Source organism: Leucoraja erinacea, chromosome 19 (assembly GCF_028641065.1).
Source record: "Leucoraja erinacea ecotype New England chromosome 19, Leri_hhj_1, whole genome shotgun sequence".
Lineage (NCBI taxonomy): Eukaryota > Metazoa > Chordata > Chondrichthyes > Rajiformes > Rajidae > Leucoraja > Leucoraja erinaceus.
Window position 1 is genome coordinate 12,417,399 of NC_073395.1, and position 229,716 is coordinate 12,647,114.

Below are 229,716 nucleotides of genomic sequence, written 5' to 3' on the forward strand. Positions count from 1 at the left end.
ATATTTCATTTGGGCAGCTGATATGAATATTGATTTTTCTAACTTCAAGTAACCCCTGCATTCCCTCTCCCTCCATCCCTCCTGCACCCATGTCGCACCCGTTTCTTGTTCTCACTGAACAAACAGCCACCAATGGCCTGTTTCCTTTATCATCGTTACTTTTTTGCATGTCATTAATTCATTTGTTCTCTATATCACCGTCTGTGTCTCTCCATTCCCTTTCCCCCGACTCTCAGCCTTAAGAAGTGTCTGGATCCAAAACGTCACCCATTCCTTCTCACCAGAGATGCTGCCTGTCCCTGCCGAGTTACTTCAGCATTTTGTGTCTATCCTCCATTTACTGGTGTGGAATGGCAGTTCCCTTTCCGGCGGACCACTGTACATCATTCTCCCAGTTCCGCAATGGGGAAGCAACCCAGATAATGGGGAAGATCTTCCATTGTTCTGAGATCATTGACCTACCCCACTACCTCTGTTAGGAAATAACAGGATAAAATAACATGTAAGGGATCATGGATGTGTTCTGGTGCCCGTTATGCATGCAGTTTTGCCCAGGTATGCAAGTCATAGCACAGCTTGATAGGGTGGTAAAGAAGGCAGTTGGTACATTGGACTCCATCAGTCAGGGGAATGAGTAAAGAAGTTGGTACAAAAAAAGACACAAAGTGCTGGAGTAGCTCAGCTGGTCAGGCAGCATCTCTGGAGAACATGGATAGATGATGTTTTGGGTCAGCATCTTTCTTCAGACTGTTTGGGGGAGGGGCAAGGAAAGAAAGGTGGAAGAGAGGAGGGGCAAGTCAAAGCCTGGCAAGTAATAGGTGGAAAGGTGGGCAGCATCGACAAGTTGGGCCGAAGGGGCTGTTTTTGTTCTGTACGACTCTATGACTATAACATAGATTTAGTATGAATGTGTGATCAGTTGCTGATATGGACCCAGTGGGCTGTATCTTTAAAATAAACTGCATGCTTGGAAATGCATTGTCCATGAATGTCCTATTTCATTAGTAAAGTGTAAAGAGAGTGGTAGTGGGATGTGACAAGTGGGTAACTAGGCGTTATAAGGAGGTTAAAACCCTGCATGTGTATCTATCAAAATGATGAGAGACTGCGAAAAGTTAAATTTTGTAAATTCCTCCTTCAAGCGGCTTAGATTGTGTTGGAGAAACACTTTGCACGCTGGCATTATGCGGGAGTTTCACTGTGTGTTGTCTGGTAAGTATTTAATTTGTTTTGACAGAAAGTATGTTTCCTGCTGAGTTTCCCAATACAAAGGTTCTTAGGAGGCCATCAGAGAGCAGGCTAGAAGTCTTGGAAATTTAGCAGGAAAGTGATGTCTGTTTCAAATTCAGTTTTGTACTGGAGAAAGAGATGTAACAGCATATTACACGTTCTGAGAAGAAGCAGTTGGTTTCTGCTGCTCTCCTGCTGCTAGTTTAGTTTAGTTTGTTGCCACGTGTACTGAGATAGTGGAAAGCTTATTTGATGCTTTATATCCAGTCAGCGGACAGACTAGACATGATTACAATCAAAGGTACATAAAAATGCTGGAGAAACTCAGCGGGTGCAGCAGCATCTATGGAGCGAAGGAAATAGGTGACGTTTCGGGCCGAAACCCTTCTTCAGACTGAATTACAATCAAGTTGTCCACAGTACCGGATACAGGATAATGGGAATAATGTGTAGGGAGGAACTGCAGATGCTGGTTTACATCGAAGATAGACACAGAATGCTGGAGTAACTCAGCAGGCCAGGCAGTATCTCTGGATAGAAGGAACGGGAGATGTTTCGGGTCCAGAAAAAGGGTCTTTCCTTTTCTCCAGAGATGCTGCCTGACCTGCTGAGTTGCTCCAGCATTTTATGTCCATAAAAGGAATATGCTTTCAAAAGGGAGCTAGGTAGGGCTCTTAAACATATGGGGAGAAGGCAGGAACAGGGTTCTGATCGGGGATGATCAGCCATGATCACATTGAATGGCGGTGCTGGCTCGAAGGGCCGATTGGCCTACTCCATCTCCTGCACCTATTGTCTATTGTCTATTGAATAACATTTAGTGCAGCATAGTTAGAGTAAGAAATACTGCTGTTGAATAATAGGTTTAAAGGAGTGGAGCAATTGTAATAAATGATTGTAGATCCACTTCTGGGACCAGCCCGTAGAGGGTCGCCCGGTTTGGGCGCCTTCTTTGTCTCATAAATATAGTTACAAACACGTTTGATAATGCATTGTCTGAACCATGCTCTGATGGTGAAGATGGACACAAAGTGCTGGAGTAACTCAGTGGGTTACGCAGCATCTCTGGAGAAAAAGGATGGGTGACGCTCTGGGTCTGAAGAAGGGTTCCAACCCAAAATGTCACCCATCCTTTTTCTCCAGAAATGCTGCCTAACCTGCTGAGTTACTTCAGCACTGTGTGTCTATCTTCGGTATAAACCAGCATCTGCAGTTCCTTTCTACACATGATCTAATGACCGTCATTTCCTTTCAAATTTGGAAAGTGGGCTAAAAGGATATATTCAGCAAACCAATTGATATGAGAGTGATCTCACAATTATCAAGTGATTTCACTCTAATATGCCTCATTATGTTTGCTTCAATGGACAAGCTATTGAGGGGATAGAATAAATTCTGGTGTAGAGCCGGCAAGAGTCTTTGGGAATGGGATCCGCAGCAATGCATAAACAAAGTTAAGTCTTATTTATTAATGTCAACCTGAATCAGTCAGTCCTAAAACATATTCAGTACATATCTGAAAGACAGGAGTGTGGAGAATAGTCTGGCTTCATAAACTCACAATTATCAAGTATACAGACAGGGCTCACACATCAAGAACTCAGGGACTAGATCAAAGGCTGACACTTCATGGTAATCCTGGCGGGGATCCGGACTGTCTAAAGCTTTGCATTTCTATAATGCATTTCATGTGTCTTTTGCATTGTCTCAAAGCTAATGACACATCTGTGAAGCGTGCAAACTATTGTAAACCCCACAGCCAATTTCTGCAGAGACGAGGAGCTTTGTGATAATGAACAGATAATCTTGTCAGTCGCTTGTCTTTTTCTTTTTTTTAAACTTTTAATTTACTTTTAATTGAATTTTAATTTCAAGATTTTGTGTACCTTGTTGGTGTGTGTTGTGACTGTTGGCAGAACAATTTCCCTCCAGGGATGTATAAAGTTGTATTGTATCGTATCGTATCATATTAAGTGCAGAGAGACACAGAGGGCCGGAGTAACTCAGTGCTTCAGGCAGCATCTCTAGAGAAATAGCATGGGTGACCTTTTGTGTTGGGACCTTTCTTCACACATCTTCATACTATCTGTGGTACCAGCATCTGTAGTTACTTTTTACATTTCTTATTAAGTGCTGCTAATTGAGTACTTCATAGGCCAATAGGATTGTGACTTTGAAAAAGGCTCAGGTCAGCAGATTAATCATTTGATATCTCATCTGAGAAATGGCAACTTCTGACAATGCAGAGCACCTGAATGCTTTACCTGAGAGTTGCCCTGAATATTTGTGCTCAAGTCTCTGGAGTGAGAAGCAAAGCATTAGATTTGGAGGCCAGATTATGAACAATCAAGCCAGCCGAGGTGTTGGTGACTAATTAATTGAAATAAACCCTCGTTATAATGGACCATGGGTGGGGGAGGGGGGGGAATGGTATTACAGATTGTCCACTATTACCGAGTAAGGGATTACTGAGTAATAGAGCATCAAGTCATGAGTGTTTTATTGTCATGTGTCTCAGATAGAAAAATGAAATTCTTACTTACTGCAGCACAACAGAATGTGCAAACATAGTATGATATGACAAACAAGAGTGAAAAGGTCAGTGTGTACATACTCACGACATACTCACGACATACCCATATATACACACACATACTCAAAAAACAAACAAAAGAATGCAACAATAATAATAATAGTCTATTGAAGTTCAGAGCCTATATGAGGTTGTCGTGTTCAATAGCCTGATGGCTGTAGGGAAGAAACTGTTCCTGAACCTGGACGTTAGGGTTTTCAGGCTCCTGTACCTTCTTCCCGATGGCAGTGGTGAAATGAGTGTGAGGCCAGGATGGTGTGGGTCTCTGATGATGTTGGCTGCCTTTTTGAGGCTGCGACTCCGATAAATCCCTTTGATGGTGGGGAGATCAGAGCCAGTGATGGACTAGGCAGTGGTCACAACTTTTTGCAGTCTTTTCCACTCCCGGACGTTCAAGTTGCCCAACCAAACAATGATGCAACCAGTCAGTATGCTCTTTACTGTGCACCTGTAGAAGCTCAAGAGAATCCTCTTTGACATAGCAAATCTCTGTAATCTTCTCAGGAAGTAGAGGCGCTGATGTGCTTTCCTTATAATTGCATCAGTGTGCTGGGTCCAGGAAAGATCTTCGGAAATATGCACGCCCAGGAATTTGACGTTTTTGACTCTCTGCACCATCGTCCCATTCATATAAACAGGATTGTGGGTCCTCATCCTTCCTCTTCCAAAGCCCACAATCAGTTCCTTGGTTTTACTGATATTGAGAGCCAGGTTATTGTGCTGGTACCATTTGGTCAATTGGTCGATCTCACTTTTATACTCTGACTCATCACCATTGGTAATTCGTCCAACAACGGTGGTGTTGTCAGCGAATTTGATGAAGGAGTTCACACTATGTCCGGATACACAGTCATGAGCATAGTTAGTAGAGCAGAGGGTTGAGCACTCAGCCTTGAGGCGCCTGTACTGATTATTAATGAGGGTGAAGTATTTCTGCCAATTCAAACAGACTGTGTGAGGTCTGTGTATGAGGATGAGGATCAATTGCAGAGGGATGCGCAGAGACCCAGTTCCATGAGCTTGGTAACCAGCTTGGAGGGTTGATGGTATTGAATGCTGAGCTGTAGTCAATAAACAACGGCCTGGCATCTAATAACATCAGTGTTCTCCCTATCAAAGCGTGTGTAGAACACATTGAGCTGTTCAGGGAGTGATGCTTCACTGTGGCATGAGCTGCCTCCTGATTTTGCCTTGATGGCATTTAAACCCTGCCACAGTTTCCGAACATCCGCCCCATCCTCCGACTTCGAGGATGGAGCTCCCTTTTGTCCTTTTTGATGGCGTTGTCAAGGATAATTTCTGGATCATTGTATAAGTAGCAGAAAGTAGTATAATCTCATTGACCTTATCTGGGACACATGACAATAAACTCACTTGAATCTTGAATCTTGAACAAAGAACTACAGATGCTGGTTAATACACAAAAAGTTGGAGTAACTCATCAGGTGAGGCAGCATCTCTGGAAAACATGAATAGGTAACGTTTTGGGTTGAGACCCTTCTTCAGGCTCTCGGTCTGGAACTGGGCCTGGAATCCAGGTGAGTTGACGGTCCCGACCTGATGGCCGCTGGGGGAGAAGCGAGAATCGGCAGTCATTGGTCGCCAGATGGCAGGTGAAGGTCGGCAGTGGCCGAGGGAGCTGTGTGAGCCGGCGGTGGCACCAGTAGGTCCGACCTGGTAGCGGCTGGGGTGGTGGTGCGGGCCGGGAGTGGTGTCGGCAGCCCAGTCTGGCGGCGAAGGTCAATAGGTCCTACCCCTATAACCAAAATCCATTATAGAGGTCGCAATAACGAGGGTTTACTCAACAGCAATTGGTATCAATTCATCTACAGTCAGACCCAGATATGCACCAACTGGCTGCCATGTTGCCTTACATTACACTTTGCCCTCTAGAACATTCTGGTGTCATGAAATAGGCCATTTTTTTGTTTGTGGGTTTGTTGGTTGGGGGCTTCTGGACATCTGAATTTCCCTGAGGGGATCAATAAAGTATTTATTATTATTATTATTATTATTATTTAGTGCAAACTATCACTTTCTTTTCTGTTGCAATAGAACACAATAATCTTGTAAGAGTTGTGTTGGTATCGATCATGCATTGACAGTTTTACTTAGATTTTACTTTTTGTTTCAAACCACCCGAACAAGCAGTGTTACATATGTGTTATTTCAGAAAGGAAACTTCAATAATTACACCACATGCAACTGAATTCATACTGTTTCATGGTGGTGAGTTCAATCATTGACAAGGCCGGGCTCCACCTAAACAAAAAAAATCCACTCTTCCCTTGTGCCTCATTCCAGCGAACATTGTATATATTTAAACACAAACGGCCCAAGTGCATCTCAACACATCACATACAAACAAAAATGAAAAGTGATTCCACAGATTGATATCAGCTGGCAAGACTGTTTAGTCCATCGCTTGAAAACCTTTGGAGTGGATTTATCGCCCATTCGCTCAAGGAGAGGGAACAGATTCACGAAGAGTTTCATTTTATACACACACAGGATTCAATGCAAACATTTTGTAAATTAAAGAATTGGAATAAACATGGTTTAAGGAAGATAACCAAACCCAGGGCTCAATCTCCATATTTATTCCAATCAGAAAGTATCAGTAAAAAAATGGCCTAAAAACCAACGGTAGAATTGTATTCAGTTATTGAAAAGAGAGAGAGGGACCATATACCAACACTTGTATGGGGCTCAGCTATCCAAGAGAGCTAGCTGGAGGAGGAAGAGTAGGCTACAAGCTTTTCCCATTCAATGGCATTATCTTGTCACTTTCCCATCCAATCCCTATAATCTCTGTGATGTTAGCAGCCTATATAATTAAAGACCCAGTCATTCCTTCTTCTCCCCTCTCCTGTCAGGCAGAAGATACAGAAGGTTGATAGCGTGCACTGCCAGACTCACAAACAGTTTCTTCCCCTCTGTTATCAGGCTTCTCTATGATCTTTATGTAAACTAGAGTTCAGTCTAATTCTCCTTGACCTTATTACAGACATTGGGCATTGTCTCTGGAACTGTTGTGCTGTAATGTTGAGAACTATATTCTGCACTCTGCATCTTTCCTTTCGATTTACCTATTGCACTCGAGTTTGCACCATTGTATTTATGCAGAGTATTATCTGATTTGATTGGACCACATGCAAAACTAAACTTTTCACAGTACCTTGGTATACACGACAATAATAACCCCAAATCTGTTTTTACCAACATTTTATCTACCTCAGCCTTGAAAATCCTCATCAACTCAACATCTATATTTCTCTTGGGTAGGAAACTCATGGCCTTTAGAGACAAACCCAATCCTAACTGTACTACATCCACGAGCCCTTCGACTACACGCATCAGTCTTGGGATAAAAGCCCTCAGGATCAACATTAGGGTTAGGCAGTGCAATAATCATCCTTCTTGTGCTCATAGTTCTCACTACAGGAGATTCAGTCTCACTAGAGACTGCCATTTTGATCTGGCCTACGATCCACTTGCCTTTATTCGGCTCCACATTTTCTCACAGTCTTAGTCTTCGTCCTAACAGGCATTCATTCTGAATTTAGGACTCGAGATGGGGTTAACATTGTTTATTTTATTTTCCTGTCAAGGCTCGTCATTATCATTTTGGGCTGCACCCAGTTATGTTCCTTGGTTAAAGTAATCCTAGTTGGCTCCTGCGGCAGGGAAAAGTAGAGTTTAATATTCATTGCCTGTGCTTGAAGTTGGATTATAATTTATTTATCCTGCCCCATCTATTCAACATACTGTAGTTTTGGGAGTCGGTCTAAATCTATATTTGGTTTCTGGCGCTGTAAGGGAATACCGCTACACCTCTATGCTGTTCTTCTTTGGTTGCTGCCTGCTTACATTTAATTGCATAGACTACAGTCTATTGTTCACAAGTTATCCTTTATTCTATCTGGGCTATTTTTCTTGTGGTCGTGTGATGTATGTTTTTTTTAGTATTTTTAAGTGATTTCAAGGGTCACATTACGTTTCCCTTCAAGTTAGTGCAGCGTGTAGATTTATATTGACTAGTGGTCATTCGGATTTTTGACTCTAAAAGATGCAACCATGTATTCACCAAGTATGTTACCTTCACATCTGTCAAGTAAGACAAGTACTAAGGAGACCAAAACTGTTCATGGTATTTAAGTTATGGTCTCATAATTACAAGAAAATATCTTTCCTATTGCACTTCAAATAGTTATATGATTTCTGACATGTAATTCAAACTGCAGAGCATCCTGGACAATACATCTCACCCCCTCCATGACACACTGGTCAACCTGAGGAACACCTTCCACCAAGATGCAGGACAAAACGCCACAGGAGAACCTTCTTCCCTGGAGCTATCAAACTGTACAACACCTCCCCCTTCTGTTGTGGGCTAGACTGGGACTGACTCCCATCCTCCCTCCTCCCCTCTCATATCTTTGCACATCCCCAATCCATTCCACATGTCACATTCATTTCATGTTTCGTGTATATTTTGTGCTTTTTATGACTGTTGGCAGATCAATTTCCCTCCTGGGATAAATAAAGTTCTATCGTATCGTAAACAATGCAATATATTTGGAATTAACATGTCATCTCTTTTGGAATAAGAGGTAATCTAGATCCTGCAGAATTCATTGTATTAAGCATGAATCTCAGCACAGAGATATGTCACTGGGCCCAGGCAGTCTATGTCAGCATATGTGTGCAATCAAACCTTCTCATGTCTTTCCTCAACCTGCCACAGGAGGAATGTCATTAACCTGGAAGGGTGCAGAGAAAATTTACGAGGATGTGGCCAGACTTGAGGGGCTGAGTTGTAGGGCATGCTAAGACTTTGTGCAAGAGGCTGAGGAGTAATCTTACGGAGGTGTATAAAACCCCCGAGGGCAATATATGTAGGGTGAATGCACAGAGTCTTTTACCCAGAGTAGGGAAATTAAAACGTAGAGGACTTACATTTAAGGTGAGATGGGCAAGATTTAATAGGAACTAGAGGAGCAACTTTTTCACTCAAAGGCTGGAAGGTATATGGAACGTGCTGCCAGGGGAGGTAGTTGAGACAGGTACTATAAAAGCGTTGAAAAGACACTTGGACAGATATATGGATAGGAAAGATTCAGAGGATATGGGCCAAACGGGACTAGCTTAGATGGGGCATCTTGGTCGCATTGGACGAGTTGGGCCAAAGGGCCTGTATCTATGCTGTAGGGCTCTCTATCACAACCAAGCCTATTGGTACAGCCCTCTATTGCTTTTTTCCTTCATTACTAGTCCAGTCACTGCTTAAATGCATCGCCACCATTTGTTTCAACCACACCCAGTGGGAGTGAGTCCCACATTCTCGTTGGTTGAGAGGAATAGCATTGAAACAAGCTCTTCAATGCACCGAGTCCACACTGACTATCAATCACCCGTTCACACCAGGTTTATGCTGTTCCAATTTCACAATCACACCCTAAACACTAGGTCATAAGGTCATCAATGATAGCAGTAGAATTAGGCCATTTGGCCCATCAAGTCTACTCTGCCATTCCATCTTGGCTGATCTATCTCTCCCTCCTAACCCCGTGCTCCTGCCTTCTCCCCATAACCCCTGGCGCCCGTACTAATCACTTAGCCGTACCTAGAGGCCAATTAACCTACAAGCCTACATGTCTTTGGGATGTGCGAGGAAACCAGAGCACCTGGAGAAGCCCGTACGATAAAAAGAACATGCAAACTCCACACAGACCACTCCAAGATCACGGTTGAACAAATTTACCTAGAAATGGCGATGAAATTACTTCAGAGTTCCTGATTAGATTTTTAGTTCCCACCTGAAAATGAAAACCTTTGGTCATAGCTTCAGCGTTTTAAAGATCTTTATTACATTAACTATAAACTACATTGTATTGAGATGTTCAGCTTTGTCTGCTTCTGTACACTTATGTGCACGAGGCCATTTGGCCCATCGGTTCCATTCATCCTCTCCTCATTTTCACTGTGGTTCTGCAATATCTCCTCTCTTACATTAACTTTGACTCCAGCCTCGCACTGGGGATATTTTAGTCACCGTCACCTTCAAGTACATCTTTGGGGTGTTGTGGAGGAAGCTCAAGCAACCAGCAGAAACATAGTCATAGAGCCATGCAGCATGGAAACAAGCCCTTCGGTCCAGCTTGCCCACACCGACCAACATGTCCCATCTACAGTAGTCCCACCTGCTTGTGTTTGGCCCACATCTCTCTAAACCTGTCCTTTCCATGTACCAGTCTAATTGCTCCTTATATGTTGTGATAGTACCTACCTCAACTACCTCCTCTGGCAGCTCATTCCATACATCCACCATCCTTTGTGTGAAAATGTTACCCCTTTAGAATCGTATTATCCTTTACAACCACCCCCCGCCCCCACCCCACCTTACACCTGTACATCTGGTTCTCGATTCCCCTCCTCTGGGCAAGGGACCGTCCGTCTACCCAATCTACTCCTCTCATGATTTTATACCCCTCTATAAGATCACCCCTCATCCCCCTTCACTCTAACCTAGGCAGTCTCCAAAAAAGATAGCATCCAAGGTTAGAACTGAACCTGGAGCCCTGCAACCAAGAGGTAGCAACACTACTGCTGCATGCGTACGCTGCACTAAGTCCCTGGCCTCATCCTTGTCATGTCTACACCCTTCTCCAATCATCAGCTGTCAAGTCCCAAGCACCATAGTTCTCTATTATTTATTAATGTGCACAGGAGCATTAGCATCAATAGTTTATAATTATGCAGTCTGCCGCAATATGTAAATTTAGCAACCATCTCTGCACAATTAGCATTGCATTATTTACGTAAATGTATTTTCTAAATGTCTTCCAGTTAATGGTTTTGACATTAATACAACTTTAATATGTCACACGGTAGCACATTCCCACCTAATGGCCAGCCAAAGTCAAAATTGGAAGCAAAGTGAATTAGTCAGTAATTTTTCATTACTGTGAGCTGGCACAGATTCCCAGAGAGATTGGATGAAAAGCTTCATTTACCTCGCAGTCGTGGGAGGAGGGATCTCACCTCAATGAGAACGAATAATGCCAAACCAGTCCCCAACAACTTTCACAACTGCACAAAGCCTCCCAAAGGTACGGTGCTCAGAGAGTTAGAAATAGCTCTTAGGGCTAACGGAATCAAGGGATATGGGGAGAAAGCAGGAAAGAGCTACTGATTTTGGATGATCAGCCACAATCACTATGAATGGTGGTGCTGGCTCGAAGGGCCGAATGGCCTACCTGCACCTATTTTCGGTTTCTATGGTTCTATGTTTATCATTTCAGTTTTATAAAATGTTTGCATTTAAAATCAACCCCGTCAGTGCATTTAATATTTACACTGCACACAATCAAAATGTCTATACAAAGCAATAATTAAATATATTATGGCTTTAATATTTTTTATAAATAAATTATACATCTTATGTAAAAATAGAAATACATGAGAGATTTGCAGTATAATACGTCTAATGACAGGGATCATGGGTCACCACTTTCATATTAAGTAAGAAATCTAACTTCCACATGACCCCACAATAGTCATTATTTGTTCACCTGCCAATTGATTATTTTTTTCTATAGTTGCCACTTCGGTAACGTCACGACATTACAATTACATGATGTGCTCTTGTACGAATGGTTGATTTGACTTCCGGTAAACGTGCATGTATTTGTAGATCAGATAGTGAGGGGGGGGCCTGAGACGCCAATTCCCAGTGACTGGAGGACCAAGTGTGGGGAAAAGCTTGCAACTGATGGATGGGTGAAGGGAGGGGGGGGAGGCATGAAGCCTGGAGACCCACAAACACTGTTCACCTACACAATGCCACTGCGCGCATCCCTAAACTAAGCATAACATTCCAGTTTTGAACCGTACGGAAAAGCATCACTCAAAGAACCAAAGACATCAGAACCAAATTTTCCATTTTCCCAATACTTGTCCAAAAAAAAAAATTGGAAACAGACCTATACAACTCCACGCGAGATGCCTCTAATTTTCCACAAGATATCTAGGCCCGGTAAACTTTTCCCCCTTTTAATAAAACAAGTTCGGCCAGTTTCATTTTCCATTGTTAACCTGCCGGCCATTAGCCGTTCTATGGACATCACGTACTTTAGGGACAACTAGCCCTTTGCCCATACAAGGTTTAAGAAATTATCTCTGCTGTCGACCCCGTCTACATACACTAACCTAGGTGCACACTCCCAGTGTGAGATACTGGAGAGCAATGAAGATGGTAAACACCAAACCATGCAAGATGAATCTCATGCCAACAAGCATGACTCTGCATGAACAGACAGAATGGTCAGCAGTACCTGGATGGTAGTTAATCCGATCGAGGTGGCAAGTTCCCAAGGCATGTTTCTTTAAATTTAAATTAATAATTAATATTTCTTTCTGCGTGTTCAGCGAGAGAAAGCTCAAACTGGCAAGACAACACAGAAGTAGTAACATCCATAAGAGCTCTGCCACTGTAAGAGTGAACAATCTGATATTGTGGTCCCCTGTCTCAAAGGCAGGTAAGATCAGGAAGACCATTTGGTTTGCTATTACACATTTATCCAGGGTGACCCATCAGTTTCTGCATTTTAGCTTCCACGATACAAGGGTTGTCTCCCTCAGTGCCTATCAGGATGGTACTCCTAGTAACTGTCAAATTGATCTATTCCTGCATTAAGCAGGACTCAGACACTCCCATATACATACTGCCATATATCTAAGTGCTGACATTAAGTTAATGGCCCACAGCCTCAGCTCCACAGCATCAGATAAGCACTCTAATCTATGGATACCATTACCACAGCAAGCAGGCTCCCTATTTTCACTCTTGAAACAAAACTTGCCCTTTGCTGCCTTTGTGATCCACCTCACTAGCGTCTGCTCTCGGATCTCACTGCTAACATTTCATGTTGACTTTCTCAAACAAGAAAACGATCTGAGAGTTAACACAGACACACTGTACACTGCAATCAATATCCAATGCATTGTGATCAACACTGTGCCCTGACTGTTTTCATTGCATGCTATTCACAACGACTGGTAAGATTACGCCACATAAGGAGTTAGAAAGCCTCAGACATTTTGCTAGCTCGGTTTGATATAAGGAGGAAAAAAAAATCTAGAGTGGATTTCTTCACTTTTAGCTAGATTCCGACCTGATTTCATTTGATAAATTTTCCTTCTAGGTATTGTATTAGACAGTCAGAATCTGCCACTCAATACACACAAGAGCCATTGAAAGGAAGGCTCATTTGAATGGTTCTGCATTAAATTTCAGAGTTGCTTTGTCATGTTGAGCTTCACCAAACAAAAGAGGTTGTGAAGGTGAATCCCAAAGTGCAGATGCTTGTAATTCCCAAATGCAGTGTAGGTTTTTGGTTGTGTATCAGTCTCGGCAGATGCCAGCTGTAACACAATCGATACCTCCCTGTTTTCTTCATCTAGACCGATTCCTTGCTCGTTTCAGTCATCTTGGGCATCCCAAGGAGCACCAAAATACCGTCATCTCTTGTCGTGCCATGTAAAAGTGGAGAGCCAGCGTCCTCTGTCAACTTGTGCCTTGGTCTCCAGCGCTCTGCTCCACCCTCCTGTCCTCTTGCAACTTCTTCTCCAGGCGGTCCAGTTTGCTGAGGTTTTCTCGCAGAATCTTGCTGTTTGGTACAAGCTCCAGGGCTTTCTCGTAGTAGCCCCGTGCTGCAACGTAGTCCCCCTGCCGGATTAGGACACAGATAAGGCCACACAGTAGAGAACAACCGTAGTGTGTAAGGAAACATACACCAGTACATTGGCATCAAGGGATATAGGGAGAGAGCAGTGAGATAAGGGCGGCATGGTGGCGCAGTGGTACAGCTATTGCCTTACAGCGCCAGAGACCCGGGTTCAATCCCCACTACAAATGCTTGACTGTACGGAGTTTGTACATTCTCCCCATAACCTGTGTGGGCTTTCGCTGAGATCTTCGGTTTCCTCCCTCACTCCCAAGACGTGCAGATTTGTAGGTTAATTGGCTTAGTATAAATGTTAAATTGTTCCTAGTTTGTGTAGGATAGTGTTAGTGTTAGTGTGCAGGGATCACTGGTCGGTGCGGACTCCGTGGGCCGAAGGGCCTGTTTCTGCACTGCATCTCTAAACTAAACCAAACTAAAAGAGAAAGGATCAGCCATGATAGTAATGAATGGAGGAGCAGCCTCAAAGTGCCGAGCTCTGTCATGTTTCTCAGTTCACTATCATCAGTAGCAAAGCAGCCTGCTGCAAGTAAACAGGTTACACAGTGAGTGAACAAAGACACAGAGTGCTGGAGTATCTCTGCAGACCAGGCAGCAACTCAGGAGAAGATGGATAGGTAATGTTTTGGAATGGGAACCTTCTTCTACGACAATCAGTGCGAAGAAGGGAATGCCGCTTTGCCCGAGATGCTGCCTGACCCACCCAGTTACTCCAGCACTTTTTTTTTTTTTGTTGTAAAACTGCATCTGCAGTTCCTTGTGCCTGCAGAGTAAGTGATCTGTTTCAACCCCCATCTCCAGCTTTTGCACAGGATGTACAGCAGAGAAACAGGCCATTCGGCCCAACCAGTCAATGCTGGTGTGTATGCCCCATTCCAGCCTCCTCCCACCTTTCCATAAATCTATCAGCATTACGTTTCCCATTCCACCTCGCTTGTTGTCCAGCCTCCCCTGACAGAGCATGGAGATTATTTACCTCAGTCACTCCCTTGTATAAAGAAGACTCTTTTAAATTCCTTAGTGGATTTTGTGGTGACGAACATATTGATGGGTTCTTATTATGCTCTGGTCTACTCTCTCTACTTATCCACCATCATTTTAGAGATGAAAGAGGCACCATCAAGGGACAGGGTGATTTTCCACTGACCTTTATGTGCCGGATGCCGCCCATGTTCATCCAAGCCTGAGACAGATCTGGGCTCAGCTCTACTGCCTGCTTGTAGCTCTGGGTATTCAAAGCAGATAAAAAATACAGACTTCAGGAACACAGCTAAAGGCTCAACAGGAGGACATGTTCTGAACTCACAGACCCGAGAGCTCGGTCAAACCAGTTGTCTATTCTTGGTGAAATGAACACTGATATTTCACAGATTCCCATTCTACCATCTTTAAAACGTCATCAGCTGGTGGCTAGGCTGAGAGACTAGAACTACTGATTATTTCCCAGTTGATAGCATCTATTGTCTCACTCTCCATATCAGCTGACATTGTCACCTTCCCCACCTGCCCAGACATAGAAAGAGTCGCTTAGCTGCAAAGGGGCATCACAACTGGTTCTCAACCTCTTCTTCCTCAATGTCTCCACTCACTCCTGTTCATGTAGGAACACTGACCAGGATGATGAAGAGGTCTTAATCCAAAGGTTGAGACAACCGATCGTCTTCAGCTTGACGGAAAATTTGGAGAAGGTTTCTCTTGCATCTCCGGGCAATTATTCTTCAATGAGGCGTTAGTTATATGTCAATGAAAGCTTTTCATCTCTGGATCAGGGAATGAGGAGATCATCCTATTCTAGAAATGTTAAAATGACATCTGGGCTGACGCTTCAATGTAGCAATAAAAATAAAATGCTGCACAGCCCGAGGTATCATTTCCTGAATGAGACATCAAATGACATCTGCACCTCCCACACAGCTGTGCATGTCAGATTGTACATGTACCCTGTCTGTGATAAGCTACAGGAGAGATTTACCAAATGGTTTCAAGGATGAGGGGGACAGGAGAGGCCAGGCTTGTTCTCCTGGGAGAAGAGGTGGAGAGAGAGACGACAGAGGTTGGCAATTTCACAACTGGATTGGAAAGGGAAGCTGTACCCAGATGAAACAAGGAGCAGTGATCACAGAGTTAAAGTGATGGGCAGAAAATAAATAAGGTATTTAAGAAAATAAAAGTGTCGCTAATCTGAAATACACTGCCCGGAGGATGGAACAAACAGAATCAATCAAATTGCTCAATAAGTAATTAGATAATCACTTGTAAGGAAAGAATTTGCAGAGCTCTGGAGAGGAATGCACAGTTGACTTTGTCAAGCTGTAGAGAGCTGCAGCTGCAGTGAGCTTGTATAGCTGCAATGCATTCCAGCTATACTGCAATATACTGCAATACACCGCAGCTATATGAGTGAATGCCAGTATACATGTGTTTGGCTGTAGATTATACAAGTGCATTATACTCATATATTGAATGGACATTTTTCTTGCCATAAAAATTCTATGATCCTGGAACTGCACGCAAAACAAAATTCACTAGTTTGGCGACCTTCGAGATTTTTAAGGTTGTAGAAGGCACTCTAGAAATATAACTTTCTTTTAGCAATAACTGCAGAATGTATTCCTAATTTTATGCCTCGTGCTGTATTATTACATTCTATTTCTTTAAAGTCAGTTTAAGGGTGGCACTGGCAACGTTTAGAGTTGGGTAAACTATGCACCTCAAAGGCCACATCAAGCCTGTTCAGCTCCCTCAGAAGATTTCCTTCAGAAAAATATAGCTCTGCAAGCACTTTTGGGTCTTTGGTCTTCATTTGGACGGCTTTTTTCACAGCTTCAAGTGCCTAATGTGAAAGGAGAGATTATTGACTGAAAAAAATAAAATTAACTGTGTAATAAAGAATCCAAAGAGACAGGCATATATACTAACCTACCTGAACTCCCGGTGGCTCAGCACTTCAACTCCCCCTCCCATTCCCAAACCGACCTCTCTGTCATGGGTCTCCTCCATTGCCAGAGTGAGCAACACCGGAAATTGGAGGAACAGCACCTCATATTCCGCTTGGGTTGCTTGCATCCTGATGGCATGAATGTTGAATTCTCCCAATTTTGCTAGCCCTTGCTGTTTCCTCCCCTTCCTTAACCCTCGAGCTGTCTCCTCCCATCCCCCTGCCCTCGGGCTCCTCCTCCTCCTCTTTTTCCTTCCTTCTCCCCTCCCACCCCCCATCAGCCTGAAGAAGGGTTTCGGCCCGAAACGTCGCCTATTTTCTTCGCTCCATAGATGCTGCTGCACCCGCTGAGTTTCTCCAGCAATTTTGTGTACCTTCAATCTTCCAGCATCTGCAGTTCCTTCTTGAACGCATATATATATGTATGTGTGTGTATTTATGTGTGTATTATACATATAAATGTATATACACACATATATATACATCACAAAGCCCCAGAAAGAGGCTTAGATGCTGTTCATCTCCATTAACACACTGGTAAACGAGTGCATGCACGGTTTAACGATGATCCTCACCTCTTTCAAGTTCCCACTTTTACTGTGGATGACCGACAAGAGACGCTGACACTCCAGGCAGTTGCTCCTTTCACTTGCCACCTGGTTGATGATCCTCTCGGCATCCCTGGGTCTGCCGGCCACGGACAGGACCTGAGCCTAACAAACAAGCCGAGAGTCAACCTGGGACAGTCCACACCTGAACAGAGCTGGCTACAGTGCAGACATGAAGAGAGAACTGACCACAGGCCAAACCAAAAGAAAGCTCCAGCCACAGGCCAGGGCGTATGGCCGACCCAGGCATGGTCAATGCTAAATCTGCACTGCATCTCCCCCCCCCCACTTCCGTCTCTCCCTTCCAAACAGAGATTTATTGGGGGCGGTTTCTGGAAGGTCGATGGCAAAGATTTCGAGAACTGCACAACGTATAAAGTATGTTATTTTTTCTGAATTCCAAAAAAGATTTTGAAATAAGCATTATGATGTAATTCATTAGGATTTAGATCGCTGTCTGACCCAGCCATATGTGAGTTTTAAGTCTGCATGGAAACAGGCCCTTCAGCCAAAATGTCCATCTGTCCATGTTCTCCTAAAGATGCTGCATTGACTCGTTACCAGTAATTAACCCCAGCACTTTGTGGAGTGTTTTTCCCCATGATATTGATGATCGGACTTCTAATGATCACTCTACCGCTCTGCCACCGTGCTGCCTTCATGTTGTGCGTCTCATGTGTTAAAGCCACATTGACTGCTCGTGTGTCATATTCCAAATAATTTTTGGAAGTTTCCCAGCCATCTTAGTTATACTTGCTTTTTGTACAGCATGGAAACAGGCCCTTCAGCCCACCAAGTCCACACCGACTAGTGAATTTACCCCCACCCACTTACACTAGCACTATCCTACACAAGGGACAATTTACAATCTTTACCGAAGCTAATTAACCTTCTTGATTAGTGCAGGTGTCAGGGGTAATGGGGAGAAGGCATGAGATTGGGGATGAGAGGGAAAGATAGATCAGCCATGATGGACTGGCGGGGTAGAGTTGATGCTCCGATCACTTATGAAATGAACTCACTTATAATGGGAAATGGGCAGTCAAGTGATTGGTCAGTGTATTTGTGAGGAGTGAATATTTCTGTCAGTACAGGGTCACATATGCTCTAAAGTAAGGGAAATATACCAGGTTTGTTCAACGACAATGACAATTATAATTTATATAAGTTCATAAGCCATAAGATCAGAAGTAGGCCATTCGGCCCATCAAGTCAACACTGCCATTCAATCATGGCTGATCTATCTTTCCCTCTCAACCCCATTCTCAGTCCTGCCTTCGCCCCATAGCCGTTGACACCCTTACTAATCAAGAATCTGTCAGTTTAAAAATACCCAAAGAGATTTATTAACATTTATCAACAAGCATAGATCAAGACAATCAAAACCTTGGTTTGTTCCCCAGTGAATTTTGAAAATTCAGCTAGAATTCAGAGATTGATAGATTTCTGGGGGATTCAAGGGACATGGAATCAGTGCTGGAAAATGGCACTGAGCGAAATGTAGACACAGTGCTGGAGCAACACAGCGGGTCAGGCAGCATCTCAGGAGAACATGGGTCAGTGACATTTTGGGTCGGACCCTTCTTCAGACTGATTAAGACTGAGCTAAAAGATTAGCGGTGATCTTCTTCAATGGCTGAGAAAGCATGAGGAATTTAACGGTCTGTATCAAGCAGCAGCTGTGCACCTAGTGTAAAAAAAGATGATGGAAGATTTACTTGGGAAGAAATTATTCAGTAACTCCCTTTGAAATCATTGGTTTTAAAACAGGGATGACAATCAAGTCTACATAAGAGGATGAGGACCAGGCTCTGTAGATCTACTGTATCTTCCCAAGACCAAATCCAGCCCCCATTTCCCTCAATCCATCCTCGATACACCACGGACATGCATTGCTACACTCTCGGTAAGTGGCCAAGAAATGGTTTAGTTTAGATTAGAGATGCAGCGTGGAAACAGGCCATTCGGCCCACTGAGTCCACACCGACCAGCGATCCCGGCACGCCAACACTATCCTATACACACACGAGGGACAATTTACACTTATATCAAGCCAATTAACCTACACGGAGAATCTCGGAAAAGTTCTCAGAGAAAATCCACGCGGTCACGGGTAGAAGATAGAATCTCCGTACAGACGGCACCTGTAGTCGGGATCGAACCTGGGTCTCTGGCGCTGCAAGCACTGTAAGGCAACAACTCTACCGCTGCACCACCGTGCCGCGATGTGGGGAGAATCTGGCTGGATATTTCATCTTCCACTTCACAATGGCCACTGAGTAAATAATTCAAATCACAATTTTGCTCAAATCATCAATGTTCAGAGGTTTTGTTTTTTTAAGGCAGCTTTCTGCTAGGTTGCTCACAAGAGTGTCTGGAAGATACATTTTTAATGAGGAGAAAGAAGTCTGAAGAATTGCCAACAAAAAGATAACTGCAGAAAATATTGCTTCATGCCTATTCCGTTGTGCAGAGTTCATCCCTTAAATTAATAAGGTTAACATATTAGTGATACATCAGAGTGATCAATTGGACGATATTTCACATTTATGTTTCCTCCGGCCCTGTACGTACCACTGCCAGTTGCAACTCGCTGTTTTTTGGCTGCATTGAGATCGCCTCTTTGTAGATCTGAAGGGCTTCCTCATATCTCCCTGTGTTGTAGTACAGAGCTCCCAGTGGAGACAGGACATCCACGGTCCGTGTAACGTTGAGTGCCCTGCAAACAACAACAGCGCGCCTTCAACAACCAGCCATACAGCACAGAAACTGACCCCTTCGGCCCACCCCGTCTATGCCAAACATCGAGCATCCATTTACACTCATCCTAGATGTTATACGCTGAAAAGCTCTCGATAGAGCCTCACTCAGCACTATGATGGTGGTGGGCGTGCTGGTCGAGATGGAGGTGATTTTGGATTTGCATCTTTGTATGTGTTGATGTTTTGGAGATCTCTGATGCTGGCTGGTAGGGTATTCCAATCCCTTGCTGTCTTGAAGAAAAAAAGTTAGAAAGTGCTAATGAAGTGCCGTGCAGAATGAAACAATTTCCAGGTTGGAAGCTTCTGATTGACGTGCTTATGGGTGCTTCATCCGACATGAACCGCATTCTGCTATCCAACATTCCCACCCAACTCCAACAAGGTTCTTCCACTGACTGCTACAATATGGACAACCTATAGTTTCCAAATTAGTATGGTTTAGTTTAGAGATACAGCACGGAGACTGGGTCCATGCTGATCATCGATCACCCAGTCACATTGTTTTATGTTACCCCACTCCTCATCCACTCTATCTACACTAGGGACAATTTGCAGAGGTCAATCAATGTACAAACCCTGACGTCTTTGGGACGTGGGTGGAAACCCACGTGGTCACAGGGAGAAGGTACAAACTCAACACCCGATTGCACCCGAAGTCAGGATCAAATCTGGGTCTTTGGTGCTCTGAGAGCAACTCTTGAGCGATTGTGTCACCTTTTAACTGACCAATCCACAAAATATTCGGATGTGGACAAACTCTTCAGCTTTCTGTACGTCACATACACAGAGACAGAGAAACAAGTTGATAGTATAGACAAGGTTTGGTCGACCAGATTGGACGTCTTGAAACAATGGTGGCAAGTTGGAATTAAAAATTCTCTCCTCTTCGTTGAGGTTTCAATTTGTGTATAGAGTGGCACAGCGGCACAGCGGTTAGTGCTGCTGTCTCACAGTTCCAGGGACCTGGTTTGATCCCAACCTCAGGTACTGACTTCCTCTGGTGGCTACTCTGATTTCCTTCCAGATACTAAAGGTTTGCTGCAGGGATGGCTGGCTATATTTCCCATTAGTCTAGGATAGAATTGTGCTATTCAGAGCTGGCATGGATTAGATCAATCAACTCTCCTCATTTTGAGTCATAGTCAGAGTCATTGAGCACGGAAACAGGCCCTTCGGCCCAACTTGCCCAAGCCAACGAAGATGCCCCCCATCTTCATTAGTCCCATCTGCCCACGTTTGGCCCATATCCCTCTAAACCTTTTCTATCCATGAACCTGTCTTTTAAATGTTGATATTGTCCCCAAGTCATTAAGAACATATTAAAAGTACCTTTCACGTTAATAATTGTCACCTTTCTGTGTGGATGGCATGATACATCTCTGCTTGTTTCTGTGCAAGGCTCACATGGTGAGGCTGGGGGTGGCACAGTGGTAGAGTTGCTGCCTTACAGCGCTTGCAGCACCCAGGACCCAAGTTCGATCCCGACTATGGGTGCTGTCTGCACGCTGTTTGTACGTTCTCCCCGTGGCCGTGCAGGTTTTCTCCGAGATCTTCAGTTTCCTCCCACACTCCAAAGACGTACAGGTTTGTCGGTTAATTGGCTCGATATAGTGTAAAAATTGTCCCTACCTAGTGTGTCTAGGATAGTGTTAATGTGTGGGGATGATAGATTGATGGACCCGGTGGACCGAGGGGCCTGTTTCCACGCTGCATCTCCAAACTAAAACTAAACCAAGTGTCTTTTGTATTGTTAACACTGTTTTCTCTCTAGCCGCTGCCTGGTCTGCCAAGTACTTTCAATATTTTCCTTTTGTTTTACATTTACTGCATCTGGAACAAAGTGATTTTTTTTTGTTCTCCTGAATATGTGTTTCTTTGAACAGCATGGTTTCCATTTGACAGAGTAACCCTTGGAAGGTTTAATAAGCCAGCAACTCGTTCAAACAATATACAACAAAGTGTTTTTCCTTGATTTTTCTTGCTGACCCGCTATTTATTGTCTAAACTTCCTTCCAGTATATCCACTTTCCAATATCTGAGCCAAATAATCATTGAAAAGACTGCAGACATTTAAAGAGAAAAGAGAAATTCTGACCAGATGGAAATCAGAGGTACAAATATTTTTTTCTACATTTTTTTTAATACTGCTATAACTTTTCTCCTGGTTTGGTCACAGTAATGTCTGGAGATTAATTTGTACTTACTGGACTTTGTAGAGTTTGTAGTGTTGCCAGCTAAGGGGTTATCTTTGCAGTGATTGTGTAGGAAAGAACTGCAGATGCTGGTTTAAATCGAAGATAGACACAAAATGCTGGAGTAACTCAGCGAGACAGGCAGCATCTCTGGAGAGAAGGAATGGGTGACGTTTCGGGTCGAGACCCTTTTCAGTCTGAAGAGATGCTGCCAGTCCCGTTGAGTTACTCCAGCATTTTGTGTCTATTTTTGCAGAGATTGTCAGCTTTAGGATTAGCTTATCGAAGAGTTTGACAACATGCTGAAGATGTTTTGTTGTCTCCAGGGTTGGTAATGTTACCTGATTGCTCTCCTACAGAATGATGTCACTGTTCAGCACAGGATAGAGTTCAGGTGTGGATAGAGTGGATGTGGAGAGGATGTTTCCACTAGTGGGGGAGTCTAGGACCAGAGGCCATAGCCTCAGAATAAAAGGAGGTATTTTAGAAGGAATTTCTTCAGTCAGAGGCTGTTGAATCTGTGGAATTCATTGTCACAGATGGCTGTGGTGGCCGTCAATGGATATTTTTAAGGTGGAGATTGACAGCTTCTTGATTGGTACGAGTGTCAGGGGTGATGAGGTGAAGGCAGGAGAATGGGGTTGAGAGGGAAAGATGGGTCAGCCATGATTGAATGGAATAGATTTGATGGGCCAAATGGCCTAATTCTGCTCGTAGAACATGAAATGATCACAAAATCTGGTCCTTTGGCCCATAATGTCCATGCCGACCTTTTATCCAATATACACTAATCCAAATTGCTGCATTACGATCATATCCTTCAGTGCATTGACTATTTAGGTGTCTGTCCAAGTGCCTCTTAAAAGTAATAATCATATCTGATTGCACCACCTCCTCTGGCAGCATGTTGTGGGGCAGATTGGAGCCCATGGAAATTGGAGGTCAGTTTGTGCCCTAGTTACATGCTACTGATCACACCCTCTTGTACCATTTGCTTTTTCTCCACACATATATCCTCTGCCGTTCAGCTGAAGAAAAATACAGGCTTGTGCTGCAGTTGTCTATCCTACCAAGGCTGCTTTAGTTTCATCCCTGTCTTTTCACTCTGCCAGGAAGAGGACATTTTATATTGACTCAGCATAAGTCTACTGACCAAACTAACCAGGCGACCACTTGAAAGAGGATTCACTAACTCGGACAGATGCGCACTCCCTCCACGTTTCCGGCAGCGTTTCCCCGTCATTCCAACGTGACAATCGAGGACCAGAGGCGATAGGTTCAAGGTGAGGGGTAAAAGATTTAATAGGGGTAACTTTTTCACTCAAAGGGTGATGGGTGTATGTAACAAGCTGCCAGAGGAGGTAGTTGAGGCTGGGACTATCCCAACGTTTAAGAAACAATAAGACAGGTACGTGGAAAGGACGTTTGGAGGGATATGGACCAAACGCAGGCTGGTGGGACTAGTGTAGATGTGACATGTTGGCTGGTGTGGGCAAGTTGGGCCGAAGGGCCTGTTTCCACACTGTATCACTCTATGACTGTGAACTTACCGTTTGTACCATGTTTCCGCCTCTTTGTTCTTGTTGGCGGACCGCAGCAGCCGGCCGAGATTCAACATGGCCACATAGTGTTTGGGGTTTAACCGGATGGCATGAAGGTAGTGGCCAGAGGCCGTCTTCCCATCTCCTGCAAAGGCCAAGAAAACCCGACAGTCAGTGGTCAGTGGGCCAGAGACATACAACATGAATGGATTGAAGGAGGAACACTCCAGTAGATTAGGTCAATGAAGTAACATATCTGGTAACAGACTGGGTCTAAAGAGTAAAATTTCTGGCAGTAGACTAGGTCAAAGGGATAACATCCCTGGAATAACAGCCCTGGTAGTTTATTCACAGGACTTAAAGGAGCAGAGATTTGTCCAATTGATCTATTCTGTGAAAGGGTTGAAATGTTATTATTTGATGGATCAACAACCCTGGAGTAACACTCCTTACAGTAGACGAGTCTAAGGAGTAACAATCCTGGCAATAGACCAGATCTATGGAATAACAGGTAGAAACACAGAACTGCAGATGCTGTTTACAAAAAAAGACACAAAAGTGTTGGAGTAACTCAGCGGGACTGGCAGTATCTCTGGAGCACACGTGGATAGGTGACGTTTTGGGTCTGAAGAAGGGTCCCGACACTAAAAACGTCACCTATCCATGTTCTTCACAGATGCTGCCTGACCCACTGAGTTACTCCAGCACTCTGTGTCGTTCTTCTCTCTGGAGTAACATCCCTGGAGTAACTAATCTATTAGCAGAAGTGTAATGGGTTGAAGGAGGAACACTCCTGGCAGTAGATTTGGTCAATGAGGTGACATCCCTGGGAGTAGACTGGGTCCAAAGAGTAAAATTCCTGGCAGTAGGCTCGGTCAATGGAATAACATCCCTGGAGTAACAGCTCTGGTAGTCAACTAGACATATGGAAGTTGACTTGGTCTATGGAGTAACACCCATGAAGCCAAAATCTTCAGCTAGGGAGTAAAATTGTCCCATTAATAACAAGCTCAGCTGATGTGCATCAAATAAAAATAACTCTGTTGCTTACCTCTATCGACTAAGAAGACACCATAGTTGTTGTGTAGATCTGAATTCTCAGGGCAATTTTCAACGCCTCTTGTATAGATGTCATCAGCCTCTTCAAATCGCTCCTTGGGTGACACAGGAGGGGCAGACAGTGTTTTGAAAAGTTGTGATTACTTTTTAACTCTCAACATGACACAATTTAGTGCCTTCCACCATTCAGCTACTCAGCTTGCTAAGTTAACGTGAGCCTTTAAGGGGTAACACTCCTGGTAGTAAACGCTCAGTTGCAGCTTTGTATAAGAGGCTCCATCTAAATGGGAATAGGTGGCACTGTGGTGCAAGATGTTGGTTACAGTGGCCAAGATGGTAGAGCTGCTGCCTCACAGCCCCAGTGATCCGGGTTCAATCCCAACCATTGTTTCCGATTCTCCCTGCAACTGCATGGGTTTGCTCCGGGTACTCCGGCTTACTTGCACTTCCCAAAGAATTGTGAGTTGGTCGGTTAATTGGTCACTGCCAGTTGCCCCTAGTGCGTAGATGAGTGACAGAATATGAGTGGGGTTGTGTGCAGAATGGGTTAAATGGGTGATTGATGGTCAGTCTCAACTCTGTGGCCTGTTGTAATGCTGTCGGACTTTCTGACTGTGACTGAAAGGAGCCTACGGCACAGTGGAGCAGTGACAGGGCTGCTGCCTTACAGTGCCAGAGGCCCGGGTTCGATCTTGGCTATAGGTGCTGTCTGTTCACTGAAGAAAATTAACCTACAGACTTGCACGTCTTTGGTGTGTGGGAGGAAACCTTTTGTTTATTCATTTTCATTTTCATCTTTTCTTTTCTTTTTTTTTTTGATCGTTCGAAATAAAAGATATCATTCATTCATATCATTCATTCATTATTCATTCATTATTCATTCATTCATTCATATATTAATTCATTCATATCATTCATTCATTCATTCATTCATTCATTCAAACCGGAACACCCAGGGAAAACTCACGCTGTCATGTACAAACTCAGTACAGACAGCACCCGTAGTCAGGATCGAACCCCGGTCTCTGGTGCTGTGAGGTAGCAACTCTACCGCTGCGCCACCATGCCGACCCAAAGATCTGCCAGCAGAAATTGTACCGAGGAGGATAAATGATGGTTGCTGCAGATGATGGATCAATGAAGAAATGGATCAATGACAGTAATGCATCAATCAAGTGTGACGCACTGATCGTGCCAAAGCGAGGCATTGCAGAGAGAGATTGACACTAAATTCTGGAGTAACTCAGCGGGTCAACAGCATCTCGGGAGCAAATGGATAGGTGACAGTTTGGGTCGCGACCCTTATTCAGACTGTCTCTGATTATGGATGAACACCAGGCGATTATCTCCCAGACTGTCTCTGATTCTTGCTTCCAGTTCCCCCCTCCCCCACCAATCAATCTGAAGAAGGGTCCCGACCCAAATCATCACCTATCCATTTTATCCAGAGATACTGCCTGATCCGCTGAGTTACCTCAGCATGTTGTGTCTATCTTTGGTTTAAACCAGCATCTGCAGTTCCTTTTCATTACATTGCACATAAAACTGTGAGCCTTGCAAATGAAGACTCCAATGTTTATGGGGCCTTCTCAAACAGCATTAGGGTGACACGCAACACTGTCCTAATGCCTCGAAATGTTACTCAAGCACTTTCCCAGCTCAACTATCTCAGTCAAGTGAAAACTATAATGTCCAGTGGATTGACTGTGCCTTCATCTTCTTTTAGTGAGTGTGTTGCATGTCAAAACAATTTGGTGCATACAAATACTCCACTTAATCTTGTTTTAATTAAAATGGCTCAGAATTCTGAATACCCATATTAAATCTCCTGTTAATTGGACCAGAACAAACAAGTCTCTGCCTTCTCTCCACAAGAAAGAAAGAAAGAGAGAAAGAGAGAGAGAGAGAGAGAGAGAGAGAAAGAGAAAGAAAGAAAGAGAAAGAGAGAAAAGAGAAAGAGAGAGAAAGAGAAGAGAGAAAGAAAGAGAGAAAGAGAGAGAGAAAGAGAGAAGAGAGAGAGAGAAAGAGAGAGAAAGAAAGAGAGAGAGAGAGAGAGAGAGAGAGAGAGAGAGAGAGAGAGAGAGAGAGAGAGAGAGAGAGAGAGAGAGAGAGAGAGAGAGAGAGAGAGAGAGAGAGAGAGAGAGAGAGAGAAAGAGAGAGAGAGAGAGAGAGAGAGAGAGAGAGAGAGAGAGAGAGAGAGAGAGAGAGAAGAGAGAGAGAGAGAAAGAGAAAGAGAAAGAGAGAGAGAGAGAGAGAGAGTCCCTGGAGAGGGAACATGCGGTGTTCACGGGGACTTTGGAGGTATTCCGTGGGCGCTGGTCACCGCGTGGGGTTGAGAGTATTGTGAATAATGATTGTAATGTTGTACTGTAATGACACGATATAATGTAAGTTTGTTTTGTGTATGACTTGATCTGTTGTATTATTTGGTGTGTTGAATAAAGTCTTTGAAAAAAAAAAAAAAAAAAAAAGAGAGAGAGGAGAAGGAGGAAGGAGAGAAGAGAGAGAGAGGAGAGAAGGAGCGAAAAAGAAAGAGAGAAAGAGAGCTGTGTGGGGTTAATTAGTGAGTGTGTGGGGGATTAAGGGAGGGAATTCCAGAGGCAAGAAAGTCACCAAAATGGAAGCAAATAATTTCAGAGATAATAAAAAGGACCGATTTGTAGGAGTGCAGAGATCATCGGAAGTTGCCAGGAATATCCTTTACATTTGGGAATCCTGGAACCATTAATTAAGTTATTAAAAAATATTTTACTTTAGAATATAGTAGCATTTCTTGGCAAGTATAAAACAACCTGAGGCAGAGACTATTAAACTGTTTCTAACTGGGGAAAGTTAAACACAAGAGTTCTGATGGCCAAAAAAACAAATAAAATCTGCTGATATTCAAGTTTGGTGGCCACCACTCATCAGCCCACATTGCAAAAGCTCTTTCATGTAGTGAGAACACGCACAGGTTTATACTCATTTTGATTTAATTCCCAAGATGAATGGGCTATGGTTTTGATTTTTGATCTCCAGGAATCCTCCTGGTAAAATATAATGGGAAGTTTCAACTACTGGGGCCTGAAGGCTTTGAGTATTTCTGTGCAGAGAAGGCATATAACAAGTCATTACATGAGGCAAAGGAAGGTAAAGCAAGATTGGGTGTATATTCAAAATATATGGCTATTTCCTTTGTGGATTATAACAAATTAGTGGTGATAAATCATCAGCTGTCCTTGTGGGGTAGTTCAGTTCAGTTTAGTTTAGTTTAGTGATACAGCACGGAAACAAGCCCTTCGGCCAACCGAGTCCTCGTCGACCAGCGATACCCCCACACTAACATTATCCTCCCCGCACTGGGGACAATTTTACATTTATAACAAGCCAAATTACCGACCAAACCTGTACGTCTTTGGAGTGTGGGAGAAAACCGAAGATCTCAGGGGAAAACCCATGCAGGTGATGGGGAGAACGTACTAAGTCAGTTCAGACAGGCACTTGCAGTCGGGGTCTCTGGCCCGGTAAGGCAATAGCTCTACCACTACGCCACCGTTCCACCCATGGCAGCATGGAAGAGGTGGATGGACAGTGGGGGATGGAAAAACAAAGCAGTTTCCCTCCATAATTGAATGAATCCACGCTGCTCAACGTACTATCACCAATGGCAACCCTGTTCTGCCAGCTCATCATTGCAAACCCTGGAGCTTGGTGACTGTCAATGAACAACGAGCTGTAGCTCACTTAGAAAATGCAGAGAACACTCGGCAATGCCAGGCAGTGTCTGTGGTGAGAGAAACAGAATTAGTTTCAGGTCAATGACCATTCTGGCTGTTATTCTAGCAGGAGGTCATATGTGGCCAATGGAGTTTAGTTTCATTTAGTTTATTATTGTCATTGTGAAATGCTTTTGACTCCATGCTATCCAGTCAGAAAAATACTATACATGAATGCAATTAATCCGGTCACAGGATGCAGATACAGGACAAGGGGAATACTGTTTAATGCAAGGTAACGTCCAATAAAGTCAGATTAAAGATAGTCCAAGGGTCTTCGATGAGGTAGATGGTAGGTCAGGTCCGCTCTCTAGTTGGTGATAGGATGGTTCAGTTAGGTAATATCCTATACCTACGAGGGACAATTTCTGCATTTGCCAAGCCAATTAACCTGCAAACCTGTAGAGTGTGGGAGGAAACCGAAGATCTCGGAGAAAACCCACGCAGATCACGGGGAGAATGTACAAACCCAGTAGAGACGGTACACAGTACAGCACCCGTAGTCAGGATCGAACCCGGGTCTCCGGCGCCGAATTCTCTGTAAGGCAGCAATTCTACCACTGCGCCACCGTGACCGCCCTTCACGAGAGGGGAAAAGTTTACAGATGATGTGTGGGGTGAGTTTTGCTTCACAGAGTGGTGGGTGTCAGGAACCGCCTGCCAGGGATCGTGGTGGAGGCAGATACCTTAGTGACATCTTAGAGGCTTTTAGATCGGCATATCGATGTGGAGGGAATGGAGGGGTATAGATCACGGGCAGATAGAGGTTAGTTTAACTTGGCATCATGGTTGTCACGGACATTATGGGCCGAATGGCCAGTTCCTGTGCTGCCCTGTTCTATGATTTGCTTCTTCTCCTTCCGATGTTGAAAGTTGAATCTTTCCAGAATTTGCTGCTTTTGTGTCAGATTTCTTGCATCTGCAGTTTGTTTCCATAGATCAGACAAGCAACTGTAAGGATTTAAAATTGAACAAGAGTCTTTTGGATCCCAAGGATTTGCTAAACTGTAGCGACACTAAGTGTGGCCCAATGGAGCGTTCAGGGGACCGCTCAGATTTATCGATCCAAAACTCTGCCAGATGGATTAAGCAGCTTAAGAAAAGAACTCGTGCAATCTGAAGCCAAAAAAATCAGACACAAGTTGATGGATGATTCCACCGCTCTAATCAGTGCAATGACTTACCTGTTCAGCCAGCAGAGCTGCAAGGCTGGAGTAGGCATCTGCAAACTGAGGACCAGACCTGACAGAGTCACGCAGTAGCTGTTCAGCCTCAAGCAGCTTCTTCTGAGATCTGCAAGACATGAAATGCTTGGTAAGAGTTTTGCATTTGTGTGGCGTTGTAAGGAACATGCACGCATCTCTCTCTCTCCCTCTCTATATATATATATATAAATATATATATTTCTCTCTCTCAATTTTTCTCTCTCAGATGAGCAGCAGCTCCAGAGTTCAGACGAACACCCATCCCTGTGCAGGTTTAGTTTAGTTTAGTTTAGAGATACAGTGCAGAAACAGGCTCTTCGACCCATCAAGTCTGCGCCGACCAGCGATCCCCGCGCACAAACACTATGCTACATACACTGGGGACAATTTACAATTATACCAAGCCAATTAACCTGCAATCCTGTACGTCTTTGGAGTGTGTGAGGAAAACCGGATATCCCGGAGAAAACCCAAGCGCTGTAAGGTGGCAACTCTACCGCTGTGCCACCCTGCCGCCCTTAAGGAGGGTTTGGTTTCTGCCTCTAGTGGACTTAGATACCAACAAATTGGCCCCCCGTACAAGTTCAACATGGTAGATATTCCCCCAAAATACCAGTGAATGGACGAGGAACATAGCAGTGTGCATGAACAATCCTTTCAGTAATTCCTTCACTCCCTGCTAATCGTAATTGAATCTTAATGTATCCAAGATCAAAACCATGCTGCAGGTTAGTAGCCACATGGGTATAGATGGAGGCACTAGGGGTGGGGGGTAGGATAGGGGCTGCAGGTGTCCTGGAGGATGGGTGTAAATATTTGGACCTCCCAGTTCAGCACTGTGCCGAGGAGGTCCCATCATCTCAAGGATGCTCCTGGAGGTCTCCCGGGACACGCTGGTTCTAGTTTGCCTGCAGATCTCCAAGAAGAATGGGGAATATCGCACTCACTGACAGCCCTGAAGCAGAACCTCATCGGAGCACAAAGATGACCCACAACTGGAAGTGTGCTGTTAAATTTCTAGTGGAACTCCACATGACTTGAAAATGTTAGTGCATTCTGCTCCAGAAAAAAAGATTTCCTCTAACACAAAGTGCTATTCACTTGAATTGTAAGATAAATGTTTGCTCTTAATTTTGACATCTTCATCAAAGTCTTTGCAAGGAAAACTGCAACTGGCAACAACACTGAACAGTAGATCCTAAGAGATCGAATCAACCTGTTCATAAAAGCTCTTCTCAAATATTTATTTAGACGGATAACCTACATTTATTTAACTTCATTACAAATTAAGCTTATTCAGAAGAAGACACATATTGCTGGAGTAGCTCAGCAGGCTCAGGCAGCTGCTCAACATGGATAACTCAGCGGGAAAGGCAGCGTCTCTGGAGAGAAGGAATGGGTGACGCCTCACGTTGAGACCCTTCTTCAGGCCAGAGTCTAGTCTGAGGAAGGGTCTCAACCCAATACGTTTGTTTCCATTTCCCCTGACTCTCTCGGCGGGTGCAGCAGCATCTATGGAGCGAAGGAAATAGGCAAAGTTTCTGGACGAAACCCTTCTTCAGACTAATGGGGGGGGGGGGGGAGAAGAAAGGAAAAAGGAGGAGGAGGATCCCTGAAGGCTGAGGGAGAGATAGGAAGGGGAGGAGACAGCAAGGGCTAACAAAATTGGGAGAATTCAATGTTCATGCCCCCAGGATGCAGACTCCCCAAGCGGAATGCGAGGTGCTGCTCCTCCAATTTCCGGTGTTGCTCGCTCTGGCCATGGAGGCGACCCAGGACAGAGAGGTCGGATACGGAATGGGAGGGGGAGTTGAAGTGCTGAGCCACCGGGAGGTCAGGTTGGTTAATGCGGACCGAGCGGAGGTGTTGAGTTACCTTCGGTCTATAACACCCTGAAGCCGCGGAGTAAGAAAGTGGCCGATTCAGCACACCAAGCCGCGGAGTGTGTTCGACCGTCCCTACGTCGGAGTTTCGATCATCTCGACGAGAGGGCCTGTACATCGGGCCATCTGTAGCAGCGACTACGGAGGGTTCATGGCCACGACCACGGGTGAACAAAGGAGGAGGACTGACTGAACTTTGTTGCCTTCCACCACACTGAAGAATGCTGTGGTGGATGTTTATGTTAAATTCTATTGTGTATTGTGTGTTCTTTTTTCAATTGTACCACTGCATGGCAAATTAATTTCACTGTACCTTAGTTGGTGCATGTGACGAATAAATTTGTATTGATTGTATTGTATTGATCATCAGACATTATACATTGTTCTTGCATTTCATAGTCCTCTTTCTAATTAGCATAGATTTCCATTCATCTACTGATTAGCTACTTTTAAGAATGAATGGCATTCACAGAAGGCCTTTTACCTAATGAAGCAATGCTTCCCTGTTACATTGTGGGAACATTTAGAATTTTTGAGAATTTAGAGACACAGCATGGAAATAGGCTCTTCGGCCCTTCGAGTCCACGCCATCATCGATCACCTGTTCTGTGCTATCCCACTTTCTCACTCACTCTCTACACACCAGGGGAACTTGACAGAGGCCAATTAACCTACGAACCTGCAGATCTGTGGGATGTTGAAGGAAACCGCAGCACCCAGAGGAAACCCATGCGGTCACTGGGAGAACATGCAAGCTCCACACAGGCAGCACCCGAGGTCAGGATCGAATCCGGGTCTCTGGCACTGTGAGGCGGCGGCTCTGCCAGCTGCACCATTGTACCTCCCTGAATCTGGAAACCTGGGAATTAATGTGGTAGCTCCCACAAACTGCAGTTTAAGGAAAGATTTTCTGCTTCAATAGCGGATGAGGGACACAAATGATGTATCTCTTAATCTTTGAAATGATGCCCGGACCTTTTGAATCTCTACACTCAGACAAATGATACCTTGGTTTAACTTCCCATATCAACGGTAGGATTGGATCGTCACAATGTGCTCAAGGCTCTGGAGTGGGACTTGAACCTTGACCTTCTAAGTCAGATGCAAGAATGCTACCCCTGTTGAAATCGGGTGGCACCTCAAGAAGGAAGATTGACCAAACCATCAATGGAAGGTTTCTTTTATCAACGTGGTGAGCAATAGATGTTGTCAAATCCCCTCAGTTAAGATTGTGTGCAAAATGCCATTGGGACCAGCGATGGCTTCATGGACTGTTAACAAACTGTCGGCAATCTGAACAGGCAATTGGAAATGGTTGGAATCAATTGGTACAGCTGTACGAGCCAAACTATGATTGATAAAACATGCTGTAGGCCGCGGAGAGATGGTGGGCAAAAGGCAGCCTGGACTCTTCCAGCTCACTTAAATACAGCAGGGTGAATGAGAAAATCCATATGAAATCCGTCAGTCTGCTTCCTCTCTCTTCTCCTTCTTCACCACTCAAGACAAATGTCAGGTAGAGCATTGGAGTGTTGATGGTAAACTGACAACGCAACCATGGCAGACAGGACCATCTGCCAGGCACAGTGGCCAGTTGCCAGTTGCAGAAATCTTGATGACTCCACTCTCCACTAAAGGGGTAAAGATACTCTAAAAGATGATAAAGTTAATTGTATTGATTTTCTTCAAGCAGAGTAACAAGGCTATGAAGCAGATGCATGTCTGTGTGTAATCAATCATTAAGCAGAAATTCAACTAGAGTCGCCACAAATACCACGGCTTCAAAGGCTTGGCCTGGTGCAGCGAATGACTCACCTCCTGTCTGCCCCACCCAACCCCGACATCATTTACACTTCACTCTGCCTCGGGAAAACAACCACCGAAATCAAGAACCGTTTTTACACCGACCATTCCTCCTTCTCCCCTCTCCCATTGTGCTGAAGATACAAGTCAAGTCATTTTTATTTCTAAGGCACATTTAAAAAACAACTCTCGTTGACCAAAGTGCTTTACATTGGTGGAGGTACTAACTTTATACAACAGTGGTTCATAGATTAAGTACATACATAAATACATACATATAGCCCTCCCTCAGAGGACGTCAAGCAAGGCTTGAGAGTAAATATGCGTTTTAAGTCTCGATGGAGGGGGCAGTTCTGATGGGAAGAGGGATGCTGTTCCACAGTCTAAGAGCTGCTTGATCCTGTCCAAATGCTTGAAAGCATGCAACATGAGATTCAGGAACAGATTTTCCCTGCTGATATCAGACTTCCGAACGAACCTCTCATAAGCGAGGCATGTGGCCCCGAACTCCCAACCTACCCCGTTGCAGCTCTTGCACTTTTTTTTTAAATCTGCACTTTCTCTGCAGCTGACACACTATATTCTGCACTATGGTTATTTTGTTCTCTTTTGTCTTGATTGTACTCTTATATTGTAAGTGTAGGAAGGAACTACAGTTGCTGGTTTAAACCGAAGATAGACACAAAATACAGGAGCAACTCAGCGGGACAGGCAGCATCTCTAGACAGAAGGAATGGGTGACGTTTCGGGTCGAGACCCTTCTTCAGACTGTCTGTCTTGTATTGTATGAATTGACCGATAGTATTTCATCTCGGTACACGTGAAAATAATAAACCTATAACACTCCTGAAGATAGAGATAAAATATTCAACTAATTTCTTTGCCCATCCCTTATTTCCTGATTTAGTTTCCCCTGCCTCTGCATGGATTACCACACAACAGTCAGAGCCTGAAGAAGGGTCTCGACCCAAAACAACGCCTATTTCCTTTGCTCCATAAATGCTGCCTCAATCGCTGAATTCCTCCAGCATTTTTGTCTACCTTCGATTTTCCAGCATCTGCAGTTTCTTCTTAAAAAGAGTGCTGAAGAAGGGTTTCGGCCCAAAACGTTACCTATTTTCTTAGCTCCATAGATGCTGCTGCACCCGCTGAGTTTCTCGAGCATTTTTGTGTACATGACATTTATCTATTGGTTTGCTGGAAAGCTGTCGGAGATGGAATTATTTTGTTTATGTTCAAGAAAGCAGAAGTTGCCTTTATGTACCATAGCACCCTCAAAATCCTCTGGATGATTCAAAAGTATTCCAGCTAGCAACATCCTGAAGATTCCAACATTCCCGACCCGAAACACCACCTATCCATGTTATCCCGGGATGCTGCTGAGTTACTCTACCACATTGTGTCCTTTTGTGTATTAAGCAGCTTCTGCAGTTCTTTGTTTCCACTTTGAGTGTCTCTTTTGCTCTAATCGGCCTAGCAAATCGGGAAGTGATAATGAGCAGGATCTTTTTTCTAGTCATAGCATAGTCATACAGCATGGAAACGGGCCCCTCGGCCCAACTTGCCCTTGTCGACCAAGATGCCCCAATTACACTTGTCCCAGATGCCCGAGAAAATCCCTAAACCTTCCCTATCCATGTCCCTGTCCAAATGTATTTTAAATGTTACCTACCTCAACTACTTTTGCAGCTTGTTCTATATACCCACTGGCATCTGTGTGGAAGGTTGATCGTCAGGTTCCTATTAAATCTTTTTCTTCTCACTCTGATAACCATGATACCTCACCTCCAAGACCTGCCTCAGAAGATTGAGGAGATTTGGTAAGTCGTTGAATACTCTCTTGAACTTCTTCAGGTGTGCGGCAGAGAGCATGTTGATGAGTTGCATCACGACCTGCTTCAGCAACTCGAATGCCCAGGAACAAAGGAGGTTACAAAACACTGCCCAGTCCATCATAGGTGCTGACCTCCCCACCATCAAAGGGATCTACAGGAGGCACTGGCTCAAAAAGGCAAGCGGCATCATCAGAGACCCACAGCATCTTGGCACACTCTCATTTCACTCCTGCCATTGGGAAGAAGGCATTGGAGCCTGAAAACTGGTTCAGGAGCAGCTTCCTCTCAACAACCCATCAGGCTATTGAACACTACATGCGGTGAGAACGGAGAGGTTGAGAAGGAGTTCCTTCCCAGAGGCAATTCGGGCTGTAAACGCCTATCTCACCAGGGACTAACTTCTACTGAACGTTTTTCCTTCCATTATTTATTATGTAAAAGATATGTGTGTGTTATGATTGTGTTTATAATTTGTTTGGTTGTTTTGTTGTTTGTCTTTTGCACAAAAGTCCGCGAGCATTGCCACTTTCATTTCACTGCACATCTAGTATGTGTATGTGACAAATAAACTTGACTTGACTTGACTTGACTACAAACTCCAACTAAACTACATACTACAAACTGCCATTGTTGCACTAAGGAGATGGGACGTAGTTTTTGTCTGGATTGTATTGTTTGTTTTTATATATCATTTTATTATGGTATCTACCGTGTGAACGTATCTGTTGTTACTGCTGCTACACGTAAGAATTTCATTGTTCTGTTGTGGAACATACAACAATAAAAGACTGTTTCACTCTTGGGACTGCAGCAGAGGCTCGAAAGTAAAACCACTGATACGAAGGGGTTAATATATTGACGTGCGGCGTTTAAGGCCAACTAAAGCTTAGCACAACAAAACATGGGCCTCTCAAGTAGTTTCCCCCATTCTGGGAGTTCAAGATATCAATGAAATGCTGCCGACTCCCAGCGGAGGTCGTTGCCTCTCAGTTAATTGCTGCTATTTGAAAGAAACTGCATCGTTAGCTCCAGGGAAGGAGTTTGCAGCCTGTAGTAAGATTAAAAATGATGCTTTTTGTTGGGACAGGTGCAATGCATTTACCGCTCGGCAGTGGGACAGACAAAGTGGGGAGTCTCTGTGTACCGTAGGACGTTTCCCTTTCACAAATAGGATTTGGAGCATAAAGGGTTGGGCTCTATTTACCAATTTTGTAACCATGACAACCCTAAGTGAAAAGAAAAATAGCGCTGTGCCCAGGAGAGATTAACGTGGTGAAAGAGTCACAGAGGGTAGGAGGGCTCAGGATTCAACTGCTGGGCTGAGGGGAGTTGGTGGCTTGATTCCAAGACACCTGTCGGGGCTGGCGAGCTTAAGAGAAGAATCAGTTGGCAGCATTGTGCGTGGCTACATCGAGCTATATGGAGAGGTAGAGCATGCAGGCAAGAGCCACTGTGGGCTGGGGTTCCACCCGTGTTTTGAATGATGGGTCTGACTTCTTTGCCCTGTAATGTTCCACTCAGTTGGTGTTGAAGAAGGAACTGCAGATGCTGGAAAATCGAAAGTGCACAAAAATGCTGGAGAAACTCAGCGGGTGCAGCAGCATCTATGGAGCGAAGGAAATAGGCAACGTTTCGGGTCGAAACCCTTGGGTTTCGACCCGAAACTTTGCCTATTTCCTTCGCTCCGTAGATGCTGCTGCACCCGCTGAGTTTCTCCAGCATTTTTGTCTACCTAAAACTTCAGGAGATCTGGCATACAATCAGAACACCTATAAAGCAGTTCTATTCAACCAGGGGAGCAGCATAATGTGGGAGACTTGATGGCTGTTTTGCACATAAAGTAAAAGTGCAAACACTGATTTTTCTAAAGTCCAAAAATCTGTCTCCAAATGAATAGCTGGAACCTAAGTAAGACTCACAGAGTCCGGAGCTGGGGGGAAGTCCCACACGCAACAGACCAGGCTAACTTCAACACCTGCTCGCATTTATAAAGTGTTTAGCATCACCGCACACATATTGAAAAGGACAGGTTGATTATTGCTTGAATCTCAGGCCAATAGATTCCCACTAAAAATCTCACACCTCATCATTTTCCATTTATAGCTCCATTTCATTTATTTTTAAGCTCCCTTGTACCCAATTGTCACTCTCCGCTTCTTACCTTCCAATTATTGGCGAATGACATGTCATGCATCAAATTACTTGGCTCATTAGTTTGTAGCTGCTAATTGTCATTGCTGAGGCTACTGTCCTGACCTCAACCTTACATTTTACACTTACGTCATGATGGAAGCAGGGCATTCACCCCCTTGAGGCCCGAGTCTATTAGATCATCGTTGATTACAGAGGACTTTTGGTCGGTGGAGAGCATATAGAATATTTATCCTCCATAACCTCTCATGTATCTGCAATAGAAATGATCCATCCCTGTGTTCCACCACTGAAACTTGGCTCCAGAATTCTTCACAGCCCTGTGAATCTTTAGTTTTAAGTTTTGGAAGTTACTGTTGAATCACACCTTTGCACGCAGTGTATTTCAGATCACAAAAATCCGGTCTGAACCAAAATGTATTTCCCGGTTCTTGTGCCAATTATCTTAAATCGGTATTGACGAGTGCATGACCCACCTGTCAGTGGCAATACTTTCTCCCCGCCTATTCCTACCCGAGCCTCTTATTGTTGAAGACTGCAATTAAGCTTTCCCTGAAATAAATCAATGCTGCACGCACTGTTGCATTGCAATGATGCTGTTGGGAGGCTCGAGGCACCGCTGAACTAACAGCATCTGAGTAAAACTTCAAATTGAAAAAATAGTAACAGGAGGGGGCTAAATGCCCCCCCCCAAACCTACTCTTTTATTCAACAAGATCTACTTGCTTGACTTGTACAGTGCCGTGCAGCATTGAAACGGGCCCTTCGGCCCAACTTGCCCACACTCACCAACATGTCCCATCTGCACTAGTCCCACCTGCCTGCATGCGGCCCACAACCCTCTAAAACTGTCCTATCCATGCACCTGTTTCTTAAACGTTGCAGTAGTCCCTGCCTCCACTACCTCCTCCAACAGCTTGTTCCATACACCCACCAATCCCCTTTGTGTGAAAAGGTTACCCCCTCAGGCTCATATTAGATCTTTCCCCCATCACCTTGAACCTATATCCTCTGTTTCTCGATTCCCCTACTCTGGGCAACGTACTAACATTCCTGTGACTAGCCACCATTATATTGGCCTGGCCATGCGAATGATTGAACGGCAAAGTCAGAGTTGAGATAATGAGCAAGTATAGAAACTATAACAATGGAACTAGCAGAGTCAACAAAATGTAATGTCTCAACTACAACTGCTCGCACTAATTACAATGTATTATGACAAACTACTTTCCATCCCATCATCTAAGATTGGTGATGACACCAAGAAAAGCATAGTAAGCAGTGTCCATAGAAGCATGACATTAACAGACTGAAGGAGAATGTGAGGTAGATGGCAATGAAGGAGAATGCAACATCATCTACTTTGAATATACAGCACATCACTTTTTAAACGTGGAAGTGATGGAGGTGCAAAGGGTCCTGGTTGAGATTGAGGTCACGGTTCGGTTCTGCGTGGATTAATCTCTATAATGTCAAGGCCAGAAAACATTCAAGATAGCAAAGCGATGCTGCTCTTCATACGTGAAGAACTGGACTACAATGGATGGAATGTAAACTGCAGTAACGTAAAGATCAGATTAAAACACACACTATATTGTGGTTTAGAGGGAAATAAAAACCTGGAGTAACTTGATATTGACCCTATTATGCTCCCTCATGATCTGAACGTTGTAAGTAGATTTCCCTCATTCTTCTAAAATATAGATCTGTCTGTTTTAGCCAGTTATGGCAGGAAAACACACCCGTGCCAGGAGTGAGCCGAGTACATTTATTCTGGGTTGCCTCAAATGCGAGTATATCAATTTTAAAATAAAGGGCCCAAAACTCTACATAATACTTCAGGCAGGGCCTTCCAAACAACCTAGACAATTATAACGTTTAAGAAGGAACTGCAGATGCGGGAAAAATCGAAAGTAGACAAAAAATGCTGGAGAAACTCAGCGGGTGAGGCAGCATCTGCGGAGAAAAGGACCCCCCCTCCACACCCCCACATCAGTCTGAAGAAGGGTCTCGACACGAAACATCACCTACTCCTTTTCTCCATAGATGCTGCCTCACCCACTGAGTTTCTCCAGCATTTTTTGTCCACTAGGCTAGGCAATTGTAACAACACTTCTCTATTTCTCACCTCCAAGCCCTTTTGCAATAAAGGACAATTACTCATTAATCCAATGGTTGTAATTATCAATACAGCAAGTTAACATAAAACAGAGAGCCAAGAGAGAAGTTCACAAATAAGCTGCCTCTCTTTTTCCTGTCTTGATAAAGCAAGTCCTGTTTAGATTGGAGTGTAGAATAACCACAGATCGACACTGATGTATCAGAATTTTGCAAATTACTGAGGAAAATATTGATTCGCGAAGAGCGTCTGACACGTATCAAAGGAAAAGTTGGATCATTTATTATTTCGATGGTATAAGGAGCAACAACAAATTGACAATCTCAAAAAGGTAAATTGTTCCCAATCAATACGTTGAGTAAAAATAATTGGTTTACAAATGCTCTGGTCTCATTAGCCTTGCAAACCATGGCAGCACATTTAATATCATGCACTGAGAAGCTCTAAATATAACAGCTCGAGGTTTTGTCATTGCCAGTTAGAAATTGTCAGTAAATATACTCGCTAGTTAATATGAAACATATGCTCCAATTATTGGAGGGACAGATCATGTCAAAATTTTAATGAAGACTCAACATTTATCACCTCCTACATTCTTCATCCATCAAACATTTCGACTTACTTTAGCAGGTTGCCCAGATTGAAGAGAGCTCGGTTATGTTGGGGGTTCAGCTTCAAGGCCTGTCTGTAATGGTCTTCTGCCTCTGGCACGTCCTTGGTCAAGGTGCCAAGATTATTCAGCGCACTGGCGTGTCGAGGGTAGAGCCTGCACAATGAGGACAGAGGAGCAAATAGAGCCATTACTCCCAAAGTCCACCACGGGCACCATGGGTGCAGCTGGTAGAGCTGCTGCCTCACAGCTCCAGCGATTAGAGTTCAATCCTGACCTCCTGAGCTCTCCGTGTGGAATTTCTAAGTTCTCCCGGTGACCGCGTGGGTTTCCTCTGCGTGGTCTGATTTTCACATGCCAAAGAAGCTTAGTGTAGTACATTAACTTCCCAATGTAAATTACCCCTGATGTGTAGGCGAGTGATAGAATCTGCAAATAGGTGGGAATGTGGAGAATAAAATGGGACGTGTATAAATTGGTGATTTAAGGTTACATCTATTCAATAAACTAAAGGGCATGTCTCTGTGCTGTATGATGCATTGAACACATTGTCCTGGCAACATATTGTCCACACATTGTAAGGTTAGACAATGAAAAAGAAGCTTTATGTACTTTTGAATTGGTTTGATGTGGTAGGTGTAAAGGTAATGAACGAGATACTGTTCTGTGTCACAAAAGACTAATGAGACGAGCAATTTGGTGGTGCAGGTCTGATGCCTGTTTTACGTATGGCCTTGTCCACACATCCTCAGAGACAATGTTCTATTGTCCACATGGCCTAAATTAGGGGTGATTGGAGCTTCAGTTGGGAGTGGAGATTAGAGAGTTAGCACACAGGAGTGAATGTCAGGATTGTATTGGAAGGGAAGGATCCACACAGCAGAAGAGAATGGTTCTGGAACTGAAGAATAAGTACAAGTTTGAAAGGGGACATAGTATCAGGGAACTCATGTAATGAATAACTACAGAATCAGGTGGGTGGAACAGAAGTACTAGTAGCACAGCACTAGTACTTGGAACATGTTGACTAGACATGGTAAGGTTAGGCAATAAAAAAGGGGCTTAAGCACTACCTAATAAACATGAATTGGTTTGACATAGTTGGGGTAAAGGTAATGAACTTTACCCTTGTGTTCTGCGTCACAAAAGTCGTACGGGTCAGACTGGACCTGCCCTGTGGAAATCTGCTTCAGTTTAGTTGCATGCACCCCTCTCAACTCCAACTACTTGTGAAAATGAATGTTGTACGAGTTATCAAATCTTGCACCTGACCATGCTTTTCTGGGCACCTCTGAATACATCACATGCACAGAGGACTCAAACAAAGCCAGCATCCTCCTTGACCCATATAGTAGATAAGCCAACTATATTTAACTATCAGTTCGTACATTCAATTCCAAAAGTAGCAAACAATTTTGTAACTAAACTAAACTAAACTAATTTTTCTAAAAACTGACCCTGCCCAGGTCACGGTATAGGTTCTGTCCCTGTGAACTGTTCATAATCCGAACAGTTCTTAAGTCAGAACTGAGGTCCCAGGCGTCAGAAGATGTCCGCAGCCCCCCCCCCCTCCCCTCCCCAGCAGCCGATGAATCCCTGCCGCCAGTCACCCCACCGCACGATCGCGTGTACTGGCTGTACACTAGTCGGACGATCAAAACCTGGGAAGAAGTGTACGAGAACGATCTAAAAAATAAGTTAATCACAATTACCCCAAAAAGATATTTGAGAGCGAGTTCCTGGAAATGGGTAGGATATTTTACTTGCTACCAGGTGGAATTGCTGTGTAACACAGCTTCGATGCATTTAAGGGCACATTACAAGAATGTATACAGATCTCTGACCATCATTCCTCCCTCATCAACACCGACAAAGGCAAAAGATGTGAAGGTGCCTCTGATGGTACACAAAAATGCTGGAGAAACTCAGCGGGTGCAGCAGCATCTATGGAGCGAAGGAAACGTTGCCTATTTCCTTCGCTCCATAGATGCTGCTGCACCCGCTGTTTTTCTCCCCGATTTTTGTGTACCTTCGATTTTCCAGCATCTGCAGTTCCTTCTTAAACACAAGGTGCCTCTGATGTTGTTTTCAGGAGTTAGCTGTGTGCAAAATGGCAGCTGCCTGCATTTCCTAAACGTTTCACTGGTTGTCAAATGCTTTTGGACATCCTGTGAGTTTGTCACAATGCGTCTGAAATTCAAGAGCTTTCACTTTTTCCCCCCCCCACTATGGTTTGATCTTTTCCTTATGTCTTCCTTCTTACCTGAGATCAGGCCTGTGCTGAACAATGAGCCTGTCTGGAACGCCACACACACCAGACTTCAAAACAAACTTCTTTGGTTGACTGGCCACAAAGCACCAAACAAATCAAACACCCTGTAATTGCTAAATGGCAGCAGGCTGTTCCTAAAGAGTAAAGGGTGTTGCTATGGTAACCTTACACTGTCCTTCATCAAGGAGCACAAAGGAGTTGGACAGAGGCCAGATATTCCCTTTGTACTTATGTACACTTGAGTCAAGCTGGCAGAGCTGCTGTCTCACAACGCCAGAGACCCAGGTTCGATCCTGACCTCGGGTGCTGTCTCTGTAAAGTTTTCACGTACTCCACCGCTTTGTGGATTTCCTCTCACATCCCAAAGACATGCGGGCTTGTAGGTTAATTGGCCTCATTAAAATTGCCCCTGGTGCTTAGGGAGTGGGTGGGCAAGTGGGATAACATAGAACAAGTGTGATCAGGTGGTTGATGGTCCGCATGGACTCTGTGGGCAGAAGGGCCTCTTTCCGTACATTTTTCAATCAACCAATCTATTAGGAAATGAGGTTTGAAGGTAAAGAATTTGAGTGGAACACCAAACTTGCTGCTTACCTCAGAGCGGTTTTGTAGTGATATACTGCTTCGTCATAGCGACCGTGGTCTTTCAGGAAATTGGCATAGTTGTAGTGCACCTTGGCATTCAGGGGCAAAGTCTGAACTCCAGATCTACAGAGAGAGAAAGGGGAGGAGAGGTAGGACTAAACACTCAGGTTGGCTTTCACTGTAAACCGCATTCAATAACACCAATACTAAACAATTCAATGAACTAATCTGTTTATCAAATGCAGCAATACCTACCAATTAATGTACAAAGGAATTAAGACGCTTTAGGTTTTAAGATAACATCTTGACTAATTCCAATATTCTCCCTTTACTTTACAATTTTTTACTCTATTTTCAGCACTGGAATCTGGGTGGAAACTTCGGGGTCAAACTCGTGCATTTACCCAGATTAGCCTCATTGCAAAGTCATTAAATTTGCTGACAGATTCTAGGTGGCACGTCTCGCAATGTCTTTGCACGCTTCCTCTAACTCTTAAAATTTATATATTTTAAAATGTGTTTAATGCTTGTAATTGGTAGGTTACTGGGTTATTGTAAGTCAACCTAGTGGTACAATCTGGGGGTGTTGATGGGAATGTTGGGGGGTGGGGCGGAGGAATAAGTTAAAATTATTGGTGAATGGGACTGTTCTGTGAGATGGCTGAGGCTCGAGGGGCCAAAATGGCTTCCTTCCTTGCCATAAACAATCATGGGAATTGCATTTTTGTTTTATGCAGTTTCTGGGTGCTACAGACCTTTGACCTACATCAGAACTGGAGATGTTATGTGGAGCCCGAACAAAACACTGTTGGAACAAGTCTGGAAGATTGTGTCCATACTTTTGGAAGGCTGTGAAAGTTTGAGAGAGGGTCTTTAGACTTTAGCTTTAGAGATACAGCGTGGAAACAGGCCCTTCGACCAACCGAGTCCGTACCGACCAGCAATCGGCCCGTACACCAGCACTATCCCACGCACTAGGGACAATTTACAATTTACAGAAGCCAATTAACCTGCAAACCTGTACATCTTTGGAGTGTAGGTGGAAACCAGAGGACTCGGAGAAAACCCGCACGGTCACAGGAAGAAGTTACAAACTCCATACAGACAGTACCTGTAGACAGGATCGAACCTGGGTCTATGGCACTGTAATGCAGCAACTCTACTGCCATGTCACCCGAAAGGAAGGGTCAGGAAGGATTTACTAAAAATGGTTCTAGATATAGACTGGAGAAGCTAGGGGTGTTCTCCTTGGAGCTAAAACAGAGAATATGTGATAGAGGTATAGGAAACCACATTCATTTAGATAGGTTCTGTTGCATGAAGAGTGGCGGGGGCCTGCTTGCATGCGCTCAAATAACAGATTGAGAGTTGTCTGGCATAACAGGTAATTATAAATGATAATCAAGTCCTGAGTGTTCAATGAATTCTGAGCAGAATTATTTTTTTTTCACAGTTTTCATTTCTACTGTTCCCCTGCCATTGAGAAATACCTTGATAGCGACATTTTTATGAAAATGCAATCCGTGTGAAAACCCATCTGTTTATAAAGAGCCATTTGTCTCTCTGTTATGGAGTGCTCCAGGCCACACGAGAGACCTGGATGGTTGTTCGACTCAAGCTCACCTGAACAGGGCTTCTCTGGAGAGCCACACTTCATTCTGCCGCAGAGTCTTCCAGAAGAACAGTCCAAGCACGAGCAAGGTGGACACTGTGACCACACTGGCTCCCCATCTACTGAGGACTCCACACAGTCGGTTCAACCCGTGGGCCACAAGGATGCAGTAGCCCATGCTAAATGCGGTGGTGGGGGGGGGGGAGAGAAATACATGTGAAATCACTGGAAAATCAAGCTCCATGCATAGTACTTCTAACAATATTTGGGGGTTTTTTCAGGCTAGATCTACAGTATCAAATTACTGGTATACTAATGGGCCTGTCCCACTTAAGCGATTTTTTAGGTGACTGCCGGCGACTGTCAAGTCGCCTGAAAAACCAACGACTGGAATGGTGACTGTCAGAGTGGAACACACACATCGTTTCCTTCACCCGCCCGTTATGCAGGCGGGGGACAGGGCAAGCGGGGGGACCGTGTGAATTCTGAATGAAATTCACACGGTGCAAAGCCAATGTGATACAGACACACACCGCGATGAACAGGAAGGTTGCCGCTGTAATTAAGACGGTGAAAGCACAGTGTACGGGAAGGGTCACGTAAGTCCTTCAAAAGAGGGAGGGAGAGGGGGGAGAAGGAGGAGACGGGGTGGGGAGAAGGAGTGGAGACAACTTTTAAGAAGCATGAGATACACGGCTGTGCAGCTCGGCGGACATTAACATTACCGGTCGGTTATCCTTGGTTCTGAAACTACTGCTTACGATTATTTTTTTTCCCCAATGAGTCAATGAAATTCACCGGTCAGCACCGGCTACAACCTACAAGAACCTACAACAAACGTCGACCTCCTGGTAACCCACTGCCCCTGCACCTATGGCTCAAGAATTCTTGCTACTCTCCATGTTGAAAAATTTGCGGCAACCATTAATGAGGCTGCGACTAATGCCCAGAATGCGGGAACTCCTCACGACCATGAAGGTGACTACCCGGCAACATGCGGTGACCATGTGGCTACTATCGTCTCTTAACTAAATTTACAGTGCGGAAACAGGCACTTCGGCCCACTGAGTCCGCAACAACCAGAGACCACCTCGTACACCAGCACCATCCTACACACACGGGACATTTTACTATCTCACTGAAGCCAATTAACCTACAAACCTGTACGTCTTTGGAGAGTGGGAGGAAAACCCAAGTACCCGGAGAAAAGCCACGCAGTCACAAGGAGAACGTACAAAGTCTGTACAAGGGGTACCCGAAGTCAGGTTTGAACCCAGGTCTCTGGCGCTGTAAGGCGTCAAATCTTCAACTGTGCTGACCATTATTAATGTTAAATAAAGTGCTCCAAGATGGGTCAGGCAAACATAATCAAACTTAGATGGTTGAGTGAGATAATACTACGTTAGTTAAGTAGCTTGTACCTCGTCACTGTGACCACATGGGCTTTCTTCAGGTGCTCCAGTTTCCTACCTCATCTGAAAGACGTGCAGGTTTGTAGGTTTATTACCCCTCTATAAAATTGTACGGAGTGGATGGCATTGAACTAGTGTCAATGGGTAATCGATGGTTGGCATGGACTCAGTGGGCCGAAGGGCCTGTTTCCATGCTGTGTCTCTAAACTAAACTAAGTTAAACTAAACAGTAACTCGACCGTTACGCCACTGTGTCACCTATATTAGTCTTGGTCATGGAGGTGTGCTCTGGGAGACGGCCCCATGAAGCAACGCCCATACAACTGTATGCAGGACCAGGCATGGGAGGGTGAAGGAATTGGGCCAGTGTGCGGGGAATGTATTGGAGGAATGGAGGAGATTATGGAGAAAGACAGGAAGGCACAAACTCTAATTGAACCCAGTTACTGCAACGGTCTGTGGAATAACAAAAAAACATTTCAAAATGATCTACAAATAGCTCAAGAGCACTGGCACTGAAGCATCAAAGTGAAACGTCACATGGGACCCAGAGTGTGTTTATTGTGGTGGTACGGTTGTACAAAGTCCTCGAAAATCTACAATAATGAATAGCCACTGTATATGACCTCGGTCTCTCTAGTTAATTATAAGTTAAGCATCCATGTGTTCATCATCCAGAAATCTGTGTTAGAAGAGCAAGGGGTGGCTGTGGGCAGAGGACAGAAGTAACTTTGTCCTCTATACCCCTGCTAAAGTACGTCTGTCTGTACGTAATGTGCTGTCTGTACCGAGTTTACATTCTCCTTGTGACCGCGTGGGTTTTCTCCAGGTGCTCTGGTTTCCTCCCACACTCTAAAGACCTACTGGCTTGTAGGTTAATTAGCTTGGGTAAAAAATTGTAAATTGTCCCGAGTGTGTAGGATAGTGCTAGCGTACGGGGTATTTACTGGTTGACGTGAACGCGGGTCAAAAGGCCTGTTTCTCTAAAGTCTAAGGTAAAATCTAAAAGTTAATGTCCGCACCTATACAGGAACTTAAACAATGCACTCATCCCAGCTGCAAAATTCGATTCCGGCACTTCCCTTAGGAGAGACTGTGAGAAAAGAACCATGGTGATGTTTCGGGATGGAACTCTGCTTCAGATTAATTGTAGGGGGGGGGGAGGAACTGGAAGCAAGAAAAGACCATGACAAAGCAGGACAAAAACAATTGCTGGGCCTAATTTGGCCTGGTCTTTTTCTAACTTCCTGTTCCTCCCCCCTACAATCAGTCTGAAGAAGAGTCCTGATCCAAAACGTCACATCAACTTATTTGCCTTTGAGGTTCAGTAAGTAGAGATAAACGTCTATCGTTTATACATCGCAAAATCCAACAAGGAGGCAATTGACCACTCAATATTAGAGATAGGGCTGTCAGAATTATTTGTGTCAGGACACTCGGAAACTAGTCCTCTTCAACTTCAAATAGTAGGGCGTGGTCCTTAAAATCTGCCTGTATAGGTAACTTAGATGCTGGTTTAATGTCTTATCTGCCAGACAGTATTCCCCAGGCACTTTGGCGGAAAGTCAATTTAGATTACATGTTCTGAAGAAAACAACATTGATAAGACAGGTTGGCTGGACATTTTTACATTGGTCTAATGAAGTGTTTGGCACACACAAACCTATTAGCTGAGAGGATAATAATGACCACACAAAATGTGTAAAATGTTTTGTTGTGCCCCAGGATTTAGACCCTTCAGAACGGAGAATCTTTTTCTTTCTCGTTATGTAAGCTGACTGGAATCTTTGACTTTTGGTCACGGAGGTCAAAGCACCACAAATGAGCCAAAGCTGAGAAAACAGTGTTGCCTTCAGACTTTCACTCCTCTTTGACCTGTGACATGAGGGAGACAATGTTTTTCCTGAAGGCTTTGCGGAATGTACATTTTCACGCCAACAAGGTCCGCAACTCTTTTTGTCCAGGTCAGCCACATTAAACCAGCAAGCGTTTTGTACGTATCGATCGGGGAGCATCACTAGAGCTGGGTCAAATATCACAAAGTGTACTGCAGATCTTCAACGTCGCTACAATCTGTGGATGCCACAGACAGTGATTGTAATCATCACCAATTAAAAGCCCTGCCCCACGGTACGAGTTCATTCCAAGAACTCTCCCGATTAAAAAAAAAAAATCTAACTCGTGGTTAGCATGGAGAATGAACGTAGCGGGTACGTCGGAGCTCGGGGACGTCTCTTAGCGCTAACGACAGGTACTCGGGAAGACTCGCTAACGGCAGGTAAGCACGGGAAGACACGATGAAAAATGTCCACGAGAGCCCCGAGTACCGACGAATGGCCATTACCGTAAATCTCCGAGTTCTTGGTTCTTGGTTCTTGGCTTCTTGGTCCTCCAAAATATTCCAAATGGAATTTAAACTGGAGGTGATGAAGGGAGGACTTAAGCCAGAAAGGGTTATTGGGAAGAAAGAGCTACTTTAAATTTAGTTGCATCTGGTTGGGTAACTATAGTTGGGTGGAGATTATTCCATGCTTTAATTGTGCGGGGGAAGAACGAATTGCTGTATACATCTGTCTTTGTAGCTAGGATCAGGGCAAACTCGGGAGAACTCTTGGAATGAACTCGTACCGTGGGACAGGGCTTTAAGAGTCCTGTACCTGCCATTTTCTGCTGCCTATAACTCCTACACCTGCTCAAACCAAGACCATACCTCTAATTTCTCTCTCCTCTGACTCTCAGTCTGAAGAAGGGTCTCCACCCGAAACATCACCTATTCCTTTTCTCCAGAGATGCTGCCTGACTCGTTGAGTTATTCCAGCATTTTGTGTCTATCTTCTCTGCTTGAAAGCTCAGCGGACAATTACTTGCCGTACAAATCCATCTTAAAACTTGGATCTTGAACCACGCATCTCAGGCATCTTTCTGATGTTTCTTTGTCTCTCAACCTCTCTCAAATTCTGAATTTCCCTGAGGGGATTAATAAAGTATTTATCTATCTATCTATCTATCTTTGTTGACATGACTCCTGCTGGCAAATTTTCCGTAATGTTGAACATCGTAAAAGTGTAAATTATTCTGCTGACCAATGTACTTGTGCGATGCAGGTTTAACAGACTAAAGGGCCTGTCCCACTTCGGTGATTTTTTCAGTGCCACATTACTATTTGTACACTACCATCCACATCTCCAGGTGGTCCTTACCTGGGCATGTAGAGTACCCGCTCCGCCACCACAAACCCCACGCGGAAAAATAGGTTGCTGGCCGGGATGAATGGGAAGACCAGGAAAAGCAGGCCCACTAAAACCTCTCTGTGCTCCTGTTTCTGCAGAGAAAGCCGCAAAAGAGGGAAGAAAGGTGTCAACTCATTGATTACTTTGACAAACAGCATTTAACAAATGTCTACAAGGCTCAAAAGTGTGCACTCTGAAGCAAATTCAGTTTCAGCGCAGTAAACATGGATGAAACAAGTAACAAAATGTAAGTACCCCATGGAACTAGGATAGATTTTGCCCATGTTCCTAGAACAATTTTGTAGAGAAGACCCAGATGAGAGTTGAGGTCTCAATCAGATAAAGCAACTGAATGCCATCACTGGTTAGAGTGTAGCACCTACTCAGTACTGCTTATGTAGCTTGAATGTTGTGAGAGCTCATGACTTTTCAGTTCCATTTCTATGCCATAGTGCAGACAAGGTTGACAAGGCTATGCTCCATGTTGGTTGTGCTTCCTATAGCTTCCCCAACCCCTATACTCACACCCAACTAGGCAGTGGCCCAGACTACGGGTGCTGTCTGTACAGAGTTTTACGTTCTCCCCGTGACAGCGTGGGTTTTCCCCGGGAGCTCCAGTTTCCTCCCACACTCCAAAGGCATACAGGTATGTAGGTTAATTGGCCCTCGTGTGTGTAGGATGGTACGATGTATGGGTGATTGCTGGTCAGCGTGGATTCGGTGGGCCAAATGGCTTGTTTCCGCGCTGTATCTCTAAACTAAACTCTTCAGAATAATCCTTTGCTTGGCAACTTCTCCAAGAGAGGGGAGAACTATGGTAGAATACGTCGTGGCAAGAGCAATATTGATATGGAGAAAGAAACAGAAAACAGACCTGGCTGTTGAAATTAACATTAACGCTCAAACCAAATATACCGTCACTACTTTCATAACTAGCTTAATTATTCCGATATGTTCCAGGAAAATCACTGACTTTAACAGATGCTTTCTACTTAGGAAGTAAAGAGATTGAGGATTTTGCAGATTACCCCACTGGAATGTATGCTGTCAGGAAGAATTATTCTCTGAATTCTGGTTTGCCATTGAATTTATAAAACCAATGAGTCTCATCCTTGCTTTCACTTAAGGGGCTGTTCCACTTGGGCGACCTAATCCGTGAGTTCTGGCGAGTTTGCCCTCTACTCATACTCACAGCATGGTCGACACGAGGTCGTAGGAGGTCTTTGTAACTCTCCTTCCTGCTCGAGAGTAGTCCCCGTGTACTCGAGGCCTCAGCTGGGTCGCGGTGTATTTTTCAACATGTTGAAAAATGCCCGTGAGATTAAAAAAAGGTTGCCATGGAAAAAATCGATACTTTTTTTACTCGTACATTTATTTGTAGTAGGTTGTAGTAGGTTGGCATGTTCGTCGTAGGTAATCGAGGGTAGTCGAAGGTAGTCGTAGGTAGTCTTCATCATAGTCGAAGGGAGGTTGAAGGGAGGTTGAAGGGAGGTTGAAGGGAGGTTGAAGGAGATCGAAGGAGGTCGTCTTCACTCTCCACTATTCGGTGTCCAATTTTCCCGAAGTTAGTTGTAGTTAGTCATATCTAGTCGAAGCTCATCTTCAACAAAGTCGAAGGAGGTCGAAGGAGGTCTTCAACATGACATTTTTTCAAACTCTCCTAAACTCTTCTAAACTTGCCAATTAGGTCGCCCAAGTGGGACAGCCCCTTAACTAAACCAATTGCCCTCATTCTCGTCAAAGAATAGATCAGTCCAAACATTGAGCTGCAATGACAATGAAGCAATGGGCTTCAGGAATCAGCACCATTTCCCATATACTGTAGCAGCCACTGACAAGAGTTGAGACAACAAGGGAGTTCAGCACAAAGTGAGCAGTCAGAAAATATCAGATCAAATCTTAAAGAGGACACAACTGATCAATAATTTAAGCATTGCAATATCAATTCAGAGCGCAAAGAAAAGGGCATTGGTTCAAATTCTATCCCAGTAGGTAGAGATGTTGAATCAGCTGAAAAAAAAACTAGCAAAGCTGTGGCTGACAATTGCAATAATTCACAAACTCACTCATGTTCTTTAAGAAAGCAAAACCTCTTTATTTTATGGTCTGGCCTAATGCTCTTAAAATTAGAAAGGGAGGTGCCGGACTGTGAAGGGATTTGAACGTGGGAATAAGAATTTGAAGATACAGTTTTTACATAAAAGGGAGCCAATGTTGGCAGCGATTGCAAGGGTGATTAATGGAAGGACTTAGAGGAAACCATTCCATTGTATCAAGTGGTACACAGTTTCAAAACCAAGTCAGGCACACCAAAGTTGGGTGCAGCCCATTCACTCTGAACACTTTCACAGAGGCCACTTTGTTTGTCCCTATCCAGTTCTATCTTAACTTGACTCTTATATTCGACCGCTCGAAGCCGCGGAGTTTGAACCGGCCCATTCCCGTGAGCTCGGATTCAGCCGCAGGACTTACCATCACCCGGCGGGGTCACAACATCGGAAGCCTGGATCACCTCAACGCAGAGGGAGAACAAGGAGGGAAGAGACAAGGACTTTAATACTTTTGCCTTCCATCGCAGTAAGGAGGTGCCTGATGGACTCACTGTGGTGGATGTTAAATTTGTGTTCATTGTGTGTTTTGTTATTTTATTCTGTGTTACGGCTGCAAGGTTCGTAATTTTGTTCAGATTGAAGGGTCTGAATGACAATAAAGGATACTTTGACTTTGATATCCATTGACCCGGCCTCCACAGCCTTCTGTGGCAATGAATTCCACAGCTTCACCACCCTCTGACTAAAGAAATTCCTTTCCTAAAGGAACATCCTTTAGAACAATTCTGAGAGTGTTTAAAGTACCTTCAAGCAAGGAGCATGCCACTGTCTTGGTTTCTGTCTGTGTGTTTGTACTATTAGACAGCAGGATCATGTTGTGTAACCTCAAACAATTCACAGTTCTCCAGACATTCAGTCTTGCACTAGGCTTAGAGACCATCTGGTAAATAGGTTTCTGCCCCTTTGGATATATTTGCTGTATCTCAATGGATTCTGAAGATAATATTGTCCGGATAAAACATGGCTTGCCAGGAGCCAAAGGCAGAAGCAGAACTCATAACAGGAAAAGGTCAGGAACATCTGCAACGTACACAAGGCACAAAGAGCGGTATTGTTGCCTTGGTGAACCAGCAGTGGCACGATGGCCTTCTGTATAGTTAGACTTTAATGATTCCCTGCACAGATCTAATTGCACTGTGTACACATTGTAAGCTGGGTGTCTGTGGCTCATTCAATGAGCCACAGGAATAAAGAGTCTCGATGGCCAAGGTACTTAGCTTTCCTGACAATGTACTTTTCACATTTTGCATAGGATTGCAGTAGACAAGCTTGCATCCAGTCTGATGTAGGTGTGCATGCATTTGTGAAATGCAGTTGGAACTGCCCTTGAGTATATACAACCCTGTCCAACACTATGTACCTTCGAAGGGTCAGGACTGAAAATGTTCCTTCAATGGCCTATTTTCATAGTTTTTCCACACTGACGGCTAATTATGCTCAGAGTCCTTTGTGATGCACTGGACACTCCTTTGGAATAAAATCTGCCAAACCTCAGAGAAGGTTTCCTCAGTCACCTGCCAGCCACCACTGGTCTCCACAACACCCTCCGCCAGTCATTTCTATCCACAGAGTGGTAAAATCTTTGGACTCAGTTGTGACTGATAACTGACTGAGGGTGGGCGGCACGGTAAAGCAGTGGTAGAATTGCTGCCTTGCAGCACCAGAGACCCAGGTTCGATCCTGGCTACGGGTGCTTGTCCTCACAGAGTTTGTACGTTCTCCCCATGACTTGCGTGGGTTTTCTCCAAGAACTTCGGTTTCCTCCCACACTCCAAAGGCGTACAGGTTTGTAGGTTAATTGGCTTGGTATAAATGTAAAAAATTGTCCCTAGTGTAGGATATCAGGGGACCACTAGTGCAGACTTGGTGGGCCGAAGGGCCTGTTTCCATGTTGTAACTCTAAACTAATATAAACTAAGCTGGCAGACACCTTGTAACACGCTGTCATTTCAGCATGTAGAGTTTCTCCCCTCAAACACAGCGACATATCGTGACAAGGTGCCGGCACCAGAGCTTGGCATTTAGCTCAAGACGGTCTGCATATCTGCTCATTCCTTTGTCAGGGTATCGAGAGGATTTAAGACACTTCTTGCCACACTTCATGCACAATCCATTAAACTGACAGAATTACAGCTGCCTTCTGGTTAAACAGCCACCAGGGGAGCAGGCACACCGCTTGATCTGAGAACAGATGATACTGCATTAAGTAGAGACACTTTTAACAGAGCTTTTGTCACTTTTCTGTCACATTTTCTACAGGACAGTTTGATCTGCCTCGAGATAATGAGAGTGTTAGGAAGGTTCATTTGTCATATGCACTGGATATGAACCAGTACAATGAAATTCTTACTTGCTGCCGTTTTGAAAGCATATTTGATGCGCCAACAACTGCAAATTTACAATAAATTAGCCGTCATTCTATGTAAACCAGACCATGATAGTGCAGAAACCAAAATACACGGAGCAACCATGATAGTACAAAGTCTGTGGTGATTGGTGCTGAGGTCGGGCTGTGGTTGGGATTGTACACGGTGGTTCAAGAACTAGATGGTGCACAGGAGGAAGCTGTTCTTGAACCTGGAGGTAATGGTTGTCAGGCTGCCCTACCAGGGTAGGCTGGGTCTTTGATGATAGAAACATAGAAACATAGAAAATAGGTGCAGGAGTAGGCCATTCGGCCCTTCGAGCCTGCACCGCCATTCAATATGATCATGGCTGATCATCCAACTCAGTATCCTGTACCTGCCTTCTCTCCATGCCCCCTAATCCCTTTAGCCACAAGGGCCACATCTAACTCCCTCTTAAATATAGCCAATGAACTGGCCTCAACTACCTTCTGTGGCAGAGAATTCCAGAGATTCACCACTCTCTGTGTGAAAAATGTTTTCCTCATCTCCGTCCTAAAAGATTTCCCCCTTATCCTTAAACTGTGACCCCTTGTTCTGGACTTTCCCAACATCGGGAACAATCTTCCTGCATCTAGCCTGTCCAACCCCTTAAGAATTTTGTAAGTTTCTATAAGATCCCCCCTCAATCTTCTAAATTCTAGCGAGTACAAGCCGAGTCTATCCAGTCTTTCTTCATATGAAAGTCCTGACATCCCAGGAATCAGTCGGGTGAACCTCCTCAGATTAGGAGACCAAAACTGTACGCAATACTCCAGGTGTGGTCTCACCAAGACCCTGTACAACTGCAGTAGAACCTCCCTGCTCCTATACTCAAATCCTTTTGCTATGAATGCCAACATACCATTTGCCTTCTTCACTGCGTGCTGCACCTGCATGCCTACTTTTAATGACTGGTGTACCATGATACCCAGGTCTCGTTGCATCTCCCCTTTTCCTAATCGGCCACCATTCAGATAATAGTCTACTTTCCTGTTTTTGCCACCAAAGAGGATAACCTCACATTTATCCACATAATACTGCATCTGCCATGCATTTGCCCACTCACCCAGCCTATCCAAGTCATGATACAGGTCCACCACCGAACCTTCTGGTGTACGGCCCTCTTTATGGACATTAGAAGTGTCTTTCTCTCAGATTAGGAGGCCTAGGCCAAAACTGTACGCAATACTCCAGGTGTGGTCTCACCAAGACCCTGTGGATGTGGCAACTGCAGTAGAACCTCCTGCCCCTATACTCAAATCCTTTTGCTATGAATGCTAACATACCATTCGCTTTCTTCACTGCGTGCTGCACCTGCATGCCTACTTTTAATGACTGGTGTACCATGACACCCAGGTCTCGTTACATCTCCCCTTTTCCTAATCGGCCACCATTCAGATAATAGTCTACTTTCCTGTTTTTGCCACCAAAGTGGATAACCTCACATTTATCCACATAATACTGCATCTGCCATGCATTTGCCCACTTAAACAGTGTTCCAACAATGGTGGCACAGTAAATGAGGTAAAGGCACTCCAACGGTGCTGGCTGGTGGGAAAGTGGAAGGATATTAAATCAGTGACAACGATTTGAAGCTGGCCTGAAGGTGGCAGTGTTCCCATATGCCGCCTGCCCTTGATCTGCTGCGTATTGGAGCTCAGTGGTTCACTGGTTCAAAGGTACGTTATTGTCAGGTGAACCCAAGTGCAGTGAAATTGTTTTGTTGCATTCACTTTGGTGACAATCCTACTACCATGCATTAGACAAGAGTGTACGACAGTGAACCGCACTAGGTCACAACACAAGGGTCGCCATATTTCAGATGCCATCTTGTGCCCTTCAAATTCAACGTTTAAAAAAACAATGTTGGGGTCTTAACCTGGTCGTAAAGGTCCGTTACACATTTATTTGTCCCCTGTTTCTCAATTACAGTTCCTTGTTCTGCACCAACGGCTCCGAAGAGGAATAGAAGATAATCGTATAAACCAGGTGAACAGTTCGCAATGATGGGATCATACTTCTTGGGATCATACAGTCCCTGGACCACAATCAGCCTATCAAAGAACCTCCCTGCCTGAGGTCACCTGTGGCCGGCCCCGATTTGTCCTGGTTCAGCCACATCCCCCACCACAATCAGTCTGAAGAAGGGTCCCGACCCGAAATGTTACCTATCCATTTTCTCCAGAGACACTGGCTGACCCGCTGAGTTACTCCAGCATTTTGTGTCTACCTTTGGTATAAACCAGCATCTGAAGTCCCTTTTTATTACATTAGGAAGAGCTCATGTTGTACAAAGAATGAGGCCCCATTATTTGCACCAGATCCTCTACACCTTCACTGATCTGAGTAATGGCTGCTACAACTAACCACAGAACTACTCGGTAAGGGAGGTGAAACTTAGCCAGAGTCTCGTTTGTTACACAGGAGGGCGGGGGGGGGGGGCTTTGTATAATTATAAATTGTCCCTAGAGTGTGTAGGATAGTGTTAAGTGGGCAGAGATTGCTGGTCGGCACGGGCTCTGCGGGCTGAAGGGCTTGTTTCTGCTCTGTGTCCCTAAACTAAACTACTGTATCTGCCCCCATCACCTCTCCTGGCTGCATGTACCAAACACCCAAAACTCTCTGCGTAAAAAAACCCTGCCCCACCACATATCCTTCAAACTCTTCTCCCTCTGACCTTAAAGCTATGCCTTTGACATTTCCACCCTGGGAAACGGATTCTGGCCGCCTTCCCCACTCTTGCTCATTTTCACACGTGATTAATAGTCACTCAAGAAGCAGCTCGTGAATGCGCCCTGGGATACCGAGAGAAAGACCTAGGAGATGATAGACAATGGTTTTCGACACATGCTCAACCGCAGTCCCAGCTGCAGACAGTATCAGTGAATGTCTGACAATAATTATTTGGAAAATTGAAGTAACATGTGGAAAATGAAGATCCATTAGTTCAAAGCTCTCCACTAATGCTGCACAATTCCATTCTACGTAGAGTCATGAAAAGGACAGTAATTGTAAACCAAGAACAGAATGACAAAGCTGCAGGCAATCCCTTCCCAATCATGTCTTCCTCATTCAATTAACTCGAGGTCCTTACCAAATTACATTTCCCATGCACACCCATCACCGGCTTCTTTTGAAATAACTTCCACTTCATCCCTGGTCAATTGCTTTGCTGCTGGACGTTTAACAAGCTTTATCTTTTATACAGATTGAAATACGAGTGGTGAAGGAATGCACTCCTGCACCAAGGCAGTAAAAGAAGAAAAGCTATTAACAAAGCAACATAAATAACAAAAGATAAACACAAAGTGCTGGAGTAACTCAGCAGATTAGGCAGCATCTCTGGAGAAAAAGGATGGGTGACGTTTCGTGTCGGGACCCTTCCTCAGTCTGAGTGATTAATATTCACGTATGAAAATGAGCAAGAGAGGGGAAGACAGTCTCAGTGTCAGTTGAGAATACAAAAATGTACATAGTATTTAAGATGTAGTCAAACCTAGACCCTGTATAATCACTGTAGGAAACCTGTACTGTATCTAAATACTCTTGGAATAGCCAAGATGCATTTAAAGGAGATGGGGACAAAAGCATATGATACAAGAGCATAGAAACATAGAAACATAGAAATTAGGTGCAGGAGTAGGCCATTCACCCCTTCGAGCCTGCACCGCCATTCAATATGATCATGGCTGATCATCCAACTCAGTATCCCGTACCTGCCTTCTCTCCATACCCCCTGATCCCCTTAGCCACAAGGACCACATCTAACTCCCTCTTAAATATAGCCAATGAACTGGCCTCAACTGCCCTCTGTGGCAGAGAGTTCCAGAGATTCACCACTCTCTGCGTGAAAAAAGTTCTTCTCATCTCGGTTTTAAAGGATTTCCCCTTTATCCTTAAGCTGTGAGGTCTGGGCAAGGTCTGGGCTCTTTAACATCTCACCTGCTCTGCCATTCAAAAAGACCAAAGTGGATCTTTATACCGGAAGCCCTTTATGCCCTTTCCACCCTTCACCAGTTTTTTTCCAACAGACCCACCATCTCAGGAACCAGTTAGTGGGTCTTCACTGTGCACCTTCAATAAGGTAAGAAGACTATAATTGTGGACAATGCTCCAGATGTAGTCTCAACGAGGCGTTAAAGACCTGTAGTAAGATATCAGATGTGGTCTCACCAAGACCCTACAGAACCGCAGTAAGATATCTTTATTCTTAGAGTCACAGAGTTATACAGTATGGAAACAGGCCCTTCAGCCCAACTTGTCCCACCTGCCCACGTTTGGTCCATTTCCCTCCAAGCCTGTCCTGTCCATGTACTTATCCAACTGTTTCTTAAACGTTGGGATAGTCCCAGCCTCAACTCCCTCCTCTGGCAGCTTGTTCCATACACCCGCCACCCTTTGTGTAAAAAAGTTACCCCTCAGACTCCTAATAAATCTTTTCCCCTTCACCTTAAACCTATGTCCCCTGGTCCTCGATTCACCTACTCTGGGCAAGAGACTCTGTGCATCTCTTGTAAGGCAACAAAGGCCGACATACCCTTTTACAAACTGCCTCCCAGCATTCAGTGACTTGTGTACACCGAAACATGGGTCATTTTGAACAACAACATTTCCATATCCCTCACCATTTAAAAATACCCACGATTTTTAAAACGAAATAATCTCATACTTTTCTACATTGTATCCCATCTGCCATACTGTTGCCCACTCAGTAAGGTTGTCTACATCCCCTTGAAGCCTCTGGGCATCCTGATCACTCCTCACACGCCCGCTTAGTTTTGTGTTACCAGCAAACGTGGACGTATTGCACTTGGTCCACCTGGGCAAAGCACCAACATACGTCATGAATAGTTGGGACCAAAGCAATAATCCCCATGGTATTCAACGTCACTACCTGCCAACTTTGTTTTCTATTTATCAGCCAACTCTCTATCCACTCTCTATTGTGGCAGCACGGTGGCACAACAGTAGAGTTGCTGCCTTACAGATCTAGAGACCCGGGTTCGATCCTGACCACGGTTGCTGTCTGTACGGAGTTCGTATGTTCTCCCCGTGACCTGCTTGGGTTTTATCTGGGTGCTCCGGTTTCCTCCCACACTCCAAAGAAGTATAGGTTTGTAGGTTAATTGGCTTCGGTAAAAAAATTGTAAATTGTCCCTAGTGTGTAGGACAGTGCTATTGTGCGGTGATTGCTGATTGGCGCAGACTTGGTGGGCCGAATGGCCTGTTTCCGTGCTGTATTTCTAAACTAAGCATTCCACTATATTACTCCCAATTCCACATGCTCAACCTTGTTCACCAACTTCCTGTGTGGGACCTTATCAAAACCCTTGTGAAAATCTAAATGCACCAAATGGACTGGCTTCCTCATCTATTCTGCCATATACATGCTCCAAGAATATGAAATACCTTTCACGATTTCACATTGACTCTTTTCAATTATATTATTGAGTAAGTGCTTTGATATTATATCCTCCATTAGATGCATCTAGATTCCAGCATTCTCCCAATGGTTGCCATCAGACTCGGAGCTCGATAATTCCATGACTCTCTCTTCCTCCTTTCTCTAATAGTGGAGTCACCCTCTACTGCCCTCTAACCTACCCAAACCATTCCAAAACTATAGAATTTCAGAACGTCCTCAGAGTTTCTAATATTTCTGCAGCCACCTCTTTGAAAACTCTGGGATGTAGATCATCAGATCATGATGTATATCAGTTTCCATGCATTAACTTCTCAAAGAATTTTTTTTTAAATTAATTTATTTAATTTCTTTCTTTGCTCTGAACTCTGATTCTTCAGGAACTTTGGGATTTTTTTACCTTCACCCATAAAGACAGAAAGAATATTTATTTAATTTCACAGCCTTTCCATGTATCCCATTATACATTTTCCAGTCTCTGTCCTTGCGAGTACTGGCTTTTCACGCAACTATGGAAGATTTTACAGTTTGTTCTTCAGCTGGGAAGTTTAGAAAGACAATTCCGAGCATGGGAATGAACAGCACATGGCCTAGTCACCAATAGACACATTGGACATACTTGAAGAGGACTGTTTGGAGAAGATTACAGAGATAGGCAGAAATGAGGCACAATGATATCCATGTGGGTGAACTACTAAACTGAACATCCCAGGGTGGGGCTGGCCCAGATGATAAAGGACTAGCTCCACGGTGACATGGTGTGCAGGAAGGAACTGCAGATGCTAGTTTACTCTGAAGATAGACAAAATGCTGGAGTAACTTAGCGACCCAGAACAAATCAGAGGCAGCACCAATAGCCAAAGAGCCCACAACCGTCTATTGTTAGCTGTGGAGGAGGTGATAATGCAGGGAAACAAAAAAAGAAAACTAGCAGGACAACTAGGGTGGAGGAGGGATGGAGAGAGAGGGAATGCAAGGGTTACTTGAAAGTAGAGAAATCAATATTAATTCAATTATTCGCTAGGTTGTAAGATGGCTGATCAAGACTTGGCATAAGACAGGATACTGAACGCAACACTGGAGGACAACAGGAGGCAGAGTCAAACTCTGATGTCCGCCTACCTATAAATGACAATGGAGCTCATTCAGACTTAAAAATGAAATAGAAAACCTGCGCATTTTAGGCATTTGGAATGTCATCTCCAGATAAACAAACAAGGCAATAGAGAAACACAGACATCAAATTCCAGAGATGTCCTTATGACCCCATTGTCTGGATTTACGTCATACTTAGAAAGCAGTCACTGGAATTATAAACACAGAGAAAATAAAACATTTCCCTTTTGAGATTAAATTACTTTTTCCTTTTCCGATGTCCGAGCCAAAATATCAGGTTCCACTTGCATTGTCCACTAGCAATTAAACTGAAGATAGACACAAAAAGGTGGAGCAACTCAGCGGGACAGGCAGCATCTCTGGAGAGAAGGAATGGGTGATGTTTCGGGTCGAGCCCCTTCTTCAGACTGGCAATTAAACTGTACTGCTTTCGATCTACTTTGTCCCAGGCAACAATGGCATAAGTCCTGGTGGCTGTACATTAGCCATATGGCACACTTGAAGGCATCTAAAAAGGATTAGTCTCAGTGAATGGAGATCATTAATTTTTCAAAGGCAATGTCATATTTACACATAGCCCCAAGTGCAAAGTGCAAACAGAGAGGGTTAAAACTTGAGAGCAATCTGTGTTAAGTCAAAGAAGTCTGTCAAGGCTTTTTCAAGGAAGAAGGCTTTGACTTTGACTCTGACATCGGGGGGTGGGGGGGGAGAGTGCAGTGGAGAGATAAGTTTTTTTGGCCTTCCATCACAGCAATGTGATGGATGTTTATGTAAATTATGTTGTGTTGTTGTGTCTTGGGTCTATTTGTTTGTACGGTATGGCTGCAGAAACGTCATTTCGTTTGGACCTCAAGAGGTCCAAATGACAAATAAATTGAATCTTGAATCTTGAATCTTGAATCTTGAATTGTCTTGTGGAACGGGAGCGGTATTGAGTTAGAGATGATTTGGGCACATGGGGGTACAACAGTCCAGTTGCCAGCTGACCACTTTCATAAACTGGATACAAAGTGCTGGATTACTCTGAAGCAGATCCGCTGAGATACTCCAGCACTTTATGTCCTTTTTTGTAAACCAGCATCTGCAGTTTATTATGTAGGAAGAAACTACAGATGCTACTTTACACCAAAGATAGACATAAAATGCTGGAGTAGCTCAGCAGGACAGGCAACCTGTCTGGAGAGAAGGAATGGGTGACCTTTCGGAGAGTCTGAAGAAGGGTCTCGACCCAAAACGTCACACATTCCTTCTCTCCAGAGATGCTGCCTGCCCCACTGAGTTACTCCAGCATTTTGTGTCTATCTGCAGTATCATCACAATCTGGGTAGTGAGAATACAAATCATGCCATTGATTTCTGAGAATTTTCATTTAGTTTAAAAGTAATTAAGTAATAATATGGCTGGAAAATTGATCCATTACAAAAAATAATTTCCTCATCAAACTCACAAATAATGTGCTCCACAGTTAATTTTGTTTCTTTTCTTGTCTAGTCTAATGTACTATCCAACCATTTACTAGATGTCCGTAGACTTGCCCTTAGTTACACATTCACAACAAGCATTGGCGTGTTGGGTGACCGGGATTAGGTGTGGAACAGGAACAGTCTTATCCTGCTATAAATTCAGCAACTGATTTGGATATTTGAGGAAAACCTGCCACATGACTACCTATTGTTCCATCTTGTTTTAAGCGCAAAATCCCACAAATTGAAATATTTACAAAACAGACCTGAAGACATGATAGAAAATTAACAAAGAGCAACGGGGAGGGAGGGGGTCGAGGGGGAGAGGGAGGAGCAGTGGGTCAGAGAGTGGGGGGGGGGGTAGGGGGGGGGGTCAAGTAGTGGGGAGGAGTAGGGGGGCAGTAGCAGAGAAGTAGGGGGCAGTAGAGAGAGGAGGGAGCAGAGAGCGGGAGGAAGGGGCAGAGAGGGAGGGAGGGGAAGGGTCAGAGAGAGGGAGGGAGGGGCAGAGAGACATATAGAGAGGCAGACACACAGAGATGGACAGAGAGAGAAGTGAGACATATAGAGAGAGTGGGTCAAAATAGGAGAGACAGATGTAGAGACAAAAACACACACACACACACACACAGAAAGATAAAAAAAAATCTAAGCCAATTCACTTGCTAACTGGAGAGAACAGGGTGATTCTGCAACAATTTTCAATTTATCGTACATAGTGCAGCTGAAGCATTACTGGGTGAACAGATAGAGCAGCACGCACACAGAACTGGAGCACAAATAGGGAAGGGACAGAATGTTGCAAGAACTGAAGTAAGTTTTGAGCAGGCAATTAATGCAAAGGCATATATGGAAAATCGCTGCATAAATTTAAGCAAGCTGTTGCTGTAAGGTTTGATTGTTTCGCCATGCAGTGGCAATACAGATGCTTCTGTTCAGTGCTGCCTGTGCCAGACTAGACGTGCTGAGTTGTGGGGAACCTCCTGCTGTCACCATGGCAGACGGCAGCCACTTGGTGCAGAACAGCAATCAGACACGAGCTTTGGCTTTGTGAGTGGCTCAGTCAATCTCTCCAAATGACCCACCAGGGCAGCTTTCTCTCTGTGTGCTGTTCCTCTAGTTTCAGGATGACTGTGACTAAAGGTCAGCTGCCCCACGCCGTGCATGGAGTGGTGCCAGGCAGACACGTTACAACGACCACGGCACGTTGTGCTTGTACGGTGCCAGTTGAGGCTCTTCATAAATAAAAATTAAGACGCATTACAATTACTTTAAAAATTATCGCCACATCACATATTAGGACTTGGTCAGAGCAGAAGGTTATAATAATTATATCATAAAGGAACATAACAGAGGGACAGAGGATAGTGCGGCACAGTGGCGCAGCTGGTAGAGCTGCTGCCTCACAGCACCAGAGTCCCAGGTTCGATCCTGACATCAGGTGCTGTCTGTGTGGGGTTAGCACGTTCCCCCTGTGACCACATGGGTTTCCTCCAGGTGGCCCGGTTTCCTCTCACGTCCCAAAGGCGTGGGGTTTGTAGGTTAATTGGCCTCTGTAAATTGTCCCGAGTGTGTAGGGAAAGGATGGTAAAAGAAGGGATGACGTGTGGGGCTGGTGCGAATGTAAGATCAATGGTCGTCGTGGATTTGGTGGGCTGCGGGGGGAGCTGTGTCAATCCTGTATCTCTGACCGAACATAAATGGCAGTGTTCAGGTGCGTCAACATTGCCATTCATGGTGGAACAACTAGCGATTTGAGTGATAATGAGTGGGCCAAATCAAACCAGCCATCATGAGTGGACCAAACTAGAACACTCTTGGGATGTTGGACGGCCGGTCGATCCAGAGGAGAAAATATTTGAGGTTAGGCAGTAGATTTGAAAACAAGCATGAGAATTATAAAAAATCAAGGCAGTGCTAGACTGGGAGACGGGGAGTCACCGTGGGCAGTAAGCTTCCAGCCTTGAGGCATGATGGGAGCAAGCTCAAGGGCGATGGGAGAATGGACAAGACATGCAACCCAGCCGGCTGGAGGCTGATGATGGCAAGGTATATTACGGTTGAGTGCACAAAGATGCTCCATGTCATATAGTCGTAGAGCGTGGAAACAGGCCCTTCAGCCCACTCAAACCAACATGTCCCATCTACACTAGTCCCACCTACCTCCATTTGGCCCATATCTCTCTAAACCTATCCTATCCATGTACCTGTCCAAATGCTTTTTTTAAGTTGTAATAATACCTGCCTCAACTACCTCCTAAGGCAGCTCGTTCCACATGCCCACCACCCTTTGTGTAAAAAGTAGTTGCCCCTCAAGCTCCTATTAAGTCTTTCCACCGTCACCTTAAACCGATGGCCTCTGGTTCTTGATTCCCCTTCTCTGGGTAAAAGATTCTGTGCGTCGATTGCTCTCATGATCTTAGACACAAACCATGTGGGAAATGGAAGCTCAACAGAGGCTGAAACCAAATCCTTGCGTTCCCTTCACACTTACCAGTAGAGAGAGGAGGCAGTTGCGAGTCAGAAGGACCATGGCCAGACCAAACACCACAGTCGCCACATTGCGCCCATCCCAGAGAGACTCCACCAGGGGGATGCTCCCCACTTGCCAATCGTAGCAGAGGGTGATGGGGGCCAACAGCAGCCAGGCATTGAAGGTCAGCAGGTAAGAGTAGGTAAGAAACCTGTGGCACAAACAGAAAGGAAAGAGTGAACTTTCTACCAGGTCTTCCATGAGATCATAGTCCCACAAAGCATCTTACTGCCATCATTTGAGTGGCACAATGGTGCAGCTGGCAACGTTACTGCCTCACAGAGCTGGAGTCGCCGGCTTCAATCTTGACCTTGAGTGCTGTCTGTTGGCAGATTGCTCGCTTTCCCTGTGACCGTGTGGGTCTCCTCCTCGAGCTCAAGTTTCCTCCCACATCCTGTGGACATGTGGTTTTGTAGGTTGTGACCCACCGGAAATTGCCTTCGTGTGTTGGGAGTGGATGGGAAATTGGGATAACATAGAACCAGTGTGAACTGGTCGGCGTGGTCGATGGTCAGTGTGGACTCGGTGGACCAAAGAGCCTGTGTCTATGCCAAACGTAGATCAAAAGGTGCAACGTGGGCAATGTGCCAGCTACTCTGCCACAGACAAACCTCACAACAATGGCCAGAAAACTTTGCCGGACTTTGGCCAGCTCATTGTGATCCCCCGCATCTTCAAACTATTGGGAGCATCCCTGATGTTTACTTGAGGAGCACACAACACTAATCTTTTTGTGATTTACCTACTCGCCCATGGCAATGGCAGCATTGGTAGCATTTATTCCTCATCACCAATTACATCTGAACTGAGGAGCCAGATTGGATCAATCAGACTTGTAGCTCAGTAGTCGCATGTTGGCCAAGGAGCAAGAAAGACCAATTTTCCTCTGCAGTCAGCTGCTGGGCTTTTAATAATAATCCAGTAGTTACCTGGCTACTTGCTACAAAGATGAGCTTGATTTATGCCTCATTCAAATGCAATGGAAAACGAGGGGGAAAAAATGAAAGGGAGTGTGCAATTTCCAATAAGATCGTGCTACTCTCGTTGTGGAGCGGGTGAGCCCTCGCTGGGGCTCGCTGGAGGGGAGCACTCAGTTTCGCTGGCCCGGGGCTGCCGGCAGCCTGAAGCCGCGCGCGGTCTGCAGAGCTCCAGCTGGTGCGGCGTCTACAGCCCGGGATCCCTCGTGGGGGACCCGGGAGAAGAAGAAGCCATCATTGCCGGCCCGCGGCCAACTACTACCGCGAGGCCGGCATGGACTTACCAACACCCCTGGAGGGGAGCTTCGACCGCCGGCCCTGCAGTCTACGGTGCTTCTGGCTGCGGCGGGGACTTTAAATCTTGACCGCCGGCCTGCGGCCTACACCATCTTAAAGCCGCGGTCTCCGGTGAGGAAGAGCCGATCCTGGACTGACTCTGGACTCTGGTCCTGTCCACAGGGAGGAAATGGAGGAGGACTGGCCACATTTTGTGCCTTCCACCACAGTGATGAATGCTGTGGTGGATGTTTGTGTTACAGTTTTATTGTGGTTGTGTGTTCTTTATTATTGTACTGCTGCTGACAACCCAAATTTCCACCGACCCTGGTTGTGTGGCAATAAATTATATCTAAATCTAAATCTAGCCTCCAACGTGGCAACCCGGCTTCCAGGTGTGGAAGTTTTGGAAAAGCAGCTGTACAGCACAGTACCTGGTGAGGAGGTGAGGGGAGAATGATGCTGGGTTGTCCTGCTCGGAGAAGTTGGGCATGGAGCCGGCCATGATCCACACTCGGAAAAACAGGATGAGAAGCACCTGGAAGGAGAGGGAGAGAGAAGAGATGGTTGAAGCCGCACAGCCCGCAGTGGGCATCATCCCGTCGACAAGCAGAGCAGAAACAACATTACCTTCCCAAGACCGACAAGTCGAAGTTGTGGTATATTTATGCAAGGTGGCACAGAGGTTGAGTCTTACAGCACCAGAGACCCGGGTTTGATCCTGACTATGGGTGCTATCTGCACCGAGTTTGTACGTTCTCACCATGACCTGCGTGGGTTTTCTCCGGGTGCTCCGGCTTTCTCCCACAGCCCAAAGACGTACAGGTTTGTAGGTTAATTGGCTTGGTGTAAATGTAAATTGTCCCCAGTGTGTGTGGGATAGTGCTAGTGTACGGAGATCGCTGGTCGGCACGGACACGGTGGCCTGTTTCCGCACTGTATCTCTATACTAAAACACTAAACTAAACGTTGCCGAGGCTGCAATTGGTGTATTGTGTTCAGGTTTGGTCATCCTCCCCTAGGAAATAAGCCATAAGCTGGAAAGAGTACAGAAAAGAGTTACAAGGATATTGTCAAGGGACAGAGCTATATGAAGAGATTAGGCAGGCTAGGACTTTATTCCATGGAGCGCATGAGGCTGAAGGGCGGTCTTCTGGAGGTGTATGAAACCATCAAGGGAATAGGCACGTTGAATCCACAGACTCTTGTTCCCCAGTGTTGAGGAATCAAGAACAAGAGGGCGTAGGTTTAAGGTGAAAGGGGAGATTTAATTAGAAATCTGAAAATCAACTTTTACAATGTGCATTGTAACAATAATGAAATTAAAATGACCAGTAACTGCACAGCACAGGTGTAATATTGCACAAAGATGAAATAAAAGTGTCGAGTGGAAAGGTCCACAATGAGGGATGTGCAAAGATGGGAGGGGGAGGGGGAGTCAGTCTACCCCCCAGACAGGAGAGGGAAGTTGTACTGTTTGATAGCCACAGGGGAAAAAGATCTTCTGTTGCTATTCCGTGCTGCACCTTGGTGGGACCAGTCCAAAATGCTCCGCAATTTCAGGAGCATCCTCTCCTCCAAGACCACCTCCAATGAATCTAACTCCACTCCCAGGAGTGAGCCAGCCTTCCTGATGGGCTTGTTGATTCTGTTGGCGTCTGCAGCCTCCAGCACACAACAGCGTAGAAGATGGCACTGGCCACCACCGATTGATAGAACATCTGCAGCATTTTTCTGCGGACATTGAAAGAGTGGAGCCTCCCCAGAACGTATAGACAGTTCTGTCCCTTCTTGTACAGTGCCTCAACGTTCCTGGGCCAGTCCAGTTTCTGTCCAGGTAAACTCCACGGTATTTGTACCCCTTAGTAACCTGCACATCCACAACCATGATCAGACAGGAGGCAGGGACGTTTCTCTCCTCCCAAAGTGCACCACTAACTCCTTAGCCCACACCACTCAACAAAGTCATTCACTACACCTCTGTATTGTTGAGAAATTGGACAGACTAGACGCAGGAAAAATGTTCCCGATGTCGGGGGAGTCTAGAATCAGGGGTCACAGCATGGCTTAAGGGGTAGGCCATTTCAGACTGAGATGAAGAAAAACCTTTTCACCCAGAGAGTTGTGAATCTGTGGAATTCTCTACCACAGAAGGCAGTGGAGGCCAATTCACTGGATGTTTTCAAGAGAAAGTTAGATAAAGCTCTTAGGGCTAACAGAATCAAGGGATATGGGGAGAAAGCAGGAACGGTGTCCTGATTTTGGATGATCAGCCAAGATCACCATATTGAATGGCGGTGGTGGCCAAAGGGCTGAATGACCTACTACTGCACCTATTTTCTATGTTTCTACATGTTCAGTTTCCCTCCCCTCGCTGATGCAGCCCACAATTGCAGAGTCATCCGAAAACTGCTGCAGGTGGCAGGAGTCCCAGTTGTATCTGAAGTCCGAAGTGTAGATGGTAAACAGGAAGGGAGAGAGGACGGTCCCATGTGGCGCCCCTGTGTTGCTCACTACCATGTCCGAGGCACAGTTCTGTAGCCTGACATACTGGGGTCAAACTGGCAGTAGTTGGTACAGCCACAGTACCTAACAATTTGATTCTGAAATGAGGAGCCAGATGGATCAATCAGAGACTTGTAGCTCAGTAGTCGCATGTTGGCCAAGGAGCAAGGAAGACCAATTTTCCTCTGCAGTCAGCTGCTGGGCTTTTAATAATAATCCAGTAGTTTCCTGACTACTTGTTACAAAGATGAGCTTGATTTGTGCCTCATTCAAATGCAATGGAAAACGAGGGGGAAAAAATGAAAGGGAGTGTGCAATTTCCAATAAGATCGTGCAAGCCTCCAACGTGGCAACCCGGCTTCCAGATGTGGAAGTTTTGGAAAAGCAGCTGTACAGCACAGTACCTGGTGAGGAGGTGAGGGGAGAATGATGCTGGGTTGTCCTGCTCGGAAAAGTTGGGCATGGAGCCGGCCATGATCCACACTCGGAAAAACAGGATGAGAAGCACCTGGAAGGAGAGGGAGAGAGAAGAGATGGTTGAAGCCGCACAGCCCGCAGTGGGCATCATCCCGTCGACAAGCAGAGCAGAAACAACATTACCTTCCCAAGACCGACAAGTCGCAGTTGTGGTGTATTTATACAAGGTGGCACGGTGGCACAGAGGTTGAGACTTACAGCACCAGAGACCCGGGTTTGATCCTGACTATGGGTGCTATCTGCACCGAGTTTGTACGTTCTCACCATGACCTGCGTGGGTTTTCTCCAGGTGCTCCGGCTTTCTCCCACAGTCCAAAGACGTACAGGTTTGTAGGTTAATTGGCTTGGTGTAAATGTAAATTGTCCCTAGTGTGTGTAGGATAGTGCTAGTGTACGGAGATCGCTGGTCGGCACGGACACGGTGGCCTGTTTCCGCACTGTATCTCTGAACTAAAACACTAAACTAAACGTTGGTGAGGCTGCAATTGGTGTATTGTGTTCAGGTTTGGTCATCCTCCCCCAGGAAATAAGCCATTAAGCTGGAAAGAGTACAGAAAAGAGTTACAAGGATATTGTCAAGGGACAGAGCTATATGAAGAGATTAGGCAGGCTAGGACTTTATTCCATGGAGCGCATGAGGCTGAAGGGCGGTCTTCTGGAGGTGTATGAAACCAACAGGGAATAGGCACGGTGAATCCACAGAGTCTTGTTCCCCAGTGTTGAGGAATCAAGAACTAGAGGGCATAGGTTTAAGGTGAAAGGGGAGATTTAATTAGAAATCTGAAAATCAACTTTTACAATGTGCATTGTAACAATAATGAAATTAAATTGACCAGTAACTGCACAGCACAGGTGTAATATTACACAAAGATGAAATAAAAGTGTCGAGTGGAAAGGTCCAGGATGAGGGATGTGCAAAGATGGGAGGGGGAGGGGGAGTCAGTCTACCCCCCAGACAGGAGAGGGAAGTTGTACTGTTTGATAGCCACAGGGGGAAAGGATCTTCTGTTGCTATTCCGTGCTGCACCTTGGTGGGACCAGTCCAAAATGCTCCGCAATTTCAGGAGCATCCTCTCCTCCAAGACCACCTCCAATGAATCTAACTCCACTCCCAGGAGTGAGCCAGCCTTCCTGATGGGCTTGTTGATTCTGTTGGCGTCTGCAGCCTCCAGCACACAACAGCGTAGAAGATGGCACTGGCCACCACCGATTGATAGAACATCTGCAGCATTTTTCTGCGGACATTGAAAGAGTGGAGCCTCCCCAGAAAGTATAGACAGTTCTGTCCCTTCTTGTACAGTGCCTCAACGTTCCCGGACCAGTCCAGTTTCTGTCCAGGTAAACTCCACGGTATTTGTACCCCTTAGTAACCTGCACATCCACAACCATGATCAGACAGGAGGCAGGGATGTTTCTCTCCTCCCAAAGTGCACCACTAACTCCTTAGCCCACACCACTCAACAAAGTCGTTCACTGTATTGTTGAGAGATTGGACAGACTAGACGCAGGAAAAATGTTCCCGATGTCGGGGGAGTCTAGAATCAGGGGTCACAGTATGGCTTAAGGGGTAGGCCATTTCAGACTGAGATGAAGAAAAACCTTTTCACCCAGAGAGTTGTGAATCTGTGGAATTCTCTACCACAGAAGGCAGTGGAGGCCAATTCACTGGATGTTTTCAAGAGAAAGTTAGATAAAGCTCTTAGGGCTTACAGAATCAAGGGATATGGGGAGAAAGCAGGAACGGTGTCCTGATTTTGGATGATCAGCCAAGATCATCATATTGAATGGCGGTGGTGGCCAAAGGGCTGAATGACCTACTACTGCACCTATTTTCTATGTTTCTACATGTTCAGTTTCCCTCCCCTCGCTGATGCAGCCCACAATTGCAGAGTCATCCGAAAACGTCTGCAGGTGGCAGGAGTCCGAGTTGTATCTGAAGTCCGAAGTGTAGATGGTAAACAGGAAGGGAGAGAGGACGGTCCCATGTGGCGCCCCTATGTTGCTCACTACCATGTCCGAGGCACAGTTCTGTAGCCTGACATACTGGGGTCAACTACTGGGGTAGTTGGTGATCCAGGACACCGATGGAGCATCCACCAGCATCTTCGTCAGTTTGCTCCCTCGCAGCGCAGGGCGGATGGTGTTGAAAGCACTGGAGAAGTCATGGTCAAAAGGCAGACTTCTTTAAGCAGTTTATTTCTGCTGGACTCACAGTAAAGTGATGAAGTACCGGCGGTAATTGTAACAAAAGTTGGGGCATACAGCAAACTGTAGATCCTTGAATAAAACAAGTACACCTCGTGTTTAAGAATGGGAACCTGCGACTGAACAACACGGGAGTTTCAATTGCCATTTTGACAAGAAATATACTGACAAGTCATCAGCTGAGAGTATTTTTCAAAATTAGACTGTGGCCTCTTACGTGATTGAAAGTTTGTCGATTGTCGATTTGGAAATGCCGTTTTTTTTAGTTCATTGCTCTTTTATGTGCAAACACTGCAGCAGAGTCACGCTTGTGGGATTGTGCCACTAGTGTCATCACTGCAGATCAACCTGCAGCACACTAAGGTTAAAGTCATTAGTTCAAAGCCCCTGTGCCCTTGACCCACTTCCAGAGAGCCCAAGCTAGGAGGTCTAGCTGACCCCCCCCCCAAGACTGTGCCGAAGGAAGTCTGCATTGAGAGGGGCATCACTATTTTGATGAGATGTGAAATCCAGGTCTTATCTGCTTCCAGGTGGTCATGAAAAATACTCGGAGGAAAGTCGCTCTGCCAGCATAGCCATTACAATGAAGATACATTTTTCAGCCATTGCTACATTTTAGTTGGGGCAAATTGGCTCCCTACACCACAGACAGAAGGAACTGCAGATGCTGGTTTACAAAAATAACACAAAGTGCTGGGGTAACTCAGCGGGTCAGGCAACATCTCTAGATGACAAGGGTAGGTGACATTTGAGGTTGGGACCCTTCTTTAGACTGAGGGTCCTGACCCGAAATATCAACTATCCATGTCCCATTGAGAAGGTACTTGGTCCACTGAGTTACTCCAGTACCTGGTGTTATTTTTTTGGCTCCCTACATTGTTACGTCACAAAAAGTGAGTATTAGTTTATTTTAGACATACAGCATGGTAACAGGACCTTTGGCCCAACTTGGTCACACCGACCAACATGTCCCATCTGCCTGCATTTGGCTCATGTCCCTCTAAACCTGTACTATCCATTCGCTGCTGAATAGTAAAGTTGCTGTATAGTAAAAGTGTTCGAGGCCATGAAAGGACATACAACAATGCAATCCTTTCTTCCGTCCATTATTGACACCAACATTTCTCACAGATCTGTTCTTGGTTCTTGGTTTCTTGTTGCACTCCGAGGAAAGATTCAAAAGGCAACCCAATGCTTTGGAATTCTGACAGAAGTTCAAGTCCCACTGGTTTTCTGAAACTCAATCAATTTCAAAGTTTATTGACACACTGGAATGAAATTAAATCCACTGAGCAGAGAGGGTGAATTCATTTGCCGGCTGAAGAATATGACTTACAGATCCATGTGGTATCTGTTCAATCATTCATGGGCCACTGAGCATTTCATTACATCATGGGAAAGTATAGTCACAGATTAATCTTTGGCCACTATTGAGTTAGCAAGTCCCATCTCTCCAGCAGCTGATTTAATCATAACTGACCTCAGCATTTCCTATCAAGAAAGGAAAAATTGGCTCCATTATTTTACAGCCAATTTCTTCTGGAAGTCCCTATCAGGGAAGTTTAGAACAGAGTGGGATCCACAACGTCTGGTTACATTTCTAGGGCTCTGGGGAGTGTTGTAGACCAGAGGTATCTAGGAGTACAGGTACATAGTTCTGTGAAAGCGGTTTCGCAGGGTGGTAAAAAATACATCTGGCAGACTGAAGGGCCTGTATCTGTGCTGTATGAATCTAAGTGATGGACAGCAATGCAGGAATTGCACCATTGCACCATTCTCTACAGAACGTTTTTCATTCTATTATTTATTATGTAATAATATGTGTGTTATGATTGTGTTTATAATTTGTTTGGTTGTTTTGTTGTTCCGCGAGCATTGCCACTTTCATTTCACTGCACATCTCGTATGTGTATGTGACAAATAAACTTGACTTGACTTGACTTGACTTGAATCCAAGTCCATGGAGAAACTTGTATTTACACCCTGAGGGTGAAAGGCAGTGAAATCATCAGGGAGCTGGATGAGCTCCAAGCAGGGCTGGATTTACCTATAAGCTAGACAGGCTTAAGCTTAGGGCCTCGAGGTCTAGGGGGGCCTCCGGCCAAGGCAGGACACCTACCGTTCAACTCTGGGTGGGCCCCTCTCTCTCTCTCTCTCTCTCTCTCTCCATCATCTCCCCCCGCTATCCGTGTCCGGGCCGCCGAGCTCCGCTCGTTCCTCATCCGCCGGCACAGAAGGCCGCCTTGCACATGTGCATTGCTGCGGCCTGCACGTCCTTCCCCCCTGCACATGCGCACAACCACGGCCAGCACATCATCGGCCGCCCTGCCCATGCGCACTGCAACGGCAACTGGTCGGCGCTGGGCACTTTCTCCCTCGCTTTGAATTGTGGGAGATTTGGCCGCCATGGCCGTCAGGTTGCTGCCTCGCCGCCAGCGCTGAAAACCAACGCGGAGGGGGCCTCACAAGTGGAACACCTTAGGGCCTCTCTTCATCTAAATCCAGCCCTGGCTCCAAGCATCTGAGAAAGTATTTGCTGGGCTACTTACTTGTTGGTGGCGATGAGGGTAGAAACGGTCTACATTCATTTTTTTAGCAACAGCCGAAAGCATCACAAAAAACTGCCTCAAGATTTTCACAACTTTATCAGGAGAGGAACAAAGGAATGTGAATGTGTTATTTCTAACGAACAGGAGAAATAAGTGACTGCGTTCATCAGTTCTTCAACAAGATGAATTTCTTTGTGAACAATAGACATGAAGCTAAGTCAAGAAGATTGGGTTGGGATGTGCAGGCAGCACAGCGGCGCAGTTGTAGAGTTGCTGCCTTACGCATGCAATCGCATGCAAGTGGGACAGGCCCTTTACAGTGCCAGAGGCCTGGGTCCGATGCTGACTACGGGTGTCGTGTGTACGTTCTCCCTGTGCCAGCATGGGTTTCCTCCCACACTCCAAAGCCGTACAGGTTTGTAGGTTAATTGGCTTGTGTAAGTTGTAAAATAATTTGTCCCTAGCGTTAGTGTAAGGCGTGATCGCTGGTCGGCGCCGACTCGGTGGGATGAAGGGCCCGTTTCCGCACTGTATCTCTAAAGTCTAAAGTAAAGTCTAAAGCTGAGATCTCACTGAAAGAGGAAACGAGATCTAAGGTTTAACTCGCCTGCTCCTGTTCCTCAACAATGGAAAATGGTTCAATGCAGATTCACCAGAAGGACAGAAGAGGTGATAAGACCTAGTTTAGCAGAATTTAGAAAATTAAACATGTAGATTAAGAGAGGGAAAGAGCTGATTCACCAGTTACAAAAACATTTGAAAATCAATTTTTTTTTTGATTTTCCCTGAAAATCAGAACCAAATTTCTCTCAAGAAGGTTGCTCAATCCTTTTTCCCTTGCGATTTAAATTGCTGAATGTTTAGGTTTGAATGAAAATAACAAATCAAATAACAATAGCTGGCAATTCTCCCTCATGTAGACACTTACATACAGAGTTACCAGCACAGCTCTCTTTAGGTACGGCGCAGAGATTTTGAGGAGTCCTCTGGTCCTTTCAGCTGGCAGGCTTCTGAAATGGAAAAACAAAATTGATTTATAATATTTAGAATGGCAGAGGGGGAATATAAGACACAAAATGATGGAGTAACAGTGGATCAGGCATCATCTCTAAAGAACATGGATGGGTGACATTTTGGGCCGGGATCCTTCATCAGTCTGAAGAAGGGTACCGGCCTGAAACGTCACCTATCCATGTTATCCTGAGATGACGCGTGGCCTGCTGAGTTACTCCAGCATTTCGTGTCTATGTTTGATATAAACCAGCATCTGCAGTATGTTATTACTACAGTCTGTGGAGGAAGGCCTGACAAAACATAACATTTTTGTCTGTGACATCATGAATCGCTTGGGATGAGTATTATACCTGCAGCCAGGACACTACCAGACGGATTAACCCAAACAGATCTCCATGCAACCGATCCATACAGATGAGAGTTCGCTCATGTTCAGCACTCATTGGGCTAATCTCACTGTGCTGTTGTTTGGAGCCTCCGCTGACTAATCTTGGTCTAAGCTGGCACGTGGTACAGCGGTAGAGTTGCTGCTTTACAGCGCCAGAAACCCAGGTTCGATCCTGTCTGCACGGAGTTTGTACGTTCTCCCTGTGACCGCGTTGGTTTTCTCCGGGTGCTCCCGTTTCCTCCCACACTCCAAAGATGTACAGGGTTGTAGGTTAATTGGCTTTGGTAAAATTATTACATTGTCCCTAGTGTGTAGCATAGCGTTAGTGTGTGGAGATCACTGGTCGTCGTGGACCGAAGGGCTTGTTTCCACGCTGTATCTCTAAACATAGAAACATAGAAATTAGGTGCAGGAGTAGGCCATTCGGCCCTTCGAGCCTGCACCGCCATTCAATATGATCATGGCTGATCATCCAACTCAGTATCCCGTACCTGCCTTCTCTCCAAACTAATCCAAACTAAACTAAATGAGAGGGGAATATCAGCCAGGTCTGGTTCCTGATCGTCACCACCAACACCAGAGGGTGCATGCAGATGAGTGCGAGATCAGGGCAGGCTGTGGCACCTCTCCAAGAAGGAAGAAATTGCCAAGATCTTTTAAAAATAATGAATAGTGGATAAGGGATTAAAAGTGTGTGAAATCGCACTAATCTTTTTTCTAGCAGTAACTGTCAATGATGAGTCTCAACCAAGTCTGCACTTGGAAAGAGTAGAGGACACAAGGACTTGCACCTTGTAAAACAAAAAGCTGACCTGACACAGTCATGGACACACATTGACATGCATCACACATTGTCTAAGTTACTAAGGACCACTTTTCCTTCTTCAGCATGCAGCTGGAAGATTTCATACATCCAGCGGTGACGACAGATTAAATCTATGTTTAGAAACATAGAAACATAGAAAATAGGTGCAGGAGTAGGCCATTCGTTCCTTCGATATAGCTGATCATCCAACTCAGTATCCTGTACCTGCCTTCTCTCCATACCCCCTGATCCCTTTAGCCACAAGGGCCATATCTAACTCCCTCTTAAATATAGCCAATGAACTGGCCTCAACTACCTTCTGTGGCAGAGAATTCCAGAGATTCACCACTCTTCATCAATATTTTTTCTCAACTCGGTCCTAAAAGATTTCCCCCTTATCCTTAAACTGTGACCCCTTGTCCTGGACTTCCCCAACATCAGGAACAATCTTCCTGCATCTAGCCTGTCCAACCCCTTAAGAATTTTGTAAGTTTAGTATCTCAACTGAAGGACGACAGCTTGGACAGTGCAGCACTCCCTCAGTACTGTATATTTGTCTCGATCTTCATTTTAACAAGTGGTGTGGCTTAGGCCCACAATCAAATGGAGGTGAATCCTGTCACCAGTGAAGTGGAATCTCAAGTAACCCCCCGCATTCCATCTCGCCAACCTCCCCCACCCTAGTCATCAGACTAGTTCCACTGTTTGCATCCGTGTATCCCTTCAATATGGGTAGACAAAAGTGCTGGAGAAACTCAGCGGGTGCAGCAGCATCTATGGAGCGAAGGAAATAGGCAACGTTTCGGCACGAAACGTTGCCTATTTCCTTCGCTCCATAGATGCTGCTGCACCCGCTGAGTTTCTCCAGCACTTTTGTCTACCTTCGATTTTCCAGCATCTGCAGTTCCTTCTTAAAACCTTTATCCCTTCATTATCATCTTTTCCACAGCCAACAATCCACGCTTCCTTGCTCATCTGTTGCCGGCCCTGAATTGTTCTGGCCTTTTCCAACCTCCAGTTCCCTCCCCTCTACTTACAGCCCGAAGAAGAGTCCTGACATGAAACGTCACCCAGTCTTTTTTCTCCAGAGTTGCTGCCTGCCCCACTGAGTTACTCCAGCGCATTGTGTATCTCTCGGGAGACGCTGGATGGATGCCAATGGGACTCAATATTTTCAAAGGGAGAGTGGCAGATAATGAAATGCCAATACAATCCCGCAAAAGCAACTCCTGGTGTATCAGAAGATAAATTTGAGTTACATAAAAATGCTGGAGAAACTCAGCGGGTGCAGCAGCATCTATGGAGCGAAGGAAATAGGTAACGTTTCGTCGAATAGGTCGAAACCCTTCTTCAGACTGATGGGGGGTGGTGGGGAGAAGAAAGGAAAAAGGATGAGGAGCCCGAGGGCTGAGGGATGGGAGGAGACAGCCCAAGGGCTGAGGAAGAGGAGGAGACAGCAAGGGCTAACAAATTTGGGCGAATTCAATGTTCATGCCCGCAGGATGCAGACTCCCCAAGCGGAATATGAGGTGCTGAGTGGTAATAAGACAAATTTGAGTTAACTCTTTTATATTTAAAATAGATAGATAATGCCTGAGGGAAAAATCACATCAGTAGGATTGTGCCCACAATATTGAGTCACTTCTTTCAAGCTATTCCTGTACCAAATGATGTTGTTGCAAACCATCTCTGGAGAACATAGACAGGCAAAGTGTAAAGTGGTTTTGGTCAGTTTTTAGTTCTGAATCTTTCTCATACCTTACCAAACTGTCTATTTGCTGCAAAGAGCTGGAATAACTCAGCGGGTCAGGCAGCATCTATAGAGAACTGACACATACAATTGACATTTGAGATCGGGAACCTTCTTTAATCTGAAGAATAACTTGACATGTCACCTGTCTGTGTTCTCCAGAGATGCTGCCTGACCTGCCGAGTTACACCAGCACTTTGTGTCTTTTATTTTTTACACACCAGCATCTGCAGTTCCTTGTTTCCGTCTAATTGCCTTGCTGGGTCGAAAATTGGTTCGTGTCAGGTTATTTCAATGTAGGCGCCATTATGCAAATCCAATCCTCCCTGGAGGCTAAGCATTGGTGGTCAGTGTAGAACAGCAAACTGATTTCCCCCGCCCCCTGACCAGAAACCCCCAATGTTGCAATTAGCAAACGAGTGGTAATAAGACAATTCAACTCTGTTAAATGGATTTAGTATCAATAGGTAATGGAAATAAGCAGAAATATGGTGGACCAAAGATTTTCTTTAGTTGCTGTATGCTTGGTGGAGATGGTGTGTTTGAAGGAGCATCTTACGGTGAAGATGCCCCATCTGGCTAATGGGGAATCCAAGCACACAAGGCCTTCCTAAATAGATACAACTTTACCCAGTACTCACATAGCATTTAAGAAGCATCTAGGCAAGCTCTTGAATTGCCAAGGCATAGGAGGTGGAAAAGGTGCTGGTAAATGGGACTGGTATAGATGGATAATGAAAGTTAGCATAAATATGATGGACCAAGGGGCCTGTTCCTGTGTTGTGTGATTCTGTCACTCATGGCTTGGTGGAAGTTTGAAGGAGCATCTTAATGAAGGAAGTAGATAAAACCCACCTCTCTGATCATATGTGTAGGAAGGAACTGCAGATGCTGGTTTAAACTGTGGATAGACACAAAAAGGTGGAGTAACTCAGCGGGACAGGCAGTATCTCTGGAGAGAAGGAATGGGTGATGTTTTGGTTTTTGTGTCTCTCTCCGATCATATGTTTGCACCAGAGGGCAAAGCTATAAGGTGATAGAAGGAAAGTTTAATTCAAGATAGACACAAAATACTGGAGTAACTTAGCAGGGCAGGCAGCATCTCTGGATAGCAGGAATGGGTGCCGTTTTGGGCCGAGACCCTTCTTCAGAAAGTTTAATGGAGATGTGTGGGGCAAGGAAGGACCGGGTTTTAGGGGGAGCAAATTCCAGAGCCTTGGGTCGTTTCATCCGTGATTAAAGCTGGGGGTCATGACGCCAGGATTGGTGGGAACACGCAGTGGCTGAGAGGAATGTAAGGGGAGATTAGAGAGGGGATGAGAGCAGCTAGAAAGACGGATTTGAAAACAAAAGGTACACATTTGGAGTCAAGCTGTGGTACCGTCTCCAAAAAAAATGTTGGGACCAGTGTGGCCATCCGCCCTGCTGGGAGTGAGCAGCATTCAGCTGCCAAGAGTCGACCAACCAAGATGACATTTCAGCCGCATTTGCCACCCAGAGGCAGAGCACTCAATTAATTAGATCTTTTCAAATCTTATCTTAAAGATTCAGTCATTAGCTCCTGAATGTTTTCGCCTGCAGCATCCCACTCAACCATTTATTCCCACCGCAAGATAACTCGTAACACTGCACTGAATTGAAACGCAGTCAGCTAATAGAATGCAATTGAGCTAAAAATGAAGGGTGGTTTTGAGAGGGAAAATATGCTCTTTATAGTTAGATTGTTCGGCCCATTTGTATCCGTTCTCTTGTGTCTTCACGTTTTGAATAGATTGTGTGACTTCTGTTAAATGGGCCCTTGTGCTTCTTTGCTAACTCTGTGTAAAAACACTTGCACCGCACATCTCCATTCCACATCTCCTTTGCTGCTCTTTCACCCACCTTCGCTTGACCAGAACTGGCCACGAGCAGCGACCAAGGGCAGACGAGCAGTTATTGCGAGCAGTTTTGGACCCCTTATCTGAGGAAGGATGCACTGGAGTTGGAGAGGGTTCGGAGGAGGCTTACGGGAGTGACCCTAGAAATGATTCAGTTAACGCATGATGAATGTTTGACGGTGCTGGGCCTGTACTCGCTGGAGTTGAGAAGCATGAGGGGGGGTGGGGGGCCCTCATTAAAACTTACTGAATAGTGAGTGGATATGGAGGAGCTATTTCCACTCGTGGGAAGAGACTAGGACAAGAATAAACAGCCTCAGGATAAAAAGACAACCCTTTAGAAAGGAGTTGAGGAGGAATCTTTTTAGCCAGAGGGTGGTGAATCTGTGGAATTCATTGCCTGTGGAGGTCAAGTCATTGGGTATTTTGTTTAATGGACATTGACAGATTCGTGATTAGTATGGATGTGGCCCCATAGCAGAAGCTTCCACGTGGAGGGGCTGGAAACTGGTCTACATATCTCTCTCCCTTTATATATCTTTTCCATATCTCCAACTCACACCCCTCCCCCTCTTTGCCAATACTCATCACCTCCTTCTATCTGCCCATCGTCCCTCCCTAATCTGGCTCTACCTACCATCTATTGCCTTCCTTCCTTTCCCTCTCCCCCACCCTGCTCCATCTGCCTAAAGTTGCTTCTGCTTGTCTGTACACCGACCAGTTCTCTGTGTCAACACTCCCCCCCCCCCCCCTGCCCCCAACCCCCTTCCTGGATCCATATTCCTATCAAATCCCCCACCTCCCCATTCCAAAATATTCTGGTCCCAGTGGCCAAACTGAGAAGTTTCATTGTTTACTCTATGTCGTTGCTACTGTACAATTCTGATAATATATTTGGCAGGAAATTTAGAAACAGATTTCTTTGTTGCTTTGCCTCCACCTTTCCCCGAGTCAGAATAATAAGAATTGGAAAGGTCAGCTGGTAAAGTTCCAACTTTCCTTTGGAGTTTCGACTCGGAAACAACAATGCAACTGGCATTGATTCCTGTGCATTGAGGGTGGAAAGAGCTAATATGGCGTGGTGCCACTCGCTCTAACTTTGACTGATTTTGGATGATCAGCCATGATCATATGGAATGGCGGTTGTGGCTCGAAGGGCCGAATGGCACACTCCTGTACCTATTTTCTACGTATCTATGTTTCTAACCGCAGGGGCCCGGCACCTATTTAAATAACTATTGGGGAAGTCATCCTCCCAACCCTGTACTTGACAATTGGACACTTCCTAAAGAATTTGTTCTTGGCTGAGATATCTGGCACACAACATTCCCAGAATAGCGACACAGCCAGAACCACTCAAGATTGAGGAAAATTGAAATCAGACTTGTGAAGTCTCTCTCTCCAGTTCCCCAACTACTATCTACCCCTTTGATGACCCTTGGACTATCCTTGATCGGACTTTGCTGGCTTTACCTTGCACTAAACGTTATTTCCTTATCATGTATTTTCACACTGTAAATGTATCGATTGTAATCATGTATTGTCTTTCTGCTGACTGGTTAGCACGCAACAAAAGCTTTTCACTGTACCTCAGTACATGTGACAATAAACTGAACTGACTGACAGAACTTGAGTCTGAAGAAGGTAGACAAAAATGCTGGTGAAACTCAGCGGGTGAGGCAGCATCTCTGGAGCAAAGGGATAGGTGACGTTTCGGGTCGAGGTCTCGAACCGAAACGTAATTACAGCTTCTGTAATTCTTTCTTTAACATTGAGTCTTAGGAAGGGTCTCGACCTAAAATGCCACCCATTCCTTCGCTCCAGAGATGCTGCATGTCCCGCTGAGTTACTCCAGCTTTTTGTGTCTATCTTCTGAGCTTATGTATTGACTGTTTTGTGAATTCTCCCATTTTCACCACCTGACCAGGCAGATTTGAGATAGTAACCATTCATATAGAATGCATTTTCAAATTGCTTCTCACCATTATAAATATGTCATCTCCCTTTGCATTTTTGAGTTACATTGCTGCTCAATAATATCCTTGTTAAACCTACAGAACCTTATAACCAGAGGTCTTAGTGATGCACCAAAGGTTGATACACAAATATATTCCTGACAAAAATATTTTGCACAGAATGAGTAATTCCTAAATCCTTCGTTTACACCTAAAATCACCTTAATTGCTTCTCTCTACTCTTCCTTAATGCAAATGTCTCTTCTCCAGCCATTGCCAAAGAGCCATCTTCTGACTGATACAAAGTTCAGCACAAACTGCATCTTGCATCAGAATCGAGTTTATTCCGGTTTATAAACACGAGGTCTAACTAATCACGAGTCCAGCTCAATAAATTCTGAGAAAGTTACATGGCAGGAACACTCATCAAAGTATCATAACACAGCAGGGCGGCAGATTTACACATGGCCCCTTCTCAATGTTGTGTAACGCATTCGAGGCATATGCTCCGCTGAAATGCAGCATCAGACCCCAATGTGGTTACTTTCAACTCCCCCTTGGAAGCATCTGTGGAAGTTAATGAGTCCTGAGATACGGCCAGCTGCGGAAACAGTTTGGAAGCTGAAACCTTGGCTCCTTCAGAGCAAGCATTTGACACTCTTGGAATGATTCACATCCTCAGCAAGTTTACTTGGATTTCATTCCCAACACTGTCCCCAGGACAGGTTTGCGTCCAACAACTTGCTGTTACATATTCCCACCGATGTGCAATTTCTAAGACAATCTACATCAGGATTATAAACTAAACACAGAGAAATAATCTTAAAACCAATGTGGCGATCAACATGTGTAGGAACTGCAGATGTTGGTTTAAATGAATAATGCTGGAGTAAATATATTCTCTGCTGAGTTGAATCACTGCTCAAAGAGAGAACTTCGAACATTGCCAAGTGTTCATCAGTTTCCAGCTCAGATTAGGAGCAACCCAATAGAACAGCCTGCTGTGGTGCACTCCCTTTTCCTGACATTGTTTTGGCACCGTGATGAAGTACAAGATATTGAGTTCACTTTTTAATGTTTTACTAGAGAGCCTGTTCCATTGATCAACCCCTCCCTCAATGACGCATTGAAAGATTCCTCTTTAAATGTAAGGGCTGAAGAATGAATCCAACATTGGCGACACCAGATGGAAAACATGGGATGAGTCTCCAGGGATAGTCAAAATGTTGAGAAATAAACAATGTACTGATGACATTATAGTACAGTGTGAAATTAAATCGACTTTCAAAAAAGTGGATGAATACAATTAATTACGTTTTGAAAGGTAGTGCATCTTTGAGCCAATCCTTTGGGGGAAGCATTTAGTAAATTCCACAGACAAGACAGGAAATCAAAGACTTGGTCAGACAGCTTTTAACTGGTGCTTATCTAGCAACAGCTCTCTCCACTCAACATGGGTACCCTCTTATTTGCAAGACCACACAACCATTATATCGGCAGAGAATGGAAGTATATAGAAAGGATGAATTAGAGAGTTTTCATTTACATAAGGCAAACGTAAAATGTTGGAGTAACTCAGCGGGACAGGCAGCATCTCTGGAGAGAAGGAATGGGTGATGTTTCGGGTTGAGACCCTTCTTCAGACAGAGTCAGGGGACAGGGAGTCTAGAGATATGGAAGGGTAAGGTGTGAAAATGACAGATCAAAGCAGCCAATGTTAAAGGAAATGTAGATAGCTTATTTTATATGAGTCAGCATGCTTATTGACCAATAAAGTATATTTGAAGTCCATACGCTTGCTTCAATGCAGCAAATTCAGCCGCCTATGGACACACAAGCACAAATGTGAATATGACTAGATGATCTGTATTTAGTGATAGTGGCTGAAGAGTAAATATTGGCAAAGACTTTGGACTTTAGAGATATAGCGCGGAGCTCACCGAGTCCGCGCCAACCAGTGATCACCCCGTACACTAACGCTATCCTACACGAGGGACAATCGACAATTTTACCGAAGCCAATAATCCTTCAAACCTTTGTATCTCTGGAGTGTGGGGGGAAAACCGGAGGGAACCCAGAGAACCCAGTACGTTCTCCCACGTGATCACATGAGAACGTACCAACTCCATACAGACAGCACCCGTGGTCGGGATCGAACCCAGTCTCCGGCGTTGTAAGGCAGCAACTCTGCCACTGTGCTGCCATAAGGCTACCCCAAGGAGCTCTCCTGATTTACTTTGTATGAAACACTTTCACTTTTGAGGGTAAACAAATTTGGAAGGCAGCACCTCCAGCAATCAATGTGGTGCTTTGTTTGTACTGGTCTGGGCATATCATCGTAGGTTGCGCCTCCAATCTCTGTATTGGGATTAAACTACAACCTTCTGACTCAGAGGAAAGACCATCCGCACTGAACCACCTACATCAGTGGCAATGCATCTCTCGCCTTTCAAGTGCAGGAGTCAAATCTCCCTGTGAAACGATGCGGATGGATGCAGACCACCCTCTCTGAGAAACTTCAAGCAGCAAACAAAAAGATATCACAGCATTAGCAGGAAAAGATTTATTTTCTCATAAAATAAATTGTTTCCTGAGGAACTGGAACCAAATGAATTTTACGCTCGTTGATGCTGCTATATTTCCATTTCTGTACTTCGAGCCTGTCATGGGAAGGAGAGACTTCACCTGCAATAAACAATCTGGGAACTGCAGATGCTGGAAAATGCCAAAGCAGGACGCAGAATGCTGGATCAAGGAGTATGAACAAGGGATCCGACTAGGGTTGCCAACTTTCTCACTCCCGATTAAGGGACAAACGGTCAAAATAAAGGACAAATTCCCGACAGCGATTCATTGACTGACTTGGCCGTGGCTGGGTGAATGATGAGTTGGCCCGGGTGCTGGACTGCACACAAAGCCCAGCCGGCGGGCCAGCTGAGGAGTTTTGGCCCACGTGCAAAGTCCGGCAATCCATCCAACTCATGAACCAATGATCGGCCGTGAGAAGGAGCGGTGGTGCTGCCAGCAGTAAGTGAAGGTCGGAGCGGTGGTGGTGTCAGCAGTAAGTGAAGGGCGGAGCGACGGGGCCACGGGCGAGGCGTAGCTGCTGCTGCACTCCATGGGCTACGTCTATATTTAGCCCAATATACGGGATGTCCCGGCTAATACGGGACAGTTGGCAACCCGAGTTCCGACCCAATATGTCACCTGTTCCTTTTCTCCAGAGATGCTGCCTGACCCGCTGAGTTACTGAGAAGTAATGAGAGGATAGATACAAAATGCTGGAATGCTCAGGCAGCATCTCTGGAAAAAATGGATGGATAACATTTTGGATGGGTACCCTTCCTCAGACTCTAAATAATCTGGGATTGGACGCGTTTTCAAAGAAAGGTCAGAAAAGATCGACCATAATTGTAATATTTCACACGAAAAGTGAGCAGAATGGGGCTAATTTCTCAGGAAAAGTTGATAAGGAATGATCCAATAGAAATCATTATAACCATTAAAATTATTGAGAGGTGACATATTGCAATCCTTTCATTCTGGGGGCAGGGAGTGGTCTAGAGCTAGAAGTCACAAATATAATGTCGCTAATAAGTTCAACAAAGTTTTCTGGAGAAAGATACTCAGCGAAACTAAGGAACTTATTGTACTGAGGAAAGGTCAACAACCTGAAGTGTATGTACACTCTCTCTGCAAATGCTGTCTGACCTGCTGATTATCTAAAAAAAAAGATACAGATTGCTGGAGTAACTCCACGGTTCAGGCAGCATTTATGTTCTCCAGAAATAGATGCTGTTTTTTTGGGTCGGGGGGAAAGGTCTAAAGAAGGGTCCTGACCCAAAACTTCAATCATCCATATTCACCAGAGATGCTGCCTGACCCGCTGAGTAACTCCTTTTTTTTGTAAACCACCAACTCTGCAGTTCCTGGTTCCCTGCTGAGATTTCTAGCATTTTGCGCTTTTCCTTCTGACTTCAAGCAACTGTCATGTTTTCCTATTGGCGATGCTGAGAAGAATAGCAGGAGCTGCTGGAGTGCACAGTGTATTATTTGATGTTTTAAAGCAACATACATATCGACTATATCTGCTTTTTCCAACTATAAATTTTCCGCCACTCTGGCTTGTTACCAAGAAAGCACTGGGTGGAATCGGCAGCCTCTATCCTGTAAACAGGGAACACCAACACCCAGATTATAATTATATAAATAATTTAAAATCGCAGGCAAAGTCTGCTCGAATGAGCCATCGCACTGATTGAGACGGGAGATTGTCAGTCTGCACAGAATTTATTTCCAGGAAAGATCTCCTGCACTCCTGCTGTGAAGAATAATGCCAGGAGCATTATAATTAATGAATGCACCATCTTTGCACCAGGCAGCTCCTGGTCTGAAGGTTGATATTTCGAATACAAACTAATTCACTCGCAAAGTCACAAAAACACTGCGAGGAACATTAATGTCTATTTCGATAACAACTCGCCCTCTCTCCCAGGTAGATCACAATTTTGCCTCAGCAGCAAAGATTCACCTTGGTTAGGGCGGCACAGTGGCACAGCGGGTAGAGTGGCTGCATCACAGACCCAGAGACCCTGGTTCAATCCTGACTTCGGCTGCCGTCCGTATGGAATTCCCACGTTCACCCTGTGACCACGTGGGTTTCCGCCGGGTGCTATGGTTTTCTCCCACATCTCAAAGCGGCATGGATTTGTAGGTTAATTGGCCTCTTACCATTTTCCCTTGTGTGTGTGTGTGTGTGTGTGTGTGTGTGTGTGTGTGTGTGTGTGTGTGTGTGTGTGTGTGTGTGTGTGTGTGTGTGTGTGTGTGTGTGTGTGTGTGTGTGTGTGTGTGTGTGTGCGTGTGTGTGTGTGTGTGCGTGTGGATTGGATGTGGGATAACAAATAACTAATGTGAATGGGTGATCGATGGTCTCGGTGGGATGAAGGGCCTGTTGCTATGCAGTATCTCTAAACTAATTAGGCCACACCTATTCTTCACCCAACAAGAAGGGCGGCACGGGTGACGGTGATGCAGCGGCAGTGTTGCTGCCTTACAGCGCCAGAGTTCAATCCTATCTACAGGTGCTTGTCTGTACAGAGTTTGTACGTTCTCCCTGTGGGATTTCCCCGGGTGCTCCGGTTTCCTCCCACGCCCCAAAGGTGTACAGGTTTGTAGGTTAATTGGCTTGGTATAATTGTAAATTGTCCCTCGTGTGTGTGGGATAGTATTAATGGGCGGGGATCACTGGTCGGCGCAAACTCGGAGGGCCTGTTTCCACGCTGTATCTCTAAACTAAACTAAAAGATCTCACAGCAACTAATGGAATGACTGTATTGGTCTGCTGGTTTAGCATTGACAGTGGCTGGGGCAAGAACTTTGACCAGGTTTCAAGATATGTCTTTGGATGGTGCCAAGGCATCCTTTCATCAATGAATTCCCAGAACAGGCACTGGAAACCCATGGAGCCCCACTATCATCTTGCAATGTATGTCTGCTTTGATTATTCACCATTACTTTACTGCCAAGGGAGCTGGATTCAAATCCAGATGAAATGAAAACAGGAAATATTGATGAGACGTTCTGACAAAAGGCAATTAAATTGAAAGATTGAATTCTGCTTCGCTCTTCATGTGTTGCTCAACTTGCCAGGTAACACGAGCATTTTTCTGCTCCTTGTTCCAATATCCAATTGCAGCTTTTATTTTTTGCATTCTAGATCCAGTTACTCAGCCTGAATAATGTTGATTATCAAGGATACACAGGTTCCTTATTTAAGGCTCTCTGTCCAATACCCAAACAATGGTAAACTGATATCACTAATGGGCCAAATGCTGGACTTTGGAATACTGTTCAGGGAGGGAGGGGCGGGGAGAGAGGGAGGATTGGAGGAAGCGATAAAAGAGAGGTGAAGGCAGGACGAGTGATGGGTGGGTACAGGAAGGGCATTTGTTTGGCAGATGCGCAGATTTAGCGGGGCTAAAGGCGAGTGGTGAAAGTAAGATAAACAAGTGTCAGATTGGGAGAGAAGGAGCAAAATATAAAACCAGATATAGCTGGAAGGGCACAGTGGGGAGGGGAAAATTATAGATAGAGGAGAAATGAGGAACTCAGAGATAAGAGATGGATGTACGAAGCAAGGGATCGGAGTAGTGTGATGGGAATAGTTGGAGAAATTAGTGTTTGCATGAAAGAGAGAAGAGCGGGGAGTGGGGGCGTGACTTGCCCCTAGCATATAGGTAGTGGTTGAGAATGGGATAGCACAGAAATAGTATGAACGATGGTCGGAGTTCACTCAGTGGGCCGAAGGGCCTGTTTCCATGCTGTATGTCTAAACTAATACTCTGATACCAGCTAAAGCAAGGTGGAAATCTGAGCAGCAAAAATAAATTTATTGTGATGGTGATAGGGTTTTTTTTTTTTAAACAAAATACTGCCAGACTTTATAAAACCTAGTTATTAAACATACACACGAAAACATCATGGTGTGTGGAAATAACAATTCCACATCCAAATGACTCCATGGACAGCATTAAACTTGCCGAGAGGAAATGGATTTATGCAAAACTGTGCATTTTTCACAAAGTATTTTTCACATTTCTTTAGACTTTCGAGGTGTGGTGTGAAAACAGGCCTTTCGGCCCACCGGGACCATGCCGGCCAGCAATCACCTCACGCACTAACACTATCCTACACACTAGGGAAAATTTACTATTTCACTGAAGTGAAATTAACCTACAAACCTGTACGTTTTGGGGTGTGAGAGGGAACCTAAGAACCTGGAGGAAGCCCACGTGGTCACGTGGAGAACATGCAAACTCCGTACACACAGCACTCGTAGCCAGGATCGAACCCGGGTCTCTGGCGCTTCTACCGTTGCGCTTCTGTGCCACACTATGTTATCCCACTTTCCACACCACAATGCTGAACACGTTGCTCTGCTTTTGTTTGACAAGAACAAGGTCGTGTTTTTCTTTTGTTGACAGAAAATAAAAACGCTGGCACCCCCTCACAGAATCTGTGTTTCTGGGCAGGATTCCATTGAGTTTTCGCTTCACTGACAATATTGTTACTGTGCTGCCAAACCAATGGAGCTCAAATGGGGAAAAAAAAAAAGCATCTGATCTCACATCTCTGCTACACACTGCCTCAGAGGATCAGCCACTTCCCAGAGTTGGGCCACAGGGCATGGTGGCGCAGCGGTAGAATTGCTGCCTTTCGGCGCCAGAGATCCGGGTTCAATCCTAACTATGGGTGCTGTCTTTACGGAGTTTGTACATTCTCCACGTGACCTGTGTGGGTTTTCGCCGAGATCTTCAGAGAAGATCCTCCCACACTCCAAAGACGTACAGGTTTGTAGGTTAAGTGGCTTCGGAAAAAATTGTAAATTGTCCCCAGTGTGTAGGATAGTGCCAATGTACTGGGATCACTGGTCAGCGCGGACTCAGTGGGCCGAAGGGCCTGTTTCCATGCTGCCTCTCTAAACTAAACCACACAAAACTAAACTAAACACGGGATAGCTGTCCCAGCTGCCAGAGGCTGGTGATATAATTAACAATAAGACCATCAGAGTCTAGAGAGTAAAATCTCATGTAAGGTCCCCCAAGTTGTGGGTTGATGACCCACCCAGGAACCAAAGCACAAATTATAGACTGGAGTTTTAGGGCAATTCAGAATAAAAGGACGTACCTATAGAAAGGAGATGAGGAGGAATTTCTTTAGTCAGAGGGTGGTGAATCTGTGGAATTCATTACCATAAATGCTGTGGGAGGCAAGTCAATGGGTATTTGTACAGCAGAGATTGACGGGTTCTTGATTAGTAAGGATGTCAAAGGTTATAGTTGAGAAGGCAGGAGAATGGGGTTGAGACGGAAAGATAGATCGGCCATGATTGAATGGCAGAGAGGGTCGAATGAACTGATGAATTCTGCATGCTAGTTCGAGGGGCTTTTGAATAAGTTTCAATCATTGCCCTTGAGGATCCTCACAGGTTAATTTTAAAGGTTCGTTGACACAATTTCAAAAAGATTCCATGGCACAATTTTAAAGGGGAGTGAAGATATTTGCCATTCAGAATGTATTATCCGATCATCCTTATATTGGTGCTTGGGGGATCTTCCAGTGCGCAGTGATAGCTCTGCTGCCTGCCATAGTAAAGTGACTGCAACTCAGTAAGACTCCACTGTCTAGGCTGGGTGGCTTGAGGTCGCTCAATGCTGGCTTCTTGGCAACGTTCAGGCTGTTTAACTATAGCTGGGTGAGAACTTTCTAAAGGCTAAAGGCAGCAGGGAACAAAATGGCCACATGGTTAACAGTGTGGAGGAAAGTCAAAACTGCAGAGAGATGGATCGGGACTGATCAATCCAAGGGCAAGATGGCAAATGGAAGTCAATCCAGAAAACTGAGTGTAGACGGGCAAAATTCACGTGGAGTCTAGGGTCTACGTTCAGCGGCACAGCGGCACAGTTGGTAGAGCCGCTGCCTCACAGCACCAGAGACCCAGGTGCAACCCAGACCTTGGGTGCTGTCTGCGCGGAGTTTGCACGTTCTCTCCATGACCACTTAGGTTTCCTCCCACTTACCCAGATGTATGGGTTTGTAGGTTGACACAATATGCTGCAATGGGTGGGTGACGTTTTGGGTCAGGACCCTTCTTCACACTGAGAGTCAGGGGAGTGGGAGACAGAGAGACAGTCCCCCCTGATTAAAGTTTATTTCTGTATGCCTCGTTGTCACCTTCTCCAAGCTAATAATGATCTATGTACATTTTCCTTGTTCTCCATCTCTTTTGATGTCTCATTTACACACCTTACCCTTCCTTATCTCTGTGTCTCCCTCTACCCCCTGACTCTCAGTCTGAAGAAGGGTGTCGACCCGAAACGACACCCATTCCTTCCATCCAGAAATGCTGCCTGTCCCACTGAGTCACTCCAGCATTTTGTGTCTTTCTTCGGTGTAAACCAGCATCTGCAGTTCCTTCCTACACTTCTACACTAAATTGCCCTTAGTGTCTGGGGAGTGGATGAGAAAGTTGGAAAACATGGAACAGGTATGAACGGGTCGCCGTTCACATGGTCAATGGTTGGCGTAGATTCGATGGGCCGAAGGAACTGTTTCCATGCTGCATCTCCAAAATAAACTCAATATTACAAATTTGTGCAATTTGGGATATATGTGTCCTTGGACAGATGCTCTCCTGTCCTGTGGCAGATGTTCACAGATACAACTCAATCATTACCTTGAATAACCCAGCCCTAATCTATATTCCGCTCCCCTGGAGTCTGTGGAGTGGTTGCTGGGAGGTATCCAGCCATGGGTTCACTTAAGGTCACTTTATTCGCAACTGGTCTCCAAGATTGATATAATCCAGTTTCAACGAGGTTTTCAGTGAGGCCTCTGACCCAGCTTGGGAATCATCTTGTATCTTGGGCTGATCAGCCTCAGCCTACAGTCCACTTTAACTCATTGTCTGTCTTGGCCCATTGTGTCCCTTTACAATGAGCTGCTGCAATAAATGGCAGGGTGTTGAGTAGTGTGGAGGAGCAGAGGTATCTTGGAGTGTGGGGCCACTGGACTAGAGTAGATTGCAGGCCAATGAGTCCTGGACTCAGCATATTGATGCAAACATCACATTGAAGCCCATCAACGCCTCTACGCCCTTGGAAGAATGAGGGGACAAATACTCGCTTGAACTTCTATAGGTGTACAGTACATTTTGTCCACTGGGATAATATAGTAGTGTATGGGTGATTGAAAGTCAGTGTGGACTCAGTGGGCTGATGGGCCCGTTTCCATGCTGTTTCTCTAAATTAAACGAAGGAGCAACGATGACCAAAAATGAGTTGGACAATTCCCAGCTCCTCACCAGAAGGAATCTGTTAAATCAGAGCTGCAAATCAAGCTACCGATGATAACTCCAGGCAATCTTTATAAATATTTATACACGCATCACTCTGAGCATCGCCTAGAAAATATATGCGATTCCTTGCTCTGTTGCTTCTTTCTGTTCTATGGGTTGTGACTGGAGGAAATGATTCAATTAATTTTGGAAAAAAAAATATTAGCTCAATTTAGAAAATGATTTTTTAATGATGTTGTGATAAGCAAACAGTGAGAAGCTATTCTGAGGCACTGTGTCAAATCACGCTGAAGTACTTGTTAACTGCATTATCTTACTGGAAGCTACTGACCACCAAAAGAGAATTCAACCCCACTTAAAATGATATTACGTCTCAATAGGCTCCTTTCCACTGGATTTCTTCCTTCTGGTCAGAGGAATAATAACACCATGTGAAAGGCAGCAGCATCATCCTCGTCTCTCTCGCTCTGTATTGTGTCTGCGTTTGTTTTGCCGATTGATTAGACGGCATGAACAGAAACCTACTCTGCATCAAGCAGCTGCCCATGCTCTTACGCACACACGTGCGCACGTTAGGCCGTGCTGTGCACGCTAGCGACATCACATCTCTCGATAGCTCCCTCACTGGAATCAGAAGGTCAAGAGTTCAAATCCCACTCCTGAGATTCTAAGCACAACATCCTGTAAACGCCTGTGTTTTTTTTGTTTTACCCGTTAAATGTGGGAGATTGCATGGGATGAGTTTAAAGACCAAGAGTGTGTTCCCTACGCAGGTTCCCCGTGGTTTGCGAATGCCCACGCCACATACAGTCTGTAGATATGAACGGGAATTTGGGAGTGGAGGGGGACGGGTTTGCCGGCTGCTGCAGGCATCCTCTGTCGTGTGGGAACATGTGTCCTGAGGCTCTAAAAGGTGCTGGTCAGGCCGCATTTGGAATATTGGGAGCAATTTTGGGCACCATATCTGAGAAAGGATGTGCTGGCTCTAGAGAGGGTTCACAGGAGATTTACCAGAACAATACCAGGAATAACATATGATGAGTGTATAATGACAGCAGGCCTGTACTCACTGGAGTACAGAAGAATGAGAGGGGGCCTCATTGAAATGTACAGAATAGTGAAAGGCTTGGATAGAGTGGATGTCGAGAGGATGTTTCCACTAGTGGGAGATATTAGGGGTCATAGCCTCAGAATTAAAGGACGTTCTTTTAGGAAGGAGATGAGGAGGAATTTCTTTAGTCAGAGGGTGGTGAATCTGTGGTATTCTTTGCCACAGAAGCCTGTGGAGGCAAAGTCAGTGGATATACTTAAGGCAGAGATAGATAGATTCTTGATCAGTATGGGTGTCAGAGGTTATGGGGAGAAGGCAGGAGAATGGGGTTAGGAGGGAGAGATAGATCAACCATGGTGGAAACGTGGAGTAGACTTGATAGGTCTACAATTCTACTCCAATCACATGATCCTATCAACACGGTACTTGGCCACATTTCCGACTCGTATTCAAGTTTAGTTTGGCTTAGTTTAGAGATATAGCGTGGAAACAGGCCCTTCGGCCCACCGAGTCCACACCGATCAACGATCCCCGCACACTAATACTATCCTACACACACGAGGGACAATTTACAATTATACCCATCCAATTAACCTACAAACGTGTACGTCTTTGGAGTGTGGGAGGAAACCCACACGGTCACAGGGAGAACATACAAACTCCAAACAGACAGCACCCAAAGTCAGGATCGAACCCCAGTCTCTGGCGCTGTAAGGCAGCAACTCTACCTCTGCGCCACCGTGCCACCCACATGCCAGTAACGAACGATTCTGAGGAACCGTACCTTGCAGTAACCTCGGGGGGGGGGACTGTATTCTGGACAGTATTTATCCCTCAAAAAAGGTTGTTTGGCCATCTCCAAAACCGCTACTAATGGGATCAGCTCTCTGGATATGCTGGGATGGTTCAGCTGCCTTAGAACAGCTGGGAAGAAATTGTCCCTGAATTCGGAGTTGTGCATTTTCCCCACTTCTCTACCTTTTGCCTGATGGGAGAGGGGAGAAGAGGGTGGACAGAGGCTGCAACTCGCCCTTGATTATGCTGCTGGCCTTGCCGAGGCAGCGTGAGGTTCACAAGTTATAGGAGTAGAATTAGGCCATTCGGCCCATCGTGTCTACTCCGCCATTCAATCATGTCCGATCTCTGCCTGCTGATCCCATTTTCCTGCCTTCACCCCATAACCCTTGACACCCGTTCTAATCAATAATTTGTCTATCTCTGCCCTAAAAATATCCACTGACATGGCCTCCATCGCCCCCTCAATGAGTTCCACAGATTAACTACCCTCTGACTAAAGAAGTTCCTCCTCACCTCCTTTCTTAAAGAGTGTCCTTTAATTCTGAGGCTATGATCTCTGGTCCTAGATTCTCCCACCAGTGGAAACATCCTTTCCACATCCACTTTCTATGCCGTTCATTATTCTGTAAGTTTCAATGATGCCCCCCCCCCCTCCCCCAACCTTCTTAACTCCAGCGAGTAGAGGCCCAGTGCTGTCAAATGCTCGTCGCATGCTAACCCACTCATTCCTGAGTGATAACAGTGCAACTGTCGGTGGATTACCCAAGTAAAAGAGCAAGCACACAGCAGCTTGATGCTCCAACCTCTCCTTCCCCAAGCTGCCGAGTTGCACATACGTGCCAGTTTGACAACAACCAGTCCCCCTTGCAACAGGAACAGCCTTCTCACAGAGAAAAGCCTCGAGCCAGAATATTTATAGCGCCCAAAAGCAACAGAGCACGCGAGGAGGTTCGATAAAACATCTTAAATTATATATGGCATCTTGAAATTCAATCTTTGCAACCAATTTTAATGAAAGTTGTTTCCATGAGCAGCAGTTTTTAAAAATAAAATGATATTACAGGAGTTGTCACACACACACACACACAGCTCAAGTAACTGTAGCCTGAATATATTCAATTTTAAATGCTGATTATTTCAACTGCAATGCAATGAGGCGCAAATCTGACCATAGTTTCCCCCAAGGGATCAAATGGCGATCTCCTGCCGAGATGCCGGGTCCATTAGGTTTAGTTTTAATTGCAAGATACAGATGGAAAAGGTCCCTTCGGCCCAACGACTCCATGCTGATCATCGATCACCCGTTCACATGCGTACTATTAGTTCAATGTTATCCCATTTTTGCATCCACTCCCTAATTATCAGGGGCAATATACAAAGGATCAATTAACCTACACACCCGCATGTCTTTGGGACGTGGGAGGAAACCAAAGCACCTGGACGAAACCCGTGCGGTCACGGGCAGAACGTGCAAGCTCCACATAGACAGTACCCGAGGTCAGGATCGAACCTGTGTCTCTGGTGTTGCGATGCAGCATCTCTGCAATAGGGGTGTCAGAGGTTATGGGGAGAAGGCAGCAGAATGGGGTTGAGAGGGATAGATAGATGAATGGCGGAGTAGACTTGATGGGTCGAATGGCTAATTCTGCTCCTAGAACATGTGAACTTATGAACTACCTATAGAGCAATACTGACAAGGTTCAACCTTCCAAACTTGCCTTGTATCTCAGGCTTCCTGTATTAATCTGGGCAGACTCAAGGGCTGAACACCAGCTTCTGATCCACTGTACAGAGAAGCAGCCAGCACTCAGCTGCCACAGATCTGCAACGTCACTCCCACCTCCCGCCCTTAGGACTTGCGATGGCAGAGTTTAACTTTTGCCACTGGAGACAGTGCTCTGGTTCATGTATTCACCAATACAGACGGTCAATTAATAATGTTGGGCTTTTTTTAAAGAGATACAGCGTGGAAACAGGCCCTTCGCTCTACCGAGTATGCACCGACCAAAAATCGCCCGATCGCACTCATGCTATGTTATCCCAGTTTTCCATCCTACACACCAGGGGCAACTTACAAAAGTCAATTATCCTACAAACCTGTATGTCTTTGGAATGTGGGAGGAAACCGGAGCACCCGGACAAAGCCCACGCAGGCAGGTATTCCCTTTATCGTGTATCTGTACGAAGGGGATGGCTCCATTGTAATCCACTCCAACGACGTACAGGTATGTTGGTTAATTGGCTTGGTGCTTGTGTAAATAATCCCCAGTGTGTGTAGGAGTGTTGATGCGTGGGGGATCGCTGGTCAGTGCAGACCCGGTGGGCCGAAGGGCTGTTTCCGCTCTGTTATCTCTAAACTACACTAAAACAAATGTCTTTCCTTTGACTGGTTAGCAACCAACAAAAGCTTTTCACTGTACCTCGGTAGATGTGACAATAAACTAACCTCAAACGCCATAGTGAAGGCATCTACAATGGTGGCATTTGAATCGAGACTTTTGGATAGACACATGGATATGCAGGAGTAGAAGGACATATATCACGTGCAGGCAGAGGAGAGTAGTTTAACTTGGCATCATATTCAGCTTGGACATTGTGTGCCGATGGATCTGTTCTTCTGCTGTACTGTCCTAGTTCTAAGTTCCATGTATGTTTCATTCCGCACGGCTGATCTGAACATGTTGGACAGACACAAAAGGCTGGAGTAACTAAGAGGAACAGGCAGCATCTCTGGAGAGAAGGAATGGGTGACTTATCGGGTCGAGACCCTTCTTCAGACTCCAGCTTTTTGTGTCTATCTTCGGTTTAAACCCGAATCTATCATTCCTTCCTACACATGTTGGACATGCACCAGGAAAATATCTCCTTCTGTTCTTGGTAATTCTCTTCTACATCTATTTAAGGGCAATTTAATGGATTAGTGTCTCAGCTGAGAACCAGCACCTCGGGCAGTATGGCACTCCCTTCAGGAGTGCCTGCCATGACTCAGTAATAGTAGACGCCCGAGAGCAAAGTCTTTTAGGACAGAGATGAGAAAAATATTTTTCACACAGAGAGTGGTGAAATTGTGGAATTCTCAGCCACAGAAGGTAGTTGAGGCCAGTTCATTGGCTATATTTAAGAGGGAGTTAGATGTGGCCCTTGTGGCTAAAGGGATCATGGGGTATGGAGAGAAGGCAGGGATGGGATACCGAGTTGGATGATCAGCCATGATCATATTGAATGGCGGTGCAGGCTCGAAGGGCCGAATGGCCTACTCCTGCACCTATTTTCTATGTTTCTGTGTTTGGGAACGTGCAGTAGACGATCTATTTGGATGTGGTCGGACATATGCAAATTCTTGGAGAAAGCCCCGGAGACTGGGGGCTTGAGAGGATACGAGCGGAGGCAGAGAAAAAAAATCGATCCAAGTCCACCACAATAAACGCAACCGCACGATGCCTCTCATGTACATGGATTTGAGCAGTGCGGAGCTCAAATCCGCTGCTGCAAGACCCCGGTGAATGTGAATGCTCACAAGCAGCGTTTGAGTGGCTTCTTGCAAGGAGACGCGATCAGGCCTTGAGTTAGCTGTCAGAAACTTCCGAGGTCATCTGTCGGAGGGTCTGGGCTCATCGCCAGCTCTGACTGAAAGAGTCGGCACTTGACCTCGTCCCGTTCCCCACGCAGTGCAACAATCTCCGGCATTTCCTCCCAAATTCCTGGCAACATGACTGGTCGAGAGCGAGGCACTGACAACAGGGCTCCTCAAACAGGCAATTAACTATCATCGAATCATAATGATGCTTCAGGGCTTTTTAAGCATTTAACACTCAAGGGCCTAATAGGCAAGAAGCCTGCTCATTATGCAAATATAAAGCACACACAAAAACAATAGAATGATTCAGGTCAGGAGGCCACCGAACCATCATCATAGCCGTGCTTGTACTTTGACACCGCTACCCAATTAACCCCACTCCCCTGCTCTTTTTCCCACAGCCAATTCATTATTTTCCCTTCAAAATATTTATCCAACTCTCCTTTCCAGACAACGGATTCCCAGTCACACACCTTGCTTCAAGCAAAAAAAGTGACTGCGTAAAGTGAAGGAAGAAACTGTAGATGCTGCTTTAAGCCGAAGATAGACGCAACAAGCTGGAGTAACTCAGCGGGACGGGCAGCATCTCTGGAGAGAAGGGTCTCGACCTGAAACGTTACCCATTCCTTCCTTCCAGAGACGCTGCAAGTCAGACTCAGCCGTTCTGCCCCTCTCTTGCCTGCTCCACCAAATCAATCACTGCTCAGCTTTTCCCTCAGTGCCATTTTCCTGTGTTAACCCCATATCGTTGATTTATTTAATATGTATAAACCCGTACCTTGAATATATAAGGAGAGTGGCCTCACAACCCTCTGGTGGAAGTGGGAATTCCAGGTAAAAGGTTTCAGTCAGAGAGAGTGAGGGTGGATGCTAATTAAATTGTCGATAAACACAAAATGATGGAATAACTCAGCGGGACAGGCAGCATTTTGTGTCTATCTTCGGTTTAAACCAGCATCTGCAGTTCCTTCCTACAACATTAGTTAAATGGGGTTCCACTGATCCTTCGTTACCACCTCTCCCACAGCCAACAATGGACGTGTGGGTGTCACCTTTCCTTGGTCATCGGTCGGCGCTGGCTTTTTGTTCTGAACCTTTTCATACCTCTCATTTCCCTCCCCCAATTCTCGTCTGAAGAAGGGTTTCGACCCAAAACGTCTCCTATTGCTTTTCTTCCTGACCCGCTAAGTTACTCCAGCATTTTAAGTCAGTGTAAACCAGCATCTGCAGTTCCTTCTGACACAGTTAAATTGTTTGATTGTATGAAGTGATTGACTGAAAGATACAGCATGGCAACAGGCCCTTCGGCCCACCGAGTCCATGCCAACCATCAATCACCAGTATACACTAGTTCTATATTATCCAACTTTCTCATTCACTCACTGCACAATAGGGGCATTTTACAGCTCTGGAAAAAAGGTCTTGTGGGCAGATGAGGTGAAGATCAATCAGAGTGATGGCAAGGGCAAAGTATGGAGGAGAGAAGGAACTGCCCAAGATCCAAAGCAAACCACCTCATCTGTGAAACACGGTGGTGGGGGTGTTATGGCCTGGGCATGTATGGTTGCTGAAGGTACTGGCTCACTTATCTTCATTGATGATACAACAGCTGATGGTAGTAACATAATGGATTCTGAAGTGTGTAGACACATTCTCCCTGCTCAAGTTCAAACAAATGCCTCAAGGAGTTTTTCAAAGCTACAAAAATGGTACATTCTTGAGTGGCCAAGTCAATCATCCGTTCTGAACTCAATTGAGCATGCCTTTTATATGCTGAAGAGAAAACTGAAGGGGACTAACCCCCAAAACAAGCATAATCCAAAGATGGCTGCAATACAGGCCTGGCAGAGCATCACCAGAGAAGACACCCAGCAACTGGTGATGTCCATGAATCGCAGACTTCAAGCAGTCATTGCACGCAAAGGATATGCAACAAAATAATAAACATTCATTTACATGACATTGCTGTGTCCCAAACATTATGGTGCCCTGAAATGGGGGGGACTTTGTATAAACACTGCTGAAATTTCTACATGGTGAAACCAAAATGTATAAAAATGGCATTTATTCAAATCTGACAATGTGCACTTTAACCACATGTGGTTTTTTCTATCACAAATCTCAAGTAGTGGAGTACAGAGGCAAATAAATAAATGACGGGTCTTTGTCCCAAACATTATAGAGGGCACGGTAACTGCACTAAACCCTGGTGTTTATTAGTTACCACATACTACAATGTGGAAATGAACTGAGCTTCAGTATAGCTAAACCCATGCATTAACACTTTGCAGGTTATGAACAATTGTGGTGAGCTTCCAGCCCCCCTGCCAGGTTTGTAAAATAATGTTGCATGCAAGCTACAGGAGGGGAGTTTCTCCAGGCTTTTAAGTGTGCATTAAGGCAACAGAACAACCATGACTCTATTTCCAGAAGCCAGACAACTCTGTCAGACTGAGACGAGCTCACGTTTGGTGGGTGTGGACCACTGTTTGTCGTGCAGTTCAGCGCTTAATCTGCCCCCAAATTCTCAGCATGGTTTAATAATCAACCACATAATTTGGACGGCCACCTGGGTTTTATTTAACTACATGTGGGAAATACGTTTAGTCTCAGCAGCACCTGCTCAACACAGTGACAGCGGGCGACGTCTGAAGTATGGTCTCGGCCCAAAACGTCACCCATTCCTTCTGTCCAGAGATGCTGCCTGTCCCGCTGAGTTGCTCCAGCATTTTGTGCCTATCTATGGGCAAGACCACGGTTGGCACAGAGAGCACTGTATTCTTCTCCTCATTTAAAGACAGATGTTATCTGTTGCAACAGTTCAGATGCTCATTGGAATTAATGGGGTGTGTCGTGATGAAAGGATTGATGGGTTCCGTTTATACCGACTGGGGTTTATAAACGAGTGCAAAGGGCCGTGGTTGAAACATTTCCTATCCCAAGGGCTCTGAATAGAGTGGATATGGAGAGGATGTTTCCTCTTGTTTGGAGAATCTATACCTGGGAGTCACTGTTTAAAACAGAAGCCGCTATCTATCTGTTAGATAATGACTCACCCATTTACCTATTAGAGGTTTGTGGGGCTTCGCAACTCTCTTCACCAAAGAGTTTTGGAGGCAGAGTAGTTTAGTTTAATTTAGCGATACAGCGTGGAAACAGGCCCTTTGGCCCACTGAGCCCGCGCTGACCCGTACACCAGGTCAATCCTACACACCAGGGACAATTCACAAAGCCAATTAACTAACAAACTTGCATGTCTTTGGAGTGTGGGAGGAAACCAGAGCACCTGGAGAAAGCTCACGAGGTCACGGAGAGAACATACAAACTCCGTACAGACAGCACCCGAAGCCAGGATCGAACCCAGTCTCTGGCTCTGTAAGGCTGCATCTCTACCGCTGCGCCACTGTGCCGCGCTATGTGGCATATGGATGTTAGGATTCAGAAAGGATCAGCCAAAGCTACAATCTCTGCCAGGCACAAACTAATAACATGGCAGGAGGGGGATCCTGATGGATTTTTCATAGACTGACAATTTTTACTTCTTATTAGAGCCTGAAAGAAATGGTTTTCTGAAGAGAGTGCGGCACATTCAGTTTATTCACATCAAGTTTATTCAAAGTTAAAGCGATTCTTCATCAACAGGAAAAATAGAAACAGTGACCCTCTCCTTCAATGCTTCTGTCCTGCCTTCAGTTTGACAACAAACGCAGCAAAAATTGATGACTTAACTCGAACGCCCAGGTAAACTGCATATTATCTTTTGGTGAAACAACATCTATTATGAAAGTGTTTGCCACTCGGATAGACAGAAAGCTATTCAAACTTACGTCAGAAGTCTTTTGGAACACAGAATAAGAAGGTCGTAGATAAGACACACTCCAAAGACTGTGATCCCCGTCTCTTTGACCAACATGGCACAGGTGCCAAAGAACAAGCTCAGCAACAGGTAGACTGGCGAGCTGGTGGGCGGAAAGCTTTCTCCAACGTCATTGCAATTCACACTCCTGCAAAGAGAAGATTATTCAAGCATTTGATGCAATGGTCCAAGTTATTTTTTTAATTGATCTTAACACATAACCAACTGCGCCAATATCAATGGGTCAAGGATCTTCATTGTCACATGTACTAAGGTACAGAGTGGCCAGATAAATATCAAAAGCATATATAAATACTCCAGCATTTTGTGTCTATCACAAATGACACACTTGGACATGTTGACTGAGTAAACAATCACCGTTGTACTGAAAACATAGAAACATAGAAATTAGGTGCAGGAGTAGGCCATTCGGCCCTTCGAGCCTGCACCGCCATTGAATATGATCATGGCTGATCATCCAACTCAGTATCCCGTACCTGCCTTCTCTCCATACCCCCTGATCCCCTTAGCCACAAGGGCCACAAACTCCCTCTTAAATATAGCCAATACTGGCCTCAACTACTGGCAGAGAGTTCCAGCACTCTTGTGTGTTCTTCTCATCTCACAAAGGACACACTTAAGCTGTGACCCCTTGACCTGGACTTCCCCAACATCGGGAACAATCTTCCTGCATCTAGCCTATCCAAGCCCTTAAGAATTTTGATACGTTTCTCAATCTCCTAAATTCTAGAGAGTATAAACAAAGTCTATCCAGTCTTTCTTCATAAGACAGTCTGACATCCCAGGCATCAGTGGTGAAACGAGAAGGATGGATTTTAGAATGAACATTTAGAATACCGAATTTAATTACACATAAAAAATAATTTAAAATCTAAATGCTGTATTGAACTTCAGGATAGCTAGTCACTGTAAACGAGATGTGTAAGAAAAAAAGTCAGTTTGCACACTGTCGTGCATTGATGTGGTTCATTGATGAGTCATACACACCTAAGGTAGGAGAGGAAAGTCAGAAGGTAGAGGACACAAGCCAAGACATCAGCTCGGCCCACGATTCCCGTTACCTGGTGAAACAACAACTGCACATGTGAGAGGCACATACACCATTAACACAAAATACCAGCAAAAGATGGAACTATTTTTGTTGTGCTCCTGTATACTCCTGCGTGCAGTCTTTTACCGAATAACATAATATCATAGTCATGGAGTGATACAGTGTGGAAACAGGCCCAACTTGCCCACACCAGCCAACAATGTCCCAGCTACACTAAACCCACCAGCCTGCGTTTGAACCATATCCCTCCAAACATGCCCTATCCATGTACCAGGTATCCATGTACCAGGTATCCATGTGCCATGTACATAGCCAAAGGTTAGCAAGGCTGCCTGATAACATCTTCCCCTCACATACAGTAAGTAATCCATATCTGTTCACATAAATCACGTTCAAAATCGGATAGGAAATCATGGATGCATCCCCACCCATCAAACACAGGAGTATTCCGGCTATCTGGACCATTGTCTGTTTATTTTTCGCCTGCCCATTTATACTTATGTCCTTCCAGTCAGTAAAAATAATAGAAGGATGTTTTATAAAAATGGATGTCAATGAGTACAAGGGAATAATTTGCAAGGATGTAGGTGATGTTGCCTGAGGGATATTTTGTTGCACTTCAACAACTTTAATAAGGTTCAGCTAGTTCATGCAGCATAATATAGTCACACAAAGAGCTATGGTAAAAAAAATGGATCAATTCCCATTGTGAATGTAGTGATAAATTAATTATAATCTTTGCATGCCCACGGCACAAGAACACTCTCTACGTGGAGGTCCCTGGAATTGTCAAGGTTCTGCACTTCCTGGGAACAGTTCAAAGACCAAATGTCCAAGAAAGCGTGAACTCCTTTGAGGGAAGGGAAGGAATTCCACTGTGTCTATCGGTACGGTGGTGCAGCGGTGGAGTTGCTGCCTTGCAGCACCAGTGACTCAGGTTCAATCCTGACTACGGGAGCTGTTTGTATGGAGTTTGTATTTTCTCCCTGGGACCGCGTGGGTTTTCTCCGGGTGCTCTGGTTTCTTCCCTCGTTCCAAATATGTGTAGGTTTGTAGGCTTCTTTAAATTGTCCCTTGTGTGTAGGATAGAACTAGTTTACAGGGATCGTTGGTCAGCGTGGATTCGGTGGGCCGAAGGACCTGTTTCCATGCTGTATCTCGAAACTAAGGCTGCGTTACTTAATTGGAAAGGACACCTTTCTCATCCTTGCCTGGTACCCAGGTTGGAAGGGAAATAGTTGTGTCCTGTTTATCCCAGGAGGGTTCTACTTGTTGGATCATGTTCGAGGCCACACTGGAGTTTGCCCATTCACCAACTGAGCCTGCAAATTCCCTGGGTATCTGCAAAGAAAGCTTGGGTGTGATGCAGGTGGTAAGGAGGTGGGGGATGAGAGGGAAAACAACAGTTTGAAGGAAGAACAGATGGTAGAACATCCTGAGCATTTTGATGAAGGAATTCAAGTCAAAGAATCTTGCAACACAGATAAGGGCCCTTCAACCAACCAAATCTCTGCTTACCATCAAGCACCCAATTACACTAATCCTAAATTAATCAATTAAAAAAAAATTATTTCCACGTTCCCATCAACTTTCCCAATGCTCCTCACCAAGGGCTTGCTCAACTGGCGGTGAGAGGGGACTTTCTGCATTAATCCCATTTTTTATTCTCCACACATTTCCACCATCTCCTCCCAGACTCTATCACTCACGACTGCGGGAAAGTTACAATTACATCCTCATAATGACATCCTTCCCGCAGCAGGGTGACCAAAATGACTCACAAAACTACAGGTGTGGCCTCACTAATGTCTTCTGCAACTGTAACATAACATCCCCGCTTCCACACTCAAGCCCCGACTGATGAAAGCCAACACAGCAACAGTGTAATTGACTACCTTATCTACCTGTGACGCCACATTCAGGGAACCATGTAGCTGCACTCCTGGGTCCCACTGCTCTACAACACTCCCCAGGGCCCTGCCCTTCACTCTGAAGATCCTACCCTGGCTTCACTTCCCAAACTCACACTTATCTGCACAAAACTCCCTTAAACATTCCTCAGCCAACTTGGCCAGCTGATTAATATCCTGTTGTAATTTTGGAATGGAATACTTTAATGTCCCATGTGACCAGGCACAGTGAAATTCCTTGCTTGCATACCCATGATAACCATCTTTAATGCCTACATTACCACACGCTTTGCCATCCATGTGATCACATCCCTTCTACACTGGATGGTGATCTGATGCCCTGCACATTCTCACCTAAATTGTCCATACAAACCACAAACAGCGATGGGCCCTGCACCGATCCTTGAGGCACCACTACATACAAGTCACAGGCCTCAAGTCCAAAAAGCACCCTTCCACCACACTCTCTCTCCTTCCTTCCATGAAGCCAATTCTGTATCCAGTTAGCTATTTCTCCGTGGATCCCTTGCGATCAAACTTGACAATCATACTGCAGAATACAACCTGGAGCACACTGTACTGTTGGTACGCAAACTCCCTCGGGCATAGCTCCGCTTGCAGCCAATCACTTCAGAACTGAAACCATTCTGAATTTTCATTACAAGGTCAAAATTATGTTTTCCTTTAAATTATTTTCTTTACCCTCCACCGAGACCTCCGCTCATCTTCCTACCGTCAGATTTCCCCAGGGACACCAGATGCAGGGAACCAGAAGCTGCAATGCTGAATATATAACATAACAAAACAATACGCTGGAGTATTCGGCAAGAGCTGGCGAGAGCTTCCAGCAGTTCAGTTCACGGCATCTTGTACGGGGATAATTTTATGAATAAACTAGACATCCAGTGATTAATTCTATCCATGTGGGCATGGTACATCTCTATCCAGAAAAGCTAGGTCCTTATATTAAAACTGTGACCCCAGGCTCTAGACACAGCCATCCAGAGAAAATATTATTCCATCTATTTTGTCGAGCCCCATAAGAATTTTGGACCTTTCAATGTGATTATCACGCTTCCATCTACACTGGCAACTACAAATCCAGTCGGTAGGCTGTGGGAGAGCTGGGAAGGGGAGGGGAAAGAGGGGGAAAGCAAGGACTACCTGAAATTGGAGAAGTCAATGTTCATACCGCTGGGGTGTAAACTAGCCAAGCGAAATATGAGGTGCTGATCCTCCAATTTGCGGTGGGACTCACTCTGGCCATGGAGGATGCCCAGGACAGAAAGGTCGGATTCGGAATGGGAGGGGGAGTTGAAGTGCTGAACCACCGGGAGATCAGGTTGGTTGGTGCGAACCGAGCGGAGGTGTTGGGTGAAGCGATCGCCAAGCCTACACTTGGTCTCACCGATGTAGAGCAGCTGACATCTAGAGCAGCGGATGCAATAGATGAGGTTGGAGGAGGCGCTGGTGAATCTCTGCCGCACCTGGAAAGACTGCTTGGAGTCAAGGGGGGAGGTAAAGCGACAAGTGTAGCATTTCCTGCGGTTGCAAGGAAAAGTACCAGGGGAGGGGGTGGGAAGGGACAAATTGACCAGGGAGTTACGGAGGGAGCGGACTCTGCGGAAAGCCAAAAGGGGAGGAGATGGGAAGATGTGGCCAGTGGTGGGATCCCGTTGGTGGTGGCAAAAATGTTGGAGGATTATCTGTTGTGTGCGACGGCTGGTAGGGTGGAAGGTGAGGACAAGGGGGACACTGTCCTTGTTATGAGTGGGGGGATGGGGAGTGAGAGCGGAGCTACGGGATATAGAGGAGACCCTGGTGAGAGCCTCATCAATAGTCGAAGAGGGGAACCCCCGTTCCCTAAAGAATGAGGACATCTCCAATGCCCTGGTTTGGAACATCATCCTGTGTGCAGATGCAGCGTAGACAGCGGAATAATGGGAGTAGGGGGATAGGGTCCTTACAGGAAGCAGGGCGGGAAGAAGTGTAGTCCAGATAGCCATGGGAGGCCGACATCTACGACAAACCCATTGACATCTCCAATTTCAGGTGGTTCTTGCTTTCTCCCTCCTTCCCCTCCCCTTCCCAGCTCTCCCACAGCCTGCTGTATCGGGGGGGGGGGGGGGGGGGGGGGGGGGGGGGGGAGGGGGGGGGGAGGGGGGGGGGGGGGGGGGGGGAGGGGGAGGGGAGGGGGGAGGGGGGGGGGGGGGGGAAGGGGAGGGGGGGGGGGGGGAAGGGGAAGGGGGAGGGGGAGGGGGAGGGGGAGGGGGAGGGGGAGGGGGAGGGGGAGGGGGAAGGGGGAGGGGGGGGGGGGGGGAGGGGGAGGGGGAGGGGGGGGGAAGGGGGGGGGAGGGGGGGGGAAGTAAGGGGGGGGGAGGGGACAACAATGCAAAGCATTGGAACAATTTTTTGGGGTCTAATAAAGAGATGGTTGTAAAGGGTTATGAGCCAATAAACCAGGATTAAGTCTAAAGAATGCTAATCCTACATGAGGACAGCAGTCCGCCACTCACAGCTTCAGTGTGGACAGGATGTACAGCAAAGAGAAGCGCGGCGAGGAGCGCCGGCCGCGTGTCCCGGAACACGGCTTTGTCACACGTGTGGAGCAGCAGTGATGTCACGGCGCAGTGCAGGCCCACGTTGACCATGTGGAAATACAGAGGGGTCATGCCGCCCAGCAGAATGTTTAACCTAGCACACAATGCAAAGAAAAAGCAACATTAATACACAGAATACGCTAATACACATCTAATTACAGGGAAACAGCCTGTGTTCAGCCCACATGTTTACATGGCCTTACAATATGAAAGTCTCGTTTTTAGTTTAGAGATGCGTCATGGAAACAAGCCCTTCGGCCCACCAAGTCCATGACAACCATCGCTCACAATAACTTGATGTTATCCCACTTTGGCATCCACTGCTTTCACGCTGGGGACAAATTGCAGAAGCCAATTATACTACAAACCCGCTCGTATTTGGGATGTGGGAGGAAACCAGAGCACCCAGAGGAAACCCACGTAGTCACAGGGAGAACGGGCAAATTCTACACATACTGCACCCGAGGTCAGAATACAACCTGGGTCTCTAGCTCCACCAGCCGCGTCACTGACTGTGTCGCACAGTCCTTTGGTACATTGAGTCTATGCCAGTCCACAGAGCAATTCCATTCCCTACTACTTTGCCCTGTAACCTATACACCCAATCAACTCTTCCCCGATTCCAACACACACGCACACGCACACGCACACACACGCACACACACACGCACACGCACACGCACACACACATTATGGACAGTTTACAGCAGCCAATTAATGCACGGACCCATCGTGTCTGCGATGTACGATGGAATGAGAGCACCCAGGGGAAACCCACCCAGGAAGAATGATCAAGACCAACTACAGGCAGTGCCAGAGGTAGGTATTGAACCTGTGTCGCTGGAGCTGTGAGGCAGTGGCTATGAGAGACACCACTCCCGTACAGATTCCAGAATTTATCTTTAACGTGAGCAGCCTCTAACTCTTTTTCTGCTCATTTCAACATTTCCTTCTATTTCTATGTATTTCATGGACTGAGCCAACCTCTGTCTTAATGAATTTCAACCTCTCCATCCAGTTGCACGCCCCAGATTCAAACTGCGTATGGCAATAGTAATTGGAAACTTATTCACCCTGATCCTATCATCTTTGGATCATAGTAAAAGGAATACAGAGCTCTGGCCCATCCCACCATTCAGCTGACCCTGGCTCGCAGGCAACTCAGGTCGACACAGTGGTGCAGCGGTAGAGTTACCTCCTTACACCCCTAGAGGCCCGGGTTCGATCCTGACTATGGGTGTTGCCTGTACGGAGTTTGTTTGTTCTCCCCGTGATCCACGTGGGTTTTCTCCGGGTGCTCCGATCCGATCCCTGTCACCAGTAAACAGGCCAGTAGAAGCCAACTAACTGTGCTTGGCTGCTGGAACACTGGCACCTTGAACTGAGCCAAGGCTATGGTCACAGATAAGCCACAGCTAGGTCCAGTTAGTGAGTACTGCATCAGCACCTGCACCTTGTCAGCCCAGCTCCTTATTAACCCAGGGCTTCCAGCGAAGGGAGAGAGAAGGAAGGAGAGAGATGGAGGGAGAGAGAAGGAGGGAGAGAAAGAAGGGAGGGAGGGAGGGAGAGAGAGAGAAGGAGGAGGAGGAGAGAGAGAGGAGGGAGAGAGGGAGGGAGAAGGAGGGAGAGAGAGGAGGAGGAGGGAGAGAGAGGAGGAGGGAGAGAGAGGAGAGGGAGGGAGAGGAGGGTGGATGGAGGAGGGAGGAGGGAGAGGAGGAAGGGAGAGGGAGGGAGACAGAGGAGGGAGAGGGAGAGGAGGAGGGAGGGAGAGAGGAGGAGGGAGAGGAGGGAGGGGGAGAGGAGAGGAGAGGAGAGGAGGGAGGAGGAGAGGAGGAGGGAGAGGAGAGGAGGAGAGAGAGAGAGGAGAGAAGAGAGGAGGAGAGAGGAGGGAGAGAGAGGAGGGAGAGAGACGGGAAGGAGGGAGAGAGAGAAGGAAGGAGGAGGGAGGAGGAGGAAGGAGGAAGAGGGAGAAGGAGGGATAGAGAAGGAGAAGGGGAGAGAAGGGAAGGAAGCTCTTGGCGTGAATCCTCCCCACTGACGACAAGGGACTGCTTCCTTGTGCAAACTGGGACTCTACACGCTTTTGTCTGCTGTTGGAAACAAAGCATGTTGTGACTTCACCCAGCTGCGAGCCCCAGCGCTTTGACCAAACAGCAGTGACAAACATTCAACCTCTGGCTGGCCGGCACCAGCCTGCTGGGAAGCACTCGGTATCGGAAGCAAGACTCACGTGGGGATGCTGACGGCTCTCCACTTACCTCTGTGGCAAGAACCTAGCACTAATCTGTCACAGATTAATTTAATTGCCTAACCTCTAATCTCCTTGCCCTCCCAACCAGCCTGCCTGCAGCAGATGGCGTGATGCACGTCAAAAGATAATAGAAATGAAGGCTCTCTACAACACAGGAGAAAAGTTAATTCATCTCGTTAGACAGCAGGGATGAAAGCTTTTCTTGCTCGATACCACACTGCTGTTCAAGGCTAATCCATGGGCATCAACTGAGGGCTTCTTTTCCCAACTACATTGTAAAACATTTTACTTGGGGAAAGTAAATGTTTTGGAATTGTGTAAGTGAGAGAGAATGATTGAGCACACTGATTATGTCTTTGTCCTACATTCCATTAAAAATATAGGTTATATTTCAGTTATATAGGGCACTGTGGAAATCCCATCTGCAGCAGTGTGTTCAGTGTTGGGTTTTCTACTGAAGCAAGGATACGAAAGCACCAGAAGCAATTCACAGCTCTGCTTGACTGACAGTAACTGGGGTGGATGCATTGTCTCGTTAGTAGCTACGAGAATTTTTAGTTTAGTTTAGAGATACAGCCCGGAAACAGGCCCTTCAGCCCACTGAGGTTATCCATTTTGGTGGCAAAAACGGGAAAGCAGACTATTATCTAAATGGTGGCCGATTGGGAAAGGGGGAGATGCAGCGAGACCTGGGTGTCATGGTACACCAGTCATTGAAGATAGGTATGCAGGTGCAGCAGGCAGTAAAGAAAGCGAATGGTATGTTAGCTTTCATTGCAAAAGGATTTGAGTATAGGAGCAGGGAGGTTCTACTGCAGTTGTACAGGGTCTTGGTGAGACCACACCTGGAGTATTGCGCACACAAATCTGGAGACATTATTGCCATTACAATTTTGACCAAGCCAATTAGATTTGGTTTACCTCTCTAGAATTTAGGAGATTGAGAGGGGATCTTATAGAAAACTTACAAAATTCTTTTTGGAGGCTAGATGCAGGAAGATTGTTCCCGATGTTAGGGAACCAGGACAAGGGGTCACAGCTTAAGGATAAGGGGGGAAAAAACCCACACGAGATGAGAAGAACTTTTTTCACACAGAGAGTGGGAATCTCTGGAACTCTCTGCCACAGGAGGGCCAGTTCATTGGCTATATTTAAGAGGGAGGTGGGGGGCTAAGGGATCAGGGGGTATGGAGAGAAGGCAGGTAATACCAGTTGGATGATCAGCCATGATCAATATTATGGCGGTAGCAGGCTCGAAATCGAATGGCCTACTCCTGCACCTAAATGTTTCTCTATGAGTCTGTTCTGACCAGCAATCCCCGTGCACTAACACTATCCTACACACACTGGAGACAATTTACAATTTTACCAAGCCAATTAACCTGTACGTTTTTGGAGTGTGGGAGAAAACCAGAGCAGCTGGAGAAAACCCACACAGGTCGCAGGGAGAACAGGAGGTAGGGGTGAGGTGGGGGGGAGATCAAGATATTAAACCAGGCAGGGACCAATATTATAGAAAATCAAAGGAAAATCTATATATTAAAAAAACAGAGAATGCTCAGCAGGTCAGGCAGCATCTGAAAGAGAAACATTTAAAAAAAATTATAGTTCATCAGAAGTATTTCTACCACTTTTTATTTCATATTTCCAGCAAATGCAATTTGTTTGCTTTTTCCAAGGGGGAATTTACTGAGCTGAAGAGAAATGACCAGACCAGAGAGGACATTTATAATTTGGACAACAAAACTGTAGCCCCGCCCCCTAACAGCACCAGAGACCCCGGTTCATGTTCATGAATTCATAAGGAACAGAATGAGGCCATTCAGCACATAGTCTACTCCACCATTGAATCATGGCTTATCTATCTCTCCTTCCTAACACCATTCACCTGCCTACTCCCCACATCCCCAGACAAATGTACTGAACACAAATCTATCTACAGTATCTCTGCCTTAAAAATATCCATTGACTTAGCCTCCACAGCCTTCTGTAGCAATGAATTCCACAGATTCACCACCCACTGACTAAAGAAATCTCCTTCAAGCAGGAACGGTGTTTGTTTCTGAGGCTATGACATCTGGTTCCAGACTCTCCACTAGTGGAAACATCCTCTCTACATCCACTCTATCCAGGCCTTTCACTACTCAGCTATGAGAAAACTGCCCTCCACCAGGTCCTCGGACAGCGTGCTCCAGATCACAACCACAGTAGACGGCACAGTTGCTGCCCTATTGCACCAGAGACCCAGGTTTGATCCTGACCACGGGTGCTGTTTGTACGGAGTTTCTACGCTCTCCCCGTGACCTGCGCTGGTCTTCTCCAGGATGTCTACACTTCAAAGGCGTACAGGTTTGCAGGCTAATTGGCTTGGTGAAATTGTGAATTGTTCTTAGGATAGAACTAGTGTAGGGGATTGCTGGTCAGCATGGACTCGGTGGGCCGAAGGGCCTGTTTCCATGCTATATAACCATATAACATAACCATATAACAATTACAGCACGGTATCTCTCTAAACTAAATAATAAACGCAGAGTGATTGATTGGAAGGGGCAGGATTTCATCGTAACAGCAACAATGGTAAAGGTGATTTGTCAAAACATGAAAGATTAATAAGAACGATTATCTTACAGAGAGATCAACGGGCGTGATAAAATAGCTGTAGCAGTAACATGGTTATACGGCAATTTGATGACTCAAAAAGACAGACAAATGGTAAATGTGAGAGTGTTGGAACAACCCTGGAGATGTGAGGCAGGCGTAATCCCAGAGATAAAACATGAAAGAAAAAGATGACAACAAAGAATTTTTTTTAAAGAAAAACTCAAAACGCTGTGGGACAGGCAGCATCTCTAGAGAACATGGACAGCTGACGCTTTGGGTCGGGACGCTTCTGCAGACTGAATTTATTTTCATAAAGCCTTGCTCTGTCGTTTCATAGTCAGTTTATCCAATATAAACCCCATAAAAATTCAAGAAGCAAGCTACAACATAGGAACACGAAATGCTGGAGTAACTCAACGGGACATGCAACATCACTGGAGAGAAGGAATGGGTGACAGGTTTCAGGTCGAGTCTGAAGAAGGATCTCGACCCGAAACGTCACCCATTCCTTCTCTCCAGAGATGCTGCCGGTCCCACTGAGTTACTCCAGCATTTTGTGTCTATCTTCATTGTAAACCAGTATCTGCAGTTGTTTATTCAGTCCCTTGCAGAAGTCCCACAATTCTATTAGATTATGGCTGGGTTTATATTAATCCCCACTCGCCTATCTGCTTTGCCTACCTGTCCCACATGCTGGCATACAACCAGCTTTAAAGTTCCTTATCCAAACTGAACAAACCGACAGGCCACAATAAAGTGGTGCCAGGAGGTCCATCAGGGCTCCTACCCGTGACTGCAGGAAACAGAAGAACGTTGAAGGAGAGAGTTCAGGTCTCACATCGTGCCCAGGTCTGAAAAGGGTCTCGATCAGAAACTTCACCCATTCCTTCCCTCCAGAGATTCTGCCTGATACCCCAGCCTATCATGTTTCTAGGTTGCAGCCTGTTTCTTGAATTTTCATGGGGGCATTCCTTGGAGCGCAGGAGAATGAGGGGTGATCTTGCAGAGGTGTATAAAATCATGAATAGATCGGATAGATGCTCAGAGTAGGTGAACTGAGGACCAGAGGGCATAGGTTTAAGGTGAAGGGGAAAAATGTAATAGGAATCTTAGAGATAACCTTCTCACACACAGAGTGGTGGGTGTATGGAACAAGCTGCCAGGGGAGGTAGTTGAGGCAGGGGCTATCCCAACACTTAAGTAGCGGCTCGACAAGTATATGGATAAGACAGGTTTGGACGAACATGGACCAAATGCTGGCAGAAGGGACTAGTGTGGCTGGGACAGGTTGGCCGGTGTGAGCAGGTTGGGCCTGTTTCCACAGTGTCACTCTATGACTATCTATGAGAGGATTACGTTTGGGGTTGAGGTCAAAAGCAATGGAAGGATGGAGAAGGTGGTCACATAACCGGTGCGATGCCCCTCCTTCCCTTTCACTGCTGTGACAAGAATTGGCGGATGACTCCAGCCACACAGGACCAACAGATCCAGTTTAAACCCTTGCACAAGCAACAAAATTAATGCCTCCTCATTCAAGTAGGAGACGATATCCTCAATTCTGGCTGCCGCAGGGTGTTCAAGATTCATTTGTCTGCAATAAGGTGTCTGATCTTTCCAAAATCCTTCCTAAATTGAATTGTTTGCAAACTAAGTGTATATGAAATAGCAATATGTGTCAGAAAGGACTGCAGATGCTGGTTGATGAAAACACCCTAGTGTCTCATTGATGAGACTATAGCTTTGCAATCTTCAATGCATATTGGAAATTATTATTCTGCCCATCAATGATTGTTGAGAAAAGCTGCATAATTATAATGAAGATGAGAGAAGAGGTGAGAGAATAGCCAGTCCCTTTATGTGCAGAATTAATACAACATCAGCAGCTGCACTGTGCAACGTCTACAAAACGCATTGCAGTTATTACTCCAGTAGTTTTGTCTCCCACACCACTGATTTCCACTAGCAAGAAGGACAACAGGAGCCTGGAACACCCAGGGCATCACGTTCCCTTCACTTCACCGCGACTTCGAAGTGTATTGCCAATCCTTCATCATTGCTGGAAGTTCCTGAGGAAGCACCTTCACCAGAGGGAGTGCAGTGGTTCAAGGTGGCGATGCCTCACCACCTTCTCAAGGGCAATGGGGACAGGCAGTAAACGCCAGTCGTGCCAGCGGTGTAGATACCAAAATAATGAACAGAGAATAACTTGCTTCATGTACATTGATTGTTTAGAGTCATAGACTCATAGAGTGATACAACGTGAAAACAGGCACCTCGGCCCAACTTGCCCACACCGGCCAGCATGTCCCAGCTACATGCGAGAACGTAAAAATATTAAATCATTTTAAAACAAAAAGACTTTGCGTAAAAAAGTGAGTCCCTGTTCTCATTCTACTTGCAGAGATTCCTACAAACTTAGGTGGGGGTGTTGGGATTCATTGCAACATGCACAGCATTAACAGGGCTATTGTTCATTGACCTAGTAATAGTAATGAGGTTTACAAAGGTCAATATGAATTGATGTACAGTAGCTCCTTACTTTAGTGACGGGATGTGATGCATTACACAGGAGAGCTGGTGGACTAAAAGCAACAAAAAGTCAGAGGATGAGGCGAGCAGGACCTTGGAGGTGAAAGGCATTTTGAAGTGGGTGTCAGTGGAGAGATTTGGGATTAGGGATTAGACCAGCATGTATGTAATACTCCAAAGGTTCAGCACAGAACTACTGCCTCAAACCCTTTTTGAGTCACCATTTTCCTCGCTTATGCAGCATGGAAGTTCAGTGCCACCTGAGGGTTTTATTTTTTTTAAGTTTGGAGACACTGCACGGAAACAGGCTCTTTGGCTCACCAAATCCACGCTGATCATACGTTCACACTCATTCCATGGTATCCCACTTTCACATCCACTCCCTACACACTGGGGACAATTTACAGAGGTCCAATAACCTACAAACCCACACGTCTTTGGGATGTGGGAGGAAACTGTAGCACCCGGAGGAAACCCAAGCGGTCAATGGAAAACGAGCACACTCCACACAAATTGTACAGGAGGACGAACACAAGACACTGGCTGGACATGTTGGTTGGTGTGAGCAAGTTGGGCCTTGCTGTATGACTCTACAACACTAAACAGCTACTCCAGACACCAGTCAATCATAACTCAACTGTATCTTTGGCCTGGCTTTGTTTGACAACTGATGTCCGTGAATACTGAGATCAAGCAATCAATCGCAGTTTGAAATTTTCAATTGACGTAGTGGGAGTGGATGAGAATGTGGTATAGCATAGAACGAGCATGAACAGGTGATCGATGGTCGGTGGACTCAGAGGGCTGACGGACCTGTTTCGATGCTATATGTCTAAATTAAACTAAAAACACGATCGGTGCAAAATGGGTGACCGATTGGGGAGTGAGGATTTGATGGGACTTCGGGCCTGTTTCCAGCTGTATAATTCCAAAAATATCAACACTTACTAACACTTGGCCATTGCTTGGATTCTACAAGCTTCAAGATCGTAAAATTCCATGTTTGAAGCAACACATTTACACAGAGAGTGACAAAATATTGACAAGACTTACATGCCAGCAATACTACTGTGGATAAATGATGGCCCCTCCCAGAACAACCTCATTAAAAGTGTTATTGGGCAATGCTGATGTGGCAATAATTAATGCTCCTCCCTTGTTTCCCTGTGGCCATTTGAGAGATAATTGCCCCAGCAGGAAGCAAGAACAGACTGGATGGGTGTGACATGCTCTCTCTCCTTTTAGCTCCAATAATTACAAGATGACAGCTGTCACTTGGAAGCTGTCTGGTGCTCATCACAACAAGATAGAATTTAAAAAAGAGGAGCATTTTCAAGGCTACATGCAAAGAGCGAATGGGATTTTTTGGAAAGCAAAATGGTCGCCTATTAGTTTAGTTTAGAGATGCAGTGCGGAAACAGGCGCTTCTTCCACCCACCGAGTCCACACCAACCAGCAATCACCCCATATAACCATATATACCCCGCACACTAACACTATCCTGCACACACTAGGGACAATTTACAATCTTTACCAAAGCCAATTAGCCTACAAAGTTGTGCGTCTTTGGAGTATGAGAAGAAACTGGAGCATCCGGAGAAAACCCACGTGGTCACAGGGAGAACGTACAAACCCCATACAGACAGCACCCGTAGTTCGGTTCAAACCCGGGTCTCTGGCGCTGTAAGGCTGCGCCTCCGTGCCGCCCCTATTCTGCTGTGAGACTCAGAACAATTGCCAGATATGTTAAATGAATGTTCGGTGACCATTCATTACCTGCGAGGCAGGACTGCGGACTACTGCAGAGAAGCGTGCAACAAAACAGGACAATATATCGCTGTCTTCCACCACACCCTCTCCAGTGAGCAGGAACCAGAAACCCTTCACTGTACTCCCTCAACCAAGAATATTATGACCCACAGCAACATTCTGCACAGTTCTTCCTGCCAGACCACGACTCGTGCCTGGGACTCTGGGACTAGACATTAGACTTTACAGATACAGTGCCGAAACAGGCCCTTCGCCCCACCGAGTTCACGCTGACCAGCGAGCCCCGAACACTAACGCTATGCTGCACACTAAAGACAATTTACAATTGACAGAAGCCAAGTAACCTGCACATCGTTGGAATGTGGGTGGAAGCCGGAGCACCCGGAGAAAACCCACGCGGTCATGGGGAGAACATACAAGCTCCATACAGACAGTTCCCATAGTCAAGTTCAAACCCAAGTCTCTGGCACTGTCAGGCAGCAACTCTACCGCTGCGCCACCATATGAACAAAGCACAGGGCAGGCGATATCAAGTTTAATGTCGCCGGGAAACCTGCCCTGTAGAAAGCTTTCTGCATATCTTCCATCTATATCTCTCGTTCCCCTTTTCCCCGACTCTCAGTCTCGCCTATTCCTTTTCTCCAGAGAGGCTGCATTTTCTCCAGAGAGTTACCCCAGCATGTTGTGTCTGTCTACATCTCCTTCAGTTTATTTTTCTCTTGCTCTTCCTCTCCACTGCATTTGACCCATTCCACATGGTGGACATCTGCAGACCCTCACCATTCCAGGATGCATATTTCCCCCAAATCCCCCCCTGGATATTTCAACGTCAGTCCGACTGTTCGATTAACTTCACAATAAGCACATGCATTCCAACCTTAAACTTGTGCTGCTGATTACACGAACTATCCTTACCAGTTACAAAGAAATAATATTTTACTTAAAATGTATCCAAGCACCAGGAGGGCAGAAGAAACAATTAAGGTTGGACCACACTCGATGGATCTCTGAACTAATTTCCTGTTGAGTTTCTCCCGTCAGAACCATCCCCATCTGTACTGAATTAGGAATCGCCCTTGATGTTGGATTCTGTTTGAACTTCACCAAGGTAGTTCACGCATGTGGCATGAAGAGGTCCCTCACTCACACTCCCTCTGTTGCCTCTTCCCTCTTCATTCAGCTCCTGAGCCCATGGAGGCAGACTAACATTCAGTCCCTCGTCTACTCCTCAGTTGGAACTTGGAAGTCTGCAATTTATGTTAATGTCAGAAAAAGATGTATCTTTTTATTTGATGGATAAAACGGAAAGGCTCAGAGGAGCAATTTTTTTTACAGAGGGTGGTGGGTATATGGAACCAGTTTCCAGAGGAGGTAGTTGAGGCATTTGAACAGGTGCATGGATAGGAAAGGTTTAGAGGGCTATCAGCCAAACGCAGGCAAGTGGGACTAGTGTAGATGGGGCATCTTGGCCGGCATGGGCAAGTTGGGCCAAAGGGCCTGTTTCCATACTGTATGACTCTACGACTCTACAACTGAATGACAATGAAATACGAAAAATAACCAATCCAATAGCAATTAAGAATAAAAGTTAACAACATCTGTGGGCTATTTTGCAGAATGAGAGAAAAGACACGGGTTTAAACTCTGAGACAGGAGCAGAATTCGAGCCTTTCACTCATCTACCTTCCCACCGTCTTTAAGTGCACTTTTAGAGCTCAGTTTGTTTTTTCAGTTCAGCCTTTATCCAATTGCTCTTTTTTCTTTATGTTTAAGTAACCTAGAAACACAAGGATAATTAAAACCACGTTTCAGTGGATGTTTCAGTCGATGTTGCAGTGTTCCAATATTATCACAAGCTCGCTATCAAACATATTTGTGAAAAACATGCAGTGAGGAGATGCCTCTGTTACAAAAGGTTGGCAGTAAATCATACACGCGCCAGGGTGAAAATGCAGTATTTCACAAAAGCGCAGTAATTCGCAGTAAGACTGAAGAAGGGTTTTAACCTGAAACGTCATATTTTCCTTTTCTCCCGAGATGCTGCCTGACCCACTAACGTACTCCTGCTTTTTGTGTCTATCTTCAGTATTTCACAAGCTCAGTCTATAGAAACAGGTCCATGGCAGACTCCATCTCCCTGGTCCTACACCCATCCCTGGAATGTCACGATTTTCCGCAATAAGTCTCTCTCCTCTGTTTTTACTATGGGAATAAACAATGAAGACTGGGGAACTTGGGACGGATAATGGAATTGTCTTGCAGACAGTCCGTTTTATGGTGGAGGAGATGCTGAATGTGCTACAGCATATGCAGGTAGATAAATCTCCCAAGGTTGATCAGATATATCCAAGGTCACTGTGGGAAGCTAGAGAAAAACACTGCAGATCCCCAGCTGAGACGTATGAATCATCACTAGGTACAAGTGAGGTGCCGGCAGACATCCTAATGTTATGCCTCCATTTAAGAATGGCTGCAAGGCAGAAGCTTGGGAACGATATACCAGTGAGCCTAACGCCTGCGGTAGGCAAGTTACTAGAGAGTATCCTGAGGGATAAGATATATGTGCATTTGGGTAGACAGGGGCTGATTAGAATAGTCACCATGGTTTTGTATGTGGGAGATCGTGATTGAAAATCTGATTGAGTTTTTTGAAGAAGTAACCAAAAACGTTGATGAAGGCAAAGCCATAGACATTGTCTATGATGAGGTTCCACCTGGTAAATTGACGGTTAGATCGCCTGGGATCTAGGGAGAGTTAGCCAACTGGATAGAGAACTGGCTTTATGAAAGGGAGCAGAGAGTGACGGTGGAAGGTTGTTTATCGGACTGGAGGCCTGTGACTATTGGTCTACTGTGAACATGGATCGGTGCTGGGCCCATTGATGTTTGTGGTATCTATCAACGATTTGGATGAGAATGTAGAAGGCAAGATTGGAACTAAAGTGGGTGATATTTGCAGGTGACACTAAAGTGGGTGACCCTTCTTCAGACTTTGAAGCTAGCAAAGATGGTTATCAAAAATTACCACAGGACCTTGGCCAGTTTGGGCAAGTGGGCCGAGGAATGGTTAAAGGAATTTAATGCAGATAAGTTCGTAGTGTTGCATTTTGAGAAGTTAAACTAAGGCAGGACCTTCGCAGTGAACAGCAGGACTCGAGGATTTTTATAGAGCAGAGGGATCTACGAGAGCAGGGTACACGGTTCCTCACAAGTAGAGAGGGTAATCAAGAAGGATTTGGGTTCATTGGCTTTTATCAGTCAGGGTACAGAGCATAGAAATGAGGGTGTCGTCACAATCTTCCAACCAACCCCATTTCTGACAATACACTTTTTCTATAACTGCAATGCAAAAATGCTGTAACACTATATTCTGCACTCTAGTATTTTTCTCTTTGCACTACCTGTTGTACTTGCGTATGGCTTGACTTTACTCGCGTATAGTATGATTTGATTTGACTGGATCGCACGCAAAGCTTCCCACTGTATCTTGCTGCACGTGCCACTGACCAACAATTAAATACCATACTATACAAACTTTGCCTTTTAAAGTTATTTTCCATTTATTCCTCCTTTATAACAAAAAACACACATATCACGATGTGCAATTCCACTGACATGGTTCTTACTTCCAAAGTGCACTGTTTTTCTAAACAAAAGAGTCAACAAGTGAAAGTCCATGCACTGCTCAAATTTGTGCTGCTTCTCAGCTTTGCCCGGCAATACTCAAATGGCACTTGCTGGCAACACAAAGGGAAACGCTACAGACTAACGAGCGCCAAATTACACTGGTTTTTGCTGGTCCTGGGAGAATGCCAGGAGCCACAGTAGACACCAGAGAGCATTCTAACCAAGCCAGTATTTACAGCATTAACAAATACATTTCTGTCCGACTACATGCCAGATATATACAGCGCCCTCCATGATGTTTGGGACAAAGACTCATCATTTATATATTTGCCTCTGTACTCCACAATTTGAGATTTGCAATACAAAAAAAAAATCACATGTGGTTAAAGTGCACATTGTCAGATTTTATTAAAGGCCATTTTTACACATTTTGCTTTCACCATGTAGAAATTACAGATATGTTTATACATAGTCCCCCCATTTCAGGGCACCATAATGTTTGGGACACATGGCTTCACAGGCGTTTGTAATTGCTCAGATATGTTTAATTGCCTCCTTAATGCAGGTATTTGAGAGCTCTCAGCATCTAGTCTTTCCTCCAGTCTTTCCGTCACCTTTGGAAACTTTTATTGCTGTTTATCTTTACTCAGAGAGTGGTGGTTGTGTGGAATGAGCTTCCAGTGAAGGTGGTGGAGGCAGGTTCGTTTTTATCATTTAAAAATAAATTGGATAGTTATATGGACGAGAAAGGAATGGAGGGTTATGGTCTGAGCGCAGGTATATGGGACTAGGGGAGAATACGTGAATACGTGTTCGGCACGGACTAGAAGGGTCGAGATGGCCTGTTTCCGTGCTGTAATTGTTATATGGTTATATGGTTATCAACATGAGGACCAAAGTTGTGCCAATGACAGTCAAAGAAGCCATTATGAGACTGAGAAACAAGAATAAAACTTTTAGAGACATCAGCCAACCCTTAGGCTTACCAAAACCAACTGTTTGGAACATCATTAAGAAGAAAGAGAGCACTGGTGAGCTTACTAATCGCAAATGGACTGGCAGGCCAAGGAAGACCTTCACAACTGATGACAGAAGAATTCTCTCTATAATAAAGAAAAATCCCCAAACACCTGCCCGACATCAGAAACACTCTTCAGGAGTCAGGTGTGGATTTGTCAATGATCACTGTCCGCAGAAGACATAATGAACAGAAATACAGAGGCTGCACTGCAAGATGCAAACCACTGGTTAGCTGCAAAAATAGGATGGCCAGGCTACAGTCACCAAGAAGCACTTAAAAATGCAACCACAGTTCTGGAAAAAAGGTCTTGTGAGCAGATGAGATGAAGATTAACATATTAGAGTGATGGCAAGAGCAAAGTATGGAGGAGAGAAGGAACTGCCCAAGATCCAAAGCATACCACCTCATCTGTGAAACACGGTGGTGGGGTGTTAAGGCCTGGGCATGTATGGCTGCTGAAGGTACTGGCTCACTTATCTTCATTGATGATACAACTGCTGATGGTAGTAGCATAATGAATTCTGAAGTGTAGAGACACATCCTATCTGCTCAAGTTCAAACAAATGCCTCAAAACTCATTGGCCGGCGGTTCGTTCTACAGCAAGACAATGATCCCAAACATACTGTTAAAGCAACAAAGGAGTTTTTCAAAGCTGACAAATGGTTAATTCTTGAGTGGCCAATTTAATCACCGATCTGAACCCAATTGAGTATGCTTTTTATATGCTGAAGAGAAAACTGAAGGGGACTAGCCCCAAAACAAGCATAAGCTAAAGATGGCTGCAATGCAGGCCTGGCAGAGCATCGCCAGAGAAGACACCCAACAACTGGTGATGTCCATGAATCGCAGACTTCAAGCAGACATTGCATGCTAAGGACATGCAACAAAATACTAAACATGACTACTTTCATTTACATGACATTGCTGTGTCCCAAACTTTATGAAATGGGGCGACTATGTATAAACACGGCTGTAATTTCTACATGGTGAAACCTAAATGTATAAAAATGGCCTTTATCTGACAATCTGACAATGTGCACTTTAACCACATGTGGGGTTTTTTCTATTACAAATCTCAAATTGTGGAGTGCAGAGGCAAATAAATAAATGATGGGTCTTTGTCCCAAACATTATGGAGGGCACTGTAGATGCATAGTTAACATTTAGTCAACCACCTGGAAACCTAGTTATTGTCAGCATGGGTTAGGACATCTTCCTTTGATCAGATCTGTGCAGCTGCCATTAAAACAGTTCAAAAATAAATATTAGCAGGATGATAATATACTACAGTTGATGAAATATCCAGCAGGGAAATATTTTGCAATCCAAGTGCATCAGGGAAATCTTCCCCCCAGACAAGTGGAAAATCGTTCTAAATAATCCTTCACCGGTGAAAGTGTAGATGTGCATGATTTATTTTAAACATTACAATATTAGCACAAATCAATAAAGCTCCCGAGGGACACGAAATAGCAGATATGGGCCTTTTGGCCTTTCAAGCCTGCTCCAACATTCAATAACATCACAGATAATCTATCCCAACTCCATTTGCTTGCACTATCTAAATATCATTTGATTCCTCCAATATTCAAACATTCGGCTTCAAATGAAAATAATAATCACATTTCCACGGCCCCCGGGGTTGAGATTCCGAAAGAAAAATCACCATTCTTTGCAGGGAAAGTCAATGCCCTTCAAATCAGTCTGAAATGTTACCCATATTTTAAAAACTGAAAATAGACACACAAAAAATGGAGTAGCTCAGCGGGTCAGCCAGCATCTCTGGAGAAAAGGATATGGTGACGTTTCGGGTCGAGACCCTCCTTCAGACTGAGAGTCAGGGGAAAGAGAAAGGAGGGATATAGACGGTGATATAGAACAAATGAATGAAAGATATGCAAAAAAGTAACGATGATCAAGGGAACCGTCCATTGTTGGTTGCGGGCATGGTGTAAATGAGTTGATTCCCTTTGCCAAATCATTGAGATAGATTGTGAAGACTTAAACCCGTCTTCTCCCCACCGCCCCCACCCCTCCTAAAAAAAGACCCTGGACTAGTCACAGCAGCCAAACTGAGAACGTCACCCAATTCCATGTGCTTTTGGTGTAGGAAGGAATATTAGAACCAGATACTGGTTTAAACTGAAGATAGACACAAAATGCTGGAGTAACTCAATGGGACAGGCAGCATCTCTGGAGTGAAGAAATGGGAGACATTTCAGGTTGAGACTGAAGAAGGGCCTCGACCCGAAACGCCATCCATTCCTTCCCTCCAGAGATGCTGCCTGTCCCGCTGAGTTACTCCAGCTTTTTATGTCTATCCATGTGCTTTTTGTTCAGCAATCTCCTGTGTGGAACTTAATTAAAAGCCTTCTTAAAATCCAAAGACTCCACATCCACTGGCTCCCTCTTCAAAGAACTTCAATCCTTAAAGTCAAACATCATTTTCCTTTCAAAAATCAATGGTGTCTCTGCTGAATCAAAGAATTATTTTCTAATGGCCTTGACCGCATCATGTTTGATAGATTCCAACAACCAATGTCAGGCTGACAGGTCACTATTTCCCTGCCTTCTCGCTTCAAAAACAATAGAAACCACAGCGGAGCAGGCCAGGAATATTTAAAACTGGTTCGCTGATTGCAAAACATATGAAAGCTTGGATGGGAAAACTTTAATTCCAAGAAGAAACGGTTTGATCTTCTGCCTGACCTTCGGGTCTCAAGAGCTTTCGAGGATCTGTTGAGTAGCAAAAGGAACTCTAGTCTTGCTGACCCTGTTATGTGCATTCCTGAAACAGGCGAACAGTGCTACATCAGCCCTGTCAGTTAAAGGGCCACCTCTCCAATTCAAATACTTGTACATTAATCAACAAAAGAGCACAAAGTAAAAATTAAAAACATGTTGTTTTAATGTGTTTTAGCCCCTCTCCCAGACGCTGGCGGCAAATGTTGGATTTCCAAGCTAGCTGTGTCCTTGAACCAGTGCCATGTATTTAATCCTCTCATCGAGTTCAAATCCCTCCATGCTCATAAACCGCCTCCAGTTCTTTGGCCAATGGAAGGTTTGTTCATTCCTCCGATTCTGACCCTTGTGTGGCTATATTAGAGTTAGATACAGCTCTTAGGGCCAACGGAATCAAGGGATATGGGGAGAAAGCAGGAACGGGGTACTGATTTTGGATGATCAGCCATGTTCATATTGAATGGCAGTGCTGGCTCGATGGGCCGAATGGCCTGCTCCTGCACCTAGTTTCTATGTTTCTAATCTCCACAGTTCTTCATCCGACAGGATGCCTCCAGCATCCAGGCTGATAAAACACTGGAAAAAAACCCTCCTTTAAAATGCCCAATCCTCACTCTTTGACCAAGTCCTCCCTCCTCCTCACAGGCTCCATGTCAAACCGTGTTTGATACTAAAGCTGTGAAGTGAACGGCAATATCTCGTGGGCTTAAAGGTGCTTCACAAATGTCAGCAATTATCATTGATTTTCATGTTTTCTTCGGATATAGAAAGCGGACATATTGCCTGTCTAGTAGAGACAAGGAACTGCAGATGCTGGTTTACACAAATGGATACAAAGTGCTGGAGCTTCTCCCTCCCCCTCTCCCATTCCCTCCCTCCCCCCCCCCCCCCCCCCTCTTCTGCCCCCTTCCCCTTCTCCTTCTTCTCCCCTCCCCCCTCCAAGGGTTCCAACCCAAAAGGTCACATCTATTCATGTTCTCCAGAGATAATGCCTGACCCACTGAGTTACTCTATTACTTTGTGTCCTTTCGGCCCATCTAGTCTAAACTACACTCCACTATTATTTCCCCAGTGACCTACTGTCCCACATTCCCATCAACTCCCCCAAGATGATACAGAGAGTCATACAGCATGGAAACAGGCCCTTCAGACCCCAACTTCCCCACGCCCCATCTACATTAGTCTCCCCTGCCTATAGAGTCATAACACCCCTCCCCCACCCTCATTATGGGGAGGGGGGGGAGAGAGGTGGGGGGGGGGGGGGGGAGAGAGGTGGGGGGGGGGGGGGAGGAGAGAGGGGGTGGGGGTGGGGGGGTGGGGTGGGGAGGGGGGGAGAGGGGGAGAGGGGGGGGGGGGTGCAGAGAGAGAGTGTGTGAGTGAGAGAGGGGGAGAGAGAGAGGGGGGGGGAGAGAGGCGGGGTGGGGGGACGAGAGGTGGGGTGGAGAGTATAGGGGGAGGGGTGGGGTGGGGGGAGGAGAGAGGAGGTGGGGGAGGAGAGAGGTGGGGGGGAGGAGAGAGGGGGGGGGGAGAGGTGGGGGGGGGGAGAGAGAGGTGGGGGGGAGGAGAGAGGTGGGGGGAGGAGAGAGGTGGGGGGGAGGAGAGAGTGGGGGGGTGGGGAGGTGTGGGGGGAGAGAGTGGGGGGGGAGGAGAGAGGTGGGGGGAGGAGAGGGTGGGGGGAGGAGAGGGGGGGGGGTGAGGAGAGAGGGGGGGGGGGGGAGAGGGGGAAATGGGGGGGAGAGAGTGGGGGAGAGGGGGAGAGTGCAGGGGGGAGGTGAATAAGTGGCAAGTAGCAGGAGGAACGAGTCCTGAGCCAGGGAACAACGCTACGGAGTGAGTGGGAGGGTTCCACAATTGCGGAACACTGTCATAGTCAGATAGCACAGAAACAGGCTGTTCGGCCCATCGAGCTGTACTAGTGCAGGGACGGGCAGGTAACTCTTCAGGCTCCGGAACCGTGCAGAGAAGGGGGGGGGGAGAGAGTGTGTGTGTGTCTTACTTGAAGGTGAGAATGCAGAGTGGTCGGTAGGACTTGTGGCTGCTGTTGTCACCCATGCTTCTCCCCCAGAAGTCGTTGGAGAAGATGCCCCGGAGCGGGGCGGAGGCTCGCAGGTCGGGGTTGTTGATGATCGCCCACACATCGTCGTGGACCAGCTCGCCGGGCAGCCCGTTGCAGTAGGCGGCGGCAGCGCAGAGGGCAGCGAGCAAGCCGTGCCACAGGCTGAGGGTGAGGCGACCTCCAGCCCCGCTCTGCCGTTCCATCCCTCGCCCGGGATCGCATCGTCCACAGCCGGTGGCCGGACTGCTGCGACTCGCCGGACAGCAGCAGCGCTGTAGCGGCCGCCTACTAACGCGTACGTCCCGGGCGGAGCCAGCGGAGCGGAGGCGGGGAAGGCGCTGGAGGAGGAGGATTAGACGGTCCATTGAAATCCCAAAGGATTGGGTGGGGTGAATTGAGGCATCCACCCCACAGGAGGCTGGTTGACGATCCCAGCACTGAGAGAGAGAGAGGAAGAGAGGAGGGGGTAGGGGAAGTGAAGGATCCCTGCAGAGGGAGGTGACACAGATAGGGAGTGAGAGACAGAAGGGGTTACTGTGGAAGGTAGACAAAAATGCTGGAGAAACTCAGCGGGTGCAGCAGCATCTATGGAGCGAAGGAAATGGGCAACGTTCCGGGCCGAAACCCTTCTTCAGACTGGGGTTACTGTGGATTTAACTGCTGCATTGTGTGTCTAAGGAACAAGGGGACACATGCTGGGATGGTGGGGTTTGAGTAGTGTCCCAGAACTGAGAAAATTAAGGGAGAAGAGTACATGGGTGGGGGTGGGGGTGGGAGATAGGGGAGAGAGAAAACACAGAATATGAGAGTGTGGGTAAATTTGTTTGACAGGCTTGGGGCGTAACAGGTTACTGGTGGAAAGCACGAGGTGGTGCGGCCAGTGGGAGGAGACAATTGAGTGGGAGATCACAGGAGAACCTCCTTTAGATCCAATCTCAGGTCACCTGTCGCCCACCACTTGAGCCTTCTGGAGAAGGGTCCACTTGAAACGTCACCCATTCGTTCTCTGCAGAGATACTGCCTGTCCTGCTGAGTTACTCCAGCATTTTGTGTCTATACTTGATCCTAGTGGCTTTGTCGACCACATCGTGGAAAAGTCAACCCCATTGATGTGGGACCGAATTCTTACATGGGCCAGATGGAATAAGGGTGGCGGGCTTCGCTCCCTCTGTGGAGTCTGCATGTTCTGCCCACAAGCTTTGTACATGTTGGTAGGTTAATACCCCCCATTGTTCATAGAAAACAATCAAAGGGGAGTTGACGGATATGGGACAGGGATTAAGTTGCAGTGATACCGATGATTAAGGCATGGAGGAATGGGAAGGATGGGATTCCTCTGTATGAACTTGATGGAACAAATGATGTCCTGTATTGCACAAAGTGCATTTAAGGGCATCCATCGAACAAGTCAGATTGAAAACAAAATCTGCAAAATTTTTGGTCAAGAATACTAATGTTCTTCTTCTTCTTGTGAATGAAACATAAACCAAAGACATAGTTAGATCTCCTGCTGGTGTTGAGCAGCCAGGTTGTTGTCTCTGTGTCAATGTCTGCAAGGCCCTGAGATCCATTTGGTGGGTGGTAGAGCGGGCACCCAGAGGTGACATGGTTGGCTGTCTGTTGTTCTGCTCCGCATTCACAGGCTGAGCTCTGGCGGAGGGAGCCCCCATCGCCACATGCTGGCATTGGAACGTCACTGATACCTTATTTACAGAGTTTGTAAAGTTCTCAGTTTGATGCAAGCTCGGGTCCTTCCATTTTCAGACCAGGGCCCAAGCATTTTACGAATAATATATAAATAGAAGCAGAAGCCATTGTGCCTCTCACTGTTGCTCCATCAATCAATCAATCAGTTCTTGGCTATCCTTTTACCTCAGCACCATTTTCCAGCACTAATCCCATTGGCCCCGATTCCCTTAATATCTGTTGATCTTTGCCTTAATATCCATTCACTGACTGAGGCCCCACACTCCTCTCAGGTGGAGAATTCACAACTCTTAAGTGAAGGAATTTTTTTCTCTTCTCCATCCTGAATCGCCGATTCCCAATTCTCCATCATTGTTAAGCTTCTTAAAAAAATTGTGTTAAATCAGATACAATTGCAATAAGATGTGCTCGCAAGTTATAAGAGTAGAATTAGACCATTCGGCCCATCGAGTCAGCTGCCATTCAATCAAGGCTGCCTCCTAATCCCATTATCCTGTTTTCCTCTAAAAACTCTTGCATGTGAATCCTCTTGCGATAAAGGCAACATACCATTTGCCTCATAATGACTTGCTGTACCTGGAATTAACCAGGACTTCACATACAAGGACACACAGGGCCTTGTGTCTGAACATCAAAGTAGTGTGGTATATTTGGAGGTAGTCAATGAACTAGTCACATGGTGCTGGTAAGTCTAATGACAGACATGTTTTCAAAAGAGCACGAGCTTTGAACAAGGGTATACACTTTGTTAAAAACAGACAATGTTGGAAATAGCAGGTCCACCAACATCTTGGAGACAGATTTCTATATAGCTTGATGACAACTAAATCGTATGCTGAATCACACATGTTTTATAACATTACTACTGTAGCAATATGATTTATTTCTTCTGAGGAAGAGGTTTACTGTTGCGACAGATATATAGATTCAAGGAATGTGCTCAAAGCCTCCTAAAAGAAATGCAACATCCTCACTGACTCCTGTGAACCTCATGACGTAGAGAAGGCACATGCATGAGAAGCATGGATAGGGAACATGGGACTCCCTGGAAGAGAACAGAAGTACCAAAACAAACTACTCACTCACTCTCTGCCCCATCTGTGAGAGAGCCTGGAAGCAAGTAATCCTCAATTTCAAGGAACTGCTGTTGGGGGCGGCACAGTGGTAGAGTTGCTGCCTTACAGCGCCAGAGACCTGGGTTCGATCCCGACGACAGGGGCTGCCTGTACGGAGTTTGTACATTCTCCTTGTGACCGCGGGGTTTTCTCCTGGTGCTCCAGTTTCCTCCCACACCCCGAAAACATACAGGATAATTGTCTTTGGTAACATTGTAAATTGCCACCAGTGTGTCTGACCATGCCAGTGCATGGGGTGATCGCTGGTCAACGCTGGTGGACCGAAGGGCCTGTTTCCGTGCTGTATCTCTAAAGTCTAAAGTTCAAAAGAAGGAAATGTATCAGTGTACAAATATACCACAAGCAATATAAAATGGATTTTAACATAAGAGGCAAGATGGCCACTGGGAGCCAGTTGGGTGAGCTGGGAGGTGGTCGCCACAGCACCTGGTCCTTGCCCTCAGCACCCACATACCCATTGCAGGACCTCATTAACAATAACAGAACGTGCCCCACTTGAGGCCTGTACTAGAAAATTATAGCTTTGAGGACATGTTGGACACGTCAGGGTTGTTTTCCTGGCAACAGAGTGGAGGGAGACACACGCATGAGGTGTATACAATTATGATGGACCTCAAGAGTAAAAACGAAAAACATTTTTCTTAGCAGCTGGGTCAGACTCCAGGGGACAAAGAGTTAAACTGAGTGGGAGACGGAATAGAACGAAGATGTGGAAAAATATTCAGGGTTTCTGCCAATCACTTTTTGTGGAAATTTGTGGAAAAGTAATTGGCAATGGAGTTATTGAGTTGTGATTTGCAGGGCTGAGGATCTAATCCTAGAGGGTTGAGGATTTAACCCTGGAGAGTGGGATTAGGCTGGATAACCCCGGATTGAACAGATGCAAAGAGCCAATTGACTTTCCGCGCTGTTAATTTTTTTTACGGTTCATCAGTCATGAGCAGTGCCCTCTGATGGCCAACAGTAGCCACTGTCTTGGAAGAAAACAAATTCTCTCTTACACTGCAGCCAAGTCGATTGCTCAGACTGAGGATACAAAACAAAGAGAACCTCAAGTCATGACAGAGAGAACCATCAGTTGTATCCAAATGGCACCAGTTCCAAGCAGCGCTGATGTGAATGAGTACTACACAGTGGATCAACAGCCAGTTTATTTTCCAATGTCTGCTATTGAATGAATTGCGCTTTGTTCTCGTTGGTTTGCCTACTTGTATCTAGGAGGCTGGTGGGGGACGTATGGGCAATGGTTGGGTTTAGTTGTTGTTGTTTGTTTGAACTCACTGTGCACACAATGGGTGATGCATCCTTTCTGTTTCAAGGATGCAAGAGTGACCACTCCTTTAAAGTACAGAGTCTTAGCATGGAAACAGGCCCTTCGGCCCAACATATCCATGCCAACCAAGATGCCCCATCTACACTAGTTCCATGGAAACAGGCCCTTCGGCACAACAGGTCTATGCCGATCAAGTTGCCCCATCTAACCTAGTTCCACCTGCCCACATTTGGCCTATGTCCCTCTAAACCTTTCCTATCCTTGTACCTATCCAAATGCCTTTTAAATGCTGTTCTGGTGCCTGTCTCAACTACCTCATCCGGCACCTCATTCCAAATGCTCACCCTCTGTGTAGCGTGGTGAACTGTCAAGCCAGAGGGAGGAAAGTAGCAGAAGGGGAGGGGGATTGGAGGGGGAGAACTAGGTGAGAGTCTAAGTGGGGCACAAGGAAAGGAAGGGGGAGGAGAAGAGAGGTGGGATTGTGGGGGATAAGAGGGTGGGATGGGGAGGTTGGGAGGAGTTTGTTTGAGGTTACCTAGAATTGTCTGTGGAATTCTCTGCCTCAGGGGGGCGGCGGAGGCCGGTTCTCTGGATATTATCAAGAGAGAGCTTGATAGGGCTCTTAAAAATAGCGGAGTCAGGGGATATGGGGAGAAGGCAGGAACGGGGTACTGATTGGGGATGATCAGCCATGAACACATTGAATAGCGGTGCTGGCTCGAAGGGCCGAATGGCCTACTCCTGCACCTATTGTCTATAATTACATCATTCAATGTCGTACCGAAGGGTTGTAAGCTACCAAAGCAGAATATGAGGTGCTGTTCATCCAGTTTGCTTGTGGCCTCACTCTGGCAATGGAGGAGGTCAAGGACAGAAAGGTCAGTGTGGGAATGGGAATGTAAGTTAAAATAGTTAGCAACATAAAATAGTCAATGCTGAATGAAGGAGATGTATTGCCCAGGAACTGATGGTGATATTAGTATGAAATACCGCCTTGTGATTTAGAAAAATCTACTTCGGAGAGCAAATATGGCCCCAGTTTTATGGACCTATCTGAAAAGACAGCACTTCAAACAATCTAACTCTCCATCAAAAGCTCCAGAGAAACATCAGCCTGACATTGCTCTTAATTCTCCACTGTCAACCTTGAATCCGCAACACTGTGACCGCAGCGGAGAATCAATCACTGAACCAGAGTTGACACTTAGAAGGAGAAAAGTCGCGATGATTTTCCTTTATCTTCAAAGGTTCATGTGATGATCAGTTAGGATAACCAGCACTTTTATCAATGAACATGTTACCAAAAAAATCACTCACCAGGTTGGGGAGAGGGACGGACAGTGGGGAGAAGAGAGCAGTTGGACTGTAAGTGCGAAACTAAGAGGTATTATTACCAAATCAAGCATTGATGAGAAAACAGTCGTTAGGTTTTCAGGCTCCTTTTGGAGATGAAGCACGACAAATGCATAAGAATCAGAATCTGCAGATGCTGATTTACACCGAAGATAGACACAAAGTGCTGAAGTAACTCAGTGGGACAGGCAGCATCTCTGAGGAGAAGGAATGGGTCGCGTTTCGGGTCGAGACCCTGCTTCAGACAAATGCATTCCAGAACTGGGAATATGACTACTAAAGGATAAGTTCAAGTGGCAAGATAGAGCAGGTATTCACAGAGGATGGCTCTGGATCATGCTAGACAAAGCCATATGAATGGGAATTCTGCCATTGCCATGCATTGAGGAGAGAGGAGGCAATGCATATCACTAAGCACTAGCGGCAGTCGCTGCCTTACAGTGCCAGAGACCTGGGTTTGATCCTGTCTGTTGTACGTTCTCCCTATGACTGTGTGGGCTTTCTCCGGGTGCTCTGGTTTCCTCCCCCCTCCAAAGATGTACAGGTTTGTAGGTTAATTGACTTCTGGGTAAAAAGTGTAAATTGTCCATCCTGTGTAGGAACGTGTTAGTGTACAGGGATCACTGGTCGGCGAGGACTCGGTGGGCTGAAGGGACTATTTCCACATTGTATCTCTAAACTAAGCATGGAGGTGATTCACAGAGAGGACATAGTACAGTACGGAGACAAAGCAATGCAGGTTTGGAGAAACTGCACTAAGGCCAACAAGGAGAATTTGAGCTGAGATGTGAGATGGTTCATTTGAAACTGGTTGGACAGTTTACTAGTTCATGTGGGACAGGTAAAGTATTAGGTGTAGTAAAACAGCAAAGTAGGGAAAATGTTCAATAGGTCAGATAGCAACTGTGGAGAAAGAAACAGATTTAACGTTTCAGGTCGATGACCTTTCATTAGAACTAGCAAAAGGGAAACACTTAACACTCTCAGTGTTGATACTGAACACACAACTGCAATGTTATTGGTTTAGGAATGTTGTGCTCCAGTAAAATCACCCATGTACTGTTGTAGGACTGGGAATCATAGAGCCTGATATTATTGCTGGAGAACTGTTGTTGGTTTGGGAATGTTGAACTCCGATATAAACATGCCTGCAGCAATGTTGCACGGAGAATATTGTCCCTGATGACAACACTGCGGCAATCTTGTTGAATTGGGAACTGAATGTACATTGTGAGCTTCACGCAAACAAGCTTCATCACACCCTGGTGTATATGACAATAAACTAATCCAAATTTGAATTGTGTTCAATATTAACACTGCTGCATCTTTCAGGGCATGGGGATTTGTAACCCAATATTAAAACTGACACACTCTTGTTGGATGGAAATATTGTATGTCAAATATTAACTTTGTTGTACTATTGTTGAATTGGGTAATTGAATTCCCATAGAAACATTACTGCATCTCTGCTGGATTGGGAATGTTGTCAGTTTCAGTCTAGTTTATTGTCACGTGAACTGAGGTACAGTGAAAAGTTTTTGTGGCATGTTAACCAGTCAGCGGAAAGACAATGCACAATTACAATCGTGCCTTCCACAGCGTACAGTATGGATACTTAATAAGGGAATAATGTTTGGTGCAAGATAAAGCCAGAAATGTCCGAGCAAAGATAGTCCGAGGGTCACCAATGAGATAATAGTAGTTCAGGACTGCTCTCTAATTGTGATAGGGTGGTTCAGTTGCCTGATAACAGCTTGGAAGAAACTGTCTCTGAATCTGGAGGTGTGCGTTTTCACACTTCTAAACCTTTTGCCCGATGGGAGAAGGGAGAAGAGGGAGTGGCCAGGGTGAGACTCATCCTTGAGTATGCTGCTGGTCTTGCCGCGGCAGCGTGAGGTGTAAATGGAGTCAATGGAAGGGTGGTTGGTTTGTGTGATAGTCTGGGCTGTGTCCACAGTTCGCTGCAACCAGTATTAACGCTGTGGGTGGGAATGTTGTGGGAGTATTATTCCCCAATGTTACTGCTCCTTCACTGTTGTAAATCAATATTAACACTGCAGATGCTGGTGCCAGATTGGTGCATTGCACCCCACATTCAGCACTGCTGATCTTGTTTCATGAGTTTTACTTGCATTTTCAATCTGCTGCCCTTTCTCCCCAAACCCTCATTATGGAAGACTTTTGAAAACCTGCACTGATATCAATCTGTTCTGACCATGTAACAAACAGTAGATACAAGAAACTGCAAATGATGTTTTACAAATAAAAAGACACAAAGTCTTTTACTCTCTAGAATTTAGGAGATTGAGAGGGGATCTTATAGAAACTTACAAAATTCTTAAGGGGTTGGACAGGCTAGATGCAGGAAGATTGCTCCCGATGTTGGGGAAGTCCAGGACAAGGGGGTCACAGCTTAAGGATAAGGGGGAAATCCTTTAAAACCGAGATGAGAAGAACTTTTTTCACACAGAGAGTGGTGAGTCTCTGGAACTCTCTGCTGCAGAGAGTAGTCGAGGCCAGTTCATTGGCTATATTTAAGAGGGAGTTAGATGTGGCCCTTGTGGCTAAGGGGATCAGAGGGTATGGAGAGAAGGCAGGTACGGGATACTGAGTTGGATGATCAGCCATGATCATATTGAATGGCGGTGCAGGCTCGAAGGGCAGAATGGCCTACTCCTGCACCTAATTTCTATGTTTCTAAAGTGCAGGAGTAATTCAGCCGGTCAAAAATTCCCGCTGAGTTTTTCCAGCAATTTTGTCTACCCTCATTATCCATTGGCCTGCTTTATTTCTTGACACGTCACAAACACACAAGGGATCTTTCCAGCTTTAATTAACAATACCTTCGATGAAATATATGCCAAGATAAGTTATGCATCCAGCTTCCTTGCATCAGATTGCTCACCTTACTGTGAATCCTTTCAATGCACTCACTTGATCCAGGGAATAAAAAATTAAACACAACGAGCAAAAAATAAATGAAACATTTGAACTGTGTGAGGTTAGCACTATTTAAAGTGCCGGGCACTTCTTGATAATCCCTGGCTCCCAGATGAAACTTCATTTTGTTTTAATACATTTCATGCATTATCCCTTTCGCCAATTGACTGTGCACCAGAACAGCACCCTGGAGGTCTGTAATTCAATATGCTCCAAATGTTTAGACAAGAAATGTTCCACATTACCATTTCCTTGTGTTAGATTTCAATGGAATCACACTTTGGAAGCGGACCAGAACGTGCATTTTGTTTAATTTTGGTGTCAGAAACTGCATGTTGTTGGCAAGGCCAGTATTTATTGACCATCTCTAATGTCCGATTCTGCAACTTGTCCGTCAGTGAATTATTTGTGCGTACTTTTAAAAATGTTGGTTAAAGAAAATCACGTAAAACTTGGAATGCACAAATCTAAATGGGTAGAGGAAAATAATTTTGGAATACAAGTACAGAAACAGCTGTTTAACAAGGTCATAAAACAAACAATCATTAGAGTTTAGTTTAATGTGATAAAATAGAAAAGTAGGGAGGCTGCACTGAACTGGGTTGAACACAGTTAAGACCATACTTGGGGTGTGGAATTGTAGTTGTTATGCTATGTATAGATAAATATATATTGGACATGCAGATGCGGGAGATAGTGAAAGAAGGCTTGTATAAAATATCCACAATAATCCTTCCGAGAAAGATAACTGTGTTGAATAGAAAAGTCGAAATAGAGTTCATTAAAATTGTGGATGATTTTGACAGAGCAGTTTGAATATTTTCATTTGTTCTGATGAACAACACCGGACGCTGTGAATTATTACACGACAGTCCCCAGGAAATCAAACTGGGAATTCGGAAGAATACACATGGAGAATTTGGAATGAAAACCGAAAATGCTGGAAACACTTAGTGGGTCAAACAGCTTCCGCAGAGAGAGGATGTTCTAGTGAATAGTTATATGGACGGGAAGGGAATGGAAGGTTATGGTCTGAGCGCAGGTATATGGGACATGGGGAGAATATGTGTTCGGCACGGACTAGAAGGGTCGAGATGGCCTGTTTCCGTGCTGTAAATTGTTATATGGTTATATGGTTATTTATATGGTTATGTTAACATTTCAGATTGATGAACTGATAAGGTTGGAGATAAACAAGTTTTAATACAGAGAAACATAGAAGAATCTTGAATGTTGAAATAGGTGCAGGAGTAGGCCAATTGGCCCTTCGAGCCAGCACCACCATTCCATATGATCATGTTTGATCATCTAAAATCAGTACCCCGTTCCTGCTTTTTCCCCCATATCCCTTGATTCCTTTAACCCGAAGAGCCAAATCTAACTCTCTTGAAAACATCCAGTGAATTGGCCTCCACTGCCTTCTGTGGCAGAGAATTCCACAGATTCACAACTCTCTGGGTGAAAATAGGCAGATAAAGAGAAACAGAAAGAAAAGACACAAGAGAAGGCTGTGATTTGGGTGGCAGGCAAGAGGGGTGAGAAGCACAATAGAAGATTGTATGGATACACAAGGCTCAAAACATTAAACTAAGAAGAGAATGCAAGAAATACTCAATGGGTTAAGGCAGTCCAATAGTGAGTAATACAGAGTTAACCTCCAAAGATTATGGCAAGGCATAAGTGAATGCCACCAGGGAAAGTTAAGAAACAATAGATGAGTATGTTAGAAAAGTGGGCACACCAGCACCTTTTCCAGAATTAGTGAACTCCGAGTTGAATCTAGAAAGATGTAATATTTACAATTTAAAATAAATGCTGTTCAATAAAACAATCTGCTGGAAGTACTCAGTAGGTCAAGCAGCATCTGTGGAGGCAAAGGGATGGTCGACATTGTGGGTTTACACCTTGCATCAGGAGTTTCTGAAATGGACTTCACACGAACGAACCAAGGACAGAGACATTTGAGTAGGAGCAAGGCAGTGACAGATGATCAGACGTTCACACCGACTGGACACTGTTCAGCCAGGCAAATGGCTGCTTGGTCTCCCCAATGCTGAGGATAACACATCAGGAGCAGTGAATTCTGTGTGCCACGTTAATACAGTGCCAACTCTGCCAGTGTTTCACCAAAAGAGTTTAGGGCCTTGGATCAGGCAGAAGGGGAATGGTTGGAGAAGGGAAAAAATGGCAAATGTATGGCAACATGGCATAGGAATGAAAGATTTCAGGTGCAGCGAGGAAATTAAGGCAAGTCCTTTAATTGTATTGAATGGGGAATCCGGTTCCAAATGGCTTTCGCCTCCTCTGACATTATGGAAGTGGATGGACTGTGATGAGTGGTTCCCGACTCAGGCACCATTTCCCTTTCCAGAGTATTTTCAGTGATGGGGGTTATGGTGGCAGAGTTGGGTGAGGAAGGCTCGCGTAGTGTAAGTGCCAGTGTGAATTGTTCATGCCAATGGATTGTTTCTGCACCCAATATAAATTTAAATTTTGCTGGATAAGAAGAAATAAAGCAAGATTGTCAGAGACTCACAGGAAGTAAAGTTCAGCATGGATCTATTGGGCGGAATGAATCACTTACTTCCATACTGGATAATACATTGCAGAGAAATTACAAAGTAATTCATGGTACCTCTTCCCGGCCTATTTAGTATAGAAACAGTGTGGAAACGGGTCCTTCGGCCCTCCGAGTCCGTGCCGACCAGCAATCACCCGTACACTAGTTCTATGTTATCCCAATTTTGCATCCTATACACTAGTAGCAATTTACAGAAGCCAATTAATCTACAAACTTGCATTGCTTTGGAATGCAGGAGGAAACCGGAGCACCCGGAGAGAACCCCACGCAATCACAGGGAGAACGCATAAATTCCGTACAGACAGCACCCGTAGTCAAACCCGGGTCTCTGGCGCTGTAACGCAGCAACTGTACCGCGGAACCACTGTGCCACCCTTGATGCACCCGAATACACTCCTGCCTAAGAGAGTTTCTTTTTTAAATTGTCATTGGCCTGTGCCCTTAATAACGTACCTCAGCTGCTGTATGAGAGTTATTGCCATGACAATATTCTTCGACGATTGCCTCTCGCTCAAAGCACCAATCATTTTGAAAGCTGTCACCTCAGCTGATTGATTTACTATAAATACCACCAGAAGGAACAAACAGCTGACCTCTGAGAAATCCCTTGAAAAGCCCGAACAGCCTTTACTTCCTCTTTACTGATTTCCTCCTTATCCCAATATTCACGGAGCAGCTATGCAGAATTTTTCAGGACCCTTTGCTGATTTCTGCCTATTCACTAATTGATCCTTGTATTTTTTTTCCATCTCAGCAATGCAACATAACCTCCCCTTTCCCTCCCAGATAATTTGTTATGCTTTATCATTAAAATGAAGCACACCCACATTTGATTAGGATTGTAGGAATAGCTTTCACTTCTGATCAAAGGTCTTTGAAAGATGTATTTGACAGCACATACAAACCACATCACCCAAAACAAGGCAACATAAAACTTATAATTAACTATTTAAGAGATGATGCTGTTATTTCCTCGTTCTGGAATTGCAAATAAAGTGGTTCATAGATTCAACCAGCTACTGTGGACAGCTGTTTATTGTTTTATTCATTTCTCAGAAGCACAATGTCCAATGTGACTCGATAAAGGGCCCGTCCCACTTTCACGACCACTGCCGAGTTTGCCCTTCACTCATACTCGCAACATGGTCATCACGAGGTCGTATGTAGGTCATAGGTAGGCCGTGATGCTAGTCTTAGGTACTCGTGGTATCAAGTAGGTCGGGGCGTTTTTTCAACATGATGAAAAATGTCCACGAGTAAACAAGGTTGTGAAAGTGGGATAGGCCCTTCAGAGATTTCACGAGCCTAGATCACCTGGAACATTTACCCTTCCTGTATTTTCAGAACATATCCCGGCCATACAGCAGCGGGAAATTAGTTTCCCAATAAGTCACCATCATTGATGATCCTGAGCACAGGCATCATTTGGGAGTTTATTGATGTATCCAATAATCAGCAGCAAATTCCACAAATGGAAGATGAGGGGAAGGGTGGAGTTTCCGATCCATGCTGCTAAGTGCACCTTTCACTGGAAGACCCAGATGGAGATAAAATCTAAGGTGGCAATAATGTGCCTGGGACCTGAAGGATACTACTGCCAGTAGGTTCCTTTTGATCTTCACCTTCTTGATGACAATGGCAGGGGAAGGAGGAGACGAACAGTGCCAGCCCTCGAAGGTGCTCTGAGGTTGGTTACATGAGGCGCCCCGGTGTACGGAGTCAGAGCGGTGTCTGTGGGGCAAATGAGGGCGTGTTCGTAGGTCGATGTGTTGGTGGCGCGGGCCGCCAGAGGCCTTGCAGCAGCCTGGGGCTCGACTGACCTGCGCGATGCTCCAAGAGGCCAGCATCGTGGATCGGATGTGACCTACAGCAGCACGGAGTGGCGGAACAGCAGCAGAGGAAGTCGACAGCATCTCCTGTCAAACTGACTTGCAACCCAGTGTCGACACCGTGTCAACGGGCCTTTACGGCCAAGTTAAGATTCTACACAAACGGACACAAAGTGCATCTCTGGAGAACATGGATAGGTGACTTTTCGGGTCGAGACCCTTTTTCAGAGATGCTGCCTGACCTGCTGAGTTACTCCAGCAGGTTGTTTCCATTTGTGTATTAACCAGCAGTTCCTAGTTTCTACATTAAGACTCTACATTCACTATGGACGCGAAGGGTACAAATTGGTGCCCTTTAATCACTTCCAGCAATTCAACACTCCCTCTGTACTACGCTGGTATCCAGTGGCGGACTGGGTCTAAAAATATTGGTTGCCAGGAGACAAAGGGGGCCCACCCACAACTACAATGCTATCATTTAACAGGGGCCCACTTGCCATCACTTGCTATCAGGGGCCCACTTGCCATTGGGCAAGCTGACACCCTGGCCAGTCCGCCACTGCTGGTATCGACCTGGCTAATTGTGGTGAAGTACAACAGGATGAAGAGTCGGAAATAAGGCAAATGTTACAGAATACCTGTATTCTTCATTGTGAAACTCACACCAAGAACACAGTGAACCTGATCAGAAACAGGGATTTTTCGATGGCTTACTTTCAACTAGAGTAATAAAAGAAATTCTGTAGAAGCCTCAAAACTAATAACCACAGGAGCAGAGTTGACTGCCAACGGAGCTACGCTGACATTTTAAATTGATGAAGGGGAAGGGATTTAAGGAAGGAAGATAATTACAAAACATGTTTCCAGTCTGACTGGAAGTAGAGCTGTTTATTTTTTGATCATGTTGACCTGGTAGAAATTATGAGCCGTGCTTTAAGTTCATTTCCTCAATCGTGGGGTTTTTAATAGTTGATCTACTATTTCCCCCAAGCAGTTATTTTGAAGCCTCTGAAAGACGCACAGACCCACATGCACATGAATACTTATGAAATAGAAATCACAATACTTTATGAGAATTTACAGAGAGGCAGCATTATGGTGCAGCTGCTGCCTCACAACACCAGAGATGAGGTAAATCCTGATCTTAGGTGCTGTCTGTGTGGAGTTTGCACGTTCTCTCTCTAACCTAGTTTGGGTTTTTTCCCCAGTGCTCCGATTTCCTCCCACATCACAAAGATGTGCAGCTTGGTAGGTTAATTAGCTTGTAAATTTCAAGTGCATAGGATAGAGGTAGAATCTAGAAGGAGTTGATGAAAATGATGCGAGAATAAAGTGGGATTAATGTGGAATTAGTGTAAAATAGTGGTTGATGGTTGGCGCAGACTCCGAATACTGAAGGGCTAGTTTCTGGGCTCAAACCCTCTTTGAATCTAGCGCACCATAACTAATATTAGGTTTTATATCGACATCCCCTGCCCAGCCGACTCATTATTAAAAAATAATAACAAGTAGTGGACCTCCGGTCAAAGTGATGAAGTGGACATTTTTGAAAGCAGCAACTCGAGGAAGAATGGGGGGGTACACAAACTAAGGTGAGTTTTTTCTGCTCACTGATAACAATGCACGATTTCAACAGATGATTAGCTGAAAAGGGTGCAATATTTTGTTTTGTTTTTCCAAGCACAGTATCTACCCCTGAACCAGAAGGTGGTTCATCTTCAATTTGGTTCATTCTCTGCTGAAAATGTTCAGAAGGGCAATGGAAATAGTTGTTGCAGGCAGTCAAAAAAAGTTGCGACGAACGAAGGAGGAGGGAAAGAGGTTAATAAAGAACTGTGCCCAGTAAATCCTAGCAGACAACGATTTGAACAGATGAGCAAGTCAAATGTGGGGAAGAGGTAGACAAATGGAGATGAGATCAAGGTCAGATCAGCCATGACTTTATTAAATGGTACAGCAGGTCATGCTATATGCCTGATTCCTGCTCCTATTATTAATGTTAACTCTAATTTCGCTAATTTTATTCTACAACTATATGAGCATAGAGTGGACTGCAATGTAATACCTGAAGAGCCTCAAGGCTAACTGTCATTTAGATTTAGCGTCAATTTACTTCAGTCCAACGCTTTCACACAACTGAAGATGAACCAAGGATAGCGTCTAGAATTGCAGGTCTCTCATTCGCTCTCTTTTTCCTGTTTAATCTGTGGCAATTTGTTTCTTGTTAACTTCCGGAAGACTCGCTCTAATATGTCAGAAGATAACTTGGCACAGCTTTGAAGAACAGACCATCCTGGAACAAGCCATTTAATAGTTCCATGAACATCAATTACACTCATGGCCTTTCAATTGATCTGCCGCTAATGGCTAGGTGGAGTTTCCTTCATAACAATAAAAGCCACAAATAAACTCGGTTAAATTTGGTTCTGTATAGTGCAATGGAACAATAAGGCATCACAACTGCATGAAAACATCTGTCACTGAAAAAAAACCTGCAGAGGATATGTCACCCTGCTCATTGAGGCACAAATATCTTCCCTGACATGGTTATATCAGGTTGACATACCAGATGCCTTCCACAAAACATATACTCCAATCGCTTTATTAAAAGCAGTGAAATGGGCAGCATTCAATATATTTTGACAGTCAATTAAACTTTAGGTTTGTCTAGAAAATAGAAGTAAGCTCTTGGATCATGCAAGGTTTTGGGGATCAATGGCCCAGCTGGTAGATTTGACTCATGGCTCATTCTCTGCTGAAACATGTTAGAATTGAATTTGGAGAGGCAATGGAAACTGTTGTTGGAGGGAGACAGGAACAATTTTGAAGAGGGGAGAACGAGGGAAAGATGTTACAAAGAATTGTCCGCAGTGTTTCATCCTGCTCTTGGTCTCAGCATAATTCTTTTCTCCCCTTGTTTAACTTCTTCCCACCTAGCTCCATCACCCTTGTAACACCCCCACCTGCTGGCAACTCCTCAGCACTTTCAATTTTCCAGTTTCCCCAAGTGCTTCCATCTCACCGTGGATACAGGCCACACCATTCTTCCAACAGGATCCTATGTTCCTATGTTACGCACTCAAATGAAGGCTAGACATCAATCTTGTTCAATATATAGTACTGTAATTTCATTTAGTGTCAGTCAGACAGAGTGGAAACAAGCCCTTCGGCCTAACTTACCCACGCCAACCAACATGCCCCATCGACACTCATCCCTCCTGCCTGCGTTTGGCCCATATCCTTCTAAACCTATCCTTTGCATGTACCTGTCTAAATGTTTCTTACGATAGTAAATGATTCTTGTGATAGTACCTGCCTCAACTACCTCCTCCGGCAGGTCGTTCCATACATCCACTACCCCTTGTGTAAAAAAGTTACCCCTCTTTAATAGGGTTCCTATTAAAGCTCTCCCCCCTCCCCTCACCTTAAACCTATTTTTTCTGGTTGATGATTCCCCCTCAGGCAAAAGACTCCAATGCATTCACTCTACCTATTCCTCTCATGATTTTGGACACGTCTTTCAGATCACCCTTCATCCTCCTGCGCTCCAAGGAATAAAGTCCCAGCCTGCTCAACCTATCCCAATAGCTCAGGCTCTGACAACATCCTTATAAATCTTCTCTGCACCCTTTCCAGCTTTTACAAAGTACATTGTTATGGGAACTCATGCCACTCCTCCCTCTATGAGGATATATAGAATATTGTTTGTTCCAGTCCAACTTGGATTCCCTCACCTTTTCAAATGCTGGAAGACTATCAGTCATCAACCTTGCCCAAACTTTCCTCCACTTTGGTTCAAAGCTGTACCATTTTTTTTTTGCATAAGTTGTGTCTTGGAAACTACTTTGCCTTTCTTTTTTCTTCATTCCAGTTCTGCCAAAGGTCATCTCATCGACCAGAGCCATCTTGTTTTTACTTTCCCCAGCCCGTAACATACGAGGACTATACCAATGCTATTTCAATTTCCCCCATAGCATTTAATATTACTTTTGTTAATGATGTCTTCCCTTTTCTTCAAGAATGAATTCCATCACTTGGTTTCAAGTACCCAAATACTTCTTCCAAGTGAAACATTGATTTAATTGCAATATGTTTAATGCACAGCATATTCTATTCAGAGTGCACTCTCCTCTTCAAATGCAAATTGCGCAACCCTCGACTTCCAAGCATTTGGCATTGCAATTCTCCATTCCATTCTTGTCCCCAAACTGTCTCATTCTGTTCATGTAGTTCAACTGAAGCTTAAGGAAAAGCACCTTGTCTTTTGATGAGGTACCTTGCTTTCTCAATATTGTGATAAATAATTACAGATCATTACAATGGAACGCGCATACATATCGTTTCAACTGCATTTTTTTGTTGTATCGTTACTTGTCCACACTTGGCTTTGCGCTATTTTACCTGTCATTTAAAAGTTTGCTGCCTTTTCCCTTTGGTTCATTCTCTCCATTCCCGCGATTACACATGTTTACAACGTATTGCATATCCAATATTTGTTAGTTTTGACTGCTGCAACAAGGGCTTTAACTGACTCTATCCGTAGTTTGATCACTTGCAGCAATTTACCAGGCCTATTTGCTGCACCTAATCGAAGCAGTAGAGACGCATCACAACGTACACAGCAAACATGGAGACGATCTTAAATTGCAGGTACTGTCAATACTGCCCCTTCTAAAGTTAGCTTGTGAAATTCAGCACCACACGTGACAATGGGTTTTAGTTGTGTCAATATCAGCTATCTGTGTCTATCACAAAATAGTTAGCAAAGATAGAGTTCTTTAAATGTATTTGTATTTCTGGTGTAGCATCTACATTAGTAGTAGATGGACAGAAGCTCTGAAGCTCAATCGCTATTGCAGATTGAACACCAACCACGCACCAGTGCCTGTACATCTCCCAGTTATCCCAAGTTTGAAAACACACACCTCCAGATTCAGGGACAGTATCTTCCCAGCTGTCATCGGGCAACTGAATCAACCAGCGAGCAGTGCTGAACTACTATCTACCTTTGGTGGCCCTTGGACTATCCTTGATCGGACTTTACTGGCTTTACCTTGTACTGAACATTATTCCCTTATCATGTACCTGTACACTGTAAATGGCTCAATTGTAATCATGTATTGTCTTTTTACTGACTGGATAGCACACAACAAAACCGGTTCACCATACCTCAGTACACGTGACAATAATAAAGAAGCTAAACTTATAGTTATCTGGAACACGTAATGAAGCAGAATCAAGCCGACAACATTCTGGAAAGCTCAGACCAGCTTTGAACATCTCACCTGGGAAGAATGTCAGAGAAGCACAGTGGCATAGAACCTGTTTAGATCATTAAATCGCAATTTTTTTGGGCCACGTTTGCAGTGGACTGTTTTGTACCCGACCTCAAATGGGCAGGTAACTCAAAGAATGTTTCAAAATGTTCTTTGGTTCCATCACCACAATTTAACTCTGATATCATTGTTGGTGCTTCTGCTACATACTTTCATTGTACGTCCACCAGTTCTGGAACCCTTCCTCTCTACCAAGGGGATCTGTTTTCCCTACATATACTGTCTATTCATGATTTTAATTAAATGTCTTCATTAGATCCTCTCACAACCTCTCTGTTGCACGTGGAGCAACCCTTTCCAGCCTTTCCATACAACTGAAGTTCCCAATCCATACAATTATTATGGTAAAACTCTTGAAAATCCTCACATCTAACCAAAGTGTAGCCTCCGCATACAGCAGTCCAATCTCTGAATTTAAAAAAAGGATGGCAAATTCTTATATCAAATCACGATGCATTTAAAAGCAGTTCAGCTCAGATATTAAATATGATTAAATGCAAATCTAATTTACTATATTAAAATGTCAAACACCGAATTGTTAAATTAAAGCAGCGATTTGAATTCTTAAATGAAAGTAGAAACTCATAAGTAAAATGATGTTCAGCCGCTACTACATTACCAATGGAAAGAAATCCAATTAAAACCAAATGACATCCTGTATCACAAGTAGTGTTCTACAAAAAGCTACAACTTTTGAGGGTAATTATTTTTTATGGCTTATATTTACAGGATTAATTCAAGACCAGTGAGTTTGAAATTAAACAGTACAATGCATCCTAAATGCCTTTTGAATTTGACTGGTCCTAGCTCTCCAGAAATTCAGATGGTTAAATTACCTCGAAGTTGAGCTACTCGCAGCAAGAGGTTTGAGGGCTCAGACCCAGTTCATAAAGTGAAATTATTAGTCAAGGGCTGAGCATTCTGGCCAGCAGGGGAAGAGGGAGTAAGTGGAAGAAGGCTGAGTTGATAGCGGAGTCAGGGGATATGGTTCAGATAGCGGAGTCAGGGGATATGGGGAGAACGCAGGAACGAGGTACTAATCGAGGATGATCAGCCATGATCACATTGAATGGCGGTGCTGGCTCGCAGGGCCGAATGGCCTACTCCTGCACCTATTGTCTATTGTTTCCACTCTTGAGAATGATCCACGTACATACATACAAAGATTTTTAAAAAAGGATGCTTACCAAGAAACCCACAGCAGTAATCGATAGCCATGTATCTGCAAATGTTAGGAGCCATTCGGCCCCTCATGCCAGCTTCACCATTTAATAAGATCACGGCTGTCCCAGGTGTAACCTCAACTCCATATTCCCATCAGCACTGCAATTTTTCATCCTTTACTTATCACATATTTCTGCCTTAAACATGTTCAATGGCTCTGCTCCCAAGAGACTCACATCCCTCTAGGACAAAGTGTTGTACCTCATCTTTTAAATGAGCAACCCAACTCCTTCAGGTTACACTATGGTCTATAACACAAAATAGTTGCTTAACATGCTCCAGCACCTCTCCCTGTGAAAGAAAAATAACAATGGTGCCTTGGATAAACATTCAGAATTCATGGTTCGGGTATCATTTTAACTTCTTCTTTCAAGTTCAATAATATTAGCCGTCTCACAGCGCCAACCTTCTTGTTCATCGCAGTGTGCGTCTGCATCACCTTGGCTTTGCACCCTGTCTCCCGCGTGTGTGTGTGTGTGTGTGTGTGTGTGTGTGTGTGTGTTCCACTCTGACAGTCGCTGTTTTTTCAGGTGACTGCCGGCAACCTGACAGTCGCCTGAAAAATCGCCGATGTGGGACAGGCCCATAATTCTCCTTTATTAAACTTTTATTTGAATTATTTCTATAAAGAGTTAGTATTCACCGCTGAATAAAGAGAAAAGCTATGTTTCAAGATTCAAAGATGGATTCTCTAATAGTTGCTACCAAAGAGAAATGCAGGGCAAGCTATTTTTTTTTTTTAAACAGAATGGTAGATGCCTGGAATGCACTGCTTGGTGTGGTGGTGAAAGCATGTACAATAGTGGCGTTTAAGAGATTTTTAGACAGGCACACAAATATGCATTGGATAGAAGGATATGGATCACATGCAGGCAGAAGAGGTTAGTTTAATTTGGCACATGTGCAGCACCGATATCATGTGTCAAGGATCTGTTCTTATGCTGTACTGTTAAGTAATTTTAGTGCTCTACGTTCAGTTAAAATATTTTGTCTGATAGTCACCAGATTGATAATTCTAGATGGCACTTTTGGCAACTGATAACCACACGCACAACTCACACTAAGGTCTTTTAGTGGAGCTAAGATTCTGAATGTTTAAGGAAGTGCATCAGTCAATTAAAGTCTCGTAGAAGTGCATTAATTGCAAATGAAGAAAATTGGCAGATGTCATCATACATTCTTCATTTTCTGGTAATTACATGTTCATTATGTTCAATTCAATCTCATGAAGTGGAGCAGGTACATTGTCTATAATTTCACTCTACCCAATGCCTGCCATTCTGCTTTTATTTTATGCTTTAAATTGATCCCAGCTACGACAGGTTAACAAATGTTTTTCTCATCAAATGAGAAAATTCTCCAATTTGTTCCTCATATTTTTAAATGAGTTTCTTTCGGTGGGTGCTCAGACCATGAAGTTTATATTAGCTTTCAGAGAAGTCCCATGTTTTCCCTGTACCCTATCCTCTATGTGTCACGTCCATCAACTACACACCTCTCCCTCCCCCCATTCAAAAGCAAAGCCAAGTGATCTCTGGACCCAGCCCCAGTGTCCACCACAGGTCATTACCTATAGGTCACCTGACAGATTTATTACTGACATAGAACATCCATTATTCGGAAACCAGGCTGAACTTTTCTTGAATGTTTGATGAATATTCAAGAACCTGGATATTGGAAATAAAAATACCGGTAACACACCATACAAGTATAACACAGAGAATGCTACTTCATTATAAAACACAAAACTAAAAATGTAAGGAAATCATAAATTATGACAACATATCATAAACTATTTTTGGATTTAATGCAGAATGTAATTCAATTCAGGTTTTGAATAATCTCAAGGACAATGATGCTGCATCAATAACTCGAGAGATTTGACATTTAAAACTTCATACATGATGCTACATTGTTATTAAGCAAATTTATGCCAATTTTTTTCACTGCACCAAGTCTATTTGTTGCAACTCAACCCAAATAGAACACAACGTGCCTGTTTTCAGGTTTGATGTTTCCGTGAATACTGGGATAATATTTTCAGGCCTAATACATGTCTGAAACCATGACATAAAACCAAGCCAGTGGTGTACTGACTTCTATCCTCATCTTTCATTGATTTTCACCAATGGTTTATTTTTTTGTATATTTCTGTTCTTCAGAAACTGGATATATTGGGAGTTTCCCAGTTAACCATTACAACATCGATGGACCAACCGAATGTGACTGTGGGGAGGCAACCAAAACTATGGAGCACTTACTTACCTGCCCCCTCCTCCCAGAGCCCTGCAAACCAGAAGATCTCAAGATCTTCAACCCACGTGCCAGAGCCTGCGTTATGCAGTGGCTTGGAAAAGTTTAGCGACACTAGAAGTTAACCATTGTTGATAACTATCTAACATGTCGTAATATTTGAAATCATTCCATCACCATGAAGTTTCTGACCTAATCTGTTGTCACTACATGAATTCTTGCATAACCATTCCAATGGCAATTTCCTTGTTTATATTCTGCATAACCAATTCTCAGATTGCAAAAGTAAAAACCCAAAATATTGGGGGTAAAAAAAAAAAAAAAAAATTAGGTCAGGCAGCATTTATAGTTGAAGAAACAGAGTTAATGTTTCAGGTTTTTCCTTTCCCCTCAGTCGGTTGAAACTTCAGTATGACATGCACCGTAAAATGGTCAAGTGTGTAAACTGCCTGTCCCACTGAGTTACTCCAGCTTTTTTGTGTCCATCTTCGGTTTAAACCAGCATTTGCAGTTCCTTCCCACACAAGTGTGTAATCCCATTGGGTTTCAAAACAAAATGCATTTGGACAAATATATGCTCAACCAAAGGCTTTATTGAGGCATCCAATAGCTGAGAATGAAAACTCACAAGCTCTCTCAAAGGATTGATGTAAATATACAATAACCAGTGTTGACAATTATTTTACCCACCTGGGCATTTGACACTTTATATCACATAAACAAAAAAATAAATCATGTCCCAAAATCCAAAGTTCTCCTGAATTCCATTCAACAGTTAAATATACTGTCAGAAAATTGATCATATTCCACTGTGCATATAGTTATTAAAATCTGCCTCCCCTTTCAGAAAAAAGGGATTGTGACCGTCCTCCAAGTCCGACGTGAATTGCCACTAATCTTTTATGAAGTTGCAATTTGTTTAATTCTAGGCTACTACTGCTGTCACAGATCACAGAAACCGACAGGTTTATACCAAGGATAAATATTTTAAAACGGTAAAACAGTTACCACACTGAAATTTAAAAAATAGCAGAGCTGGAATAAACAGATTCTTTTAAATCTCTGGCAAATATTTTAAAAAAAAAACCATGGTTAAAGTATTTTCCTTTAAAATCATGCTACTTCTTTCCAAACTAAAATCTGAGGCAAACGACGTGCGACAGAAGGCACTGTATCTGTATTAACCCGTCAAATGCTTATGTACTGGGAACCTGAGAGCCAGTGGCTAACCAGACCTTTCTCCATAGTGCCTGCTGAGGGGGGGGGAGAGGGCAGATGATTTTCACTCAGTTTGAGAGAAAAGTAAAGAAACCGACAAAACCCTCAAATGATAATCGAATGACGATCCAGCGCTGTAGGGGTCCGACTCTATCGCGAAGGTTTCTCAACAGCTTCTATCATGATGAATCAAATATTTTTCTTCATGATGCCCTGAAGTTTCATAAAATGACACGCATAGTTCAATTGTTCCCTCGAGTTGCCCCAAAACTGAACATTGTTGGAACTGGTGCAGTCATGTCAAACTTATAGCCACCTTGTCCTTCAATTTTCTTGGATTCTGAGGAAAAAACAATATGGTCATACAGTAAAACAGCACAGAAACAGCCGACCATCAACCATTCATTAAACAATGTGAACATTTACATTACATTATTTATAACATGTATATTATTAACACCAATCATTTACACATTCAGTGCTGCAGGGCTTCTAGCCTCTACCAGCAGCATGTGTGGAGAGAATGCGCTGGAGGCCCTACAGCAGCCAGGAGGGTCGTGTGGATCGGGTGCCGCTGGAGGGCCCACGGATGCTCTACACACAGATTGGACACAGCCTGCAGCACCACAGAGCTGCGGAAGCGGTGGTGAAGGACATCCACAGCATCGCCAGACAATGCCGACCCCTGCAGCACCAACCCAGTGCGGCCGCTAGGACAACAGGCCTTACAGGCCAAGATAAAACCCATACTTTTAAGAACTTGAAACAAGCACAAGTTTGGCGTTGGAAACGTGGAGATTCTTTGCGCGCTACTTCAATTAAATCAACCATGCTCACACTGTGGGTTTGTAGATGAATTGGCCTCTGTAAAATCACCACTGATGTGCAGGGAGTGGATGAGTAAATGAGATAACATAAAAATGTTGGTGTTCGTTCCGATCCATTTCACGTTGTATATTAATGATTTAGATGATGGAATTGATGGCATTGTGGGCCAAGTTTGCAGATGATACAAAGATATGTAGGGAGGCAGGTAGTGTCGTGGAAGAAAGAGTCCGCAGAAGGACTTGGTAAGGTTGGGAGATGGGTCAAGAAATGACAGATGGAACACAGTGTAGCAACATGTGTGATCATGCACTTTGGTAGTAGGAATAAAGGTGTGGACTATTTTCTAAATGAGGCGAGGTTTCAGAAATCGGAGGTGGAAAGAGACTTGGGGGTGCTGGTTCAGGATTCCCAAAATATTAAATCGATGGTAAGGAAGGCAAATACCATGTAAACATTCATTTTTGAGAGGACTAGAATATAAAAGCAGGGATGCAATGCTTTATAGGGCAATGGTCAGCCCCCATTTGGAATACCGTGTAGTTTTGGCTCCATATTTGAGGGAGGATGTGCTGGTGTCAGAGAACAGGTTTAAGAGAATGATTGTGCTAACATTAAATGAGTGTTTGACAGCTCTGGCCTTGTACTTGCAGGAGTTTAGAAGGATGAAGGGGTATCTCATTGAAACTTGCCGAATAATGAAAGGTCTAGATAGGCTGGATGTGGAGAGGATATTTCCACAAGTGGCACAATCTATGACCAGAGGACAGCCTCAGAATAAAAGGACATACCTTTGGAAGGGAGACATGGAGGAATTTCTTTTATCAGAAGGTGTTGAAGCTGTGGAATTCATTGCTACAGGCAGTTGGGAAAACCAAGTCTTTGGATATTTCTAAAACGGACATTGAAAGCTTCTTGATTAGTAAGGGTGTCAAAGGTTACAGGGAGAAGGCAGGAAAATAGGGTCAAGAAGAAAAGAAAGGTCAGCCATGATTGAATGGTGGAGCAGTCTTGATGGGCCAAATGGCCTAATTTTTTTCTTATGTCTTATGAACTATTGTGAACCGGTGGACAAGGTGGGATAAGGGCCCGTTTCCATGCTGTATATCGAAATCAATAATTAGTGCACTGTTGTATTTATTTACGATAAATGTTGCACTTATATATCGTATGATTTTATTAAATTGTCTTCAAAACAAAGAAGGAGCATGTGACAATAAAGTACCATGGAGCCTATGCACCATTGAATATTACATTAATCCTACATTAATCCCATTTAAAAAAAAAATTCTCCCCACATTCTCATCAACCCCCCCCAAATTATACCACTCATCGGCAATGGAAAATAAACCTCTCAATCCGCAAGTCTTTGGGATGTGGGAGGAAACGTATAAAAAACAAAAACAAAAAATCTGAACATTTCCATGGCTTGGATTTAAAAGCAAGCGCACATAGATAATGTAATCATTCAACATGAAGATTTCACAATTTGAGTCAGTCTGCTTTGAATAACATTCTGAAACCTCTAATCTTCATTATTAACACATCCGCTGTTTGTTTAACAGTGAATCATTTTGATTAATTCGCAGCCCATGGATCACCTCCAAGAAATGTCAATGAAGCAGTGAATCTCATATATTCTGCTTTTCTTTTAAACCTTGGATACCCATATTGTGGAATCATTGACAATTATTATTTTTTTCATTTAGTTTAAAATAAAAAGGATTGTGCAAACTGATGCTTGAAAATCTCCACTGCTACGAAACTCTCATCACTGGTATTTAAAAAAAAGTCACATTCCAATTTTCTATGCTCTTTCTCAAATTCTCTTTCTTGAAAACTGAAGGTACATCACATGAACTAATACAATTTGAAAATGACTGATTTTGTACAATTCCCAAGGCGTCGCACTTTTCTCATATAAAATCTCAAAGTTGTTGACTGGCACCCAAAAATAGTCCAATTTTCCCATACCAGCAACATGTCCCAGCTACACTAGTCCCATCTGGCCACGTTTGGTCCATATCCGTCTAAATTTGTCTTATCCATGTACCTACCTAACTGTTTCTTAAATGATGGAGTAATCCCCACCTCAACTATTTCCTCGGGCATCTTGTTCCATACACTCACCACTTTAATGTCATTAAAATTTGAAGAGAATCAAAACTGTATATGGCTTTCATTTGCATTCCAGATTCACCTGGGGAGTTGAGCATGTGCCAATCATTTTGGCATAGGAATTTGGATTCAATGTAAAATAAGTAAAAAAAAGACTTGCTGAGACTCATTTCAAGGCATCTGCATAAATTTAAAGAGGTCAGACAGAAGTCAAAGGAAGAGGTGTGGCAGGGGTTTGCTGGATGATTTCCCACTAGGATTGTACACTTCCTGCAGAACATGCTGCAAGATGATTTCCTTGCTATGGAAATTGTATGAGCCAAATTGTTCACATCTAAACATTCTTGACATTTTAACATTGAGCATGCAATAACTAATTAGCAGTAAATGCTCATCAATATGTGATGTTCAGACAGATTTTAAATAAAGTATTCTGTCCATATTGCAGTAAAAGGCATGACGACGTCAGTACATCGTAATACTCCTGTTAATCTTATATTCACAAAAAAATACTGATCAAAATTTGTGTCAAGAAAATTAAGCTGCATAATGCACGACCAGATTCGCTTCACCAGAGTACTGACCCTGCTTTTTTTCAACCATGGTTTGAAAAACATACCTCTTATTTCACATTTACTATTTTCATTAACGCTGGACAAATTTAGATTAAACATTCAGTCACAAAACTGCAAATTTGGCGTACAATTTCTCCATGGATTAAAAGTATACATGGAATAGTTGAGGCTAGTATATGTTTGTTTTTAAGGGAATGTTATATAAACATGACAGAGTACGAAATGGCTGTCTGTTGATAGGAAAAGATGACATTTAGATGTCAATGATATTTTCCTGTGCTTCGTCACTCTATAGTTTTATCCTTTTCCCATTTAAAATATAAATGTTAACTTAAATTTGATAGGTATGGCAGAAATGGATATGTAAATTGAACTGAATGTATGCATTGTTGGGGGGAGGGGGGGGGGGGGGGGGGGGGGGGTGGGGAAGAGGATATATAGTTATCTGTCATAAGCGAGTTCGGTATGCCCAGGCCAAACTATGCCCACTATGCACAAACATTGCTGGAAAGCAATGGAGATGTGCACATATACATTTCTCCTGTTTTTTCCAGCTTTGATTCTTCTAGGTAAGAAAATACTGCTTTCAAACTATGAATTAGTTGATTTTATTGTTCCTTTGTTAAAAGCTAATTATGTTGTTGTTTTTATTGCTTCATGCTTTGGTGACTGAGCGTGATCGTGCTCGGCCGTGGTCAGGGTCGGGTCCGGGTTGTCGGAGAGCGTGTTCCTCGGGAGTTGGAGTGGGGATGGGCTGGAGTCAGCGCTCCTTCTCCGTGCTGGCTGTGGGCCTGAGGCTGCTGGTGTCGTGGTCCGGGGTCGCCCCTGGGATGGAGGGGGGGGCAAAAACGGGGCAGTCCAGTGGCGGTTCGGCAGCGCTTGCGGCGCAGAGGACCCGGGTTCGAATCTGGCTGTGGTTCTGTGCGCGCTCTCCCCCGTCTCCCACTCGCATCTGCCCTCTCTCTCGTTACACCCGCTACCTGTTCCTTGTTTGGGCGGGGGCGGGGTGGGGGGGGGGGAGATGAGGAGTTGACCATTTACGGGAGTCTCTGGAATCGAGAATTTCATTGCTCTTTCGTTCAGGCTGAAGAATTCTATTGCCTTGAAATTAGCAGAATAGTGAAATTCGACTCAGAAACGATCATCGTTGTGTTCTAGTCAGGAATACATTAATTTTCCTATAATGGCACCCCCGTTCCTCAGATTAAATATATTTTTACATAAATTATGAATAAAGATGAGAATTTATACAGTTTTTTCAGCCAGCGCTTCATTCACTTTTTGTTTATGGTGAATGACCTTTGGCATATCCCATGATTCCCTGCGTTTTTTCAGAATACTGAACTGGCTTATTAAATTGAAGTTCTACTGACAATTGAAGATAATCAGCAAGTCATCTAGTGACATCAGCAGGCGAACATCAGTACTGCACGAGCAATTTTAGTTCAGTGTAGAAGATGCACCATTTTAAAGCTTGAAGTGGATGCAGGAGAATGAGAGGGTGGAGATTTGCCGAAATCTGAACATGCTCACCAATGCTGGTTCGATTTAAAGAATACACAGCCCCTTGTTTGGCACTAACCTTCTGCATTTTTCCTCTGTTCTGTTAGTGTGAAGATCTCCTGCAACTGTTTCTTCTGGTCCTCACTCAAAGGGGCAGTGAGAGTCTGATACCAGGCAGCATCCACACTCTGTATTCCTACAACAGTAAACAAACCCAGAAAGTTGCACACAAAAATCTTGCAAGTCTCTAAATGCAGTTTTCTCAGCTTTCAATGCATATATTGATTTGATATTAATCATTAATATTATTATGTACACACCTCTCATGTTTCGAAAAGGGAACACAAGGATTGGAGCTGTTAAGTTACTCTTTTCTGCTCTGATGTCACAAATGTGAATCTGAGTGGTGAATCTCTGGAATTCTCTGCCACAGAAGGTAGTTGAGGCCAGTTCATTGGCTATATTTAAGAGGGTGTTAGATGTGGCCCTTGTGGCTAAAGGTATCAGGGGGTATGGTGAGAAGGCAGGTACAGGATACCGAGTTGGATGATCAGACATGATCATATTGAATGGCGGTGCAGGCTCGAAGGGCCGAATGGCCTACTCCTGCACCTATTTTCTATGTTTCTAAATATGTCACACACAGAGACGGCGTGGTGGCGCAGCGGTAGAGTTGCTGCCAGAGACCCGGGTTCAATCCTGACTACAGGTGTTTGTCTGTACAGTTTGTATGTTCTCCCCGTGGCCTGTGCGGGTTTTCTTTGAGATCTTACGTTTTCCTCCTGCACTACAAAGACGTACAGCTTTGTAGATTAATTGGCTTGGTAAAAATATAAAAATTGTCCCTAGTGTGTGTGTGTGGGATAGTGTTAGTGTGCGGGGATTGCTGGTCGCTGCTTGGTGGGCCGAAGAGCCCGATTCCGCATTGTATCTCTGAACTAAACTAAAATTAAGTAAAAGTCAAAGAAAAGGACTTTGGCACTATCTGACTGTCTGCAGAACAACCAAACTTTGCCAACTTTTATTTACCATTTTCTTTAAGACACTACACAGTGTCAGGTTTAGTAATATAATGGTAAAGTTAAAAGGTCTTGCTCAATATTCTTCTCGGGTCCATTGGTATCAACAGTTAAATAACAAATGTATCGCAGAATCACTGCCGAAAGATATTCATATACCAAAAATGCAAGGATTTCTTAAGTTATTGTATTGTCAGTCATATTATTTACAAATAACTTTTGTGGGATTAATCTGGAATTCTGAGCAATGGAAACTAATCCATAATAGTTCAGAAATAATAACTCACACACTTAAATAGATTATACAATGAAATGGTTAAAGGAACTTCAATTTCAATATTTGCATATGAAAGGAAGCATTGTCTGTAAACATACTTAGAAGAGCAGATGTGAAAATCTGATATTCATCAACATAGTTGTCTTCATCTAATGGTGTTGAGAAACCTTCAAGAGCAGTTTCCTCTAACCCATCTTCATCCCATTCATCGTCATCATCATCCTCCTCATCTTCCTCTACCTGGTGTTGCTCCAGCATATCTAGGTACTGCTGACCTGCCTCGCGAATGTCATCTTCGTCACTTGGAATCTCTTCTAAAATTGAAAAGTCCGCTTTAACAATTAAAACCTACAACATTGATCTCAGCCTTTTCTTGAATAATAACACGGGAAGAAAACGTTTAAATGAGAGAGCTCTTTGGTAAAGACTTCCACCAATTGTTTGATTTGTTAAATCAGGAAGCAGCTAATCAATGGCATCCAAATTTCCTCCCAGAATGGCACCAGAATGTTTAAATATATATTCTGGAGCTTTTAAGAAAATGGATCACCCGGCTGGAAAAGTGGATTGGATTCGGAGTGGTGATTTTCCCAAACGGACACACACCAAATATCTGGCGGAGACTTATTGTGACATTTATAATTATGGTTAGTCAATCTCCATCTGTGGAAATAGCTCCCAACTAAGGAATCAACATCTGCGGGAGAGATTAGAAAGCTAAATATTGCCCAGGAAGAAAGTAAGGGAAGTGTTGTAACCGAAAATTCCAACTTTCTGTTCTGTGGTGGTTTAACATTTAGAGACACAAGGAAGGATGGTGAGAAAATATTATAATCCCACCCTATCAATTAGACTCCACAATTTCAATGTAATACAATTACAATTTCAACAACTGAATGTAACAAGGAGCAGAGTGCAAAAGGGAAGATTACTGGTCAATTTGATGGAAATTCCTTTTCAACTCCATAGTCGAACCAAGGATGCTTTGAGAGCTCATGGCTATCCATCACCAGGGGTGCTTAACTAGCATGCAAATCTCCTCCCCACCAATGTCACGATTTTCGTATTAAAGTGTTTTAGAATCATAGAGATTTATGGCAAAGATGCAAGCCATGGGACTCATTATTTTGGAGACGATTATTATTGTTAGACTGCTACATCTTTATCTATATAAACCAAATATATGAGTAAGATATTTCATAGTTTACAGCCCTTAAGGAAAATAAATATTTTCTGGTGTTTCTTCCTTTAATTTGACATGAAGCCTTCAGTCTCACTAACATTACTTACTTAAAATGAGTTATCCAACTCCTATCAAAACTTTAAAACAATCCCATCTCTTGAGAGCTTAGACTTCTCCAAAGCATACCATGGGATGCGACTGCGGAATTCAGTGAAGCTACATCCCTCCTAACTCATGCAAACGATTAACCTGCTATTGTTAAAGGTACCAGCCAGCAATAAGCCCACGTGAAATAGTCATCTAGTCAACACTTTAGGGGCAAGAAGAACATTTGAGAGGCAATTTAACCAACATTAACATGCAACTACAGAAAAAGAGTCAAGGTTCATTAGGAAACTAAGTGCATAGTTTGTAAAAAAGGAACCATTTTCTTCGGCATCCTCGTCTTCTTCTCCATTTTCGTCCTGATCATTGGTAATTTTGCTTGCATAGGCTCGCTTGAGGCCGAGGAAGAGAAGTAGTAACGAAGGCAGAATCTGAGCGGCTACAGCATTCACTGCTTCAGGTCTGTTTTGCATTTCCATTAGAGTGCTCAGACCAATAATACAGACCTTCCGGTCATGAAGCCTGGCAATAAAAGTGAAGCAATTACAACAAAGGCATTAAAATGCACTCAGAACTATTAACCCAATACAGATAGAGTCTACGTCTTGTACTCAATCAAATCATTTAAAATTAATATTAATTACAGAAATCAAAGAATGAATAAAATAGTGAATGTGAAAAATGATAAATTCTCTGGTGGCAAAATCGTCTGACCCTCAATTTTGCTGATTTACATTGTAATTACAGACAGGGTCAGAAAATCAACTTAAAATAATTCCCATGGTGTATACTCAAGAGACATTTTGGTACAAATTACAGCTATTTTTAGCTGCTATAAATAAGACCATGACCAGCCCAATTGATCCAGTTAGCACGTTTGACCTTTCAGTAATATCAAAGCTGTCCTTCCATTTTCTTTAATTAGAGCGGAACTGTCAACATAAAGAGCTGATCATAGCCAAGTATATAAATTAGAGACATGGTGTGGTCTACCACTGCTTAAAGTACTAAGTTAACTAATCAAATTCCTGGCAAGTTCACACTGAGAATAGCACATCTCAGAAACAGAATAGCTCAAGAAGCATATATTGCAGCACATTAACTACAAAAGCTCTTGAGGATACCGGCCAACGGGCACAGGTGACCCCTAAATTCATTGATACTCTCATTTAACCTTCACCTTGCATTTTCCAGCATTTCGTCCATACCGTAATCATCCAAGGCATCCATTCTGCTCACCTAGTTCAATTGCTTGTAATTCCTGAAGATCATGAGGACTCCTATTGCCAAGCCCAGAAGATCAATGAGAGTCCACGTCGTCTCCAAGGCCCAAAAGATTGGAGAGGTTTCAGTTCCTATGCCCACAGATAGCCACTGATTTCTCAACCAATGGAGTATTTTTCTATTCACCCCCAAAAACATCTCTCCATTATTTTATAACCTGCACAAGACCATCTGCTAGATTTTTCTGCGAAAGTGTAAACGGTCACAACATTTTCTTTCTCCATTGCAAACATTGCCCAATCTCAACAATAATCTGAGTAGTTCTACTACCAATAAAATGGAGCATATCTTCTGCTAAGCACACATGAATCTGCTGGCAAATGGAACCGTAAATGAGTCCATAGCATTGTGCTGCTCATCGGCTATGGGTTGGTCCACTCCTAGACCATTGCTGGACCCCTCCTAGATCCCAACATGATAACACAGATTTTCCAGATCTCTCGGCGGGAACAATCTGTTCTCAAATTCCGATATTCTTGGTGCAAGTAAAGCAGATCCATTAAAATCAATGGAAATAATCAGCAGCTGGGTTAAAGGCAAGTCAAGTTTTTTATTGGAGACACAAGAAACTTCAGATGCTATAACCTTGACCGCCAAATTTGCCATTTGAACGTTTGTTGTCCTTTGATATTCAAAACATTTAAAAACCACTGGTGATGCAGCAGTATAGTTGCTGCCTGAGTACAGCGCCAGAGACCCAAAGGTATCAAAGGTATTTTATTGGTCACATTCACATACACCCAGGTGTAATGAAGTGAAATGCTTTTTGCCATTTTGCAGCACACAAAAAAAGAATACAGACATAACACCAATGAGAGTCTTAAACACAAAGAACATCCCCCCACAATGGCTCCCACCATGAGGGAAAGCACAAAGTCCAGTCCCCAACCCCAGTTCACCCATAGTCGGGCCCATTGAGGCCTCCACAGTTGTCTCTACGGAGGCCCAATGTTCCTGGCCGTTCTCACCTTGAATTAATTAAAATACCAGAGCAAAAGGAGGCTACAGATTTTTGGTTATTGAGTAGAGCTACTACTCGTGGAAAAAAGTTGTTTTTGTGCCTGGCTTTGGCAGCTTTGACAGTTTGGAGTTGCCTTCCAGAGGGAAGCGATTCAAAGAGTTTGCGGCCAGGGTGAGAGGTGTCAGAGATGATCTTACCCGCTCGCTTCCTGGCCCTTGCAGTGCACAATTTGTCAACGGAGGGAAGGTTGCAGCCAATAACCTTCTCAGCTGATCAGACGATTAGCTGTGGGGTGGGGTGAGGGGAGGGGGAGCTCTCCTAAAGTCTACAATAAGATGTTGAATATCACAGTTACTCTAACTAAATTTACTGATATATCTTGCGAAACACACTTCAAGTTGAGAAAAGAATTGACGAAGTCCAAAACCTTATTAACCTTTATCTGTGCACAACCTCATGCTGAGATTTGAAGTTAGTAATGATGATTTAGGTGTTCAAAGGATTTGCTTACCCAAGAAAACAATCTGTGTCATTCATCCACTGGTTAATAAACTGTGCTGTGATCGGCTCTGCACTATGCGAAAAGCGAATGTTTTCCAAGGTATGCACAAGCAGCATGGGGCTGTAATAAAGTGCAGCAATGGTCACCTGGAGACACATTGTCCGAAGTTCACTTGTTTTAACTCCACGTGTTAGTCGTTCCAGTACAGCTTCAACAAACAAGGGAATGCACTAATGAGGAAGAAAACAAATGGTTTAGATTTTTCAGGGTACACACAAGCGATCCTTTTCTATGAATAAAAAACATGAATGCTCTCTCTTCTGTTCAATTCCTTTTACATGGACCTGTAAAAAATGTGTACCATTGGGCAATTTAATTGCACGTGTCCTAACCATGTGTTCTGCTAACATCAGTGTACTGTAGGAAGTGGTGATCATGAGTTTGATGCAATACTCACAAGAATAGAATAACATTATGATGCTCATTCTCTGGGTTGATATATGAAGGGCAGCCACATTAACCAGATACCTTAAGGAATCTAAGAATGGGATGCCGGAGGAGGTAGTTGAGGCAGGTACTATTGCAATTTTTATGAAACATTTAGATAGATAAATGGATAAGACAGGTTTAGAGGGATATGGACCAAACGCAGGCAGGTAGGACGTGCAGATGGGGCATGTTGGTCGGTGTGGACAAGTTGAGCCGAAGGGCCTGTTTTCATGCTGTATGGCTCTATTACTCTTCCACAGAACTGTCCATACCAATCTTGTAACTGTCCCAGAAGAGCCTGGTTAATTCTTCAGTGCAGGTCTTCAGTAAATCAGATGGGATGTGATACCCTCACCTATATCTTGATATTATGCGGATTAAATTGGATTGGTTGATGACTGGCTTCTGTGATGACGAGGGCTTCAGAAGAAAGTGAAGATGGATCATCCACTTGGCATCCTCCAGCTGAACACATTACAAATATTTCAGTCTTATCTATAACACTTGTATGATGGGTATCATCACTGAAGAGGAAGAGATGCACTCAGCCTCTCCTCCTGTCCATTGTTTAATTGGCCACCATTCATGGTGACAATGTGTCAGGACTAAAGAACTCCCATCTGGCCCTTTAGTTGCAGGCTGGCTCAACTCTCGCCAATGTATCATTTATGGTTTTTAGCAGGCACATGGTCCTGTGCTACAGCTTCCCGAGGTGAGCACTTCTGGGTGTCATGGTCCAGCATGTCCTTCCATGCTGCTTATTGCTGCCATATCTGTTTAGATCCAAAGACGTGACTGTCATCCCAAATAATGTAAAGAGGGGGTGGGACGCGTGTCCTGGGAGCAAAGGCAAGACTCAAAAGGTGCAGCACAGTGACCACTCTTACTTGCAGTCATAGGCCGATGATCTGCCCCATAAAGATAGCTGCATTTTTTTTTGTTGCCAGAATCAGAACAAAAATAATTTCTATATCCTATGCCAGCATACATATACAGATGTAGCACTGAATGGTAGTTTTTATAACATGACAGACATGATTTACCAAATGGATTAATTATAAAATTGTTATAAAAGTTATAAAATGTTTATAATGTTTATGATTCAATTTTACTGCTTGTCTAAAGGAACAAAGATAGATTGGGTGATGGAAAGAGATTTAGTGGTAATTTTTTGAAAGGGAACCGGATTGTTACTTGAAAATGAGAAATGTGAGGAAGACGTGAAAGGAATAGGAGATTGGATAGTATACGCACAAAGGCCCAAATTAACTACTGCACTGCACAATTTTATCAATCCTTTGAGCACGTCAATGGATTTTTTTCTCAAACACTACAAAATGATTGGAAATGTTAATTTTTATGAACACTGTGAAAGTCTGTAGTGTTTGATGTAATTATAAACTGCAGTTGGGAAGATTTCATTCAAGGGAAAAGCAATGTAAATTTAATGTGAAATCCAAGAAATCCACAATCAGTCAAAATATATACAAGCAGATAGCGTACACCTAATTTATGGAAATGTGAGGCTTGTCAGCAAGACATCAACAGGCTTTGTGTGTCTGTGTGAACAGATTGTAATAAAGCATGGGAATAATGACCCACACATTAAAAACAAATGAATCGAGTGTATGATTACAATTACTGCAATGTAATGAAATGCTGGGCTCCCATTACAGGTTTGATTACATGTAATGACTAATGCAACACTCTGCAAGATGAAGATGTCTCCATTTTAATTCCTAATCTGAGATAGATCACAGCCAACACCTTCAGTCTGAGTGTCCAGGAGACAGAAAAAAAATAATTCTAATCTATATTTCTCCTGGAAGATGTCCGTGTAGATGTCAGCGTAATGCAAGTGGTTTAATTTCCCATTTCTTTTTGCGGTGAAATATTCTGCTCAGTCACTGCCTTGCAAATAACAAGACAGCCGTTTGGGGCAGACACACCTGAAATATAAGTAACTGCTGTTGGTACCAACACAGAAGGCAAGGCTCAACAAAAAAATAAAAAAAATAAAAATCACAGTGATATGACATAGCATTACTGAATTAATGAGCAGAACACATCTGAAAACCTGTTGACATTACAGCTTACAGCAGAGATTAGAGAGCATTTCCATAGTTAATAGAAAATATTACTTAGCTGCAGTTCAGGAAAGGTGTACAATGCTGAGAGCCTGAAAAACAAGCTATGTTTTGAACAAGAATCGAAGCTATTTCAGAGAATGAATTAATTCAAAATCTTGCGACTTTGACTTCAGAGGTTAGATATTTATAAATGCTGCAGTTCTGGGAATCACAGTTTATGGTAAATCATGAGAAAAGGCTTGGAAGATCTGCAAACTGAGGAAGCTAGTTTGACTCAGAATGTAGGTGTGACCTTGTATCTTCAGAATCTATATGCAGTAAAGGACTAGATCACAACTCAAATTGTATCTGTATATTCTCATATACATCTCTTGACACATCATCAAAATATACCCATCATCAAAAGGGTACAACAATGGCTTTTGACCACAGGCGATCACAGCTGAACCACAATTACCTCGTTAACTCACACCAGATCCAAACCCAACGTGAACGACTGTAGTTAAAATACTAACAGTTTCAGACAAATGTTGGGTCTGGAACCTACATTTACAAGAAATAGCAGCTTGATTCAGAGCTGCAAGCAGGATCTATTGTACTACCTTCAATCCAAGATTATAGTGCATTAGTCATGACATTAGTGAATACATTATAACAACCGAATCTGACACCACAAAACTGCTGTCCTCAGATGTTCCCCTGCAATACTGAATGCCATGAATGCATGGACAGAGGGATTATTTTGGGTATGAGAATACAAATGAACTGCTAGAATTACAATAACTGAAACAAAAAAACTAAAATGTTTCACTGGTCACCCAGTTGGTGGGGGCTGGAGATTCCACATATTAGTCACAAAATTCTGCTGAACTAACTAATCCAATGCTTCCTGGTGAACTGCCCATTCAGCATGTTACACACAAGCATGCTGACCTCATGCTAAACAAACCCATGGCTTAATTAATCTTCTCCATAATTTATGAGTCGTTCAAGCACATCTGAAAACAATTAATCAAACCTCTGCAATAAGATATCAGTTAGCCAGTCAGCGTTTCTCCCTGCTTTTGTTATATCAAACTTTTTATCCTGAGACATTGCTGGTAGCTCCGTTCTGTTACCTGATCAATGCCTTTCCCCTGACACTGAAGGATGATCACTTCAAGCAGCTTTGCAGCATGGCACTCCGCATCTTCTCCTGCATCCCCCGTCAGGACCTAAGAACGCAATTACAGGTTTACAGGTTTGCTGCAAAAATAGGGCCAGGCTTTCATCTGGTAATAACTGCACAAAAAGCATTTAAACCTATGAAAATATCATTTGCCCAAAGTCAGTGTTGTTTCAAGGTGCTAATCGAAAGACATTCTGAGAGGCGAGGTCACAATTATCTGAAATTATTTGTCAATGCTACATTTTGGAATTACAGAAAATGATTGCTCAAAGAATAGTTTTGTTTTTGTTTTGTTCACAGCTTGTATGGGGAACAGCCCTGACCAAGATTGCAAGAAATTACAGAGTTTTGATGTAGCCCAGTCCATCACACAGAGCAGGTGCCCGCCCCATCATTGACTCCATCTATACTTCAAGCTACCTTGGGACTGCACTCAACGTAATCAAGGACCATTTCCACCATGTTCATTCCTTCTTGTCACCACGGCTGCCGGACAGAAGATACAGAAACTTGAAAGCGAATTCAGATACAGCTTATTCCCCTCTGTAATCAGACTTCTGAGTCTTCCTTCCATAAGCAAGGATAGGGTCTCGACTCCACAATTGGACATTGGACACTTTCTCTGGAACGGTTACACTACAATGCTGAGAAACTAGATTCTGCATTGTGGCATCTTTCTCATTGCTCTACCATTTGTATCTGCTTGCCTGATTGTATTTATATCCGATTAGTATGGTTGGATGGCATGTAAACATAAGCTTTCTGCTATATCTTGGTATACATGACAATAATAAACCTAAATAAACTACAAAGAGGTAGATTTTTGTCATAATGTGATTTAAATGATATATGGAATTGATTCAGGGAAACAGGATGTAAAAAATATTGCTTTAATCCCTCTCAACCCAAACAGCCCAAAATCTGCAAAATACAGGTTCAGGAATTGCTTCTTTCCCCACAGCCATCAGACTATTAAACACAACTTCAAACAAACTCTGAACTATAACAGCCTATTGCACTTTATTTGTTTATTTATGTGTGAATATATATATTCTATGGTATATGGATACCCTGATCTGATCTGTATTTATGCCTACAATATTCTGTTGTGCTGCAGCAAGCAAAAATGTCATTGTCCTCTCTGGGACACATGACAATAAACATTTTATTGAGATATGTATAATGGGCTCCCCATCAGTATCTTTACACACAAACCTCTTGTGAGTACTTAATGGCTGTTCCTTCATGAAAGGAACACAGTTAAGCCCCTACATAATGACCTACACATTCATCACTAGTCACTTAAAAGACCAGTTTATTTGCACCTTTTCCCGTCTGTCAACTAATTATCAATCCATGATATTTTACCACCTCATCCCATGTGTCTTGTTTTTTTTTAAATATATATACACACTAACCTCTTACGTGAAACCTTACCAAAGGCTCTGAAAATCCAAATGCATATCCACTGGCTTTCCCTTATCAATTCTAGCAATTACAGGCTTAGAATTCTCCAGTAGGTTTGTCAAACACAATTTTTCTTTCATAAATGTGTGCTCACTTTATCTAATCCCATTGTAAGTTTTTAGACTGTCTTGAGATTGTAGCATTTTCCTAACTACCCATGTTAGGTTAACGAGCCTGTTTTTCATTTATCTTCGTCTTTTTTTAAATAGGAAGGCTACATTTTCCACCTGCTGTTCTGCAGAGATCATTCCATTATCTATAGAATTTTGGAAGTTGACAAGCAATATATTCTTTATTTCCTTGACTACAATCCTCCAATACTCTGGGATTCAGATTATCAGGCCCTGTAAATGTATTAGCTTTCAGTTCTATTAATTCTCCAGCATTATTTTTTAAGTAAAATAACTCTTCTTTTCATTAGGTTATTGGTTCCATAGCATTCCTGGTGCTATCTTTATGGGAATATTGAGCCAAGTTGATTTGTCAGTTGTTCATTAGAGATGCCATGGCACTATTGAAAGAGGAAAACACTTCTGCATGTTAAGTGTCGAATATTTATCTCTTAAGCAATACCACCACCAACTAAATGGTCCTTCATTTTACTGTTGCTGACATAATCTCTCTGTGTAAATTGGCTCGTCTGCTCATACATTACGAAGAGAACTCGGCCTCTAAAGAAATTAATTGTCCATGAACGTGAAAAGGGTGACAAAAAAAAACAGGGATATCTTCCTTTAGGCATCACCTAATTTTACTAACTTACCTTCTTACACAAGTTATAAATGATCTCTACATTTTTAGGATTAGACAAAAATGCATCGGTGTCTACAGTTACATAATTATGTAAAAGAGGCATCATATCTGAAAGACAAAATGATCAGAATTTCTATGTGATTATTTTACATAATAGCTATATTTGTTCTCATTTTGTTAGTTCTAGGTACCATACAACATTGTATGTTCATTTCTTAGCTGAAGACACAAAATTCTTCACTTGCATGTTTTTAGGAATCTGGAAAATTATACACTTTTCTTCCAAAGTAATACACTGCAGGCCCTTTCCACGGGAAGATTGCAAGATGTCGACAGAGGTCCAAGTTATGTACTAACAACGCTCTCAAAGCACTCCGATCACCAGACAAATGTGCCTTTTTTATATGGTTAGACTAGTCTACCTAACTATTTGCTTATATAATAAATATATACTGCTTATATGTTTGACATCATTATCAAAATCTCTCATAATACAAATTAAAAAAAACAAAATAACAGCCTCTTGACTTTAGAATTTTTGACTTTAAAGAAACAGCATAGAAACAGGCCCTTCGTCCCACCAAGTCTGTGCTGACCAGCGATTACCCTATGCACTAACACTATCTTACACACTAGGGACAATTTACAATATCACTGAAGCCAATTAACTTACAAACCTGCACGCCTTTGGAGTGTGGGAGGAAAGCAGAGCACCCGGAGAAAACCCACAAGGTCACAGGGAGAAAAGTACAAACTCCATACAGACAGCACCCGTAGTCAAAATCAAACCCGGGTCTCTGGCACTGTAAGATTGCAACTGTACTGTTGCGCCACCGTGCTGCTCGAGTCCTGAGAATATTTTGGTAAGCGTCAACTACCAAAAGAAATTTTAATGACCACTAAAAAAAAAGTCCTTGAGTATAAATTTCCTGGCCCCGATTTTGATAGGTCTTTTTGATTTTCAACTTTTGACCTTTCCTCAGTTTAATGTTATTAATAACAATTGTTATTAGATTGCTATTTGTGATAGATTGATGTCACAAAATTGGCTGCTGCATCCTGTTTAGCAAAAAATTACTTTGTCAGTTGTATTGCAATGTCTCATTTTGAGAAGTACCAAAAGGGGTGAAGTAATGCCATATTGATGTGCGCATTTCAAATGTATTTTAAAATATTTGCAACTCCATGTTTATCTTCCAGTTGGTGATCATGGAAGAGGATAAAAAGGTTGAAAGTATTAATTCAGAGAGATCATTGTTTAAAATAGCAACTTGCAAACTTGGGATACTTTCTACTCACTTTAGATTTCATGCAAATTACATTTTTCACTTTCAGCTTACACGTACACTTTTACTGTACATTCAATGCTATTTTTATACTTTAGCTGATCAGCATGTTCATAGTGCTTGTTTCAGGTAAACAATAAATTTATCAATTGCAGACAGGATGTGGTGCTACTCTGAATGTCAATGGGCCCTCCTTTACAAAATATATAATTTAGAACTGATGTTAAGATGTATTTTATGCCTATCTGATGGTTTAAACTTGCTTTGTGGAATGGAAGGGCAATAATGCAACTTGATAAGATGCCTGGACTTGGAGAAAGGTTCAAATCTCACACATCATGTATCATGGAAATTTGAAGTCAGTTCCTTTATAGTCAGAAGTTAAAAAAAATATTATTGTCATTGGTGACCATGAAGCTATTGGACTGTCATTAAAAATCCAACTGATTCACTATTGTATTGAAAGGAAGAGAATCTGTTTCCCTTAACTAATTTGCCCCAGAGCAATATTTCTGACATCTATTTAAGCTGTACAACAGGATGAGCAATATTAATGGACTAAAAATCTTAGCTCTTTCTTTAAAAATTGACCCAAAATCTCTCTCAATATTCTATGAGAACGGCAATCTTGTTGTAAAATATAGGTAAAGCACTGGGATTTTGTGAAGTTCAGCAGCGTAACATAACCTTGAAACTAAATTTGCAAGGATTCACTGAACATTTTTACGTCAAAGACAATTATACATTTACAGTCATGTTTTCATTGCAACGTGTAGCCATTGCTAAAAGACAAAAGGAATAACTGGGAATACCTGTAAAATATTCAAAGCAGTCTTGCTGAAGAACTTCATAAAGGACACCTAGTAGTTGCCACATATTAGGAGAGATTACTTGGCACGTTAAACTGTATGCTAAAGAGAGAACTTCTTCATAGAATTCTAGAACAAAAAAACCCAGACATTATGGTTTAAGAAACCTCATAAAGGAAGATGTAATGCATAGTATTCCACCAATTAAAGAATTCAACACAGTTAAATTACAGCAAAATTACAGAGTTTCATACTACGAGAAAGGCAGTACAAAGTCTATGCTGAAATGTTAGTGCTGTACCAAGGCAGCACTACCTCATGAAAGATGGACCTCAGCAAGGTGTTAAACCACAACCCCACCCGGCTCTCTCGGGTGGACATAAAAGGTCTCACCGCTCTTTTTTTGAAGACAAGAAGGAGAGTTTGTCTGAGGTTCTGGAAAATCAATATCAAATTTAAATGAAGGTATTTCGGGTCGCGACTCAACTTCAGACTGATTGCAGTAGGGGAGGAAAGCAGAAAAAGAAGTAGGTGCGGGACCATGACTGGCAAGTGACAGGTGGATACAGATGAGGGGTGTATCAATTGGCAGATAGGTGGGCAAAGTCAAGAGATGACAAGGAGACTAAATAGTGTCAGATAAGGAGAGAAGAGGAATGCTGCATACCACGGTGGGAAGCATAGGAAAGAGAGGGAAGGAAAAAGGAATGGTGGTGGTTATACCCAAAATGTGTTCTGTTCATACATTGAGTTGTAAGCTACCCAAGCAAAGTATGAGGTAATGTTCCTCCAGTTTGCCTGTTCCCAGAGTGCTGTTTTTAGCCTCGCCTAAACTTTGCCTATTCAATCATATTCCAAAAGCAAGAATTACACTTTCTTTTCCCAAACACTTCCTCTTGATATGAAACAATTAGGAAATAGTTGTCCTCGTGTTTCTTTTTGAGAAAATATAACATGTAATTGTGTGCTGCTGGAATAAACACTGCTTTGCAATCTGGTCTCTGAACAATGATCTAATTATGATCTCATTGTGGGACAATGCTATGTGCAAATTGTCTGTTGCCTTTTCTTTCCTTACAACAATAATAAAACCTCACAGAGACAATACTTTAGATGTAAATCAGTTGAGACAGTTGACGAATGACACAATATGTGTGCAAATGTATTTTTGAATTTTATACTCATGTGCATGCCTGAAGAATTACAAACATTCGTACAACTTTATGAGGGCCATATTTAGATTTCTTCAACAAAAAAGACAACAAAATTTACACTTACCTATTACGTGTTTTTGAAGTACTAGTCCAATGACCTGCAAACAGATTCCCTCCAGCTGCTGTGTAATCTAGAGGATGGGAAGGAAATAGAGGGAAAATGCTTAGTATTAATCTAAAGTAAACTGTTACTCATGCAGATGAGTGAGGTACCGTGCTATTTACGCAATATAGCTGCCAGAAATTTAAAGTTCGAAATTAAGAAGTTAAAACTAAAAATAGCAATGAAATCTCTCAAAAGAAAGCAGCATGTATTTATTCACGAATCCTTAAGTTCTTTAAAACCTCCTCTGAGAATGGAGGCTTTGGGCTCTGAGTTGCAACATCAAATTATTTTCTACACCATTTAATTAATAAATCTATCCTGATATTGTTCGCACTGAGATTACAAAACGGTTAGAAAAATATCAATAAATATAGAGCACGACAAATAGAGATTAAAAAATGTAATTTAAAGAAATATTGCATAGAAAAGTAGATAATGTCCTTCCTTTATTTAAGGAGTGAAGTAGAGTCAATCCAGGAAATTATAGGCTGGTGAGTCTCACGTCAGTGGTAGGGAAGTGATTGGAGAGGATATTTTGGGATAGGATTTATTCCATTTGGAGGAGAATGGGGTAATTAGGGGCAGTCAGCATGCTTTGTATATGCCTGGACTAGGGGCTATTAATTACAGGGAGCGGTTGGACAGATTTGGATTATTTTCTCTAGAATGCCGGTGACGTGATAGAAGTTTATAAAATTATGAGGGGCATAGATAGGGTAGACAGTCAAAAGCTTTTTCCCAGGATGGAAAAATCAAATACTAGAGGGGATAGCTTTCAGATGAGAGGGACAAAATTTAAACGATATGCGGGGCAACTTTTTTTAATTTTATAAATAGTGGGCAATGAGGGAAGATCATTTTACAAATTATTCAGTGCATTGTCAAAAGTAAATAAAGAATCAGGCAAGACCATTACGACTCAAAGGTCATATGTCAACCGTAAAAACTTCCCTCCACAATTTCTTCTTTCTTATATATAATATTAACTCTGGATATTCAAGTTTACCACCAAGGGTTAATAAATAGGCTGCTCTGGAATTTAGGTCACATTATGGCCTCTTGGTGATGTAGATCTTAAAGGATTTAGGGAGGGATGGGGGGCGGGAGGGGGAGGAAGCTGGGCAAGGAAAAGAGAAAGTGTCCACCACTTCTCACTTTGTAGAATAAAGCATTATCAAATATATCAGAGGGAACTGATAGCAGAAAAATATCCACTGCAGACAAGATCAGCGTACTGCAGTGAGTCCAACTGAGCTTTTGCTTTGGAGACAAACTGGCAGAATGATTTTTATTTGGCTAGTGTACAGCTACGAGTATTTTTGAATTAAAAAAACACAGAACTGGCTGTGATATGGCACCATCTATCTACGGTCATCAGGTATGCCACCTGATGACTGTCATTTTCCCAGGAACATAGAACAGTACTGCATCGGAACAGGCCCTTCGGCCCACAATGTTTATGCCTAACATGCCAAGTTAAATTAATCTCCTCTGCATGCATGCCTATCTAAATATTTCTTAAACACCACTGTCGTTCCTGTTTCCACCCCTACCTCAGCAGTGACTTCCAGGCACACACCACACTCTCTATCTAGACACACCACAAACTTGCCCCAAACATCTTATTTATTTATATTTTCATCCAAGAAAAGTATTCCGACAGTCTATCCTTATATATTCCTCCCATAGTTTTATATACTTCTATCAAGTCCTCACTTATCACTGATGCTCCGAAGAATACAATCCAAATTTGTCCATCCTCCTTACAGCTAATGCTTTCTAATTCAGACAGCATTCTGGTAAACCTCTTCTGCATCGTCCATAAAGCCACATCCTTCCTGTATTAGGGCAACCATAACTGAACAAAATATTAAAATGCAGCCAAAATAAATGTTATAAAGTTGTAACGTGACATCCTATCTCTTATATTTAATGCCCCAAGCCTCCAACCATCAAAGCAAGCATAGACAAGAAATAGACACAAAATGCTAGAGTAACAGCAGTTTAGACAGTATCTCTGGAGAAAAGAAATAGGTGACATTTCAGGTGTCGACCCGAAACATCACCCATTCCTTCTCTTCAGAGATGCTGCCAACCTGCTGAGTTACTCTAGCATTTTGTGTCTATCTTCAGTATAAACCAGCATCTGCAGTTCCTTCTTACACATACCACTATCTACTTATGTTGCCAGTCAGGGAGCTATGGACTTGGACCCCAAGATCATGTTGTACTTCAATCTTGCTATGGGTTTTCTCCATTAATGTACACTTTCCCCTTCGACCTGCCAAAATACAACACCTGACATTTGTTTGGATTAAACTCCATCTGCCATTTATTCAATTAGACCACTGAGCTTGATTATTTCCTTCTTGTTCAGTGATGCAGCTCTTTTTAGACTGTTTCAGAAACATAGAAAATAGGTTCAGGAGGAGGCCATTCGGCCCTTCGAGCCAGCACCGCCATGCATTGTGATCATGGCTGATCGTCCCAATCAATAACCCATGCCTGCCTTCTCCCCATATCCTTTGATTCCACTAGCCCCTCGAGCTCTACCTAACTCTCCTAAATCCATCCAGTGACTTGGCCTCCACTGCCCTCCGTGGCCTGTATTTTTAAATTTAGTTCCTGCCAGGATTTGTACATATATGTTGAGTGTAAAGTCAAGTCCCCACAATACTTTGAATTATTCTGACGAAGGGCATTTTAACTAAAATATTACCTTTGTTACACTTTTCACAGAATTGCTTGACTGCTGAGTATTTCCAAAATTAGCTCTTTTTATTTCAATGTCCAAGCATCTGCAGCTTATGACTTTCCCCCAACTTTCTTTGTTTCTCTTTATTTCTCATTCTCTTGCACTCATCTCCTCGCACAATTCTCTTTTCATCTTCCTCTCACCTATTTTCCAACATGCCTCTGGTCTCAATCTCCCAACTTCCTGCTCATCAAAAAATGTCAGTCTATGATTTTCACCTCACCCAATCAAGATTACCTTCAGTTATTTTTACAATAAACAATCAATCAACATAGGAATACCCAAGTTCCTCATTTCCTGGTCCTGAAACACGCATCTCACTCTCAAGGTAAATACATCTCTCTTAACCTTGTTCACTTTTGCATCTGTTTGCTCCTATGGACTTTGCACTCCCAGTTCACTGGGCAGCAAAGTGGGGCAGCTGGTAGAGCTGCTGCTTCAGTGCCAGAGACTTGGATTCAATGCTGACCTCCGATGCCATCTGTATGGAGTTTGGATGTTCTCCTTTTGACTGCATGGGTTTCTCCTGAGTGTTCCGGATTCCTCCCACATCTCAAAGACGTACAGGTTTGTAAGTTAATTGGCCTTTATGTAAATCGCTCCTATTGTGTAGGGAGTGGATGTAAAAGTGGGTTATTATAGAACTAGCGTGAACAATGATCGATGGTCAACGTGAATTCGATGGGCCAATTTGCCCATTTCTCTGATGTATCTCTAAAAAACCTTCAAAGAAAATAAGCATCAATCTCATCTGCAGTGCCAGTGACCTTTTCCACTGATCTTTCCATATAAGGGTGTCCCAGACTTGCTTCAGTTTTGGGAGGCTGTTACTACATAATACGTGGTTTTGCTGTGTGGGCTTTTCTATGGTTCATGAGATGAAGCTGAGCATTTTAAGTTTACATGCTTTTCATCAAACTCTTTGTGAACCTACTGACCTCCTTGTGATCCTCCACCACAGTCAAGATCGTGTCTATTGTGTTCAGGATGCCCATTGCCATCACTGTTTTATCCTCTACTTCTTCATAAGCATCACTCTGAAGAACTTTGCTGAATGTCATGGCCTGAGAAGGAAAACAATTATTCGTTAACTTTTGTCAAATTGTTCGGAAACATGCAAGCACCAATATTACTTTATAGAGATCAATGCTTTGTTTAGTTGATTGTATAATTGAAGAAGTGCAAAGGGCAGTGGGAATACCTTAAACAAACAAATGCAAGTTCAGGAGTATTGGCTCTCAGTTTAGAGGGGCATCTGGCCTGAATACAAATACTGCTATGAATTGTAGCTCCAGCTATTTGCAAAACAAGAAAACACCATGGGGCACTGATATTGATGTGAGTTCAGCAGCCACAATGCACATTCCAGCCAGGTGGTGTCACTACTTTGTTGTCTTCAAAAGTGGCAAGTGGAATTCAGTCCAGCTTGAGGGAATGCATTTGTGGAGCTGTAATAAATCAGGGGAATTTTCAATAAATGGACTGATATTAAGGTACAAAGGGCAGTACAAAGGAACGGATTACATGTTCAAAGATCTTCAAAAGGTAGCAAGACTTGTTAATTACACCATTAAAGGGCATGTGGAATGCTTCCTTTATTAGCTGCAATATGCTGTAGGAAAGCTTTACCACCGCTGTACTCAACTCTAGTTTGGGCACTGCATGCGGTTCTGTTCACAACAATGCAGGAAAGATACGATTGCGCTGTAGAGAATATCTACGCATATTGGTAGGGTTAGAAAGTTTAATGGGATAGGCTAAAATATATGAAATATAAGGTGGCAAGACCTTTGGGGCGGCACTGAGACTCAGTGGTAGAGTTGCTGCCTTACAATGCCTTCGACCAGGGTTTGATCCTGAGTACGGCTGCTGTCTGTATGGAGTTCGTACGTTCTCCCTATGACCACGTGTGTTTTCTCCGGGTGCTTCCACTCTCCAAAGACGCACAGGTTAGTAGGTTAACTGGCTTTGGTAAAATTGTAAATTGTTCCTCGTGTGTAGGATAGTGCTAGTGCATGGGGTGATTGCTTGTCGACACGGATTCGGTGGGCTTGCACACTGTATCTTTAAAGCCTAAAGTAAAATCTAAAGAAAGAGTAAAGAAGGATCTATGTGTCCGAGTAGAGGTATCAAATAAATGGGGCAAAGCTTTAAAGTAGCAGGTAAAAGCTTTAATGAGGAAGTATGGATCTTCTTTCACCCACAGATGGTAGGGGTCTGGAACTCACTTCCTGAAAGAGAGGCAGGCAAGGCAGAAACCATCATTATATTTACAAAGTACTGAGATGTGTACTTGAAGAACAGGGCTGAAAAGTGAGATTAGGCAAATAGTTCATTTTCTCTGGCAATGAGACAATTAGCCACCTCCTGTATCACAAATTTTCTATGATATCCAGCTGAGACTGCAAAAGATTCCTTCTGTTTAACTCATCCAAGCAATGTCACATGGTGTAGCCGTGCTACCCTGGAAACCTGAACCAGGATGGTGTGCACATTTCCCTGGGTTAAGGCTATTTATTGTCACAAATAAATCCTACCTATTAGTATGTACTTACTAAATGTTGCGTCATATCAACGGCAATCGTGGTCATCTCCTCACTGTATTCGCATATCATCTTCTGAATGACGTTGGTGAGATCATCATTCTCCGTCTCACGGACAACGTGGAGCAGCTCTTGCATCACTGGTCTAACTGAGTGCTTTATATATAATTTAGCTGGGAGATAAATATCAAAGCGTTAGCTTCAAAGTGTTTAGTCAATTTATTGTTTTTGGCCCCTCTTCCTCCTAGATATTGTTGCGCTGCTTCCATTTAGATGATCAACAGGACAATTCCATTAGATGCTGCCCAATAGAACATATTTGTGAGACCTGATATCTGCCTCAAAAGCTCCTTGAGTAAATATCTAAGATGAAGGAGAATAGCAATGTTAATTCTGCTACTCAATTCTCTAGCCGACCTCTAGTCAACACAAGCTTCCCTCATTAATGTACTTTCACAGTAAATATTAACTCAGTTGCTGTACAATATCAATTATGGATGGAAACGCCAGCATGAAACCAAATTAAGCAATCAACACTTCATTCCCCACGCCATTTGGGCACTAATTTGTCAGGTCCAAAAATCGCAGGAAACAGTAAATCTCAGTACTTGTTAGAACAAACAAAAGGAGAGCACAACATATAGTATTTTTCAGCACGTTCTAAATGGACCAGTCGTAACTTTTTGGCTTCTAATCATAAAGTGTTTTCACCAGGTTTGTGAATGGAGTAATTACATTTAAAAGACATTTAGACAGGACCAAAACAATAGTGTAGTTTACCATGGACCGTTGCCTTTCCCTAATTTATCCCAGTGGTCGTTGAACTGGTCCTCAATTACATTCACTAGCCCTTAATAGTGGCCGGGGATCCGCGGACCTCGGCCGGCGAGGCTGGGCGGGCGGGACCCGCCGCCTGACGGAGTCGCTTGGGGGCGGCCCTCGGATCTCTACTCCTATACCGCAATTCTTTTCTATGGTTCCAGGCCGGATGTTTTTCGTGCCTAAGGCCTGTTCTGCACCCCTTGCCTTCGCTGGTAGATTTTCTAACCGTTGTCTCCGCTTGTTTCCGCAACCCTTTGTAACTCTACCCCTCTCTCGAAGCTTCCCTGTCACCATCTACCCACCCAGATTTTCCTTTCTCCGGGGGATCTTTGTATGTTATCATCCCCCCTCTTGCCGTTCCGCCGACCTTGCTTCCCTTGTACGCGGTGTCCTTGGTATACAAGTTGTGTGATGTCTGTTGTGGTGTCTCCTTGGTTGGACCATCTGGATGAGGGTTGCCAAGTCGGTTACCGGGATGAGGGACTCGCGCCTTGGCTGTTGTGACTGGCAGTGCTTGCCTTTGAGCCTTGCGGCCCCTATGGGGGGTATTCGGGCTCTTTCGCTCTGCTTTGCCTTGACTCCCTCTCGCGGTCAGCTCTTCTGATGCTGTGCATTCCGCTTGCTTTGGGTCCGTCCCGCCCTATCCCCTATGGCCTCCTGTGGAGTTTGTTTTCCCGCGACCCCCCCTCTCCCTTCCTCTCCTCCTGCAGAGCCTGCGGGATTCTCCTCTGATTCCTTTCCCCTTTATTGTGTTTACTCTCCCCATCTTCCCGTCCCCGCCATGCCCCGTCGACCTCGCCCCCCCACTGTTCCTCATGGTTTTCCGGTAACGGCCCGTCCTGTGCCTCATCCTTCCTGTTCTGTTTTTGCTTCGCAGAATGACTCGCCTCTCTCTTTCTTCCCATCTCCCCTAACTTTATTTAGTCGTTGTGGCTGCTATGGGCGTTCCCATTTGCTTGGATTGTCTAAATTTATCCCTCCCTCTGCTATATTTGAGTAGCCCCTTTTTACAGTCTGGTTTGTCCTAGAGGACCTGCCGCGTTGTAGCGTGTTTTTTTTTTTGCCTCTCTCTGATTACGGACGTTTCGTCTGGTTGTCGCCTCTCTTTTGTTTTGTCGTATGCCGTGCCTGGATCCTGATCCTGGCTCGGGCTTCTTTTGTTTTTGTTGAAGGACCTGCTCAACTCCACTCAACGCGAACCTATTCATTTATTTTTGTACCTTACTTATGACGTGCCCCCCGGACCTGTTTTTTTCACACTCACTGTTTTCCCTCGCTATTCTTCTGACCACCACACCCCACTCTCTTTCCGTCTCCCGTTTTGAGTGCGTTATCTCCTCAGATGTTTTTTGGTGTCTTTTTTTCTCTTGCCCTCTCTTCCCTCCACTAATCTGGCTTTTCTCCCCGCCGTCACCCTCCTTCCGCTCTCACCCTCTTTTTTTTTTCTCCTCCTTCCTTCCTTTCTTCTCTATTTTTCTTTTGTTGTTTATTGGTCTCTTCTCATAAAACCACCCCTTCACTAGATTTTCACAGGTTTATCCTATCGCCTCTTTTTTTCTTTATCTTGTGTCTAAGTCGCCTCTGTTTATTTTGTTGTTGTCTATGGGACCTATTAGATTACCTCTCTACTCCTCATTCCCTCCCTCTTCTCGCTCCCCTCGGACCACTCACCTTTCCAATGATTCTTTCTCTACACAGCCTTTGTGGAGGCTACCTTCACATATTCTCTGCTCCACCGCGCCACACACTCCCTCTGTTCTATAGCCCGACCCCTTTGCATTCCCCTTGTCCTTTCAACCCACCGCGGCTACCAATTCACCAGTCTTCTGGTAAACCCTAGACCCCCATTTTTTCCTCCATCTCTTTTTTTTTCCTACATCCCTCTTTCACTTCCTTTTGTCTAAGGGGGTCCATAACGTCACTCTTCTAACCTCCACCTTACCCACCATACTCCTGTCCGTCCCTTCTCCCTTCATTTTTAGTCCTCCTTCCTTTCTACTTGTCCTTTTTACAACCTTTCGCTTCGCCCTTCATCCTTTTCTTCCTTCCCGTCACTTCCCCCCATTCCCTTGGGTACACTCTCTTTTCTTCTTCCGCTTTCTCACTTCCACGTTTTCACTTTCACTTCTGCGTCCATCTTGTGCCTTCTGTTCTAGTCATTACACATTTTCAAGTCACCCATTTTCATTTCTTCCACAACCCATCTTTTTATATTCGTTCTTTTTACCCGCTCTTCCGCTTCTTTACTTTCCCTTCCTTCTGACTCTCTTTCTCAACCCTATACCTGGTATTAATATCTCTTTTGCCTTGTCCGTCCCCTTTCCATTCTTGACTCTCTCTAGCATCGTGTTTCCGCTCTCTGCCGCCCTTCTGACCGCCCCAGACCCTATCTCTATTCCCCCCCCGCTACTCACCTACATCTTAGCTAATTCTCGACCCTTCAGTTGCATTCCCCTCTCGTTACTCCGTACCTACTGGATTGTGCCATCGGGTCAGTTTGTGTTTCCTTTTTCTTTTGACGTGAATTTGCTGTGCTCTTGCCGAATCGTCCCATCATGCTTCATTTGTATTTTTTTTTCACCACTTTTGGCCTAAGCAGCGTGTTCCCCATCTGCCATTTTCCTATTCTCCACAGGTTGGCTCCTTCACTGTGGACGTCTCTGTTTCTTCGATCGCCCCCCTCTAAGAGCCTTTTTTTTTCGGGACTAGCTCACGAACACTTTTTTGCGGTTCTTTTTGATGTTTCTCTTCCCTACTCCCATTTTGCCCATGCTGTCTATTTCCACTTGGTGTCTCTCCTTCTGCCCTTTCTGGACCCCCCGTCGACAGTGTTTGCCTTTTTCTTGCTTTGGCCCGCGCTTTTAGCTGGCTCATCTTTTCTCTTTCCCCCCCGTATCCCCCTGCTTTTCTGCTTCCCCATATCTCTTTACGCTACTCCTTCCGCCCACGGACTCCTAATACTCACTTCCATGAGCAGAACCCTACTGAATCTTCGCTCCCAATTTCACAGATGGTACAATTTGGCGCACACCGTACGGATACATGACATCAGACACTACATAGCTGACTGTGTTTTGCGTAAACCAGAGAAGAAGAAACATAACACTATCCGCGGCTCGGGAGGTGGCTGCGGCGGGCTGCGCGGCCTCGGCCGCCCCGGCGTGTCGCGGTCGGGGCTCTTTTTTTTTGTTTTTTTTCTTGTTTTTTTTTTTTTTTTTTTGTTTTTTTTCAACACCTTGTCGATGCTTTACCATCTTTTTCAGATCCAGTCCGCGTCTTATCCCTACCATCAGAGACCGCGTTGCAGTTGCCAAAAGTGCGACTTTTAGTCCACCTACGTCAGTTCAAACAGAATCCTACAGTACGACCCTTTTATTCTGTTGAGTACAGATTAGAGTCTCCAAGAGTAGCTAGAGGAGAGTCACTGTGTGGAGAGAAGCAGGATATGTCATAAGTACGTCTGTTGGTCGATAGATTGGTTTTGGGATTTTAACTAGAAGCGCCGGGCAGAGGCATGCCTATCTATTGTTGAAATAACGCAATGAACGAGAAATCAGGCCAGAGAGAGCAGACATCTTTATTCTTGGCGCACGAAGGTTCCCGCACAATTCGTGGGGATAGTTGGCGTATGGTTCCATATGCCCAAATATCTCCCTAGCTCAATTAAATGCTTCAAACGACCGCCCTGCGCCTCCGCAGGGTCCATTGCCTGGGATTTGTTGACCCCCGTGCTGAACTTAACGCGCAGACTGGAAACACGCATCCCCTTTGCCGACCCTGGGCGGTTTGCGGCCTCCTCGTTCGTCCCGGTTTTCCGCGTTTGCGCCGTTCTGGTTCTTTTTTTTGCCCTCTTCCTGGGCCCCGGGTGGGCCGGTCGTCGCTCGCTTTTTTGCTCGTCGTTTTTCCGTTTTTCTTTTTTTCTTGTTTTTTTTTTTAACTCAGCCTCTAGCAACTTTCTTCATGTACCCGCCCCACCCACTACCACAGAGTCTATCAATTTCTGACAACAACCACCCCTATACTAACCACTCTATCTCCTTGCCACTGACTTTCTTTTCCAGACAGTCAATCCCAATCCCCGGAAAACATTAACACATAGAATTTCACCTTCTTTTACCCGTCTAAACCACATTAACAGTTCCCCCCTTCCTTCTTTTAATTATGTGACATTTTATGAGCACAACATTTTCTTCTCTCTCCATTATTCACATTCTTCATCATTACCCCCCACCCAAGTCGCAATGTCGTGAAGAAATTGACACCTCACCCACTCTCCACTCCAATAATGGGGGGGTGTGAGGGAAGGGGAACACTAAGACCAATTTGTTTGCAGCATGCAAAAAACAGAAGCGATGTTTTAAAGAATACAACACCAGCATGCACAAAAATACAACACATACGAAACATTGGAAGCAAAACACACAAAAGTTTTTTTAATGATAAACAGGGGGAAGAACCAAACCACCACAATCACGTGACCCCTCAAAAACACCCAAAGAACAAAAAACAGCACAGCCAGCACACACAAGACCTGACCACAAACAAAACACCACACAAACTCACACACACCGTCCCAACTCTTCCCCCCCCACCACTACACACACAGCCAATCCTCACTGTACCCCGCACGCTCACGTACTAACCAACCTGGCCAACTCCTCCCTTCCCCATCCCCGGACACCGCAGCCGCCCTTCCACAGGGCGCAGAGGTGCATGGGCTTCCTCTCCCTCCTGCAGCCGGTGTTCTGTGCTCTTCCCTTGCGCGCCCCCGCGTCGCCTCCGTGACCTTCGCCTTGACGGCTTGCTTTGGTCGCCGGTCCGGCTCTCCCTGCCCCCCCTTTTCCTCCTAGCAAAAGCTACCAATCCGACCACTCCACTGTTAACGCCAAACTCAAGGCAACACAGAGATCGCTGATGGAAGAGAACACTTTTGTTTAAGCCTACAGAGTTTCAATTCGCCCTTTCTACTCTATGTAATATTTCTGCTTTCCATTGAAATGTTGAGAATTCTCACACTGCACAAGAACCCAAATTAGAACAAGGATGGTACTAATAGTGTGAGAGCATCAACATGTTTGCAGGATGATCTAATTAAGTATGCTGATCAAGTGATGAAGATCCAATCAAAGCAGAATCATTACATGCACACACTTTAGGATATTATAGATTATTCATCTGTTCCACTGGTCCCTTATTCATCTTCAACCTCAGGGTTCTTTGCGCCCACATCAGTTGAGCTTCATCCCTCTCGAGTACACTGCCAGCTCCCACCTTGGAGATAAATTATTTTACCCAGAGGATAATAAACCTATGGAAATCTCCACCTAGGCTGTTGAAGCCAAATCTCTAAATATATTTCGTAAGGAGACGATTAGATTTTTAAACACAAAAGGCATCAGGAAGTACGAGGAGAGAGTGGGAACATGGTTTTGGTGTGGAGGATCATATTGAGTGGTGGAATGAGGTTCAATGGCTTACTCCCGCTTCTATTTTTCAATGTTTCCTTGAAGGTGGCATTGGGTTGAAAGATTAACTGTGATCGAGCAAACACAAGTGGACAAATGGCTTACTACTACTTCCAATTCTTACGTTCATAATAATGAAAATGAAATTCAGCTTTTACAGAAAAACCCAATTGGCACTTTCTCAGTAGCCAGTCTCTCTTTCTTAGCACAACATCAAACAAATTAAACTCAGATAGTACTTACCTGAATGTGGGGCTTCATCTGTTTCCACGTGAGAGAGTGATTAACACCTTGATTTAGATAGTTGAGAACTTGCTGCAGCACACGAGGTGCAACATATTGTTTCTGACGGTGTTGATCCAGCAATTTCAGCAATACCTGAGAGAGAAAAAAATAACAATCAATGCCCTGCACACCTTTCAACAACATTTGGGATGTGAAAATTTCTGCTTCGACTGTTTCCTGACTTTTTGCCTTACAAAATGTATTGCACTGCTGAACTATTCGAGGTTTGTGGTTATTTTTTGGCTCAATGTTTGCCTACAGTTATGGTCTGAACTTTATTCTCACCAGGGAAGTGTGACTATCAATTCTGTGATCCAGTGAGTAAACCTTTAGTACTAAGCCATGCAGCCGGGGTGATCTCAAAAGGTAACCTCAATACTCTGAGATCAAGATTAAGAAATAATTCTCCGCTCCCTAAAGCTATGCAGGAAGCCTCATTGGACAACATCTAAGCAAAGATTCGGACTTGATTAGGATTGCCCATAATTGACTCGTTGTAGACATTTTGTCCCTGATTTTGAACACATCAGCAGTAAAAAAAAAAGCATAAACTTTTTGATGGGATTTTCTTACCTACTTTGATTAAGCAATTGTAAATTATGTTTGGGCATTTTGCACCACAACATAGGTATCTGTGGGCGATACAAGAACTGCGGCAAGTGATCTTAAATAATTGTAATGTGCCATTAAGGAGTGGTGGTAGAAAGCAAAACTTCAATGAAACAACAGATATATGTCGTGTTTAAGAGGGAACTGCAGATGCTGGAGAATCGAAGGTTACACAGAAAAGCTGGAGAAACTCAGCGGGTGCAGCAGCATCTATGGAGCGAAGGAAATAGGCAACGTTTCGGGCCGAAACCCTTCTTCAGACTGATAGGGGGTGGGGGTGGGTGGGGACAAGAAAGGGAAAAGGAGGAGTAGCCAGAAGGCTGGAGGGTGGGAGGAGACAGCAGGGGAGCTGAGGAAGGGGAGGAGACAGCAAGGACTAACAGAATTGGGAGAATTCGATGTTCATGCCCCCGGGGTGTAAGACTCCATCCCCTACTCCCAATTCCTCCGTCTACGCCGCATCTGCTCCACGGATGAGGCGTTCCACACCAGGACATCTGAAATGTCCTCACTATTCAGGGAACGGGAGTTCCCCTCCTCCACCATAAATGAGGCTCGCACCAGGGTCTCTTCCATACCCCGCAACACTGCTCTCTCTCCCCATCCCCGCACTCGCAACAAGGGCCGAGTCCCCCTAGTCCTCACCTTTCACCCCACCAGCCGTCACATACAAAAAATAATCCTCCGTCAGTTTCGCCACCTCCAACGTGACCCCACTACTCGCCACATCTTCCCATCTCCCCCCATATCTGCCTTCCGCAAAGACCGCTCCCTCCATAACTCCCTTGTCAATTCTTCCCTTCCCTCTCGGTCCACCCCCTCCCTGGGCACTTTCCCTTGCAACCGCAAGAGATGCAACACTTGTCCCTTTACCTCCCCCCTCGACTCCGTTCAGGGACCCAAGCAATCGTTCCAGGTGCGACAGAGGTTTACCTGCATCTCTTCCAACCTCATCTATTGCGTCCGCTGCTCTAGATGCCAGCAGATCTATATCGGTGAGACCAAGCGGAGGTTGGGCGATCGTTTCGCCGAACACCTCCGCTCGGTCCGCAATAACCAAGCTGACCTCCCGGTGGCTCAGCACTTCAACTCCCCCTCCCACTCCGCCTCCGACCTCTCTGTCCTGGGTCTCCTCCATGGCCACAGCGAGCAGCACCGGAAATTGGAGGAACAGCACCTCATATTCCGTTTGGGGAGTCTACACCCCCGGGGCATGAACATCGAATTCTCCCAATTCTGTTAGTCCTTGCTGTCTCCTCCCCTTCCTCAACTCCCCTGCTGTCTCCTCCCACCCTCCAGCCTTCTGGCTACTCCTCCTTTTCCCTTTCTTGTCCCCACCCACCCCCACCCCCTATCAGTCTGAAGAAGGGTTTCGGCCCGAAACGTTGCCTATTTCCTTCGCTCCATAGATGCTGCTGCACCCGCTGAGTTTCTCCAGCTTTTCTGTGTAACCAACAGATATATGTCGATGGCATCAACCCTTTAACACCATTGTTGGATATCATCCTGCATGATATGTAACAATGTAGGATGGAAGGCAGCTTATATTGGGGGAATGTCAGAGTTAGTTGGGAAACAGGCCAAGATAGCTTAACATTGTTGCATTACATGAACTGCAATGCATTTCACAACAATAAACAGCTTAACCCAATTGAAAGAAATTGTCCCAGAGAAAGTTGAAGTTACTGTACATCATGATATACAGAACATTGGCATTAATGCCAATATTCTAGTAGGCTGCAGAACATTGCCCAACTAGAATCATTGACAAAGTGATAGGAGATTCAACATCAGATTCTCGAAATGGAAATTACTTGAAAAAATGTTGAATCTGTAACTTGCTGAATTGATTAGAGATTGTGAAAGCTGTTAATTCTACATAAAATAGTGCAATTAGTAACTGTTAATGCCAAAATGTAAGAATTACAGCGTAGAAACCTTGGCCAAGTTTGCATTCTTTCATTCTCTTACGCATTATCCCATCCCATAATCTTTTATTCATGTCTCCTGCAAAATTTTATACGACTTCCCCTTAAACCTAACTATTATTTCACTTTGACAACTCATGTGATTAAAGCAGTTTGACATAAAATACCATATTAAGGATGATCTTATTTTATGATAACACAAAACTTATGTCCTCCCAAAAATATAAACATCTCTGTATTTACCCTTTTAAGTCCTTTCAGAATTTTTAAAAGTTCTATCGTGACCCGTCAGCCTTCTTTTTAGTTTAGGAAAACTTATTTTACTCATAGATGTGCTCTCTCAGCTTCTAATAATGTTCTTTTAAGTCTTTCTCACACTTTCTTCTGTGCTTCTGTTTAATATTTGCATTTTCTGTGCATGAATAGAGTTTCACAAACTTGAACAAAGTCTGGACCAAACTGATCTGAGACAAGGCATTCATTATGTTAAGGCCAAACACAATGGATCCATAGAGTGGCAGGGACATCACCCACAGACCATCATCCAGCACGTCTGCCCAACTGCTGCTCAGTATAATACAATATGCAAAAAACTTGAACAACAGAGGTCTTGCACATTAGAGATCACAAGGTCATTTGATCCTGAAAGCAAATGTTCATTCAAGGCACCTGCTGCAACATAAAGATTGCTGAAACTCCACAACTTATTTGCAGTAGCATTGCTGCATGCTCTCTGACCACTGAGGAAGGAAGCTCTGTAACCTGTACTGGTTAGAGACTTCTATACCTAACCAACACATAAATCACGTCAACTGTCGCTGCAATAAATTGGAGGTGGAAACAGCAGGGTGCAAAATTCAGAGCATCTTTTCTGGATTTTTGATTTGACAATCGTGAAGGAAGCAAAGGCCCTGCCGTGGGAACAATGTTCAGCTTCATTAAGTACTTCATCAGAAATACAAGGCACAGGCTTACATGAGTGAGCATTAGTGATGCATACATTACTAATACATCAACGTGCCTTTGATCAGATTCGATTTACAAATCGTGGTGGAGAAATAAGTCAATTTATATAGCGCTTTAGCATTGTAAAATTAACTAAATGATTCTTAAGAGTGTTATCAAACCAAGGCACAGAAATGTAGATGACCAAAAGCTTGCTCAGTCAGAGCAGTCGGTTTAAAGGAATGTATTGTGACAAAGAATAACAGAGAGCTCTACACAAAGATTTCTAGAGTGCATAGCCTCAGCAGCTAAATCCATGTTTCCCACAGGTGGGGCTTTAAAATCCATGAACATTAACAGGCCAAAATTAGAAGAGATTAGGGTTAAAGTGCTGCAGAAGATCAGAACACCTATAGTTGGGTAAATATAAATGCTGCAAAATATCATTAAATCTACAGGGTTATGTAATGACTAGGCCAGTGTTGCCATGTGGAAAAGTGGGAGAATTATGGATAAGGCCAGGGAGGAAAGTATACGTGAATGTGCTGGATATCATCATTACGAAGAACCTGAGTCTCTGGCGCTGTGAGGAAGCAGTTCTACCAGCTGCGCCACTGCACAAGCTGCACTATTGGCGAGTTCCAGTAAGCAGCAGATCCAAGATGAGGAGTAGGCAGATCATGGTTCATAAGATCATAAATGATAGGAGTAAAATTTAATTTCATCATGCTGATCTATCTCTCCCTTCTAACCCCATCCTCCTGCCACCTCCCCACAACCTCTGACACCCGTACTAATCAAGAATTTATCTATCTCTGCCTTAAATATATTCACTGACTTTGCCTCCACAACCTTCTGTGACAAAGAATTCCACAGATGTACCATCACAGGTTGATGGTGTGTGGGAAGGGGGGGGAAGAGGGAGACGACTGCAGACATCTTCCTGTCATCAAGATGAGTGGAGTTGGGATGACAGTTACATTTCACTAAAAAAGCAAAGTGAAACAGATTTCAATGTGCCAGATAGCTGCTCAGTTAAGGCTCCTCTAAGTATGTGGTGAATCTCAGAAGTATGGTGGGCCGCAGCCTTTGCATATGTGGCATGTCTTTTCTACAGGCGCATTAGATTCAAACAATATTACACAACTGCAAGCCCCTGGACAGCACTGTGCAGGCCCAGACTCTAGGCACAATGTAAAGTGGCAATATTGTGGACATGCTGTACTACGAACAAGTGTACACCTTCCAATAAAACATTAAACTGATAGCCTATCCATTTGCCCCACTTAATGCAAAACATGCTAGTTGCTACGAATTAAAGAACAAGCAGTTGTCTCTTTGATAGATCACCAATTCATCTCACAACTAACACCACTAAAACAAATTGACGATCATTTATCACATAGGTGTTTGAGGGAAGATGGTTGTTAACAATTGCCGGTACACTTGTCTACTCAACAACCACTACACTAGAAATCATTCAAAGTATTGGTATTGACAATAGACAATAGGTGCAAGAGTAGGCCATTTGGCCCATCGAGCCAGCATCGCCATTCAATGTGATCATGGCTGATCATCCACAATCAATACCCTGTTCCTGCCTTCTGCCCATATCCCTTGACTCCGCTATCTTTAAGAGCTCTGTGTAGCTCTTTCTTGAAAGCATCCCGATAACCGGCCTCCACCGCCCTCTGAGGCAGAGAATTCCACAGACTCTCAACTCTCTGTGTAAAAATGTTTTCCCTCATCTGCATTCTAAATGGCTTACCCCTTATTCATAAACTGTGGCCCCTGGTTCTGGACTCCCCCAATCTCTGGAAACTTGTTTCCTGCCTCTAGCGTGTCCAAACCCTTAATAATCTTGTTAATTATTGCTAGTGTACCAAGATATAGTGAAAAACCTTGTGCGAGTTATTCAGTCAAATCATACAATCAAGCCATTAAGCAAGTACAGTACAATAAGCAGTGTGAAGAAAAAAGTATGTGAGTGCAGAATATAGTGTTATTACATTATGGTGCTGATAGAAAAATGCAAGGGCCACAATGAGAAAGGTGGGTTGATTGTGACTACACCCTTAACTGTCTAGTAACAGTCAGAAATAAGCTGTTCATGATTCTGGTTGAACTTGCTTTCAAGCGTTTGTATCTTCTGCCCAATGGGAGAGGTGAGAAGAGACGATGATCCTTGATTATGTTAGGTAGACAAAAATGATGGAGAAACACAGCGGGTGAGGCAGCATCTTATTATGTTAGTTGCTTTCCCGAGTCAGCATTGAGTGCAGATGGAGAGGTGGGGGGGGGGGGGGGGGTGAGGGCAGAGTAAGCTGTTGGGCTACATCAACACCTCTTTGCAATTTCTTGTAGTCTTGGGAAGAGCTGGGACTAAACCAGGTGGTGACTCATCCCGAGAAGACACTTTATGCAGTTCATTTCTGGGAGCTGTTGTCATTATAAACATACTTTTTATCTCCTTCCTGTATCAGTCAAGTCACTGTTCAAAATCTGGCCCACTATTGTGGTGTAATTTACAAACTTGTCAACGGAGTTAGAGCAGAATTTAGCCGGGGGGGGGGGTGTGACTGTTGAAACATTTTGGGCATAACAGGAGCTCATTTGAAGCAAAAATTATGTTTCTGTATAATGCATAAATAGTGCACAATAATGCAAAAATAGACAACGTACCAGTTTCTGCAATGCTGATAAGGAACATAAATCTATTTTAAAACCCTATTTGTGCTCTTACCTGCTGAATGCCAACAGCATATGTTTTAAAAAAGAATTCCGAAAACTCAATGTACTCTTTTGTTACATTTCCAGGGCTTCCATATCTGCAGAAAAAGTAACAATAAACATTATATGGTCAAGTTATAAGAAAAATACAATTTAAAAGTCAGTAATTCCAGATCAATATAATTGGTGAGACAATCATCTTCAAATGTAGCGTAATCAGAGATTACACAGTGGAATACCATGTGTATACCACAGTGTATACCAGGCAGATCTCAAGCTGAGACTCATCTTATGTTCAGTTAATTGAACTCAACAGGAGTTAGATGCAAAAATCATTTAGATGTAAATTGGTAAATCCTATTTCGGATCACTTTTCAACAGCCACTGCGTGTATGGAAATCAGAAGAGTATCCCGCAACGGTAGAGCTGTTGCCTTACAGCACCAGAGAGCCGGGATTGATTCTGACCACGGCTGCTGTCAGTACGTTCTCCCTGACCACATGGGTTTTCTCTGGATGCTCCAGTTTCCTCCCACATTTCAAAAATATACAAGTTTGTAGGTTAATTGGCTTCTGTAAATTGTCCCTAGTGTGTGGAATAGTATTCGTGTACAAGGTGATCGCTGGCCGGTGCGGACTCGGTAGGCCAAAGGTCCTGTTTCCATGCTGTATCTCTAAAGTAAAGCCTGTAATTGACAACAACCACACATAAAAACAGTCACTTGGGTAAGATGCCTTAGAAAGTGGCATCATCACATTTTTAAAAAATCAATGTTCTCAAAACATCAGAGGAAAAGTCAAGAGAACTACTGCTCTTTGAAATATGGGAATATATCAGCCTCCTCAAACATGTGCTGCCATTCAACAAGATCATGATCGATTCTTAAATACTTCCATTTACATGCAAAATTCCAATCCATTTATCTTCTCAGTGCCTAAAATCTATCCACAAGCCTCTAAGATACAAAATCTAAAGATTTACTATACTGTGCAAATAAATTCTTCCTCATCCTAGTTCTCATCTCTTCAGCCTGAATCTTGAATGCTTCTGTGAGACTGCTTATTGATCTTCGCATTTTCAGCGAGTAAATTCCAATCTTACGCAATTCCTTGTCACAAGATAACACTCTCATCCCAGTTATCAATCCACACTGCATTCAATCCAAAGCAAGTATATCCTTCCTTAGGTACAGGGACCAAAACTGCATACAACTCTCAAAGTGAGAGTTCACCAAAACTCAATAAATCTCAGCAAAGTTTCCTTTTGAAAGTCAACCCTTTTGAAATAAACATAGCATTTTCCTTCCCAGCTACTTACTATAGCTGATTATTTTTACTGTACCTCATGCAACAGCAGTTTTCTGCCCTTTGACCAATATTTTGTCCATTTAATTCTCGCCCCCCCCACCACTCCACAAATTCTTATTTGATCCAACAACCTCTTATTTGTTCCCACTTATCTTCTGCGCCCAGCTCAACTATTCATTAGATATAGTCTTTCAAAAAATGTAAGATATTTTAATCACATAGTTTTTTACCTTTACAAAAATGTGTGATTCTTGCAAAAATCACATTATAATTTTCTGCCAATTGCAGTATTTTCCCAACAGATATAAGCCCAAATAGGCTTTATAAAAAAATTTAAAAAATAATCTCCTTAACGCCTTAGATTTCCTCCACTTCTGCTACATTTATTGTGCCTTCTTCACTGAAGACAAATACTATTTTTATTCAATGTCTCAGGCAAATGTTTTACACTTCATGACAGAATTTACATCTGTTGGGAATTTACAAATATTTCATTAAATCTTTCATTAGCTTTTGACCGATGAAGCTCTTAATCTAATTCCCCAATCTACTTTAGCCAAAGGACCTATGTAATTTACCTTATTTAAGTTCAAAGATTGATTTCCAGCAGATTAGTCTCTGGAACTGGATACAAATTCTATAATTTTGTGATTACATTTCCCTACAAAATCCTGTACTACGAGATTACTAATCAAGCTTACCTCATTATATTAGGTAAGTTCTTAGACACTGCTCCCTAGTTTCCATCTGTAACAATATATTATAAGAATGGTCTTGAATATATTAATGTAATTAATCCTCCAAACTAACTTTGCCAATTCAATTTTCTCTCAATATATAATTAAATTGTCATTTGTGGCCATGGAAACAAGTTTAAGCCAAAATCTTATCAGAAACAACAATCACTTAAGTTTAACAAGGTGATTGAGACAAATAAAATTTCTGGAAGGAAATCCTGTGGCTTCCACACCTACAGGCTGTACTAAGTCACTCTTAAGGGGCTGTCCCACAGCAGTGACCTAATCCGCGAGTTCAGAAGAGTTTACCCTCGACTCATACTTGCAGCATGGTCGACACGAGGTCCTAGGAGGTCTTTGTAACTCTCCTTCATGCTCGAGAGTAGTCCCCACGTACTCGAGGCCTCAGCTAGGTTGCGGCGTATTTTTCAACATGCTGAAAAATGCCCGCGAGTAAGAAAAGGTCGCCATGGAAATAAATCAATATTTTTTTACTCGTAGGTTTAATCGAAGTAGGTCATAGTAGGTCGGCATGTTATTCGTAGGTAATCAAGAGTAGTCGAAGGTAATCGAAGGTAGTTGTAGATAGTCTTCAACATAGTCGAAGGAAGGTCGAAGGAGATCGTCTTCACTCTCCACTATTCGGTGTCCAATTTTCCCGAAGCTGGTCGAAGTTAGTCTTCAACATAGTCGAAGGAGGTCTTCTACATAATCGAAGGAGGTCGTCTACATGACAAATTTTCGAACTCTCCTAAACTCGCCAATTAGGTCGCCGCAGTGGGACAAGCCCTTTAGTCTCCAACCCATCACATACTTTTGTTCTCACCACTCCTCCTTTGAAAGCCTCTTTGTTTTCTGTTTCTAGATCTGATGAAAGATCCTCAACCTAAAACACTCTTTGTCTTTCAGCCAACTGAATATTTCCAGCATTTTCTTCTTATATTTCAGATACTCAGCATCTGCAATTTTTGTTTTTTTATTGCAGGTACTGGTTTTATTTCAGTGATGGGCTAGTTGAGTCATTTGCAATGCTCTTGTATCACACTGCTATATTATCATGGGATCAGCATGATTTTGAAATAAAAAGGTCCCATCTCATCAACTTAGTTAAATTATTTTCTAAAACTAAAACAATCTTGGAAATTGAATACTCAGTCAATATTGTGTACATGGAATTTCAAAGTCTTGAATAAAACACTACTTGGAAGGGATTGGGCAAGCTGCCATGGCAGCAATGTTAAATTGAGCAATGCAAACTGACATGAGGTTGAGCTTGAATCTATATTTAAATTGTATAAGGTTAGCACTTATAAAGGTTAAACTTTGATCCCATACCCCTGATGATTCACGATGGCTACACAGGAGAAAATTTATATGAAAGGTCTCAGTGACCTCTTGGAGTTCTTCTATTACCTTGAATGGGAGAAATTTCAGAAAGTTTCTTTCTTAAAGCACGGGAGGCACGTTGGAGCAGCGGTAGAGTTGCTGCCTTACAGCGCTTGCAGTGTCGGAGACCCGGGATCGATCCCGACAACGGGTGCTGTCTAGACGGAGTTTGTACGTTCTCCCTGTGACCTGCGTAGTTTTATCCAAGATTATCGGCTTCCTCCCACATTCCAAAGACCTACAGGTTTGTAGGTTAATTGGTTTGGTAAATGTAAAAATTGCCCCTTGTGTGTGTGTATGTGGGATAGTGTTAATATGCAGGGATCGCTGGTCCCCGCTGGTGAGCCGAAGGGCCTATTTACGTGCTGTATTTCTAAACTAAACTAAACTAAAGCAATCAACAGTATTTTGTTCATCTAATCCCATCCTACTCCCTGGTGGGCTGGGGAATATTGTGGAGGAACTAATGAAAACTTTCCTTTGTTATACATTTGGATGAAATAAAATTATTAATGCTTTCATCTCCTTAAATTAAACTATAACGGAGGTACAATCGACAAAGGTTCAAAGGCAGTTCTTGTGCTTCAAGGCCTTGAAACAAATCTTTCCTGGAACAGGCTTTTATATTAGGGTCAAAGTGGACTTTTTTGATGCTGAGGGGCTAAGTAACCTTGGCTCTTAATTCTCTGTGAACGAAATAATACCTTTCAAAAAGTCTTGCAACCAAGTGCAAAGCCCACTTCTTACACTTCCACCATACCAGTTCAGGCCGGTCATCTTCATCCACTTGCAAGGTTTCCTGCAAATATAACAAACCAATTATTACTTGTTTAATTCCTTCTGGTGCACTGCACTTAGTTAATTGCCACAATAATATTATCATTAAATCAGAACACATTGAAAGGCACTGCAAACTTTCAATGCACTCAATCTCATATCAAGTAATACACCATTTCAAGCTATGAGAATTCTCACCTCTAATTTCTGACTGATATTAAATATTACACTATCACTACATTTCTAGGATTATAATGTAAATAACTTGCGTCAATTGCAATGTAATTCTGCAATTCTGCAAGGGAATTGTAATTAGATGAAAATACTTCAATGTTATGCAATGAGTGCAATTCGTAACATCAATATGCGACTCCTAACCACACTGTGATAACTCTGCTCCTATTAAGACCTTATCTCAATAAATATACAAAGGTGGGTAAACAGTTGAAAGGTGGAAGAGCTCAAACATTCAAATGGTCTAGTCTTGCTCATGTTTCCAGAGTGGTGTAGTGGTGATGAGCTCAAAACACATTTTGCAAGCACAAGCCTGATTGGGGAAACAGTATTTCTATCTGTACTGTTAGGTGCAAATGCAGACATAGTTTCACATGTTTAACATTATACTGTGTGAAAATCACCCTGGGGAAAACACACAAGATGTATTATAGGCTTTTGTAGGTATAGATATCAGATTTTAAATTAATTCCCGAACTTCTCAACTAGTTTGAGCGGGGCATTTACAAACCCATCATATTACTTACTCTTGGACCATGACCCCACAGACGAGCACCAGGCCACTATCTCTAACACTATCACTGACTTCATCACTTCCGGCTCCCTACCCTCCCAAGCCTCCAACCTCATCGTTCCCCAGCCCTGCATGGCCCGATTTTACCTTCTCCCCAAAATCCACAAACCTGACTGTCCTGGCAGACCCATTGTTTCTGCCTGTTCGTGCCCCACCAAACTTATTTCCACATACCTCTACTCCATCCTATCCTCCCTGATTAAATCCCTTCCTACCTATGTTCAAGACACCTCACACACTCTTCGTCTCCTCCACGACTTCCATTTTCTCGGCCCCCATTCCCTCATCCTCACCATGGATGTCCAGTCACTCTACACCTCCATCTTAAAGCCCTCTGTTTCTTCCTCGACCACAGAACCAACCAATCCCCGTCTACTGATACTCTCCTCTGCCTAGCGGAGCTGGTCCTTACCCTTAACAATCTCCGTTTGACTCCTCCCATTTCCTCCAAATCCAAGGTGTAGCTATGGGCACGGGCATGGGCCCAAGCTATGCCTGCATCTTTGTAGGGTATGTTGAACAATCCTTGTACGAGGGTGTACCATGGCCCTATCCCCAAACTTTACCTTCGCTACATCGACGACTGCATTGGTGCTACCTCCTGCACCCATACAGAACTCACTGACTTCATCCATTTCACCACTAATTTCCATCCGGTACTCAAATATACCTGGACCATTTCCAACATCTCCCTACCGTTTCTAGACCTCACTATCTCCATCGCAGGTAACACGACTACTGACCGACATCTACTATAAACCCACTGACTCCCATGGCTATCTGGACTACACTTCTTCCCACCCTGCTTTCTGTAAGGACTCCATCCCCTACTCCCAATTCCTCCGTCTACGCCGCATCTGCACCCAGGATGAGGTGTTCCACACCAGGGCATCGGCGATGTCCTCATCCTTTATGGAAACGGGAGTTCCCCTCTTCTACTATAGATGAGGCTCTCACCAGGGTCTCTTCTATACCCCGTAACTCTGCTCTCACTCCCCCCCCCCCCCCCCCCCCCCCCCCCCCCCCCCTCCACCCAACCAGCCGTCACATACAACCCCTTTCGGCTTTCCAACGCACTGGATCTTTCCATCTCTTCCCCTTTCGGCTTTCCGCAGAGACCGCTCGCTCCGCAACTCCCTGGCCAATTTGTCCCTTCCCACCCAAACCACCCCCTCTCCAGGCACTTTCCCTTGCAACCGCAGGAAATGCTACTCTTGTCGCTTTACCTCCCCCCTTGATTCCATTCAAGGACCCAAGCAGTCTTTCCAGGTGCGGCAGAGGTTCACCTGCACCTCCTCCAACCTCATCTATTGCATCCGCTGCTCTACATCGGTGAGACCAAGTGTAGGCTTGGCAATCGCTTCACCCAACACCTCCGCTCGATTCACACTAACCAACCTGACCTCCCGATGGATCAGCACTTCAACTCCCCCTCACATTCCGAATCCGACCTTTCTGTCCTGGGCCTCCTCCATGGCCAGAGTGAGGCCCACCGTAAATTGGAGGAGCAGCACCTCATATTTCGCTTGGGTACTTTACACCCCAGCGGTATGAACATTGATTTCAGGTAGTCCCTGCTTTCTCCTTCCTTCCCCTCCCCATCCCAGCTATCCCACAGCCCACTGTCTCCGCCTCTTCCTTTCTTCTCCCGCCCCCCACGTCCCCCCGCCCCCCCCCCACATAAATCTGAAGAAGGATCTTGACCCGAAATGTCGCCTATTTCCTTCGCTCCATAGATGCTGCCTCACCCACTGAGTTTCTCCAGCATTTTTATCTACCTATAATTTTCATGCAGATGTGTCCTCATTCCTGAAAGACTTTTTAAGAAAATGTTTTCTGGCCATCATAAATTTTATTTCCAAATTGTTTGAATCGTTAATCCTGCTTACAAAATCGTTAATATTAATCTGCAATGAATAAAAGTTTTTTTGGCAATCGACTGGTATCGTCACTTATGTGTCCAAAGTTCAAAGATATCTCAGCTAATTTAATGGGTACAGGAAGTTCCTGTATGATGAAAATGTCTGGGATTTTGTAACCATACTGAGCTCATATTTCTCATGGCAAATTAAATAGACCAAAGACCTTTAATAACCAGGATTATGCCATGAGACAAAAAGATGAATAGGTTATATGAAATATGCATAAAGGCACACATGAACACATTCAACTGCAGAAGCAACAGATACATAACGGTAACTGCGGAAAAGAGAGACTGAAAGAATGATAATTATTTTTTTCGACAATATATCTAATTAACTGAAAATACATTCAATCCAACCAAATAAACATACAAAATGAACACTTACAGGAGGTACATCACGGTCAATGATTGTTCTAAATATCTCCATCCATTGAGTCATGGTTTGTTTATTTACCAGTTGTAGTGGTAGTGCATACTAGAAAGGAGAAGCAAGAGAGATAACCTAGGAGAAAAGATCTCCAAAGAAAAGAGAAATGTCAGAAATTGTCAGTTACAAATGCAGTCTTTTCCATTAATTTAGTTTATGTTTAATAAGAAGTTCATTAAGTTTCACTCAAAATGATAAAGATTCAATAATAGTTTTCCACTACTTAGAGCCAAAATGAATGATCTAAAGAATAGTGTAACTTATTAATGCGAATGGAAAACACCCTTGGAAAAATTGCTTGATGAGGTTTATTTTCCACATCTCTTCCCACAGGAAAATATATTAGATTATTTCTAAGAAATTGAACAGCGAACAGGAAGCTGCAGGATGCAGTAATGAATGTCATCTTTTAATAACAGGTTAGATAGCTGTTCGAGGGAAAAAGAAAGAAAGAAGGGATGCAGGTAGTTACATGAGACTAACACTGCCTTGGTAGAATAACGCTAGCAATACAGAAATAGCACAACTCTGTGCAGCTCTACATAATTAGCAGTTTCACCATTTTCAGTCTGCTTGAAATCATCCAATTTTAAACCTGCCAAGATTTAAGGGCAACTACTTTTCAAGTTCCTTCTGCGGAGAAAAAAAGAGATGGCAAGGAAATGGGAGTAAATTTCCGCTAAAACTGAATTTTGTACACAGATTGAAAATTATTTCCTTACCATAGCTTCTTCACTTGGACTTGGAACTAAAATATTTTTGTGGGACCAGGTTTTTGTGTGTTTGATGCACAAATGTATAGAAAAACATTATATTGCACATGGAAGATGCCCTGTTACAGCAGTACTTTTTCAAAGTCTCAACAAATAGCTGGTCCTCCCAAACACTGACTTCAATAGTACAGTTAGTCCCCATATCATATTTTACTTTAAAATAAACATTAATTTCAGTCCCCTTACCCCCTTTATCTCTCTGTTGAATTTTCTCCCTCACATTGTTTCAACCTTTCCAGCACCCACCTAACTAGGGCAATTTCCAATGGTCAATTACACAAGCTGCATATCTTTAGGACATGGGCGTCTGGATGGGTGAAAGGGAGAAGCCATGCGGTCATATAAAGAACATGCAAACTCCACACATGCAAGTCGCTGGAGATGTGGATGCTGCAGCACGAACTGCAGTAACATTGCTACATCATAACATGCTTGAAATGCTATACCCTATCCCAGCTCCACAGATAAAGTTGAATTCTATCAAGCTTCATAATAATATTGTATAGGTATAAGGCTAAATAAAATAAGCGTAGAGAATTACATTCGCATTCCTGTGGACAAGGATGCACTTCCACTCAAATAACCTATCAACTGCAAGATGATAAACTGGGTCGAGTACCAAAACATCAAAAAGAATCAGAGCCTTTAAAAGAATTGCACCAGAATTGTTGCTCATAGTGCAAAGATGACAAAAAAGTGCTTCTCAGACACATTCCTTTGAAATATTATCACTAGAATGTTGTAGGAAACATGACAGCCAATTTCAACACAAGGGCCCGCAAAGAATAAAATGAATGGATAAGGGCTGTAGACACAGAATAACAATGGTTTGTAATGATTCATATATTGATGCAGAAGCTGGAAATGAGGCCACACTGAGGTCCACATCAGAATATTTAAAACCATTATTAAAATCTGGTATTAATAAAGTTAAAAATTAACTTGAAGATGTGCAGATTATCGGCAAAGTAGAAAGTCAATGTTCTTCCATGAAATGTCAATTCATTTGAAACATAATTTATATTTTTCCCTTTTGCTGGTATGTTATCCCAATTGACAAAATTTGTTGAATTCACAGACTGATTCTTAACATTTCAATGCGATTAAGTAGTTTACCAGATCAGTTCAAAGGGCATTTAGAGAGTCACAGATCGGTGTCTTAGTCTAGTCTATTTTTCTTCCCGGATCAATAAGGTAATCATAAGTTGGGGTTACTTCTACTAACGTCAGTAGTTTACTTTCAGAGAAATTCAAGTTAGGAAACCGTCATGATAGGGTTTGCTTCCTGACCTTCTAGTTGAGCAATAATGTTACTAAATTACCAACAATCCATTTCCCAACCTTTAAATCAGACCAACATACATAAACAACCTGATTAAGTGAAGATACATAAGAATCATCTTAGTGATTTACAAATATTAGCTTTACTATCCTGGATGTGTTCATACCTGAACAAGTGCATAGAAGATTTTTAGGATCTGTTTCTGTATCAGCACTGAAAGTTGGCTCGAGTCAGGCAAAAGTTGAAATATTTTCTGCTGAATTCGTGGTAAAAATATTTGCATCGCTGCTATCAAAGGATCTCGCTCCTCTGCCTTCTTGAACCTGAAAAATTACATTGAAATTTGTGATTCAGCATCAAGTACACAGACAGTAGAATTAAAAGAAGAAACAACTTACTACGCCTATTCTCAAATGTGCAAGATACAGAGAGAAAAAATACAGTCCATTGTCAGTAGGGCGAGTAATGTGAAAATAGTGAATGATGTGCCGATGCTCAATTGCTTTGTCAGCTGGGTAATATCAATCATCTCCAAACCCCTCATAATTCACGTTGAATTTATTATACAGCCTGCTTTTGCCTCTGTTCAAATCTCAGGGTATTACTTTTTTCAATTATTGTGTCATATATAGTTTATACAGTTTGTCATCAGCAATGCCACGGGAAGTCCACTTTTTTTCGAGGAAAATGTTGCAAGATCCTGCTGCACGAGATTTGCAGCTAACATTACGTCAGGGAGAAACAACAAAACTTTATTAAGCCTATAGTTTCAATGTTTGAATTTGTTGCTGTACATGGTATTAAAAGCTAAATTTCAAATAATATTGTTCTGCAAATCGAACTATTACATACAAAATAAATAGCTCGATTGTCTATATTCTAGACTTTAACATTGCTTTTTAAAAAAAATGTGATTTTGCATTAAAGATTCTACCACAGCAGCCTCCATGCCTGCTCATTCATTTAGGCCCACCTTTATTTTTAGTTACATTTACAAAGATTCAGTCAGCATGCTGACAAAAGCACACACATCATGAATACTCACTCATAGGTCCTGACCAACTGGTATAGACACATCAGGCTGCCGAGCCAACTTGCGTTATTTGGAGATTGCAGGAAAAAGCCAATTTTGTCTACCACTGCCGTCCAACGTCCAGGGAAGTCGTATTTAATTATCGCACGAAGACACACAGCCAGCTGAGACCTTTATACAAGATATTTACATGCAAGTAAGTCAATCTTCTGCGTAGAAATTTTCTAACTGTGCACCATTGAATACTTAAAAGTATTCAAGGAAGCACCACACATCCAAGTGAAAACTAGACAGCAACAGAATGCAGGACAAAAATCTCCACACTGCTCGAATGGAGCATTTTAATTCTCAGTTCAGTGAGGGCCAAGATGTTCGTGCTGGGTATTGAACCTTTTTCTATTCTTAATGCTTCCTCGTGGTACTGTTGGAGGACGTGGGATAAATGGTGAAGACAGGGGCCAGAGAAAGATTTGAAATTATCAGAAGAGATTGTTTTCTTTTACCATTGACTCATATTAACGCTGGAGCCATGGGAAGTTCAGATAATTGCAAGTTTGCAGTTGCTGTGCTGCATGGGACTAGCTCATCAACTTTCACAGAAAGACACAAAAAGGGTCAGCCATTGTCTTTATTAATTCAGAAAGCAACAGCTCCATTCCTTCAAACATTTAACAACCTCATTAATGAAAGATTTTGTCTCCACTAGCTAGGTGTCTAATATAAGTGGTGATTTATTTTTGTAATTTTTGAGATTCTGCTCAAGATTTTACAGATTTCATTTGTGCTAGTGTAGTATAAAACTTTATTTTATTAATTTTAACATCAATTCCACATCCTTATTTACCTCGTTGTGAACAATGTTGGCGAGCAGCCAGAGGGGCAGAGTTCATGGTTAACAGAACCCTTTGTGTGAAGAATGCTTCCGAATTCCACTCCTAGTTTGCTCTAATTTTGTTCATTTGTTCCCGAGGAACATTTTGACCATATCTATTCTATTACATTCCAATTTGATGTATTAATTACATTTATAGACATGAGAATCTGCATGTAGCTGCCTTATTTACCTTTTGATTACTATTCAACCTCTTAAATTCAAAACTCTTAAGGCTTTCTGTCCCTCTGCTACAAACTCCCCTATGACAACTTTTCATTTTATAATTTTCAGGGAAATATTTCATTGGTCTTTCGAGCTTTCAATGATATATGCATGAGGACACCCAAATACCTTTGCTGTGAGTTACTCACTGGAATTCGATGAGAAGTATAAGGTCATTAGGGAGCAGATTCATAAATAAAGTTGGCTTAAAGGAATGGTAATCTTTTGGAGCTGAAAGAAAAAAAAAATTTCAAGCCAACTTATTTGTTGTTTAATGTCTAGTAAAATTGGCTTCTTTTAAACCTATAATTAAGGAAGTGTTTATTTCCATACCAAAATATGAGAAATTTTGCAACTCAGATTAATTGGGGAGTGGGGTGTGGAATGTCTTAAGTGTGCAAGTGAAGACTTCTTTAAAAAGTACTTTAGAGAGTATCATTTTCTAGCAGTTTAGTTTGTCCAAATAATTCACCTCAATTCTTCAAACTAATTCAGGGAAGGGGGTTGAGTGGGGGAAAATTATTATTCTTATCAGTCTGAGATGAAAGAAAAAGGGAGAAGATTCTTTAAAACAGTTGGACTAGAACGACAGACTAATATTTTAAATTCAAAATTAGAAATGTAATACGGAATTGAAGAAGTCTGAAATACTAGAAATCTGGAAACCACTTAAATCAAACAAAGTATGATAATCAACTAACATTGGCCATTTTGGCATACCTTCATATTATGCTTCAATGTACAGGTAGATTATATCAATTGAATTGAGTGAGTAACCACTGTATTGGTAACTATTTGGCCTCATCTCACATTGCATTGCTTAGTCTGCCTCCTGAGAATTGAAGAAATTAACATACAATAAAGTAAAACATGTATGCAGGACGTTACAATCCCAGGTCAGATAAAAAAAGATGCACAGCAACACAAAGTGCACAGAGGATGACTGCTACAAAATAAATTACAGCAGAAAATGTTGGAGACACTCATCAGGTTAGGCAACATCATAAAAAGAGAAGCATAGTTTGAATTTCTGATCAGAACTAGGAAAATGATTAAATAAGGTCATTTTAATTTGTCGTCATCAGGGACTTAATAGGATGAAGGAAATGTCTATGATGGGGCAAGACCAGATCAAATGGATCAATGGGACAGTTAAAGAGGAATTATACTTGCTTCTCTGCTTTATGTGCTGTACCATCAGGCTGTACAATTGGAGCAAGAAAAACTGTGCCAAAAACTGCATATCAATGACTAGTATTTAAAAGGGAGCTGGATAAATATCCAAAAGGAGGGAATGTGTAGGGTTTTGGAAGGAGACAATTGGACTAACTGGATTGCTCCAGTTATGAGTCAAATTACCTAATTCCCTGCTGTGACTACTTTTAATTACCAATATTTTTTTGGCATGTACATTTTCTTGATCTAGCTACATAGAAAAAAAAATATGCAGTGCACAATAGAACACCAGAATAGTTTAACAACTTAATTGCTGTTTTGATAGCTCATTTCCATTCCAAGCAGCATCAACAAAGAAAGATGTCTCACACAAGAAATAAAAAGGAATGTAATTACCATGGTCCACCTGGATAACAAATGTTGGGTTGTTTTGTGTGACTTTGATTGCCCATAACTATTGCTTGCTATTGTAAAGGTTGAGGGCAGAAAACTAAATGAGAATGACTTGCATATGGAAAAAGTATCAACATGAACCAGACCTCTAATAAGTGTCATAGTTTTTTCAAGACTAAAGAAGAATCTCTCCACAAAGAAATATGAAAACAAGCCATTTGGGTCAACCTGACATTTTTTTTTTTAATCCTTCACATGACAATGAATCATGATTTAAAATCATGTATTCCTTTATTCAGATTTTCTCGAGTGATTCCTCTTGTCTAATAACCTTTAATAAACTTCTATTACATTCATTAATTCTAACCGAGGGAGGGTGGCAAGAGTGTAGAATTCACTCCTTCGGTATCTCTATGTTCTAAATATTTTAGATTCAATCTACAATTTAGTCACCGCATTGCATACATCCTCACTCACTATAAATCATCATTCTTTTCTGACCCATTTCTTTACAATTTTAAATTGTCAAATCACTCCACTCTTCCTTGTCCTGGTTTTTAAAATGATTCTACCTATTTCGCCATATTAGGTAGAATCATAGTGAATCAGAATGAACAAACTGAGGAAGGAATGAAGTCAAGTCAAGTCAAGTTTATTTGTCACATACACATACGAGATGTGCAGTGAAATGAAAGTGGCAATGCTCGCGGACTTTTGTGCAAAAGACAAACAACCAAACAAACTATAAACACAATCATAACACACACATTCTTTTACATAATAAATAATGGAATGAAAAACGTTCAGCAGAGTTAGTCCCTGGTGAGATAGGCATTTACAGTCCGAATGGCCTCTGGGAAGAAACTCCTTCTCAACCTCTCCGTTCTCACCGATGGCAACGGAGGCGTTTGCCTGACCGTAGCAGCTGGAACAGTCCGTTGCATGGGTGGAAGGGGTCTCTCATGATATTGTTGGCTCTGGAGTTGCACCTCCTGATGTATAGTTCCTGCAGGGGGGTAAGTGAAGTTTCCATAGTGCTTCGGCCGAACGCACTACTCTTTGCAGAGCCTTCTTGTCCTTGGCAGAGCAATTCCCAAACCAGATGGTAATGTTCCCGGACAAGATGCTTTCCACTGCCGCTGCGTAGAAGCACTGGAGGATCCTCGGAGACACTCTGAATTTCCTCAATTCCCTGAGGTGGTAAAGGCGCTGCCTTGCCTTACTCACGAGTGCTGAGGCATGTGATGCCCATGTCATATCCTCGGAGATGTGGACTCCCAGATATTTAAAACAGTTCACCCTATCCACAGGATCCCCATTTATCCTCAATGAAATGTACGTCCTCGGATGATGTGCCCTCCTAAAGTCCATGATCAGCTCCTTCGTTTTTTTGATGTTCAAGAGGAGGCTGTTATCCTGGCACCAGAGTGCTAGACCAGCCACCTCCTCCCGGTAGGCCTTCTCGTCGTTGTCTGAGATCAGGCCCACCACCACAGTGTCATCAGCAAACTTAATTATTGAGTTGGAGCTGAACCTAGCCACACAGTCATGTGTGTACAGGGAGTACAATAGGGGGCTGAGGACGCAACCCTGGGGCGATCTTGTGCTCAGGGTGAGGGACTTTGATGTATTCCCTCCCATCTTGACTACCTGGGGCCTGGCGGTGAGAAAGTCCAGGACCCAGGCACACAGGGAGGTGTTGAGCCCCAATTCCATTAGCTTCCCGGCCAGTCTGGTGGGGACTATCGTGTTGAAGGCTGAACTGTAGTCTATGAACAGCATCCTCATCTATGAATAGCCCCCCTTCTGGCTGTCCAGATGGGAGAAGGCGGTGTGCAAGACCTGGGAGACCGCATCGTCCGTGGATCTGTCCGGACGGTATGCCAACTGCAACAGGTCCATGTTCCGAGGGAGGAAGGCGCAGATGTGTTTCTTCACCAGCCGCTCAAAGCATTTCATGACTACCGAGGTAAGGGCCACCGGACGGTAGTCATTCTGACAGGCTGGGGAGGCATTGTGTGGTACCGGTACAATGATGGATTTTTTGAAGCAGGCAGGTACCACGGACTTGTCCAGGGAGAGGTTGAATAATGTAGTGAGCACTGGAGCTAGCTGCGTAGCAGAGGACTTGAGTACTCGCCCCAAGATGCCATCGGGGCCTGCAGCTTTTCTCGTGGAACTAACCAAGGAAGAAATGTTATGAAGGAACTGGATTTTGCAGCCTTAAATGGACATTTAGATTACTAAAAATCAGATTACTTCAATTGGATTAGCTTAGTAAAATCAAGAGTCGAACATTCATATAACATTGAGGCAGAACTGGGTTGAACGTCAGATTATTATTTTTAGAGATTAGTACCCCCGTAATAAAACTGATGGCTCATGCACCAACAGCTGAAATACAGTATACCTTCAATAGAAAACAAAACTCCAGTTGGTGATCAAAATGTGTAAGACGTAACGTGATGAAAATCAGGTTTAAATGGGATTGATTAGAGGAATTTTCCAAATTTAAGATTCCCTAATTAGTCAGCATTTAATTGATATTCTGCCACTCCCCCAAGAAATTGAAAGAAATGTGAACTCCTGTAGTGCTGCAAATTTTATAATTATACAGGACAAACTTGGTGAACCAAATGGCCTTTTCTTCTACTTTTTCATACGGACTAAATATTCTTCATTTAGTATGGTGTCCAATACGCTGAACAGTATATACCAAGTGTTGTTTTACCAAGGATTTATATAAATTTAACAACACTTCTCAACTTTAATTCAGTATGAAATGCCATGAAGCATAGTATTCTGTTAGCATTTGAAAGGCTTGAGGATTTGTTTTCAATGTCTTGTGAACTGGCTCTTCTCAATCATCAAATTTCATTTCAAAGAACAATGGCTTTCTTTTAAGAACTGCAATGTGTCACTTCAATTATACATCGTGTCCTTTATTTCAGTATTCCTGCAAATTTGATTGCCATTCCTTCCAGCTCATAAGCCAATTCATTAATGCACACATCCAAAAGAACTGGACAAAAATCTAGTAAGCATTGCTATCCATATGCAGTCACTATATGAAATGTCTTCTATCTCCCTCTCTCTAATTCTTCTCTTGAGAACATTTTTTTAATCTGCTTTGCCCCTTTGCCGAAAATCCATATTGTGTGTTGCCTGAGAGGCCACATCAGTGCTCTGCATGTTCATATTCATGTCATCCACTGCATTTACCTCACATCTCCCCAGTCGTCATATATAGCCCAATCATTGATAATGGATATTGTATTGTTAACATGTAGCTTGGCCTTTCATACTAATAAATAATGAATTTCAATGTTTGCTATTTCTATTTTGAGCCCCATACCTGATTAGGTCAGGTGAATGAATGATCCCCTCCACAATGTTGTCACGAATATTCTGCCGATCATTTTCATGTATGTTGAAAGGTAACATTGCTTCCCCAGGAGGAGCTTCACGATCCGGCCAGTACTGTGTCACCATATTCTTCATGTAGATAGCAGCTAAACATTAATTTAAAGGAAAATCAGAAATTCAATTTAAAGAATGAATCTACCACCACAATATTTTGTCAGTGCATTCAATTGCAATCAAACGCAAATGAAAATCAAAATTGCTTCAAGTATTATAAGAATTCAAATTCCAAAGTATTTTACAACATTCTAACACAGAATGATTACATATTTTAATTGATCAATTTCTCCCATCTCCCCGTCGGCGATTAACTTATGTGTTAGTGCCAGCTATAACCTTTGCATCTGATTCATATGGTTTGATGCTAAAGTGGGAACAAAATGATCCATTTGCATGGCCTGAAATAAGTTACCCAATGTCAGATGGTCTTTTGAGATTACTGTCTCCAATTGGTGGGAATGGAGCAATGTCAGGATGTCTGCTCGTGACCATTTTCATAACATACTTAGCTACTGCCACACAAATTGTAATTTTATTTTACAAGTAATTGAAAAGCAAATAAGTAATGGGAAATACTGAAATGGCATTTAGAAGATAGCTCCAGTTGAAAATGTTGTGCTTTCTGACATTAATGGTTGCTTCTCAGCAAAGAAGACATCAACCACGCTACTCTTTCAGTGAGTAAGCAAAGCTTTTAAGGGCGTTTTAATAGGTGTTTGAAAATTATGACACAAAACTCACGGTCTGTTAGGCACTAATGATTACCCCACCACCACCTAGATTACCTACAGAAAACTCCTTGAAAAACCAGGGAGATAACATCAATAGTGCCTCTGCAAAATTGTTCAAATACCCAAGCAAGCCAACATCATAGAATGTTTGCCTTCATGGGCCAGGGGACAGAATATAAGAGTTGGGACATTATGTTGCAACTTTACAAAATACGGGTCAGGCCACACTTGGGAGTGTTGTGAGCAGTTCTGGTACGTTGTAGGATGCATCTCTTATGGAGAGAGTACAATTGAGATTCACCAGGATGCTGCCTGGATGGCAAGAATTGTGTTACGAGCAGAGATTACATAGGCTGGGCTTGTTTTCCCTGGAGCAAAAGAGCCCAATGGGTGATCTGAGAGACGTACATAAGAATATGATGGGGTACATAAAAAAGTATTTTTCCCCCCTGGAAGCGGTATCAAAAACAAGAGGGCATTCACGTGAGAATGGAGTTTTAAAGAGAATCTGATGAGTGAGTTTTTTCCCCTTCACACAGAGTGAGTGATTGCTATCTGGAACACACTGCCGGAAGAGATGGTTGACAAGACACAATTGCTGCTTTTAAGAGGCACTCATTCAGACAATTAAATGGGCAGGGCATAAAAGGATATTGTCTTAATGTGGGTTAATGGGATAGGAGTCAATGGGCAGAAAAGTCAACATGGACATGGTAGGCCAAAGGGCTTGTTTCTTTGCTGTATGACTCTGCCAGAGATCTTTTCCAGGCTATCATGCCCAACACTGAGGCACTAAATACACTCAGTCACCTCCATCGGTCAGATCATGTTATCATATGCCTGCCATCAGTTCTGTAACAGGGAAGAGATTAGCAGTGCAACTAAAATCACATTTTATCTCTTTCAAACATCTCAATATCTCATATAAAAATGACATTAAGCCTTTTACCAACTTCTGCAATTGCATCCCCAATCTCCTTCAACGCATTTTCTAGGCAATGCTCTTTCTTACAAAATTACAGCTTAATCTGCCAGGGGTGCTTCCCCTGGCTATGAATTTTGGACCCATAGTTCACAGATGCCCCTTTAGGACTGAGGAGAATTGTTTTCATTGACAGGGTGGTGAATCTTTGGGATTCACTGTTGGGCTATGTGGGCTCCGTCACTGAGTTGCTTTGACATCAAGATCAATAGATTTCTGGACAATAAGGGAATCAAAGGATAAGGATGCAGAGCAAGAAAATGGAACCGAGATAGAATTGTCAACTATAATCTGCATGAATGGCAGAGCAAACTTGAAGGGCCAAATGGCTTACTATTATTACTTATTAATAGGTTCTTCTGTTATCTTTGGAAAAGGCAGCCTAAACTTACCGGCTTGTCTAACTGGAAATTCAACCTGATCAGACACAATGATCTGAAGCAACGTGGGAGCAAAGTTTATGATCTTGTACGACTGCAAAAAAAAAAAGCAGAGTCAAATTTACCACATTTCGCCAAAAACAGGCACTATGTAAATCAGACATTACTGGAATCAAAAACAGGCTTTTCAAAACAAAATGTATGCATTCTAATTCAGAACAGTTAGTTAACTCCCAAGGCAATCATAATTCAAGTGCTTTTTACCATTTAAGATTGGAGTAATCTGTGAAGCCATGAAACACCAGTACAATAGCCAAAATATTAAATAAACCAAATTACAGCTGGATACAGATCAAATATGGTAAATATTGAAGGGCAAATGACTACTGACAAAATTCAATAGCAAGTTCCATTAACTATGCCTGGTCACTAAGAATGTTTGGTTTCAGATGGAGGCAAAGAGCAATTGAATTCACATGACAACTAATTAAAGTCCATTGTAACAGATAATCAGTCAAAATTGAATTTGCAATGCAATGCAAGGCAAATTATCGTTGAGACAAGCAAGTGACTGAAACAGAGGAGAGTCTAAGTATTTCAATAGGGTATAAAATTACTCTTGACGTCCTGCATGGATCCATATTAGCCCCTAAATAAATCAACCTGTACTTTAACAATTAGGGCAATGAGATAGAAGGCCATCATCCAAAGTGATCTAAGGACACAAAGAGTATGAACGCTGATATCAGAAGGAGTGAAAGCATAAAATTACAAGATATTAACAATATGACAATGCTGTGCCAAATGGAATTCAGTGAAGCAATAGGGAGGGTATCACACATTGAACCTAGAAAGAAAGGAGCAGAATATTTTCAAATTAAATGTCATACAGAGCTCTGAAAAAAGTGATGAACTCATATATGTAGATCATTAAAATAGAAACAGAGAAAATAGGTGCTGGAGTAAGCCATTCAGTCCTTTGAGCCAGCACCGCCATTCAAGATGATCATGGCTGATCTTCCAAAATCAGTACCCTGTTCCTGCTTTTTCCCCATATCCCTTGATTCCGTTAGCCCAAAGAGCTATATCTAACTCTCTCTTGAAAGTATCCAGTGAATTGGCCTCCATAGCTTTCTGTGGCAGAGAATTTCACAGATTCACAACTCTCTGGGTAAAAATGTCATAGACATGGTCAGAAAATCGGAATGCAATGCTGATCTTTTGTACATCTGGAGGACCAGAATGCAAAGAGGCAGAATGTATGCCGCAGCTATACAGAGCCCTGGTTTAATCACGCAAGCAGGTCTGGGCACCATACCTTAGAACAGACACTGGCCTTGACACAAATGCGTCATGAGTTTGCAGTATGACACCTGGATTCGAAGAATTAAATTACAAATTTAGATTCCACCAACAAGGATTCTATTCCCTGAAATTGGTTGACATAACAACACAGACTCGAGGAGCTGACAAGAATGGTAGACAGACTTGCCCACTGTGCAATAAACAATTCACGATAGAATGACATTTTGCAAAATCTGAAATACTTCATAGACTTGGAAACAAATTGTGCAGGGTGGTCAATTTTTAAGTGCAGAAGAGAAATCACCCAACACGAGATACAAAAGAGACAAAAATGGTAATTTGTAGGCTTTAAACTTGTGCTTTATGCATTTTATTCAATCGATTTCAAATAATTTCGACGACTTATGGACCTGTCCCACTAAGGCAACTTTTTAGGCGACTGCAGGAGACTATGTGCTCTCCACATGTTCGCGGGTGGTTGTCGGGTAGTCCCCTTTCTGGTCCTGAGGAGTTCCCGCATTCTGGGAACTCGTCGCGGCCTCATTAGTCGCCGCGCATTTTTCAACATGTTGAAAAATTAGCGGCAACCAGAATGAAGCCGCCATGAAGAGTAGTAAGAATTCTCATGCCGTAGGTGCAGTGGTAGTGGGTTGCCAGGAGATCGAAGGTTGTCGTAGGTTCTCGCCGGTGCTGACTGGTGAATTTCATTGGCTCATTGGGAGGAAAAAAACTACAGGACAAAGGATAACCGACCGGTAATGTTAATATCCGCCGAACTTCTCAGCCTTATATCTCTGGCTTCTTAAAAGTTGTCTCCACTCCTTCTCCCCACCCCGTCTCCCCCTTCTCCCACCTCTCTTAAAAGGACTTATGTGACCCTTCCCTTACACTGTGTTTTCACTGTCTTAATTACAGCGCCAACCTTCCTGTTCATCACAGTGTGTGTCTGTATCACATTGGCTTTGCACCGTGTGAATTTCATTCAGAGACAGCGCTCCCTCCGCTTGCCCAGTCCCCCGCTTGAAAGTCGCCTGAAAAATCGCCCAAGTGCGACAGGCCCATTAGGCTTCATCAGCAGCAGTATTCTAACTGAAAGTAAATACTTTTAGGCTTTTCTTGGTAACTAAACTACTCATGTGAAAGTCAAAAGGAGATAAAGTAACTCAGTATAAATATTCTCAATGTCAAATCAATTGCAGAAGCCTGGTAATAGTCCCTTCTTCATTTGACATCCAGATGATTGTCTTAACTCAAACAGACGCAGTTAGCAAACTCACTGCTAACATTACTCCATGTTGATATGCTCCATCTGCATGTTGATCAGGAAACTGCTGTTTTGAACAGAACTATTATCAAGTATAATCAAGGACTTTTCGAAGTGTATGACAAATCACCCTGGAATTCAACAAATGCTGAAATTAATCATGAAATGAATTCATGGCTGCACTTCTTGTGGCAATGCAGCTACTACCGTGCCGTTCCTCACATAATGTGCTTATTATCACTGCCACTGGGCAATAATCCATCTATGAAGAAATATATAAATTCCCAATCAATTGCAGAATCCATTTCAAACAGTACAAATAATGTCTGAAAGCACCTCACTAAGGTATCATTACTTAACTGTTCAAGGACACCTGTGAAGGGCAGGGTTAACAGAAGCCAGCATCATTCATGGCTCCCCCAAAAGCGAAAAAGGAAAAATCATCTTATGATGATCTCCCGATTGTTCATCCTGCACTTGTTTCATTCAAAGTACCCTTTCCAAAAAACCTTAGCTCTATGGAACTCAACATTAATTTTTCATTTAGTTGAGAGATACAGCACAGAAAAAGACCCTTCGGCCCACCGAGTCCTCGCCGACCAGCGATCTCTGTACATTTAACACTACCCTAACACACACAAGGAACAATTTTACATTTACACCAAGCCAATTAACCTATAAACCTGTACATCTTTGGAGTGTGGGAGGAAACTGAAGATCTCAGAGAAAACACACTCAGGTCACGGGGGGAGACAGCACCCATATTCAGGATCAAATCCAGGATTCTGGCGCTGTAAGAAGGTAGATCTACCGCTAAGTCCTTTGATTTAATTCATTTTGAGTGAATATTTCATTTTGTAATTTTTCCTTCCCTAAACCAAAAAGGTTACTAATATCTAGCAAGCCCTGGAATGTGGCAGTGTTGTGATTGACAAGTAGAAATGTCAAATTCTGTTGGAATTCATCAAAGAACAGAACATTTTGTTCAACAAACCAGGAATTTATCTTCTTTCTGGAGAGAGAAAGAATTAATGTTTTTGGTTCATGACTTTTCTTCAGAACAGAGAGATGTTTCAAAATGGCACATTTTAAATTAGAAAATGGGGGAGGGGTGGTGGAAGCAGCAAAGGGAATATCTATGAAAGGATGGACAACGAGAGATTGAATGAGGCCAGATGAGAGTGTGGTGAAGGTTTGCTGATCACAGCTGATCTGCCTGGAGGAAGTATAAATTGAAAAGATGGAGAGGAAAGTGAAGAAAGTGCTGGAAAGCAAAATATATAACACTGCAATGCTGGTAATCTGGAAATAAAACAGAATGCAGCATAAAAAATCTATGTAGAAAGTAATTCAACATCTGTGAAGGTTCAGAAATTAAGCTAACATTACAAATTAATGATCTCTCTTCAGAAATGGCCAGTTCTGATCCAAATCCAAAATTGTCAAATTCAGTATTTAGTCATGAGAACTTTAAATTGTCTTGTTGGAAGATTAAATGCTGTTCCTCAAGTTTATTCAGAACAGCGCAAAAGACAGATACTTGAATAGGAATGGAATGGAGAATTAAACAGAGAGATGTTTCAAAATGGCACATTTTAAATTAGAAAATGGGGGGAGGGGTGGTGGAAGCAGCAAAGGGAATATCTATGAAAGGATGGACAACGAGAGATTGAATGAGGCCAGATGAGAGTGTGGTGAAGGTTTGCTGATCACAGCTGATCTGCCTGGAGGAAGTATAAATTGAAAAGATGGAGAGGAAAGTGAAGAAAGTGCTGGAAAGCAAAATATATAACACTGCAATGCTGGTAATCTGGAAATAAAACAGAATGCAGCATAAAAAATCTATGTAGAAAGTAATTCAACATCTGTGAAGGTTCAGAAATTAAGCTAACATTACAAATTAATGATCTCTCTTCAGAAATGGCCAGTTCTGATCCAAATCCAAAATTGTCAAATTCAGTATTTAGTCATGAGAACTTTAAATTGTCTTGTTGGAAGATTAAATGCTGTTCCTCAAGTTTATTCAGAACAGCGCAAAAGACAGATACTTGAATAGGAATGGAATGGAGAATTAAACAGACAAACATAACAGAGGAATTTGGCAAAGCAATCATTCCATTACCAAATCTGCATTGGGTTTCCCCAATATACAGACCACATTGTGAACACTGACTGCAGTAGAGGTAGTTCTGCTGCAAGTGTTAGTTGCTTTCCGAAGAATATCTCATTATAAGTACCATTGTGTCAATGGAGGAAAGAGAATTGGGGCTAGAGTGTTTCAGACTCGTTATTTTTCCAGGTAGGATTTTCAAAAATAAAGGACTTTTATAATAGCAATATTTTTGTTATTTTGGTTACTGTAAACTAAAATTACGACTGTTACATTGTTTAATCTAATATAGAGATGCACGTTTCAAATAGAAGTGATTGCTTGTCAATTTCAAAGGGCACTCGTGGTTAAAGTAGCAGCGATGTTCTTAAGATATAACTATAAACCAGTGATACAGAGGGGGGGGAGGAGAGGGGGGGGGAGAGAAGGGGGGGGGGAGGAGGGGGGGGAGAGGGGGGGGGGGAGAGAGAGAGAGAGAGAGAGAGAGAGAGAGAGAGAGAGAGAGGGGAGAGGGGGGGGGGGGGGAGAGAACGGGGGGGGGGAGAGAAGGGGGGGGAGAGAGAGGGGGAGGGGGGGGGGAGAGGGGGGGGGGGAGGGGGGGGGGGGGGGGGAAGGGGGGGGGAGAGGGAGGGGAGGAGAGGGGGGGGGAGAGGGGGTGGAGGGGGGGGGAGGAGGGGGGGGGGAGGGGGGGGGAGGGGAGAAGTGCAGGGGAGGGGAGGGGGAGGGGAGAGAGGGGGGAGGAGAGAGAGGGGGGGAGGAGAGAGAGGGAGAGAGAGGGAGAGGGGGAGAGAGAGGGGGGGGGAGAGAGGGGGGGGGGGGGGGGGGGAGAGAGAGAGAGGGGGGGGGAGGGGGAGAGGGAGGGGGAGAGGGGGGGGGGGGAGAGGGAGAGGGGGGGGAGAGAGAGAGGGGGGAGGAGAGAAGGGGGGGAGGAGAGAGAGGGGGGGGGGAGGAGAGAAGGGGGGGAGGAGAGAAGGGGGGGAGGAGAGAGGGGGGGGGAGGAGGGAGGGAGGAGGGGGGGGAGGAGAGAAGGGGGGGAGGAGAGAAGGGGGGGAGGAGAGAAGGGGGGAGGAGAGAGAGGGGGGGAGGAGAGAAAGGGGGGGGAGGAGAGAAGGGGGGGAGGAGAGAAGGGGGGGGAGGAGAGAAGGGGGGGAGGAGAGAAGGGGGGGAGGAGAGAAGGGGGGGAGGAGAGAAGGGGGAGAGAGAGAGAAGGGGGGGGGAGAGAGGGAGAGAGGAGAGAAGGAGAGACACTTTTAAGAAGTTTAATAAAGTTTAGCGGGCATTTTACCTACCGGTAGATTTTCTTTGGTCCTGAAAACTCCAATGAGCCAATCAAAATGCACGGTCAGTGAAGGAGATTGCCCTCTACTGCCTGTAACTTTGTAGTGACCCCACTCCACCGCACTACAAGTCAAAAAGAACTATGGCGACCAAATTTTATCGCGGAAAATGTTTCAACATGCTGAAAAAATTTCCGCGAGCTAGCTGAGGCCACGAGTATTCGGGAACTTCCCTCGAGCATGAAGGAGAGTTCCAGCGACCTCATAGGACCTCGTGTCGACCATGCTGAGAGTTTGAAGGTCGAAGATACTCATCTAAGCTTGCAGATTAGGTCGCCCAAGTGGGACAAAAAGGATGACTTTGTATTTTCTCTAAGGACTTCATACTCACTATTAATTGATACTAACTTGTTTCTTTAAATTTATTTAGTTAACAATATCATTCCACGAGCTCCTGTTCTATGTGCCACAATGAAATCTGAACCAACTACAGTGACCGAGCTATAGAAGTTATCATTCACAATTCCAGCAACCCAGTTCTATCTGATGCTGTCTGTGTGTACTTTGCATGTTCTCCCTTGGGCCACATGAGGTTTCTCCCAGGTGCTCAATTGTCACCCTACATCTCAAAGTTAATTGGGCATTGTAGACTGTCCTAGTATACAGTTGTACCATAGTATCTCCAGGGAATTGATGGAAATGTGGTGAGAATAAAATGAGATTAGAATAATTGACAGAATGATTGCTGGACTCAGTGGGACAAAGGGCCCGTTTCTTGACTCAATTTGGCACTTCTTTGACTGAATTTGGCACTTCAGATCACTAGTCCAAGACTCTGGGGATTACTAATCCACCATATACGTCTGCATCACCTCATATTCCCAGTTATAATAACCACTAGACATAACCCCCGAAATAAACAATTAATTTAATTTAGTCATGAGAATTTCATCTCTCCGAACACAAGTATAATAAATTTACAATTAAAGTTATTAGGAAATCCAAGAGGTTGTTCTCAGAGAGTGCTACAGCACTTGACAATATTGTGTTGGGAAATAAGCATTTATCAGACTACTAGTGCAAAACATTTTGCCTATTTTGTATATATACTATTATGACAGGATAAGAGTTATATATTATTATGATTTCATTAAACTCACAGTATTGTACTTTGTCATGTTATTTTATTAGAATAAGCTCACTCGATAAATTTGTGCAATATACTTTCCTCAGGTAGAACAGCACAACCAACTGGCATAACTCTCCTACAATCTACCCATGACGAAGAACATTCTTTACCAGCTAATACATGTAAAAACATAGGCGAGATCAAAGAATCATAGTAATAGTTTATTTATTTTCATACATGCGCCTATCGTACGGTGTTTCTAGCATTTCCTGTTTTATTAAAGATTTTCAACATCTGCAATTTAAAAAAAAAATTCAGTCATTATGTTAGAACATTTTTTCCTACATCAGCAACCACAACTACACTTCCTCCATGCAAGCAAATACCCAAGGGAGACAAGTTTAGAACCTAGCATGAAAATATTACATATTATAAAGTATTTCACCATCAGCAAAAACAAAGGTGGGTGTGGGTACATGGAACAAGCTGCCAAGAGGTAGTTGAGGCAGATACAATAACAACATTTAAGACATTTAGATAGGTACAAGGGTAGGAAAGAGTTAAAGGGATATGGGCCAAACGGCGTTGTGGAACTAGTGGGGCATCTTGGTCAGCATGGCCAAATAGCACGGTTCCATGCTGTACAACTCTATAAATACAGTGCAACTGTGTAAACTATAATATATTCTGTTACTATAAAGCAAACTATTTTAAAATCACTCCTGCACTTTCAGATTACAAAGTCTATCTGTACATAACACACATCCTTGGGTCAGTCAGAATATATTCTGTTTGGACTATGATTTTACTGGTGCATTCAGCTCTGTTAGAGAGGAGTATGAAATAACTCCTAGGTACACAAAAATGCTGGAGAAACTCAGCGGGTGCAGCAGCATCTATGGAGCGAAGGAAATGGGCAACTTTTCGGGCCTAAACCCTTCTTCAGACTGGAAAAGGCAACGTTTTGGGCCGCAACCCTTCTTCAGACTGGAAAAGGCAACGTTTTGGGCCGAAACCCTTCTTCATGAAATACCTCCTCTTCTGTTGTAAAACACACTGTAGAAAATTGAGATAAACGTACTCTAGAAACTGGGATTTTCAGATTTCAGCTGACTCTTGCTGGCAAGTTCCACTGGCATCTCGCTGGTAAACTTGCTTCACGTACAGATTCTGATGGTATCAACAGCCACACTGAAATCACTGCGAGTCTCATTCTGCTTCCAGCCAATACTGATACATACAGCACCTTCTACTGGTATACATGCACAATAATAAAGAGCAGGAAATGGGGCTACTTTTCTTCTCCATAGTCCATAGGTTTTAACCCAATGATGCCAGCAGCTCTTCTGAAATCAACAAAATTAAAATAAACGAACTAAATTTAGGGCCTTACTGACTGCCTTAAAAAGGTGAAAGCTTTAATATCTTTGGCACATGATTAATACTATGAAATAAAAAAATGTTCACTGAGATTACAGATTCTTTAACTGCTGTAATTTTAATTATAATGGGATATTGAACTAAGTGCCATTGAACCCTATTAATCAAGAGTTCATGGTGACACTGTAGTTATCCTAATCAATTAAAAAATAATAATACTAAAAATACTGGTGCTTGAAAAGCCACCAGATGTGTCATTAGCTGACATTAACAATATTAAATAAATTGTGGTACTCAAAAGATATACAGTTGAAGATAACTTCTTGTATCTTGGCAGCAATTACATTACCTCCAACCCAGTCAATCAAATCCTGTTAGGTCGGAATAAAGCATCTGTCAAAAATAAACAGGATTTTAACAGCCCCACAAGTTATTACCAATGAGGTGGAAAGAATGTTTGTACTTTTGATAGATCTGATTTTAATTTACAAACCGTAATGTTAAAATATAAACCGTAGTAAATTTAGCACAAACGTGTGTGTGCGTGCGTGCGTGCGTGCGTGTGTGTGTGTGCTGGAAGAGAGAGGGGCAGGCTCCGTCTGCATCACCACTGCAGATGAACCAGTGAACAGAAGCAACATGGGATGAATGGAATAAAGATGCCAAATCACATAAAGGCAGAAGACTAACAGGTTTTTCAGATGAAGTCATGGATTTGATTAAAGGATCCACAAAAGCATTGATCTTTTCATGCTGCATTTGCAGTACCTTTGATTTGGATTTGCTAGTCCTTGCCGCTTACCTTTTTAATGGCCTATATTTTCCAATTATTGTAACTTATCTATGAATCGCACAATCTACCATGCAAATCTCACTGACGCCAGCCTGCTCCAGCTTTTGTTAGTTTGCGATTTAGAGTATACACAGTGAGTTTAGTAATGAAACAGACTCTGGGGGCAAGTAAGACGAAGTGGCAACATAATGACTATTTGAATATATACCATGCTGAAATGCAGTGTTGATGAATTTAGGCCTCTCCAATGCATTCATTTTAAACATTAAACTTTGTCCCTCTCAAATTAAAGCTATGCCCTCTAGTTTTTGAGCTTTGCACGTTGGGAAAAATCTTCTGTCTGTCTACCAAATCTATGCCTCTCATAATTTTATATACTTCCATTAGTTCTACCCTCTGAGGCTCCAGAAAAACAATCCATTTGTCCATCCTGATACCTAATACTTTATAATCCAGGCACCATTCTGGCAAGCGTCTTCTGTTCCCTCTCCAAAACCTCCACATTATTCCTATAATAGGGCAACTAGAACTGCATACACTACTCCAAATGCAGTCCACCAAAACTTCAACATGACATCCTGACTCTTATACTCGATATCACATCCATGAATGCAAGCATACCATACCCCTTCTTTCCCACTCTACTTGTGTTGCTACTTTCAATGAGCTGTGGACTTGGGACTCCACAATCCTTCCCCACAGACCTCCAGTCAGAATAGCATCCTTCCTTCTGTTTTCTATGATTATGACAATTCTGAATCTAAATTATCATTCATCATGGATCCCATACATTTTAATCTTCTGGATCAGCTTACCATGAGAGTAGTTATCAAATGCTTTACTAAAATCCATGTAGACAACATCCACTTCCTTACCCACATCGATCATATTGTCACCTCCTCAAAAATCTCAATCACGTTCATAAGACATGGCCTGGTGCAACAGAACATGCCATCTTCTGCCCATCAATGGCATGTTCATCCAAAGCTCTGCTGAGCGTATCTAAACTTGCTCACAATTCTTGTGTATGTTGACCTACTTGGATCAAATGCCACAACTATATCAATTTTAAAAACCTATCCTTGGTATTCACGGTATTTAAAAAAACACAAGTACTCCACCCTCACCATCCTTTCCCAGCCCTGCAAGTCTTCTTGATCTCCATGGTTCTCCATTATTAGTCTTGCGCGTCTCAGATTTCAGCAGCCAAGTATAAGCTTTGGCGTTCCCTCTGTAAACGTATCTAACCAAACCATAATCATTTAGACTGATGTTATTTAATATGTGTTGGTGCTAACATTTTTTCCTGGCTAATATCCTTGCAATAAGATTTCTGAGATTTTTCAATATGTCAGATAATTACATAAATACATTTAGAAAAAATCAAGAAAGAAAGTGGATTACTAAAAGAGACAAAGAAAAGATGAAAATATTGTAAGTGAATACATTTTTAAAAAGTATGTGCCAATTTCTATATTTAGAACTGGTTACATTCATGAATTATTGACCAAATCAAAAATCTTAAGTCATAAACTATATTCAGAAATTACCTTTTGAAGAAATTTGAAAGTGATTCCACGGCTTATTCTATTCTCTTACTAGGTGTTTAATTTGCATTCTATGTTGGAACAGTGGTTTATGGCATTAATTGCCATCCTTAAATAGCATTAATCAAATGTATTCAGTTTTGTGGTATAAATCCCGTAATTCGAATGCAGAGGTTTATTACGAGGATGTTATTTTTCTATTTCGCTTCAAATTATCATGTGATTTTACAGCATTGTTATTTATGAAATTGCTAATTTGTCACAAACTTCCAAGATTTTTGCAAAATTAATACCAGTCGATACTTGCAAATTTATCTTCCAATTTCTCAGTTCTTATGGCGATACAATATAGTGAAGTGTTCTAAATGCAATAAAAAGGTGATCAATATCGATTTCAATAAACCACACTGTGATAATAATGCAACATTTATTGGAATGTTGACAATTTAAAGTGTGTTCTGCTGGATGTTTTTTCCCAAGCAATCTTCTGATCAAACATTTATCCCCCTATAACCTGTTGGAAGTATGTACCAAAGGAAACAAAACAGCTGGGACCTTGGTGAAAAATTGAAGCAATTGGTTCTGCTAACAACTGAGATTTGAATAGAACAAAAGTAGTGGAACAAAAAAAGAGTAAAGGAAAAGAAGGATTGACTGACTAATTTTCAGATGGATTCCTTCACATTGTGGACCACCAGGGTTACAGGTATGATCAAGATGTTCATTGTTTTGCAATACACCGTTCTCAGCCTGCAGCTGTCCGTCCTTTCACCCTTTTCTTTTATTTTTTAGTATGTTATAAGTTCATTTGGAGGTCTAATCTTTTTTATGTGGGGGTTGGGGAATTATTTTTCTCAGTCCCTACCTTGTCGGAGATGTGGCTTTTCTCCGGTCCGTATCTTCGCCCCTTCCTCGCGGTCTACCACCGGGACTAGAGCGGCGTTTCTTGCCGGGACCGCCCAGAACTTCGGCTTCGGCGAAGCGCTGGGGCGCCATCAAGGAGCGGGCGATGCCTTGCCTGGGTTGCCATGCAGTCGGCTCCGGAGTGCTGAGTCCGCCGGCTCTCAACATCGCGGAGCTTCCGGCCGCGGCGGCGCTGACTTTTAAACATCGCGGAGCCTGGGATCTCTCGCCGAGATCGCCAGTGTTGGATCTGCGACCAGCGCGGCCTGTGGACTTCGGGAGCCGCGGTCTCTGGCAGCAAGCGGCCATTCCAGACGCTCCAAACCGCTGAAGAGTGTTCTCCGGACGCCGAAGTCCCATCATCCGGCGAGATGGCATGAACATCGGGCCGCCGTTGCGGCGACTGCGGAGGCCTCAATACGCCCAACCATGAGTGAACAAGGGGAAGAGGACTGGACTTTGTGCCTTCCCTCACAGTGGGAACCATTGTGGGGGGATGTTTTTATGTTCAATTCTTTTTTAATGCGGTGTCTTACTTTTATTGGTGTGCTGCAAATGGCAACTCAAATTTCACTACACCAGAAATGATTTATGTGACAATAAATGTCCTTTGTCCTTTGTCTTTCTATCCATCACTTCATGTTTAATGCCATTAAGTGGAACATGCATGGTCCTGACCTCCTGGTCCACATTAGAACTGTCGCTCTACCGCAAAGCTGCCCAGTTCTGCTATACATTTCATCGCTTGCTACATTTGGCAATTTTACAAAAATACCTCCCCCCCCCCCCATCTTTCAGGCATCGCAAATTGCAAACTTCAACAACCTTACATTCTAACACTCCTCCAGATCTTTCTTCCCCCTCGCTATTCTCTAACCCCATCTCTCCCTACTGTCATATCCCTTGCTATGCTTTCATTATTTCTTCAGGTTTTACTCCTTTGATCCTACCACACCCATCTCAATGAATTCAGATCCCGATATACTGTTGAGCTCTTTTTCTGCTGCATTCACCTTCATGCCTATTTCTTCAACCAAACTATGGGCCCTGTCCCCTTCTGCTGAATTTCTAATCCACCACCCCTCTGACACTCCACATCTACTTTTCAACTGCAATTTCTCACTCTAACCTATACCACTCTGGACTTACAGAACTCTGTTCAGCAAAGATCAACTTCAATGTTGACACCAAACCTGCATGATTGGTATTTGTTTCACCATAGGTAAACAATTCCTCAACTCTTCCAGCGCATACCACAAACTTACTGAGGAACTTTCAGTTCTTCCTTGAACAAAGGCACAACCATCTCCACTGCATTCTTCTTTTGCCAGCCTGAATATTCTCACATATATGCTCACTTCTCCTATGAGAACCATCATATGACGAACAATGCCAGTTTCTTTGTGAATACATCCATCAGACCAATTCAGGCTATGCGTCTCAGCCTTATTCCAGTAATCTAATGACTGTATCGCTCCTACATCCAACTCTCATTGAGAAGTAAAAAATGTTGTCACCATTGCTGCTGATTTCCACTTGCTCTCACTTCCATCTGGTGCAACTATGACTCTTCCCTTCCCTTGAATCATCTCAGCAAGTAGGTTAGTGGCCAACATCCATTACTGGACCATAGGCACCTACAAATATCTTGGGTACACAAAAATGCTGGAGAAACTCAGCGGGTGCAGCAGCATCTATGGAGCGAAGGAAATAGGCGACGTTTCGGGCCGAAACCCTTCTTCAGTCTGATCTTCGATCTTCCAGCATCTGCAGTTCCTTCATGAATACAAATATCTTGACTGGTTTCTACAGGACCACATTCCAGTTACCTAGTTACTCCAGCTGGTTTATGAGTACTTATTTTTTTTGTCCATCTTGTTACAAATGTTGGCTTCATTGTCATTGGGTCCGTCCTGAAAAGGACGCAAGCTTCTGGCGAAGATCAGTGGAAGCCATCACTTGTTGCAATAGATGATGGTGGTAGCAGAATTAGCTCAGGATACTTCCAGTTTCCAGCCCCACAATGTGGACGCTTCTGCTAAAGAGCTGATATTGACTTTCCATACAAATGATTCTGGGATGTTTCCATTAATTCTAGATTTCCCATCAAAGTGGACAGGCTCTTAACGGCACCAGTATCATTTTCCGTACTTCTATTCTCATCCTCTCTCCTATTAGTCGGAATAAGGATGAGATTACTGTTGATAATTATTGTTTCACAAGCCTTCATTCAACAGATCATCCTTCATAATTTGCACCACCTTCATGTCAATGCCACCACCAGACCAATCTTCCCATTCTCTCCTGTTATGACATTCAGAAGTGATCGTTCCCTCTGCAACTTTGTCATTAACTCTTCAATCAGTTCCAACTTCTTGTCTCCTTTTCACCTTCCAATCAATTGCAGGAAACACAACATTTAGACATCTTCTTCTCCCTTATCACCATCAAGAAGATCCTTCCAGTAAAGCAATTGTTCACTTACACTTCTTCCATTACAATCAGTGCTCATGGCACAGTGATGAACACTGATGAAACCAAAAGTACCTCTTCACAAAACATCTTTGTCCAGTCCATGTTCTCCACTGATACTGCCTGATCCACTGAATTACTGCAGCCTTTATGTCTTTTTTTGAAACCAGCATCTGCAATTCCCTGTGCCTAACGTTGTTTAACCTGCAAGGTTAACCCTGAGCTTCAGTTGCATGTTTTTTTAATTATTCACACTACTTCCAATCTGACCATGCTTTCTCTGACATTTTACACTGTTACAATGAAGGCAAAGTTAGCTCAAGAAACAACAGCTTATCTTCCTACTAAAGGAAATTAGTACCGGCAAAATAGTTCTGGAGAAATTATTATAAATCAATGAATCCCTGGAGCCTCATAATTTGCATCCCAGCAAAGGTGTTGCTGGTTAAATAACAGATGCACCAGTTATCATTTTACAGAATTCTATAGATTGTGGATTAGGTTCCACAGATTGGAAGGTGGCAAATGTTCAAAAGAAGAGAGAGAAAAGGAAACTACAGACCGATTAGTCTAACATCGGTAATTGGGAAAATGCGATGGGGTTATTTAAAAAGGATGAGATAATCATTCAGTTATAAAGTACAAACCCAGGTTAGACAAAATTAGTGGATTTCTGGAAGGAAAATCATGTTTGAATGGAGATCCTAGAGGTAATTGGTGGAATAGGTAAAACATAGCAGTGGATGTGATATACCTTTTAATTTGATAAAGAGCACATAAAATGTTATGGTGTAAAATTAATGCACACGTTATTGGGGATGAAATAATGGCACGGTTCAAAATTGGTTGACAGGTAGGAATAAATGGGTCTTTTGCAGAGTATCGTGCAGCCACGGTTGACAGGAATCAGAGCTTGAAAGTCAGCTATTCATCATATATCATGATGGTTTGGATGAGGAAACAGAGTGTAGTAGTTTAAAACCTGCCAATGATACTTAGCGGGGCGGGTTGTAACTTGTGAAGAGGATACAAAGTGGTTTCACAGCGACTGACAGATTGAGCAGATGGAGAATAAATTCATACATGTTATAACATTGATAAATGCTAACTTATTCATTTCAACTAGAAACACAAAAAGGCAGTGTACTATATAAATGGTATTAGAATGGGAAGTGTTGACGTAGAAAGAGAAATTTAAAGCAAATTGTTTGCTTTAACCGTAAATAATTGATGTATCATGAGGTATCATATTTACTTTAACCTCTAGATGTAGGTTCTAATGAAAGGTCGTTGATCCAAAACATAAACTTCTCTTCCACATGTTATCTGATCTGCTGAGTATTTCTATGTTTTAATTTCAGATTTCCTGCACCAGCAAATTTCTGTTGTTTAACTTACTTCTAGCAGTTCTAGTTCATATCAGAAATGCTCCTCTAACAAAATGGCATCAACCTGTAAAATGAACTATTTTCCTCTTTGTAGATGCTACCTGACTTTCTGCAGATTTTCAGCATCCTTCATTATTCTAGATTTCCACCACCCTTCGAATTTTGTATCTCACTGCACTAGCATAACTTTTTTTTCCGCGCTCCTATGTTCCCAACCATCTGCTTCTATTGACATCAAACAAATCAGCCAAAGTTAACAATCCTTCAGTAGCGTCATTATTTGCATCATTTCGTTTCTCTTGATCTCCATCCTATCACATATGTCCCCTTTGTTTTCACTATCCCTCCCCCTTCTCTGCAGTTTTAAAATACCATTCGTTTCTAACCAGAAAGTTCCAGCGATAGATCCTGAAGAGTTAAATGTGCGTCTCACCAGAGAACAGCCTGACTCAAGTATCTCCAACACTTTCCTTTTTAAGTGACAGTAACGTTGCAGGACACTTGCACTTTAATAGTAGAAACAACTAATAACAAAATATGGGTCATTTATTTGCCATTTAATTATTTACAGTTCATGTTAACAACCATATAAACATCCTAGAAAGGGAAAATAACAGAACAGGTCGTTTGGCTGTTCGCACACATTAAGAAGAGTCCCTGCATTAATACAATTAATAAATTACAGAGGAAAACCTTCGGCTGTTATGCATTTTCCTAATGCTTCTCGGCGGCTCGAAGCAACAGGACTCTCAACGTTGAATTGTCAAATATAAAATCAGTGCGACTGGATAGGAAATAAAAACACCTGGTGCCCACCAGTCACTCACATCGGTGAGCCAGCACTTTATATTGGCTGGAAAATCACTGAGGCCACATAAATGTAGATAAGACACAAAATGCTTCACTAACTGCGCAGGACAGGCAGCATCTCTGGAGAGAAGGGTCTCGACCCGAAACGTCACAGATTCCTTCTCTCCAGAGACGCTGCCTGTCCTGCTGTGTTACTCCAGCTTTTCTGTGTCGATCTTCTATGTATAATCAACATATGTAGTTCATTTCCTATATAAATGGAGGTTATTTTGCATGCTCTCCTGTATAGTGTAGTGTTATATCCGTGCACGGAACGTCCACTCTGGTTTGTCGGCATGCAACGCGTTTGCTTGAAACCTTCAAGGTCGCCGGTTTTCAGGAGCAACCTAAATTTCAGGAGCTCTCCCCCTGCGGCCCGGTGACCCGCTTTCCCCACAACCCGCGGCCAAAGCTCAGACCAGGCCTCGACCACGGGCGCGGAGCGGAGCCAACCAGCAAGCCCCGGCCGGTAACCCGAATGCAGAGGAGATGCCGCCCTCGCCTCACCTGATTGAGCTCGGTCTCCGCCGCGATCCTGAGGTTGGGGTCGATGGTGCCTTTCAGCGCCTGTATGATCCGGTTGGGATCCATTTTGTGCGGCCTCCTCCCCCTCCCGCCCCCTGTGCCTGTGCCTGTGCCTGCCCCGCGCGGGCACTCGGTGTTGTGGTTTTTTTTTTGCGCTTTTTTCCCTCCTCCCTCCGCAATCGCTCGTCACTCTGCGTCACTCAAAAGGTGGCGCGAAACACAAGCTCGCGCATCGGACCGCGTCCTCCAGCGGACTCCGGCTCCGGTCGCCCCGGCAACGCGCAGCCATCTTGCCCCCTCCCTCCCTCTCCGTCGGGCCGCTGTGACGTAGTTGCGGGGCAAATGCGGCGTGGACCGCAGTGACGTGTTGCGGGGCGAAAGCGGGTTGGGCTGTGACGTCATTGCGGGGCAGACGGGAGTGATGGTGTGATTACGTCATTGCGGGGCAAAAACAGCGGGGAACCGACTGACAGGTTGAGTTGGAAATAGCGCAGCCACCTCACCAGTGCACATAACCCACACGAGGAGTTGGAAAGTCCCTCATCCCATCCATAGTTGGTACTTCCAGTTGTATTTTGGGGGGAAATGGTCCCCTATTTATTTGGTCAGTGTAAGGCCAAACGTAAATTGGGAGAAGCAGCACCTCATATTTTGCTTGGGCAGCTTACAACTCAACAGTATGAAAATTGAAGGTATACAAAAAAGCTGGAGAAACTCAGCGGGTGCAGCAGCATCTATGGAGCGAAGGAAATACGCAACGTTTCAGGCCGAAACCCTTCTTCAGACATGAAAATTGTATGAAAAGAGTATGAAAATTGACTTCCCTAACTTCGAGCAACACTTCTCTCTCTCTCTCTCCCCCATCCTAGTTGCTGTACTAGTTTCACTGTCATCCTGGTGAGTTTCATTGTATAACTCGTTATCACTTTGCCCACAGCCAACAATGGACCATTGTGGGTCCCACTTTTCCTTGATCAATTACTTTTTGCATATAATTAATTTGTTCTAGATCACCATCTATATCTCTCATTTCCCTCTCCTCTGACTCTCAGTCTGAAGAAGGGTCTTGACCCAAACTGGCACCTATTCCTTTTCTCCAGAGATGCTGCCCGACATGCTGAGTTACTCCAGCTTTTTGTGTCTATCTTTGGTTTGAACCAACATCTGTAGTTCCTTCTTACACGTCCTGTTTGGTGATGCGACAGTGGAAATCCTACCTGTAGGTATGTTACAAAACCTACCTGAATCGTCATTGGGAATCTGCCCAAAGCCATGTCCGCGAATTTGGCGCTGTTTGGAGGGGGCGGGTTTAAAACGCGATTTTTACTAGGCTGTTCCAATCGCAGATGTTCAGCCTAGTAAATCATTAACGAAAAATCGCTGCAAGACCCGGTCGCAAAAGGTATTATTAGTTTTGTAGGCCTCGAATAATAGATATAATAGTTTTAAAATTACTGTCTCACTCCGCAACCTCTCGCAGCCCCAGGGTTTTATAAAGCAAACAATTAAAGGTATGTACCTTATGTTTACATTAAATGGGGCATGTATATAACCCTGTATATAAAGTTATCTATAGCGAGTAGTTCATTTTGGGCTTTTTATATCCCGCAGTATTTTTCTCGGCATTTGAGGGCACTAATCCAGCGCGATGTGAACGTTCTAAACCAGCGCGTTCACAGGAACCCACTAGAAAGCCGATTTAAATGGGCATTTATTTACAGCAATTGAACGCTAAATTCCTTCCATTTGGCCTATAAATTAATGTAAATTAGATATAAAAATCATGTTATATTGTGAATTATTTGTGAATAATCTTTGGACACTTAGGCTATTTAAAAATGTTCATCTTTCCTTAAGAAATGGGCTTTTGACTATCCAAGATCACAGCTTTTTGTAATGTCCATTGAAAATCAATAGGGAACAAGATGCTAATTTCCGAGTATGAAAATGGCCATAACTTTTTTAATACTTGAGATATGAAAGTGAATTTGGTGTCAAATTAAACTTATTGTTATGCTTTATCTGGTGGGATAAATTGCAGACTTGATTTTTAAAATCTCAAAATTTTGTAACATTGCTACTACCTGTGCAATTCAAATCTGAAATTTTACTTTTAAAAATTGCTGGAAGCAGTAATGTTAATAAGGTAGAGGGAAAGCCACGGACAAGGTTCCCCGAAGAAGGTAAAGGAGAACATCTGCCATGATTATGTTGTTTCGTTTTTTAAGATACAGCATGGAAGCAGGCCTTTCAGCCCTCCTGAGTCCATGCTGACCATCAATCACCCATTCACACCAGTTCTATGTTATACCACTTTCTCATCCACTCCCTACACACTTGGGGCAATTTTACAGAGGTCAGTTAACCTACAAATCTTTCCCTCAACCATAATTGACTGTCACACAACTCTGCTCAACTTACTACCTTATGAAGCAACACTCCTTATTGAATATCACTTGGAAGAATTTGAGGAGACACTTAACTTCCTACCCTTCCCAGGGAATCAGTTTCATATATGTTGATCTGATTCAACATATACGATTCAATCACCAAAATAATTCTAGTTTAGTAAAATCAGATATACAGCTATTTGCTGTTTGTGTAAGGATTTCTCTATTGAGGGCTTCTGCACAATATATTCCTATTGTAAAAACATGAAAATGCTATCATCTCTGGGACAATTTGAATCCTTTACTGAAGACGGTGGAATATCAACAATCATTGCATTTATTTATTACCTGTAAACATGCAATTAACTGGACAGCCAGAAATGTAAACGGACATAGTACTCAAATTTAAAACAACTATTATAATTAGAATAACATTATGTAAATAGATTGTTCTACCCAAGCAGAAAAATGTTTAATTATCTGAATGTTAAAGTCACTGTCAAGCCATGTGCTTTCATTTACAAAGTCCTGTGAACATTTTCTGAACTGAAAACGTTTTAACTCATGCAGTTGGTTTAATTCTGTTGAATAAACAAATCCACACACTAGCTTAGACATTTTTTATATACCAATAATGCTACAACAATGTTATGGGTCACAACACTGTATGTATATCTTATAAAGATCAAGATTTTCAGTAGCAAGATTTTCAGAACTTCTATGCTGGGTTTATCTTTGCAATTGCAAATTAATATTTATAATGGGAGATGGGATGCCATTGTCATTGATGGTGCTGAGCTTCTTAAGTGTGGTTGGAGCTGCACTTATCCAGCCCATTGGATATCCCACCCTGCTCTTGCCACACCCGAGGTGTTGGAATAGCTTTGGGGAATCAGAAGGAGAAGTACTCAACATCCAACAGTTTTTGATCTGCTCTTGTAACCAGCAGACATATGTGGCTGTTCCATTTAATTTCTGGTCAATGGTGATTTCCCAGATTGTTGATGGTAGGGGACTCGGCAATAGTAATGCCAAGAGTTGCTGTTAAAGATAGCCACTGCTCACATGTAGGGGATTAGATGGTCCTTTCTGTTTTATCAGATGGTGTCCATGTGTTACCTAGATCTTGCTGGTTGCTGCTTCATTTTTTGATCTAGGAGAGAAAGTTATTGTTGAACCAGCTGAAAATGATTGGGCTTAAGGCACAACTGAGGAATGGCTGCATGACCCGAATCACCATAACCATCCTCTTTCAAATGATGTGCACCTCCAGATACTGGATTTTGGAGATTACTGTTGGCTTAGCTTTACAAACATTCCTTCCTCCCCATTCTGATTTTGAGGGAAGTCATTCGCAACTTGCCTCGGGAATTCAGCTCATTCACCTAATCCTGAATCAAGGCTGAAATATAGTCAGGCGAAAGGGACTGCTGAAAAATAACAAAGCAGATTAATAGTGAATAAATATAGCTTGAATCTTCCATCATTGTTCTGGTGAGAACAGACAAATGCAATTAGCTAAATCGCATTTGTCCTGCTTTTTTGAGGACAGGGTCTTTCTGGGCAGCTTTCCACTTGGATAGTTGCCAGTGTTGTGACTGCGCTGGAACATTTTGGCTAGAACTCTGCTTGTTTTGGAGCAAGTCTTTTAATACTTCGGCTGGGGAGTGTACCATCCCATTCATTTGTTTACTGTCTGCCACTTCTTGGAGTGAATTTAATCAGCTGGTTTCTGTGATGGCATATATCTCAAAAACAGCCAGGTTTCACTCTAGTTGAATATGATTGCACATGTTTCTGCTCTTACACATTCCAGTGCTAGGCACTGTCATCATTTAGAACAAGTTCCCTTGAAGGTTCTTCCTGGAATATATTTCGAAAAAGTCCCACCTGTTTTACACACACTAAAGCATGCCTCAACTTTCCAGTTTTGGACTGCGTCTCTGTAAGTTATTATGCAATAACTACAAATAGTTTGTTTAGAAATTTAGTTATATAGAATGAAAATGTTCAGTTCTGGAAGTTGCGGCACTGTTAACAGCTGCGGCTCGCCTGCAGTCCGTCTGTTTTTATTTTTTTCTGTTGTTTTTTTTGTCTTGTTTTGGTTGTTTTAGTTTGTTGGGTTGTGTTAGAGGGGGTGAAACATGTTCTGTCTCTTCCTTCGGGGGAATGCGACTTTTTCGTGTCGTATCCCCCTTCTCTGCCTTCGTCTGCGCTGAGGCCTAATGGCGGAGCTGGCGGCCTCCAACCTGCGACCGACCCCGAGGGTCCGGAGGCAGAGCCAGCCAGGACTTACCAACGAGAGGCTGGCCACCTTCGGGGCTAAGGCAGCAGTGGCCCGACTTGCTTGGTGCGGCTTTCTGGCTTTCGGCGGCGGCCTGGAGCTGATGCAGCGGGGCTCGGAGCTGAGACTGCGGGACCCGGAGCTGGGGCGGCTGCCCGGAGCGGAGACTGCGGGACCTGGAGCGACGACTGCGGGACCTGGAGCGACGACTGCGGGACCCGGAGCTGGGGTGGCGGCCCGGAGCGAGGACTGCGGGACCCAGAGCTGGGGCGGCGGCCAGGAGCTGGGGCGGCAGCCCGGAGCGAGGACTGCGGGACCCAGAGCTGGGGCGGCGGCCTGGAGCGGGGGCGGCGGCCCGTAGCTGATGCTGTGGCGGGCTGTCTCGAAGCGGAGACGGCGTTCCGGCTGCGGCGACATCACCACGGAGGTCCGCTGGACTGGAGGACGGCATCTTCGGCCTGGATCAATCGCCTCAGCGCAGAGGGAGAACAAGGAGGGAAGAGACGGAGACTAAGACTTTGCCTCCATCACAGTGAGGATGTGCTTGGTGAACTCACTGTGGTGGATGTATAATTTGTGTTTATTGTATGTTTTGTTATTATTGATTCTGTGTATGACTGCAGGCAACATAATTTCGTGCAGACCGAAAGGTCTGAATGACAATAAAAGAATCTAATCTAATCTAATCTGTTCTGTAAACCAATTTAAATTCTTGAAGTTGATACAATATTTGTGAAATTTCATTTTCAGTCTATATAACTAAACAAACTGCATTTGTAGTTTTAGCTGTAAGTATATAATCTGGAATCATCTTTTCCAATCTACAGTATTGAAGTAATCAGCCACATATAAAGTTGATAACTTGTGTAATATCTGGTGCAGACAGTATTGTAAGGCTAACACAGGCATACTAATTCCATCCAACATGCTTCAAATTGTTACCTATGGCTCAAAGGATGGGACCCTGCTTCTGGAAATATAATCTGCCTTTGACAATATAGATGGAAGAAGGTAAAAATAATATTAAAACCATCTTAGCACATAACAAAACCATCTACTCTAAAATTTGACATCAAGCTACAGGAGTATCAAAAGTTTGGTTAGAGTTGGGTTTGACAATTCATCCTAGAAGAATGCGAAACATTATAATGATTAGAGAAATAATTTCAAAACATCAACAAGGCCAGTCGATGCATTTAGTACCAATGTTGGAGCACGTAAAGCTGAAGATACCAGATTTGAAATGTAGGGATCCCGTTGCGTTATAAAGCTAAAGATATGGTGAGGCCGTGAAGAGATTTGAAAACAAGGATTTAAAAATGGTGTTGCTGTCAGACGTGGAGTCATGAAGATCAGCCATCACAGGGGAGATGTGTGGCCATGATGCAGTGGACATCATAGGCAGCAGAGTTTTCAAAGATCGAAAAATTGTATGGTGTGGAAGGAGCAGCATTGGATAGGCAAGGGGTTTCAGAAAAAGATTCCATGAGGGAGATTCAGTATATGATAACATAAAGGTCGAAAGAGTCAGTCTTGATAGTGTCATGCTATGGTCAAGAAAAAGGTTGCTAAATTAATCTGAGCCTCAAAGTTGGTCAGTTATAGGAATGGAAACGGTGGTCAGGTAGTGTGGAGGTTTGGTTGAAGGGTTTTTTTGTTCCTCATTTGGTATGATAAACCTTTTGATTTTAAAAGGTTATTTACTTTCAAGAGCAGAAAATGGAGCCAAAAAAAGAGGGTGGTTACGTCATTTATCTACAACACCCACGTTTAGAGATAATATTTTATTGTCTTTTTTGACATACAATTTAATGGCAGTAAACAATATACATGTATATCCAGGAAACAGCAAATTGACTACTTCTTTTAAAATTCTGAAATGTCGTAAAAGCAGAGAAATACTATACCCTTACATAATGCAAACTTTATGCCGCATTTCAAATCCAGTTTAACAGATGACGGCAGTGATTTCATTCCTCAGATGAAATAATGAAGTAGGGTTACAATACAAATAACATTGCTGCTTTTGTCATGTTCTAGTTTGAATGAAAATACTGTGCATGTTTAAATGTAAGCAAGGCATCAACAGTGTAGCAGTCATACACATAAAAATATTTTTCACAATATACATTTTGAGCACTTGAGCAATGGTTGTATCTAATACAACTAGCATGATCTTTTATGCACCCTCAAGACACCATGTTTTCATCGTTTAAAAACTGTTTCAGCAGTTCAATTAGTTAAAAGTTCAATTTCCCATTAGTCTGAATCGCAAAGAGAACCAGAATAAGAACGTGCCTGTATACAGTCTTTGATGAAACAGGAGAGGGCATGATTAATGCCGCAAAAATGAGTTTTGTTTGTCTATTGTAACAGACTGTGAGAAGTGTGTATTGTAAACTGTTAAAACTATGCAAACTTGATTGTGATAGTAATTTATTCATGCGTCAGCCTCATTTATGGTGAGATGCCATGACCTGCAAAAGGAAATGAGCCCAAGTCAGCAAGTTTGACTTTTCTGTTCAGTGTATCTTGTACAATGCATCAAATCGAAGGCTCCAGTTAATGTGTGCAACAGTGCGATGGCCCAGTTTCTGACTGAACTTGCTTTGCTACGTTAGCAGAGCATACACTGAAAATTAATCTAACTGAATATCGTGAGTTCATGTCGATCTCCAGGGTTTAGGATTACACTCAGTGAGGGAATGCTGCTCTGGCAGAGATACAAGCATTTCAATGGAGGTGTTCAAAGTGAGATTCCAAGAATGTGCAAAATATCCCCCCCCCCCCCCCCCCCCCCCAGGAAGAACAGATAGTTTGCACCAATGTCATGGTGGATAATCTCCCCTTAAGTAATACCCAAATGATGACTTGAGTTGTTATCTCATTGTGAAGAGATTGTGTTGTACCCATATTGAGTACCAAGTTTCCTAAATTACTACAGCAACTATACTAAAAGGTGTTTAGCTAGCTGTAAAGTGTTTCAGAGCACCAAAGCTAACAAAAAGAAACAATGCTGCTTCACCCTATAATTCAGTTATTTTGGCAGAAGAGTGTCTCTGCACTATCAAAGCTATACCATAAAGATGCACACTTCAATCCCTTTATCATATTTTTCATGGAATAATATCAGTTGGATTAATCTACACAGCCCTTTCTGCATATCAATTTCAGCTTTTCAGAATGATCACAAATCCATTCAATTAATCAGGTTTACAGCCAGGTCAAATCAAAATGACACACTAAGGCAGATTTTCCATGAGAGTTACACACATTAATGCAGACATTGCTGCCTAACCAGTAAACAAATACATCTTGTTGCACGAGAATGTATCCCACTGCAATTGAAGGTGGGCACATCTCTAATATTAATTTCTCCAGAATCATCTCCCTTTCTATTTTGCCTTTCTGAAAATCATAGAATATTTAATTCCCAATCTTCTACAATGACTATTGAATCATCCAAATAGAGAAATAAATGTGCTACATTTAATCATTTTGTATTTAAAGCTTTGTGCATCCATGTACGTTTTTAAACCGTTTCCCCCAACTCTGAATATAATTGTGGAGGCTGTACCTTTCTTATGCTCCCCTTTATTATCACCATATCTTTTTCAAACTTTCCGAATTCTCCTCACCTATATTCACTCCACACTATTATTCAAAGTGTGAGTTAGTCATCCCTCCCTAGAACCCCAAACCATCACAAAAGAACACTTCTTATTTCCCAGTGTTACTGCCCAAAACCTCACAAATTGAAACTCATTTAACCCACACCAATCTTTGAGCCACATTTACAAATCTAGTTAGTCTAATCTAACCAATTTTACTAATTTGCTTACACCTCAGCTAGTAATTCAGAAACTTCGCAGTGCTGTTTTTTAATTTGGGTCTTAGCTATTTAATCCTTTGTGGTCAATTATGGAAAATTTTCAAAAGGCAGTGGAACTTAAAAGATTTATGAAATTCTTCTTCCTTCTCCAATCAGGCAAGAGGTGTAGAAGTGTGAAAACGCACACTGACAGATTCAGGGACAGTTTCTTCCCAACTGTTATCAGGCAACGGAACCACCTATCAATAACTGGAGAGCAGTCCTGAGCTACTATCCACCTAATTGGAGACCCTCGAACCATCTTAAATTGGACTTTATCTTGCACTAAATGTTATTCCCTTTATCATGTATCTGTACACTGCGTATGGCTCAATTGTAATCATCTATTGTCTTTCCACTGACTGGTTAGCACGCTATAAAAACTTTTCACTTTACCTCGGTACACGTGACAATAAACTAAACTAAAATAGTAATATCCGAGTGGAAACATAGAATTTATTTTCCGCATTATTTTACAAGAACCTAACAGTTAGTGATCCCCAAGGCAGTCTCCCCCATCTGTTAAGTCCATTTAAGGGTGGAGCAACAGCATCAGGAAGACCCCATGTAGACCAGGATCACGCTGGTCAATTCGGAGACAGCCCTCTGTCAGACCCAGAACCATGCTGGACCAAATAATAAGGGCCACAAGCTCGCTGGTC

At 43.6% G+C, this 229,716-nt stretch overlaps 2 protein-coding genes across 4 annotated transcripts; both read right to left on the bottom strand.

Annotated features, from left to right (window-relative positions):
- Positions 1 to 5,549: 5,549 nt before the first annotated feature.
- tmtc1 (transmembrane O-mannosyltransferase targeting cadherins 1) lies at positions 5,550 to 124,545 on the bottom strand. Of its 3 annotated transcripts, none has more exons than XM_055650320.1 (19): positions 124,207 to 124,545; positions 105,585 to 105,762; positions 101,095 to 101,168; positions 100,058 to 100,234; positions 74,088 to 74,169; positions 68,333 to 68,436; positions 64,132 to 64,321; positions 49,112 to 49,233; positions 44,511 to 44,678; positions 42,897 to 43,010; positions 40,043 to 40,186; positions 29,609 to 29,717; positions 24,662 to 24,764; positions 23,620 to 23,755; positions 19,690 to 19,834; positions 17,083 to 17,220; positions 16,280 to 16,402; positions 14,717 to 14,794; positions 5,550 to 5,795 (listed from the first exon to the last, which is right to left on the bottom strand). In XM_055650320.1, exons 1-19 carry the CDS (start codon positions 124,467 to 124,469, stop codon positions 5,694 to 5,696), a joined length of 2,550 nt encoding a protein of 849 aa, XP_055506295.1. In that variant the 5' UTR covers positions 124,470 to 124,545; the 3' UTR covers positions 5,550 to 5,693. The 3 variants fall into 3 exon arrangements, with proteins under 3 accessions (XP_055506295.1, XP_055506294.1, XP_055506292.1); XM_055650319.1 differs by lacking the exons at positions 5,550 to 5,795; positions 68,333 to 68,436 and adding exons at positions 11,218 to 13,553; positions 65,858 to 65,961 and having other exon boundaries at positions 124,207 to 124,544; XM_055650317.1 differs by lacking the exon at positions 5,550 to 5,795 and adding an exon at positions 11,218 to 13,553 and having other exon boundaries at positions 124,207 to 124,544.
- A 21,928-nt stretch (positions 124,546 to 146,473) lies between these two features.
- Positions 146,474 to 220,807, bottom strand: LOC129706223 (importin-8-like). The gene is made up of 20 exons (XM_055650321.1): positions 220,492 to 220,807; positions 203,580 to 203,661; positions 201,407 to 201,563; positions 195,399 to 195,557; positions 194,520 to 194,676; positions 192,257 to 192,346; positions 189,067 to 189,161; positions 185,001 to 185,030; positions 176,030 to 176,033; positions 172,161 to 172,256; positions 170,544 to 170,669; positions 166,809 to 166,875; positions 165,534 to 165,659; positions 163,446 to 163,543; positions 161,166 to 161,261; positions 157,478 to 157,698; positions 155,041 to 155,243; positions 153,532 to 153,747; positions 152,217 to 152,333; positions 146,474 to 147,456 (listed from the first exon to the last, which is right to left on the bottom strand). Exons 1-20 carry the CDS (start codon positions 220,573 to 220,575, stop codon positions 147,359 to 147,361), a joined length of 2,322 nt encoding a protein of 773 aa, XP_055506296.1. The 5' UTR covers positions 220,576 to 220,807; the 3' UTR covers positions 146,474 to 147,358.
- Between the last annotated feature and the right edge of the window lie 8,909 nt (positions 220,808 to 229,716).

What these genes read in the sequence shown, in the direction of transcription:
- tmtc1 (XM_055650319.1), bottom strand. Translation starts at nt 124,469, where the DNA reads ATGGAACGGCAGAGCGGGGCTGGAGGTCGCCTCACCCTCAGCCTGTGG. An exon ending in AATCTGGGCAACCTGCTAAA is followed by an intron (nt 29,718 to 40,042) that starts GTAAGTCGAAAT and finishes CATGTCTTGCAG; the next exon opens with ATCTCAGAAGAAGCTGCTTG. An exon ending in CAGCTCTGCTGGCTGAACAG is followed by an intron (nt 24,765 to 29,608) that starts GTAAGTCATTGC and finishes GTGTCACCCAAG; the next exon opens with GAGCGATTTGAAGAGGCTGA.
- LOC129706223 (XM_055650321.1), bottom strand. Translation starts at nt 220,575, where the DNA reads ATGGATCCCAACCGGATCATACAGGCGCTGAAAGGCACCATCGACCCC. An exon ending in CATTCACCTGACCTAATCAG is followed by an intron (nt 195,558 to 201,406) that starts GTATGGGGCTCA and finishes TCTTGTATAAAG; the next exon opens with GTCTCAGCTGGCTGTGTGTC. An exon ending in ACAGAGGAAAAATGCAGAAG is followed by an intron (nt 147,457 to 152,216) that starts GTTAGTGCCAAA and finishes TTTTTTCCTCAG; the next exon opens with AATCCAAGAAAATTGAAGGA.